General features: G+C 39.9%; 1 protein-coding gene across 1 annotated transcript; it reads right to left on the bottom strand.

Annotated features, from left to right (window-relative positions):
- Positions 1–13,633: 13,633 nt before the first annotated feature.
- CDK6 (cyclin dependent kinase 6) lies at positions 13,634–238,277 on the bottom strand. The gene is made up of 8 exons (XM_065883455.1): positions 238,135–238,277; positions 234,685–235,292; positions 177,375–177,510; positions 127,882–128,049; positions 77,304–77,413; positions 24,338–24,388; positions 20,144–20,279; positions 13,634–14,450 (listed from the first exon to the last, which is right to left on the bottom strand). Exons 2-8 carry the CDS (start codon positions 234,915–234,917, stop codon positions 14,304–14,306), a joined length of 981 nt encoding a protein of 326 aa, XP_065739527.1. The 5' UTR covers positions 234,918–235,292; positions 238,135–238,277; the 3' UTR covers positions 13,634–14,303.
- Positions 238,278–253,648: the final 15,371 nt, after the last annotated feature.

Below are 253,648 nucleotides of genomic sequence, written 5' to 3'. Positions count from 1 at the left end.
AAAGATAAGAATAAGACGCAAGTGCTACCTTCAAAGGGCATGTTTGTAATCTGGTAGGGGAGATAGATATACACAGGGTCAACTTTACCACATGGCGTGTCATAATAATGGCACTACAATACTAAAACTTCAAGGGAGGTGGTCTGGGCTTCAGAGAAGGTGTCATTATATTTATTTAGTATTAATAGATCTGGATAAAGCTGGACCCGTCTCAGTGCAACATCATTAGAAAGTCATTGAAAATCGATTTGGGTCTTTTCTAGGCTCTTAGAAAATGGCAAAATGGGCTTATACTCAAACATATGAGAACTCCTTAAAATCATCTTTCCCAATTTGTCTCTCCCTCCCTTTCTCATGCTGCGTCGCACAACAGATGACGCCAACTCCCATTTTATCTCTCAGAACGTTCCCAGACTCTCTCAAATGCAGCCATTGGTGGTTCTATTCTGCACTGAAAGTTCATTCTCCTTAGTAACCCACTTTGCTTTTTACTATAAGTTGGGCCTCCATGCTTTCAATTCTCCCCCTCCTCCTCCATCACCCCTGACTTAAGCTGGGGATTCTCTGACCAGACAGGCTTTTCTGTATGCACAAGAGGAAGTTTGTTTTCATGGCTTATTGATAGTGTTTTTAATATTCCAGGAACTTTACGGATATTAACCCAAAGTCACGAAGATCTTTTTCTTATTTTTCTTCAGCAAGTTTTGTACTTTTAGCTCTTATGTTTATAGGTCCATGACCCATTTTGAATTTTTTTCATGGTGTGAAGTAAGGGTCATGGTTCATTTTTTTACCTATATGGATATCCAATTTTTCCAGAGCCATTTGTTGAAAAGATTGTCCTTTCCACAATGAATTACTGTATTAGTTTGCTAGGGCTGCCACAACAAAGTACCAGAGACTGGGTGGCTTAAGAAGAGGAGTTTATTTTTTTGCAGCTCTGGAGGCAAGAAGTATGAAATCAAGGTGTCAGTAGGGCCACGATCCCTGTGAAGGCTCTAGGGAAGAATTCCTCCTTACTTTAAGATTTTTGGGGGGGGGGGAATGTGGATTTTTTTTTTTTTTAAAGTCCTTATTGGATTTGTTACAATATGGCTTCTGTTTTATGTTTTTGTTTTTTGGCTGTGAGGCATGTGGGATCTTAGCTCCCCAACCAGGATGGAACCCACAGCTCCTGCATGGGAAGGTGAAGTCTTAACCACTAGACCGCCAGGGAAGTCCCCTCCTTGCTTCTTTTAGCATCTGATGACTCCAGGCATTACTTGACTTGTGGCAGCATAATTCCAATCACTGCCTCTATCTTTACGTATCTGTCTTCTCTGTGTGCATCTCCATGTACCCTCTCCTCTTAACAGTCATTGGATTTAGGGCCCACCTGAATCCAGGATGACTTCATTTTTTGCTGCTACCGTAATTGGTTTTTAAATGTGGGTTTGCAATTTTAAAGTATATAGAAATACATTTTAAAAAATATATTGCCCTTGTATCCTCTGGCCTTGCAAAATGTATTTGTTCTAGTAGCTTTTTTGGGTATTCTTCAGGAGTTTCTACAGAGACTCTCGTGTTGTCTGTGAATAAGGACAGCTTTGCTTTCTTTTCAATCTCTATGCCTTTTGTTTTCTTGCCTATTACCCTAGCACAATGTTGAACAGAAGTGGTGAAAGCTGACGTCTTTGCCGTGTTCTTGATCTTGGGAAGAAAGTATGTTGAACTTATCAAAGTCTATTTGGGCTCAATCCAGTACCCGGTCACACTTTACCCCTCACACCTTTTACTTTACACTTCGTACCTCTCACTTCATGTTGGGCATTTCCCATATTCACTTACCAATTCTTTATTGAATCCATTCTAGTAAGGCTTTCAGTTCTTCTACCCTCAGCATATCGCCTGGCTTCCTCAGTCTCATGCTAATTTATGCCTCAACTCAAAGCTTTCATGGAGCCTTTCCTGACCACCATTTTCCAAGTACTTTCTGTTTTAAGACCTGTGTATTCCCTTTATAGCATTAAGCATAATGTACTTATACACTTTTTAATTTATTTTCTGTCTCCTCCACTAAAATGTTAGCTCCATGAGATCAAGCACCTTATTTATCTTGTTCACTGCTGTATCTCTGGAATCTAGAAACGTGGCCACGCGCAGCTCGGAATGTACAGGCAGTAGCAGCTCCAGACGTGTACGAGAGCAACACACAGTCATTTGCTTGGCTCCACATCCCATGGGATGCTCTGCTTGTTTCATCTGCTATGTCCAGAAAAATGGCATATGCGGAACAAATATGACCATCACCATCCACGAGGAGTTCTTTGCTAGAGAACAGGGAGGTACAAACTGGGCTCACACTCCAGAGGGCAAAATCAGTGGCAAAGGCCTACTGGGCTTTCAATGGACTGAGGTTCTAAGTGAGTATAGCAGAGATAACTAGAGATAACTGACTAGCTTAAGGTCTTTGATAAACCACTTTGAAAAAAATGGTCCTGCCAAACCTGGCTGTAAAGACTTGTGGTTTGTAGAAACAGGTAGTTATGACTGACCTCTTAATAAACTACAAACTTTCACTTACTTAATAAAGATCAAATTCCTGACTCTCTGTATCATCCCTTCTGAATACTCTATGTAGATTTTACAAATTTAGATGCAATTTGGGGCCTGTTAAAAAAAATTAAGGCAAGTCCTAATGAGAGCTCCCAAGGAATTCTGGAGGACTAATGTTAAAATACCTGATACTGTACACAAAGATGGGAATATAAATATCAGACAGCAACTACAGTCCCACTTTTGGTTTTCCTGTAGCACCTCAGGAGCTGCTTCGTCTATCACTCTCATCTAGTATATAAGTTGAACAAAAATAGGCACACATTAACAGAAATGATCTCTCTCTTCCAAATCCTTCAGTGGCTCCCAACTCCTTAATATGGTATATTAAGCACTTCTGGACCTCTCCTCCTCCTTCACCACCCCTCTGCCCCTTACTAATTGTTTTTTTTGTTTGTTTTTTTTTTGCGGTACGCGGGCCTCTCACTCTTGCGGCCTCTCCCATCGCGGAGCACAGGCTTCCGGACGCGCAGGCTCAGCGTTCATGGCTCACGGTAGCAGCCGCTCCGCGGCACGCGGGATCCTCCCGGACCGGGGCAAGAACCCGTGTCCGCTGCATCGGCAGGCGGACTCTCAACCACTGCGCCACCAGGAAGGCCCCCTTACTAATTGTTTTAAAACATTAAGTCATGGCCTGTTGGTGGGGTTGTGAAATGAATTTCGTGGCTTGCCACCAGTATTTTCAAAGTGTGGAGGATAATAAAATAAAAAAAGAAAACGTGTGGGGCGCACAGCATCATTTTGTGGAATATGTTTCTGATATATGTCTCCATGTGTATCTGTGTGCACCAGCCATGCTGTTGGATTATATTTCTCTCTGTAGGTTATGATCCAAATGTTGGAAACCACTGCCCCAGGTGTGGCCTCACCAATCTTCCTGCCCTTTCCTGTCTGCTATTTCATAATTGCAGACCATTGCACACACAAAGTATTTCTCCTTCTGTGACTGGCCAGCATTAACTTTTGTTTTTGAATCCATTCAAGCATCATTTCCAATGTGAAATCTCTTTTCCTTCCCAGGTTATCGGCAATTGGTTACACAAACCTTTTTCACAGTCTCAGTCTGTAAGCTTCAGAAAGGACTGCCTGTGCCTTATTCACGTTTTGGGTCTTCAGTGTTTACCACAGTCAACTATTAAGAGCTTACTAAGTACTTATTATGGAACTTTTAAGTTCAATGAGCTGCTACTTTTTTTAAACATCTGAAGCCTGAAAAGGAGTCTTTTAAAACAAGAATTTTGAAACATATTCTGCTAAAACTTCCTATTGAATTAGACGTTACTTTACTCACTGCAATTACATTTATTTTACATTAAAGTAAAAAGAAAAATAGCTAGAATAGTAATTCATCTCCAAGAAAGCAGGTTAAAATTGCTGTTTTTATTATTTTTATTTGCTACCAACAGTTTTATTGTAAGAAGTACAAAAGGTATGACAAATACACAAACCATTTTCTCTTTTTGCTTCAATTTAGCTTGTGCATAAGTGAAAACAATGAACTGGACAATGACATTTCAACACCAATTCTTAAAAAACAATGAATTCCATTATCTGACAATAAACACCTAAATTTGCATCCTAGCACCCAGTAAGACATCCAGTTTCCAAAGGATTCTTGACCTATAACCCTCTGAATTTTCTGACATGTTACCTTTTCCATTGTCACAGTCACCACTGGTAGTTCTCCCTCTCCAAACAAGTCTTAAGAGTAAGGTGCATGCTAGAAGAGCTACCTCTGCCCTCAGAAACCCCAGGTCATCAAGCATCACTTACTTGAGCTAATTCGTAAAACTGTTTGCTAGCAATGGGGTATTTAATGTAAGTTTTGATGGTCCTTGGATTACATATTTCACGTGACACAAATACCTACTTTTCTATTTTTCTCTTCAGGTGGGAAGAGCCTAGGTAAACTGACCTATATTTTCATCTACCTATAAGTAAGGAAGCAAGATCACTCAGCTCAGGACCCTAGGAGGAGGGTAACTTTATAGGTCAGCTTTCTTTTTTTCCTTTTCTTTCTTTTTTTTTTGGCCTCAGGAGGGCTTTCTACATGGATGGTCGCTAGAGTGAGACGGCTCTTCCCATTTTCCTCCTGTCTGCACACGAGGTCATTTTTCTTTGAGGGGTAAAAGATCCGGATATGTAGGAAGATCCCTGCTTTCAGAGAGCGGCATCACACCCACACTTGGGGAGAGCACAGGGTTTATGGACCCTGTGAGGAAGGATACCCAGGTGAACCTGACAGACCAGTGTGGTAACTCTCAATCTTGTGTACAGAGAAAAAAGCAGAAGCAATATCTAACACCAAGCCATCTGCCAGCATTCTTGTAAGACTGTGTTCCAGGCAGTCAATTTCCACACTGCTTCTTTGACCTGCTGAACCCAAAGCACCAAAACAGAGCATTCTGTAGCAATATAAGCAAACGGAATGAGAGTAATTTTGCACCTTTAAGGAACATGCACCCTTATAAGTCTGTACCCTGATATTAAAATAGCAGAATGAATTTCAAGTATGAAGAAATACAGTAAAAGTATAGCCTGTAGATGGATAGAAAACAGCAGCCTGGAATGTGGTTTATATTCTTGGTTAGTCTTTTTCTTTGCACCACAGCCAAAACAGAATGCTCTGTAGCACGACTTGGTTTAAAAATCAAGACATATACGAAGATGCTAGAGGGCATTTGTGATCGGTGTCTTGACCATGCGCTGTGCTCAGCACCAGGAACCTTCTCTTCATGACTGTGGCCAGCCAGAGGTCAAGTAGGGGTGGTGGCCAAGCCTGGACAGGCATACCTGGGATGCCTAAAGCATCTCTCATCATGTCCCTGACCCCAAAGTACAGCAGAGGAGGATGGAGAGCAGCACGTGGACAGTCCAGGAAGGGGGCAGGGAGCACTTCAGAGGAAGGGAGGAAAGGATGCAGAGGCTGGCGGAGTATCAGTTATCCTGGGCTGGTTCACACAGCCTAGATTAGTATCTGACATGCACATGCACAATCTCTACATCTCCAGAACCGTGATTTCAAACACAGAAACCAACAAGTCGAATGTCCAAATTAAGATTTTCTTCTACTTTTAAAATATCTTCTACTATAAAAATAAGTAAAAAAAAAAAGCAAAAATATAGCTCACTGGCTGTGACACCCTTGCTGAAATCTAGAATAAAGTTTTAACTAGGCCCTATAGGAATGCAGAAACATTAATACATTTTACAGTGAAAACGTGCTTTTACACATCTCAGAAATGGTAAGCCTGTAAAACCCTCTAGTTCTAACCTGCACCCTACGGGGACCCACATTGTGCTTTTCTTGCCACATACTGCTCTTCTCTACAACACACTTGCCATTTAACCTTCAGATCAAAACTTAAGATACCAGAAATGCAACAAGCTTTTGAGGTGTTGGGGATTGTTGTTAAAACCCCACTGTTGACTACTGTATACGCAATCCTTGTTTTCCTTACCAGACTGGATTGCTTCTCTACAAAACCAAGTTGCTTGAAGCATGGAAACTTGGACTTCTCCACCTGGCATGTTCTGGAAGCCTCAAGGCACACGCTGACAGGTCTGCTTCTACAGAAACCTCTCACACTGCTCTCCTTTCAACAGTGCTACCTGTTCCCACTATAGGACACACCACCTACAAGGGTACTAGATGGTGTGGGGGAAGCTTCTTTTCCAGGCCAGATAAGAGGAGGCGCCACCCAGGCACCTGTCTCTGCCTGGCATCTATTCTGAGGGCCACCTGGCAGAGTTCCTAAATTAAGGCAGTATTTGATGCTTTGCTACCTGCAGTTTTAAGTTTTGCTGTATTTCACACTATAGTATATGCATACTTGACAAAAGAACAACTACAAAGTCCTTTGCTTTAATTCCTTTACATAATGATAAAACACCTAGACATAAAAATACTATCTCTCTAGACTTAAATTCTACTAATCATATTAAAATGCATGCAGCTATTTGGGGGCTTAGTCTAATTTTAATTTTCTTAGTTCCATCAAGACCATGATAATGAGCATTTAATGCAAATCCTAATGTGGTCTGCCTTCTGTTGCACTTTCACAGGACTAGTGTGATTGAGAAATAAATAATATACATGAACAATAATAGAAATAATTTATGCAAATGCAGAACAACTTGAAATAGAAATTTCCCACTTTGTTAAGTGCTGATCCTAGGAGTAGCTGATGCTACTGATTCCATGTACTAACTAGTATATTTATTACTGGTCATAGGAAAATAAATGAATACAAAGTAAGGAACTAAAATATTCCCATATACATTTGTTGCAAACACAGGATCAAAATAAGAAAGATACATAATACACTTGGTGGGGGGGCGGTGTTCAAGAAGTGTATTACTGCTGGGATCTATTTTCATTAGCCAGAGACTTCAAGGTCAAATTTGGAGTTGCTGGTGATCACAGAAATATTGCTAGCTAATACATATTATTGCATTTCATAAAACTTAAGATTAGAAACTTTCAAGTAAGGGTACGAAAGGTCTCTTCAGGACTGTAACCTAAGCACTTCAATGGATTTGGCTAGAAACCACAGGGAGTTAGAAATGATATAACTTGTGGCTTTATGCTTGCTGATTAGTGCTATAGTCATAATTCTTTATAGCGTTATGTACAGTTATGCGTCCCCTTTAAGAAAACCTACATTTGACAGTCCAAACTCCTTAAATAGAGAAGGGGTTATTTGTTTGACAAAACAATTCACACAAAAGGTTCCTCTAAACAGGAAAGTCTCCCTCCCACATGAGATAATTTGCTCACATACCTTTAACTACTTGACGAAGAAAAAAAGAGAAAGAAATTAGAAAGTAAAGAGTTAGGAGCTTTTGCCAACTGAGGATGAAGCAGAAAATAAACAAATTTTCCAAACAAAACTTTTCCAGGCATATCTTTTGCCATCATATATGTAGAATGATAGAAAATAAAAAAATAAAAAATCTTTCCTGTAATTATACATCTTCTCTTAAAAAAAAAAAAATCTGAGCTTAGAGCTTGAGAGATGCCTGGTAGATAGCTTCATACAGAGCAGCATCTCTTTATACCCGAACTCTCGGAGAATTGTGTTGTACTTATTTACGCACAGATGACACCTGTTTGCTTCTAGGGATATTTTACTTCCTAAGATTGCAGAACAGACGCCTCTGAGACAGCAGCAGGGCACATGGACCTCGGACAGTATCCCGCCGGGTCTGTACATCATTTCAGGCACTAACAGGTGAGCGGCGGGCGGGTCCCAGCCAGCTCCGCCCACTGCCACTCTACTGCCAAAGGGGCGGGGCGACGGCGCAACGCACCCGGAAGGCTTTCGGTGGGAGGGAAATTTTGAACGGGCGCAGATAAGAGTTCAGACTGGCCCAACTGATAACAAACTCGAGGTTTGAATTCGGCCTTCCACTTAGGGGCTTAAACTGGAATCTAAATACTTCAGTGGGATTTTAAGCAGAGGGATGAGGCCGAAGATTTGACAGCCCCTAGTGTGTGCGGTATTTTGATTCAGTATGAATTACTGAGACTTGCCCGCTGGCTACTCCGGAGGAAAGTGAAGCAGGCACTAAGGAGTTTCTGCCACTCAGAAGGAATAAACTGCCTTCCGTTGGGTTGTGCTAAGGAAATTCTGAAAAAATAATATAATTTCCTTCCTCCTAAATTTCAGTGACACTGTTAAAGAAAATGACTTCTAAAATTAACTAAAATCATGTGGCAGATAATGGGTCTCTGAGCGGATCTGTGAATTAAAACAAAAGTGTATGAAAAAAGTGTATGTACATATATATTTATAATAAAGTTGCCAAAGAACTTCACAAGTGGAGAAATCAAACACTTATGTAGATATACTAAGTTATTAGCTCATATGCTTACTGAAAATTTTTAAAAATTACAATTTCTTGTGAATTTACACTTGTGACTATACAAGTGTAAAAATTACCAGGTCTTTTAGTATTTTAGGGCTCTGTTTCAGCATAGCAATTCTTTGAAAAAATAGTTTTGTCTATATAGTAACTGATGCGTTACTTAGTTTCTGCATCTGATTTTTTAAATTAGTATTTTAAAATTTAATCGTCTAACAGCCACCATGGTAGGGAATGTGAAAGCAGGTGACAGGGGATATGGGCATTTTGCCTAGGACCTCTGTAGGAGTTTTACACTCCTAACAAAACTATCCTCTTCACAGATGAGTGTTGCCTTTTGAGTAATAAGCATGTCCATCTTTGTAACTTTGCACCTAGAAAAGTGAGGTAATTAGTTACCTCAAAAAATGTTTCATGACCAAATGAATGACTAGGCTCTCTTTATACACTAAAATAATCAAAATAGGTGTATATTATTCATCCTCAAGAACAATTTACTTGCAGACAATTGTTCAGAACTTAGCTAACAACTAAAATATCTGAGTTACAGAACACTGTGAAGATTATTAATCATCCTGAAAAACAAGCGCTAGGCAAGAGCTAAATGTGTGCAGAAAAATAAAGGTAGAAGCCTTGCTCAGATTCCACACCCCGCTTCAAAGTGCCACCTTGTGGAATATACTAGAATAAAACAAGAAAGTTCATCCCTTAGGACGGTGTGAATTTTAAAACAGACATTTCAAAGAAAAACCGCCTCCCTTTCCTACCATATTAAGTTCAAATTGCTGTAGTAGTATTTAAACAGATGCTTGGAAAAAACCTGCATTTATTTTCAGGAGAGTCTTGTTTTCTTCTTCAAGGCCAGAGCACCAGTATCAAGGAAACATAAATATGTTGATGGAAGTCCATTCATTTATCTAAATTAACTCCCTGGGAATGCTAAGAAATAGAAAACATTTTGAAAAGCTGGTTTGCACTTCATTAAAAAAAACATACAACTAATCGCGAAAAACATGTAAAAATCAGACCCCTCCTCTTTCTCCATTTTTTGTTGTTAACAAAGGTCAGAAGATGGAAAAGGCCAAAGGAATATTTTTGGTTTATTTTCTGAAAAAGTACAAGTTAGAAATGCTTGAGATATAGGTATGTAACAAAACCAGGTTGAAAACTGCATTGATAAAAAATGAAAATGCTATTTTTCTTATGCTTTTGAGGAAAACACCACTACTAATTATCTGAGGACTTACACTGCTTGACAGGTTTTTGGTAGCCTTGAGAAGTTTTTCCACTGTGGGGAAGGAACATGTAATTATCTTCCTAATCATACATCTGAATGTACTGAATGCACATGATAAATGGTTTGGGTTTCACAAGTTTTCAAAAATCCTGGTGACATAGGAAACACACCTTTAAAAAATTTATTTATTTTTTTACAACAAACATTTTTAGGCTTGCATAACAAGTGTAGCTTCACATGGCTGCTTCCTTCCAAGAAATGAGGAAGGAATAGGGATGGTTTAGTATGATTAGCTCAACCTTTGAAATGGTAACTGTTTGGAGTGACTTTTCCATAAAATTTGTTTTTGCCCATATCAAGTTCATAGTTGCCAGGTGACTTGAATATAAATTCTTGCAATACATGTTAATAAAATATATACCCTTCAAAATATACATAACTTTGAAACTATCCTTCTTTGAATACTTTCATTTTCTCCAGAATTTCCTCTATCCATTGCCTAGTGTCTCATGGTTTTTAAAGATTTAGAAATCACATCTTTATTTTTTATAAAGACATCATTTTGTCTTTATGCATTCTTTTGAATTCTATCAATATCTAGGAATTTGTCATATTTCAATATTTTCTTTCCAAGAAACTGTACTAACACAATTAAGTAATTACAGTGGCTTACTAACTTTCAGCATTATTCTTTCCTAGACCCACCTATGCAACACAGGCCTGTTTTTGGAAAATGTGAGACACTCTCATGTGCTTATCATAAAAATTACGGTAAAGCTGTCACTTAAAAAAAGAAGTAATTCTTTAGAGAGAAGAATTTTAATATGTTTATGATATTAGGAAGCTTACATGATTTAATTTCCATTAAGGAATGAGAATTACCATTACTGACTTTTATAGGTACCACTTTTAAGAGAAGCAGCTATAGTTAGTTAAAAAGGTAATTTAAATACATAATTTAAGATTCAAAAGTTTGGTAATATTTAAGCTTTTTCCATCAGGATGGAGAGTATCATATTCTGGAGTCAGACCATAAGTTTCTCTATTAAAATGTACATGTTTGGGCTTCCCTGCTGGCGCAGTGGTTGAGAGTCCGCCTGCCGATGCAAGAGATACGGGTTCGTGCCCCGGTCCAGGAAGATCCCACATGCCGCAGAGCGGCTGGGCCCGTGAGCCATGGCCGCTGAGCCTGCGTGTCCGGAGCCTGTGCTCCGCAACGGGAGAGGCCACAACAGTGAGAGGCCCGCGTACCGAAACAAAAAACAAACAAAAAAAAAGGTACATGTTTTATTTAAGATATTAACATCCTGTGCATTCCAAAATTTTCATTTTCACCTAAAACTAAAAGGCTGAGATTCTGGTCTTAGGTGAATATTTTGAACTATTTTTAGTATGTCACCTGGGGCAAAATGAAAATTCTGCCATTCAAAGTGTGTTTCCTGAGAGAAAATCATGAGAACACAGAGGGCAGAAATGGCCTGGAGCTTTCTTTGGAAACAGGTTCTTTGCTCCTTGAGTTCCCATCTACTTCAAAGGAGAGACAAAGTGGGAGGCTCCAACACACTGGGTTCTGACAAGCTCTCAGGGATTGTGTTTTTAAGGTTATAAGGTTAGGGCCTTACTAGCTTTGCCACGTGAGAGCTTATGATGCCTAAATGGACTCTTTAAATGCAGGTTGTTACAACTCCACCCCAGCACAGCAGTTCCCAGAGCTTGGGCCACTAGAACTAAATATCATATAGAAACTATCAGGCATATTCTTGCCCCAGTCCTAGTAAGAAATTCAAATGTGAGTTCAAGTCTGTCATCCTGTTTCTTACTTGCTATAAGCTGCTTCAGTATAGCCCTGGGGCAATATGACCTTTTCAGCTAACCACTGCCTAGCTTTTGGCAAACATGTTTGAAACCGTATGTAGCAGAAGAGTAAGCTGTATTCAGTAAGCTTGTATTCTGCTCTGTGCTTCAAAGTGCCCTAATGCCAAAGGGTGCTTGTGTGGGATCTGGATTTCAGAAGTGGTGAGGCGGATGTAAAAGACATAAAATGAGAGTAATCACTCAAGTGCAACAACCACCCGGATGGAAGAGCTGGGGACAGACTCTTTAACAAGTTCAGAGAGGCTGAAAAGCCCTCTCCTTCTGCCTCTCAGAGGGGAATCTGGCAAGTATCTAATGTCAAAATGTTTGTGCTTTAAGTTTTCTTTATAAACACTACCAAGAAACGAATCAGGAGCATATGTTAGAAATAAAAGTTGAACTCTCTACATGTTTAAAATGCTGAAGAATGCTGAAAAATTCCAGTTTAGAACAGCTGCATTTTTCTTGAGTGAACTTATGAAAAACTTTTGCAAAAGCAAAAACCCAAGTTATGTTCACTCTAACCATGGATACTAACTGAAAAGCTCATGATGGATTAGTTCAGTGAGTTTTAAAATTCAATTTCTAGGCCCCTGGTCTTTGTGTTTTGACCCCCGATCGAAGGAAAGGCAGAACTCATTTATCCAGGGGGACCGCAAGTATGCTTGACCTGAATGTTCTGGATCCATTATATCTCAAGCATTTACAGAGATGACAAAACATAATCGATGTTGTCACAAGGAAGAAAGTATAAAACATTCTTATGGCCCATCTTCTCATCATATCTTGCTTTAGAAAAATTTTCCTGCTCTTGAAGTTACTGAATTAGAACAATGTTAAACTATGTATATATAAAGATAGTTGTATACAATATTAAGCTGTGGAGAACTCAGAAAGGCCTGATTATGCATAAACATCATCTGGCACATTTTCTTCTGAGGGAAGCAATGTCCATTCTTTGAAAACCCTAACTCTAAACACAGTCTAACTGTTGCATGCTCGTAAAACATGAATCAGGAAGAGAAATTAGCTAAACTTACCAAAAGATACTTCATCTCTGTGTCTTCTGGTTGCTAGAGCCGACTGAGCGCTAACCACACAGAAGGCAGAGATGGTATGGAATATAAAGTACTGTAGAGAAAATGGCAAGAGGAAAAGTAAAGCTGTTCACAATGCCCAGGTCAGGCTGGCTCTGCAGAGAGCGGGCATGTGCATAAGGCACTAGAAACAAGCACAGCCTGGCGACGGAGAATAGGTAATTTTATAGAGTAAATATATATTTCTAAAAAATAGTTAAGGACATTCCCTAAGATACTACACTGACAATATATTCTATAAAGCTGTAAAACACTAAGTTACACTTTAAAGCAGTCTACTTGCTGGTGATTGAGAAGAACCAGTCTTCTACTCATTGCCTAGGTAACAACCGTGAATGCCAAATGCCAGGCAGGAAGATTGCAGTAGAGGGAGAACATATGGGACTCTGTTAGGATTGTGGAATTGGAGCCATAAGCCATAAATCTGAATCAAACTATTTATGAAAGGTTCATTGAAAGAAAGAAAGTAGGAGGTGCATGAGAACAGCTTAAGCAATCTGTTATTAATTATGTAAGGGTAGTAATACATACTAGATGCGCTGGGGGATAGATAAGATGGATACTTTGCAAATGAGGCAGTGCACGGTAGAAAAAGTACAGTGTAATAGGTGGGGGAAAACTTAAATGCCATTCCTGTCTCTAGTCAGAGAGAACTATCCTCCAAACCCAAACAGGAAACAGTTTCTGACAAATTCCTAAAATCAAAACCAAAACAAAATAACAACAAAAACCACAAAGAAAATAAATTCCAAACCAGGAAATAAAGGCTTTCTCTATTATTTTTTGACGATTTTACCTAGTTGAGGTACACTCCCTAAATCTATAGCAAGTTAAGAAAAAGCTTATAGGCATTTTTCAAAAGAAACAATAAAGCACATTATATAGGTTAAAATTACAAGGAGTAAATGAGCTTTTTGAAAAGTAAGTAGAATTTGTGCTTCAAAAAACAGGTTTCTTAAAAGATAGTAGAATTTTTTTTTTCTTTTTGCTGTGTGTATAAAACTTCACCTAGATAGTGAACCTTTTACCATTAGCAAATTTACTGCTTTGGGCCAGAAAAGAAATGCTAAGGACATAGGCTCAACTTTAAATCTGAGAAGCCCATTTTGGTGAATCACCTTTAGTCAACAGACACCTGTTATTTAGCGGTCACTTTGAGCCTTTAAAATTCAATTATTCTTGTTGTTTACAGAAAGTAACACTTTTTAAGAGATCAAGAATCACACACACACACACACACACACACACGCACACGCACACACACTCACTCAAAAGTACCAAATCAGGCTCCAGCACCTGCAGAGAGATTACATCATAACTCAGCTGTGTCTGGATTGCTCACTTCACACTGGCAGCATTCAAGATCAGAAAAATGAAATGGCAGCACAATTGGTCAGCAGCTTCTCTTCTGGAATTTTTCCAGGTTCTTAAAACAAACAGACAAACAAACAAACGAATGAACATAAAGCTGCAATCACTCTTGCATTGATTTCAAAACAGTAAACGAGGCTGTTTCCTCAGAGAAGCAGAGCCCATCCAGAAGACGGCAGCTAGAAGGTCTCCAGCCAGTGATCCTCAGCAGCTCTGCAGGGCTTACTCAGGGGACCCATCAGCTACCAAGGAGGTTCTCCGGATGATCAGCTCAAGGCAGCTCAGGCTGTATTCATTTCTGAGCTGTTCTGGCTGGGCGGCAGGTGGGCATCCAGGTTTTCCTTGCACCTCTCCAGGTCGTGGAAGTATGGGTGAGACAGGGCACTGTAGGCCGATATTCTTTTGGCTGGATTAAATGTCAAGCACTTCTGTGATAGAGAAAAAATAACAGATTGACATAAAACATATCCATTTAAATAATGTGCTTACATAGTTATGCGTCTATTCACTGCCACACATAATTATGTATCTACTCACTGCCCCGTATTACATGTGTCTATAATGAGAATGAATATCTACTTCAAGGGACACTAAATACAATGTAGAGAGTACTCATATATGTCTGCTCAGGAAAAGGCAATACCTTCTGGGTTGCCTGTGGACTGTTACCCACCCAGGATTTCTCTCCAACCCTATCATATTATTATTATTATTTTTTTTTGCAGTATGCAGGCCTCTCACTGTTGTGGCCTCTCCCGTTGCGGAACACAGGCTCCGGACGCGCAGGCTCAGCGGCCATGGCTCACAGGCCCAGCCGCTCCACGGCATGTGGGATCTTCCCGGACCGGGGCACGAACCCGTGTCCCCTGCATCGGCAGGCGGACTCTCAACCACTGCGCCACCAGGGAAGCCCCCTATCATATTATTATTACAGCATGCATATAACTTTATTTAGGGTAGTGATTTTTCTGATGCCAGCAAACTTAGTGCTATAGTCGGAATCTTCACCCTAATTTTTTACCCTGATTTTATCAATGAGCAGGGAATGGAAGGGGGTTGCCTCGTTCAGGTGTAAAGGATAATTACCAAACGCAGGGCCAGTGGAGGAGGCAACAAGTAAGGGCTAAAGCCTAGACCCTAATTATCCTGATCCACTGCCCCAGGGCTGCGCCACCCAGAGAAAGAGATGCCTTCCTTCTAATTCAAGTCAAGGTGCCATATGGGCTAGCAGCAGCCCTACAAGGGGACCATCAGATTCAAGTCAAGTCACTAAACTCTATTCCAGGCGTTGATTCAAGTGCACGTAGAAGGTGAAAGGAGGGAAAGGTGAACTCTGGAGCAGCAATCTGCATTCCCAAACTGTTGATACATAATCAGTCACAACGTTTCCCTAATTCAGTGCCATTTCCACTCCAACCCCAGGTAATCTCGCTCTTCAAATCCTCATCCTCGGGGCTTCCCTGGTGGCGCAGTGGTTGAGAATCTGCCTGCTAATGCAGGGGACACGGGTTCGAACCCTGGTCTGGGAGGATCCCACGTGCCGCGGAGCAACTAGGCCCGTGAGCCACAACTACTGAGCCTGTGCGTCTGGAGCCTGTGCTCCGCAGCAAGAGAGGCCGCGACAGTGAGAGGCCCGTGCACCGCGATGAAGAGTGGCCCCCGCTTGCCACAACTAGAGAAAGCCCTCGCACAGAAACGAAGACGCAACACAGCAAAAATAAATCAATCAATAAATAAACTCCTACCCCCAACATCTTCTTTAAAAAAAAAAAAAAAAAAACAAAGTCCTCCTCCTCTCCTTCCACCAACTCCTCCAGCATGCCTAGCAGGTGACAAGCACTAATGATGAATAATGTCTCCCCCCACCCTCTGCCCCAGGAGCTCACATGTAGCAGAGAAGCTATACCAGCTTCTCCATCCTTGTGATGCAGTGTCTACTGAAGTGGGCTGGGGATCTGAAATTTCTCTTGATTTCAGTCCTCTATGTAATCTAGACTTAATGTTATCATGCTTACGTAGACCTCTTCCACTTAATCTGGGTTTCTGTGCTTAAGTATCTCACAGTCTTAGGTCCTGAGTGGATCAGGGACTCCTCTAAAACTCTGCTGAATGCAACTGAGCTAGAAAAACACATACAAACAGAAAATTCTACATTTAACTTCAGGTAAACTGTTGGGTCCCCTGAAATCTTATTTATCCTGAGATCCCTACCAGTCCGTGGACGCCAACCTGCGCATAGTGTCTTCTGAAAATCAAAGACCCAAACGACAAGCAGAGGAAGGAGATGTTCGTAGAATGGTTCTACTGTCTCTAATGGCAATAAACATCTTGAGAAAAGCTTTACAAGGGCTGAATTCCCAAAGGACAGGAAAGCAGGGGCAAAATTCTTGAGCCTGAGTTTTCTCTTCCCAGAGTCCAAGAAGGAAAAAATTACGTAGTGGCATTAGAAAAGGAAGCAGCCAGTTTAATTCCCAGGACATAGGAAAAAGAAAAAAGAAGTTGTGGAGATATGTCCAAGACAGAGAGACATGTCCCTAAAGGATTATCTGAGAGGAAGCCCTGTTCCCACACTATACGGATGGCTTAGGTCTGGGAAGAGGGTAGAGAAAAGGAGAAATCTTTAGCCTAAGGTGGGTGTGTGTGAGAATCTCAAGTTGGAGGTTGTAATACATTTTGTCCTATAGAAATATTGCTAGAAAAGGTGGCTGAATCCTATTATTGCTCTATCTCAGTAGAACAATTGGCTATTTTGAGAACTAATTTTAAAATCTTGCATAATAATATTGTTTCTGCAAAAAAATATAATTTGCTTGCCAAATAACTGCCTTAAAAAATGAGCTTTTGAATTACCACCTAGTCAAGAGTTGACTACTACAGTGGACTGGATCATTTTCTGACACATATTCCTTTTCTTTCCTTCCCCCTCTCCATGGGAGAAGTATTCGTTCTTCTGTTAAAGTTGGCCATGTAACTTCCTTTGGCCAATGGAACGCGGACAGAAATGGCAGGCTATCTCTTCCGAGCCTAGGTCTTCAGGGGCATCGTAGGTTTCTGCTTGCCCTTCTGGGAGCACCTACCTTCTAGGATGAGAAAACATGTCGCGGGGAGCCAAAGGCCCTAGGGCCTGGGCCCCAGAATGAGACACGTGGAGAAGACCAGTACTTGACCCACTGGCTGAAGCAGAGTTGCTCTAGATGACTCAAAGAGCCATCTCTGCCAATGTGAAGACACATGAGCAAGAAACAAAGGCTTATTGCTTTTTGCTAGTGAGATTTTTTGTTTGTTTGTTATGCATCGAAAACAGACTAATACAAGGACCAAAAAAAAAAAAGCACCTCAGGCTCTGAAAGCAGTTTGATAGCAAGAACTCCAAAACTTTTTTCAGCAAAAGCATCACATTTGGAGTAAGTACCCAGACTCCCAAGTTAATCATGATGAAGGGGACAAAACTTATAAAGATATGTAGGTTTTGCCTGCTAAAAATAATTCTTCCCCTGAATTGTCTTGTTACTGCACACTACTTATATATCTACATAAGAGCATTTATAAATGTTGATGTATAATACATCCATACATGAAAGATTGAGGCATTCTATAAAGTCAACTATTTTTTCAGATAAAAATGAAGGATAACTCTTAAAGTGCTAAACTTTTAAATGTTACTTAAATAAAACAACTTTCTAAAATACTCTTTATTTTTCTTCCTTCAGTAAAAAATTTTCAATAGCGGCAACAGTTACTTTTGGGATCTCAGCTGCCTCTCTTGTACCAAATGGCCTGCCTTCTCTGCTTTAGAGTTCTAGCTTGTGTCCCTCTAGTATAAAACAGTGAGAGCTTTCAGAGACTGCTGAGGTTTAAGGTCTTGGACTGTCCTTTCCCTGCATGCCTGTGGATATTATGCTCCACGCTTAAGTTTTACCTGGTCATGATGTTACTGGCTCTGCTTTTTATTCCTCTCCTTTTTCTAATCTCTGCTGCCATTCCTTGTCTACCTACTTCCTTCTCTCTTTAGTAGGTTTCTTTGCTCCTTTTTCTTTTTTGTCTCCTGCTACTTCTTTAGATTAGCACTAGTGTGTGGTCTGACTGTGGAAGCCACCATCTCTAGTGGGGGACCCTGAATGAACACATGGCATGGTCTGTTATCTTTACATTTTAAGTTCTTCTTGGTGATTCCTAATAATGTTGGAGCCAGGAGATCTTTTGGGTTGTCTTTGGATGTTCTGTTAGCTGAAGGACTGGGCCAATTCACTACCAAAGTTGTTCATCACTGTCACGGTCTGTCCAGAATCCTCTACTAAGAGGAACATTTCATTCAAAGTTCCTGCTGAAAAGGAAATCCTATGGTGGCTATATTTTATAACACGTGGTCCTCACTGTCTCCTGGCATACCTGATTGGGCCAGGAGTGCAGCCTGGCCGTAGGTAGCAACCCTTATCATGGTTTGGCAAAAAAGGTGAGGTATGGCAGCCAGGTTCCTCCTTGTAGGAATCTGATACAGGAAACAGTGACAGGGCAAATGCTAGCAGTGGGATTAGAGCTGAAAGGATCTGTGAATTAGTTGAAGTTCTGATAGTCAAGGGACCAGCTAAAGTTAGGGGAGCAGACAGTAGGACTGAAAAGAAGCAATGAGGTGGAGAAAAGGGCAGAGAAAAGCAGAGTTGCTAAGAGCATGTGATGCACAGGACGGAGACAGAGCATTTACACTCTGGATGGCTTTCCATTTCCAGGCCACACTAGTGAGTATCTTACAAATCAACAGTGGGGAGGAATAGAGCTGTCCTTGTCTATAATTTGGCAGTGGAGGGAACTTTTGCCTAAGCATCAGAAAGTGAGCCACCATCAGCTGAAGATGGAGTTAGGGCTTTCACTGGGAAAATCCTTGGCTCTGCAAACATGCCAATCGATGGCTGTGTTCACACAGAGCTGAAGCATACATAACATGTCTACTAGGACCTATAGACTCTTAGGTCTATATCTAAAATTCAGAATGGGAGTAAGCTTCTGAGTCTAGGAGCACTTTCTTGGTTAGATATCAAAGGTTGTTAATTCAGCTGGTAAAGGATACTCATTACTACTCATTGGGTTCCAAACACCAAGAGTAGCCCCATAGGTACTTTCTTCTACCTACTGTTTGGTCCCCAAATACAAAGAATTATGTACAAAGCCAAGTATTATGAGTTTGAGTCTCAAACAGGGCACAGAAGTCTATTTTCAGTGAGGTATTTTATATGTCAGGGCACGTTCAATACTTATTAAATAAATCAATAACTAAAAGGAGTATTGCTATCCAGTTCCTTTGGAAAAACATCTTCCTAAAAATGTGCCTGTTTAAGAAAAGACACATTAAAATGCCAAACAAGCTGCTTAAAGTAGCATGAAAGTGTAAACAAGGAAACATAATATTTACTTCTAAAGAAGCATGTGTTTAGACGAACCCAGAGGATTCTAAGGCTGCATTCAAAAGAACATTCGAAGATGGCAGACTGAAGGGGTGTGGATCAGACTCTTTCATTTTTTTTTTTTCTTCAAAATTTTTCTTCAAATTTTGGCTGCATTTATTGATACACAATATTTATTTATTTATTTTTGGCCGCGTTGGGTCATCGTTGCTGCATGTGGGCTTTCTCTGGTTGTGGTGAGTGCAGGCTACTCTTTGTTGCGGTGCACGGGCTTCTCATTGCAGTGGCTTCTCTTGTGCAGCACGGGCTCTAGGCGTGCGGGCATCAGTAGTTGCAACACGCGGGCTCAGTAGTTGTGGCTCACAAGCTCTAGAGCGCAGGCTTCAGTAGTTGTGGTGCACAGGCTTCATTGCTCTGCGGCCTGTGGGATCCTCCCGGACAAGGGCTCAAACCTGTATCCCCTGCATTGGCAGGCGGATTCTTAACCACTGCACCACCAGGGAAGTCCCTCTTTCTCTTTCTATAGGACCTGAAGACACTGCAGAATCAAAAGCCACTAGCTGCTATAGGGCTGGAAATGAAAGCTGCAGAGAGACTGTGGCCTCTGCCCCGTGTGGTTGTGGCACATGACGATGAACTGACACTGTGCCCAGTGCCCAGTGTGGACAGGGCAAGTCTCTCACGAGCACAGTGCAGACCAACTGTGCATCATGTGAACTTACCAGAAGTAGGTCTTTGCCTTGTTCATCAATATCTGTTACAAACTTCTCAATTGGTTGAGGAGATTTTGAGTGAAAAGCCTGCCTGGGGAGGGCAACATCTCTAGGCCAGTCCTCTTCTCCTGGGAGTCCAATTACACTACAAAAGAACCACAGGTGAATGTAAGCATTAGCTGCTGTGCTGAAGCGATTTTCCCACCAATTCTAGAAGAAGGTAAAGCCTAAGGGGCAGGCATGGGGGACACAGAGCCTCAGGAGTTCATCACTTGTATGACCGGCAGGACTCCCATTTCTCTCTGTCCTACTGCAATATGGTGATCATGGCAGGGTAATCAGGTGCTGCAATAGGGTAATCTCACAGGAGAACTGTAAAAACCACTGGGAAGAGATAAGAGATTACTTTGGCGGAAGACACAAAATGTAAGAGATCATGCAGAACTGGAAACTATTGTATTGCCAATAAGCCCTGAAATACTGACAGAGCAGGACCTATATATTCAAAGGAGACCTGCATGGGCATATCATATATTCCTTTATGCCCAGGAGTGCTTTTCGTGCTCTGATCGAACACTCCTGTACTGACATGCCTTTATGATACTCATCTAACATGATTTGTTTACACATAAATTTGGTTGCATTTTTGGTTGAAGAATAATTCCTCACACAGTAATTACATAAATCAGAACCAGACCAAAAAAATGAGGCTAAAAGGTATGGTAGTCCTATATTATGCAATACCATTTTATAATTTAATATCAAATTTAACTTACATAATTTAATTTACATATTTTATATAACTGTGTTATGCTATTACAAAGTGAGCAAACAATTAATAAAAACAGTATCATTTATGTTCCCCCTGAAAACCATCTTGGGATCAGAAAGGTAGAGAGAGCATCAAGTGATACAAAAACAGCACAGGCTGTTTAGTGGACAGACTATATGGCCATTCGAATACTGAGCAAACTCTTGACTACAGTTAGAAAAGGTGCTGGCCTGCACTGTCGTCTTCTTGGCCTGCACTCGCTGGGACTAAGACCCGGGGGATGTCCTCCTGAACAAGTCCTCCAGGGTGCAGGAACACGTGGTGGTAAATGTCACAAGATCTCTGTAGGGCTTTGTTCCCCTTCCCTCACCTCAACAGAGCCCAGGTAACAGACCTCACCTGGGGAGAGCAGACACCTATCACTGGGTGTCTGGGGAAAGACATAGTAATCCTACCTCTGTCAGACATGTGGGGAGAGCCAGGTTACTGAGGTAGATAAAAACAGACTCATGGACATGTTTATGGAACAGATGAATGGAAATGACAACTTGAGCAACATACTAATTTGTTTAATAGCAAGATCTAGAATAAGAATAAAAAGAGGAAAACAAAAACATTACCATTTATTATTTTTTTAAAAATGTGTGTGTTTGGATAGAATGGGACAGGCAGAGAAGAACAGAAGAATGCTTACTAAATAACTTTAAAAAATTGTCTTTCAGTCATTTTTGGCCTTTTAATATCAATATTTTTGCATATTATCACCAGTCACCTAGAAATCGATTATAACAACTCTTAGTACAAGTTTAAAATCTTTTTTATTTGCAGTTTTGAATATATTTATATTGAGCTAAATCTGGCAATGTGGGCAGCTGAATGCCAAAAGCTCTCAGGAAAACAGTGTCCCTGTATGTATATGTGTGATGTATGTATACATATATACATACCTGTTTATATAAATAACTTATAAAAGTGTTCTTAAATCTACCACCTCCTGAGACATGTAGGTCAGGTATTATTATTTCCATTATATAGATGGGGAAACTGAGGATGAGGAATAAAATGAACTGCCAACTTCACACATAGTTCAGCCCAGAGCCTGGAGCAAACGTATTCCAAATCCAGTATTTTGTTTCCATTTAACTATGACTCTGCTCTTAAAAATGCTCTAAAATGTCACAGGCTAAAAGCATTCAGTTTCACTTTCAAAGTACTTACTGTTCTTTGAAAGTATAAATCTTCCAAAACACAGGAACAGTTTTCCCCTTAAGAGAATGTGAATATGGCTTTCTTTTAAAAAATATTCAGTTTAATATCCAGTGTGAACATTTATGGCCTATATATGAGTGTTGTGAAATTCTGATAGGTCCATTAAAAAGGGCTTGCATCAAATTTCAATATTTGGACAAAGCCGAACATAAGCCTTAGAAGTTGACATTTGTACTGGAAACACTGACAAAGCACAAAACCTATAAATGGCAGTGGTGGCTGAGACAGAAATCATTTTTCAAGTACTTCAGAAGTGACACTAGGGTGCAGCATTGTCCCTCTTCTCTCTGCCAAAGCAATGAATACATTCAGAGGAAACAATATAATTTCAGTGAAACAATGCCAGAAACCAAGAAGTAAAATCTAAAGGCACAAAACATATCAAACTTTATGGCTTCTTTTCTGCTGGCAACCTGGGATCTTAGGCCTTTGCCAAAAGTGGAAATGGCTTTCCCTTGGAAGCAAGTCAAATGTGTTCGTCAAAGGTTCCTTCTGGTCCGTCCCACTGGCTTCACGTACTAAAGGGGCACCAGCAGTGTTAACATGATTGAAGACGTCGGTGTTAGAGGTGGACAGAACGCCCAGGTGGAGTCAGTAAGGAAAAGCAGGTGAAGGACGTCAGTGTCTGGCAAGCTGGTTTCAGTCAAGACTGTTCTTACTTTTAACAAGAAGAGTCACTGGTATGCCTGACTTTCACAGTTCCCTCTTCACAATCACATGCACACAAAATACATTCAACAGGGATAGGGAAGAACAGATGGGAGTTCATCATTGAATGATCAAAGAACGTGACACCCAGAAGCAGAGAGTAATGTGCAAGTTTGGTCCTGAGTTCATCCATCTTACAGAGCGGACAGTAGCAGTGGCAGGAGCAGCCGTCGTGGCAGCTGCCCTGGACCCAGGAAGCCCCCAGACAATAAAACTAGCAAATGTTTTTCAGGCCTTAAAGCCACTGGGTTCTGACTCAGCAGTGACTCTGGCACTAACAGAAGCCTATTGGAGCTGCTTCCAGTCACTGAAAGAACAAACTCAGGTTCCGGGTTTATTCCGACTGTTTTAAGCAGTTAAACATGAGAAAATAGTGTTAAAATATAATGCTTTTCTTTAGGGGGACTTTTCATCAGTTTTACAGGCTGCAAATATCATAAAAATTACTAGGATGCCTATAAAATGGTACAGAGCAATGATCAGGGCTATTTTTGGTTCTAGAACTCCCACTTTCTTCCTACTCCACCCGAATCCTGATGGGGCTTGGCAACAACATAGATCCCAAAAGGTTGCTGTACTGCATGCTCTGTGAGAAGAAAAGCCTCTTCTTCCCATTCTAGACACATGAAAGCGTCCATACTCTCACATGCACAAACATGTACGCTAATGGAACTCTGAAAATCATCAAGGAGCTATGTCACAGACAACTGGAACCAAAGAATTCGAGCACAAGAAAGCCTTAAAGTTTCATTTCTCAGGCGAAGAAGTTAAGGAACAAAAAGGTTAAACAATTAATGATGAATTATAATAATAGCTAACATTTTTTTAAAAGCATTTACTATGTACCAGGCACTGTGTAAGTCTTCTACCCGGTGTTTTAAATGACTTTTTCAAGACTGCAGTTATTTAGCCACAGGCGTAGGACTGAAACCTAGGATCCTTATCTCCTTTTTCAGTGTTCCAAAGAAAAATGGATTTGTGGCACACCGTCCTTTGTCCAGGAAGACAAAACAAAACAATGTAAAACCAACCTGGATGACTACAGGATACTCAATGGGGACAGGAAGCCCAGTGGGTAAGGATGGGTTACCTGGTCATTGAGCGCCCCACCTCTGAGTGGAAGCATCTGAAATGACCCCAAGCAGACAACACAGCTGAACTTAAAGAACTGGAGCTCAGCCAAGCAGAGAAAGGGCAGCTGTCAAATGATCCACACGAGCAACATAAAAGCTTCCAGAGCAGAGCAATCAGGCCACAAGGCATGATGGGCTCTGCACAAAACAGCAGACGTCTACCATGTCCCCACTCACCACACAAACAGTAACATTGTCTGCAGCAGCAGCAGCTTGGGGTAGGAAAGACAAGAGATAAAAATATTACATAAACGTCAGAGGAAGGTCACTGTAATGTTTTAATGTTACAGACACAGATGTAAAATTACAGTTAATACTTACTCCAAGATTTTCCCTAGCTGATCGACATCTGAACTTCCACGAAAAAGCGGCCTGAAAGAAACAAGATACATATTAAACAAGGAGTTTTTCTCTGGTTACATTTCAATCATACTTGTCTTGATCATTATTTAACAGGAATCAAAATATTCTTTGTGTGGGGAAGAAGTAACCTTTGGTAAATGAAGGTTTTTCTTGCATTCCCCTTCCAGTAAGATCTCTTATGAATATCTGGCGGTGCCTGACTCCCATACTTGATAATCCTGGGTAACCTATTCTCAGTCATTGTAACAACACTGCCACCATCATATACAGGCCCTGGCTTCAAAGTTCTACTTATTGTGGTAGGCTGGAACACATCGCTATCATAGGCTCAAACCAGAGGTATGTAGAATTCTTTTTTTTTGCTGTACGCGGGCCTCTCAGTGCTGTGGCCTCTCCCGTTGCGGAGCACAGGCTCCGGACGCGCAGGCTCAGCGGCCATAGCTCACGGGACCAGCCGCTCTGCGGCATGTGGGATCTTCCCGGACCAGGGCACGAACCCGTGTCCCCTGCATCAGCAGGCGGACTCTCAATCACTGTGTCACCAGGGAAGCCCTGTGGAATTCTTTGATATTATTCTTGGTCAGATCCTTCTCAGAGCACCCTTCCTTTTTTTAATTGAAATATAGTTGACTTACAATATTGTATTAGTTTCAAGTATACAGCAAAGTGATTCAACTATATATACACATATATATGTATATATATACACATATATTTAGATTCTTTTCCATTATAGGTTATTAGAAGATATTGAATATAGTTCCCTGTGCTACACAGTAGGTCTTGTTGCTTATCTATTTTATGTATTGTAGTTTGTATCTGTTAATCTCATACTCCTCATTTACCCCTCCCCTCTCTTTCCCCTTTGGTAACCATAAGTTTGTTTTCTGACAGAGCACCCTTTCTTAATATCACTCTGCTATCGCAGTACTTCCTCACAGTTCTCTCTCCTTCCACTTGTCCTGAATGCTGCAGTGAGCTACCTATGGGTCTGTTTTTCTGATTATACCACTCCCCCTTCTCCCAATATTATGGTAGCTAAACATCACAAGTTCAAAATCCTAACTCTGGGCTTCAGAGGCAATTGTGAACACACAAGACTCATTATCTATACTGAGCATTTAACTGACAATTAAATGAACTCACTTGGTGACATTTCAGGCATTTTCTTAAGTAGAGAGCAGGGGCTGTTCTAGGTTTGCCCCTAACCTTTGGCTTAGTGCTTTACCTGAACAGGTGCTCAGTTAATACATATCTTATTTGATTTTATATATACCCATGGTACACATGTAAATGTTCCCTAACTCCTTGCTCAACAAATGACATAAAAAAGTATTTTTCGGGCTTCCCTGGTGGCACAGTGGTTGAGAGTCCGCCTGCCGATGCAGGGGACATGGGTTCGTGCCCCGGTCTGGGAAGATCCCACATGCCGCGGAGCGGGCTAGGCCCGTGAGCCATGGCCGCTGAGCCTGCGCGTCCGGAGCCTGTGCTCCGCAACGGGAGAGGCCACAGCAGTGAGAGGCCCACGTACCGCAAAAAAAAAAAAAAAAAAAAAGTATTTTTCAAGAATAATGTGTTTTAAAAAATATGTGCAGCCTATTATCAGAGATCATGTTTTAGAAATATTATATATCAATTTATAAAGCCTTAAACCAGACCTCTTAAATATTTTTTACACACAATAAACGAACTTGCTATATACGCTATATATGGAGACTCCTACAAAGTCTTGGCATTTCAGTGGCTAGGAGACACTGAACCATACACTTTCTATTCAGGCCATGATTCTTGAAGGTGGTTATTTTCAAATGAAGTGGAAAATAATTTACTTGTGTAAATGTTATGGTTGGATTGTGTCCCCCCGCCCCGTGCCCCCAATTCACATTGAAGTCCAACCCCAGTGCCTCAGAATGAGGGCCTTTAAAGTGATGGGTAAGTCCAAATGAGGCCATTAGGGTGGGCCCTAATCCAATCCAAACCAGAGGCATGCGTGCACACAGAGAAATGATCACGTGAGGACACAGCAGGGAGGTGAGCCAAGGAGAGAGAACTCAGAAGAAACCAAACCAGCTGACACCTTGATCTTGGGCTTCCAGCCTCCAGAACTGTGAGAAAACAAATTTCTGTTGCTTAAGCCACTTAGTCTTTGGTATTTTGTTATGGCAAACCCTAGAAAACGGATGCAGACATCACTAACACAGCCAAATTAATAAAGAATTATGGAGTTGGATTCTAAAAGACATCTAGACAGGTCCTGAAAGATAGCAAGGTGAGAAGTGAAAGTTTTAGAAAAGGTAAACAATGGAATCTTAACAGCTATTACTTATAGGGCACTGGTGTTGTACCTGACATAGTGCTACATGCTCCCCAAACAGTATATCATTTAATTATCACAAGAACTCCAGGAACAAGGTAGTATTATTATCATCCCTATTTTCTGATGAGGAAACTGAGGATTGGAGAAGCTTCCTGACTTACCTAAGGACACATAACAAATTGCAGGCTTAAAATTCAAGCCAGGTCTGCCTTGCCCCAAAGCCTGTATGCTTCATTATTATGTCATAAGACTTTTATTTTGGTTACTAATGTTCTCTGCAATCACAGACAGTCACTTTAGCTGAGCCTCTGGGGTGAAATAGCACAGGGACCCTGTGAAGAGCGCTGTGTAGAGAACCTGTGTCTCATAAGTGGGTGCCTATGGGATTCTTACTCAGATGGCTTTGCAAGTGTCTAAATGTCTTTAAAGTCTTGCTCTACTTTAACAAGGAACAAAGCAGTTCACCAGATTGAGACTCTCTAGTCTCTCCACAAACTAACTGATGATGGCCCTTCCAGATCTTTAAATCTTCCTACAAGCCCAATCTTTTATAGCTGTTTAGCTCACACATCTTAATTGATGCAACATTTTAACATTCCTTCCAAAGCATAGAACTCGGGTTGCAAAGAATCAACAGTTCTCTTTCTCTTCACACTCATCTCTTTTTCTTAATATTAAAGTATGAAATTATTGGGACTTCCCTGGCGGTGCGGTGGTTAAGAGTCTGCCTGCCAGTGCAGGGGACGTGGGTTCAATCCCTGGTCTGGGAAGACCCCACATGCCGCGGAGCGACTAAGCCCACGCACTACAACTACTGAGCCTGCGCTCTACAGCCCGCAACTACTGAGCCCACGTGCCACAACTACTGAAGCCCATGCACCTAGAGCCCGTGCTCCACAACAAGAGAAGCCACCACGATGAGAAGCCCGCACAGCGCAACGAAGAGTAGCCCCCGCTCGCCACAACTAGAGAAAGCCTGCGCACAGCAATGAAGACCGAACGCAGCCAAAAATAAATTTACAAAAATTAAATAAAATAAAGTATGAAATTATAAAACTAAATATAGCCGGCATTATGAGGTTTGGGAACAAACACAAATGACCCTTTCTTGCTAAGCAAGTATCTCAAATGGCTGGAGTGGTGAGTGTGCCAGGTCAGTAAGCACAGAGGGAACAGAGAGCATCAGTTTAATCTGCTGAGCTGGTTAAGTCGCTATGTAAACATGCCAAGCCCCTCACCCTTCATGAAGAAGACTGGTATCCACAGAAGCATGAGTGAAATTACTTGTGAGGATTATGGAGCAGTTTAAAATAAATATGTTGGCATGGCTATCGGGAAACAAACAAAGCAGACTAACTTGAATGGATGTCTCCAGGCAAAGGCGTAAGAACATCTCTTTCCTGGGGTGGGCACTGAGACCCCAGCCTGAAGCTCAGCTGCAGCAGTGGCTCATGTCCCTACTCTTTTGGTTTTGAGCTCTTTTCTTGTTTTTGTCCCTTGGCAATATTCTAACTTTTTTGCTAGTTCTGCTATGCATTTAAGTTTGCTCTATTTTATCTTACATGTGCTACATGTTTTAGCAGAGGACTTTCAAGTCACGTGGTCTACCATACTACAAGAGCCTGAAGTCGTATCTCTATTGGTTGGACTTGGCCCACAAAATGAAATGTGCCTGCCATCCCTGAGTTAGGACTGGCCCATCAGTTTGGCTTCCTTTAATGAGGGCAGCAAGCAGAAGGTCTGAATCATAACCACTCTTCTGTGAACACTCAGTAAAACCTGCTAGGGGATACTAGAAACTCAGAGCCTGCAATTCGGTGTAGAGCTCAGATTGCCTTTTGCCACCTTAGGAAGACTTGGTATGTGACTCTGGGGTCTAGTAACTTGTCTTTGCAGCAAATGTGGGTTGGCTTGAGTTATAAGAGCTACTGAACCCTGACTGCATGCAATTAGCTCCTATAAAATGGATCTTTGGATGCAAAGACATAGTCACAAGACAAGAGAAATGGGTCACATGAAGGGGGCAATAGGCCTAACTGGAACTGGTACTCTCAGCTGACCAAGAGGTTGGTCATGAATCTGATCAAACTCTTAGAACCATCTATTCAGTTTTCAGCTGAAAAGTTGGAATAGTTTGTATGAGCCGGTTTTATGATAGTGGGTGCTATGAACGTAAGGAGCATGGAGAGCTACAACGGATTTAGAGGAGAGATGAAACCTTTCATCATGATGAACTCCTGGGTGTGCTATGGTGGAGTGTGGAGACGTAAGAATAAGATCACCCTAAGGACCTTATTCTATCTTTAAATAAGGCTCTTTGGTAAGAAGTCTTGGCTGTATCAGGTATGTGTGCACCATGAACTGAAGAAACACACAGGACCGGTATTTTCATTGAGGTTATTTTGAATATTCTTCCTCCCTCGTATTAGCTGAGCCAAAGAGGCTTCAATTCATATAATTTATGGCATATTTTAAGTGGACAAATATGAACATAATCTTTGATTATATTCTTTGGTTTAGTGATGAGGGAGAGTTTAATTCTACTGCCTGGAATAACCGTATAATTGAGGGATGATTTGGCTAAAACACACACATGTATGAGTCCGACTTGGCTGGTTCTTTATTACCAAGACATAAAGCTGAGCTGGAAGGAAGTAGAGGGTTGAAGGAGCAAAATGGCGGAGAATAAAAGACACAGAAAGACTGAGATTGAGATAGAGATGGCCAGATAGAGACAACCTGAGGAGGTTCACAATAACTTTAAACTCTGTTTCTTCCCACTGCCTAAGAATCTACCTCTCCTGGTAATCCTAGGATGTTAGGTACAGAGGCCCTGCATGGAGATGGAAGATGGAAGAGGAATGCTCTGGTATATAGCATGAGACACAGCCTCATCAAAGATAAAACGTCATGCATTTTTAGAAAAAGTCACTGCAGGGAGAAGATCCACAAAGCTATCCTATCTTGTCTGTTTTTAGACATAAGCCTCCCAGGTGACATACTCAGGAATTCTTTTAAACTAATTATTTAAAAATACAGTTAACAACAGAGATATTCTATTGAAGACAGTAAATCTGAGGGCTGTTTTTATATTTCTAAAAAAATTCTTATATACACGTTTTTGGGTTGGGAGGGTTAAATAATAAAATGGAAAGATTACTCCTACCAAAAACATCCCAAAATGAAGACTGCAATTGCTTTACTGAATTAACACGTTAAAAAATCCTTTTATTATACAGAACATCACTGAAGGTCAGTAACTTTTATGCATTTTACTACATCGAAAACTACAATTAATCACTTCATTTAGATACTTTTCAGTAGTTTAACCAAGTGGCTGGGTAACAGCGCACAAACATTATTGCTAAAGACCTTTGTTGAATCTAAGTATCATGAATCCATTTCCCATTTTATACCTACATTTCTTCTCTTCCCCTTGCTTATGATTGTCGTTATTCTTCAGAAGGTTTTCTCCACACTCTCTGGGACTTTTACATTCTATTGCAGAAACCCTCCTTCTGTCTCTCATGCCCCTGAGCCTCTTTCTATTATGAATTCCCACATAAACTCCAGAGGAGCCTACTGGAAGGACTTTGCCATGCTACCCTTAGAAGGCAACTTATTTGACAAGGTAAGCAATATTTGGGGGACAATATCTGAAACTGAACATTGCTATGTTTTTACGAAAGAGGATTTTAGGTTATTTCCAAGTATTTTCCTCAAACATCTTTCTTCACCATTATACTTGATAATAGTTAATGCTGATAAAATAAACTCTATGAAACACATACATTTTCATTTATACATGTTTTTTTTTTTTCCTTTTTCCTAACCAAAGGGAGATTCCTGCAAAATACAATGGCAAATTGCATTCATTTCAAACCACAGCAGAGTCATTTCTCTTCTCACCTCACACCTTAGGCACTGCTGTGCCAAAACAAGTGTAGACCTTGGGGTTTTAATCAAGGATTTCCCCAAGGCTTTATTAAATCTGTGAGAGGTTAAACCTTAACATTCCCCCCCTCCCCCGCCCCGCAACATGTTGATTTTTCAGGATACTTGCCGACTGGGGAGAGGGCATAGATTCTGGTGATAGACTGTCCTGGGTGTGACCGAACCCCTACTCGGCCACTTCTCCCTGTACGACCTTAGAAAGTCATTTAGCCTCTGTAAAATGTCCAGTTTATAGTAGACCTATAATATGCAGCAGCTAAATATACACACTTTCTCACACTTGTACATGGTAGATATTTCTGGTTCCTGGCCGCTATTACACACAGATGATAAGGTAAAATATTTTACATGGTGAACAAGAAAGGAAGAGGACATTTGTCACTGTGTGGTGGGTGCTCAAGTCAAACTTAAACCTAATAGTCCTTCCTCTGGCGTCACTATATATATTCTCTACACCTGTTAGAATTCTTATACCTTTATCATCAAGAAAAGAAAGAATGAATGTCAAAATTTCCAATAAACATTAATTCATTTTGAATTGGCAATTCTAAATGTAGGTTTAGCAAAAAAACTCACTCACCATTGTCTTATCAGTGAAGTGAATTTGCTTGGGTCAAATTACAAAGGGGACCAAGTTTCGGACTCATGCCTTTTAAAGCAAACAACTAAAAGAACGTACAAATACTATTCATAATCTCAATGGACAGTGCAAAACAACAATTAAAAGTAGGGTATGTTTTCTAGCAGATGAGATGTGTATGCTGATATACCTGTTATAGAAAGGTAATGATTCATGCATAATGGAAGATGAAAGATTTTGTTTAGTTACAGTACTTTCATTGTACTAAAAAGATGAGGAAGTCATGGATCACCCTAGAGAACACCTCTGTAACCTGCATTTGAACTGCAGCTATGCTTTAGCTGCTATCTTTCTTGATTAGCAGAGGAATTTTCCATGTTCATAAAATGACCTTTCGAAAAATATTACCCAGGGGAATGTTTGCTTTTTAATACTTGTAACCCATGTTCAGTTCCAAAGTTGCTATCTGTTAAGTTAAAAATGTCAATTTATCACCTTACAATTACCACCTATTCAAATAACCAGATTAAGCAGAAAATCAATTAATTGATTTACTTTGTAAACACTAATCGAGTGATCACCTACTAAGCACAAAGGGCTGCATTAGGTGCTAGGAGATTATCCCTCCCCCCCACCCCCGCCCAAATAAATATTAAATATAAATTAGATTGTATAATGTATGGTCTTAATATATAATAAACAGGGCTTCCCTGGTGGCGCAGCGGTTAAGAATCCACCTGCCAATGCAGGGGACACATGTTCGATCCCTGGTCCGGGAAGATCCCACGTGCCGCGGAGCAGCTAAGCCTGTGCACCACAACTACTGAGCCTGTGTGCTCTAGAGCCTGCGAGTCACAACTACTGAGCCCACGTGCCACAACTACTGAAGCCTGTGCACCTAGAGCCCACGCTCCGCAACAAGAGAAGCCACCACAATGAGAAGCCCGCGCACTGCAACGAAGAGTAGCCCCCGCTCGCTGCAACGAGAGAAAAGTCTGCGCACAGCAATGAAGACCCAATACAGCCCAAAGTAAATAAATAAAATAACTAAATTAAAAAAATATATAATAAACATACATTTAAATTATAATATATTTTATAAATTTATATTATAATAAAATAATTATTATATATTTATAATAGTATAAGTTCATTATAAATTTATCTTAAAATACAAATTTATAACTTTATAAATGAATATACATACCTATACTACATCCTACCATAATGATCCTTGCTTCCACAGGAGACAAGATATACAAATGCAGGGTCATGAAGTAGAGAAGTTTCTCTAATTTTACTGGTGGGAGCCAAAAGCCCAGGGCAATCATTTAATCTTTACTAGAATGTTGGGAGGTGGTCTGATTAACCTCCTTTTATCAATGAGAAGTAAAGTAACTGATTCAAGGAAACACAGACCAGTAAGAGGCTAAGCTGGTCTGTGTGACTCCAATGAGCAGCAAATAGAAGCAGTGTTTTAGAAAGATTAATATGACAGAGGTTCACTGGGCCAGTTGGCCGGGATGGAGATGGCGCTGGGGATGCCAATGGGAAGGCCAGGCCATGAATGAGATGACAAGGACCTGCACTAGGTGGACAAGGAAATGGGCCGGGATGCAAAGATTTTTAACAGAAGGGGATCAGAACTTGGTGAAAGACTGAACAGGACTTGGAAGGAGAAGCATGATTTGAAGTTTGCATTACTAGTAAAGCCAGGCTGAATGAGAAAGGTGGGGAGACGGTGGTGGGGGACTGGGAGGAGGAAATTGGAAAATAATTAATTTAGTTTTGGATGTGTTCCTTTAAAATAAAAATAACATATAAAATAAAAAAATATGCAAAAAAAGGTAGTTAAGTACACCCAAGAGTATTGAGAGTATATGTCCTTACAAAAACTTGTACATGAATGTACATAGCATATTCATATTCATAATAACCAAAAAGTAGAATGAACCCTAATGTCCATCAGCTGATAAAGGGATAAACAGAACGTGGTATAGCCATGCCATGGAGTATCATTCAGTCATAAAAAGGAATGAAGCACTGCTGCAACATGGATGACCCTTGAAAACATTATGCTAAGTAAAAGAAGCCAGTCACAAAAGACCACATTGTATGATTCCATTTATTGGAATCCATATATTCCAATATATAGAAGAGGCAAATCTATGGAGTCAGAAAGTAGATGAGTGGTTGCCTAGGATGGGGGCCTTGTGGGGAAATGAGGAGTGACTGCTAATGGGCATGGGGTTTCTTTTTAGGGTGATGAAAATATTCTAACATTGACTGTGGTGATGGTTGCACAACTCTCTGGATAGACTACTCTAAAAACCACTGAAGTGTGACATTTATATTGGTGAATTGTATGGTATGTGAATTGTATGTCAATAAAGCTGTTTTAAAAAAAGTAGTTTAGAAATTATATTTCCAAGCAAACATTACAGATTCAGGACAGTAAAAATCTGCTAAGAAAACTGCTTTAGGCCTCAATATATGAAAGGCTTAAGTACATCGTATTGCAGTACAGTGACAAACATTTATTCTACCATATACTCAATCAAGTACCCGTTTGGAGAGGTGTGCTCTGGAAGTTCTGAATAATCTACGAATATGATCTGAATCTCCCCAAACACCTGATTTATCAGATTAGGATTAAATAATAAACCTCCAAAATGTGTATGGATAAAAAAAGACAGTCTAAACAACCATCTTATGCTTTCCTCTGATGGTGACATTATGGGTGATTTGGTTTTTTTTTTTTTCCTGCATTTTTCTATTATTCTGTACTCACCATTTTATGAGCATCAGTTAGTTTTAAAATCAGAAGGAAAAGGCCCCAATACGGCTACTTGCCATATACTGCATGTACGTGATCTGTTCACCCCACTTCTTCATTCCCCACTCCTGTGCCAACCCACTTCTATTCCTCACTTACTTGCTGGTCTCCACAGCCAAAATCGGAAGCTCCCTGAGGACAGGGTCAACCTTTACTTGCTTCTATATCTAGAGCACATAATTTTCCATATTGTCCATAATTGGCACTCATTAAATACATACTCAATGGTTACTGTTCCTTCTATTGAGAAGGCTTTCCTCTCTCTTCTTTCCACAAGCTTCAGTCTCTCATGTCTCAAAATTTGCTTCCTTGGTTCACCTCTGGGTAATTCAAGTGTGAGCATGTATGTGTGTTTGCACAGATACATATATATGAATAGATGTATACACCGCCAGAGCCGAAACTGGATTTGATTTACATTGTTGTATCCATTTATGCTTTACCTGCTCTGTGGCACTAGACAATATGTGCAAATAATGGGTATTTAAAAACCAGGTGGTCTGACAATTAGTCCCCTAAATCTAAAGTCTTGTCTAAACCAGCAGAGAAGCAGCAAGAGGCATGTAGGATAGGAACTTTGCCCTCAGGGGCTTACTTTACCCAAGTATGCAGGACAGGGAAGGGCTCCTTGGAAGACAAAGAAAGAGAAGTGTTGAGAGAAAGTGCACCAAGGCAAAACAGAGTGAGGGATTAAAGAGGGTGTGGAGGGGAAAGAGGAGCTTGAAGGAGAGCAGTCCAGAAAGGAAGAAGGGCTGGTGGGAAAGAGCACAGGAGGAAAAAGATTACAAGTCCAAGTAATAAAAGGGAAGGACTGGGGCAAAAAGAATCTGAGATGAAGTTCTGTCACTGAGACATAGACAGACAGAAAAAAACCTCTACCAGGGAAGGAAGGTGCTACTTACAGCAAAGACCAGATGAACACAAGTTAGAGAGTGCTGCCATATCTGTTCATAGCAGGGGACTCTGAGTCTGGTAATTTCCTTAAAAGTAAATAGCTGAATTAATTTTCACTTGTTACCAACTGTGAATAATTTATTTCTCCACAGAAGACTCATATTTACTGGACTATGAGTAACTTCCTTAAGAGAGAGAAAGAGAAAGAGAGGAAAACCCCAATGGTTTTCAATTCAAAATTGCCAATTAAAATTAAACTAGAGCTCACCAAACCACCTGAGATTTCTGAAACATTACAAAACTTACAAATTAATATATTTACTGATTTAGTCAATTTCATATATGACTCAAGAAGCCTCAGTGGTCATTAAGATTAAAAAAATCATTTCTGGGCTTCCCTGGTGGCGCAGTGGTTGAGAGTCCGCCTGCCGATGCAGGGGACACGGGTTCGTGCCCCGTTCCGGGAAGATCCCACATGCCGCGGAGCGGCTGGGCCCGTGAGCCATGGCCGCTGAGCCTGCGCGTCCGGAGCCTGTGCTCCGCAACGGGAGAGGCCACAACAGTGAGAGGCCCGCGTACCGCAAAAAAAAAAAAAAAAAAAAAAAAAAAAAAAAAATCATTTCTGATCACTTTAACAAATGTTGAGTGTCTACCATTTGCCAGAAATCATTATTTCTTGTATATACTTATTTAATTAAAGAATTGCCTTTCTCTTCTCCCAGTGATATTTCTTCCTGTCTTAGTTCACTTGGGCTGCTATAACAATACCATAGCCTGGGTGGCTTAAATGACAGAAATTTATTTCACAGCTCTGGAGACCGAGAAGTCCTAAATGAAAGTGCCAACATGACTGATTTCTGACGAGGACTCTTCCTGGCTTGCAGATGGCCACCTTCTTTGTTGTGTACTCACGTGGTAGAGAAAGAGCGAGTTCTCTGGTGTCTCTTCTTAGAAGGGCACTAATCTCATCGTGGCTTCACACTCATGACCTCATCTAACTCTAATTAAATCCTAAAGGCCCCATCTCCAAACACCATCAAATTGGGGCTTAGGGCTTCAACGTCTGAATTCTGGTGGGGTGGCGGGGGACACACACACAAACATTCAGTCTACAATACTTCCTTCTTCATGTTACTAAATACAATACCTTTCATGCCTTTAAAATTAGAAAGCTGGGCAGGCATGTTCTGATCCAATAGGAGCAACAAGCAGGATGTGTCTCATTCTGTGCCTGGGATTCAGGTATTCATTTAATAAACTTTCTGATAATTTTTCTTGCCAAATTACATGTTTATTACTCTTCCAATGCCTACCTTATCTCTTGCTCTCTAATCACGCTGCTCAGGGGAGTTCTTAAGGCAGGAAAGAAATGATCATGTAGTGGGCACTTTCTAAAGCCTGGGTTCCTAACTATAATATTGCATTTTCATTCCCACTCTAACCCTAAAGTCAGACAACTAGCAAGTAGTAAATAACTTAGCATTTGAAACAAAATTTGAGAACCAGAAAAAGAAATCTGAGTCAAACCTAAGAAGTGATATGTTGCAAGGGAAAAGCATTTGGATTAGTATTACTAATTACTAGGAAACTGAGACAAGTCCAGGGTCTAGGGACTTCCATGGAATCACCTCTCTCACTATGGGCAATAAGCTTCTTTAATAGTCAGACATCTCTGGTTCAATGCCCTGGGGAACGGTGTCTTCTGTCTCTTCACATAACCACAGAGCTTGAATGACTCTCCTCCTCCCATATGGAAATTCAAGCTGTAATAATACGCACTATATTTTAAGTTGGGCTTGGTATTGAAAACCTTTAATGACGACATGCTGTAAGATCATTTGGGGCAAGGGTGATGGTGGCGTGTAGAGACATAGAATAGATTATCAGAGATTACCAGGAACACCTAACAAAATCAGTGCCAGAGACTGATTAGTCAGGCTTTAATTACTTACTGGGCCCAGGGCTTATCAAGTACCTTCACTCTGCAGAAATGTGAACTAGAGCCATCACTTAAGCAAACTAGAACCTCACCATATCACATAATAAAACCACCCTGTCCCACAATTCCTAGCCTTTCTTTATACTGTGCCTTCCTGGGAGAGAAAGAAAACCTATATCTGGGCTGCTGGTCTATGAGTGCGAACCTTAGCACCCATGTTCCTCAATACTGGTTATTTGGGTAGGGCACCCATGAAAAGGTTGACCAAATGGCCCAGTATGCCCAGGATGGTCCCAGTTTTAGCACTAAAAATCCTGTATCCAGGAAAACCTCTTTGTCCTAAGCAAACTAGGATGGTTGGTCACCCTACCCAGGAGACCCAGTACAAGAAGTTATAGTAAAGGAAATTGGAAAAAAAAAAAAAGAGTAATCTTTAGAAAAGTGCTTTTGTTATTTCAGAGGATGGCTTTAAAATATTAGATGAGCATCTCTCAAAACAATAAGAATGAAGGTGGTCCAGATAGACAGATTTCATTCTTGTCTTTCCTAATAACTCACTGTTTCTATGCAATAAGGGACTAGACCATTTGTAGCTCCCTCCACAAACCATAATTCAACTTGCTATTTCTCTGTGTTAGCAAAAGACCGTGTAAAACCATATACACTTTGCCTAGGCAAAGAGCATTGCCTGTGGCTTAATCCACACGGTTAATGTAATAGTCTGAGGGAAGTACATGGTCTAAAGAGGAGAACACCAATAGAGACTGTGGTGGAGCTACTACACATCTAGGATGACAAAGAGAATTCGTCTTGTCCAGTCTGACTGGTAGCAACAGGCTGTGAGCTGGGTTGAGAATGATTCTGAAGTGCTATATAGGTGCAGTAGAAGAGAGTACTGTGATTAATCAGCAACACATACCATGTAAAACAGACTAGCCACGTGAACCAAGGTGACACAGGTGAGCCAAGTTTTCTCTTTCTGATAGGCTGACATCAAAGCAATACACAAGGACTAAAAGTTAGAAAACGTTAAAGTAAGCTCGTCTAATAGTGACATACTCCAATAACAAATATTACTTAAACTATGGTAACCAATATGTGGCTTTCAAAATCACTCTTACTGGGACTTCCCTGGTGGTTAAGAATCCACCTGTCAATGCAGGGGACACAGGTTCGATCCCTGGTCTGGAAAGATCCCACATGCTGTGGAGCAACTAAGCCTGTGCGCCACAACTACTGAGCCTGCGCTCTAGAGCCTGCAAGCCACAACTACTGAGCCTGTGCTCTAGAGCCTGCAAGCCACAACTACTGAGCCCGCATGCCTAGAGCCATGCTCCGCAACAAAAGAAGCCACCAGAATGAGAAGCCTGCGCACCGCAACTAGAGAAAGCTCGCGCGCAGCAACGAAGGCCCAACTCAGCCATAAATAAATAAACAAAACAAACAAACACTCTTACTTTTAATCTTTGAATCCACTGGTCTTGTCTTTGACACAGCAATTTTGCCAAAGAGAGTTTTATGGGCTCTAATGTGGGTGTGTCTCTGAGTATATAATTATGATCACCTCTATGCTCATATGCATATGCTCTCTCTTGCAAACACTCTAATATTGACATCAGCCAGCTGTCAGCAAAATGATGCATAATCCAAGGCTAAAAGTTTTAATGTTGATTTTGGGGGAACATAATCACTAGGAATTTTCTGCAACAGACATGTCTGTTGGTTGAAGTGGCTTATTTAAAACAAAAAAGCAGCTTTGCTCAAGAGGGAACCAAAAGTATCACTCATACAGTATTACAAATGACCCAAAAATATCCTCAAATTGGATTCAATCATCGGTTAAAAATACTCCAAACAGTGGAAAACTGATTTTCTCATTTTTTCCTTAAAAAAAGAAAAATAAAATCTGGTTAGCGTACAAACATGGGCACTGGTCACTGAATGTCAGTGAGGTTGTCTACATGTCTCTAGTACTGAGAGATTAATGGGATCAGTCAACAAAAGTTAGTGTTTCTTTTCTCAGGATAAATTTTTACTGACCTAAGAGCCAGCTTAATTTTTTTAAAAGGCTTACTTATTGTATTTATATTTTTAATGATGGGTGGCTACTTTAAAAAAAATAATTTTTCTGATTATGAAATATATACGCATTGTAGAAAGTCTGGAAAATAGAGAAAAGTAGAAAGAAGAAATAACAGCATCATTTCTTTTCTCTTTTTAGATGCAAATGGATTAGATGGGATCTCTAAAGGTCTCTTCTCTTTCAAACAAAGATGGCACCATGCTCCAGACCAGGATCGGAATCCTGGCTGTATAGTCCTTGGTTTGAATAAGAACAAAAAGACAAGACAGTGGTTTGCAGTCATAACAAAGCTGGGACTGAATATGACTCAAGCCTCTATGAAGAAAAAAAATCAAGGACATATTAATAAAATGTTATTTGTACACACATTTCTACCTACCCTTTTAGAGTTTATATCTTACAACAAGGAGCAGGAAAACCTTTCCCTTTATTCCTTTCTAAATGGGAAAGACAACTGGTATCCTGTATGAATATAATATTCCTATCCAGAACATTTTGGGTAGAATCCAGTAATGTGTGATAACTCAACAATTCAGCACAGGAAGCAAAGCCCACAACATTCCTTAGAAATTTCACAGACTATCTAGACAGAACAGACCCATTTGAATAGGATTTTTTTTCAGTGATATTTGAAGAATGCAATTTTTCATGGTGGACATAGTGGGTTTGTGACAGTTGCAAATTCAGATAGGAATAAAACACAATTAAATGATTCATACTCTTGCGTTATGCTTCCACAGATCTTATTTCTACATGGGTCAAACAAAGGAAAGTTGGTGTTTGACAACTGTGGGTGACTCATCAGAGGAAGTTCTTACCATATGGATGTGCTTGTTGAAATAAAGCTGGTTAACAAAGCCTGCCTTTTTTTCTCCCTGTGGGCCAGTGAGGGTTTCATTTTAGGAAATGGAAGTGTCAATGTGGACAAACTGTCCTGAAGTATTTATAGCATAATGTGTAGTTTCTTTAAACTGCCTTTGAACAAAGAGTATGTGAAAGTTAAATAAGATCTTTATTTCTTTCACTTGTGTCATCTGAACTGTATTCTGTTTATAAAACCCATGTAGTGGGCTTCCCTGGTGGCGCAGCGTATAAGAATCCGCCTGCCAATGCAGGGGACATGGGTTCGATCCCTGGTCCGGGAAGATCCCACATGCTGCAGAGCAACTAAGCCCGCGAGCCACAACTACTGAAGCCTTCCTGCCTAGAGCCCGCGAGCCATAACTAGAGAAAGCCCGCCCGCATGCAGCAATAAAGACCCAACACAGCCAAAAAAATAAAATAAAATAAAAATTAACAACAACAACAACAACAAAAAAACATGTAGCACTGTCATGTACATAATGTGATAGGAAAGTGGTACAGCTACACTGGGATGTGCTAGTGGTTTCCCAATTAATTTTAAGAGCTCTTTATTCATTACGGATGTTATGCCTTTGTCATATTCATTGCAAACAATTTCTCCAAGATTACCATATGCTTTTTAACTTTGTCTGCAGTATTTTTATTTTTTGATGAACAGAAGTTTTCAATTTTTATATAGTCAATATAATACTTTTATATTACAAAAATATAATAATATTTTTCTTTGTGACTTTTTTTTTTTTTTGCGGTACACGGGCCTCTCACTGTTGTGGCCTCTCCCGTTGCAAACACAGGCTCCAGACGCGCAGGCTCGGTGGCCATGGCTCACGGGCCCAGCCGCTCCGCGGCACGTGGGATCTTCCCGGACCGGGGCACGAACCTGTGTCCCCTGCATCGGCAGGCGGACTATCTACCACTGCACCACCAGGGAAGCCCCTTTGTGACTTTTTAATGCCTTGAAAGTTTATCTCCATTTTAGGGTCATCAATATTTTCTATAGTTTCTTTATCCTTTTTTTGTTTCATTACTAACATTTAAGTCTTTAAGCCATCTGTTACTTGCTCTGTGGTAAAGAATAGAGAGAATCTAATCAGATTACCATTTTTTTCCCCCAATGAGTCAACCAAGTTACCTTATCTTATTTGTTGAACAAGCTATTCTGTCCTCCAGGATTTGTGATTTATGATAAATTATATCACTTCCTAAATTAGAGTTTTTTCTTGGGCTCTCTATTCTGTTCCATTAATGTCTGTCATTTCTTCTGCTGGAACCAAATTTTTTTATTATTGTAGCTGCATAATGCATTTTAGTGTTTGGAGGTAGGAGGTTCCCTTTATAACTTTTTTCGAACAATTCTTGGCTATTTTCACCAATTTAGCTCTTCCAAATGCATTTTAGAAAATCCTACTGGGATTCTGATTGAAGTTGCATAAACCTATAAATTAATTTGGAAAGATCTTGTATCCTCTGAATATTCAATCTTTTCAGGAAAATGTAGTATCTTTCCAATATTCAAATATTCTCTACATCTACGTAGGTCTTTTATATCTCTCAATCAAGTTTTATAGTTTTCTTGATATGGGTCCCTCACATTTGCTTACATTAATTTACATTTTTTATTATTACTGGGAGTGAGATGGAGCTGCTTCCAACTGGAGAAACTGTTGCTCTTTTGTCTGAGGTCATGATCCTGACTGTTCTCTTGAATCAGGGGTTACCTTAGATTTGAAAAGTGGAAGCAGAAGGAAAAGAGGGACATGTGGGGGATGGCTTATATGCATAGCATGAAGACTGTGAGCCTCTCAGAAAGGCTCTAAAGGTTAAAAAACATGTAACCAAAAGCACCAGAGGTTAGTGAAAAAGAGAAATAGTGTGTTAATAGGAGCTCAGAGTGATGACTCATTGCATTGGATCATCTCTGGGAAACCACCTACTAAGCAGAATTTAGCAGTTAAGGCGTTATTTTTGGTGCATGGTTATTGCTACTTCCTCTTGGGAAAAAAATGGTTAAACCCTAGCCTCCTAAATACATGAAAATGGTCATCCTGGCAGACCAACCTGTCAGGTAATGATGCTATTTCTAGAACCGGGCAAGGCTGTGTCCCCTGTAGAGCCTTCTTCAGAACAAGACAGAAGCACGGAGCCATGTGCAATGGAAAGGAGTACATAACCCAGGAGACAGAAGACCCAGCTCTTAATGCTGGCTCTGTAACTGATTAACAAATCACTGAGTGCAGGCAGGCCAGCCACTTAACCTCTGCTCATCTGCTAAAGAACCGATATCACAGCTTCTGTCCCACTGTATACCACAGATGTGCTGCGAAAATAATAAACTAGGTGGACAAATCAGAACTGCTGGGAAGTAAAATTAGCTCTTCGGTAAAAGTAATGCCAATCAAGTAGCAAATATATTGGGAGTTTGGGACTAGCAGATGCAAACTATTATATGTAGAATGGATAAACAACAAGGTCCTACTGTATAGCACAGGGAACTATATTCAGTATCTTGTAATAAACCATAATGGAAAAGAATATGAGAAAGAACATATATGTATAACAGAATTACTTTGCTGTACACCAGAAACTAACACAACATTGTAAATCAACTATACTCCAAAAAGAAAAAGTAGCAAATATGATGAACTCTAACTCATTCCAAGTTATTCCTTTTTGCTTCATACTGTATTATCTTCCATCCCACCCTCTCCCCCCACCACCACCCCTTTCCCTACTGGCAGTTTCTTTTCCTTGTTTCATTATGGCTACATATGCAAAGAAAAGTTCAGCGCTATTATTTTGGCCCTACCTCTGGACCAAATCTCTGAATTTAATTTACCCATGATATTCTGCTGTGCTACTTACCAAGATCACTGGCTCAGAAAACTTTAAAGATGATGTAGTCAGGACAATGACAAATATGAGGGAAAATGTGTTTCCTTATTCAGTACCCATGGCAGTAAGGCTAATTAGTTAGAGCATTCCTCTCTACCCCCACCAGTTGAGCCTGAATATGGTCTTTTCCTTATATTAATGAAGAAACTGAGGTCCTGCAAGATTAAATGACTTGCTCAAGGTTTGATATTTTGTTCATTCATCTGTTCATTTATTCATTCCTTCAGAGAATATTTACTGCGTGTCAGATGCTGTTCTGGATGCTAGGAATACGGTAGTAAATGAAATACCCTCTCTCTCTGAATGCATTAATAAACTCTTGTTAGAATGTTTATTTCCCTGATTAGTGGTAAGTTTGAACACTTTTTATGCTTATTCACCATTGGTAATACTTCTGTGAATTTCTACTTCTCAATTGCCAAACAAAGCCAGATAATTTTGCCTAATGAAATGGGATAGGAACGATAGGTAAGACATATTTTTCTAATCCTTACAAAAAATCCTGAAGCACAGGCAATACTCTCCTCAACTTACAGATGAGGAAGCTGGGGCTCAGGAGGGTTTTGTAACTTTAACAGACACAGTCGTATATGTGGTAAGTACAAAAGCTGGAAATCAATATTCTTAATGATTTCTTATTGATATTATTATATCATATATTTAAATGCAATCTACCATAGCACATTTAAAAATATGTTACGAAAGAGATATTAAGGTCAATCTTTGGCCTTACTTAATTTATTTATGAAACAAATGAACTTATAAGAATGAGGAGGTTAAAGGCATATTCTAGTTATGATCTGTTTGCAGTACACATTCTCTAGAGAGGTACAACTCTATCCACCATGCATTTGACTTTACAACTACAAGAGGAAGACATCATGGGCATAAAGTTTTGTCAGTCATACAAAGGAAATATCTAGTAAAAAATATGTACAGTAATAATTACTATAAATTTATACATTTAAAAACTGGAAATATATATTAAATGTTTATGTAATATAAAACATATTGATATTGTATAAAAATACATATCAAAAAGACTAGAAAGAAGGATATAATGAAAATGTTATGATATATGCTACCTATCTATGGGTTACAGGTAATTTTCACCCTGTCTTTTTTGCTTCTCTGCATTTTCCTAAATCTAACTTTCTAAAATTTTGCTAACGTATTGCTTTTTAAGAGGAACAATGCAATAAAGGTTGTTAAAAATGAGAAGTAAAAATCCAGTCATGTTCTGCCATCTCTAAATTTATGGTCTTAGAAAAAGATGAATATATAGACATTAAAAAAAAAAAAGCTTTGGGAGGTATTTTTTTAATATATTTAAGACTATGTGGCCACAAGGGGCTGTCAGGTTACATCAGGTTTCACACACTTCTTAACTAAATGGATGATTTAAATTGCATATGAACATTTACTCAAAAACGGGTTCTGAGTTCAGAAAATACTCTGGTCAGATTTTAGATATCAAGCAAATAAATGTCTACTTTCTGATTATAAAGTATAATTACTTATTGATCATCTGGACTTCTTGATCGTCACTGGTAGGCCTAGCACTGTAACTGAGGGACACATTTTCCTTGAAAGTGGAATTTAGATTCTTTCAACCTATAAACAAACTTCTGACCACATTTGGCTAGATTAAAACTGAAAGGAACTTTAAGGAAGTATATAAGAAACCTTAGCCTTTAAGACCATTATCTTAAAGAAATTATGTAGATAAAAACCAGTGCAACCTAAAAAATGTTAAGTAGGTAACTTTTCTTCAACACTGATGGCTATTAATAACAGATGCAATTTACCTAGCACATCTAATAGAACAGGAGCTGCTTTATTCTACATGTATTATCTCATTTAATTGTAAAAACACTCTGCTAAGTACATATCATTATCCTCACTTTAAAAGGAGGAACTGAGGCTTATAGAGAGGTTAAGATCAAATATCAAATTGTAAAACTCTAACATCTACTAGGTAATAAACAGCAGACAGCAAACCCAATGGTACACATACAAGGTGATTACTGTATTTTGGGAAAGTACACAAAAAAGTGAGGCCCAAAAAAAATTTTAAAACTTGTAAGTTTGTACTGTGTTCATCTCAGCTAATTAAGTACAGCCCTTTAAAGCTTACAAAGCATTATAGGTGAGAGTATCTAATATATTTAAAATAAAATATTGGTATAGTTTGATAATGCACATTGTATGCCTTGCTCATAAAACGCACTTTCAAGTTGTACAGCTTTAGCACACAACTAATACACACTTTAGATTACTCTGGCTTTGCATGTTAAAAAGTCTAAAGACATTTAAATTTAAATTTTATATGGTAACTGAACTGCTCCTCTTTATTAATTTACCAAAATATACTATATATTTAGCATATCTTTGGCATTTTTATTTTATTAGCATCAGTACTATTTTAAAAATAAATTGTTTATTTTAAAAGATAAACCTGGCACCTGAAAGCAGGAAGACCTCGATACCAGGGAAGAGTCTGCAGGCTGAGCATGGAGCAGCTGGGGAACACAGCCACACCAATCCCACGGCCCCTCATGGAACAATGTTCTACTGTCTCATGTTTAACTGATCCACTCATCTGAGGATGAACTTGGTACCTTTCCCCACTTGTTTGGGAGTTCTGCCAGTGCCCAGATAGAAGGACACTTCAGAGCAAATGTGGGGTTTGCCTCAGAGTCCTGCTTTGTAAGGCGTGGACTCTGACAGGCGGCAGGACAACACACCCTGTGTGGACCATCCAGGCTGGGCAGACCCCTGTCCCGCTCTGCCATCACCATTGGTGGGCAGTGACCAACGAGGGCAACACTAACTCTCAGCCTTAGGTTCTTTGGGTTATTCCTTGATGCCCCAAGGACCATCACTTACATACTAAATTATAATTTAAAAAGTCCATATCATCCAGCAATCCCACTCCTCGGTATTCATCTGAAGAAAATGAAAGCGCTAATTCAAAAAAATATATGTACCCCTACGTTCACTGTAGTATTATTTATAATAGTCAAGATATGGAAGCAGTGTAAGTAACCACTGATAGAAAAATGGATAATGAAGTTGTCCACACACACACAGTGGAATATTACTCAGCCATAAAAAAGAATGAAATCTTGCCATTTGTGACAACGTAGATGGACCTAGAGGGTATTATGCCAAGTGAAATAGGTCAGACAGAGAAAGACAAATACTGCATGATTTTACTTGTATGTGGAACCTAAAAAACAGAACAAGTGAAACAGAGTCACAGATACAGAGAACAAACAGGTGGTTGCCAGAGGAGAGGAGGTTGGGGGGAACAGAAAAATAGGTGAAGGAAATTAAAAGGTACAAACTTTCAGTTACAAAATCAATGAGTCATGGGTATGAAACGTACAGTGTGGGGAATATAGTCAATAATTACATAATATCTTTGTATGGTGACTAACGGTAACTCGACTTATCATGGTGATCATTTTGAAATGCAGAGAAATACAAATCACTATGCTGTGTACCAGGAACTAACATAGTATTGAAGGTCAATTTTATTCAAAAACAAACAAACAAACTCATAGAAAAAGAGATCAGATTTATGGTTACCAGAGGCAGGAGTGGGGATAGGGTGGCGGGGGAGGGGGAACTGGAGGAAAGTGGTCAAAAGGTGCAAACTTTCAATTCTAAGACATATAAGTACCAGGGATGTAATGTACAACATGATGAATATAACTGATGAATATAATTATTGAATTGAATAATAATTCAATTATTATGAATATAATTATTCATAATAATTATATGAATATAATTATATTCAACATAATGAATATAATTAGCACATAACTAATATAATTAGTTATGTATGAAAGCTGTTAAGAGAGTAAATGCTAAGAGTTCTCATCACAAGGAAAAAATATTTTTTTTCTACTTTTTAATGTTGTATCTATATGAGATGATGGATGTTCACTAAACCGACTGTGCTCATCATTTCACGATGCATGTAAGTCAAATCATTATGCTGTACACCTTAAACTTACACAGTGCTGTATGTCAATTATATCTCAATAAAACCGGAAGGAAAAAAGTCCATAAATTAAATGCGTTTTCCCTACCAGTGCTTAAAATTGTCTTTTGACTCCCAGAGTTAACCAGCCATTGGACACCAATGATATGCAGAAAATTACTAACTTTTGCTTTTTAAGCAGAACCACCATCTTTCATTGAACCTAAGATGCTACCAACTGATTCCAATTTACATCCTGATTCTAGAAATAATCAAAAATGGAAAAAATGGGTGGGGCCGCTGGCTCCATGGAGTTAGCTGCTGAGGGGCTTTTGGATCCTGGTGCAACTTAGCCACTTTGGACCAGACCTCTGCAGAAGAGTATCTGATTTAGGAAAGTCCTATCGAATGCTGAGGTCATTCAGACCACTGCTCTTCCAGACAAGTGAACACGTGGCCAGCAGCCCTGCACTGGGGGACATTATTCCATTCAGCATCATTATTCAGTTTTCGTTCACAAGAGTACCCCCTGAGCTGAGATCCCCCTTCCAGAGGGCCGAGTGGTCCCACGCACGCTTCTCCCAGTGGCTGGATGATCATCCCTCCTAAAAGGACAGGCTTCTCCTCATCAGGGGCATCCTGGAAGCTTATGTTCAATCAGTAAAAAGCAGAGAAGGCAAAGAGTTTGCACCAGTTTATCCCATAATGGTTCAACTGCTTCAAAAAGCTATGTCTGCTCTTCAGTAATAATGTGAAGTATTTCTTAATCTCCATTTTGTGCTAACCCATCCAAGGTTGGCAATTAAACTAACATATACTCTAAAAGACAGCTACTGTCTACTATTTTAAGAATGTAATTGACTTTTCTGTATTTCCTGTTGATCTTTCCTGTTTACCTCTTAAGTCCTTCTCCCTTAAGTAGCATAAAATGTCAAAGTTGATTCATCATCACCACCTTTCAACTCCGTGGATCTGATTTTTTCCAGAAAGATACCGAACTCTTGTCTCTCCTCTCAGGCCTTTCTGGGAGGCTATCTAAAACTTCTTTCCCATCACAGAGTCCCTGCTGCTTCTTAAGGGATTCGACCAAGTTATAGTAAGTACACTGCTTCTCCCCAACTGGCATCCTTCCTCACTGGATAAGTAGGTAGCCCAGTGGTTTCCATATTTGGCTGCATATTAGACTCACTGGTAGAAGCTTTAAAAAACCCTGATGCGCAATTTGTACCCCTTATTAACACGTATGGGGGTAGGAGCCAGGCATTAGTATTTTAAAAAAATATATCCTGAAGTGTTTGCAACGTGCAACAAAGTTTGGGAACCACTGGCATATCCCAAAGCTAAGATGTAGGGCTATATGTTGTTCAACTGTGTCTTACTGTATCTTTAATAAAGATAGAGCAAGGCTGTCTTTAAAAAACAAAAAAAGTGCAATATGTGAAACATGGTAGCAATGAAAACTGCTGTTTTCTTGTTGGGAGTCAGTGAAATGCTTCAGGTGTACTATGTTCAGATGCTCTTTGATGTTACTCTGGAACTTATACCTGCTGTTCCTTTATAGAACCATTTAACTTTTCAGTTCACTGAATACATATTTACAGGTGGCACCTGTACTGGAGAACTCTCACGTGTTTTGCTGCCTGAACCGGGTGCGGGGAGCCTTGAGCTGGAGCTCTGGGCCCGGAGGACTTCTGGCCTTCGGCATGTCCTGTTCTGTGGTGCTCTATGACCCTCAGAAAAGTGTTGTTATTACCAACCTGAATGGTCACACTGCTCGACTCAACTGTATACAGTGGATTTGTAAACAGGATGGTTGTGACTTTGCCGTTTTACTAAAGGTTGGCATGACTGTTAAGCAGGCTGTTCTTTATAATGCTCTGTCAGCCATGCTGGCGGCGTATCTTGGAATGGCAACAGGCGTTTTCATTGGTCATTATGCTGAAAATGTTTCTATGTGGATATCTGCAGTTACTGCGGGCTTATTCACATATGTGGCTCTGGTTGACATGTTACCTGAGATGCTGCAGGATGATACTAGTGACCATGGATGTAGCCGCTGGGGATATTTCTTTTTACAGAATGCTGGGATACTTTTGGGTTTTGGAACTATGTTGCTATTTCCATATTTGAACATAAAATTGTTTCGTATAAATTTCTAATTAGGGTTTAAATGCTAGAGTAGCTTAAAGCTATAGTTTGCTGTCTGTAGTTTGAATAAGGTCATAGGGAGATGAGTGTGTATGCTGTGATACGTAGCATTTAAGGTTAGTGGATTTTGTGATTTTTATATTGATACTGCCATTTGTTGTGCTTATAAGGTCAGTTATGGTGGTAACATGAAGGTACATTTTAGTATTTAAGTTATTTTATTTTGGGAATATAAGCTGTATATGCAATTTACCAATATTACTGGTTCGTTGTATAAACGAGATTTGGCATGACATGTTCAGAAAAAAATGTCTTTAATGTTTTTCCTAGAACTAATTTTTGTATGTGTGGTACGCGGGCCTCTCACTGTTGTGGCCTCTCCCGTTGCGGAGCACAGGCTCCGGACGTGCAGGCTCAGCGGCCATGGCTCAAGGTCCTAGCCGCTCCGCGGCATGCGGGATCTTCCCGGACCGGGCCACGAACCCGTGTCCCCTGCATCGACAGGCGGACTTTCAACCACTGCGCCACCAGGGAAGCCCTCCTAGAACTAATTTAATATAGTAATTCCCATGCCGGATTTTAGGCCTCTGAAGAACTACTGGTGCTTAGGAGTAACAATACACATGAAGCCTAAGATACCAATAAAGCTTAAACTGGATTTCAGCTAAGAAATAAGGGAAAAAAAGAGAAGAAACTGTATAAATTGAGAAGGCATAGATTTCGTATTAAAAAATCACAAAACTGGTTTAAAAATAGAAGGGAAAAATTTAGATTTAAATGAAAAAAGGCAATATCGAGTATAGAGTACATTGATAAACATTTCTGTCAGAGTATTAATGCTGCCATAAAATCTCAGCACTTTTTACTAATTTAGTTGTACATTTAACTTTGTATAATCGAGACGTCTAAATGTATTTAACCAACTCAAGCAAAATATATCACTTGACCAAGAAATTGGAATTTTAAAATATTTGTGTGGAGATCTACCAGATGAGTAAGAGCAAGTTTATGTATTGTCAAAAGACTTGGATGTCACCAGGTTAACTTACATGTCACCCAAGTCACATTACTGGATGCTCTGGTTATCTCGTTTACCACATGTCAGCGTATTAGAATTTCGATATATATTAGGACATTAAAACCGTACTGGTTATAATTTGACTTCTTGGATTCAGAAAGTACTTTGGTATCTTTCAACGCTTCAATGTTGTTGTTATGAGCAATTGTCATTTTTATATATAGTACTTTAGACGTACTAGGGTTGTATGGCATTCTCTAGATGCTGCTTTTCTACAAAATAAATCCCCTGTGTCAGCTTGAAAAAATAAATAAATAAAGTATAAAAAAAACTCATCTTGGAGCTTTGGTGAACACACATGGCGAGCTGCCAGTCTAAAGTTCTCGAAATAAAAACAGCAAATAGAAGACATTGACTGCTAAGCACTTCTCAGTTACAACATGCATTTCTTGAAAACTAAAGAATGGTGCAACATTATTAAACATTTGTTCTGGAAAATTCAGTCAAGAGGATTATGGGGTAAGCTCTTTTGACATAATTTGGTGACCAGACCCCTAGCTTCCTTTTGTGTATCAGTGGTCTGAGGCGCACATTAGGAAGCTGATAAAAATAGCTTCATTTAAACTCCAGTCTTTCTCTTCCCTCACGAAAAGCTTTCTTGCTCAGCAGTGTTACTTGGTACTTAGAGCCTTCCTGTTCTCCCTGGAAAATTGGAGTCAGTGCCTGAGGCACCACCACGCTAGCCTCATGCCTAATGATCACATCAGATTGCAGGCTTAAACCGCTTTGTACAATTTCCTTTGTCTCCCCCTCTTTTCTGTAATTTTTTTTGTTGTTTCGTTGTTATGGGTAGTGACAGTTTCTGGTTTCTTTCGTTTATCAACGGTTTCCTTTACCACAGCCTCTATTCCTCCCGCTGGAAGCCTGGCACGACTGGAAGCTGGAAGAAAAACCACAACTGAATAGCCTGGCACTTACTTTAACAGTCATTTCCAACCACAGATTAATACTATTACTGGATTTGACTAACGGCTCTCAATCAGCCCAACTGTCATCACTTGAGAACATGTGAGCCAGTGGAAGCCAAAAAGGAAAATATAAGCAAATCCATATCATGGTTATAGCTTTACTGATTTCTCATCTTTTGAATCCAAAGGTCCTTCTCTGAATATCCTCTTCTTGGTTCTCCTTAATAATCAGTATCAGGTATGGATCAGGAGGAAATGCAAATCTCTGCTCCAACTAGCTGGAGAGCCTTACGTCAGCTGGTGAGGGTTGCCATGGGTACCAACGAGCATAAGAGGGCAACCTGCTCAGTTGCCATGGAGTACGTGTGCATCCGCACCTTGCCCTGTCACCTCTGGAAACTGCACTGGATGCTGGTGTTCAAGTGTGTTAAGAAGCCAGCATCAAAGTCCAAATGAAGAGGGCCTTTTGGAGGTTCTGTGTTGATAACAGTGGTGCTCAGTGCTGGTCTATCACAGTCAGGAACCAGGTTTTTCTCTTCATCATTTACCTTGACATAGCAGACTCCAGGTCTAGCACAGGTGGTAGGGTTTTCTGATAAAGACTAGAAAAGGATAAGGGAACTTCCCTGGTGGTCCAGCAGTTAAGACTCCACGTGCCCGATGCAGGGGGCCCGGGTTTGATCCCTGGTCAGGGAACTATATCCCGCATGCCACATCTAAGAGTTCGCATGTCACAACTAAAAGATCCCGCACACTGCAACAAAGAACTGGCGCAGCCAAATAGATAAATAAATATTAAAAAAAAAAGACTAGAAGAGGATGGTCTGGTGTATGATATGGTCTCTTAGTGGCTCAACTAAAATTAGGTTTACCCCAACTTGGAGCTTTCCACATTAACAAAAACTCCATGCTGTAAGAGTGAAGGTTTTGGAAAACTGTTTAGTGATCCCCATCTTTTGGTCCTGACAGAATCTAACCTACACGTGGAGAGAAGAGGATTTGAATGACTATTATTTTCTGATTTAATGACTGTTGGGTCCTACGCTGGGACATTAATCCCAGTCTTCCTCCTTAAAATGTATTGAAAGGCATGCGTTTAATACACCACTGGTGGGAAAATAAAGTAGAAAAATCTTTCTGGAGGGCACTTTGGCTCCACGCATCAGAGGACTTAGGGTTCTGAATCTTCTTTACCTCACTATTCCACTTCCAGGAATTAGTACTAAAGAACGTACATCACAACCTTGCTTTAAAAAGGCTTGTGAATTTTTTTTAACATCTTTATTGGAATATAATTGCTTTACAATGTTGTGTTAGTTTCTTCTGTATAACAAAGTGAATCAGCTATATGCATACGTATATCCCCATATTCCCTCCCTCTTGCGTCTCCCTCCCACCCCTCTAGGTGGTCGCAAAGCACGGAGCTGATCTCCCTGTGCTATGCAGCTGCTTCCCACTAGCTAGTTCACTCAGTGAATATTCACTACTTGCCTACTAATATTTAAATACAAATAAATAAGATCATGATATATTTTATACGAGAAAAACAGGTTACAAAAAAGCATGAGCTCATTTTTATAAGAAAATCAAAACATTATAGCATATAGAAAAAGACTGAAAGACACTTAAGTCATTAATAATGGTCATCTCTTGGTCACTGGTTTATGGTTTATTTTTCTTTCTTCTTCTTTTCTCCACACCTTAAGAAAATAAGTATCTTATAGAGAGCTATTTTGAGATCAGATAAATTTCTTGATCTGTATCAAATATGTTCACTCAGAGTTTTAGCATCCATTGATGCTTTTCTATCATTCTGTCTATATTTATTAGTTGGCATTTATTGTAAGAAAGAGCTTTCTCTTCTCTTCTATTTATTTATCCATTTTTAAGTATGGACTCACAGATTTTTGTTTTATTCAATGGGTTTAATCCATTACTATAATTATATATTTTAATGCTCAAATTGTTTCAGAATTGTCTAGTGGTCCCTTTAAGCTAGATTCTGTGCCCTTTTAACATGTTACCATTATTATTTTTTTTAGCATTTTCTTACTTTCTGATACAATAAGATGCTCTAGGCTTATCTTTTACTCTTTACTCATATTTAAAAACATGTTTTACAATAACCATGTATTACTCTTATTAAATGAAAGAACACAATACATAATGTTAACATTTATTTTAAAAGTCCAGATTGCTGACCCTACATGGTTCAGAATATTAAAACCAGTGGAGCTCCTCTTGGAGTTCCAACTGAAATGGGAGAGGGGAGCACCTGCCTTACAAATCAGTATGAAAGGCAATTATGTCCAGTAAGATCATTAAATGCATAAGTCATTGCTCTTTTCTTGATTGAGATCAGTGAGCCAGCCACACAACCCCAGATGTGAGAGGGAACAGTTAAAGTACATTCTGTTCAATTAATGTCTCATAGCCAAATGTCTCCCTGTTTCCCCCCTCAGATTACTGCATAGAAAAATGGTGAGACAAAAAACATTTTCATATGTGATTTTCTTCCTGTTGACTGTTTGGAGTTTCCCTATGAGCTGGTGTGAGGCACTTCCTCCTGTGGCTCAGAACAAGACTCTCTGACAGCCATTGGGGACTGCACTCTGGATTCTGTGAGGCACAAAGGAAAGCAAAAGAGGAGCCCCCAATTCCACCCTGTCAAGGAGTTAGCAAACCCCTCAGCCCAGAGTGCCCTGCCTGGTTTCTCCAATCTTATTGGAAGGGTTTGCTGAAACTCACTGTATGCTCAGCCTCTCGTCAGACCCCAGGATCAGTTCTAGCCTTGTGGTGACTGTGGTGGGGTGGAGGGGAAGAGACACAAGAAGCCCTGCGACGATTAGTCATTACGTCAATATTGAGTCATTTGGCCATACCGCCCAGGCAGCTGTGACCTAAGTTCAGGCTTTGTGCCTTTAGGCATGAGGCTCTGCCTGGATCCCAGTACTCCAGGTCCTAGGCTTTGTGGCTCTGAATTCTTCTAATGTCCGATGTTACCTCTGACAAGGAGCCACTCCTTATCCTGTTCTAGAAAAATGATACACCAAGGTAACTTAACAGTATGAACAAAATAATAGGGGCTAAGTTTTACTAAGCATATGCAATGTGAAACATGAAACACAAAGCTCACTGCTTTACATGCACTGTTTTATTTAACCTCAGGTCAACACTAGGTGAGGGATCTATAGCAATATCCTCATTTTACAGTTGAGGAAACGGAGGTGGAGAGATGATTAATAATGAGCCACCATTACCCAGCTAAGAAGCGACCGAGATAAAACTAGATGCTCCAAAGCTGGTTCCTGCAACCCCTTCACTACACTGCATCCTTCAGATATGGAACTATTAGTGGGCCTGAGACTCTGACTGAACAAAAATTCCAGTTGTTTTTTTTTAAAGAAAAATTAATGAATGGGAACCACCCTGGTAAGCTGAGTGTTGAGACCAAGTAGCATTCTTTAGTTGAATCTGAGAAAAGAAGGAGGTGATCCCAAGGAACTGTGAGTCCACTAAGAACATGGAACAAGCTTGCCACACAGGACTTCAATAGCTCATTCATTCCTTCAGCACTTTTGGGGGTCTGGGACGCTCTTCACTGTGCCAAGTGCAGGGAATGCAGGAATGATTGAATGATGTGGTCCCTGACCTTGTAGGGCTTACAGTTCAGGTAGGAAGAAAGGGAAACAACCATTAAATAAGCGGTGAGTGCTATGAGGAAAATAAGATGCTCTGATGAAGAATAATGACGTGGTCAGCAAAGGCCTCTCTAAGGGGGTGACATTTAACCTAGAGGATGACACCGAAGAAGCAGAGCTGATGACGTCTATTCACTTCCCTTTCATCTTTGGTAGTAACTGGAATTTTGGAGTACTTTTCAAGGGTGTTTACAACTTGGGTTCCTTTAAGCAGATCAACCACTACCTTACAATCCATATGCTTTATCACTAATACTTTCTCCACCCAGTTCAAAAATCACAAATATGATATGAACAATATTTTACTATTCAGTCTAGAGCTATCCTCATTTTTGTTTTCCTAAATACAGAAATACTTCAGAATCAGGGACAAGAGAAAAACTCTTTGCATTTTGCAGAGTTCATCCAAGTGTACTATTTGTTTCTTCCCTGTGGAACTGTCATATCAGCTTTAGGAAAGATGATGAAAGAAAAGAATTGGGCCCAGGGGATCCTAAGGAAACGAGGCCAAACTTGCTTTTCACGTGGGCCCTTGGGGGAGAGTGGAAGGCAAGAGCAGTGAATTGAGTCCAGACTTTTTTCTATCAACGCTGTGTAGTGGTCAGATGAGGCACTCAAAACCAAAAGGCTCTTTGGACCAGCACTGGGGAGTTCTGAGCCGCCTCCTTCATATTTCTGGGAATGGTAATTTTATCATGTCACAAGTAGAGATTCGGTAGAGTCTGCTGAAGGCAATGGCACAGAAGACCCAGGGTCCTTTTCTACTAGAATCCAATTGTATTTTCTCTGGGAGAAGAGATACTCTCTAATGATATATTACGGGGTTGGAACCGGAGGCCATTTATAGCTAAGAAGGGGATATTTTTGATGTTTAGAGAATTCAAACCATGATTATTTTTCTGTGTACAAAGACTGCAGTAAAATGATTGCCTACTCTCTTCATGGGGCAATTTGAAGTTCTGACACCCTCTGCTTCCTGGCCTCCAGAAGTCTATTTTTTTCTCCATCATAATATTTCTTCTAACTACTGAATAATTAACCCTCATGACTCATCTAGTCTCACAGGAAAAAGGCTTGTGAAATCTGCTCCTGATGCATATAGTAAGTATACAAGGCCGTATTAAGTAATGTGTACAGTCTGAGAAGGCCCAAATTCCTTTCCCAAGGCCTGGTGCACCCAGAGGTTGGAAGGCCAGTACTCTCATTATTGGGGCAGCCATATTCGGTTTCACAAATACCCAGGACCTCAGAGGTTTCTTCTATCGCACAGAAGTGACGTGGGGCAGCTGCTCTCCTGCTCTCCTTCGTCTGCCAGGGCAACTCCACACCAACTGACCGAAGCTGTCACCACCCAAGGCTGCCAACGTGGGCCTCCAGATTGTGAGGCCGCGGGGTCAGATAGATATGTGGCCTGGCGCTGAGCAGTCACAGTGCCGCGTATCCAGAGAGGACAGCAGCCGGGCAGAGCCCTCTCTGTAACAGCTTGGCCACCTGTCTGTGAGGGAAGACAAATCCCATTTCATGAGGCTTGGCATGGAAAGCAGGTTGTCCACCCCTATGTCCAAAAGCACTTGAGTGGTGGAAGGAAAAAAGGAGAACAGGGCAGACCCCAAGTGTGGATGTAAAAATGGATCTTTTCGGGGGTGGACCTTTTGGTTAATCTGGTTTGGATTCGAGGTTATTTTTACCCAGCTCTCAACAATCTTAAGCTGTATTTCCCAGGCTTTTAAGATAATTCTCTTACCGAAGTAATGCGATGCCAAAGACATGGTATCATGGGGCTTTGCCTTTTCCTGCTTTTTAAAGGCCATCAAAACCATCATTCCCTAACATACCCACACAGGAAAAAAGATGAGGCTTATCTTCTTGTTAAGCTATTGTGTTACCAGCATTTCAGTGGCACAAGAAAGATAAGTTAAAGGCTTGCAAAATAAGGTCTGATCTAAGCCTCACCTGATACACAGTTTCTATCTTGCTGAATGCACACGATAATAAGATTTCAAACTCTTTAGAAACCGTGGTTGCTCATGGTTTTAGAAGTGAGCTTGTATAACACAGGGAGAGCTCCTGATTACTTTGCAGTGAAGCCACCGGCACAAACAGGATTTCCTAAAGAGGTCTTAGGGCAAGGAAGCTTCATTCTCACTTTGGCTCTGCCATCTGGGCAGCCCTGCCGCTCCTCCCCTACTGTAAACAGGCAGTTAGAAGGGACCGGGGAACACCCCTGCCTATTGTTCCTTGCTCTTCTCACTTCCCTTTCATCTCTGGTAATAGCTGGAATTTATGAGTATACTGGATGACCTTCCAAGGTTTTCCTTCAGAGTTTATTTACTTCATGGATCCTCCTTAGAAGGGCTCTGTCTTTTGCCCCCCCTCATCCCGGCTGTATTTGCCCAAAGGTGTGGCTTCCTCGTTACGCACTGTTAAACTGAATGGAAAAGGAGACATAAAGGCTGTGTGCAGTTCTTATAGCTCAATGGTGACTGTGCACAAAAGACACTATTTCCCATTGGACACCTACCACTCCAGCCAGGGCTCACTTTTCCAAGAATACACTGCTATTTCTGTGGCTTGCCTAATGAAGTTCTTGTTAAAGATCCAATCTAAGAGTTCCAAAATCCAGCTCAGAGCTAACTTCATGAAGTCTCTAGTATTCTAGTCCAGTTCAGAGTAATATCGAACTCTTCCAAGCTCTTGCGGGTATTTAAATCTGTACCACGTAGCTCAGCACTCACATATGCCAAAATTCTAATGCTGCTTGCTTACTATTATCAATATTACGTGCTAACACATCAAGTCCATTCTTCTTATTTGCTCATATAGACTCTAACCTCTTTGAGGTCCTGGCCACAGATCTTGGCATGTATAAGTGAGACGCGATCTTTCACTTCTTTGCTGTCTCCCACAGTGCCCAGAATAATCTTAACCACCTAGCTTTTCAAATGATATTTGAAAAACCATCGGAGTCCCTGGTTTCAGTAAGTTTCATTTCCTTGTGATGCAAGTGGGTTAAGTGGAAACATTAGAATTACCCAAAGAAACAATGCTAGGACTAGTATCTATTTAATATGTTTACATCATTCCAATTAGCAAAATGATGTAACATCTCTAAATTAAAATTTAAGTGTTTTCTGGGAATATAAAAAAAACAAACTTCACTGAAGAAAAAATTTGAGATTGTGTGACTAGGAAGAAATATGGCAAAACTGTTTTGAGGAAGGCATGGACTAAATAATGCTTTTGGTCCATTTTATGCCAAGCTACTCAGGATGATAGGCTCTGAGCTAGATAGGCTGTAACATGTTCATTCATTCATTATTTATCTACTCAGTGCCCACTTTATGCCCTGCTCTGTTAGATATTAGGTATACGGTGGTGAGCAAAATAGAGATGGTCCAGAGTTTCATGAGTGATGGGACGAATAGGTTTTAAACCGGGAAGTATAATAAATATGTAATTAGCTACTGCTATTGCAGTGAGTAATAAAGTACCCTGTGTCTCTAACCCAAGAGTCTTGTGCTTTTTGCCAGCATCCATGAAACTGTGGCAGGCTAATTTGTTAGCTTGCAATAGTGTAAAATCTCAGATCCTTCACGGTTCTTGGTGTCAGTCAACTGACAGACTGAAGAATGAGGACTTTTTAGTTTAGAAAGGAAAACACCAAGAAGGGGATAAGGCTGAAGTCTACAAAATCAGTAAGAGGAAACTTTGTTGTGTCCACTTATCTTGAATATCAGACCAAGGAAGCAATCCTTAGCATTCGGGAAGAGGTAAATTTAGAACAAAAGAAAAGGAATTTCTTCACAGAGAGGGTACTAACTTTAAAGAAGTTACCATCTCAATAAGCAGTGCTGGCTAAAAATACAAACTGTTTTTAAAAAAAAGGGTCTCACTAAATTTATGGATGACAGACCTGGATTGCCCAATTCAATACACATTTGATGACTCCATCTTTGCCAAGTGGAGGATCGTGTCCTACAATGAGATCTTCATTATTCTGTCTCAAAGAAGGACTATTGTGAAAGGTCATTAATCTGACCTCGTAAGGCCGTTTTTCATCTACAAAATAAGAATTAGACTCTCCCTTGCTTTAGTATAATTTGGATATACATACATAGATACATATGTACTTGGGACCTGGAACGATAAAATCTCCCTTAGAACAAGCTACAATGCATAAAAATCTTAATTTTTAAGTATTAAATAATCTTGGTAAAATATGCTTATATTTTAGGGCGGTTGTTTCCCAAACTGGATGTGTAGAACGCTTCTAGAAATTTCTAAGAGGCATATCTTGAAAAATATGTCCCATGGTCAAATATGTTTGGGGAGCAACGCACTATATATCCTTGGGCACTCAAAATTCACATTAATAACAAGGGCTCTGATAAGTCCTGAGTAAGGAAACTAAACCTAGCATTTCCAAAGTTACTTTAATATTATTCTACCAGACCACAGCATGCCTATTATCTCATCTTATGAAACATCATTCCATAAAATGGCAGATAGAGAACGCTCTTTTAAGGTGTTAACAAATGAAGATTTATCTGGTAAGGAATATACAGCTATAGTGCCACATTATCTATAAAGCCCCACTAATCTGTGGTGGAAAATGACAGCAAGCAGGGACAGAAAGGGATGCCAGGTAACTAACTGGATTTCCTGGTTTGGCCAGCTGATACAGGATGGGTAGGTCATCTTCAGCTGGGGGATCCTTGGGCTCAGCTGTTTCTTGGATCCAAGGAGTCAGAAAGACCCAATTTCAGGAATGTTTCCATGTTTCAGGAATATGGCAAGCGTAACAATCATTAATTATAGCTAACATTTATTGCTGACAATCAATGTGCTAGGTGCTCTTTTGAGCACTTTACATTAAATTCTCACAACATACTATTATTATACTTACTATTTTCACAGAAAAGGAAACTGAGGCACAGGAAAGTTAAGTAACTGGCCCAAGAGTACACAGCTAGTCAGTGAAAGAGCTGGGATTTAAGCCCAGGCAGTCTGGCTCCAGAGTGTCAATACTTATGCTCTGCTACCTTTGGAATTACAGCATATATTAGCAAACTTCCATATGACCAGTGTAATCCATATCACAAAGCAACTCACTGGACCTTCAAGTCAAGTTGAAGCCTTATGTAAATAGCCTTAAAATAACACCCAGAACTGTGCTAACACATCTTGAAAAGCTTGTCAAAGTTTTACAGTTGTACCAGAAGAAATAAAATACAAATGGGACAGCATGGACCTATTGTCAAAACAATCTCCCCTTTGCATAATTTCTTCTTCTCACCAACTTCTTACTACAAATATGAAAACAAACAAAAACCTACAAATATACTCACCCTCTTTGAATCACAGCACTGTGCAAGCCCACTTTGTTAAAATAGTCTCTAAAAAACTTTTCTTACAAAAAATGATATATGTGTTTTCCCCCCGGACGCCCAATCCTTTGTATACTTTTAGTTGAGTGCTGAGCACAGAATCCCTCTGGGCCCTCTTGGCCTTCAGAACTGGTGTGGTTCACTGTGTAGACATTCCAAGCCAGAAAGCTCTTCCCCAGCCATTCTGAATCATGTGCTCTGCAGTGTTTACTGTTCCTTCCATCACATCCTGTAGGGTTTTTATTTCTGTTGTGTTGCTATTATTTTGTATGTTGGTGTGTTAGTCTTCTACTGCTGCTGCAACAAATTATCACAAATTTAGTGGCTTAAAACAACACCCATGATTCATCTCACAGTTCTGTAGATCAAACGTCCAGGTATGGCTTGGCTCACTGGTTCTCTGTTTAGTCTTACAAAGCTGAAGTCAAGGTGTTGGCAGGCCTGTGTTCCATTCTGGAGATTCAGATCTGCTTCTCATCTCATTTGGGTTGTTGGCTGAGTCCAGTTCCATGTGGTTGTTTTACGGAGGTTCCCATTTTCTCACTGGCTGTCAGTGGGGCCACCCTTAGCTCCCAGAGGTCTCTCTCCGGTTCTAATGGGCCCCTATATTTCAGAGGCTGCAACAGTGGGTCAAATCCTTCTCACACTTGGAATCTCTGTGACTTCCCCTTCTGTCCCATCTCTTTTGCCTCCAGCCTGAGAAAGTTATCTCTTTCAAAGAGCTCATGAACAGAAACAGACTCACAGACTTAGAAAACAAACTTAAGGTTACCAAAAGGGAAAGGTGGGGGAGGGATAAATTAGGAGGTTGGGTTTAACATTTATACACTACTATATATAAAATAGATAATCAACAAGGACCTACTGTTTGGCACAGGGAACTCTACTCAATACTCTGTTATAACCTATATAGGAAAAGAATCTGGAAAAGAATAGATATATGTATAACTAAATCGCTTTGCTGTACACCTGAAACTAACACAAGATTGTAAATCAACTATACTCCAATATACAATAAAAATTTTAGGGGCTTCCCTGGTGGCACAGTGGTTGAGAGTCCGCCTGCCGATGCAGGGGACATGGGTTCGTGCCCCGGTCTGGGAAGATCCCACATGCCGCGGAGCGGCTGGGCCCATGAGCCATGGCCGCTGAGCCTGCGCGTCCGGAGCCTGTGCTCCACAACAGGAGAGGCCACAACAGTGAGAGGCCCGCATACCGCAAAAAAAATAAATAAAATAAAATAAAAAATTTTAAAAAGACCTCATGTGATTAGACTGGGCCCACCCAGATAACCCAGAATAATCTATTTTAAGGTTCATAACCTTAATTATAGCTGCAAAATCCCTTTTGCCATTGTAACAAAACAAATTAGGGGCGTGTTTAGACATATTTAGGGGCCATTCTGGGTACCACTTTGGGTGAACATTTCTGTGCCAAGATGGCCAAAGGGTGAATGATAATGCTAAACACCTGCCTCAAAAAACCAAAAAACTAAACCAAACAAAGCAAAGGAAGAATTTCACAGTGAGATGTTAAGTTCCTAGTTTTAACCCATTTCCAGAAGCCTTTAAGGCCTGGGAAACAGGATAAAAATCAGCAGCTGGTTGGGAACTGGTGGAAGGTCTTTGATATAAAGAGAAAAATGATCTCCCATATATCAGCAAATGGTAGCTGGAGGAAACGACTGACAGAACAGAGGATGACTTCCGGGGATTTAAGAGAATATAGGAGTTACTGCAAATGGATATTCCTAGGAAAGCATCTCCACAGCCTGAGGTAATATTAAAATTTTTTTTAAAAAACATGAAAGGGCTGGAGCAGGATTCTGGATAACCCTGGTATGTCAGCCAGTAACCCTTCAGTTGGATCCTAGGGAAGCCCTGGGGATCTGGCAGGAGAGAGGCAGGGGCATGTAGGGAACTGGGGGTACTCTGGGCTGTGGATCTTTTACCAATGGTAAAACTGGAAGTATGTCAATATTTTAACAACGAGTAATGGATGCCGTAATATTAACAACACAGTGACATCAAGTGACATGAATAACATGCGTACTAACACTCTCACTTCTAGGGAAACAACAGCACACACTTTCATATTTCAACCATCTTCATAAACTGTATAGATACATCGTTATTTACTAAGCAATTCCACCGATGTTGAACATTTTGATCAATTCAGTTTTTTTTGTATTAACATAGATCATCTTTAAATAGAAAAATTCAGTGTTATGGGAAAATGTAAGAAATTACATTAAAAGAAATATATCGCTCACTTGAAAGTTTAACCAAATTTGCCTTTTGCATCATTTCCTCAATTCTCCTAAGTGTCAATTCTGCTCTTTGTGCCTCCTAAGGGGACTGTAATCTGGCTACTCCATTTTCCGTCTTTATAATTGTTGCTTATCCCATTCATCTCCCTTTCTATTTTCATCTTTAGTCTTTTCCTTTGACCTACTCCTCTCTATTTTTTAAAGGCCTTTAGAAACCGTTTCTTTGTAGTCATAGGTGGGCTAAAATGAAACATAATTTTAGTCCCATTTAATTAGACTTTTAAATCTGATGGTACATTCTGCCTGAAGCTTTTTCAGGGGAATTTCTGAAGTCCAATTACGGGGCTATTCTCATAATAAGGACTATTAATTTATAATGAAATTGTCTGCTTTTAAGCTTCATCCAGATGCTGTTGTTAAAACTATACTAGCCCAACCACATTCCTATGGGGTCATTAGTACGGCCAGTACAAACAGGTGAAGGCTGCTGAAGCCAGGTTCTCAGAATTTCTGTGAAGAGCTGGGTGGCTACAGGCAGTCCCTCAGGGAATCTCACCAGCCCATTCATACTGTGGTCACCCATTCTATTTTTTTTTAAATTTTACTGAAATATAGTTGATTTACAATGCTGTGTTAATTTCTGCTGTAGAGCAAAGTGACTCAGTTATACATACATATTCTTTTTCATATTCTTTTCCATTACGGTTTGTCACAGGATATTGAATACAGTTCCCTGTGCTATATTATACAGTAGGACCTTGTTGTTTACCCATCCTATATATAATAGTTTGCACCTACTACTTCCAAACTCCCAATCTTTCCCTCCCCCATCCCCCCCGGGTAACCACAAGTCTATCCTCTATGTCTGTGAGTCTGTTTCTGTTTTGTAGATTTGTTCATTTGTGTCATAGTTTAGATTCCATACATAAGTGATATCATATGGTATTTGTCTTTCTCTTTCTGACTTACTTTGCTTATTAGTATAATAATCTCTGGGTCCATCCATGTTGCTGCAAATGGCATTATTTCATTCTTTTCAGTGGCTGAGTAATATTCCAATATATATATATACACCACATCTTCTTTATCCATTCACCTGTCGATGGACATTTAGGTTGTTTCCATGTCTTGGCTATTGTGAATAGTGCTGCTGTGAACATAGGGGTGCATGTATCTTTTCAAATCATGGTTTTCTTTGGGTATATGCTCAGGAGTGGGATTGCTAGGTCATATGGCAATTCTATTTTTAGTTTTTTGAGGAACCACCATACTGTTTTCCATAGTGGCTATACCAATTTATATTCTGTGGTCACCCATTCTTTTTTTTTAACATCTTTATTGAGTATAATTACTTTACAATGGTGTGTTAATTTCTGCTGTATAACAAAGTGAATCAGCTATACATATACATACATCCCCATATCTCCTCCCTCTTGCATCTCCCTCCCACCCTCCCTATCCCACCCCTCTAGGTGGACACAAAAGACCGAGCTGATCGCCCTGTGCTATGTGGTCACCCATTCTTGATGTGCTAATTCTGATATCCCTCTCAGTCAACTCAAGTATGCCCAAGTGGTATTTAATAAACAAACAGTAATTGAATCCTTACATATTGGAACCTTTGTGTTGCCTTCACACATTTAGGACAAGTCACTTGAGAAGAAAGTTCTTGGGTCATAGACTTTCCCCCACAAATTTAGATATTTCTCTGTTCTCCTCTGGCTTTTAGTCAAATAAAAGAGAAGTCTGAGGCCAGCCTGATTTTCCCTCTTTTTTGTATAGCTTTCAAATAAATTTATTTGGTCTTCATAGGCTTTTTTCTTTCTCCATGCAATTCTAACATTTCCCAGGATGTGCTTTATGTCGGTCTCAAGTGGATTCCATGGGTCGCCTCCCCAGTACCCACCTTCCCCTTTCTCCTTGTAACAGAACCTGATGTTCTTCAGACCACCATCTATCTGATCAGCAAATTCCACTTCTCTGCTGTCAGTCCCTGGCTTAAGTGCAGGCATATGTTATAAACAGTCCTGAGGATGAATTTCAGCACACCTGTTTGGAACCCTGGTAGAAAAGAATGTGTTCACTGTCCAAGTGTCCTGGTGCAAAACCTGGAACTACCATACCACTTTGCCACGAGGGAAGACAGTCTTCAAAGACGCCACCACACAGAAAAGAGTCTCAAAGAAATGGAGCTGCAGCTTCTAGATTAAGCCAATCCTGAAGCTCACCTACCTCTGGAATCACCGTTTATGTAAGCTAACATTTCTTACTCTTTAGCTTACCTAAATTGAGTTCTCTGTACCCACAGCCCTGAGCATCCCAAACTACCGGTATCTCTTCTGCAATGATTTTCTCCAAAATATTGTGAGAACTTTTAATCCACATACTCAAGTCATGTCTTAGTCAATGTTTTGATTACTGCATTTCACGAAATGCAGTAATCAAAAACATAGACTAAGACCGTTGATTTCTTATGCCAGATTCCATTCTCTATTCTTCATATTTGTCCTTTTCTCACCATTTAAAACCTTTTGTTCTTTTCGTCAGCATTTCATGAGAACTTCTCAATACTGTCTTTACATCAAGGATTCCATTTCCTATAGTATTAATTCTACTTTTTACTCCCTCCTCTCAGATTTCAATTGTGCCACTGTACTTGATTTCATTTTAATTTCACATATTATGTATCTCCCTTTCCATCTCAGTTTACTGTTTTTACATTTCAGAATGTTCGGTTCTTGTTGCCTTTTGTTTCTCTTTATTTTTTATTGAAATACAGTTGATTTACAATGTTGTGTTAGTTTCAGGTGTACAGCAAAGTGATTCAGTAATTTATACATATATATGTATATATATTCTTTTTCAGATTCTTTTTTGTTATAGGTTATTATAAGATATTGAATATAGTTCTGTGTGCTATACAGTAGGTCCTTATTGTTTATCAATACTTGCTTGTTTGGTAGTATTTTTTCAAGAGTCACAAGAATTTTATTCTTTTAGTTTTTCTCGTTCTTCTAAGAGGGATAATCTACCCAGACAAACAATGTATAGCCAACAAAATGTAGACATTACTTTGACTCGTCCTGTAAACATTTAACGGTCTCTGAGTAGCTCTTAGATCAATTTTAATATCTCACATGTTTCACCGAATACTGCTCTCATGTCTCTGTCTCCATCTACTAAATATCTTGTTCTCGTCACCTCCCCCGATCCCTTTTTGCACATAAGGTTTTCTGGTATTTGTACCCATACCCGAGAGAGAAAGAGATATCATACTGATGGCAGAGGGGAGTCAATACCACTGTGGAGATCTCAACAGGATCAGTGGTGGGAACAGCTGACCATTTTTTGAACTGTAATCAACCTTGTGTTTCTCAAAAAGGGAATGAGGGAGGAAAAGAAAGGTCTAACTATTTCCAGGTACACATAACATAACCTGAGTCACCAAATGGGCTTTTAAATCTAGTTCTGGCTAAATGGAAATTCTTCCAAATAACTTTGATAATTATTTCATTGCCAGTCTTAATTTTGAGTGTTGGATGTTTTTGTCTTTTTGGTAAGAAACAGAGAGGGGCAATAGGTATCATTTTAAACTAAAAGCTCCTAATACTTTTAACGAGCTCTGATTGAGGGCTCACAGATGCAACACAAGAAGAAACCATTCATATGCAATGTATAAAAAAGGTATCAGTTTACATAAAAATGAGAAATGTCTATGTATTTCAGTTCAGTACCACTTTTAATTGGGGCTGTATCCCATTTAACTGAGTGCCTTTGAAATTAACTCTGTTGTATGCTGATATCTGGAGAATTCAATATGACTCTCTGACCAACAAAACGGACATAGCATTTGGTTTCCAAGTTACTTCTTACTATTGAAATATTAGTAGGTAAAATTATTTCCAATTAAACAGTGGGACATTATAGCACAAACACATTTGACAGGCTCCTGATGCCTAACTTCCAAAGTTTTGGATCTTCTCCCAGATCTGGAGAGTGTCCAGCAAAGTCTAATTGTGCCAGTGATAAGAGAAGAGCTGGTAGCATCCAATTCAGCTCGTAGTAAAATCTAATTTCCACCAGAAACCTTTGAATTGTCCCTTGCAATATTTCAGTTTGTGAGTAAATACAGCCCACATGTCTGTAGCTGTCTCTGGAACACTTTTTTTCTCATATTAAGAGTCTGTAAAATGTTTATAAGAAAACAAGAAGATTCAGAAGTACATTTCTCAGATTATTGGTTTTATAAAAGTGTGTGCACACATACACACACACACACTCCTAAGTAGCCAACAGCTCTTCAGCCTATCTCTGAGTAAATCTGGATCCCTGCAAATTTAATTTATCTAGCAAAACTGGAGCAGTTAATCAGAAACTCAATACTACCACGTATTATCAGAGAAGGTATATATGGGAGGCCATGTTGAATGCTCTGTATTTTCCATAGTTAAACGGGGAGAAAGAGGGGAAAGAATGACAGAGGGAGAGTGGAGGGGACAAAGGGAGGAGGAACAGAAGAGGAGGAGAGAACTATGGAGGAGGGGTAGAGGAGAAAAGAAGATGAAAGGAGAAAAAGAGAAAACTAGGTAGGGCTTCCCTGTTGACACAGTGGTTAAGCATCCGCCTGCCAATGCAGGGAACACAGGTTTGAGCCCTGGTCAGGGAAGATCCCACAAGCTGCAGAGCAACTAAGCCCGTGCATCACAGCTAGTGAGCCTGTGCTATAGAGCCTGTGAGCCACAACTACTGAAGCCTGAGCGCCTAGAGGCCATTCTCCGCAACAAGAGGAGCCACTGCAATGAGAAGCCCACGCACCACAACGAAGAGTAGCCCCTGCTCACTGCAACTGGAGAAAGCCCGCGCTCAGCGACGAAGACCCAACGCAGTCAAAAAAAAAATTTATAAAAGAAAAAAAGAGAACTAGGTAATATCTTTGATTTTTATGAGAAAATACCCAAAGCTTCTCAGTTAAGCCAAGTATGGGGCTTATCAGACATTAACTCCTCCAGCCACCATAGCAAGGCCAGATGGGAGGCAGAAACGCAGTGCAAAACAAGGCAGCATGGGTATCAGACAGACACAGACCCCATAGCAGTGGCCACATGGGGCTGCCAACAGATTGTCACTACAACCTATCACTACAGGACAAGACCAAGTAGAATCTTTTGTCACACCGTACCACTTATTGTAACTTAGCACCTTAGTACCATTCTGTGGAAAATTATTTAGGCATACAATGAAATCTCCTAAAATTTACATTTATCTGAAATACCTTGTACTATGCACTGTATCTATTGTCTTGTCCAGTAAATTTGCATGATCATTATAAAGCAACAAATGTAATGTTCCGTCGTGCTTTGAAGGCATTACTAGGGCTGGACTCAACTCAGATCAGAGGTCCAAGCGCCAGCTAAAATAATTTTGTGCAGGCCTGGTACTTTTTATTTTGTAGGGCTGGGAAGCAACTCATGTTTATGAGAGCCAGGGACAATGATGAGAAGTCTGCCTTTGACTGAGTAAAGACTAGACTGGTAAGAACTGTCTTTCGATGTATAAAATAGCTACTTTGTCTGCCAGTGTTTTATGATTAAAAAATGGGTGGCTTCTTGACTCAAATCAAATATTTGTTATCCAAATCAACGGTTGACAGATGTGACCAGCAAGACCTAAGACTTTCTGACTAAGGCAGAACTGAGACTATTAGTCTGATTCTTTTCCTATTTCAAGAACCAGGCTGATGCAAGGGTTTCCAGAGTTATTCCAATGAGTAGACCCAGAAGGCAAAATCTGAAGTAAAGATGAATAGGTCTGGTGACTAAGATGACTAAGGAAGAAGAGAGGACCCATGCTCTACATCCTGCCTGGAAGGGAGAGCAAAACTCAATATACATTACTCTCCACATGCTGTCTGTGCACTGGAAAAAACTGCCTGGGACTTTATCTTAAGATAATTTTTTTTAACTGACAAAATGAGGTTGATTCCTTTCCTATCGTACACAACTGATAAAAAGGAAACCCACAGTTAATTTTACAGTTGAAAAAGGTCTCTTATGCTTCAAACCAACTTAACAGCAGCTTTTATAATTACCATGGTCACTTAGGTTTTCCTCTGGATAATATTTTTTAAAAGGGGTAATAGGTAGGAGGAAGCCAAGGCTTACGTAAGAGGCCTTGTCTTGTTTTATTTTTGACAATATTTCTTAATCTTTGAGAATCTCAATACTATTTCCCACCTTAAGGTAAAAACAGAGTTTACTTGAAGCTTGCTGGAGGGCAATTTGGTTTAGCTAGCAGAATTTTAAATAGGCATGTTATCTGACCCTATAATTTCACTTCTGGAATTTACCATACAGAAATACTTGGACAAATGTTCCACAAAATAAGCACAAGGATATTACTGCAATATTGTTTGTAATAAGACCAAAAACAACCAACCAACCAACCCCTAAATGTCCATCAATGGGAAATTAAACTATGAAATAAATGAGCTGACAATTATGCAGTTTCAAAATGAGTTTGATCGCTATGAACTGACATAATATATCATGACAAAATAAAGTGAATAAGGCAACGTACAGAAGAGTACGGTGTATAGTATTAGCCCATTTCTGTGAGAGAAACTGACAGATGTGTGCATGTGTGTATGTATTTAGGTATTTGTAAACACACACTTTTGAATTTGCAATAAAGGATATCTGGAAATATATCCAGGGGGTTATCTTTCGGAAGTGGATTTTGGATGGGAGTGTAGGAAAGACAATTTCAATTCTTATATTTCTGTGCCATTTGGCATTTCTGCTACCAGCGTACTTTACTTTGTGGTTAAAAAAATTTTTTTTTTTTTTTAAATAAAGATACGTGGTATCTACATCTCCTAAGTTGCTCCTTCCCACAACAATTCCTGTTTCTGAAAGTGGCTTGTGGAGTGAGAGATCGCTGAGACTGAGGCTCCAGGTGCAAGCACTTTTTTTTTTTTTTTTTTTTGCGGTAGGCGGGCCTTTCACTGTTGTGGCCTCTCCCGTTGCGGAGCACAGGCTCCAGACGCGCAGGCTCAGCGGCCATGGCTCACGGGCCCAGCCGCTCCGCGGCATGTGGGATCTTCCCAGACCGGGGCACGAACCCGTGTCCTCTGAATCGGCAGGCGGACTCTCAACCACTGCGCCACCAGGGAAGCCCAGGTGCAAGCATTTTTAAATAGGACATGTTGGGGAAGATCTGCCAGTGCTGATAAACACTGTATTTGCAGGTTGGCACCCAAGCGTCACCGATTCAGGGACAAAGGCCAGGCAGCTGCATCAACATCGGCTCTATTGGTTTTACATCAAGGACTCCAACTTCTGTAGCCTCCACCCAAACTAGAAAAGATGACATCGTGGGAGATAGAAGACTGAGAACAACGTAGGAGATAGAAGACTGAGAAATCGATGAGCCTAGGGTAGAAGGGCAGTGACTCATTCTCTCTCCCCTTCCCAAAAACCGGCGAGTTGTCTGTTTCTTCTTTATCTTTTCATTTGATGGTTTAGACCTGTGGTGTCCAATACAGTTCACGTGCCTACTGAGCACTTGAAATGCAACTAGTCCGAATTGAGATGTGCTGTCAGCATAAAATACACAATGGAGTTTAAGAATTTAGTATTGAGAAAAAGAATACTTTTTTCAATATTTCATATTGTTATATTTATTCCATGTTGAAATAATAATATTTTGGATATACTGTGTTAAAATATGCTATTAAAATTAATTTTACTTGTTTCTTTTTGCCTCTTTTAATGACTGCTAGAGAATTTAAAGTGACATGGTTCACGTTCTGTTTTCTATTGGACAGATCTGGTTTAGACTTTCATAGACATTCCACATGGAATATCTATATATTTAAATGTGTAAAGAAAGGAACAGTAGGGTAGAGAGGGAGGCATGTACACACATGTACACACCGCCCCCCACCAACTGTTACACTGCAACCCTGTATAACTTCATGCCTGCCTAGCTTCCTAGGGTAGTTCATTACAGTTCACTGTTCCTGTCATAGGTCATACAGCTCTGCTGTATGTGGGATCCTGGGGCAAGTCACTTGGGAGGATTAAACTGAATAATGTATATCAGATCCTCAGGACCATGACAAGGATGTGTAATAACCTCTGTCAGCAAGGGTTAGTTGTGCTTGACATGATAAGAGTTCCAGAAATGACCAAGCCACAGTTCTACCCCAAAGCACAGAATATTAGAGTTGGAGTGAAACTTGGACATTATCTACTCCCATGTGTTAAAATCCTTTTAAATCTCAGAAGCCCAGTATATGAAAAAGATGAAATCAAGTTGCTCTGAACAAAGCTGAGTGTGGGAACAAGAAGGGCTGGGCACTCCTGGACTATATAGAGGCAGGAATATGAGGTCTCTCTCTATGAAGCAGTCTGAATGCCATGGATGTGGTGTCTTATCCTGGCCTCTCCACTTTACAGATAAAGACACTAAGCTCCAGAGGTCGAGGGCTTGCCTTCAGTCACAGAGCTGGCAGAGGCAGGGCTGGAACGGACTCAGGTATCTGGTTCCTCAGAAAGAACGTGCTCTGCATCCATAATGACTGCAGCTGTGTGGACAACGTGTGCGCGCAGACGGAATGTGGCTGAGAAAAGCACTGCTGGACAGGTGCACACAAAATATGGGGTGGGGGGAGTGGTGGGGCCGGAGCAGGGGCAGGTCTGTTCCCTGAAGAGACAGCTTCTAGGTTTAGCTTTGGAAGATGAGGGAGGGCAGGTGGGCACCCAGAATAAAAGAAGTGCAAGGGTTCTAAGGAGGAAAAACTTAAGGCAAGTTTTTGGAAAAGGGTGACAATAGAAAGATTAATTTATCGGAAGTCCACAAATAGTCAGGAAACAGGAAAACAGGTTGGCAGGCAGACTCTGGGTGCCAAATCGGAGTGGCAAAGGGCTGCGAAGCTGGAAGCCTGCAGAGCTGCCTTGACAGGGAAAGACCTGGCCTGATGGTGGCTTCTCAGTATACTCCATGAAAACAAATTCATGATAAAGTAAGATACACATCAAGAATAAGAAAAAATCAGCATTGATTACATTAAAAGGCAGTACTCATTTGTTCTTACTTAGAACTACCCTGTGTGCATTATTCAAAAAGATCTTTTCCTCGGTACCATCTTGGATATTTCCTCACTCGAGAAAATGCTTCTTTGGAGTTCTTCCCATTTGATTGGTTCTCTAAAGAAAAAAAGAGGTCCAAGAAAACATCCAAGAAAAGACAAGAAACCTGAAGGTCTGGTGAGTGCCCTGGTTTCCACACACGTGTTCTGATCTAACCTAAGGTGATGGGTTTCCTCTCACAGACTAGGGCTTGCCTGCTGGTGTCTTGGTGTTCAGGGCATCTGGTCAAGGGCCTCATTTCCCTGATGTCACTAAGGAAAGCGCTCAAATATGGGGAACACCAACACAGTAACCACTAGAACAGTTGGCAAGGCACTCAGTGACATTTTAAAGTTATTTGCTCACAGACCACTGAGCCACAAAGGACAGTTTCTCTGTCAGTTTGTCAGCTACTGGGGGTTTAATTCATAGAAACCAATGACGGCAAGCCTAGAGAGGCCACCATCCAAGGGGGAGTATAACTATGAAGCCTTGTTTGTTTCCTTCGAACAGTGACTGTATGTTCTTCTTGGTGGCATTTGGCATTTCTTAGCTAGGGATCAGTAGAGCTGGCAACTCAGAACTTCTAAGAATTACTATCTGTTTACCACAATCTCCATATTCAAAGAATTAGTAGCATGTTTTATTTTTTAAATGTGCGTTTTCTTTTTATGACTTTGCCGTCACTTGGAAAACCCCATAACTTTCAAACCACACCGACAATAGTTCTGACCTAGGACTACAAGGCAACGGACAGATACCTGGAGAGTTAACGTTTGTGAGCCTATTTTGCCATGAAGTTAAAAATCAGTTGGTATCATCCATCTGTCCATCCCTCCCTCCATCTCATCCTAATCTTCAAGCTGGGTAGTTGTCTACTGACCAAATTCATAGCAATGTTTTTTAGTATTAAAATATAACTCAAGGGCTTTCCTGGTGGTGCAGTGGTTAAGAATCCGCCTACCAATGCAGGGGACACAGGTTTGAGCCCTGGTCCGGGAAAATCCCACATGCCGTGGAGCAACTAAGCCTGTGCGCCACAACTACTGAGCCTGCGAGCCACAACTACTGAGCCTGTGTGCCACAAGTACTGAAGCCCGTGCGCCTAGAGCCCGTGCTCTGCCACAAGAGAAGCCATCGCAATGAGAAGCCTGCGCACTGCAACCAAGAGTAACCCCGCTCACTACAACCACAGAAAGCCCGCACGCAGCAACAAAGACCCAACACAGCCAAAAATAAAATAAATAAATAAATAAATATATATAAGTTAATGTGGAGTAAAGATGGATCACCCATTGATGAAGAGTTAAAGGAGGAAGATAAAAGATCCAACTCTTATCTACTTTCGTAGAACGCTACTGAAGGTCAGTGTGGCAATTATTAAACCCAGAAAATAATGACAGATGGTATTTAAACTCTCTGGCTCTTTGTCAACCATCTGCCCTAAGATTCTTTTTCCTGAGTTCATATTTGCTAGGTATCACATTTTAGAATAAAAGGCATGCAGTTCTTTACAATATCACAGAAATTGGTCAGCCTTTCCACTATAGGAAAGGCTAGAAATCAAAGCTATTAGATGTGTGGTTTGCTTCTTGACCTCCCTAAAATATTGTTGCTGCTACGTTGTAATAATGCATGAAACATTCTAGAAAAAAATATGGTACCTAATAAAACCACAGCCAGGGTAGAAACATGGCAGAGTGGGAAAATCAAAGGTTAGAGAGTCAGGTAGACTTAGGTTCAAATTTGGCTCTGCCATTTAAGAGCTGTATGCCTATGGACAAGTTATTTATACTCCTTGTGGAAGGCTTTGGTTTATCATCTAGAAACAGGAAAACAGTCCTCAGAATGTGGGTTTAGTGAGATAATAGATGTGAAGTGCCCGGCCCTGGGTCTGTCACATGACAGACAACTGTTAACTCCCTTTGCTTCTTTTTTTCTCCCTAGATTAGGGAGGATGGTGAGCCTTGCTGATGCATAAATAGTTATTCCTCAATGTTCTTATATAAACAACTAGGATACGACCTCTGGAGAAGGTTAATCCTGACTTCTAGTCTTCCATTGAGAAATCTCTTTCCTCTGTGGAGACAAGCTTCTCATCATACCCATTCATAGAAATCTACACTTCACAGCATTTACCCCAGCTCTGGTTAACTGACTAATTGCAAATGCAATGCCTCTCTTCTGCACTAGGGTGTAAATTATTCCTCTAGAAAAGGACCTTGCATATAGTAGCCACTCAGTAAAGTTATCTGTAGAATGAATGAAACATCTGTTTCCAACATGTGACACACACCTGGGTGATATGGGAGATGATTTCAGGGGCTGAACATGGACTAAATTGTTTAATTTTAAGGGTTATGTATGAATTTTAGTGTATGTTAGACAAATAACTGGTTCATCAATTCTGTGATTTTATATATTTTTGCTTAAGATGAGGCTAAATAAAAAGTTAATTAATTTAAGATAGTAAAGAAATTAAGTAAGTATAGTTATCATGAATATGGCAAAAACCATGAAGGTGTTAAAAAAGATGACACAATTTGGGAACACTGCCATAGCAACAAGGAGGAACCCTGAGTGGACACGTACCAGGACTCCCTGATTTAGGGTCAGCCTAAGGCAATGAGGGAGTCTGCTTCCAGAATCCACAGCTTGTGAGTTCTCAGCTGGACACTGCAACAGGTGGGTCAGCACCGAATCAGGAGTTAAGCTGGAAGCAGGTGAAGCCGGTGGCTGGACCCCTGAACTCAGCTGGCATAAGTGAGAAGGCTTCACATTCAGATATCTGGGTGTTATCATAGGAAATACCAAACGTGAACTGAGCAGGAACAAGGGTCAGATCCCATGGTTGTTTTCAAGGTCACATCCCAACCGGCAGGAACTACCTAAGAGACAGAGCACCCGCCCCAGGAAGGGTGGCAGGCCCAGATGGATCCATTGTCCTTCAGCCTTAAAGGCACACGCGCCTGGATTCTGATATTGCTTCCCGCTCCCGGCAATTATTTCTCAATTTACTATCTCCGTGCAAGGCTCCAAGAGAGGGGTACTTTCTTTTGCGCACATTTGAAGAGCCAATGGGTCTCTACCCAACATCTCACTTTCCCAGAAAAGTGAAGCAGACCTGCTGCTGTTGTCAAAGGAGTTTCTCTCTGAGCCTCCAATACTGAGTCTCCCTTCTGAGACCCAATGCTGGCCAGAAGAGATGGGTATTCCTGTCATCCTGGATTGGAACATAGAATGGACTTTACCCTAGAAAAAAAATGTTGTAAATAGAAAATAGGTTTTGATAAATAATGTTCTGTATATGTTCCAGGTTATACAGGATTCTCTGCAAGCTAGACTGGGACCAGATTACCAACTATACTACCACTTCCGTGGGAGAATGTTTTAATGCTATAAAATGAAAATTTGGGCTGCAATTGTTCCATACGTGCTGACTACCTATACTTAAAAATAAAGTACATCCCTTACTAGAGGACACTTTAACACTACATATCTTAAATTTCATCTTTCTTTTAACATCTTCCAGAAGAAGATTGTTTTTATCGTCAATGATGGCTGGTATTCAAGTTTTATACTATTGAAAAATAACTGATCATTCTTCCCCCATAAGAAAAGAAGGACCCAATCTTTACATTTGAGGACAATCCTAGACACATCCAAGTAATTCCAGTAAATACTTCTCTAATCAACTCTCAGCTGCACCAACTTATTCATGGGATGAACTGAAATGACTGTCCCAACTCCCACACTGCAATATTGACAGTAAATTATTCCTGGTTCTGAGAATAAGCCTTTAACCCCAAATTTTCCACACTTGCCTGATGAAAAGAATTACATGACACACGTTTAAAAACAAGAATGCCAGGACTTACCTGGTGGCGCAGTGGCTAAAGAATCCGCCTGCCAATGCAGGGGACACGGGTTCGAGCCCTGGTCCAGGAAGATCCCACATGCCGTGGAGCAATTAAGCCCGTGCGCCACAACTACTGAGCCTGTGCTCTAGAGCCCTCGAGCCACAACTACTGAGCCCGCATGCCACAACTACTGAAGCCTGCGTGCCTGGAGCCGTGCTCCACAACAAGAGAAGCCACCGCAGTGAGAAGCCTGCGCACCACAACGAAGAGTAGCCTCTGCTCGCCGCAACTAGAGAGAACCCGTGTGCAGCAACGAAGACTCAATGCAGCCAAATAAATAAATAAAATATTTTTTAAAATGTTAAAGAAAACAAAACAAACAAGAACGTCAGGCCTCAGTCCAATAATGAATCAGAATTTCAAGAGAGAGGTCTGGGAGTTGCACATTTAACGACTGACCATTCCTGCTGATTCTCTCATCCAAACTCAGTGGTTCTTACCCTGGAGGATGAATTAGGATCACCTGGAGGGCTTGTGAAAACAAAGGTTGCTGGGCCCCAGCCCAAGCGCTTCTGATCTAGTCGGTCTGGGGTGAGGCCCAAGAATTTGCACTTCCAAAAAAGGTCACCTTTTTGGATACTGCTGGTCCAAGAACCACACTTCCAAAACCACTTATTTAGCCTATTTGGCAAACATTGCAGCTGAATTCAATATATTTTTTTTTCTTCCCTCCTTGGTAGAAAAACACCACCAGAGTCACAAGACTTCCTCTGGAGTAATACCCCTCATACTTTTTAGCTGTTTGATGTTAGACAAATAAATTTACCACTGCATCTCAGTTATCTCTTATCGTGAGGAATAAAAAGGTAACACAAGGAAAAGAGGTTTGGTCCTGTAACTGGCACACAATAGGCCTGCATTAAACATCTGTGTACTTTGATCACCTTGCCATGATCCCCCTCTGTGAGCTACAGATGAATCTGCTGAGGTCTAGAATAGTTCCCCAAATTTGTTACATGCACAAAACTTCATTTGGTTAAAACAAACAAACAAACAGACAGACAAGCAAGAAATGGCTGACCACCTCTTTTTCTTGTGAGCTAGCACGTAACTACGTTTTGAATATAACATGTCCAGTGGGAAAATATTCAACTTCCCAACTCACATTTTCCCATGGAAATAAAAATAGAAGACAAAGAGAGATTAGATTATGATTAGGCTCTCTGTTTAATTTTGACCAGGCTGAATTTAGTACTCAGGTCTGGATTATTTTCCTGGCAGATCTTTATTATATTGTTTGGCTATTTCTTATGACCTGAAAATCAAACAAATGAACCACAGACTTTCAGACTCAGAGGGGCCCTGGAGGTCATCTAGCCCACCCACCCATTCTAGGAATGCCACTGAAAACATCTACAGTGTGTAGTGTCCAGTCTCTTCTTGGACACCCATTGAGAAAGCACTATTTTCATGAACCCTGATCTTCTCTTCAGATAACTCTAATCACTAGATTTTTTTTTTTGCCTTTGAGCAAAAATCTTTATTTCTGTGATTTTAATATCTTTGGTTCTGCTCTCTATAGTGCCTGAATATGTCTAACCTCTCCTCTTCATGACAGCATTTAAAGTATTCTGAAATGGCGCAGACATCTTTCTTGCCTGTGCCTTTTCAGTCTAAACATTTTGTTTTTTCAACCCACCATCAAAATTTCCATATACTTAACAGCCCTGGTCCTCTTCTTGTGGAAAAGTCCACCTTGAGGATGTTTCCTCACACAAAAAAACCACAACACGCTTCATGTTTGCCACATCCTCTCATCGCCAACAAAAACAAAATAAATTGTATGAACACTGGAGTGTTCCCTTCCAAACAGAGTTTCCAAGGGCCGGAAGCTACAACCACACCCAACTACATCGTAAGGACTGAGAAGGCAGTTTCAGGACATGCTTGGAAGTGGGAGCCGCAGGCAGGTGGAGCTGGATACCATGTTCCTACTTGAAAGAGGGATGCTAGGCTGCCACTGAAATTATCCAAGACCCGAAACGTTTCTTTCCAAGGGAGACAGAGTGAAACAAAAGGTATTTCTTACTTTCTACGAAACATTTCTGCAAATATGCAACCAACACTCCAGAGGTCCACAGGGGTGGCGTAGCTGGACTGAAGCAAGACTTCTGGAGCTCTGTACCACAGCGTGACGACCTGCAACGGCAAACGGAGTGGAGAGTTACTGAGGGGGACGGTTGTTTGCTTGACTCCTCACCCTGGGTGGTTTAATGCCAAGACTCAGCTCGGAAAGAACTCCTCAAATCACATGGGGGACACAGACAGAAGGAATAAGTAACCAGGACTCATCACTGACAGGCCAGGAAATTACATCACCCCCACCACCTGGGTTCTCACCTCGGACTCTGGGTGTCTTATTAGTATGATAAAATAACTGAGTTTCAGAAAGCAAAAGCAAAGACTTAAATAAACCCTTACCTTAAAACAATTATTTCTTTCTTAAGGGGCTTTAAAAAACAATACGTGGAAAACAGATGATGGCAACGATTGCAGCTCAATTCCCACGTCAGCAATTTTGGGAAATTGGAAGATTATTCCAGTGGCTGCTGGATGGTGACCTTGAAGTCTACAGAGCACCCAAACAAGTCAAAACTACTCTTATCATGAGACTGTGGGGAATCAAAATAAAGCCCCCTTCAATGCCACTCTTTCCAGAAAACAAAACATGAAGGAGAACTTGAGAGAGAATGTATAACCCAATTGTTTATACCATGTGTAAAAAGTCATCCAGAGGAAGAGATTCCAATATGGGAAGAACCCCATTTAATACTGAGCACTGTATAATAATAGATAAAACAAACACAACCATATCATTAAGGTTCCACATTTATAAGAGTATATAGGGGTTCAAATGCCTCTTTTTTGTGGGGAGCAGAAATTCTATGGATGTCTGAAATGAAGGTATATAAAGGAATTCAATACATAAATCTATTACATAAGCATTTTATATTATCCAGATTCCTTTTATCATTACTTATTGTCTTACTTAATTGTACTTTCACTGATGTCTAAATTTCCTGAAATTCTGTTTATGTACTTTGATGCTATAGTACTTAGTGCCTAAAGACTGCAGTAGCAATTCTCAAAAAAAAATGGTTGCCATCAATTTCCTTCTTTCCTTATATGCACACTCCTCTCATCAAGGATTGGAGTTTAGTTCACTTTCCATTGAATCTGAGTTGGCCTTAGTGACTTGCTTGACCAACAGAATATGGTGGAAGTAACACCTGAGACTACCAAAGCTATAGGTCATAGGAAGCCTGGTTGCCTGGGCCTTTTTGAATGCTTGCTCTTGAGATGCTTCCTCTTGGAACCCAGCTGCTATGCAATGAGAAGCCCACAAAGATGTTCCAATTGACAGCCCCAGCTGAGCTCTCAGCTGAAAGGCCATGTGAGTTAGCCATTTTGGACATTCCATCCTGACTGGTCCCCCAGGTGACTGTGCCCCTGCCAATATCACATGGAGCAGAAGAACTGCCCAGTTGAGTCCAGTCAACTCACAGGATTGTGAGTGATCATAAAGTACCTCCATATCCTTCCTGCACGAGACCACACCACTGGGTCTCAACACTGACTATACATCAGAATCATCCATGGGGCTTTTAGAAAAACACATGTGTCTGGGCCCTTATCTTGCCCCTAACTGAATTAGATCTCCATGGGTGGGTCCACTGAAATTCTTCTTCTTCTTTTCTTCTTCTTCTTCTTTTTTTTTGTTTAAACTTCTTTAGGTAACCCTAACCCTTGGCTAGGTTTTTTTTGTGTGTGTGTTTTATTTTTTGCGTTACGCGGGCCTCTCACTCTTGTGGCCTCTCCCGTTGCGGAGCACAGGCTCCGGACGCGCAGGCTCAGCGGCCACGGCTCACGGGCCCAGCCGCTGCGCGGCGTGTGGGATTTTCCCGGACCGGGGCACGAACCCGTGTCCCCTGCATCGGCAGGCGGACTCTCAACCACTGCGCCACCAGGGAAGCCCCCTTGGCTAGGTTTGAGAACCACTCAATTATACAAACTTATCCTCCAGTTCCTGCCTCCATGCTTTTGTTGACACTGTTCTAGTTTGGGAAGCTCTACTTTCTCCTTCACAGGTTGAAATTCTGCTTATCCTACAAAGCTCAGTTTTGACATCATCACCTCCCTGAACCAACTGCCACCTAAAAATCATACTTTGTAAAATAGTTCATAATATGGGTCCTTCCAGAGGGCATGGACCCAATTTCATCCATCATTATGCCTGTAAATGCCCATCATAATACTGCGCACATAACAATTGTGTTTTAACAAATACCAAATTGATGATTTTAAGGCAATCATTCCTAGAAGATAAGTGGGCAAAATTCAATTACCAGTCAACCCCCCAAAAGAAGATACTCACTACTTTTGTTAAGAAGAGTGTCCAATTCTGGGCGTTAGTTTTTAGTTAAATAATTTATTTCTGCTTTACCAATATTTCTAGCTGGTGGAACATTTCCCTATTTCTCTAATACACTGTATACCAAAGTGCAGGGGCAAACTTTCCATAAAGTTCCACTCCAGTGGTTTACAGACATACACAGATATTATGAGATCACATACTTATCTTCTCACTTCAGTTCGAAATAAAGTCTAACATCATATGAGATGAAAAGTTTAATCCAAATACAGAATTATTTTAAGCTGTTCTAAAGAGTCTGTGATTTCTGATCGATTACCCTTTCTAAAACACTTTAGGTAGCACTATGTTCATTTTCAGTACTTTAAGCAGTGATACTTATTATGATCATCAAATAAATGTTTAGACAACGAAAATAGTAAGAAAAATATTGATATATTAAGGAAGTTTCCTTCTATTCCTTTTAAAATTTAGTGACCACTCAAAATGGGTAACAGATTTTTATCAAATGCTTTTTTTTTTGCGGTACGCGGGCCTCTCACTGTTGTGGCCTCTCCCGTTGCGGAGCACAGGCTCCGGACGCGCAGGCCCAGCGGCCATGGCCCACGGGCTCGGGATCCTCCCGGACCGGGGCACGAACCCACCTTCCCTGCATTGGCAGGCGGACTCTCAACCACTGCGCCACCAGGGAAGCCCCTCAAATGCTTTTTAAAATGTCTATTAATAATGACCATTTGATCACTCTTTTATTCTATTAATGATATATTAATTACATTAATAGATTTCCTAATATTGTACCACCCTTCCCTTCTTGGAATAAATCATTCCTAATCATGGTTTATTATTCTTTTACTAGATCTTTGGATTCTATTTGTTAATGTTTATTTTAGGACATAAACTTCTACTGATGAATGAGACTGATCTATAGTTTTTTTGTGTGTAATTTTTCAGGTTTGTATTAAGGATATGCAGACTTTCCATCCTTTTCTATATTCTGGAATATTATAAATGACATAATAATCAGTCCTTTGAAAGGACTCATAAAACCATCTGGATCTGGATCTTTCCTAGCATTATGTCTTTAACAATCTCGTGAATTTCTTATTGGTAGTTAGTCTGTTCAGGTTTCAACTACTTTTTGAGTCAGTTCTGGTAATAATAAGGAATTTCCCAATGAAACTCTTTAATCTAGATTTTAAAATGTATTGGCTTAAATTTGTACATAGTATTTCTTGTAATTAGTTTAATCTCATCTATTTTCTTGGTTTTCTGAGAAAGAAAAAATTTTTCTCTTTGTATCAATCAGGTTTGTCAGGAGTTTAGCTATATTATTTATTTAAAAGAAACTGACTTCAAGATTTATTTCTATTTTGGGAGGATTGTTTTATTTAATAATTTGTTGACATCTACTTTTATCTTTTTAAATCCCCCCTCTTAGTTTCTTTGTTTTTTTAAATTTATTTCTGAGTTGAAACTTGGGTAATTTATTATTTTAGTTTTGGTTAATGATAGAACATTTAGTTATATATTATTAAATAAACTGTCCTCATTTTTGTTCAGCTTTAAATAATATGTAATTAACCTTTAATTTTCTCTTTAATCCAAGAATAAACTAATTTGAAGAATTATTTAGAAAAGAGTTTTAAAATTTCCATATGATCAGATTATTTATGGTTAACTGTTAGCTGCTGTATTTCTAGTCTTATTTCATCATAGCCAGAGAATGTAATCTGTAGAATTTTTCTTTTTTTTACGAAGATTTATTTATTTTATTTTTGGCTGCATTGAGTCTTAGTTGCGGCACGAGGGATCTTCACTGAGGCATAGGGGCTCTTCGTTGTGGTGCACGGGCTTCCCTCTAGTCATGGCGTGTGGTTTTTCTCTTCTCTAGTTGTGGCGTGCAGGCTCCAGGGCGAGTGGGCTCTGTAGTTTGCAGCACGCAGGCTCTCTAGCTGAGGCGCACAAGCTCAGTAGTTGTGGCACTCGGGCTTAGTTGCCCAGCAGCATGTGGGATCTTAGTTCCCTGACCAGGGATCGAACCCAGCGTCCCCTGCGTTGCAAGGTGGATTCTTTACCACTGGACCAACAGGGAAGTCACTAGAATTTCTTTCCTTTATGACTATGCACATAACTGGCTTTTGTTCTGTAGGGTGTAAGGAGAATACTCTCTTTTAAGAGTAAAGTTCTTTATTAAACAGAGTTTGTCTCATACAGATCCTTACTTATATTTTTCTATACTTTATTTGTCAAACTTTGAAAGAGAATTGAGTTTGTGTTTTCCTTCCCCCAGAATCTCCTTGTACTTCTAAGGGTTTCTGCCTTATACACATTGGCCTTATGTTTTAGAAAATAAAATTTATTACAAAAAATATTATTCAGATAATAAAAATTTAGATGATGGTAGACATAAGATACAAAGTAAATACACAAATGCTAGTAAATCAGTTACAAAACATAATGGAAAAAAGGATCCCATTCATATAGTAACAAAAAAAATGTGAAACATTGAGGAATTAAAAAACAGCAAGATCTATATAAATAAAATGATACACTATTATTGAAGAACATAAAATCTAAATAAATGGTGAGACAGACCATGACTAAGATGGGAAAAAGCCATATCATAAAGATAATCATTATTCCTGCATTAACACAAAAATTTAAGACAATCCAGTGATTTGGGAGAGTAAGTTAACTTTGACAATCAGGTGCCTCTGGCAGAGTAACACTTAAGAAGAGCCAAAAATAGTTTAAGAAATAAGGATGAAGGGGATTTGTCCTCTGTCACCAAAATATAATCTAAGATACAGCAAATAAAATAGTAGGTGCTAACAGATTAAAAAAAAAAAAAAAAAAGAATAGGGGGCTTCCCTGGTGGTGCAGTGGTTGCGAGTCCGCCTGCCGATGCAGGGGACATGGGTTCGTGCCCCGGTTCGGGAGGATCCCACATGCCACGGAGCGGCTGGGCCCGTGAGCCATGGCCGCTGGGCCTGTGCGTCTGAAGCCTGTGCTCCGCAACGGGAGAGGCCGCAGCAGTGAGAGGCCTGCATACCACACACAGACAAAAAAAGAATAAAGTCCAGCAAGATAATGAGATAATGATTTACAAGGTGATATTTACAAGATATTTATAAGATATAGGTGGTCTCTCTTTCATCTTAGAGAGAAAATGCACTAGAATATGTGAAAGCAAGACAACTGGCCACCCATTTGGAAGAAAATAAGTTTGATCTCTAGTTTACACCATGTATAAGAAGAAACTGTATAGATGCAAGATCTAAATGTAAGGGGAGCTAGAAAAATGTATTCGAAGAAAACATAAGAGGACCTTGGGATGTGGAGGACTTTTTCAGCATCACAGGAAATCTAGAAGCTTGAGATGAAAAGATTTATAGATCCAGCTATTTAAAACTGAAATCCTGGACTTCCCTGGTGGCACAGTGGTTAAGAATCCACCTGCCAATGCAGGGGACACGGGTTCGAGCCCTGGTCTGGGAAGATCCCACATGTTGCGGAGCAACCAAGCTGGTGCACCACAACCACTAAGCCTGCGCTCTAGAGCCCGCGAGTCACAACTAGTGAAGTCTGCGTGCCTAGAGCCCGAGCTCCGCAACAAGAGAAGCCACCACAATGAGAAGCCCGCGCACCCCCGCTCGCCGCAACTAGAGAAAGCCTGCGGGCAGCAACGAAGACCCAACACAGCCAAAAATAAATAAGTAAATAAATGTATTTTAAAAAACAAAAACAAAAAACAAACCAAAAAACCCAGAAATTTTCTTCACCAAACACTGTAAATACAGTAAAGGAAAGGATAAATGACAACCTGGGAGAAAACATCTAAAACAAATTACATCAATAAAACAATACAACAGAAAAATGGATAAAAAAATATGAAAAGACAATTCAAAAGAAGAAAAAACTATCAAAGATAATCAATCTCATAAAAAGAAAGGAAGAAAAGAAAGGAAGGAGAGAAGGAAAGAAAGGAAGGAAGGAAGAAAGGAAGAAAGCCATCACAATAAGAGGGTATCATTTTTGCCTTTGCAGAAAGGACAGAATGACACTATTCAGGGTTGGTCATGGTATGGGAACCTTTAAGTTTTATTTTATTTATTTATAATTTTTATTTTACATTGGAGTATAGTTCATTCACAATGCGTGTTAGTTTCAAATGTACAGCAAAGTGATTCAGTTATGCATATATCTACTCTTTTTCAAATTCTTTTCCCATTTAGGTTATTACAGAATATTTAGTGGTGTTCCCTGTGCTATACAGTAGGTCTCTGTTGGTTATCTATTTTATTTTTTTAAACTTTTAAAAAATTTATTTTATTTATTTTTCATCTGCGTTGGGTCTTCGTTGCTGCATGCAGCTTTCTCTAGTTGCAGCTCGAACCCATGTCCCCTGCATTGGCAGGCAGATTCTTAACCCCTGCACCACCAGGGAAGCCCCTGGTTACCTATTTTAAATACAGCAGTGTGTACACGTCAGTCCCAAGCTCCCAATCTATCCCTTCCCCCCACCTTCCCTCTGGTAACCATAAATTCATGGGAACCCTGTATGTTTTAAATTGCAAATTGGCACAATCTTTTTAGAGGACAGTCTGGTGGTATCTATGAAATTAACAGTCCCCATGTCTCTGAAGCAGAGTTCCATTCATGGGAATTTATCCTATAGAAATATTCAGACTAGTACACAAAGAGGTATTCACAAGAATGTTTACTCCACAGTAATTCCCAATAGGGGAATATTATTCAGCCATCAAAAAAGATGAGCTAGTTCTCATCCTGCTCATTGCTGCTCACATAAAAAGATGTCCATGATTCACTGTTAAGTGAATAGAGAAGTTTTGGAGCAGTACAAAATATTTTCCAATTTTTATTAACAGATTACGTGTCGGTGTAAATATAATAATCATTTATGCATACAAAAATGTCTGCCAGGATTCTATACATAGACATCAAGCTTTAAGTGGACAGTTGTCGTGGAAACATGGCAGTGTGGGAGGTGGCAAGTGGAAAGGAAAGGAGGGGCTGGACGACAATTTCAGAGGCACAAGATCAGTCAGCTGCTGTCGGTAAGCACATTTTATATCCGAGAAAACAATTTCAGAGAGGTTGGGTAATTTAGCCAGGGTCATGGAGCTGACACGTTGGAAGAGCTGGGATTCTCCCTGGGACTGATTTCAACCTTGTGCTCCTTCCTCAACATCCAACCTGGCACCTTTCATTCAGTATTCCAAACATCCACAAATCAACAGGCAAACATACAGGTTGTAATTAAAGAACCAACAGAAAAAGAATTTAAATTTACTTTGAAAAAGTTTAACGTGAACTTTTAAAAGAGATTACAAATCTCAAAAATGCAACTATCCTTTGGGGTTAAATGATTTCCTTAAAAAAAGGTTTAAGAAAAAGGTTTCTAATAACTTCAAAACTTACTTCTGAACCACAACAGTGCTCTGTATGGTGTGACATGTATTCATCAAATTCCCATTTGATAACTTCAATGAAAGTTAAGATTTAAAAATCTCTTTGGTATCCCTAAGAGTTTTGCTTGGTTTATGTGTAAATCATTGTAACAAGGTGAGAGGAATTAGATTCATTTATTAGGTTTATGTTTATACTCTATTTGAACTATCAGCGTTTGTCTAAAGAGAAATCTTTTTTTGGTTTAACCCTTGTAGAATTCAATGTGCTTCAATTCCAAAGTAAGTATGAATTGTACATTTCTAGTTAATTCTCCAAGAAAATAACCTCAACACTGCCTAGAGCCTACATTTAAAATAACAAATTACTGCCTTTTGCAGTATACATAAATCTAATAGTCGTTCCCTATGTATATAATATTATCTCATGTATCAAGAGCTTCCCCAGTTTTAACTTGCTAATTTATGTGGCTGGTCCATTCTCTAACCCAGAGTCCCTCAATCCTTACTTTAAGTCACTGTAATTTAAAATATCTCAAATAATGACAATTTCTGTAATTTCCAAGTTTTTGAGAACAAATTTCCCACACAGTAAAATATAAATTGTTTCCTTAGGAACTATTATAGTTCTGTACCTCTAAAAACTTCTGATGGAAGACTGCCTAACTTAAAACCAGTTAAGTCACAGGTAAGAAGATTTATTAGTTTTTAATTGGAGGTTTTATAAGAATAGGCAAAACTGATAAAAATGTTTCAAGGTTTTAGTGCATGAAGTAATATAGAACATTTTCAACAATGTAATCAATTAACTTATACTTACATGTTCTCTAAGTTTAATAATTCTACATATCCTTAAACACAAAATGTAACTGTCAAAAGATGTTGAAGGAAACAATGAATACAATGTATAAAGATCAACACTTAGAAATCTATGACAAAGGTGGCTTCTAATGGTAACAATGCAGCTGTCTACTAAGCAAAGTAACAATAGGAGCTATGGACAGAGTTTGGTGGTTGGAGCCAGCTGGAACCAAAGCAAATACTATGTTTATTACAATCATTACATGTATTAACAGCCTCTAGAGGTGCTGAATGGATTTGGCAAGAGGAGGGGGAGTGGAAGATGGGGGAGTTCAAGGATATTTACACAAGTGGACGTATCTGTTTAAACTGCTTTGATCTCTATTCACATTTTTTTTGAAACAGTTCAATAACAGTATAAGATAAAGTAGAGCCAAGGCCAACTCTGACTCAAAATACATGTCAGAGTAAAGCATTCTTACTTAATATTAGATTTTACAGTCTTTTATTCATGTACCCTTTCACCAAGATCCTGAAAACCTTAGTAGATGTTATCTGAGTCATCCTTATTCTATGGCTACATGCTTAAAGAGCAGGAAAGCGTGGTATGCACATTGTGCTGGTTATCTTCCTTTCGCCTCTCTGGATGGGCCCAGTGCTCACAGGTGGATCTGTATCTACCATTTGCCCCCAGCTTCCTACTGGGTTTGGTCAATGGGAAGCATAGGCAGGAGTCTGGAGAGAAGGAGAAGAGTGAGGCTGAGTCTTTAACACCTTGATTTCCTCCCAGCAAGGTTGTCCAGAGCTGGCAGTGCTGCCATCACAAAGTCAATGTCCATCCCGGGCAGCCCACTCTACCCAACTCCAGTAGCTGCACCCTATCTTCGCTTCAAGCCTGGGAATGGTAACAGTCTGATGCAACTAAGTCTCAGGTTAGTACCATTCGCTGGGCTTCCCCTAAATCCACTTCTTTGTAAATCGTGTCTCTGTAAACAAACCTTCCTTGAAGTGTCTTATTTTGAGTGTGCCATCTATTTCCTGTTGGGACCCTGACTAACACATCCAGTTTGCAGATGAAGAAACGAGTGTGGGTGGCGACTTTTTCTCAGCTTTCACGTCTGTCAAAGAGGACATTTAGACTGGATAATCTATAAGGTGATTTCTGTTAGCATTCTAAGAGGCCCTAAATGATGTGGCAATGGTAATGAAGATTTAAAAAATGCATATACTGTACAGAACCAAGACATCCTTGCCTGACCTTTGGTTTAGTGACTACTTATGGGGGGGACCAGTGTGGTGATTCTTCTTCTGGGGCTGACTTCAACAAGTCTCAAATGTAAACTTCTGTAATGATTTCTGAGAAATATGGAATAACTCAGGATTTTTATATTGTCAAAGTGAAGGCGTTCTAAGCTGTTCTCTAAGCTGTTTATTTGCTTCACACCAGTATAAAACTCTCTAGTATGTTCCTTCCCTCCAGAAGACTTCTATGCTTTTGCAAAGTGAAAATCAAAACTGGTGGGGTAATGGGCTTCCCTGGTGGCACAGTGGTTAAGAATCTGCCTGCCAATGCAGGGGACACAGGTTTGAGCCCCGGTCCGGGAATATCCCACATGCCGCGGAGCAACTAAGCCCGCGAGCCACAACTACTGAGCCCGCAACTACTGAAGCCCACGTGCCTAGAGCCCGTGCTCCACAGCAAGAGAAGCCACCACAATGAGAAGCCCACACACTGCAACAAAGAGTAGCCCCTGCTCGCTGCAACTAGAGAAAGCCCATGTGCAGCAATGAAGACCCAATGCAGCCAAAAATAAATTAAAAAAAAAAAATTGTGGTAATTTCACTGACTTTTCCTAAAGGGTCTCAAAATTCAATTCTTTAAAATCAGACTTTTAAATTAAGATATCACAAACAATCAGAATTTTAATTCTTCCCAGCACAGTCTTGTCATTCATTATAAGCCAGTTAAATGGGAATTATTAAAAGAGTTAAATACCAATAAAAGTTAACACACAAAGTACTTGGCAACAAATAATAATGGAGTCACCTCAACTGGATGCATTTTCTGACCTAAAGGCCAGAAAAAGATGTTTTGATACATGACAAAAAATGGCCGAAGTCTACACAAAAATGAGATTCTCAGCACTGAGCCAATTACGATCATGGCCTCTGCTGTGCATCTACTACCAGCAGGAAGGCTGTCTGTCTTTCCAGAACCTCAGCTGTGCAGACTCTCCTGGGGCCACTGGCTCCCACTTAGATGTGCTGATTTCCAGCTACCTGGCCACTGCTTCCGTGGTTCTCTCTGTGGGACATTCTTTATTTGAGTGTCTGCTGTTCTGAATTCTCACATATCACTTCCTCCAGGAAGCCTTTCCTGATCTCTCAGCTAGAAGTGATCGCTCGCCCCTGAACTTCTGCTGTACTTCTATAGCTCTTGACCCTTTCTATTTTCCATTACAGTCATTCAATTCACCAGCCACAGTATATATAGAGTGTCATGCATGGAGGGTGCTCACCAATTATCTGATGATTGGATACATGAATGAACCACAGGGAACTAACTCCTGGGGGCAGTGCTGATGGTGGACAGAGGCAGTCCTCTAGCCTGGAGAATATGGGGACAACAATGTCTAATAATAATTGAGGACCTTTTAGTAATCATGAATTTTTAAAAAAGGAACTGGATCTGTGGAGGGAGGTGAGGCTGAACCTGATTTGATCAGAGGATGCATAAGAAGACTCAAAGAGCAATGGCAGAGGGAAAATACGCTGAGATAGAGATGAAGGGAATCTCTGGGGAAGAGGTACTCAGCAGACAGAGGCCTGCATCCTGTGTCCAAGGGGGTATGATAATGACCCACTGAAGGATGAATGAAGGTGGAGTTCAAGGATCCAGGCTCTGACCTTTCACGGTATCAGTGGCACTTACCATCTCTTTCTGAGACTTACACCTCTCCTCATTTTGTTAATGTCTAAGCAGATCTACCTAAAAAAGGTGTTACTCTAGACATCAAGCCTTTAAAGGTCCAAATGAACTTCAGTTCATCATGTGAGTGCCCACTCTATGAGAGGTACCCTGTTAGTCCTGGATGGGTGGTCACAAACTAGAAAAGCAGCAAGTCAAATCAGCTGGCTGAAGGAGAACCTGGGGTGGGTGTGTTGGGTCTGTGTAGTGATATAAGTGCAGAATGCCGGGGTCCTGTCCTAGTGACTTTCCAGTAACTCCTTGGCGGTCTCTTCCCCAATCAGTCCCTTAAATAATTGTTTCTCTAAGGCTATATCCTCAGGCCGCTGCTTTTCTTACGTGATGCACAATTCCTGGGGAGCATTGTTTGTGGAGAATCCTCAAGTCCATACTCTGCAGAGTATCTGACACACATATCCAACCGTCTCCTGGATATCACCACTCAGTACTCCCATAGGTACTTCAATTCCAAAATGCACGCTTTGTCTTTCCTCTGAAACATGCTTCTCCTCTTAGATACCCTCTCTCTGACAGCAAAATCACCACCTACCCAGGTTCCCACTCACCCCCGCTATCAGGGAAATCACCAGATCCTGACAGTTCCACCATGAGCCTGTCCTCTCCTGCAGGCCCAACAGCTTCCTCTGGGGTCTCTTCCTACTAGTCTGCCTCCTTCTACTCTGTCCTCTCTACTATATCTGCAGCTGTGCTCACTCCATACCTGCTTAAAATCCTTTAACCATCCTTGAGAGCTTTCAGGGTCAAGTTCAAGTGCAGTTGACCCACGGCACCCTCATGATCTGGCTCCCACCCTCTCTCTGGCTTTATTGCCTGTTCCTCCTTCACGGGAAAGCTTCCTCAACCCGCTCAGAGGCTTTATGGTTGTACAAACATGCATGCTGTGTCATGCCTCGTGGCCTTCATACACTGAGACCTTGCTCTGGAATGTCCTCTCATCACCCCATTCTTAATTCTTGTGAATCTTGCCCTGCCTAGTCCTCCCAATTACATGGAAACATAGCGCTGATCACACTGTATCCCATTCACTGTGTACTTACTGCCTACTAGACCTAAAATCAGCCCTTTGAGAGTAGAGACTGTTTCTAAGCAGACTTTTCATCCCCAGCACCTGGCAAAGCATTGCGTCTGCTCCAAAACTGTATGCATAGCCAGAAGACAGCAGAATGGAGGGTTACAGATTTAGGAGGGATAACCTAGGGCAGGGTGCAGGGATTTCTAGTATAGTAGAAATTTATAGATCAACGGTCATGTCCCCATACCCACACAAGGCATCCTGCGAGTCCACCAACATTATCTTTAATCAACAGATGACTTTTTAATAAAGTGTGAGGACCATTTTATTTCCGAAAAGTGAAGCTTTAAAATGCTTGAAGGGCCCATGTTTTCCTTCAGGCCATATTGTTTAAATTTCATCCTGAACTTGTGAAACTTAAAATAGTTACCACTTGCTAAATGTCTATTATGTTTCAAGTAACAAACTCTCTTTTTAGAAGTACAGTATAGTGTAGTTTTGATTTTGACACTGAACAATCACACACTTGATCTCTCTCTGCCTTCACCATAGAAACCAAGCAAATATTTGTAGACATTCCTTCAACCTTCACAGATAAATAGAAATGAAAATTATTCTGAACACAGGATATGGCAGGCTGTAGAGCTCATTGTTTCCTTTTAAAAGTTGTTTTTTTAACTCTTAAGAAAATCTATATGCTTTGGGAGGCCACATCATCACTCAAGACTTGGAAGAGAATTTACAAATTGACTTTTTATGATGAAAACAGCTGAATGTCTCTAAAGTCCATGCCTTCTTCCTCCTTGGTTACTATGTTCATCCTTACACAGGCTGCATGTAAACTATTAAATGAACACTTGCAACTTATTTGGTTAGTGCAAGTGATGAGGGAAATGGAAGCAGAGTTTTAGAACCGAAGTGCAGGCTCAAACATTCTTCAACATCTTAAAATCTGTGGGCACTACTTTCCTTAAATGGGAAGGATTTGGAGTTCCTCAGCTGGAAGGAGCTTACCAAGGTACAGTTCATTCTGCAATACCCACTCTCCCCAAAGTTTCTACTTAACACATCTTCATCTAGAAGGTACACAGAGATACATGCTAACTAATCAATCTGGGTGACCAGAAATGAAGATAAGGTCTACAGAGGATTCTGGAGCTCCCACTATATTTTGTGCTTTAGCTATTAAAGGTAAGAACTAAAGAAAATATGCTCCTGAAGATTAGGATGTTTCATGTTGTTTGTTTAGCAAGATTAAAACTGCAAACAAAAAAGGAGAAGGCCACAATGGAGAGGACTTAGACTGCAGCATTAGGAATTCTGGTTGGAAAGAAGGAAGCATTTTCTGACAAGAAGAACTGTTAAATGTCACATGGATTATTGTGGGGTTTTGTGTTATTTTGTGATCTCTTCTCTAAAAATTTTTCACTTTTATCCCATCTAGAGGTTAAAGAGGTGGGCTAGAGAAGGAGGGAAAGAAAACATCTGTAAGGCACAGAAGATGTAAAGTACTGTGCTGGATGGACTTCATCTGTCCCCTTATAGCATCTTCAGTTTAGTGGTATAAAGTGAGTATCAGTGACTCTATTTTTTTTTTAACATCTTTATTGGAATATAATTGCTTTACAATGGTGTGTTAGTTTCTGCTTTATAACAAAGTGAATCATCTATACGTATACATATATCCTCATATCCCCTCCCTCTTGCGTCTCCCTCTCACCCTCCCTATCCCACCCCTCTAGGTGGTCACAAAGCATGGAGCTGATCTCCCTGTGCAATGCAGCTGCTTCCCACTAGCTATCTATTTTATATTTGGTAGTGTATATATGTCCATGCTACTCTCTCAATTCATCCTAGCTTCCCCTTTCCTCTCCCCGTGTCCCCAAGTCCATTCTCTACGTCTGTGTCTTTTTCCTGCAGTGACTCTATTTTTAAAGATAAGGAAGCTGAGACTCCAGAAGTTAAGCAACTTGTTCAAGACCCAATCAGCTAGTAAATGGTAGAACCAAGATTTGAAACAGGGTTTATCTGATTCAGATTGACTCTCCTCACTGTGGAGACTGAATAACTGGCTCTTTTTTTATTTTTTTGGTCTTATGCCTAATTACAATTTTAAATGTCTGTATTTCTAAAACAGTCATTTCCAGGAATTCCTTGGTGGTCCAGTGGTTAGGACTTGGCGCCTTCACTGCTGTGGGCTGGGGTTCGATCCCTGATCAGGGAACTAAGATCCTGTAAGCCACGCTGAGCACCAAAGACAAAAAGCAAACACCCACCCCCCAAAAAAATGAAACAATCATTTCCATAGCAATGTAAGTTAAACAGAAGAACTGACAAGAACAAAAGAAATGTTTTTTCCAGGATAATAATACCCCAAAGGATTTCACCAAGATGTCACTGGTTGAGGACTCAGGGTCATGGGTGGCGGGCCGGGAAGGCCTCCCTACCCGCAGTGCTCTGTGTGATCACTGGAGGCGTGCTTCACGCTGTCCCCCCAGAACATTCCTTCTCTGGGGCCACGGCAAAGACCTTCCTCCCAAACTTGTTCTTCCTTTGTATTCCCTATCTCTGCCAGTGAAATCCTGCTCTAACCAGCTCCCCAAGCTAGACTCTTCCTCAGACTCACCCCTCATCCATTTACACAGACACATGTAAAGAGGGTGCCTTCTCAACCTGACAAAAGAGCAAAATGCACAGAGGACTAGAGCTGTGGAAACAGGAGAATGGAAAATACACAGTTTGGACCACCTGGATACTAGCATCCACCATTTTATAATATCGATCTAAAGTAAAAAAAAAAAAAAAAAAAAATTCACATCACTGGGCATAAGATATTTTCAAGTTTGAAGACTCAGTGTAATTGTATGGATGTGATGACATCATTCTAGATTTTACGATCTGATTTTGAAATTACTAAAAAAGAGATGAGTCTGATAGGTAACATGTGTCCTAGCCCTTTATTTTCTTTCTTTCTTTAAAAAACACTTTTCTGTGCTTGCAGAATTTTTAATATCTTTGCATCTTCTCTGCGAGGAGAAGGATCATCGAAAGGGAGTATAGTTCTGTTATTTAAATACGTATAAAGTACAGAATTCATTTGCCCTTGATGAGCTGAGATGCTTCTCTTAAAACTGTCTCAGTTTCTAGGAAGAACCACACTAATACCAAGGACTCTACAGAGTATTTCTAGGTACATCCGCTATCAGGAGAGATACATGTGTGAACATAAAAACCAGCAGAAGGCTTCTCACCTAGGTTCAGGAGCTCATGCTGTACGTGTGTTCTGGGCAGTGTGGTAGCTGCATATGCAAACACTACTTGAAAGGAAAAGTAACTCTCCGGTTTGGGTATAATGGCGTTTACCTCAGAGCTAATTCGAAGAAAGACTGCTTTTCCATTTACAAGCATTTCAAAGAATGTTGCTGCTTTCTAGAAATCTGTCGCAGGTAGCTTCTTTTATCCTTGAAACTGCTAGGGCTTTGAAAAATGGTCTAAGAAGTGATTACAGTGATATCTAAGGAAACGTGCAGATTACATAAAATATTTTAATTATTCTTCAGTAATTGAAAAGCAGCCTTAAATCACCATTGTAGATGCTTTATATATCGAGGACCCTGATACATGGCAAAAACAGAAGCACGGCCTAGTGGTGCCTTCTGTGAAGCCTTCCAGAACATTCTGAGAGAGAGAGGCTCCTTGCTCTGTACTTCCAAAGCACACTTCTCTTATAGCCCCTGCTGATGTGTGATGTGACCATAAGAATCTGCTTCCACCTCCATCACCCCGACAAGACTCAGTGGCAGCACTGGGCCTTAACTATCTTTGGATCTCCAAAGCCTGGTACAGTGTCTCCCACACACCAGGCATTCAACCTATGACCAAGAGGTTCTTGCAAATCTTTTCCCAAACTATAAAAACAAAACAAAACCAGGGAAGAAAAAAAATACATCTGTTTTTAGATTATTCTGAAGGTACAAAAGGTGTTTCAGGTTCATAAATAAGGAAACAGAATCAAATTTATACATCATACCTTAGAGGAAATTTCTCATAAACAGCAAATAAGTTTTAGCTACCTATTGCCACCTCTCCCTTTCTCTTTCTCTATCTCCTTACCCCCAACGCTTACATATGTACACACCTAGTTAACCACCACTCAGACCAAGACATAGGATATTTACATCACCACAGAAGGTAGTGTGCCTTTCCTAGCCAATACCATTCCTGTACCACTGTTCTGACTACCATCATCATGGATTAATGCTGCTGGTTCTTCTTGAACCTCATATAAAAGGAAACATGCAGTTTTTGTGTCTGGTTTTTTTCCTCAACTTAATAAGTAAGTTGTGTTATTAACAACTTGTTCATATCAGTAGTTTGTTCCCTTTCACTGCTGTGTAGTACTCCATTGTGACAACATGCCAAAATTTATTTAGCCATTTCTTTTTTCTGTTGATGGGTGTTTCTAGTTCTTGGCTATGGTGAATGAACATTCTGTTATGAGCATTTTTGTGTATGTCTCTTATTGGACACAGGCACTCATTTCTCTTGGATATCTTCATTATCTATCTATCTATCTAAGAGGGAAGGCATATATTTAGTAGATACTACAAAATAGTTTTTTCAAGTACAGTAGCGGAACCATTTTGTACTCCCACCAGGAATGCATCAGAGTTCCAGTTTCTCCATAACTTTGCCACCACTTGATATTCCCAACCAGTCAAGTTAGTGTGTTGTGGTACCTCTTATACTTTTGACTGATCATTTATAAGAATATAAGGTTCCAAAAAATAATATAGTCTGGATTTATTAAAGCACTAACTAGACTCTTTGAAATGACAGAATCAATAATGATATCATTTGTGTATAGCTTAAAAGCTTAAAGCTTCAATAGCTTAAAGACAATTTTTTAAACGTTAGGCTTCTCTTCTCACTTTTGCTCCTGCTACATCTGACTTCAGCAAATTCCTAACTCTTTAAGCATCTGTTTGTCCTTCTCTGGAGGTGTACAAACTATTTATACAGAGTTCTTAGATAATTTGGGTACTGAATAGGGAAACTAAACAGAAAAATATTTTGAAATGTTTCTGCCAAGATTCTAAGTTAAAATATTAATAATATAAAAGCTTTAGAAGTTGTTGGACAGTGGTTTTTACTACATTTCCTCTACGAACAAAATGCTGAAACATCATTATAAACTAAAGTACAGAACCATCCCTGTCAGTATATACTCCTGTAGCCTAGTTAAGAAGCAAACCCTAAGCTATTGGCCCCTGTTGCCACATTTCCCTCTGAAGAGGTCATGTAGCCACGTTTCCATCTGTGGTGAGCCTGCGTTCACATTCACCCAGGCATGAAATTTAAACATGGGGAACCATGGCAACTATTTCGGGGGTGAGGGGTGCACTGCAGGACAATAATCAGTATACATGTGGTACCATTTTCCTTTGTTTAGAAACGCGAACGACTGTAAAAATTATTTTCTTCATTTGATAGATAAACATTTGCAAAGTGCTACTTGACAGTGGGCACTCTGTGCTAGTGAATGAACCTCGGTTCCTGCACTTATGGGGCGTTAGTGTCTGACTGACTGCAAAAGTATAGTGGAAAAGATGGGAAGGAATATTGTCACTCAGACCAGAAAGTTATGCCTATTGAGGAAAACATACAAAATCTGTGAAATTTTATATTTGACTTCAAAAACAGCCTCAAATCATTCCATCATTATTTCCTATTAGCAAAGACATTTCCAGTAAGAGATGAATATTGGTAGTGTCTTGGAGAAAATGAGGGAGGAACCCATTTGGCTATATCGTTAAGTTCTGATTGTCTATACACCTGTTTCCCAAAGGGAATTTAGAGGACAATAATGCCCAGAGATGTTTCATGAAAAACAGTTCTAAATCAAACAACTTTGGGAATATGCTAAATCTACTCTCTTGAAATTCACATACTGACATATTAAAGGATCTGAGAAGTTCTACAGTTAAAAAAGAAACCTATTTAATTCAACGTTTACCAAGTATTGTCCATGGAATGATTTTTCCTCCTCATATAATACCTGTCACTATCCTACAGAATTAGGGTTCCTTGTAAAATGCTTTGAAAAGCAATAGTCTATGACAATGTACAGGGTTAGGAGCACAAATAACCCCAAATAAATTTGGAATGTATGCTTGCATGCAGCTTAACATTCTTAACTAACATCATCTTGAAAAATAAGAGCGGGTATATCTTGCTTTAAGCAAGCAACATTAAATGAAAATCTGGTTTTGCATTGAAAATGAAGGTACAAAAACAAAACATAAGTTGCAAAAAGACCCTTCAGGGCTTTGGTATAACCATCATAGTACTGATTACTACTATATAATAGTACAAATGGAGATGGTGGGGAGGTCTTGCTATGTCTGTATTAACTATATGATTTCTGTTAGTACACATGTGTTCACATTTAGGAAGTGGGTATTCTGAATAAATCATTTACTTTCAATTACCTTTTTATGGTAAAAGTAGAATGCAGAAAAAATTCTGGTTACTTAAACTTTCTGGCTGTTGTACACCATTTGGGAGGAAGTTTTCAGTTGTATAATGTTGAAGTTCACCAACATTCACTGGGCAACCTACCACGACAGGGACTGAGACTCTAAAGACTAACAGACAATGCCTGTTCTGAAGGAGTTCACAGTCCAGCAAGGCAAATATAAAAAGAAATAACTGTAATACAGTGTGGTTAGAACTACAGTAAAGCATGGAGAAAGTGCTATGAAAACACAGATGACTTCATTAAAGAGAATGGGTGATTTATTACTCCTACAATAAAGTACACACAATCTGTCTGCATACAAAAAAAGTGACTGCAATCAAGAAATTAATAAATATTTATTGAGCATCTATTATATTACATACTATAAATCTGCACGCCAGACCTACTTAAATGTCAAATTACTACTAGTCTCATAGAATTTCATATCGTTCTCAAAAGGAATATAAAATATCTCTCAGATTCTTGGGCGATTTTATATCCAGAATTAGAGCGAGCCAAACTAAAGTATAATTTTACACTTTGGAAAAAGTCTAAGGCAAAGAACATCATATGCAAGCAATCCCTGAGCTATGTCATCAGAAATATACTTATTACATGCGTTCATTCATTACACAGTTAGAGCCAGCAGAGGGAGTAAACCTCTTCAAAGGAAAGCCTCAAATATATAAGGAGAAATAGAAGACCTGAGATGTAAAGAAAGCCTTTGACATAAAAGAAAGAAAACTTGGGTGCGGAGACACATATTTCCAATGTAGGGAAGTGATTTAACTATATTGTTAAAGTTCTGGAAATATAATGCAGGAGAATAATAAGAAATCATTGAATAAACTGAAGGATGTCATCCTATTGCTCCCATGAGACTTACAGGACTGAAAGTCTGAACTACCCCATCTCAAAGCCCTGGCAATAAGAAACACATTTCGCAGCAAAATCTAACTAATTGACATTAATAGGAAGGACCTTCAACAATGCATTTGCTCATGAGCCAGAGCTACCGTCTGCTGAGTCTCATTCCAAAGATAAGTCCATATAAACCAATCGCAGTACATTTCTGCCTCAATTTCTAAGGCTGAGAAGCTGCTAGCTGTGAAGAGAACGGAAGCTTCTACCTTAAGATACCCAAATCCTTTGTGACTATTACAATAAATTCATTTTTTAATGGAGCTACAAGCCATTCTATGATTTTTCTCATGGGGAGTATTATGAGAAAAAAGCTTTATTAATGAAAACCAGGCATTTTTACCCACTTTGCTCTTTGGTACCTCCATGATATTTTTTCGTCATTGCTCTTTACAGGGTACCTCTTGTACCTCTTCAGTTGCAACTTTTACCACATTTACCATATTATAACAGACTATAAACTTCTTAAGCGTAATCTGTCTCCTAACACCGCATACCCCTACCACTTAGCACTTAATTCCTTACACAGAGGTCATGGGTAAACAGGGTCTGCTGAGAATGACTTACAGGACATTCGAAAATTATAATAGGAATGTGTTTTGCTCAGTCCCAAACTCTTTTTTCCAGGACATATTTTCTCTGTTCTGTTGTTTGCATGAGTACCTAAAACATATAGATAAGCGACATTTGTTTTTCTTACCTAGGCTATTGAAAAGAGATACACAGAGGGAGACATGGGGGCACCCAGGCTCACGGGAGCCCTGATGCTCCTGGTTCCCTGATCAGCACTCCATCCTATTCTACCCGATCCGGACTCGTATGCCACCAAGTTCTCTAAAAAGCTCTACTAGCCAGTAGCAAAGGTGACTGGTGTGCTCCATAACTGGACTCTCTTTTTTCTTGAGTAGCTTTGCCAGGAGATTGTCTTTGGTATTACTCTTTATGAAGGATCAACTCTTAGGTTTATTTTTCCATTTTACTCTTTTTGTTTCCTAATTCATTCATTTATATTTCAAACTTTATTTACTCCTGCCTCCTGATTGATATAGGTATTTTTCTAATTAATTAATTAATCCTTATGTACTTCAACAATATTTCTATTTTTCATAATGAGTAGATATAACATTTGTCTTTAAAAAACAGTAAATTCAATAGATGCCTGTTGAAAAGAATTCCTTTTCTTTTATGGCCCTTGGATTGAGGCTTTTACAGTTATATTCAATCTTTCTTATCTAGTCATAAAAGCATTTAGTGCTCTCATAAAAGCCTCCATGTATAGCTTTGGTTATACTGTCAGCTTTGATGTAGAGTCCCCTGTAGTAATGTAGAGTCAGCCTTACTTGAAGACCTGTTAAATAGGCAAGAGAAAAAGAGGATTCTACAGAAATTGAGAGAAACTTATCACAGTAAAATTGAGGCGTGACAAGCTGATGAGCTAAAGAGTTGAAATGCTAGTCCCCAGATGCCTTAGGAACAAGTAGTGACCAAGACTTCATGTTACTTCCAGCTCAGTGTACAAAACATCTGTTCATAATCACTTACGCCAACTTCAACCTGCTGAGGTGCACCCATGATGTGAATATCAGCATTTATTAATCCCATATTTGGTCGTCAGTGAACTCATCACACAGTACAGGGGGTACAAGCCTGGATGGAGTACGAGAAACAGTCCTGGACTGAGCTTTGGAGATCTGGGTTTGAGTTCCAGGTATACCCCTAAATAATCTCTGTGTATTGTCTCGAAAAGAAGTAATTTTATATAATTGGGCCCCCGTTTCCTCAATTATAAAATCCGAAGGTCATGTCAGATTACTTCTAAAGTCCTTTCAACCCTGGAATCCAAGAATCAAGAATAAATAAATTCTACATGCTCAGTGACACTACCTGGAGATGGTACCGTGGACCCATACATCCGGGTCAGTGATGCTGTTCACAGAACCTTCACATTTAGAGAAATGGAACTTTGATCAAGAGGAAAACGTGAAGGACATTTATAGGTACACAACAGACTCTGTGATTCCATAAAGCAAAACTGGAATTCCAGAAGAGACTGTGAAGAACCTTTAAGAGGCATTTCGGCTGAAAGGCAAAAGGCAAAGCCACACACCTCCTATCAGCTGCAGCTACAGGCTAGAGCAGAGTCCTGTCTGCATGTCTGTGCAATGCGGTAGGGCTGTTGTAGGGCTTTTCAGAATCAAGCATCATCACACAAACAGGAATGCTTAGTGACTGACCTTTCTGTAGGCAAGCATCCAAATTGATGCCAAAATGTGCTCAGAGTAGCCATTTCAGAAGAAAAGGGTAAGACTTTACATGCCTGCCTCCGAAATACAGTCACTTCAAAAAAACAAAACGAAACAAAATGAAGCAAACAAAACAAAAGAATGGTATGGGGTATATTTTTTTCTGCCCTGACCTATTATAACATACAGATTGATCAAAATGAGTTTTCCGTTTGTGTCTTTAGAAATCACTGAAGAGAAAAACTATTATATCAAATGACTGAAATTACATGAAATTACTTAAAATAGACGGAAGGATAGTAACCTCCCACACACAACATATTAAAACATTGAGGAGGGAGAAATTTAAGCTACGTGTAATATTTCTGGAAATTCCATTCTGTTTTCATGCAGCTGAATCAGTGAAGGTTATTTATAAGTTACATGGATAACAGACTTTTGAAGGACCAGGTAAATATATGAATCATCCTGGTTTCTTTTAAACATCACCAAACAACAATGGTCCTAGGACTAAGCCAACTTTACATAAATTAAAAAAAAAAAAAAACGACCCTACAACTTCTTTCTTGGTGATTAAAGAACTCTGAAGTTTTAAAAAAGAAAAACAAGAAGCAATGCTCAAGGTAAAAAGTGCTTTCATGTTACCAGTTCTCATATCCGAGGGCACTGGATTGAGCTAAAGGACAAAGAGATAAGGGCGATATTGCTAGTTACTAACAAATGGCAGATAAAAGAGCTCTTCTGGCTTCTGATTAAGTGACAGCATTCTACACATTCTTTTGACTTGAGAAAGTCATACTAAGAGCGGCAGCTAAGTTCCATGTGAAGCACCGCTAAATAAGCATATCTGCATGCTTCCACATTCCAGGGGGGACAGGATCCCTCTCCTTTCCCTGACCAGAAACATGTTCTCTGTGCTCACAGCAAGAACGCGCCTTTGCTTCAGCTTCCATAAAAAAGCATAAATGTATATGCTGAAAGCACAGAGAAGTTCTGTGCTGTGGGACATGGTGGCCGGGAGCCAATGTTTACAATCCCCTGGGTGGGAAAGGCAGGGTGAAAGGCTCAGGACGGCAGGCTTTAAAAGTCTTTGCTGTTGCCGCCAGTGACCTTCGCCTCTGTTTTCAAAGCAGCTCTCAGGTTAACCCCTTGGATTCTGTGTGCACTGGGGCTGCACAAAGGAAATACCTTTCTTTGAAGGATACCTCTCTCACGCACATCGGTTTCTGATTTCAGTCAGAGCAGCTCAGAAACACTGGATTGAGAAACATGTATTCAATCTGCTATCGGACTCATGGGTGCGTCAGGGGTATTGGATCTGGATTTCGATGTGTGCTGTGCTCTACAAAGTGAAAGTTTCCAGCTTCAGGCAATGGACTCAAGCTTACAAACCGGGGGATTGTGAAACATGAGCATATTTGGTCTCCCGGGGAGAAGGAAGCATCCAATTTATGCAGAAATGCTCTTTTCCCAGCTAGCCAATGAGAGGCGAGGCTATGAGAGTGGGGCTTCCTATAGGGATCTCCGGACTGGAAGAATGGTGCTTAAAATTAAAGACAGGCTAAATTGCTAACAGCCCAACTTAGAAAGCGGCTGAAGAGAAAAGGCCAATTGTAGAAACGGAAAGGGAGTTTTCCAGTTTTAAGTTAAAGCTGACCACATTCAACTTATTATTACAGTTGTTACTATTTCGGTGGAGGAGAATTAATAATCTTTTATTCCTAATGCTAAGATGTAAAGATCCCATAAACACTTACCACATATGTGTAAGTTTTATTACAGTCTTTCCTAGATGACTCAAAAGATGTTATTCAATAATAATATTATTTAAGACCTCAAAATGTTTTCAGGACATAAGATTTACTTTGAGAAAAACTGGTCTGATGTCGAGGACTCACGTCTATTTTAACAAATGCTTTGGTCTACAAGAAGTTTTGTGGATTTAAAAATGTTTGGTACCTATACATTGATCACCATTAATAATGTCGGCCCTTTACTGAACGGACAAGCACACTGAATTCCTGGAGTGTTGAAATGAATTGTGCAATTCTAATATCTAGAGTCTGTGAATCCCTAGCATGTGTTTAAGGTTAAGGGTTAAGACTTCTGGAGATGAAAGTGAAAAACAACAAACACCAGAAAATGTAACTGAAATGCACAAAAGTTATTAAAATAAGTCTTATGAAAATCATTCAATCAAATATGAGACAGTAATAAGAGAGGATTTTCTCTTAGCATTAGGAGGTGAAGTCATGGCCTTTGTGTTTCCAGGCAGCTGTCTATAACATCATCAAGTATGTGTACCCTGTGGTTAGAAGTCCATCTCTAGAAGAATGACACTATTTGAGAATACTGTTCTTTAGTTTTTCTCAACTCATAATTGGGTCTTAATAAGTGCTTCTGAAAACGTGTATTAAAATTTCAGCTTCTCCAAGAACGTTTAAGAGTAATCAAAACCACTATCTTGGCTTTCATTACAGACCAAACAACCTGTTCTATTGTAGAAGTCAATGGTGATTAAGTAAATACATTCAAGTCTAATGCAGACACCAACTAGAAATATTTCGAGAAGCTAAAAGAAACCTCAGAGCTTCACAACTGAGGAGATGTAATAACAGCCAAAGTTGATTGTGGGTTTTCCTTATGTTTGGCACTTCATTAAAAACTTTACAAATTTTATGTCATTTAAATCCTGTAATAACTTGTGAGGTAGGCACTGCATGTTTTACCCATATTCAAGGTAGGAAACTGATGTGCAGAACATGTTAATAACTATAGCCAGCCACATGTCAGAGCTAGAATTCAAATGCAGAAACCCCAGAGGCTGCAGGTGTAACCACTGGGCCTGACAGCCATACAGGCGGAGAGATAACTACCACCGCAAAAGAAGCCCCTGGCAAGCATATTTCACAGCTCTAATGGTTCAGTATACATCATCATCATCATCATCATCATTATTATTACTGGAGACCCCAAGGCTGATCCATCTTTCAAGGGAGCTGTGTTCAGTTGGAGATTTTTCATTTTATTACTCAATTAAAACAGTAACATATGCTTTCTAATCGAGGTCACGAAGTTGCCATACTTTGTTTCTGCAAAAGATTTATGAATATTTATATATTACTTTTGCATTTTAAATGGCTTCTAGAAGTGGCAAAGGGGATTGTCCCTATCACAGATTTTCATGTTTTACAAACCAGTTGGGAAATATTTTATTTGCAGGCTACAAGATCTCATCACTCCTCGTCTGCCCCCGCCCCCCGTATCCCAAGTTTTAAAGACATTGTTTCTCATTTGTCTCCATAAATGAATCTTGTCTTAAAAAAAAGTTGTTGTTAAATCAAAGAAATAATTGTTGCCATCCTTTATACAGCAATGAAATGTCACTTAAAAGAAGTTTTTGGCTTAGACTTGGTTTTCGAAGCGGCTTCTAAATGACTAAGAACATAACAGCTATCCATGAACTTTAATTATTGCAATATAATTATTAGGAACAACCAGTTACAACTGAGCTTCTCCACACACAGTATAAAGTTAAAACTGTACAAATGAAGCCAAAATATGCACAGCTAAAAGGAATGTTACGGGGGGGGCCTCTCTCAGTGAACAAAGCAAGCTCAGTTTGGCTCTTTTTCCCTCGCACTACCACATCCTCACATCGTTAGTTGGAAAATTCCTGATATATGCTGTAATTTTTTTGTGCTTTTTTCTCCCCCCAGTACACTTGGGGCTTTAATGTCCAGATGCCATTTTCCTCCTTATCTGTCCCTGTTTGGTGCTCTGCCAGCTATGGTCAACAATTAATACAGCCGAAGAAGAAAATACAGTACACTCCCTGGCAACTGGTATAGCCTCGCAGGAAATACCAAATAAAAACTTGATTATGTATTGTTTAACCATTTTGTTTGCCTGTAGGCCACCCCGTCGTCGGTGTAATTCAGACGAGCATGCTTCATCTGGACGGTCTGTGCGCTGCACCATTGTTCCCAGAGTCTGTCACGCACAATCACTGGCTTCAGCCTGTGGCCCTCTAAATGAAAGGAGCAGATTTGTGGCAGCTTTCCAACCCGCATTCCTTTTAATTAGTCAACTTGTGGCCCAATGTTATAATAGATAAGTAACCTCTTAATATTCATGTAATTAATTGATTTTTTTTCATTCAGTTATAAACCTTTGCATGCGGGGAGAAAGCTTTTTCCTATATGGGTTCTGGTTTATGAAATAAGCATGTTACTATTACAAAGAACATTGGAGGCCATGTTTCAGTGATTCTCCATGAGGACAGCTCCAGAAACTGCAGTGTGCCCCTACCTATATTTTAAGCATATTGTTTTTGCGTTTAAAATAGCAACTGAAATCTTTCTTATGTATACATTGCATATGTTACTCATATGCAAGATGAGTAACCTTGACAACTTCATCTGGGCTGAGAAGCCTCCCTTCCATTTTAACTGATAAACTAGTTTACCATCAGAAGATGGAAAGCTTACACTTGTTTAAGATCCCTTGTAAAAAGCAAGGCTGACATTTAAAGTGGCCAACAATTCTCAAAGTACTAGGAAGTCTGTCTGCTCTAGATCTGGAATAAGTCAATAATTAAACTGCTGATGCTGTTAGCTATCAGCACATGAACCCTTAAAAAGATAGGTTGCTTCCTATAAATATTAATAATGTCCATTGGTAACAGGAATAAGAATGGCTTTTAAAGCTCAATGTTTAAGTTCTTTCACCTAAGTTTCTCAGAAAAAGGCAGTAATGACATTTTTACTTCTGTTAGAGCCTCGTGGACAAAATACACGTGGGTGAAATACAAATGTACCCCATACTCTTGGTATCACTTCTCATGCAGTTTATGAGACATTTACAAAGTCACTTTAATGATTCATTCATTTGTTCATACAGATACTAACGTACCTACTATGTGACAAGCGCTGGATCCCAGCTATAAAGATGATGTGAAGATTACTGAAGATACCAACTCTGCTCGCAAAAGCTCACAGTTGAGCAGGGGAGGCAGACAGGTAACTATCAGTTGCATAAGTTCCTGCACCGGGTAGAGGTACACGATTTAAGAGCCTGGCTTCAAATCCTGGCTCCTCTTGTGTGAGCTGTATCACTTGGCTAAATATATTAGCCTCTCCATGCCTTTGTTTCCTTACCTGCAAAATGGGAAATTCATAGCACCTATTTCACAGGACAACTAGAGAATCATATGAGATAAGGTCTAAAAAGTACTTTGCAGGTGCTGGTTTTATAAATTTTGGTCCGGGAAGATCCCACATGCCACAGAGCAACCTAGCCTGTGTGCCACAACTGCTGAGCCTGTGCTCTGGAGCCCACGAGCTACAACTTACTGAGGCCTGTGTGACTAGAGCCCGTGCTCCGCGGCAGGAGAGGCCACCGCACCGCAGCAAGGAGTGGCCCCCGCTTGCCACAACTAGAGAAAGCCCACACACAGCAACGAAGACCCAACACAGCCATAAATAAATAAATAAATAAATAAATGTGTGTGTGTGTGTGTGTGTGTGTGTGTGTGTGTGTATATATATATATATATATATATATATATATATAAAAGTTGTAATGATCAGGCTGCCTCGGGAGGAGGAACTACCAACCTACAGCAGTGAGGGGAGGAGAAGCAGGAGGAATAATTTTAAATGAGTCAAATGAAGCACACAGGGAGAAAAATCTGGGATAAATCCCAGGTTTCTGGCCTGGGTGACAGGGTGGATGGTGGGGCCATCGACCTGAATGGGGACCCAAAAGGCAAACGTCACTCGCAAGCTTGCTATTTGTGAAGACGTCCACTTGCATATGCAGGTCTGGGGCTCAAGGGACTGCACTGAGTTGGAAAGAAGATGAGTTCTCTTCCTCCAGGATCATCCCTAGGAAGTAAAGGAGATTGCTGAGCGAGAGAGCACACATAGGACAGAAGCCAGGGGAAGACAGAGGAGGGCACTCTGCAAAAAGCAGTGAGATAGGTAGGATGGAAAGCAGGAAACTCTGTGTCACAGAAGCCAAGGTGGATATTTATAAGAAGTAAAGAAGAGAGAAGCAGATGTGTACTGGATGATGCTAAGGAAGATAAGGGCTTTAAATATCTACTGCAGTAGCACAGTGGGAGAAGGCTACCTGTATGGGACTGAAGGGTTGACAGCACCCTGAATGAGGACCACTCTAGTGCTACCTGAGATGAGAGAAAGTGTGACAAGGTGGAGGAGCAGAGGGTTAGTCAACTGCATTTAGAACAGCTTACTTCTGCAAAAAAAAAAAAAAAACCCAAAAAACCAACAGAAAAACACCATATGCACACATTGCTGGGGCCTTTCCCATGGCCTTGGGCGTGTGTGTGTGTGTGTGTGTGTGTGTGTGTGTGTGTGTGTGTGTGTGTGTGTATCTGCAAGTTAGGGGCTCTGGAGCTTAAAACCCATTAGGCACAGTAAATCCACTTCTCATCATAAATAATTCTCAGCTGAACTTCATTTAGTAACGAGTAATAACAGGTTTTTAAATAAGTCTCTTTTTATACTACATAATACTTAATGATACTACTACTCATGTCATACACATATTGCAAATCTCAGGATGGGCAAAAATACATTTTAAATGACCTCATTACATTATCATTTAAAGTTAAGTAATTAAAGCACAAAATATTCTTAATTCTCTGAATAAAACTGTCCCATTTTTATGACATGCATGTGTTATGAAAAGAATATGTGTTGAGTGTGAGTGAGTATGTATACAAGTAACATCTTATTTATCTGGGAAGATGAATGAAGACTTAAATATAACAAAAGTTCCCAGATTACTTAAGTTTCTCTCTTCGAGCTCTGAAAATATATCACTTTAATCATTTAAATGTTTTCTTGCTTGTATCCCATTACCAGTTGTCTATTTTCCTGTTGTTATCACTGTCTGTGTTTTTCAGCCTAACTCCTTTCAGAGTCTCCGCTTCTAATATGGACTAGGCTCCTTATTCAAAGCCCTCAAATGGCTTCCTATTATACTTAAGAACACATGCAAACACTTTTACGAGGACCCCCAGAGAGGGACCCGGGACCACCTCCCTGATCTCAGCCTTGATCCCTCTCCGGCCCACTCACTCTGCATCAGCCACAATGACCTTGCTTTCTTTGGACTGTTCAAACTCCCTCCTGCCAGAGGGCCTGTGAATTCACCATCCCCTCTGCCTGGAATGCTCAGTTCCAGATCTTAGCCTGGTTCTGCCCCTCACTTCCTTAATAAGACACCTTCTCTGACCACCCTGCTTCTTGTAAATACATGTCTGGTCTGTCATACTTTATTCCCTCACAGTGCCTCGAACATGCAATTACAATTGGCCCTCCACTCTGCATCTGTGGATACGGTGGGTGACTGTACTATGTATTTTATACAAGGGACTTGAGCATCCGTGGATTTTGGTATCCACGGTGGTGATGGTGGCGGGGGCAGGGGGGGTGGTGGACTTGCGATCAATTCCCACGAGGATACGGAGGGATGACTGTGTATAATAATTTTACTTGTGTATCCCATTCATCTTCCCCACAGGGGTGAGATTTTTATCTGTCTAATCAATTTCTACACTCTCAATTCAGTGCCTGTACAGCAGAAATCATATAGCAAAAATTTAAGAAATCATTTTAAATAAGAATATAAGTCTAAACAAGAGCCCACAGAGGTGAGAGCAAGGCTCTAGGGATTTTATAGCTATTCGGGGGCTTGGAGCCCTGCTCCCCTCTGTGTTTTTTTTTTGTGTTTTTTTTTTTCCCGGTACGCGGGCGTTTCACTGTCGTGGCCTCTCCCGTTGCGGAGCACAGGCTCCGGACGCGCAGGCTCAGCGGCCATGGCTCACGGGCCCAGCCTCTCCGCGGCATGCGGGATCCTCCCGGACCGGGGCACGAACCCGCGTCTCCTGCATCGGCAGGCGGACTCTTAACCACTGAGCCACCAGGGAAGCCTCCCCCTGTATTCTTTTACATCCTTCTAATTCTGTCCTCTTGCCTCCTTAGCTCTCTGTGCCCCCAGTGTTTTTCATTTCCTTGCTGTGAAGAAATGTTGGTTTTATCACATAAATATGCCTAAATAATATAATATTTAGTATTACTTGTTTCTGAAGTTTATAAAATTTCATATACTTTATAACTATCTTCGATTTTTTTTTTTTTAACTCAATACTGTTTCTAAGATTCACCCATGTTATTGCCTACAGCAATAGTTCATTCATTTTCACTGCTGGATGATTCTACTGTGTGAATATACCGAGTCGATTTAACCATTCTTTTGTCTGTGTACATTTGGGTTGTCTCAGTTTTTGCTATTACACACAGTGCTGCTATGAATATTCCTGAATGTGACTCTTGGCGCACATGTACACGAATTTCTCTAAAGTATGTAACTAGGCATGGAATTGCAAGGTTTCACGGTATGAGCATGCTGAACTACACAGTTAATGTCAAATCATTTTCCAAAGTAGTGTACCACTTCACACTCTCCCTGTCAGAGGACCAAAATTTGGGGTGTTTCTTGAAAAAGCACAGAGTTGGTATTTGATAAGTATTTTTAAAATCCAACCTAACATTCTCCATCTTTTAACCAGTGAGTTTTGTACATTTACTGTGATTAACAATTTATTTAGACATGTTTACCAATTTATGTACTCACCATTCTTTCTTGCATCTCAGACATTCCTTTTAAGATAGTTTCGTTCTTTTTGAAGTATGTCCCTTAGAAGTTCCTTTAGTGAAAAGGTGTAGGTAAACTCTCTTGGTTTTTGTTTATCTGAAAATGTCTTTACCTCATGAGTGTATTCTGTATTTAGAATCTACATATACACACTAATAGTAATAAAATATCTGGAATAGTAGTGGTATTTTCACTACAATGTCCTATCAGCACCAAGAGCGGAACAGCATATTCACCGAGCAATCAACCATCTCCGCAGTTTCTGGTCCACACTAATGACGCTAGGCATGCTTAGCAAAGAGTCATTGTTACGAATCTCAAGGAGCTCTGAGCAGCATGAAAAAAATGGAAGTCACATGAAACGTAAATACAGAGTGAAAGCCTTCACGTAAAGGCTGAATTGGGTGGCTTCAGAAATGCGATGGGAGTTCAGAGCAGGAAGTGTCTTAAGAGAGCTGGATCCCAGTGAGATCAGGTTGCAGAAGCTCCTGAATTACATTTCCACACAACACTGCTTCTGTGGCCAAGCCACACCTTTACTTTGAATCCAAGAAAAGGCAGAGTACATTTTCTTCAGAAATTGTATCATGGTTCAGTCATAATCCTGAATCAGGCACGAGGTAGATAAGAGCAATACTAAGACAAATGTTCTTGAAAAAACCCTAAATTAGAGAGTAAGCAATTGTATAAAATGCCACACACAAATTCCATGAATGGCAGATTGAATGTACAGATTGAGTTATTCACTTATGTACCAACTCCTTTTGTGAATGGGGGGCATTCCTGCGTGGCTTTGTAAAACAAAACAAGACAGTGCAGGTTATACAAGGGCTGGGCTGAAAGCCTCAGGAATTTCTTTTAACTAATTTTTGTGAAAGGTTAACAGCTGGAAGAGTTCTTTTGTGACACATCTTAAGCAGACTATGGGAAAGAAGTGTGTGTTATTTGTGACATTAATTACTAATCCGTGGTTGGTACAATGAGTCACTTATTGACCGGGGAAGAATCTAACCTATTTGGGAAATGAAACTTTCTGAATATTAACTACTGAGCACCTACACCCAAGAGATAGTGATAACTGGAATACAAAATGGTTTAGTCTAGAAATAAGATTAAAAGGCCCATTTTGACTACAGTAAGGAAAGGAATTTACTTTCATAATTTAGGAATGTTGGTTTTCAGTCATCTACCTTCCTCTCTACAGAGATTAAATACAGAATATGTCCTTCCTGAGAAAATTTTTTCTTATCTTTCTAGAGTCTGTCCTACAGGTGGTAAAGAAGAAAAGTACAATCATGCAGGTTTGCGCTTCACGGTCAAAACTCAGTTTCTCTTCTCTACCCTCAACTACCTGCCTGGCAGGTGAAAGTAAGCAGCTTGCCAAGAACTGAAAAAACAGCATTGGATTTCTGGGACTCCGCAATCTCACACTGAGAAAGCAAGAATGCCTGGAAGCTAGAGGGTTTACACTGTCTCTGCAGTTCGTTCACAATAACACATGCACCCATTCTTAGTCTCTTAGTAAAAATTCTGCAACTGTTTGGATTTGCATATTCAATTTCTTGTATTCAAGGACCAGGTTACGTGTATACTCTTAGAAAGAATATATTTTATTTTTTCCAAACTTCAGCACTGTTTAAAAAATGCTGATAGTGGAAAGAAAGATTTCCTCAACATACTCATTTCAGGAGTATTAGAAACATTCTTCCTTTTGAGAAACAAATAATGAAAAAGGAGAGAATGGTCTCCCTTAGATGTTAGTAACCTAAACTATAATATGAGTGGTCCCTAGGTAATAAGTGGTTAGTAGTAGGAAAATGGTTTAATTAGTTATACTCATTTCTGTGCGTGTCTTCATGTTTACGTGCAAAGATGAATCCTACTACTATATAATTCTGTTATAGGACTACATCAAGTACTTATTCTTTTCACGTATGAATTTACTTAATTCCCACAACAATCCTATAAGGTAGGTGCAGTTATTTTGAGAAATAATGTCTCTCATTTTAACAAATAAGAAACACAGAGAAGGCTAAAGAATTTATTTAAGTTCATAAAGCTTGTTAAGTAGGTTCCAGAATCTGTCCCTTTAGACAATGGGCTGTGCTGTACACTGCTTCTTAAATGAAGCAAGATTTTTGGAAAAAAAAGTCTCGCTGCCTGTAGGTGAAAATGGTAGAAGAGGAAAAGGAATATTCCAGGAACACCTGAATCAATTTAAGAGTTCAAAAACAAGGTTGCCAAGAAGGAAGAGAGAAACAAGGGAAGAAATTCTAAAATAGGATCAATGGAGTCACTGTTTAAAGAAAAGAAAGAACTTATTCTCTTGGGAGGGTGTGAACTATTTATTCACCAATACCTGATGAGCTATAGAAAACACACACACACGATAAACCAATGCAACATAAAAAAGAACTCTAGGCATATGATGTTTAAATTCTGAAATTCTGGTATCTTCTCGAATGCTTCCAATTTAACATCTAGCCTCAAGAAAGTGACAATATTCTTTTAAGTGAAACAGCCATTATCAAGTGTATGATATTTGGGAGGAGGTGGACACATGGTGGTGATGGCTAAATTTTAATTTAATTTTACACCTTTATTTATGGACATCTTTCTTTCAAACCCTGCTTTGACTTTCTGACGTTGAAAACTGAAAAGTAAATCCATGGTACCATTTTTTTTGAAATGAATGAACAAGCTGGACCAGGAGAATGAAGAAGGAGATAAACCGAGACCACACAAATTTGCCCGTAATGAGGATATATTACATTTATAATGGACATAAACATCTTAAAAGCACATCATCATTACCAACTACTATTTAGTGAGCATAATATATGTGATGTCCGGTTTCTTCCCTCAAGGTCCTTGTTGTCTAATGAAAAGAGTAAATAACGGCATTTTGTGGCCATTTACATTACATAACCCTCATTAGGGTTTGGTCATAAAATGACCACATGTGAGGTATATAATTTGCCAACTTTAGCAAAAGCTGGATTATGGGGATGAAAAAGGAGAAACAGAAAGACAGGTGGCTGATTAGATACACTATAACCATGTTACTGGGGCTTTCAGCCCAATAAGCTAAAAGCACGTATCATTTAAATCCTGATGAAAGGATATATTTTTAGAAAAAGGCTCTGTCTGTAAATGAAAAAAAGCCATTTTGATAGATTCATCTTAATTACAATGGGGAGAAACACTAAACCACTGGAAAATTTCTGATTCACACAACTACTAGTGAGATGTCTCATGAAGATTCTACATTACACCATCTATTCCATTTTGAATGGAAATGTTCATCACATCAAGAAAAATCACCATATATATTTATACCACTGCCAAGAAAAATAGTAATGATTACATCGATATTGGCTGCTATGTCTTGAGTATGTGTCTACATTATTATCCACAACAGTGTAATACAAAGAGAATTATGACCACAGATATTTATTCAATTTAAATGAACATTATTTCTTTTTTTTCCATAGGTAAATTTCATTTCAGACTTTGGCCTGTGACGTGCTTTCCCTACTTTTCTCTGTATCTCCATTTACAGTTTCTATCTCTTCTCTTTCCTGCCTTCACTCAGCCCCTCATCATATATCTCTTTTAAAACAGCCTCCACTCTGTTCTCCCTGCCAGCAATTTCTTAATTTATGCCAAAGCCTCCTATCAATTCATTCATCACATTGCATTAGAGTGATCTTTTGAAAAAAAAAAAATGAAACCTTAAAAACAAAGAAACAGTTTGGTCATGTTCTCCCAAGACACCCTGCGCATCAACCCACGTACTTTTCACTTTTTTGTGCACGTGCTCTGCTCTTTCCCAATTCTGTACCTAGAGGACACCTTTCCCTTTTGCTTGCCAAGCAAACTCCTCCTCATTCTTGAAGACCTAGCTCAAAAATCACCTCCCCTGTGAAGCATTCCCTGACTCTCCCATGTCTAACAATGCTTGCCTCCTGATTCACCTAGCTTTATTTGGTTAGAATACAGAAGTACAGGTAACTTCAGATTTATGCATACATATGTTTTTAAAAGTAAGTAGTAGTACTTTAAAAAACACATGTAAGTATATTAATAATAAATATATTAGCTAGCTACAGGCATACCTCATTTTATTGCGCTTCACAAATACTGCATTTTTTTTTTAACAAATTGAAGGTTTGTGGCAACCCTGAGTTGAGCAAGTCTTATTGGCACCATTTTTCCAACAGCATTTGCTCACGTCATGTCTCCGTGTCACATTTTGGTAATTCTCAAAGTATTTCAAACCTTTTCATCATTATTATATTTGTTATGTGATTGGTGATCTTTGATATTACTAGTGAAAAAGATTATGACTCACTGAAGGCTCAAGGTGTTGGTTAGCATTTTTTAGCAATGAATTATTTGTTTGTTTTTTTGGCCATGCCGTATGGCTTGCGAGATCTTAGTTCCCCAACCAGGGATCGAACCTGGGCCACAGCAGTGAAAGCATGAAAGTGCCAAGCCCTAACCACTGGATCGCCAGGGAATTCCCAGGAATGAAGTATTTTTTAATAAAGGTATGTACATTTTTTTTAGACATAATGCTACTGCACACTTAACAACTGCAGTGTAGCGTAAACATAACTTTTATATGTATTGGGAAACCAAAAAATTTGTGTAACTAGCTTTATTGTAATACTCGCTTTACTGAAGTGGTCTGGAACCAGACCTGCAAAATCTCTGAGGTATGCTTGTAATAGAAATATTGATATATTACAGTAATATATCTAAATAATATATTAATGAAATTAATATCCTTTAAAAAGGAATTAGTTTAGGGCTTCCCTGGTGGCGCAGTGGTTGAGAGTCCGCCTGCCAATGCAGGGGACACGGGTCCGTGCCCCAGTCCGGGAAGATCCCACATGCCGCGGAGCAGCTGGGCCCGTGAGCCATGACTGCTGAGCCTGCGCGTCCGGAGCCTGTGCTCTGCAACGGGAGAGGCCACAACAGTGAGAGGCCGGCGTACCGCAAAAAAAAAAAGAAAAAAAAAAAGTAATTAGTTTAACAGACTATTTCTTGCTGCTTCACTGTTTTAAAAACTGTCCTTAGCTTCTGACATACCCAATCAAGTTTGCATGTGGAGATGTCACTTGTATTGCCAGATTGCCAGTGCTCCCCAAATGTTTGCTTGTTTGCTAATTACTGTTATTAAAGAACCTAAAATATATTCCTGGTGACAGCAGTAAGCCTACATTCTTAGCCTAATCAACATCCCCATAAAATTCTAAAGCTTTCTGCTTTTAACATACGTGGAGCACTAAGGAAAAAAGCACCATACTGCATAAACTATTTTATTAGAGATCACTGAATATATCTGTGCACCTCTGACAGGAACCAGGAGCATAAGTTTCTACCTATAGAGTGGCTCTGTTGCCTTGGGGAGTTTCCTAGATCAATGAAGGCCTGTCATTGTTGGTTGTCAAGGAGCAGACATTCCCTCTCTCCCTAACACAACCTGATTTTCCTTGCGTAGCAAAAAAAATGCTTACCTGCAATGTGATTGGACTGTGGGTAGGTATCTGATCCAGTTCTGGGAGTAAGTGAAAAGTAAGTGAAAGTCTGAAGAAAGCTTTTGGAAAAGACTGTCTTCCCTGATCAAAAAGGCAGTGAAACCCTTTTTGGCCCCAGCTCCCTTACTCACTGCTTAGACCACTGTCTTATGAGGATGTAATGCCTGAAGATGCAGCAGTCATCTTGAGACTACGAGGGAAAACGTCATTCACTGAGGAGGGGAGAATGGAATTTTCCTAATAATTGGTTATAGGACTCAAGATGACACCACTGAGCAACTGCACTAATTGCAGAATTATTTATCTCCAGACTTCTTAGGTCAGATTTAAAAATTACTATTATTCAAGATATAACTGATTGAATATTCAGAACCTGTAGCCGAATGCATGTTGACACAAATGAATCCAGAAAAAAACCTGAGGTTCCAGTTTTGGTGATTACTAATAATAAAACTAAAGAAAGGAAAATGAAGCAGAATTGCCTGGGCCGGGAGAAGCTAATGAGTGACATTTTGGTGATGTTATGTTTCTGCTGCCCATGGGACACCAGATGGCGACGTGAAGGGAAAAGCGGGATTGAGGGTCTGATGCTCAGAGGGGACCCTGGGCCGAGCTGAAAACTGGGAGGTCTCCGCACAGACGTGAGAGTTAAAGTGGTGGACCTGGGTGAGATCTGTGAAAGGGCTGAGGTGGGAACATTCAGGATGCTTTCTTAGTGGGGAAGAGGATCAGGAAGGGCCAGCAACGGTGATCACCAGAGACACTCAGAAGAGAGGAGACAGAGGGCTTCCTTGGTGGCACAGTGGTTGAGAGTCCGCCTGCCGATGCAGGGAACGCGGGTTCGTGCCCCGGTCCGGGAAGATCCCACATGCCGCGGAGCGGCTGGGCCCGTGAGCCATGGCTGCTGAGCCAGCGCGTCCGGAGCGTGTGCTCCGCAACGGGAGAGGCCACAGCAGTGAGAGGCCTGCGTACCGAAAAAAAAAAAAAAAAAAAAAAAAAAAAAAAAAAAAAAAGGAAGAGAGAAGACAGAGCTCAATCATGTTCTGTTAAGAGGCGAGGAGGGAAAGCGAAATCCTTTGGGAGAACAATCTGGCATTATCAGAGTTTGAAGTGTGCATGCTCATTAAAACAGCAATGAAATATCACTACACACTTACTCGAAGGGCCAAGATCTAACACACTGACAACACCAAATGCTGGCGAGGATGTGCTGCCACAGGAACTCTCACTCACTGCTGAAGGTGGTGATAGTACAAAACAGTACAGCCACTCTGGAAGACAGTCTGGGAGTTTCTTATAAAACTAAACATAAGAAAAGAAAAAAAATATGCATACTCTTTATCTTTTGTCTTGGTAATGCCCTTTCTTGAAACTTATCCTACAAAAATATTAGTATTTGGGTAAAAAGATATAAGCCCAGGATGTTCACTGTAGCCCCAAAAGAGAAACTCCCCAAAGGTCCATCCCAGGAGACTAGGTAAAACTATTACGTATATTCACACCATGAAGGTAAGAGAAAGAATAAACAGGCTATATGTTAGATACGGAAGACTGTAAGATAAATTAAATGGACAAAAGTAAACAAAAAAACCCCCACAAAAATAACCTGTATGGACACTGTGCTCTATGTGTTTGCACACACACACGGTTGCATATAAACAGAAAAAGATATGAAAGTTCATTCACCGAACTGTTAATAGTGGTTTTTCCTGAGAGGAAAGATAATTGCGAAGTTTTTCTTATCATTTTTTTACCTATCTGGAATGTTTGAATTTTCAAATAATTTTAGCAATCAAAAAAGAATGCAGATTTTAAAAAATTGATTAAACAAAGATGAGAGTTTGAAAGAAGGGACTGAATCATGTATACAAACGCTACAAAGGGAAGGAAACGCTGGAGAAAAAACTGGAGAAAATGTCTGCAGAAAATTTGGTGAACTGTATCGTACAAATTGTTCAATTTCTCTCCAGAAATTGTCTCCTTACATCAAATTTCTAAAAATAAAATTACAGAGCAAGTGGATGCTATAATTATTGGATATTTAAAGCAATTTATGAATATATTTTTCTTAAATATAATAGAACAATACTTGTGAACTATAATCAATATTGAGAAAATTTGATTCCTTTAAAAATAGGAGCATATAAACCACCAATGAAAAAGAAACCTGATAGAAAATACAATTTGGACTATACTATAGGTATGGTAGCAGTAACATGGAATTTAAATGTATTTCAGTCCCATGTCCTAAAATCAAGGAATCATTTTAGAAATAAAAATAGAATAATAGGTATAAAGAAAAGACAAAGATTTTATATATTTATTTATTTTTGGCTGCGTTGGGTCTTCGTTGCTGCGCACGGGCTTTCTCTAGTTGCGGTGAGCGGGGTCTACTCTTCGTTGCGGTGCACAGGCTTCTCATTGTGGTGGCTTCTGTTGTTGCGGAGCACGGGCTCTAGGTGCATGGGCTTCAGCAGTTGTGGCCTGCGGGTTCAGTAGCTGTGGCTCATGGGCTTAGTTGCTCCTCGGCATGTGGGATCTTCCCGGACCAGGGCGTGAACCCGTGTCCCCTGCATTGGCAGGCAGATTCTTATCCACTGCGCCACCAGGGACGTCCCCAAAGATTATATTTTGATTTACTATAACATTATTAAAGCAAGTTCAAACCTGAAGATGCTTTTCTCACTTCAATGGATTGTTTACTCAATATTGTCAAAATCCTAAATGTTGTGCTACATTTTTAACCTCAACATGCCAGTAAAAGCCATGATGATAGTGGCCAATTTTTGTTCAGGTACAAAAGGAACATTGTACCCGAACATTGTACCATTGTGAGTCTCTTTTTTTCCTGGATGGTAACACTTTTAAATTCACAATGGGGCTTCCCTGGTGGTGCAATGGTTAAGAATCCGCCTGCCAATGCAGGGGACACGGGTTCAATCCCTGCTCCAGGAAGATCCCACATGCCACGAAGCAACTAAGCCCGTGCACCACAACTACTGAGCCCGCATGCCTAGAGCCCATGCTCCTCAACAAAAGAAACCATTGCACTGAGAAACACACACACCGCAACGAAGAGTAGCCCCCACTCGCTGCAACTAGAGAAAGCCTGTGTGCGGCAATGAAGACCCAACGCAGCCAAAAATAAATTAATTAAGAAAAAAATAAGTTCACAATGGACTATTTTGGCTTTTTTTTTTTTTTTTTTTACTACCTTTGTATGTAAGAACCAGTAAGAACTAGAGTGATCAGACAGAATAAGTAGTTTTACATGATATATACAATCCTGGAAAGGCTTCAGAAAACGAATTTTAATCTATTAAATTTTAGTTTCGATTGCAGAGGCTACTTTTGAAAAACCTTGCCATAAGCCCATCTGCAAAGTACTTGATTGTTTATCTATTTTACACGTTAGTTTTTTTTAACTTAGTTTTTTTTAACTTGCACAGTTTTTTTAGTTTTTTTAACTTACACATTATTTTAGAACATAAAGTCTAGTTTTTACTATAACTCATTAAAAATTTTCCTCAATTTAAGTTATTACTGATAGATTAGTTGTTTAACATTAAAAGTGGTTGTGACTAGAACTACCATCTTTGAGCTCTAGCCCACTCAGACAACACCCAACCAACCAACTCCTTGACAGTCATGCATCTGAGTAAAAGCAGTGAAATCTTCTTTTTTCAGAATATCATTTAAATATAAACACAGGATTTAGCAATGAAAGTGATTAATAAAACAAGTTTTGTTCCTGACACTGAAATTTCAAAATGGATGCAGATACAGGCTGTAGTGACACCTTTCAGGAAAGCTGATGTTTGGGGGGAAGCATCCCTTTCTCAGTCTCACTCAGTATCCCCACACAAGCCAGCCTCTCTCTACCTCCTCTACTCAGAAACCTCTTATTTCATCACACACACACACACACACACACACACACACACACACAAACACACACTACAAACACTCACAGAGCAATACCACATGCCTGTGACTTGCTACCTTAAGTGCTACAGCAAATATTACAATGTTATTCTTTTTAAAATCGATGGCAAACCCATGGGGACACTATCACATGATAGCTACTATATTAGAGGCAAATCAAAGATACACAGAGGAAGTGCCTAACTTTATCCTAGAGAGTCAGGCCAACTTCTGGGAGGAAGTGGCATTTGCCCTGAGTCTTGAAGATTGAGTAGGAGTTTGTTAGGCTGAAAAGGGGAAAGGCAGGGTAAGCAGAGAGAAGATCTAATGGCCTAGAGGTACAAAATCTAATGGCATATCCCTTCAAGCAAGAGGAAGGAGGTCTGGAGTGGCAAGAGCATGGGTGTGTGTGTGTGGGTTTGAGGTTGGCGGGGGAGGGAGGGGATGGAGAGAAAGGTGAGGAACAGACTGCTGCAACCCACAGCTCAGAGTACAGAGACTTTTTAACCTGTGGGCAATGGGGAGTCAGCGGCAATTTTTACTTCTTCATCTCCCCAAGCCGGCTGGTTTCCCACGGTTGGTCCGTGCTACAAGGCCCCTCCCACAGCTCCTTTCAATAAGCCAGTCTTGTCTTTCCAGGAAAAAGAAAATCTGCTTTTCTGACGAGCTGTAGCCCTCATCTTTCATCCACTCTGGAAAAATGGGATTTTATAGTCCAGTAAAGACATTTTCATGAGTATATATGAAGACCCTCATTTCTGGAACTTATTTCATATTCTTCATAGGAACTTTTTCCATTCTTTAGAAAGTTTTAGTTGTAATTTTTCTCATCTGCTTTTTCTAAACTAGTAAAAGCTAGTTTTCTGGAACTAGGTTACAGACCAACTTTGGCCCATTTAACAAGGTCAGACTGTTTATTCTTGACAGAATTCTTTCCCACTGTAAAAAGGTACTTTTAAATGCCACATTCCAAGAGCAGTGCCAGTAAGCCACTGAAGCATATTTTCCCACAAGAACTGATACCATGTGCGGTCCCCACCTCACTGAAATCATCCAGCGTTACATAAGGTGCAGATAGCCGTAGCATCACCGTGGAATCTATCAACAGTGTTCAGAAAACATGTCCATACATTTCAAAGCATCGTGACCTTTAAAAAGTAATTCATCAAAATAAAAATGGTAAAGAAGAAAGGGAAGGATAGCTTTAGAAATTAAAAGAAAAATTGTTAAATGGCTGAAGAGAAATCTTGTAACTTTATGTTAGTACCCAAACCTAGAAGCAGTAGAGATTTTTCTCCTTTATTTTGGGGTTTTTATGGTTGAGTTGTTAAATTTACAGACCAACTTTTAGATGCTGCCAGCCTTCAAAATAAATATAAGAGCAGTGCTAAAGTAAATTTTCCTACACTTTCCCCTTCCTTCTTTTGGATGTTTCCCTGAGACCTGAAGGTAGATTATTCCTCCAAAGCCAACTGTAAATTTTAACATTCAAATTTATGAGGGACTTAAAAATCATAAGTATCCTTACAGATGCTGGGTGCCACAATGTTACTCACCCTGTGTTTCAATCCCTAGAGAAAAGGAAAACAGAAAGTGGTAGCAGCAAGAGGACTTGTGCAGCAGCCCAAAGAGCATCATTGAGAAACACATTTGAAATATCAGCAATAAGGTCAATACAATATGAAAGAAAATCCAGCATGACAAAGCAATCATATAAAAGTCTGAGCTGAACTGCTGGAGAGACCTATACAGATTAAGAAAAACACGGGGCTTCCCTGGTGGCACAGTGGTTGAGAGTCCGCCTGCCGATGCAGGGGACACGGGTTCGTGCCCCGGTTCGGGAAGATCCCACACGCCGCGGGGCGGCTGGGCCCGTGAGCCATGGCCGCTAAGCCTGCGCGTCCGGAGCCTGTGCTCCACAACGGGAGAGGCCACAACAGTGAGAGGCCCGCGTACCGCAAAAAAAAAAAGAAAGAAAAACATGTACTTAATCTTCTCAAGAACCCAAGTGGACTAAATAAAATGACTAAAAGAAACAAAAATGCAGACATTTTCAACCTTTTCCTGTGACACTACGGTTCCTTCAAAGATCCCTAAAGGTCTTAATTTTTAATTTAAGCATACCACGTAGAAGATGTAAGTGCACAAGCTGGGGAGGTGTAGGAAGGCTTGTCATCTCGAATAAGTAGGGATGAAGAACAATAATTATCTGAAGGTTAGGACTGGCTGCCCAGACAGATATTCAAAGTGTAACTGTTACTCCCTCAGAGCTCCAGTTACTATCAGGGAGTGATGCTGTGGGCAACTGGGAAGATTTAGGTGAAAGCTGAATCTAAAACAAACAAACAAATCTTTAGATGCTTATCAATGATGATGCAATGACCCCCAGCAGCAACATGGAAAAAGCAGAGTTGGAAATTCATTCATTTGTGAAAGTAGGGAGTTGTGAAAGAACTTAAAAGAGTAGTGAGAAATCTGATGGTGTTAGATGATAAGGAATATGCCTTTATGTGTATGGGGGTGATTTCTGGGTGGGAGTGAGAGTACAGAAGGGCAGGTTGGGGCTACACTGCAAAACCCTCTCTGCATACCATGCTACAGAGTTGGAATTCATTCTTTAGGCACTGGAGAATCACAAGGATTCGTTTCATTCATTCACCATGTGTTTATCAAGTGCCTACCATGTGCCAGAAAGGCACTGTGGGAAACACAAAAGTAGTACAACCCTGGAGTTGCGCAAATAAAAATGGCTATGGCCAATGTAACAATTTCAGTGACACATCACAACTCAGGAACTCGCACTAGGAGATTAGCGAAGCCCAAGCAAAATGAAGATACTGCCACCCTTCCCTTCCATACAAGGAAGTAAGCAGTGACACCTGTAAAACACAAGAAGCGCACACATCCCAAGAATTAAAGAGGATGTAAAAATCCAAGTTATAGAGACATTGTTTTATATTCAATTCCAAGGACTGTGTCTCATACTCCATTGAATGGACCTAACGGGACACGAGTTAAGGAAATTTAGGGGAGACGGAATTATCTCATTAAACAGTTTGACAGACTAGTCCCTGACCAAGCACAGAAGGCATATTCCCATAAGAATGTTAAGTGGAAGAGGCAACAGAAGTTTTTCCATCTTCTGCATCTCTGAGAAACCCTTCGGCTGCAAAACTTCTTTAAAGCATTTGGTCTCGTCAACCTTAAGACAATAGTTGGTCTTTACACTCAAACTTGGCCTCAAGCTTCTGAAATTTGAATGGCATCACACAGGGTGTTTGTAGGATGGAATGTAAACAACCAGGTGACAACCAGACCCTGTCTATACCATACCTCGATAGGACATTAGCTGGCTGAACAGATGTATGGAGGAAGAAAAGAGCATCCCGTCCTTTCTCTGAGTAAAACATCCTCCAGGCAGTAACGATACAGTTAAACTGTTTTTGTCCAGAACTGATTCTCAACAGTGACAACTCAGGAAGGAGCTAGAATTAGGTGAGTCAAATGAATGACTATCTTTTATAAACAAGAAAAGCAGTTGTTTGATGAACTTCACAAGTATACTTGGAGCAATTAAATACCCACCCCCACACGCGTGCACACACACACACACACACACACACACACACACGCGCGCGCGCGCACCTACAGCAGCATCCTGTATTGCATGGAATACATTCTCTTTCTACATGGAAGCAATGCTCACAGTGGTCAAGAGCATTTGCCTTTACTGCAGAGGCAGAGCCAACCTATCAGATGGCAACTCAAAATGTGTTTTACTGCCACTGAGAATGCGTAACGGAGAATCTGGATGGGTTTTCATGTTTGTCTTGGCTCTGGCATTTTCCACGTACCCAGTCCTGGGAATCCTAAAGAAAACGTGTCCTGTTCCCAGCCCTGTGCACTGCCCCATTGTGCTCTACTTCCCTCACTGGTGAAAGTGAAAACGAAACCGGCACAAACACTCCATTGTTAACTATGAAATATGTACTGGCAACTGGAAGTTTTCACAAAACAGACCTGGTTGTGTCATGGCAAGGAGAGGTCGAGTGGGAAGGGAGTTACAGGAGCCTTTTTCGGCTTCTGAGGTGTGTCCTGCACTTTCACTGAGGTGCTGAGGCGACAGGGCTTTGGGTTTTTTCCATTATACTCGGTTCATGCTCTTGGTTTGATTTACTCAGTACTCACTGGCAGCCTTTGCAGGCTTCTGTGGGAGCAACTCGGCTGCCCAAGCCGGGGCACAAACCCTGCCAGGTCCCCATAGTAAATACAACACGCACGAAGAGGAAACAAGCATAAACAATTTATTTTCTTCTGTAAAAGATGACATTGTTCTCTGATCTCTGGTCCTGCTTCACTTTGTCAACTTGGTGGTGCCAACTGGGTGCTGTAAAATGAACTATTCCAAACAGAAACAGAGAAAATAAGCACAGACTGCATGATGTGCACATCCGTGGGGCCCACATCCAGGCAGGTTCTGAGCGAAGGGGGCTGGTGACCTCTCTGAGCATCTCACATCCCGGTGTGGGTGAGCAGGGAGGGCTTCCCTGACCCCCAGCCCACGAGGGCTTCGGAGTCACAGGGCCTCATAGAACTCTGTCCCTTTCCTTTATTGCACTTGTCTCTGTTTCTAACTATGCATTTCTTTGTGTGACTGTTTGATTAAGATCTGTTTCCCCATTGTGATTATGAGCTCCATGAGAGCAGAGACCTTGTCCGCTTCTATTCACCATGGTCCCTCAGGTTCATTGACAGTGCTTGGCTCATGGAAAGTGATCAATATTTGTTGACTGACTGCCACAACTCCATTTCATTAATTTTCTACCCCAGGATTATCAAAAAGTTTCTGAATCCACAAGGTTTCTTTAATGTTTACTAAACGCTACCAATGCTGGCATTAGAAGAGGAAACCATCTGTTGCCAGAGGCATAAGGAGAGGATGTAAGCAATTTGTTTTTTTGTGATTCTTGTGGTACTAAATAAATGAGTGATGTTAAATAAGGCAATTTGGGGAATCTTATCAGTTCCATATAAAAAAATCCCTGAGTGAACTTTTATAATTTGTAGAGCTGTCAAAAGTCTTCCCATGCTCAGTTATCTTGTTATCTTTTGATTATTTCTACAGACTGGAAAATGTTTTCATATGAAGACGTATGTCTTTTAATAGGAAAGATAATACGGAAAGAAAGAACTTTGGCGAAGGAGAATGTAATTCACTTAGTGAGAATTTTACTAAGTCACTGAAAAGACAGGAGAATATTCTCTCTCTTTCATTATGGTACAAAGTGGATTTTTTCTCCAAACTGTGTGTTAGGCACAGGCATTTGGAGGAAAAATGCTAATTCTCTCCTTTGTCTAATGATTGTATAAAGGCCCTCCAAAAAAACACTGAAAAGTCACTGTAATACTGTTCACTGCAGAACACAAATTGGTTTACGGCAGGCCAATCCTGGATTTCATCCCAGCATGTGAAGTTACTGAGGCCCCAAAAGGAATGACCTCATTTTAAGGTACAGCCTCCTCTCTATCCACAGGTGGCTTCACGGTGGCTGTCCTGCAGAGTGACTGGTTCTAACTGCACGGGCGTTGGCAATTACATCTGGATATAAAAACGTCAACCCCAGCACTGCTCTGAACGGCCCCCAAAGTGGTCTCATGTCATACGGTGAGCATAGCACGATGCGTGCGCTGTCGTGAACGGGCACTTGGATGATTTTAAGGGAGCAGATACACACAGGAGTGAATCAAGAGAACACTTGATTTTTCCTAAGCAATGATACATTTACAAGAGGTTCCAGTATTCACAACTGTGGCAAAAGAAGTTTTATTCTGAGGTCTACATAAATAACAAGTTAACCAGGAGGTACAAGTTCATGCCTCAGTGTTCCCCACTGTGTCAAAATATGACATGAGCTAGTTGTTTTTTAATTACAATTTTAACAAGACTTACAACATGTCTCAAAAAATGGATTGTTGAATATTTCTGGAATCTCTGCATACCCTTTGTAGAACCCAAGAGGTCTACAGAACCTAGTTTGATACCCTCTAAAGTATTGGATCCCACCGTGGGGAGAAGAGGAAGGGAGAGGGGATGATGGGCGAGAGCCAGAATATAAACATTAGTACTCTCCAAGCCATTTATAATCTATTTGGCGAATTCAGACTTAACCTGGTTACAGACTGCTCGTCTGAGTCTCAGTTTCCCCACTTTCAAAATGAGATGGTTGATAAGGAGTTCCCAAACCACCAAATCCAATGGCAACAGTATCACCCTACATGCTGTATGGGTCAGTTCAGGAAAAAAAAAAAAATAGGGATTTTTCATCATAAACAGAGAAGTTAAGACCTGCTCTCTCCCTGAGCTGCTGTTCATAGGACTTCATGACGATCAGAGTTTAAGACGAGTTTAAGTTTAAGACGATTATGTCTTAAAAAATGTACATACCTTACTTAAATAATACTTTATTGCTAAAAAATTCAGCAGCGCATAATCTTTTTGAAATAGTAACATCAAAGATCTCTAATCACAGATCACCACAATAAATATAATAATGAAAACGTTTGAAATACTGCTAGAATTACCAAAATGTGACACAGAAGCATTAAATGAGCAACTGTTGTTGGAAAATGGCGCCATGATGCAGGGTTGCCACAAAACGTCAATTTGTAAAAAATGCAGTGTCTGCTAAATGCAATAAAATGGAGCGCAATAAAACGAGGTATGCCTGTGTTCTTGAAATGCATCTGCCATAAAGATTACATATAATCACATTGGTCATGTTCGTACATGTCACTTACGTGCAATGGAAAGAAGCTCCCTCTAACCTGTTCTCTGGTTCTCCACAAATGTAGTTATTTCAATACAGGTCACAGAAGTTGATTTTCAGGGTTTCACAGAAACTCTTCTGATAAGTAGAACCCATGCCAGGCATTGAGTAACAGGCCCTACTTCTCTTCACATCCCCAGCTCCTCCCTGCAGGACAAGGGGCCTCACGCGGTGTTTATGGCCACCCCAGTCTGTGTGTCCCCATTCTGTCTGATGTCTGCAAACTGCTGCCCCTTATGCATGGGGTGAGGACACAGGTGGCCCAATCTGCCGTTACGAGTAAGGACTGAGAAGAGCCCGTGCAGTTCCCATTCAGTCAGGGAATTCCAATGCCCTGAGTGCGGCTGGGTCTCAGGAACCCTGGGTTCTGTGCCCCATCAAGGGAGGCAAGGCAGGAGCAGGGTCAGCGCAGGCTCCTCTAAGGCATGAAACCCAGGCCAGGGGCCCGTCCTTGATTCTACACCCTTGAGAGAAATAGGTATAAACAACCCTTCCTCTCCAGGGGTACATGTGCACTCTGTATACTGAGCAGCAAGAACCCAATACTCCCTAAGGACACCTGAAGGTCATGCAGGAGGCACCCAGTTAAGGGCACTTAGCCCTCCCTTATCAGATGAAGACAAGCCCAGTAGTTTGGCCCTATGTTATACCAACTACAGCCACAACTAGAGTCCAGGCTTATGATGACTGTCCTAAATTAATTTCTACCCCAAAGGCCAACTCTTTCAAGGAGCTTACAGCCTGATAAATAAAACGCCTACATAATTACAAACAAGATAGAAAGCAGTATTATGAAAGACATTAATAAGACGTTACTCTGGAAACAATGGGGGGGGGCGGGGATTAATTTCTGCAGGGGGTACCAGAATGGGACATTTGAGTCAGGCTTTGGAAGGTAAGTATTATATTATTAGCATTTCTCCTGGCTGCAAAATGTCAGTTTCGAATCAGTTAACTTGTAAATTTCTTTAACATTCCACAAATCAAGTTGATTCCCAGTTCCTGTATGACATAACTCACTAAAAAATGTGTATTTCCAGGAAGTGGAGTGTAGTCCTTTTCTCTTCAAGAAATACAAAAAATAAATACCAGTTCAGTCTGAAAAAACTGATCCCAGGCCTTTATGTGTCACTGTGTGTACATAAACCAATGTATCACTATAGAAATGGATTTTTCCTTAAAAAGAAAAATAAACAGTGGGAAAAAATTTTAATGTGGTACCCTACAGGAATCATATTCTTTATTATTGACATTAAGTTCCAACTATGACTCTTTCAAATAAAGTCTGAATTTGTTCCAGTGTCTTTCCCAGTTGCTAATATTTTTTACTTTATGTCACATAAGAAATACAGAGTATGCAATACAAACTACATACTGAAAAATCAGGTATTTACAACTGCCTTTCCCCTTTTCTGTATGAAATCATTTGTCTCCATTTTCCTGTCTGAACATATCAACTTTCAGCAAGAATGGAATGTTAATTGGTGTTACGCACAAGCTGGGCTATCATTCCTCAAATTTAATAAGAAAAAAAAGAACAAACCCAACTGGGTTTCCTGTTTTTATTTATGGTTTTCAGTGCCCAGTTATGGGGGATCAAAATACAGTGTCTCAGTTACCGCTCATCCTTCCCTCAATTAATGTACCAAAGGAGACTGGTTCCTTCCATAAGCTCCCCTGATGACTGTCCGGATCGCAAAGCCTATTCAAGCTTCTCCCCAGGGCCCTGAAACAACATACGAAACTACTTCCTAGGGAAGCTGCAGCCTACCTCACCCTTCCCACTGGGGAAACACACAGACTCAGCCCTTTCTGGTGTGATTATATAAGAACACAAGGGCTCACTTGACCCAGCCCAAATTGGAGACTTATCCTTTAAACACTGTCTCATGTCCTGTCTTCTCAAAAGTGACGGTGTATGTTGGGCAAAGAGGAAACAAGAATGATTTATCTTTCAACAACAGCGACACATTCTAAGGAATCCTCTGTAAAAATTCTGATGCCCTAGGTAAAGTATATAATGTTGGGAAAGTATGTGATCTTACACATCCAGGTTCTAGTATCTGTATTTCCAGGGTGAGGAAGCAGAACACTTTTGCAAATTGAATGTTTTTCTAAGGCAAGTTACCTCTCTTAGAGAATTTCCAACTCCCCTCCTGAATTTCTACTTCTCAGCTGAGGCATTACTGGAATTTGGGGAAACAATTCTTTGTTGTGCAGAATATTAGCCTCCTTGTGGCCACCACCATCCCCCAAGTTGTTATGATGACCAAAGATGCCGTCACACATTTCTCAACAATGTTTCCCCCTCCCCCCAGGGCAGTGCTGCCCTTAACTGAGAACCACTTTGAGGCTAAAGATGGACTATATGTAGAAAATGGCATACTGACCCAAGAAGATTCTTTTACTTAAGGCTTAATATAATGCTTTGAGGGCAATGTTTGTAGCCTTCATGGAATCAAAGGAATTCTCCATATCAACCTCCTGCCCCAAATAAGTAGCACAGCAAAGGAACATGACTTGGCTTTAAAAAAAAATCTATGCGCGAATTCACTGCATGGAAAACAGGTCCTTCAAAGACAAGGGATATTAATGTCTGCTTCTTTGTATATTTTGGGTGCAGAATTTCATGAAAATTCATCTCAGAAGCAATGAACTATAAGGAGAAATAGAAGCTAACCAGAGCGAGTAGCTAGTATGGTTTTGTGTCTGAATGAGGAAAAAAACAGAATAACTGTCATTCTTTGCCAAAATAGAGCCTTTGGGTTTACTCTTCGTAGTTTGGCTTGGATGAAGCCTTCACCCGGCAGGGTGGTGCTACTTGTTCACAGATCATCCAAGTTCACTGTAAATTTAATTTCTTTACAGTCCACGCACCACAGCTTCACAGGAGTGCTTTCATACACCTGTGCAGGTACCTGGCTGTTTCTCAAACTAGGATGCTGCAGACAGGTCAACATTCCTGGTGCTCTCTCCTCGCTGACCTTGAGCTATGTTTCCCTAGACACTATATATGCAGCTCTGAACACAGTGGTTATGGCAAAAAGCCATATGGCAAAACCATTTGGAAACTTATAACTGATTCCTTTCTAGTGGCTAAGAAGCAACCGTCTATTTCTGCAATGGGTTCTGTCCACAACAAGCCCAGCCTGGATATGTCTGTAGTTGTAAGCATAACACTTTCCTCCTACTGCCTGCTATATAAAAAGTGCAAAGACATTCTGTCCACCAACTGACCACGGGCAGTAATAACATTAGGGGCCTGGAATGGGGGCAGTTTGTCATTCAAAAGCAGAAAACTAAGTTTAATTAAAGAACAGCACTTTCTCACTCACCACTGAGGTAAGAGCCATCTGAAAACTGTAGATGCGGGCAAGGCCGAAGTCAGCCAGTTTTATTTGTCCACTGCTGGTCACCAGAATGTTCTGTGGTTTTAGATCACGATGTACCACTCGGTGAGAATGAAGAAAGTCCAGACCTCGGAGAAGCTGAAACATCATATCCTAAATAAAACCAAAAAAGAAAATCAATCAATGGTCAAAACAGAAATTCAACATGCTAAATCCTCAGCACTTAGAAAAGTGCTTGGCATACAGAAAGCATTGCATAAATATTTGCTGAATGAATGAATTCGTTTCCCCCTACTGTTCCACTCTCCCATTTTCAAGATCACTACAAAAAATTTCACTCTTGACCTGTATTTCATTAATGAAAGGATGATTTAAAAATAGTTTCAGATGGCATAGGAAATATTCTGGAAGGATGTACACCAAACTGGTGTCCATGGTTAATGTTGGGGAGAGGAAGTAGTTGGTGAGAGAGGGACACTTTTTACTTCATATACTTCTATAGGATTTAATACATGATTCCAACAATTAAAATCCAGTAAACAATGATAACATTAATGATAGTTCTTATTATTATTATAGCACCTATCACTTAGCCGTCACTATGTGTCAAGCATTGCTCTAAAGACCTTCTCTTTAGTAACTCACTTATTCCACACCACAACACTGAGGTAAACAATATCACTGAACCATTTTACAGGTCAAGAAACTGATACCACAGTAAGTGTATATAATTAGCCCAAAGTAACACTACTAGCAAAAGACAGAGTCTTGATTCAAACCAGAGTCCAGGAAAACTGGATTCAAATCCCCAATGCACTTCTTCATTAGATCAATGATTGAATGAGCATGGAAAACCGGGTAAACCATTTAACCTCGCCAAGCCTCAGTATTCAGGTCTGTAAAAATAGGAAAACCTACTTCACAGGATCACTGTTTGTACAGCACCGACAGTAGTCAGCATTCAATAAATGGCAGCACTTACTGCTGACGGTATCAGCTAGCATGGAGGGGGGCGGGCATTCAGAAAATAAACCAACTCACATCTTCTTCTAATTTTAGAGCTGATAAAATCAGATACAAAATTTAAAACTCGGAAACTTTCTGAAAGTAGGAATTTAAGATAGTGACCATGATATGGCCCTCTGAAATCTGGGGTTAATAAGACTGACCTACCCCCCTCCCCAAATATTGTGAGAATGGTGTGTAAAGGGAGGATGGAATGATTTTGTTCATATAAAGGTTAGAGAAATGATTAGGTAGCATCAGGGGCTTCAGAGCTGGCAGGGGCTGTGAGGACACACTTGTTCATCAGCTGGACTGTATTTAGTTATTGGTTTACAGTACTGGTATTTCCTTCAGGGAGTTCTATCTTTATATCCTGGCTTATTCAAAACCAAAGCCTTAGTTTTCCACCTATAAAAAGGAGAAAACAGTGCTTACTTTTCATAATACGAGATTTAAATGAAGTAACGCATGTAAAGAAGTAGTTTCTGGCACACGGTTAGCATTCAACAAATGATAATCGTTGAAGTGTCCCGTTTCCTGGGGGAGACAGAGTAACAAACAACTAGAAGAAAGTGTGGCCAGTGCCACAAGGTCAGTGAACAGAGCACTAAGCAAGTGTGCAATGACACAGGTGTACTGGAATTCTTTTTGAGCGCCACCTAAATGGATCTGATGAACTGGCTGGGATTACCTTCTAAGTTTCCAAAGATGAAAACTCTGGAGAAGACTGCACTGCTGAGGGACAAACAGTCCTTCAAGACTTAAGAACCACTGAGGGTAAAACAACTTGGAATGAATAAACAAGAGTGTGAAAATGAAGCACAAAATGTTAACGAAAGTAATCTACTGCTGCAGCAAATAAGTCTTTATTGGAAACACATGCACATGACTTGTAAGCAGTGGATTTTAAACAGCATGACTAACCTAAACTAATGTCATGCTGGCTTGTCATCTTTAGCTTCTTATAAACTAAGCACCAACCATTTAAAACAGTACAAAGAATAAATGTGCTTGGTTCATGTTTCATTGTTCAAACAGTTTAAGCAGCCAATTAGTAGAATAAATATGTAAAAATTTGAACCAATTAATTATACTAATAAGGCCCATCTTAATTTATGAAAAGCCTGAACTACTGAGTTTAAATACATATGTATTGCTTTTATTTGTGTATTTATACAGCACACACTACAGTTTCCTTAATTATAAAATTGGTACATGCTTAATGCCTATAGAAGCTTTTTAAAATTTTTATTAAAAATCCAGAGGAAGAACAAAAATCATGCAAAATCCCACCACTCAGAGAAGAGAGAAAACTTTACTGTTAACTTTTATCTTTCACATCTTTTAAACAGATACTGCTATATTTGGAGGTATAAATATATTATATCTCTATATAATATATAAATATTATAAACAATATATATCACATACAATATAATATATAAATATAACATATTTATAAATAAAAATTGTTATTCTGTACACATTTTACAGTTGTTTAAAAAACATTTAACAATTCATTATGAATATTTTGCCACTTCAACAAAATTCTTCTAAAATATAACTTTTTTATACAATATGATTTTTAATGGCTGCATAGTTTTCCTTCCTATGCCATAATCATTACTATTTGGTTTTAGTTGTGTTATTTTGGTACATATACTAAGAGTCTAGTTCTAAAGGCTAGTGTAGATGAAAATGACTTCTTAACATCATATAAAAGCACAGTTTAGGCAGTGAGAACACATATACTGGCACTAACATTGATTCCATGTAAATGACACCTATGGATGTATAAAAAGTTGGTTCTATATAGGAATTACCACTCTTTAGATTTTATTAGGCTACTTAAAAAGTTTTTTGGTTAGCAAACTGGGTTTTCTTTTAAACCTATAATATCCAGCTATAATTAGAGTTTTGAACTAGTAAGACTTGAGTTAACGATTTTTTAAAAAATTGCCCCAAATCTCATTTCCTTCAGTAATTCCATTGCGAGGTAGGTTGATGAGCATTATGGGCTTGTAGTAAGTATGATTTGGGGACCCACCCCAAACTTTCATCAGAACATCTAATCTTTCATCAGAACACCTAATCTGAAAAGGGAACACCTAATCTGAAAAGGGAAATATATGTACCTATGTTAGGAACTCTGGTCACAATAGAATGAGAACTCTGGTCCCATTTCCTGAGAATTATATGAATGAATCAACTGTAACACTAAACAAGGCAAGAAAATAAAAAACACCTTTCCTTCAGAATCACAAGCAGTGCTTTGATCAAAGACATTTCAAAGGATTCTCTACTTAAGCTCATCATCTGTTCTATCTCAATTTATAGTATCATGAGACATACTTTTAAATTAGCTCCTCAAGATTTTAAACTAAATTAATCCGTCTTATACAAGACTCAAATATTTCCCAGTAATCCTAGCGATGCAACACAATGAAACTATGGATACTGCCAATTAAGTTAAACATAGGTTTAAAACCTTTTAATGTTACAATGCACAATTCTGGTATAAAATGTCTAGTCACACTAATGATAAACAGTCACTGGAGGCCCTCAATCTGTATCTTTCTGAAACATGTGACATGGGAGCATGTTTTAACCGGACACCATCATGGAATGAAGTCTGGCTCCCAGTGACTTTAGATGGGGTTTTATCCTTGGCAACTCCCCTAAAAAGACTCCGGACTTCAGTCTGAACACCAGAAGTCTTCAAAGCCTTGTAACAACAATTAGTTTCTCTTAGGTGTTCTAGAGCAGTAATCCTCTTACTTCTTTGAAAACAAAACAAACAAGCAAACTGAAAATCTACCTCAAGCTTTTCTAATGGGAAAAAGTTTTATCACTGGGTCATTTTTTCCAACTACACAGAAGGTATGATTAGTTTCAAAAGATCCTGAAGGGCATCCCTGGTGGCGCAATGCTTAAGAATCCGCCTGCCAATACAGGCACACGGGTTTGAGCCCTGGTCTGGGAAGATCCCACATGCCGCAAAGCAGCTAGGCCCGTGTGCCACGACTACTGAGCCTGCGCTCTAGAGCCCGTGAGCCACAACTGCTGAGCCTGCGTGCTACAGCTGCTAAGGCCCGTGAGCCTAGAGCCCGTGTTCTGCAGCCGGAGAGGCCGCCGCGGTGAGAAGCCCGCACAGCAGAGCGAGGAGTAGTCCCCGCTTGCGGCAGGTGGAGAGAGCCTGTCCACAGGAGTGAAGACCCAATGCAGCCAAAAATAAATAAATAAGATAAACAGATATTGAAAACACCAACTTATTCCATACAGTAAATCACAAAACTGACAGCTCTCAATAGACAATTCTGTATTTTTGGATGCATCTACCTAAATCTAAGTGATGTACTCACATCCTCAAGGTTTTAGCAACAAAAGTATACATCAGTAGCTTACCTACTTAAAAATAAGACATATACAACTTGCACAAGGATAATCATTTTTTTCTCCTTACAATGTGTAAATCACAGTCTTTTCAAATTTATTATCCAATTTTTGACAGAAGAGTCTTCATAACGATTTGTTGTTTCTTATGAAGATCTCCCACCCAGTTTGCTTCTTATGAAGGATGTTAAAGGAATCTCACAGATCAACACCACAAAGGTTTTTTTTACACTAAACTGGTAACATGTTGACTTAAGGTAGGGATTATAATTACAGGAATAGAGGTAACAGAGCATGTGATGATAAAGTCATAAAGCAGAGGACTACTGACAATAATGAGGGCCAGTCCCGGGATCTCTTTGTTTTTCCTTTTTTGCTGATTACTAACATATATTTGAAAATTTTAACTGTGGTAAGATACACATAAAATTTCCCAGCTTAACCATTTTTAAGCGTATAGTTCAGTAGTAAGTATAGTCACACTGTTGTACAACCAATCTTCAGAACTTTTTCTATCTTGCAAAACGGAAACTCTTCCAATAATTTTTTTTTTCTTTGCGGTACGCGGGCCTCTCACTGTTGTGGCCTCTCCCGTTGTGGAGCACAGGCTCCGGATGCGCAGGCTCAGCGGCCATGGCTCATGGGCCCAGCCGCTCCGCGGCATGTGGGATCTTCCCAGACCGGGGCACAAACCCATGTCCCCTGCATTGGCAGGCGGACTCTCAACCACTGTGCCACCAGGGAAGCCCGCAAAACTGAACCTCTTAGACCCACTAAACAGCTCTTCACTTCTCCCTTCCTCCCAGACCACCCTTCTATTTTCTGTTTCTGTGAATTTGGCCACTCTAGATACCTCATATGAGTGGAATCATAATGTACTCGCTTTTTTGTGACTGGCTTATTTAATTTAGTATAATGCCCTCAAAGTTCATCCATGATGTAGCATGTGTCACAATTTCCTTCCTTTTTAAAGCTGACTAATATTCCATTGTGTGGATATACTACATTTTGCTTGTCCAGTCATCTGCTGACGGACAGACACTTGGGCTGTTTTGGCTATCGTGAAGAATCCACTATGCACATAGGTGTATAAATACAAATATCTCTTTGTGACCCTGCTTTCACTTCTTTCGGATGTATATGCCCAGAAGTAGAATCACTGAATCTAGCCCCAGGATATTTTAAAAATCACAGTTCTCCTGTAAAATGTGCTACAATATTACTATATAAGCAATGAAGTAGTGAATAACAAAGCCTAGTCCTGGGTAGTCAATCAGGTGGGTTCATTCATGCACTGGAGATTTCACTCACTCCTTCCACTTTTGCGCTCAAGGAGAATCTGCCTGAAGTTACCACATCAAGCTTATTGTAATGTCCACACCGTACTCTACTTCAAAACTTGACAGTGGCTTCTTCACACTTTCACTGATCAATTCACAATGTTAACAATGGGTGGCAAAGACTGCATTATAAACAGGATCCCCCTACTTCTCACTCTGGTCCATAGGAGTACCCAGAGAATGCTTCATCCCGAATCACAAAAGGCAAAACAAATTCCGACAAAGCAAGAGGAGGGCTAAAGCAGGCTCCTTAAAGCTTCAGATTACCTGGAAAGCAGTAATTGGTAAATTGAAAGTAAGTAATAAATGGGAGGACCTGGAGATGAGCCACCAGCCACATGGCAGCTTTGTTCCAAAGGGAGGGGAGGGGAGATCTAGCTGAGGAAGGCAACACACACCTTGGGGCTCTTCAGCAGAAACAAAGGCAAGGCCCCTCCCTCATTGCAAGTGCTGGCTTTCTACTTTTACTGCTTCTATGCAACTGGATGAAAGCATAATAAAAGTGGTTTCCTATATAAATTTTATTAACAAAATACGTATTCTGAAGAGAGAATGAAAAGGAGCCATGTATTGTTCATTCCTGGAAGTGATGATAACGCTGAGTAAGTAAGTACAGGATCAGTCTCAACTAACTAGAAATAAGAAAATCACCACTGATTTTCACCAAGCCTTGGAAATATTGTTGCTGTTTGAGGGAAAACGCAATGGCTAAATGGACAGTCTGAAAGAAGGAATCATTACCTCATCATGACGGCTATTATTAACCCACAGTGGAAAGTCATTTGGAACTGAAACTACAAATAACGGTGTTAATTATAACTTCTTCAGAGCAAGATGTAAAAATCAACATTGCATAAACAAGAAAATACAGAGTATAAGTGACTAGGTTGTTGGCTAATGCCCCAAATGGTTTTGTTCTAGACACATTGTTTTGTGATCCTTTTTAAATCATTTAACAATATACTGTGGATATTTCCCCATTTTAACACATTCTCTTTATAATAAATTTTTTTTAACAGCATGTTTTTTAATGGCTGTATCTGGACAAAATACCTTCATGTCTTTTCCCATTCTCCTCAATTCCCTCTTTTGAGAATTTTCTTCTCACTCCGTACTTCCCTCCTCTCCAAACGAGGTAATGTATTAGAGAAGTTGGTTTTCCACAGAGTGGAGCATATTATAATTTGCATACTGTAGCAGACATTGTTGGTTGCCAGCCATGAAGGACTGGTCCAAGGCAACCACACTCCCGTTTGCTAGGAATTGATCTAGAGATAGACATGGGACCCAGTCCTGGCTAATGAGACATATGGGCAAGGTTTGGAAAGCATTTTTCTCCTAATAAGAAGACCACTGTAGAAAACTCTCTGCTGTACTTCCTCCTCACCTACCAGCCCTCACTCTCCACCTGTGCATCTTACACCAAATGCTACTGCTTCAGGGCATGAACTTGCTACTGTAGCAATCACCTTGAAACATAAAGGGAGACATCACCTGCACACACGGAAATGCCCGAGTGTAATGAGGGAAAGAGTCTGGGTCTTCGATGACATCACTGAAGAGCTGAATCAACTTTGGGGCTGCCCACCTCTAGCCTTGTAGTTAGGGCAACAATAATGCTCTAACTTCAAGCCATTTTTTCATCGTGTTGTATAATTTGCAGTTGAAAATTATTCTAATGAATGTAACAACTAAAATTATATTAAGTAAAACCTGTTAAGTAAGGTCACAACCTTTCATTTATAGCCCCCGCACACCAAAACACCCCCCATGGGGTCTGTACCAACATTCTTTTGTTGCCAACTATCCCATCCAAGTGGTTATCCTTTTGTCTTTGAGACTTATACCTCCTTCAATTAATGCTGACAAAATCCCTTTGCTCATTGCTATCATTTGCTGTCAATCCTTCATATTCCTCAGGGACTGTGGCTCATCCTCTCTAGCCTACACTCACCATATTCCTGCCTGGCTTCAGCATCCCAAGATCACCTTAGCTTCAGAGAACTCTGATTTCTTCAACTCCATTCAATTCTGTGCCATCTACTCCCACAGCTAAAACCAGGAATGTGGTATTACTTAACTCTCATCTTTTTTTAATTAAAAATTTTAAAAGTTACTTTAATTACATTTATTTGGATATCAAAATACCACTTAAATTTACATAAACCTATTAGACAGCATAATTAATTAAACTTGGAGAGCAACTTCTTCATGAGTCATTTGTTAAATCTGCCAATTCCCTCAAGTCTCTGGTTCCACGGTCACTCTATCTTATCCTCTATACAAAGCTTTGTCCTCAATTAGCCCAACTGCTCTCTTTTTCAGCTGTTATACCTGTGTTGCAGAGAGCTGTTAAGGGGGAAAAATGATCACATACATGTCTATTATCAATATAAAGTCAGTCCCCCAACCCTGACTATGTTAGTGCCACCAGGTAATCGTACAGGTCCCTAGTTAGCCCTTGCGGTCCCTGTAGGCTAAATTTTCACTGCTGTCCCCCTACCTTATCATCTCTCTTCCTTCTCTTAGCACACTAGTGTGCACTCCACTTCCGAGAGAAATACCGACGATCAAGGGAAGGCTATCAGCTCCCTGTGCTTCACCTATACGTTTATAAGCACTGGCATCTGGCATCTACCCCTCTCCCTCACCTCCTGGTGGAAAAGCTTTCTTTCCTTCTATGCAGTATTCACCTTCTTCCTATGCTCTAGATCTTCATTCCAGCTTCCTTAAGTCCTTCCCCTCGCTTGACTAACCATTCCCCTTTTCTGTATATCTGGGACTTCCCTTTCTATTGTCCCTTGACTAATAAACAACCCAAGCAATCCCCTTCTTTCCTTAGCCAGTGGTCTTGACTCAGCGGTGCACATTTTCTCATTCCCCATCCACACTGCATCGCTGCAGTGAATGGAGATGCGGCAGCTCTTGGAAGATCACCAGTAACCCACCTGGCTTGCAACAACCAATAGGATGTTCCACTCCCAACTGAATCCTGCATGGCCTTTCACACTGGATCCCTCCCTCCTCTTCACTGTTCTCCAAAATGGAAAGATCTTCTAAGTTTCTGATTAGAAATGTAATGCATCTTCACTGTTAAATCACAAAAAATCAAAATACAAGGAAAAAAAGGAAAGAAATACCACCCACGATTCCTCCATCCAGAGGTAACCACAGTTAACATATTCGTGTATCCTTTCATAATTTTTCTATACATGTATACTCATACGTATAGTTATTTTCTGTTTTATAAATGAAATGCTAGTGTATACAATTTTGTAATTGTCTTTTCACATCATAATGTATACTGAACGCATTTGCATGTCAATAAATACAGGTCTATTGCTTGATTTTTTTGATGTGGGCCATTTCTGAAGTCTTTACTGAATTTGCTACAATACTGCTTCTGTTTTATGTTTTGGTTTTGGGCCAAGAGGCATGTGGGATCTTAGCTCCCCGACCAGGGATCGAACTCACACCCCCTGCATTGGAAGGCGAAGTCTTAACCACTGGACCACCAGGGAAGTCCCTATTGCTCAATTTTTAATGGTTGTGTGCTATTCTGTTTTTTTTAATATACTATCTTAGGCAAAGGTTTTAAGCATCTATTAAATTATCCACTAAATGCCATTTTTATCATGTTCTATATTACTTGAGCTTGCTTCTGGATTTTGACTCACTTGGTTCAGTTTAGAGTACTTTCTCTTTTAATAATAAAATATTTAGAATATATTTTCATATCAGGTAGGGCTGGGGCTGGTTTCCTCTTCCCATTCTCTGTAAACTGTTCCTGGATATTCTTACATGTTACTGTTCTGGACTGATTTTAAGATTATTTTATTGACTTCCCATATCGTCCCTCAAATTCTTTTAGTATTTTCACTGATTTTTTAAGAAACTACAGATTAATTGGGGGAAAACTGATACTTCTACAATAGTGAGTCTTTCTTTACACAACATGGTATGGTTCTTTTTTTATTCAAGTCTTCTTCTAGGTCCCTCAGTAAAGTTTTGTCATTTTAAAAAATATAATTCCTACACCTCTGAGGCCCCCACTAGAGTAGATCTCACTCTCATCCTTCCTTACATGTACTATTCTGTTTCCCCACCAATCTCCTTCCTCAAATCTATCATTTACTCTCTGGCAAAGCTGATCTTAAACTTGCAAAGGTGATTTGCAAACCTGAACCTGTCAGATCATTCTCACGCTTGAACACCCTCGGACAAAGCCCACGTAACTCTCTGGCCTTGCCTCCTGGAATTCCTGTGGACTTCCTCCATCTTCACTCACTAACTGCCTTACGGCCCCATCTTCTGATGAGAATTAGGGTCTGTTTTTTGTGTGTTTTTTTTGCGGTACGCGGGCCTCTCACTGTTGCGGTCTCTCCCGTTGCGGAGCACAGGCTCCCGACACACAGGCTCAGCGGCCATGGCTCACGGGCCCAGCCGCTCAGCGGCATGTGGGATCTTCCCGGACCGGGGCATGAACCCGCGCCCCCTGCATCGGCAGGCGGACTCTCAATCACTGCGCCACCAGGGAAGCCCTAGGGTCTGTTTTAATCACTCTTCCTCCACATACACTAGACTCCCAGCCCACGGTATTAACAGGTACCAATAAATATTCAGTGACTTTTCAGAGAGAAGTGAGGCCCAAACTAAATTGGAAATGACCAAGAAATCTATAAAAACTGTTAGCTTAAAAAGAACTTACTGATTCCTCCCAAGAAGGAATCCTTTAGCAGGTAACAAAATTCCAGGGAAATCAGAAAAAAACAGGTTTGGATTAGGGCATAGGGACCAAAGAGGCATAGCATATAAATCAGTATTCCTACCTATTAGTTATTAAAACATCTTCATATGTGTGTTAAGACTTGTAGCTCATTGTTTCATAAATATAATACTCCTAGGCCTATAATGAACACATTTTTCTACAGCTAGGGGTATGACTACAAGCAAGTCACATACCCTCATCCCTAAGAGAAGCATTCTATGGATCAAATCGCTTTGCCTGAGTCATCACTTGGATGCAGAACTGGACAACTGGCTAAGTTTCCTAATAATACTATAATCTCATATTGTCACATCAGTGTTTCTCAAAGTACGGTGTCTTAATCCCATGCTATTGACTAAATTCTATTTCATCTTCACCACCAGCGAATTGACTAACCAAGTCCTAACTTTTCTGGACCTCAGTTTTTCATTTACAAAAATCAGGATAAATCCTGCCCTGCCTCTGTGGAACTGAGATATTTGATTTTTTTTTATAATATACTTGATTTGTCAAGTATATAATACAAAATTTTAAGCGCTATTGAGCTGGACTGTAAATTCTCTGAGGAATGGGAATGTGGTACACCTTTATACTCTCCACAGCATCCAACAGGATACCTTACACAGAGAAATCTGTTAATTTTACTTGATTTGATGAATCACTCAATAGTCTATAGATAGGCATTAAGCTGACATATAATGACTTTTGCTCTTGGCTCTGCACAGGAGTTATACAGAATATCCTCACTAATTAAACTGATTCCTGAGTCATTAGTGAAAAGGCTACGATCCTGCACTGTGGTTTATCCCTTATTCGCTAAGAATTTACTGAATGCCAAGTGGAGGCGCAAAAGAAGTACAAAAGAAATTCCTCTTGGAAATGTATATAACTTAAGGGAGCCACCTGCACGTGAGATGTAAATTTCTATTTTTGAGGGCAGTATGATTTAAAAGAAAAGAGCACTGGATTTACAGCTGAAAGCACCGGATCTGAATTTTTGCTTACTAGTTATATAATCTAAGGCTGGTCACTTGCAACTGTTGCGGGCCTGGGTTTTCACACTTATAAAAATGGAAATAATCTCAAAAAGGAGAGACTTAATAAGATACTATATAATATTATACTATATATGTATATATAAATATATATAGTATTTAAGTAGGATATTAAATATTTAAGTACTTTATATAGTATAGAGTACACACACATAATGAATTGCTACCATTTATTAAAAAGAAATATGAACCCCCTATTATGTGTAAGGCATTGTGCTAGGTGATGTTACTCACACACACCTAAGACAGAGACCCAGGGAGCTCCTGTTTTCACAGGGAGAGAAGATATAAATATGCACCTATACACTTCAGTCAGCATATGGCAAGGACCACAAATGGCACAGGGGCTACAGGCAATGAGTAAGCACTGAGGAGGAAGCAGCATCCCAGCCCATCCTGGCGGTGGGCTACTATTCAGTTTGATGTGGGGAAGCATCCGCCTAGAAGACCACACTGGCAGAGGCCTAGAGGAGGGCAAGTGCTTAGGTATTTGGAGACCAGTAACAGCCCCCAGAGGGGGTGCACTGCTAAATGGGACCACACTGCTAAGAGCTTTGTTGCTGGCCTGGTGCAGGGAGTTTATAGTGTCATGTCTTGTAGTCAATAGAAAGCTGGTGAAAATGTGTAAAAAAATGGCATATTATTATTGATATTTTAGTACACAGAGTGGATGGGAGGTGCTGTAAGAAGGCTATTATTCTACTCTCGACATAGGATAGTAAGAGTCTGAACTAGAACATTAGAAACATTAGAAAGGGAAAGAGAGAAAAGGCAATCCAAGAGACAAATGCAATACGTTAGTGTTTGTTTCCAAATGCAATACGTTAGTGTTTGTTTCCACAGGTCAACTTTAGTGAGCCATCTTCTGAGAGCTCTGCTACATCTCCAGGTTAGACAATAGGTGAACTTGGGCCGGCTATTTAACCTCCACTTCCCCTCCCCTCGCATCCAGCCTTGGTTTCCTCATCTGTAAATGCAGATAATACTTTCCTGAGGGAGGTTGTGAGGACTAAAAACAATGTGTGAATTTCCCAGCTTGCTACCAGGTTCAGAACCGGTGCCATGAAACAAGAAGAGGACCTTGCATTAGCAATGGCATCTAGCAACACCCTAAGTTCAGATCTATCTAGTTTTCTCCAGTTAGGACATGAACAGTCTCCCATCTTCCCAAACAGTCATTACTAAGGTCAAAAAACACCACTGTGTGCATAGTATACAACCTTAAAAATATTTATTATTTTATTTAAATCAAGTGTTATGTTGCCTGTTCTTAATTCTGAAAGTCTAAAGCTTGCTAGCATTTTAGGGTCTCTAGGAGGGTCCTTAGAAATCATCTGTTATTATTCACCGAGTGCACTGTATGTCTCTCTTTGTATATGACCCAACTTCCTAAGGTGGTTTTAAGTTGCTTTTTACCTATCCTGGGACTGATTTCTCTATGGAGCCTCCAACTGTTGAGGTTCCCTCAAACTATCCTATGGGTGTTTTCATGGGATAATAACAATTTACTATAAAAATGCAAGATAAACTTTTACTTAATCAATATATATATATTCAGAAGCTACTACTGAGTAGGGAAAAACATTACTAATGAATTTTTTTACAAATTAACTTCGGTTGCTTTCCCAGCTTAAATAAGAACTACAATTTGTGATATTATTTCCTTATGTTACGCATTAATGCTGAACTGTGTGCATTCCAATACAGAGAGGGGGAGAGGAGCAAAGGAAAGTGTTCTCTGAAAAGAACACAGCTTCATTTGGTCGAAAAAATGGTCTTTACAAGAGTTTTTATTATAGGTCGTAAAACATTGCTTACCACAATGTACCTCTTCCTTGAAAAAGAAAAGCAATCCCTGCAGTGGTGAGAAGCCGAAAACAACACACTGAGCATATTCGTGCCTCCTTCCCATAAACACATCTGTGCATATTCTCTGTTTTGGGTTGAGCTGCATGCACAGCTGTTTATGGGGGCTCAGAAGAGGCAGCGCTTCAACATTTTTTATTTCGTGTTGTTTCAAGGACTGAATTTTTAAGCTGAAGCCTGTTAGGAGAGAGGCAGCAAATGCATCTCCAGGGGAAGGAGGACCATATGCTCCTGGCTAATAACTTCTTCAGTCTACAGGAAGAAGAGACTCTGGGTGGTCATATCTAGTCAGGAAAAGCATGGAGGCCAAGAGAAAAGGGGGGATCTTTAGGCTAAATAGAACTGAAGAGCATTCACCAAGGCAAAAAACAAACAACAACAACAACAAAAAAAAAAACCACGAGAACTTGGTTAAGAACCTAAGGACTATCTTACAAAGAATTCAGCAAGTTAACATTAAAATAGGCCATTCAATAGGAACTGTCTAGGGAGAGATGGACAGCACCAAGGCTAGGAAACTCTTAGTCTCAACAGCACTCAAATACTAAGTAGATTTAAATCTACTAAATGTACAAATGTACTAAAATCAGGTAGATTTTATATACCAAGTACTGTTCTGGTTTAAGGATGCCCCTCCCCTAAATCTTTTCCCGGCCCACCTAAAACCCCCAGTCAGCTTTTTGGATCACTCTCTTTCCAGGCACCATAAAAATCATCTTTCACTTCTCCTTAAACTGATCCTCCAAGGCCTCACCTTGGTAAACACCTGCCCATCCAACTCCTACGATTAAGACTGCTGATCACTCCCTAACACCACACACAAAAATAAACTCAAAATGGATTAAAGACCTAAATGTAAGGCCAGACACTATCCAACTCTTAGAGGAAAACAGAGGCAGAATACTGTATGACATACATCACAGCAAGATCCTTTTTGACCCAACTCCTAGAGAAATGGAAATAAAAACAAGAATAAATAAATGGGACCTAATGAAACTTAAAAGCTTTTGCACAGCAAAGGAAACCATAAACAAGACCAAAAGACAACCCTCAGAATGGGAGAAAATATTTGCAAATGAAGCAACTGACAAGGGATTAATCTCCAAGACTTACAAGCAGCTCATGCAGCTCAATAACAAAAAAACAAACAACCCAATGCAAAAATGAGCAGAAGACCTAAATAGACATTTCTCCAAAGAAGATATACAGATTGCCAACAAACACATGAAAGAATGCTCAACATCATTAATCATTAGAGAAATGCAAATCAAAACTACAATGAGATATCATCTCACACTGGTCAGAATGGCCATCATCAAAAAATCTAGAAACAATAAATGCTGGAGAGGGTGTGGAGAAAAGGGAACCTTCTTGCACTGTTGGTGGGAATGTAAATTGATACAGCCGCTATGGAGAACAGTATGGAGGTTCCTTAAAAAACTAAAAATAGAACTACCTTACGACCCAGCAATCCCACTACTGGGCATATACCTTGAGAAAACCATAATTCAAAAAGAGTCATGTACCAAGATGTTCATTGCAGCTCTATTTACAATAGCCAGGACATGGAAGCAACCTAAGTATCATCATCGGATGAATGGATAAAGAAGATGTGGCACATATATACAAAGGAATATTACTCAGCCATAAAAAGAAACGAAATTGAGTTATTTGTAGTGAGGTGGATGGACCTAGAGTCTGTCATACAGAGTGAAGTAAGTCAGAAGGAGAAGAACAAATACCGTATGCTAACACATATGTATGGAATCTAAGAAAAAAAAAATGGTCATGAAGAACCTAGGGGTAAGACAGGAATAAAGACACAGACCTACTAGAGAATGGACTTGAGGACATGGGGATGGGGAAGCGTAAGCTGTGACAAAGTGAGAGAGTGTCATGGACATATATACACTACCAAACATAAAATAGATAGTGGGAAGCAGCCGCATAGCACAGGGAGATCAGCTCAGTGGTTTGTGACCCCTAGAGGGGTGGGATAGGGAGGGTGGGAGGGAGGGAGACACAAGAGGGAAGAGATATGGGAACATATGTATATGTATAACTGATTCAGTTTGTTATAAAGCAGAAACTAACACACCACTGTAAAGCAATTATACTCCAACAAAGATGTTAAAAAAAACAAAAACAAAGACTGCTGAGGGAAAACCACCACACGAAGGCTGGAATGGTTACCTGCCCTAGTCTCCAATTTCATCTAGGCTCTCAGCACTGCCTTCTCTGTGTCTCTGGCAAGCTCCTGTTTGTTGTCCACAATGGTTACCACAAACATTCAGCATTTGTTTGTGTTTCCAATTATGTGTCTCAAAAGAATCTTAAATTCTAAATTCTTCCTTCACCTCCTCACCTCACTCATTCATGGCTCCAACATTTAGTCATATTCTGAGCATCCCAAGTCATAATGGCAGCTGGGACTGCTCCCTTGAGTTTCAGACATGCAAACTTCAATGCTTCCTGCTCATGTTCTCTAGAATATTCCACAGCAACTGATCTCAGTATGTCCCAAATAACAATACAGTTTCTTCACTGCTATCAAACTCTGTTCTTCAGCCTGTATTTCTTTTTTTTTTTAAAGGGAACACCTTTTAAATTAATTAATTAATTTTTTTACTTTTTAAAAAATAAATGTATTTACTTTATTTATTTTTGGCTGCATTGGGTCTTCGTTGCTGCACACAGGCTTTCTCTAGCTGCGGTGAGCGGGGGCTACTCTTTGCTGTGGCGCACGGGCTTCTCATTGTGGTGGCTTCTCTTGTTGTGGAGCATGGGCTCTAGGCACGCAGGCTTCAGTAGTTGTGGCTCACGGACTCTAGAGCTCAGGCTCAGTAGTTGTGGCGCATGGGCTGAGTTGCTCCGCGGCATGTGGGATCTTCCCGGACCAGGGCTCGAACCCGTGTCCCCTGCATTGGCAGGCAGATTCTTAACCACTGCGCCACTAGGGAAGCCCCAGCCTATATTTCTTATCTTATATAATGGCACCACCATCCACCCAGATGATCGATCCACAAATCTGACAGACATTTTAGATTCCTTCTCTTCTCCCAACCATAGAGCTAATTAGTTACCTGGTGCTACTAATCGTAGTTCCTAAATTACCTTTCAAATCCAATCTCTACGGTCCCTGTCAAGTTGCCTGTATCTCTTGCCTGTATGACTGCAATGTAGCCTAACACAGCACCTGTTTTTCGCTTTAAGCATTTTAAATCTTTTCTCCACAGTGCTGACTAAATGATATTTCTAAAATGTAAATCTGAATCATACGGAAGTCACCTACCGTTCACTGTAAGACAAAGGTAGAATCTAGCTACTGCCTAAAACACTTTGTCTGATTCCGAACTACCTCTGGTTTTCATTTCACTGTTTCTATGCTCTGAAGATGATCTGCTCTATTACATTATATCTTTGTCCCTTTGCAGTGCTGTCCCCTATGCCTAGGAATTCCCTCCACTGCCCTGCTCCCCAACACACGTATCTTGTACATCTGGTTCTTTCCAATTTGTCTTTCAGAACTTATTTTAAGTAGAGTTTGGCCAAGTTCTGAGCAAACCCCCTCACACCCACAGGCTAAGCCAAGCGCCCCCCTTCTATAAACCCACAGCACTCAGTCTAGTTCTGTTACAGAACTTACCCTACTTTACTGTAACCGGGATGTCTCCCTCACTAGATTAGAGCCCCTCTACACTAAGGAAGGAACTGGAAATGGGGGCGGGGTGAGAAAGATAAAGGAGCATCCCAAGTATTTTACAGACATTATTTTTTTTTACCCAGGCACTCTGCATACATTATTTCATGTAATTCTCACAGCAACCCCTTGAGTAAACTCATATTCATTATTCTAAGTGTGTGTCCCAGGCCAGCTCTTGAGCCAGGCGTGGTGTGGGCTGGAGGACCACAGTGCTTGGTCTCATGGAGCTGTCAGTGGAGGAGGACGGAGGCCGATTCTGCAAGGTCAAGAAGGTGCCGCCCACACAGTATTGGCTCCACCTGACTGGGTGCCCCAGGTGTACTTGGCCTCTTCAGCTGTTCAGTGAATGAGTACAAAGGAAATGAACAAATAGTGTTTTAAAAATGTGCTATGACCCAGCAATTCCACTTCTAGGAATTCACCCTACAGAACCAACAGCACGGTTCAGAATAAGTCAAAAGAAAGAGCATCAATGCTATTTTGTCTGACAGAGTAAAAAACAAAAAACAAACAAAAAACCCCAAGCACCTAAAATGTCTACCAATGAGGGAATAGTTAAATAAATTATGATGAGTCTACAACGTAATATGAAGCAACCGTTAGAAAGAACCTGGGTAACTCTAACAGGCTAGCTAGATAAATTGATATCGAAAAGAACATGCCTTAGTTAGAGTAATACAGACAGCTTGATTCTCTTTTGATAAAAGAAAAGTGTACATATTTATGTATGTGTGAACATGTCTGCATTAGGGTGGCCAGATAAAATACAGGACACTGAGTTAAGTTTGAATGTTAGATAAACAACAGATAATTTTTTAGTTTAAATGTGTCCCTTGCATTATAAGGGACCTATTTATATGAAAAAATTATTTGTTGTTTATTGAAATTCAAATTTAACTGCATGTCTTTATTTTGTCCTGTAAATCTGCCAACCCTATGTGAACACATATAAAAATCGGTGGAAGGGGATGCAGCTACGGTTAAAGGTTGTTACCTCTGGAGCTGGGGGTAAAAAGGAGGAACAAAGGGAAGAGACTTCTGCTTTTTTTATGTAAAGTGCTTAAAATGGTCAACTTGTAGGTGATTTTTACTTTTTTGTGCTCTCCTAAAGTTGCCAAAGTTATATATATTTATTTAAATGTCCCTTTTACAAATGACAATTTTTAAGTTACTAGCCAGCAATCTTTTGAAAATATAAAATGTAATGTCTCTGATAAATTTGTGAAATAAGAATAAGCCTATAAGGATCATTTATAAAATACTCCACAGAAACAGATACCAGAAAGCTTCAGAATTTTCTAAGAAATGAGATAGCTCATTTTCTAAAAGATAATTAATAGTGTTGCTTTATGTCTTCAACAGACTACTGCTGCTTAAAAATTGTGAGCAAAACTTATTCAGGTTTTTTTTTTTAACCTCCACTTCCTGACACATCCTACAGACGAATCAGTGCTCAATAAATTGTATACTTTTACGCATTAAGTAAGAGCAAGAGGTGGTTCAGAAAGACAGTAAAATAATCCATTTGAGGGGAGAGCTAATGATACAAACAGTTATTGGATTGTTTTTTAGACTCAGTTTAACTGTTGAAATATTTTAGAATGAAAGCTAAATGAATAATGCACTATCAGAATAACCCCAAACTTTCTTTAGGCTGAGAGTCAAAAACTTAAAGTCTGCAGGCAAAACAACCAACGTAAAAAACCCCAAGTAGCACACATCACGAGACTTTATCTTGCCTTGACTATTTCCAGCCCCTGCTTTTTTCCTCTTGTTTGCTGGAATCAGTATACATGGTCTTTCAAAATGGTTTCTGAAATGTTTTATCTGGCCCGTAAGGCAGTAACCCAGATTTTAGCAAGACTTTAGGGTCATCTCAGACTCTGTCAGACATGACACCTGTTAGCCCAGAGGTACCAGGTCTGCCAGTGCTTACTGGTGGTTCCTTAATAGCTTGTATGTCAACATAGTTTGCTTTTATTTTACACTTTTATAGTACCTCTAAGAGGAATACGGTATTTGCAGCCCCCCAACACACACACACACACACACACACACACACACAATGTATTTATAAAGCAGTACAATGGATAAGCTAAAAGGATTGTTTTTCATCCTTCAAGTTCATAAAACTCTTCTCCTCTGGCATTGTATTTTCAGCATGTTCCTGGTAGACGAGATACAGGCTGGAAATTGAATGTTTTTAACATTTAAAAGCCTAGCTATGACGTTTCACTACCTGTCACGTATATTTAGTTCATAGGCAAAAACACTTTACCGGAAACTTAAAATGTACCAATATAGGATAATTGAATTTCATATCATGAGTTGTCAATACAGGCTAAAAAGGCATTAGGAAAACGTTCTGTCTCTATGCATTTTTTTAAAATAAATTTATTTATTTATTTTTGGCTGCATTGGGACTTTGTTGCCGCGTGCAGGCTTTCTCTAGTTGCGGCGAGTGGGGGCTACTCTTTGTTGCGGTGCGTAGGCTTCTCATCACGGTAGCTTCTCTTGTTGCGGAGCACGGGCTCTAGGCACATGGGCTTCAGTAGTTCTAGCACGTAGGCTCAGCAGTTGTGGCTCGTGGGCTCTAGAGGGCAGGCTCAGTAGTTGGGGCACACGGGCCCAGCTGCTCCACGGCATGTGGGATCTTCTCAGACCAGGGCTTGAACCCATGTCCCCTGCACCGGCAGGTGGATTCCTAACCACTGTGCCTCTATGCATTTTTAAAGTGCTCAGATATAAGAGAGGTCCAAGTGATGATTAAATCATGCCTGATGCTCTGAGTAAAGAGAGAGAGGAAATATCCCATTCAAATTCCTACCCACTGGGAGAAGATTTTAGCATTACCCACAATATATAAAGAACTCCTACAAATCAATTAGAAAAAGACACACGACCCAATGTTTAAAAATGGTGAAAAATATGAACACGCACTTCACAAAAGAGGAAACTCAAATGTCCAGAGCTTATGAAAACGTGCTTACCCTTAATAGTCATCATAGCATTGAAAATTAAAAGCATAACAAGATAACACTAGAATGTTTTAAGTTGACAACAGCAAGTGTTGACAAAGATATGGAGCAACTGACCCTCCCACAGTACTGATGGAAAAACAAAGTAGTTTAAACCACTTGGGAAACTATTTGGCAGGACCACTGGTATACAGAAGAACAAAAATTTGTTTCACAGATAGGGTGTTGAGTAATAGAAGCTACACACAAAACAGTACACGCTTTTATATGAGATAAGCCAGTGTAGTGATCATCTCTAGGGAAGGAGTTATAGGCTGCGGAGGGTCAGGAAGAAGGCTTTGGAAATATTCTCTTTCATGATCTGGATGGTGGTTATATTAGCAAAAAAAAAAAAAAAACCCATCAAGTTGTATGCACACTTGAGATTAGTGCACTAACTTTATTATATCTCTTATACCTCAATTAGAAAAAAAAATCCCTGTCTTTCCAATATTCATCCAAATCTGGGAATTTTTCCCAGTTCAGGCATGCTTTTCAGGACCTCTCTGGCAGACTCATCATTAGAGGCCTCATGGACCCAGAGAGAGATCTCTGTTTTCCTTTAGGATCTACTTCTTCTTACTTCTGAGTAGTATAATCACTTATGCCTAATTTCCATCTGTATCAGTTTCTTCATTGGTATGTGGGGGGATAACACATGTTTTTCATATCCTATTATAATAATCAGGCAATATGCATGTGTGTAAGTGCTTTGAAAAGCATTGTATCCAGCATTTGGAAGAATACAAGTTTCTCCAAACAATATTAAGGACACAATATTTTTATCACTGCCAATTCCCTGACAATTCTCAATTTCTTGAAACACAAAATGTCGAACGTTGGGGCTTCCCTGGTGACGAAGTGGTTGAGAATCTGCCTGTTAATGCAGGGGACACAGGTTCGAGCCCTGGTCTCGGAGGATCCCACATGCCGCGGAGCAACTAGGCCCGTGAGCCACAACTATAAGTAGGTGGAGCCTGTGCTCCGCAACAAGAGAGGCTGCAATAGTGAGAGGCCCATGCACCGCGACGAAGAGTGGCCCCCACTTGCCACAACTAGAGAAAGCCCTCGCACAGAAATGAAGACCCAACGCAGCAAAAATTAATTAATTAATTAATAAACTCCTACCCCCAACATGTAAAAAAAAAAAAATGTCGAAAGTTAATTATGAGTAACATTAAAATTGTCCAGTCCTCTTCCTTTCACCCTATGGTTCACTGCAGTGACTCAGGATACATGCTTGTGAGGTTCTGACTCTGGACCTTTCCCACTGGGTGACCTTGGGTATGTTTGTGTATTTCATCAAAACTAAATAAAACATCATCTTTTTAAAGATTTACTATTATTTCAATGTACTACTAAGAAAGAAAAACGACTGCCAAATAAACGATGACACAACTCTTTCTTATCGTATAGAAGTTTTAGTTATACAAATTAAAAGGGCTCTGTAGTCTTCTTCAGATTTGGATTTTCATCATGTATCATTCTTGAACATACATCAAAATTAAAATTTAAGTGGAATAATCCGATCTAGGTATTCCAAGAATTTCTTTATACTCATAGCTCTGCTCCCTCACATCACATTTCCACTTAGAGTTCTCCATGTCTGGGTTTCCCACACAATTTTATCCTCTCTACATTCAAGAATACTGATGGTTGAGAAGTCGAACTCTGCTGTTATCTCTAGGATTTTTACCCTAGCCGTTGCCTAATTCTGCAAGTTCTCAAGCACATGTGCAGTCAGTAAGAACTCAGTTGTGACAGGAGCCCACTGACAGTGACTGAAAACGCATTCCCAAAGGGCATCTTAGAACTGATGAAATACAGTATCTAACCTCTTTGAACCCCAGTTTCCTCCATAATAAAACAATATTTATTCTCACAGGACTGTTATAAAGATTGAATTAGATAATGCTGGAGTAGCATATTCTGGTTTCAAAATAAGTTTCCATGAGAAATTTAAAGTGTGCCTCCACAGTTTCCAAGAACCCATGTTGCTGATAAGTCTGTTGTTTTTTCACAAATATGTCGAAAATATGCTTCATACTACAATTTATTTATCCATTCAGCCATCCAATAAACATTCACTAACTGCACAGCAAAAGAATATGGTGGGCACTCTGACAAATGCTGGAGATTCTAAATTAGAGCCCTTTTCAATAAAAATCTTGTATATCTATAATATTCTTTTATCTACCAGTTTAGCAATGCTAACTGACATGGAAATGACAACAGATCGAGGACAATTTCTTAATGAAACTAAGCCAACGCCTAGTGATTATTACATTTTTCTTTATACACATTTAAACCTTACTTTTTATCACACAAAGAATATATTACGTTTATTTTAGGAAAAAGTATAAAACTTAAACACAGAGTTAAAGTTTTACTTTACCATCTACTAGGGTTGCCAGATAAAATGTAGGAAGTTCAGTTAAATTTGAGTTTCAGATAAACAATAATTTTTCGGTGTAAGCAGGATGAACATACTGTATGGAACATACTTATACTAAAAATTTTTTGCTGTTTATCTAAAATTGAAATTTAACTGAACATCTTATATTTTTATTTGCTAAATCTGACAAACTTACCACATATTCTAACCGTAATCTCTTCTAAAGAGGCAGCCATTATTAACAGTTTGTACATTTTTCAAGACTTGGTCCTGTGGATTACATGAGATATACAGGTACTTTAGACATATGGAGCCAGGGTATACTTACAGTTCTAAAGTTGGCTCCTTCTGCCTTTTCCTCATTCAACACTATGCTTTAAAGGCAATTTCTTATAGATCTATGTCATTCTTTTCAATTGTCACATACTATTTCATAATATCGGGGTCTGTTTGGTCATCTCCCTACTGATGAACACTTAGGTTATTTCTATTTTTTCCACTGTTTATGGAAAGTTTCTTATTTATACCTCCTTTGCACTAACTAGTACTAGGGTTTCTGAGAAGTGAAAATGCTTGGTCACTGAATACATACATTTTCAGTTTTAATAAATACAGTCAAACTGCTTCCAAAATGCTGATATTCCCAACTGATATTCCCCCTAGATGTATCTGGGACTATCCATTTCTCAATTGCCTTGATAATACCTGACATTACCAAACTTTTTTTGGTCTGTTTTGCTAGCCCCAGCTTGATGGAGAAGTATTTCAGTATTGTTTGGCTTTTCATCTCTCATTATAGTGATGTTTGGACAGCTTTTCATACTCATTAACCAGTTATTTTTCTATATGCTCACAACTCATCCTTTTCATAACTGAAGACCAGTATCAATCTTGCTCGATTGTGTTTTGTAGAATCCATGTTTTTCCTATCTTTAGAAAAACAGACCATTTCCCATTTCCAGTATTTTGGCACCTCTCCTAAATTCCATGAAACCTCAAAGGTTACCTGGGGCTCAGCTGTTGCAGCCACAAGTTCTTGTAATGCCCTCAGATATAATTTCCCATTCCATGCCAAATTCAACAAGACTAAAGTAAATAACCACCTTCTTCTCCAAACTGACAATTGCTCTCTACTTACTTATTTCTGCTTCTCCTGTACTGCTCTGGACGAGTAACCAAGTCCTGTCAAGTCTTTCTTCACAATTTCTCCTTTCTTTCCATTTAACCACCATTGCTACCCTCGTAGTCAGCCCCGATGATCTCACTTCCAAACTACTGGAGCAGCAGTCCCTTTGACTGACCTATTGTACTCTCTCCTAAATGAGCACATCTCCAGCAGACTAATCAGCTTAGAACCCTACAATGAAAATGTCAGCCACCACCCAAAAGCCTGCTATTATTTCCCAGTGCCTATGTGATCAAGTCCATTTCTCTCCTGCTCAACCAACTTCTTGTTATCTCCTGGCTTCTTCTGGTTCGTGTAACTTGTTGTCTCAGAGGATATATCTTCAAGGTACTGCACAACTGCCACTTTCTTCAAGAAGCCAGTCCTTATTTTTCCCTGTGAATCCCTACAGCATTTGTCATTTTGTAACACTCATATGGCATTGTTATATACTGCCTTATGTGGTGGCTGTGTATATTTTCTCTTTCTAGATTTTAAACCATCCACAAGTTGTGTTTATATGATATATTCATGTTATTTAGCATAGTGGTTTCAACATTCTGCTGTACAAGGACTTACAGAATAAATAAGATAAAAAACTATATTTCTTCGCTAGACAGGTCTTCTTGTTCCCATTTAAAGCATGCCAATAAAGGTTGATGCATTTGAAGTACATCAAATATTAGACTATTTTAAAAATTACCATTTCAATTTGGTCAGCTGCCATCAGGAAAACATGACTAAAAATTGAGGGAAAATGCACAGATGTTAAATATACTATATTATTTCCAGGGCTTTCACTTCTCAGGTGTGTCAGTACACAATGGAAACTTCTTAAAATCAACTCCTTAAACTTATGATGACATACTGTGTGTTCTATACTCAGAAATTTCAGAGATAAAAGTTTATAGGATTTGATTTTCCAGAGAATCTGAAGATTTTTTACAGTAAGGAGGTAACTGTTGTATCATCGGCAAGAAAGAGATGGAAGGGAATACAAAAGGAGGTTTTTTTTGTTGTTTTTTTTTTGTGGTACGCGGGTCTCTCACTGCCGTGGCCTCTCCCGTTGCGGAGCACAGGCTCCGGAAGCGCAGGCCCAGCGGCTATGGCTCACGAGCCCAGCTGCTCCGCGGCATGTGGGATCCTCCCGGACCAGGGCACGAACCCGTGTCCCCTGCAGCGGCAGGCGGACTCAACCACTGCGCCACCAGGGAAACCCCACAAATGGAGTTTTATAGTCAGCAAAGCCCAAAGCAGAAGGAAGAAAGGGCTTTAGAGACACCAAATAGATCAAGTGACCTTTGTGGATCATTAAGGCCTCTGTGCATAATCCACCTGGCATCACTTTAGATAATCTAATAAACTACTGTCATCACCAGTCAGACCCTGGTGTAGTGCTGTGACTAGCTTGGGTCTCTACATTTGAAAAGTACATGAGGGGAACTAGAAAGTACACAGGTGAACAATCATCATCCTTTATATCCTTAGGATGGACTGTTTATAAAATACTTTATACATTTTTGACTCATTTGATTTGCACATTTTAATCCTTGTTTTACACATAAGGAAACTGAGGCTCAGAGAAGTTAAGTGTCTTGCTCAGGTCAAGACTTAGTAACCAGAAGTCTTGTAGCCATGGACTCTCTTTCTCCACGTCAATTAAATAAAATGAAATGAGCAGACAGTATCTCTTGAGCCTTAAGATCTTTCAGTATTTTAGTGTTTCCCCAAACCCAGTTGAAGCGTTGCTTACTGAGGCTTAACAAAAGGCAAATATAGGGGCTTCCCTGGTGGCGCAGTGGTTGAGAGTCCGCCTGCCGATGCAGGGGACACGGGTTCGTGCCCCGGTCCGGGAGGATCCCACATGATGCAGAGCGGCTGGGCCCGTGAGCCATGGCCGCTGAGCCTGTGCTGCGCAACGGGAGAGGCCACAGCAGTGAGAGGCCCGCGTACGGGGGGATTAAAAAAAAAAAAAAAAAAAGGCAAATATATAATTACTTGTATTCCCCTCCCCCATGTCCCCATCCACACCTGTGGAATTAATGAATGTAAATATGAAGTCTGCAAGGTGAGTTCTGTATCATAAGATCAACTTACAAAATAAAGTATAAGCCAAGGACCAAAGCCAAATCTCAAATTCTTCAGGGTGGGGATGTTAAGTTCTCATTCCTTTAATCACGTGTGCATTTTTGATACTTTGAGCCACTACTGCACCTCTTTTACCTCCTTTATATATCTCACCGGGAAGGTCGGACTGCTTTGCAGCATGTGCCCTGTGTGTCCTGTAAGTTTTTGAAGGCATTCTGCTTTACTTTATTTTTAGCCATCTCTAGTCCTGGAATGGCACAGCGCTTTGCGTATAGAAGGTGTGCAATAAACATTTATTGAATTGAATAGCTTATTTGACATATATCCTTATTTGACAAATATGCAAGTAACTGTGCTGGAAGCTACCAGGGAAATAGAATAAGGAACAAGAACTCTGATAGTGCATGAACATTACTGAAATGAAATAAGTAGACAAATCAGTACAGCTCTTCATGGAGAAAAAAAACACACGTGGAATGAGGCTGTATTTAAAGAGAATAAAATGTTAGGAATGAAAGTTCTAGCGAAGAAAGCATTCGGGATTCTGGGGTTAGGTAAGTAAAAACAAGGGCAAAGTTCAAACTAACATTGTTTTTAGAGGAATGTGCAAGTAAGTATAGTAACTCATCCAAACCAACAACAAAATGTTTTAAGTATAGGTCTTTATTATAGTAAATAATTAGAAATAAGAACAAAACCACATTTATATGGCTTTTGGAAAGCTCACTGAGTAGAATACCAGGGCCTGGGATACAGTTCTAGGACTAGTCCAAACTGCATGACTTCTGGCAAATTACCCAACTCGTTTGGAACTCGCTTCCTTAAATGTAACGTCCAAAGGCTAGACTGTATCAGTTCCAAGGTATTTTTTAATTTTGAAAATTTTACAGTTTCATTGATTTGTGTATAAGTGATACCTTAAAGCTGTTAAAAATGCCCTCCTAAGAAGTAGGTTAAAAATGATTCTTCTGGTTTTGTTGACACTTCTAACTAATAGAGTCTACTAGATAAACCTTGTCAACTTCTCAAGATTTCAAGTTGAACTGGCTGTATACCATATTTGGGAAATTACAAGAAAGGGTAAAATGGGAATGGGATAGATGCACATGATCTACAAAGAATATACAGTCATGGTGACAAAACCTTATTAGTACAATAAGCCATTTCTGAAGAAAAGTAAAACAAAGAAATGAATTTATGTCACATTGTGGAAGGTGAGCCTTTTCAACATCCCAGTCTTTGGGGACCTGATGGAACTAGAATGCTGGCTTTGAAAATCTGTCCTGTTACACTTGCAATGTAAATTTCAAGTGCATTCTGATTGGTTTCTGTAAACTCTGTTTTGGTTTAATCCAGCTTTCACAATATAAAAATGTACCTGGCATAAATGAATTTTTTAAAAAAGGGTTTAATGATATTTAATGATAGATTTTATAAAGACTTATTAAAACTATTCCTAGGTTTTGAGGCAGAGTACAGATTACCACCTAAACAACTATAAAGTATATTTTCTATAGGGATGTCATATGTGATCATTACAGAAGTTGATAGTAAAAATTACAGTCTGGGAGGTCTTCTTATTTTTCACAAAGGAAAGAGACACAGATTCTAAAAACTACAAAACACTAAATAAACAAAAAGAAATTCCAGGAGTGGTTTCTAAACTGCCTGGAGGAGCGATGTAACACAGTAATTCCTTCAAAATGCTAAAATTCTATTTTCAGTGGTCTCTCACAATCTCTACCTGTTCTCAAATAAAGGCATAAGATACTAAGTCACAAGAAAAACTGCTAAGAAGTCTGAAGGTGGATAATGAATCCCTATTTCAGATGCAAGATTATTACTGATATTTTAAGAAGAAAAAGGGTATTTGGGATAAACTTTGTCTTAAACTAAGGTGGGCTCTAATTCACAATTGCTTTAAAATTCCTGTGTCATTCACCCAAAATTTAAAAAAAGGGTGATGCAGTGGTTAAGAATCCGCCTGCCAATGCAGGGGACACGGGTTCGAGCCCTGGTCCGGGAAGATCCCACATGCCGCGGAGCAACTAAGCCCATGCACCACAACTACTGAGCCTGCGCTCTAGAGCCCGTGAGCCCCAACTACTGAGCCCTCGTGCCACAACTACTGAAGCCCGCGCGCCTAGAGCCAGTGCTCTGCAACAAGAGAAGCCACCGCAAAGAGAAGCCCACGCACCACAAAGATAGATAAATAAATAAACAAATAGATAAATAAATAAGGGAAGGGGCAGGATCTTTTTATTGGAAAGAAGACAATTTAACTAGAGACTATCCTAACGTGGAATTTTTTTCTCAATGACAACAATATGGCAACAACAACCCCAGACAGGTGAAAATTTACAGGTCTGTGAGGAAACATCACGAAAACAGTGATCACATGGGCAGTTCTGTTAACTTTTTACAGGATTTTTATGTTAAAGAAACAAGCTCTATCTTTGAAAACCCACTCTGTATTCCAGAATGGTTTACAAGTAAATCTGCAGAAATAAGAATATATTCTCCTTAACTCTGAATATAATTTTAGAGGTGTTAAACAAAATGCAATATACATAATGAGCAGCCAATATCTAATGAAAAGCTTTTACTTCTGAATCCTATCATTGACACCATGGGATTTAATAATAATAAAATTATATGTATCTGTCTTTATTTTGTTTCTGAATTTATTTTATACACTTAGAGGCTTATAATAATTAAAATTATAAAAATTAATTGCCTTAATGGCCTGGAGGGCATGGAAATACTAAAACATTTATGTAAATCGGACTTATTAAATAGTACTGACAAAGATACATAAATTATATTTAATTCTACTGCGATGACTTAGATGAAAACAGTCTAATGGATTGTGTAAGAGTCACAAATCTAGCTCCTGGCTTTTTACTTGTGTGAACTTGGGCAAGTCATTAATTAGCCGGTTATGCCAGCTGCCTCCACCTGTAAAATGAGACAGGGCTACTTCCCAACTGCATGAGAATATCCCAGGCTCAGCTTTGACAAGTTTCCCCCAGAATTTAACGTTTTTAAAAAACCAAATTCGACCAAGATATGAAGGTATAAGAAATGTTAATTTTCCTTAAACTGGCAGACTAGACAATGTCTTCCAATGGCATTGCATACAACATTGAACTATTCAACTGTTCATGAAAATAGTCATGCTTATTGATTCACTAGGCTTGTGTCTACATGAGAGCAAATGCCGAGGGTAAACAGGGGACAAGTTCTGGGGAAAGGAATTCAGTGAGTCATTAGGACTAGAAGTGAAACAAAATGCTATATCAAATCCTATCGAAACTTTGGGACTTAAAATGAGAAACTACTTTTTCCCATGGGAACTCAGCAATTATAATTCTAACGAATGCTAGGAAAGATTTTTCAAGTTCTTAGTTGATGTGTTTAAATACAAATGTTTTCAATGAAATATGCCATTTTACAAAATAGAGTCACTATTAATTAATGCCAAAACCAAGAGAATTTTTATGGAATTACATATTATGGACACATGACTACCAAAGTGGTTCATCATGATTGATGTTATGATTGTGAATACCACAAGAGTTGGTAATGATTCAGTGCCTTCCCATGAAATTCAAGCCAATGTTGTTTGACTAATTGGCTCATTATTGTTCACTAAATTGGTATTTTCTCTGCTATTCTGTTTCCAATCATCTGGTATTCCTCTGGAGCCTAGGCAGTCTTCAGGTATGTGCTTCAACTGAAGCCTGACATTGTACATCAGATCCTGAAATCAGGCCTAAGAAACAATTCTGAGAAAACAATGCTGTTTGAACATCAGTAAGTATAGTAATTTAGTTTCTCTGTGTTCTCATTTTTAACTGAAATAAGAATCTACTTTATGGTGAATAAATCCACTCCTGAGCATCAAATTGTGGTGACATTTAATAACTTATTAAATTAGATACTTCAATATTCACCTAAGCTCAAACAGAAGTCAATTACTGATTATCCCCTAAATCAGGGATCAGTAACATGAGTAATAGAAAAACGCATATTTAGTCTATAAGACATTTACAAGACAAAAAGAGATCTCATAGTTAGGGATTGGCCACATATTCGTGTGGGCTCACATTTATGTATACTTTGCTTTTTCTTCTTTGTGATCTAATATTGAAAAGATTGTAAATACCTAAAGAGGTTAATTTTCCCAAATCTATATATTATCTTGACACTAAAATTAAGAAATGCTTTTAGATATTTCTAGATATACTTAAAATTGTACAAGAAGACCATCTTTTAACATTGGCATCTCTTGCTCTAATAGGGCCAACTAAAACTGGTGCATCAAATTCACAGCCTGACGTCACGGCAGAAGTTGGCTGTGCCCCTTACTGAAGAAAGTCGCCTGGACCCCAGATTTATGGTTCCTTCCTACTCCCTGCTGTCAACAGGACAAAGGGACCAATTTGTTGCTGCTGAAATGGGCTCTACTGAGCAGGCCATGGAATGATATGAACAGTTCACCTGGGAAGGAGAGACCTGAGTTCTTCCTCTACTTCACTGTGAGATCGTAGACAAGTTCCTGAGATTCTGTTTCCTATAAAATGAGGGTCTATGAAATGAGGGTCTCAGACTAATAATGCCATAGGATTGCAACAGCTCTCACATTCATTGCTGACAACACCTCCAAGCTCTCCTTGGTGATCATGCCACCTTTTCTTCCATATAGGAAGAAATGAAGTCTAGATAATATGACACAGTGTTACTTCTACTCAGTTATTCTGATGGTGGCTCTTAGCCCTTACTTAAAGTTATTTTAAAGGATGCCAGAATTTTCCTTAGTAACATTAAGTAAGGACTCAGGAAAATCCAAAGATGATTATTCCCTCCATTGTCTTGTCCTTGTGCAATCATACAGGTGAACATCAGCTCAGGTCCCCCACAATCATCATTACTGACCACTTTCAGAACTCCTGTCTGACCGAGAAATAAATACTCATGCCCCCAAGCAAAATGGTATCTTTTCAGAAAAGAAAGTTCTAAGTACACAAATATGAACCCAATACCTGTTGGGGTTAAAACATGGTAATAAACCATTCTTTTTTTCCTCCAGTTTTTATGATGAGTTCAAACGAGTACATTTCAACAAACATAATTTCACATGGGACTGTCTCATTCACCCTTCGCTCCCTGCTGGCAATCAGACTTTCACTAGACAAATCTACCCCAAAGCACAGTGTGCGCTTACAAAGGTTAGTCAGGACTCCATTTGGATAACAGCAGCTTAATCATTTCAATCTTTGAAAAATAAAACAACAGTTTTTGGAAGCCTCTAATTTAGTTTAGAGTTTCTTTTCTCATCTTGGATCGCCTTCCTCCTCTAAAACTGGTTCTCATTTCCCAAAGCTCTTGTTTGTGCTCTAAAAGCCGCCATCGCTCTTGGTGAAGACGGCTTGACAAAAGTCAGTCAGCAAGACTGATCTCTTTGGAAATGGAAGCCGGCTGGAGCCCACCAATTTTAACGACTTGAGTTTGAACTGAAGAAGAGTTTATTGCCACTCTAGTCCCCTTCCCTGTGGCAGTAAATTACCAACGATTAAAGAGCCAGTTTCCCCCCACCCTCTTTGCCTCCACTGCCCTTCTCTGCTCCTGGCAAAAACATAAAGAACGCTCCCCACAGGACAAAACCTGCCACCAAGGCAGCAGCACTGTGATAATTTCCCAAGGCATTATGATTGATAATGATCAGCAGAGCGTAGGATAATAGCTCCCCTTAATTTACGGGGCCCTTTGAAGGGTTAAAATATGGCAGATGTTGATAGCTGACACTCCTTGCTAACAGGAAAGACACATTGCCCTGGGGCCTACTTCTAGGCTTTCCCTTCCCCGCAGCTGTCTGTGTAGAGCTAATTGTATCCACTTGTTTAACCTCGGGGAACGTCTGGAGGGGACCCAGTGCCACAAGGGTACCTTTTTTTTTTTAACGGTCATTTCCTCTCTGGTGTAACTTGCATGACAGTATGTGACAAGCAGAAATTAATGGGGACACTGCTGTGCCAATTCCTCCTGAATTGCTGACACTGGCTACAGGCTGCCTGTTTGCCACCCAGCCAAGACCTCACATGAAACATGGCGAGGGGCCCACAGTTCTATTCACCAACGAGCCAGCTGGTCAGTGATGAGAGAAGCCGAAACAATGTGGGGCGCACAAACCAGGAAGAAAATGCTTTACAAACCGCTTCAAACCAAGGAGGTAGCGTTTGCTGGGAGTTAATACGCCGGTTTATTTTCCTGAGTGGCAAACTGTAGGACCCCAATCGCCACAGTACTTTGGGTATAAGAAGTATTCCTCTTCCAAGGCCTCCTCAGGTATAAGCTCGGGTAGGAACATCATTCAGGCCAAAGGAAGCCATGTGACATTCGTCTCCAAGGAAGCTTTTCCAGCAGGTGGCTTCCAGGAAAGCCTAGGAGCCAACAGGGTATCTCTTGCCTCTAGTGAACTACCATGGGGCTGCCCAGTTTAAAAATTCTATGCATGGGGTATCTTTTTCACTCTTTCTCACACATACAAGCACACGCACAAAAGCATCTCGAGTTCAAGCCCATTAATTGTCTGCAACGTTTTGCAAGGTTGGAGAATCTGCCCCAACCTTGGCAAGATCCGGGAATCTGCCCCAACCTTGGCAAGATCTGCTTTTTCCTCTTTATATAATCAGGAATCAAACTCAGCCGGTGGGGACTTAAAATGGTGGCTCTGTTATGGATTAGGCCCTGCTGATTTGGGCTCAGAAGAACAAATAGAGGCATATAAATTTTTTAAAAGCGGGGTGGGGGGAGGAGCAAACAGGAACTTCACCTCACCGTGATGTTGTATACAACTCAAAAGTCAAGTGTAAGGAGAAAGATGGAAAGCTGCAATGGGAAAATTACACTGGTAAGTGTTTTATAATAAATTTGGAAGCCCTGAGGGCATGTCAGAAAGGCACAACAAAGAGGTGCCTCAATTTTATGTCTGGGCATGGCAATGGAGTGAAATTTGGGTGCTCTGAAGTAGTGGATACTCATAAAAACAAGAATCTGTTCAATTCACTTTCGCTTCCATCCCAAGTTTTACAGTGTACTGATGCGAAGATGTAGCCAGTTTCTGAGAACATAAGGGACACGGAACACTCGCAGCAACCAGGCAATTCAGCAAATGAACAATGTAGAGGTTTTGGTCTAAGTTCAACAGGCCTCTCATTTTGGGGGAGGGAATAGTGGGAGGAGAGATTGCAATAACCTGCAGCGTTACCAGGTTGGTCCTGGGGAGAACGAACATGTGTTTCCACTTCCAAGAGGGCTTTTCAAAGCCAGCCTTAGAGTGGTGGCCTCAGGATGGTCATTCTTTGGCCATCTATCTTTCCACCACCAAACGGAATCAACAAAATTCTCCAAGTCACTAGGGCAAGAAGCATAAGACCAGAGAGAAAGCATAAAACAGCTTGCATGCCTACCACTAGCAAATAAAGGCTCTGGGAATAACTTTAGTGGATGGGCTGTTATTCCTATAAATATAATGTAGGAAAGGTTTAAAACATTTCTAACTCAGAATTGGAATGCAGGCCTGGAAAAAACACAAAGGAAGAAGTCATGGAAGTGGAAACCCTAATCTCTTAAACAAACACATTTCCAAAATATACTACATAAGGCTACCTGAGCCTTTCTTTTAGTGTTCACTGCCGATGTAGGAGTCTTTAAGGACTCCTGCTTTCTGATAACAAAGTAGTATTTTAATGAAAATCCAAACACACCAAATCCAAAGGGTGCTGAGAAACTACTAAATAACAGATCCCTTTTGCCAAGACCAATGTGGAAACCTTAATAAACAGGAATCCCAAACAAATTCAGACACAGTCCCTCTCATGTGACAACTGCATGGCCTGAGCTTGAACATCTCAAAACTGACTCCGCAAGTATTCCCGAAGACATGTGCATGTGCAATCCCAAGCTTGCAGTGTGATGCCCACAGCTTCAGCAGCAGCTCTGCGGCCTTACCCACGAAGGGCAGGAGGTGTGCCGGGGGGTGCTTCTCACAATGTTTCTGGTTAGTTAAAACAATATTTGTATTTGCATTTACAAATTTAGCCCTAGCTTTCATTTCTGAGCTCCCAAGTTTTTCCAGCCTATGAATATCCAATTTAACAATGCCAAAGTAAGAGAATGCTACGTATTGAATTTGATTGCACAGATACCTCTTGAAATGCATGTTGTTAGGTTAAACAGGGGATACCTATACTTATTAAAACAGCCTCTCTCGGCTCAACTGCCACATTGTAATGGTCAAAAAGCTGCGTGGCTTGTCAAAGGCTATCCAACTGCACACATGTTCGATTTGTGAGTTAGGGAATTATGAGTCGTATTTTAAAAGGCAACCCAGCAAGCAGCTGGGTATAACACATTTCCAGGCTTCACGGCCCTTCTGGATGCTTCGTTAGGCCTCTTATCAGAACAAGAAGAATGGAGATCTCTGTTATGGATTTCCTGTGGCAAGTAAAAGACAAGGGATGATTTTCCAGTCCATTTCCCCTGGCAACATGCTCATCAATCACCAGAGGCTAGGACTTTGTTATTTTGGCTGGAGGAAAGAAAGCTCAGTGGTTTCTCTCCAAGTGAAATGGGACTCCCTCCTACCCAATACTTTAGGTTATCATCAAGAGCTGCTGTTGCGTCCACTTTAAGAGTTATCTTCTTAGGGGCTCACAGAGCTAAGTTGGAACACAGCAATTTTACCCACTGTACTGAGGATTCAGTCTGGGATACAAGCAATTCAATATTTTGAATGTGTTTGGTGATGCAGTTTTCTAAACCCAACAAGGGGACCACCAAAGCTATGGGTATTCATCTTTCTATAAATGACATATCTTCAACAATTTTCATTTACTATCATCTACCCTGGTCTATGTTCATCTTCGTGTGCTCAAAAGGCCATAAATGGGAAGAGACAATAGACTTTAAGGAAAGGTTAAAAAAAAAAAATAATAATAAGCATATATTCAAATTCCCTTTGTTTGGCATCACTTTCCCCCTTTAATTTTGAAAAAAAGTAGCTTGTCTTTGAGTGGATAGTGGAGTTATTCACGTTATTATAAGGGCAAGTGTACTACCAAGATCGCTGTTAGCATTTTGTCTCAAATTAAATAATTTACTTCGGGGAAAATAGGAAAGACAACTGACACTCTTTCATTAAACTAACTCTGCATTCACAACATCTTATCTATTCAATATCTGTGGGCAATCTCCCTGTAGAGGCCGATTCAGGGTTTGAAAAGAAATGTTCCTCTTTTAGCAGGCACAGAATAATGCATAGTCCTAAACAGCCTTTGCTGAACTATATACTGTAAGTGTTATGAGCTGATTTTAACAAGAGGATTGAAAGTTGATTCCATGTAAAAAATATTGAAAACCTAGAGATCATTAAAGAAACCCACACCAGTACCTGCCACTGTAGTAAACACAGGCTTGTAACTTTATTTTATATGCAGACGTTAATTTAAAAGTTTATGACTCACCAGCAATTGCTTCCATTTACAATCAACAGAAATTCCTCCATTGCCCATTATACCACTTAATGGTAAAATGCAGATAAGATTAAAGGAGATAGTAACAATGGTGTAAGACTGATTAGAAGACCCGATCACTTTTTTTCCCCAGTCTTTCAACATTTGCCCTTTTATCCATATCATCAGCATCAATAAACAAGTATTAAATGTTTTAATGTACACACACTGATTACTTTACAAAATCTCTCCTATTGTGTCGCCTAACCACAAACGACATGATGTTATGTTGCTAATTCTTATGTCGGGCTCAAGAAAAGATTCAGATATAAGAACTTCAACTTTTCTATAATAGAAGGCATTCCGTACTAAAACACATAACACCCTTTTGTCAGATTATAAAAATATTAGGTTGAATCAGTCAACTGTTGACAATTGCATATGGCTTAATGTACATGCTCACTTATATATTAACAACCCACACCTTAACAGAGATATACACTTAGTATTTTAGCATATTTCCTTCTAGTTTTCTATGCATCTATTTGAAATAATTTCAAAATTGGGATTGTATTATATATACAGTTTGAATATTATCTTTCTTTAGGCAATTATTCAAAAATAAGTCTTTTTGAAAAATCATTCCATTAAATGAATTTTCATAATTCATTTAATCATCTCCTATAATGATACATTCTGGTTTTAATGTGCATTTCAATGATTATTTGTGCAGTGGAATACTTCCCCTACCTATCTACCAGCCATTCTGTGCATACGTATTTCTTTGTGAATCTGTCTGTTCATGTTCTTTATTCATATCTGAATTAGGTAATTTTCTTTTTATTGGTTTCTAAGGGCTTTTTATATGTTAAGTATATTAAACGTCTGCTGTATTTTTGGCAAATATTTTATTTGCCTGTTAGTTCTATTTGTAATATTTTAAGTTTAAAATTTTTATGGTCTAACCTATGAAGTATTTCCTTTGTGACAACTTCTACTGTTTTATGCTTAGAAAACCCTCCTCTACTCTCAGATCTGATATTTGATATATTATTCTATTCATTAAAAAAATTAATAGCAGCACCCCCCCTCATATACACATACCTTTTAAAACTATAAAGTGTTTAGACTTTATACAAAACCACAAAAGACAGCAATTGCTTGGTATCCAAAGCTGGAATGCTGTCTTCAGCCTCCTAACCAGCACTAAATGTTACTAAATCAGTCCTGTTTCTAGCAAAATTTACAAGCAAACTCAGCTGTCTCTTTTCTAAGGAAAATTTCCTGCTGTACAAAGGGTTACCTCTGAACAGTATCTCTATTATTTCACCCATGACTCCATTCCTAATTTTCTGTTTTCTGGCAGCTGCTCTCTAACTTACAAATAATGCATGTCTTTGTTTAGAGTTCCTTAAAAAAACTGTATATTCTAAATGTGGAAGAAAGCTCAATTTATTTTACTTTGAAACCTGAGAAATCAATAACATGAACCATATGTTAATTATGGAACTTGGTGATAAATAAAGTAAGAAGTCCTGTGAAACTGTGGTGGTGAAAGTGATGGAGCTGAAACAGAAAAGAAGTCCTTTCTCTTGGTGTGCGATGCTTTCATAAATCTCCCTGCTTGGGACGACACCAAAATGCAACTCTTTTCTTAACTCATTCTAATGTAACTTATATTTTACTTTCTTCCCAACTCCTGTTTTTTATCAAGATCTTACAGCAATCACGAGAAGCATATCAAGGGCCGTTAATACAGTGGCAACATTTAGAATATATGATGCCAAAGACCAACTTAACCAATATTTATGTCCTTGATTTTCATTTATTTGGAGTCATGTAGTTTTGCACACTGAAGACATGAATCAAGCCACCTTTAATATCTGGTTGAAACATTAAATGACTTCAGGTCTACAAGATAAACTGCTATGACTAGAGAAAGAATCATAATGGGGGAAACAAAAGTTAGTAATGTAATGTTTCAGATATTTACACTCAGCATCACGTATTTTTAAAAGACCTAACTTTTAGGGAGTGGTTATTGAGGGTACATAAATCTCTCCTTTTTCACTGGAACCCATTAAATCAATTCTTCTCTTGTTACTACAAACCAATGTCTTCCTCTTCTTGCACCCGCATCCTCCTGACTCGGAATATATTTTTACAGAGGGAAGAGACGGAGGGAAGCAGGGCCCTCACCTACAGCTTTTATACCACACCTTTGTCTCAGTAAACACTTCAGGTCTTCAGATATGGGTGATGGTGAGTTCCAGATTTAAACAATAAAATGTGACAGTGAAATTAAAATGTTCAGTAAGTGTTCCAACATATTCATAGAACTAAACACATTCACAGAGCAACTTCAATTAAGGATATCTGTTTCCAGATCAATCAGCATCTGATAGCTCAGTGTAGATTTAAACCCTTTAACGTTGCAGTTCCTAAACTTAATTCGGAGTGAAACCTCCTATGCCCTGTGGTCCCCAATTTCCTGCTATGTTCTATTTTAGCTTTCCAATCTAAAAGTGGTGTGACTATACTAGAGTAGAATGATAAATATTTCTTTGGTTTTGTCCAAGAAAGGAAAAATGAACAAGTATGGTCAGGGACAGCAGAGAGCAATGGTAAATATAAAAACCAACAAAGCTACTAGCTTACATTCGTTAAAGGCTTAGAAACACAAGTGGAAGAAATTCTGAGCACTCATCTTCTAATGCGTGAGCCTCAAAGTAAGTACCTGAACACTGTTTGGCCACATTAGGGTCAGCACTAAAAATCTATGCCTATGATTCACTTAAGTTTCATATGGTTTCGGTTCCTCATCAAATCAATAAAACAGGGTTAGGAATTCTGATCATTACACTTGCAAATCTGGTAATGGTTTACTAAGTTAGGCCCACAGAGAACTGTGAGAACATTAAGTGAAATGAAACAAAAAGCATCTTTCAAAGGTCAAATCATGATATGTCATGAACACTGTTTTTGAGAAGAGTAGCTTTCTGGGCGGCTTAAGACTTTCTAGTTAGAATTCTCATGTTCCTAAGCGTTTTCTCTGTAATTCATATAAATGAGTTAGCATTTTCCAATAGACCATCTTAAGGAATAAAACATCGGTGCTTTTAAACAAGTATTCATACAGTCAGACGGCGTCAGTTAAAATGCCACACCTGATTCATCTGAGCTTAGATTAGAGTCCTCTGAATGGCTGGGGCCACCTACTCATAGGCAAGCAAATATTCCAGAGGTTTGAGTCATCTCAGACATTTTCCATTTCCAAGTAGGGTCATATGTCAAACTGTAAGGAGTATCTTTTAAACAGCAGTGTCTATAAGCAACATCAGAGGGTACTTATTGGAAGCTCCCTCCTGAGATTATGTTTAGGGCAAGACTGTCAATTTAAATGAGCACCCCAGGCGGTGACTATATAGGTGATTCACTGACCACACCTGGAGAAAGAGCATTATGTTTACCTTAACTTCATTAACCCCTTATGAGATGGTAACTCATTTTTACAAAATTTGTTGGGTTTAGTCTGTTTTCCAGGCATCCAAATTAGGCTTCCATTGTACGGTGGTAGCTAGAGTTTTTAAAGATTAGATTTATACTTATTCATTTCTAATATTCACAGAATTTTCTTTTAATTCCTAAGACATCAAGAGTCACAGTGTTCAGATGCTTGCATCAAGGCCCTGATTTAGATAAATGAATCCAAATTCAGGTCAAACTCTCCTCATTTGAGTTTATCCACTGGAGTCAATCTTTTTGGAGAATTTTGCTCTTTGATAGTGGTGATGAGAAAGAGGAAGAGCAGAAGGAGAGTATTTGCAACAGTATTTCATTTGCTAGAGATATTTGATTCTCATACCTACCATTATGAGGTTTTCATTATGGGCTTCATTGCACAACCATTTGTGAAAGCACTTACTCATTTCAACAAATATTTAATAGAACCAATAATGATTTTAACTGCAATGAAACAATTGATTAAGCCTTTCCACCTTGCTTAGGAATGAGGAAGAAGTTACAATCTTAGATAACTGGTGGATACTTTCTCTAGATGCCTTTCACTAATTTAAAAATTAGTGACTGCAAATCATTAGCAACTGCTCTAGTAGAATGTGCTTTCTTAGCTTCCAAACTCCACAACCATGTGGGTATCTGAAATCTCTGGATACGAATGGTAAAAATCCAAATGAATAAATATAGGAGAGGATTTCCAATTAGATCTTTTTAAAGTAACTTAACTCTTTGAAGCTGCTACTTCTCATGGTGGGGATGAGAAAGACCTCTGCACACACAGTGAATATATGGAAACTTACATTTAAATTTTAAAAAATGTGTCACTCTACCCCTGAGAGATGAGAATGGGCTCTAAGATTCATAGCGTCAATCAATCGCTTCATTGGACTCAATGTCCCATCCTTAGTATAAAACACAATTAGCAGAGTCCAACATTGAAAGAGAACAATTTTGGGAATTTAGTCAAGTCAGTATTATATTAAAGGAGAAAATGCCTTATAGTTCTAGTGGAGATCCGTTATTGGTTTTAGACTATATCTAAGCCAAGCCAACCAAGCAAATCCTTAGTTACAATATGGATAATCCCACAGTGTCCCTGCCCACCATGAAGAAAGAGCCACGTAGATGTGTTGAGCTATGGCATATTCTCAGCTTACTTTTCTATTTTATATATGTATATGCATATATATGTATGTATATGCATACATATGTATTATTCTGTTATATATGTATATGCATATATATAATAGAAAAGTAAATATATATAAATATATACTTATGTATGCCTGAAAAAGTACAACTTCCTCACTTGTACAATGGGAAAGTAGGTGCCTATGTAATCAACCCTCTAATTAACTCTGAAATGTAGGCATAAAAATATAGTTACCAACACATGTTTACTGGGGGTCATCTATATATTCCAGACAGTACTGGGGATAGTGCAATAAACTAGAGACTGGACTTCAAAGCTCTCACCTTCTAGCTGGGAAAAATATAAAAAAGTGAATGAGATCACTTCGGCTAAGCGTTGAAGAAGATAAAATGGGACGACGTGGTGTAATGTGGTAAGCTGTAAGTAGGTGTGGAGTGGTAGGTGAAGTGATCAGAGGAGTCGTTAGGATAGAACCTGAGTTGGGATTAGAATGGTGAGAAACAGGAACCCTACCTGTGGGGCTTGGGAGGGAGAGGCATGGAACATTCCAAACAGAGTGAACAATGAGTACCCACGCTGAGCTGGAAGCATGCTGGAAGAACAGAAAGAAGGCATGTGTGGCTGAAGGACAGGGAACCAAAAGAGTAGAGGCAGAGCAGAGCTTGGGAGGAAGGGGGTGGGTAGGAAGGAAGAGCTCTAGGTCATGCAAGACTTTTTATTTTATTCTACAAGTCATAGCAAACTACTGGAGAAAAGTTTTCAGCAAAGGAGTAATACTTTTATTTATGCTTTAATAAGGTGCCTCTGGTTGCTGTATGGAGGATAATCTACAACAGGGCTGGAGTGGAAACAGCATATTGAGTTAGGAAGCTGGTCTGATGGGTTGGACCAGAGCTCTAGCAACAAAGATATTGAGAAGCAGTCGGACTGGGGTTATCTTTTGGGGATAAAACCAAAAGTACTTGCTAAGGGATTAGATGAAGATTGTGAAGGAAAGAAGGCTAGAAGGATCCTTAGGTTTGGGGCTCAAACAACTGGGCAGATGGGGAAGGCTTGAGCTGGGGAGAAGATTCTTGGGCAATGTTTTGGTGGCGAGATATCAAACGGAACGGCTGGTCGACTATAATGCATTTAGAGCAAGGGGGAGAGGTCAGGCTGGAGAATAATGATACCTGAGGGTTTGGGACTGAACGACATCACCTATCACCTGGCCAGAAAGTGTAGACAGGGAGAAGAGAGATGAGGGTGAAGCTTTGGATCACCCAACATTTAGAGGAAGAGAGCCAGAAAAGATACTGTAACCAGGGAGCTTAGGCACACATTAAACTTGGGTGACGAATATCCCTCTTCTCTGTGGAGCATCACTCGGCCATCTGTCACCATGGTGATACGCACTGGGTATATACTGCCTGCAACTTTTTCATGGGCTCTATAAACAGAGTTAATGCCCAAGGTGAGAAAGCACTTTCTAAAGAGATTCCAACTTACCTATTATTAGCTTGATCAAAGTGTCATTTGTTTATTTTAGTGAGTCAATATTTATTTTAGTGAGTCAGTCTTACAGTACCTTTAGAAAGACACTAGTGTTTTTTTTTTTTTCTTTTTAACCCATACTTCCTGTTAGGAAAAAAAAAAACAACCACAAAATAACTCTGTTATAGTTTGTTATTACATACTTTTAGATAATCATGTATCTGCATAATTCTGTCCTCTTTCTCCGATATTTTCAACTACTACAAGGGCTTGGGAAATTGCTTAAGGATTTGTTTCTGGGAGAGTCCTCAAAACCTAGATGATCTAAAAATGTTCTCCCTGAAGAGTTACTGAAAGTTACCACAGATGTAGCTCACTCACCCTACATTTCCCCCTAAATTTGAGGTAAACTCAGTGTTGACTCACTTCCTTCCGATCAGCTCTTCTATTAGAGGTGATGATGGTCAATTGCTGGGGCCACTTTGATTTAACCCTCTAGCAACCCCCAGGGTGGCTGCCTAACTTTTGCTTAGCATTATGGCTGATGTTCCCGTTTTTAAAAATTCCCCCAAATTCTGTGTGTTGGTGGCGGGGGGAGTGAGGCGGGCACATACACAGGTAAGGGTGGGAACGAGGGTGTGGTCTATGTGGAGAAAGCATTTCTTTTGAGTCAGAAGACTACATTCCAAGCTGACTTTCCACAGAGGAAAACTATGACATAGGTTACATTCCTGATGAAAGTTCAGACGCCTGAGTTTTAAAAAGCAGAATGCCTCTAAGCACAATTGTTAATATACCACGAATGATGTGCTTTTTATAAGGCATAAGAAGGGTCTAGAATGCACATAGGCTGATTAGGTAAAACATTCCAATAACCAATCCTGTAAAATGTTACATTAATGTGGAAGGGTAGTGAAACTTAAATGAAAGACTCTTAGGACTGAGGTTGGAGAGAGCCCAAAGCCAGGGACTGAGGAGGAAGCTGGGGCAGAGCTACGCAGAGCCTGGGGAAGCTAAGAGTGTGTGAGTGTGCGTGTGTGTGTGTGTGTGTGTGTGCGTGCGCACACGCATGGGGGGTGGAGGATGGGGGGAAGAGTGGGGGGCAGGGAAGGAGGCAGGGGAGGCAAAGGGTAGAGGGAACATAAGATCTGGAGTACCAAGAAGAAAATAAGCTGTCTGGGCAACCACACTGGCTAGCTACAAACCCTGAGAGATCCAACTATACTACAGGAGTGAAGTAATTTAAGTCACATTGCTGTAAGTTGAGGCCCATTTTAGAGTAAAAACCAACACTGGCATGACTGACCTATGAGGTCCTTTGTACCAGAACTAGTGTTATTACAACTTTCCACTTTGCTTATTACAATTAATCTTATTAAACAGTCCTCTCAGGCATCCTTCACAAATGCACTTTCTTCAAAAATTATTTCATGTGACTACAAAAAAAGCAGTGTGCATTAAACACCAGGAAAGATGTGTGTGCATGTGGCTGTGTGTGTTTTTAAAACCATGGTCTATTCAGTTAAGTCCAGCCTTGCTATTAGATTGAAAAAAATCTCCTTCCAGGATCCTTATCATTATTGTGAAGTATTTGTTCTTTGAATTTCTTGTCTTGTTTTTGGGATCACTTTATTATGCAACATCTGCTCTGAATTTCAAATGTGATAAACAGAGTATGAGTGTCGGTGGCAGATGGCTAATGACCGGCAGCGACAGGGCATTCAAGCCTGCCTTGTTTTCTGGGAAGCGATATTTTCATGTTAATTTGCTCTGTGTCCTGCAAAGATGAGACAAATCACCTGCTCATAATTCAGGCAAAGTGGAGACCACTAGCAGCGGAGCGGGGCCGTGGCTTGATTCCTTTAGGGGCGAGAGGAGAGAAGGCTCTGAGAGGCTTTCCTCATCGGAGTCCAGGGACCAGGCAGTCACTTTGCATTATGTCAGATGGAGAAAGATGAATCAGCCCTGGGCATCCCAACCTGACACCAGAGCCACTGTTTACTGCAAGCAGATATTATTCATGAAAACAGATCTTTCCCAGAGGCAGAAAACAGGTGCTATTAACAGTGTGTGTCAGTCTCTGAAGTCTGGGTTTTGTAAAATAAACTTAATAGTACATTTTATCTCTTACTGAAAATGTTACAACCAACAGAAATCTCTAAGAAACATTCAATCGAAGATAAAATGAAATCTAATTCACAGAGAAAAATGACCCACACAGACACATAAACCTTGAGGTCTTTCAGTCTTCTCAAGCCATATAGAATTCATCTGTCATAGAGATACGCAAATAAAATATAATTTTTATTCCAAGACTGAGTCATCCAAAGAGGCCATGTGGTCTTGAGCTGAAAGAACTGTGTTCTACTTTGGAGAGGCAGCTGGTGTTCTCTGTGAGCTTTCAGTGCCTTTGAATTTCTATTCGTGAAAAGCGTGTTACATGTACAGAATGTCCAAAGAATGAAACTAGGTTCTCAAAGCGTTAAAAAGATAGTTGAGAAGCCAGGTCATATACTAGGAGAGATAATGTACTAGAGAGTGAAGCCTGAGTACCAAATGATAGTTTAGTAAAAGAAGGCATTGCCTTTGAAAACATGTAAAGCATAAGATTTTACACAGGAGTCTCTCCCCATATATATCCTGCCATATAGTTCTTTTTCTGGGTAGCAGTTACACATGACTAAGGAACAAGGTGAGGGAATTTGTTTACAGTTCTTTCTGATCCTCTCTCATAAGGTAGCAGATAAAGGCATGAAAGAGAAAACCTAACAATCTGGAAGCCTTTTTTTTTTTTTCTCATAAAGTCCCCGTAAATGAAAGGTGCTACATAAACACAGGTACTCAAAATGTATTATGAACCCCCAAAGAAAAAAATAAGACAATCATAAGGTGTCAGTTATTGCCTCATAAGTTTAAGCATGGCGGTCTAAGAAGACAATGTCGAATCTCAAACGATCAAATTAAAATTACACAGACGGCACTGCATTCCTCCACAATTAAGTACATCAAAAAATAGCATTCTGGGCTTCCCTGGTGGTGCAGTGGTTGAGAGTCCACCTGCTGATGCAGGGGACACGGGTTCGTGCCCCAGTCCGGGAAGATCCCACGTGCCGCGGAGCGGCTGGGTCCGTGAGCCATGGCCGCTGAGCCTGTGCGTCCGGAGCCTGTGCTCCACAACGGGAGAGCCCACAACAGTGAGAGGCCCGCGTACCGAAAAAAAAAACCAAAACAAAACAAAACAAAAAACATTCCAAACTAGAAATAGGAAAGCAAGATATGGCAACAATAAGCCTACGAAGCAAAGTTTGAGTATTTGTTGATGTCACAGCATAGCAGTCAAGAGGTTTCTTTATGCAAATGTCACCATCAACATGAATGAATATATCTCAGGACATCAAGAAAAGAGCTTAAAGAATGTGATGAAAACTTCAAGATGAAGTATGAATAAGACGTATAAATGTATTTATTTTTAGAATAGGTGTATTTTAAAATGTTGGAAAGAACCACCTATGATTTTATTCTCATAAGCCTCTCAATGACAATTTTCAGTCCAGACCATATGATAATGATAGAATTTCCCCTAATGAGTTCACCCAACTATCAACCTTCACTAATACTTAGGGCTTCAGGGGTGGTTTTCTGCCATTTTTACTTTTAAAAACAAATGGTATTTAAATGCATGTAAAAATTGTGATATATGTAAGCTGGGAAAATAAGCCCATCATGGGCTCTTTGTTTGTTTGTTTGTTTCTTTTCTTTCTTTCTTTCTTTTTTCTTTGGTTGCACCATGTGGCATGTGGAACTTCCTTGACCAGGGATCGAACCCACACACCCTGCAGTGGAAGCACGGAGTCTTAACCACTGAACCACCTGGGAAGCCCTCATGGGCTCTTTTTATAACGAACAGGTTGACGAAAATGGTACTGAACAGAAAGAGTTTACCTCTGTCATAGCTAGTCAGAGACCATGCAACATCCCAGTTTTACCCAAGTACGGCTCACCTAATGCAATTTATGTCCTGAATGTGCGCTCGAATATAGTGAACTGAGGCGGACCAACAGGTCAACAGTGCCACAGAAAACATGGTGGGGGACAGGTAGTGGAGGAAAATTCCCACAGCCTAAACCAACCGAATATGAGGTCTTTCCCTGACTTCCTGTTTTACACCTATTTCATGTTAAAATATTTTACCTATTTGTCTATTTTGCAACATGGCGAGTTCTGATATATGCAAGACAATGTCAATAATAGTATTTATGATTTCGAAGAACATTTTAGAAAATATTTTGGTACCATAATGCAAAGAATCAGCTACAGACTGTGTTTATTCATAAGTAAGTGGGGTTTTTTAAACCTGAAAATACCAAACACCAACTAAACTACTTAAATAACCATAGAGAAGTGTCCCACATGCTTCTGTGTGCTCTTATATTCTAAGGTCCTCAAGTGCAGGTTCATGACTTATGCAGTTTTGTGTCCTCGAAGTGCCTAGCACAGAACTCACCCTGTAAATATTCAATTAACCTTTGTACGAGTATATTCAGAAAAACTCTTATTGCAACAAAGCATTCTATATAAAGAATCCAATCCATGTTCCCAATAGGTTCCTCATAATAACAATATTCACTTGATATAGTTATTGAGACTTCTCATAAATGAGCTATACAACAACAAAATATTTCTGTTCTCTGGCTGTGTGCTTGAAAAATTCAATTAACCAGAACCTCAACTAGCTGGAACTTCCTACTGAGCAGCTGTTTATCCTTCATACCAGTGCTTAAAAAGATGTCAACTTAGAAACAAAAGATAAAAAGTGTTCATTAAAAATAAATTTATGTCAATCATATATTCAGCTTAAAACTATCCATTTGATAGTACTATAGTGCTTTTAAATGATTACTCATGTTTTTAATGATGACCTTAACCTCAAACACAAATTCTAAAAAAAAAAAAACCCTTATATTTAATAAGGAAGAAAAGTAGATCAGCACAGTTCAGAAAATTTTTAAAAATTAAGGATGAATGGGCATATCTGAAGAAAACTCTAATTTGAAAAGATACATGCACCCCAGTGTTCATGGCAGCACTGTTTACAATAGCCAAGACATGGGAGCAACCTAAATGCCCTTTTCAGATGAACGGATAAAGAAGATGTGGTATATATATACAATGGAATACTACTCAGCCATAAAAAGAATGAACTACTGCTATTTGCAGCAACATGGATGGACCTAGAGATTATCATACTAAGTGAAGTCAAACAGACAAAGACAAATATCATATGATATCACTTATGGGTGGAATCTAAAAAAAATGATACAAATGAACTTATTTATAAAACAGAAACAGACTCGTAGACATAGAAAACTTATGGTTACCCAAGGGGAAAGGGGCAGGGAGGGGGGAATAAATTAGGTTTGGGATTAGCAGATACAAACTACCATATATAAAATAGATAAACAACAAGGTCCTACTGTATAGCAAGGGAGCTATATTCAATATCTTGTAATAAACTATAATGGGAAAGAATCTGAAAAAGAATATATGTATATGTATAACTGAATCACTTCTCTGTACACCAGAAACTAAAAACAACACTGTAAATCAACTATACTTCAATTAAAAAAAAAATTAAGGGTGAAGACGAAACGGGTCTTGCGACTCACTTTTAAGTTAGCAAAAGATGTTCAATGAGCCGTTAAGATACAAATTAATCGCCTGAAATATTTCAGTTGACCATAGTTTTATTTTACTACGAAAACATCAAAACACCATTAACCACAAACCTTAAATAACCACAGCCCTTGTACACACCTCTACCTTTGTGGGGCTGTTGCCCCTGATGGCTGAAGAAATTTAACAGCCTCCAGGAGAATCTCCTGTTCAACACAGAACGAAGTGACACTCCCTTTCCCTGGATAGATGAAGAACTCAAAAAATACTTTTAACAAGTTACCTTGTCAAAAGCTTCTGTTGATAAGCACCAATCCCCCGCTCCCCAACCTTGGCTTGGCCATCCCCCGGCTCCTCTCCTTCACGTCACCTTAGTGACCACCTTTTTGCCTGTTCCTCTCTGAATCCTGCTTACCTCTCTACTCCCACCCTTGGGAGTTTCCCCCACCCCACTTCATTTTCTACTCTTGCCTGGTCAAGACTTAGTTTAAGCACATCACTCTGGTTTATCAGTCATTTTAACTACACATACTTTTGCAAATGATTCCACTCAGCAGCCTCTAATGTCCTAGGAGAATTTAACGTGAAGCTCAAAAGATCCATGTAGGTGGCAATGTAGGGTATAAATATATGGTTACCTTGTCTCGCTGCTTAAAAAAAAATGACCTCCCCCAAATGAAATTTTTGAACTTAGAAATAGATCAGAAGAAGCTAATGCTTATTTTGACAGTCCGTGTTTAAGCTGTTGGAAGTCATTTAAAAAACAATTTTCAATTAATTATATCTGAAGAAAGGTTGGCAATGTGTCTTATTTATTGAGTACCTATGTGTATAAATCACTGAGTAGGGACTGTCAGGATACAAAGATGAATGAATAGGTAAGACATGGACACAAATAATCACAATTAAATGTAGAAAATATGATAAAGAGGGAGAGATGTAGAACAAGCTATAAGACAAATGAGATTACATCCAGCTGTGAAGGCTGCTCAAATGATATCTGGGGTGGGCCTTGAAAAATGTAAGCAGAGAGTTATTGGTGGGGGGGAGCAAAGGAATGGCAACGAGAAGGAAGTCCACGGAGGTAGGAAATTACGAGCCACAGTAAGAGGATGGGGATTAGCCCAATCTGGCCAGAAAGCAGAGAACACAAAACAGGGCTATACTCTGCCCTGCGTGCTGAACATGGTATTTTGGACAAACTCATAAAGGAAAGAACTGAAGCCACAGGACTGGAATAGAATTTGAGTGAAAAAAGGGATGCAGAGATAGAAGAGAAAAGGACCAAGAACAGGTAATTAGGAATACCTATGTTTAAAGGGTCTTACTGTCCCTGAAACTGCTCAGGAAGCAACGAGACCATTCCTGAGCACCATATTCTTTCATGAAAGGCAGATAGGAGAAAATAAATTCTACATTAGTCTAAAACCCAAGAAATAAATCATTCAGTACATCAAGTTCTAAATGTATCAGTATCTGGGAACACCACCTAGCTATCACTAAAAGACATTTCTTACTCTGTTCAGAAGATAAACTGTTTTCAGCTATTAACTCCTATCTAAAATGATGCTGAACTCTAGAATTCATTTCTACACAAAGAATGATAAGGTAAGGAGTCTGTTTCACCTGATTCACAAAAACAAACAGGTCTTTGTGAAAACCTGCCCATGATATGCACAGATCTACAAGATTGACTCGGAAGTTCAATTAAGCAGAACAAAGTAAGACCAACAGAGCTTTACAAGTAGCTCTTCCCATTAGACCTAAAGGAAGAAAGGACCTCTAGCCAATACAATGCATCTAGCTTGCTGACCTCCAAGGAGTCTTAAGTCATCTTTGAATCCCAAGAGTTTGGGATGGTACCTGACACTTAGGCTTCCTATAAATGTTTTATGAATGAGGAGAAAATGGAGAAAGAAGGGCCTAACAATCAATATTTCAGATTTACATAGCATAGGTATGTCCTAGGACCAGTATACAAGTACATATTCAATATACTCATGAATGATGTTTTAAATTATAACCCTCAGAGTCCACAAACGATCAGAAAAAGGCTGAGCTATACTTACTACACTATACTTTCTAAGCTTAGGGCCAGATAACGTACAAATAGATATTTTCCAATAATTTTAATATGTATTAGAACTAAAGGGTTTTTTCCACTGAGCCCTAAAATTAGTGAACTAGAATATACCCCATTCTTTAAACATCCCACTTAGTCATACTAGATATATTTAACTATATATTGAGTTCCAAAGGCTCTAATTTTGGCAATTTTCATAAGGAAAGAGTGCCATTGTTTATATAACAGTGTGACTGTTTGACCAGGCAGAGAGATGATTCTTAGTACCTTTATGGTTTCAGTGGGCACTCCAGGCTCTGGAACTTTATCCAAATAAGTGGTCAAGTCTTGATCAACATGTTCAAACACTAATGTTAGTTTGGTTTCTCTGTCTGTTCGTGACACTGTGCACACATCAAACAACCTAAAAGGAAAAAAAAAAAAGAGGTATTAAGTAGGTGGTAATAAGCAAAGAAGTAACCTGTAAGTCTTACACATATCCCTCAATCTGATCACGTAATTAGGGGGAAAAAAAGGACAGGTTTGATCATTCCTTGTGATAATACGTAAGGATACCTAATAGGATCTGATACTTTAATATCGATATGAAAGTTCAGGGGCAGAGCACTTGGTTAAGTGGTGACAAAATCCACAATGGCAAAGAAAAAGCAACACGACTGCAACATGAGAATGCCTGCTTGGAGGGCTCCTTAGTTAAGATCTTAGGTAGAATTTGCTGATAGAGATAGTTTCAAAAACTGCAGCCTCTAGGAAAAATATGGTTCTTAGCTCACAGGTCAAGAATTATTAAAGAGACAGATTGAGCATTTTCTGGAGATGCTGGACCCTGCAATTTAGATTTTCCTGGAATTTAAGGTCTTATAATTATGCCTATGAAAATAACTATAATGGAATATGGAGAAATTTGGTTTATTTCTAAGAAAGCCTTCTCATCCTGGTGAATCAAATCATTTCCCTGGAATGGGCATGAATTCTTAGTTTTAAAATTCCAAATATCATGCTAATAAAAACTGGGAAATTTTAACTTTTGGAGGGGGCAGAAATTGCATTTGTAAGCTCTATTGCCCTTAGATGATAAAGGCAGATTGACAAACTTTATAATTATGTTTGGATGGGAGAATTCAATTCTTTCCATAAAATCCTACAACAAATTCAAAATTTAAGTTTTAAGAACAAAGCCTTCAGTAGTCAAAAGAATTTTCAAGACAAAGGACAGAATTTCCTTTAGTTTCAACAGACAAAGGATACTATCTGGCACATGAGATGCTCACCAAACATTTAAAGAGTTAAACACACCACCCATAAACAAGCTATAAATAAATTTCTTGACAAGAATGTAATATAAATGCTAAGAAAAGGCTAATAAAAGTGCTATTCATATTACTTTCTTTCATTTTTTAAAATGAAACAACACCTTCTTCAAAGAAACTAACTATAAATGTGCATATAACCCAGTTACTGAAATGCAAGGTTGACTCTCAGTTATCCACTTTGTACATTACCTCTTAAATTTTTAATGCCTAGCTGGTTCACCATGCCACTCTACTGCATTTCTGGGCTAAATGGGCTCCATAACCTTTGGTACTCCAGTGTTAATCTAAAGTAAACTTTAAAAGAAACTAAAGAACACCATAATTAAGTTAAATCAATGGGGTGAACACCACCACCACCAACCACACATACTTTATAGCCAGGTCCAAACTCCTTTTTAATTTTGGGCAGCCTGGGGTGAGTTCTACCACTCCATTAAAATCAATTAAGATCAACAGAATTTCTTCCTTACGTTTGTCTACTTCCAAATATTCTGACTTCTAAGTTTTAATTATCTACTTATAAACTTAACTTTTTCTAAATTTCTAAAGTCTTCGAGTATCACTAATGTGACTTATTCTGAAAAATTATTCTGACAAAGTAAAAACTCCTAACAAATTTATTAAAAATAATGCCATAAATCATATGCATGCCGTACTGAAAAATATGATTGCTATCATGCATGGATCTGAAACCTGGGAAGTTTATGAAAACAACTCTTTCAATTTGGTAATTCGAGTTAACTACCATTTATTCATAGGCTCCTTTGAACAATCTTCTTTCCATTTAAACCGCATACTTTGACAGCTTTATTATTTTCTTCCCTTTATTTTTTTAACATCTTTATCGGAGTATAATTGCTTTACAGTGTTGTGTTAGTTTCTGCTGTATAACAAAGTGAATCAGCTATATGCATACGTATATCCCCATATCCCCTCCCTCTTGCATCTCGTTCCCACCTTCCTTAACCCACCCCTCTAGGTGGTCACAAAGCACCAAGCTATGCGGCTGCTTCCCACTAGCTAACTATTTTACATTTGGTAGTGTATATATGTACATGCCACTCTCTCACTTCGTCCCAGCTTACCCTTCCCCCTCCCCATGTCCTCAAGTCCATTCTCTACGTCTGTGTCTTTATTCCTGTCCTGCCCCTAGGTTCATCAGAACCATTTCTTTTTTTTTTTTAGATTCCATATATATGTTAGCATACGGTATTTGTTTTTCTCTTTCTGACTTCACTCTGTATGACAGACTCTAGGTCCATCTACCTCACTACAAATAATTCAATTTTGTTTCTTTTTATGGCTGGGCTCAACATCCCTGATCATTAGAGAAATGCAAATCAAAACTACAATGAGGTATCACCTCACACTGGTCAGAATGGCCATCATCAAAAAATCTACAAACAATAAATGCTGGAGAGGGTATGGAGAAAAGGGAACCCTCTTGCACTGTTGGTGGGAATGTAAACTGATACAGCCACTATGGAGAACAGTATGGAGGTTCCTTAAAAAACTAAAAACAGAGCTACCATATGACCCAGCAACCCCACTACTGGGCATATATCCTGAGAAAACCATAATTCAAAAAGAGTCATGTACCACAATGTTCATTGCAGCACTATTTACAATAGCCAGGACATGGAACCAACCTAAGTGTCCACTGACAGATGAATGGATAAAGAAGATGTGGCAAATATATACAATGGAATATTTTTTCTTCCTTTTGAAGAAGAAAAAGGAGTTCCACAATTACCAAGCTTCTTTATATCTGTTGCTTCTATTTTTGTGATAAAATGAAACAGTAATGAACCAAAAATGGCCTGTACTAAAATCAAATACAAACATGGGAACTGCATCATTACAGCTGTGCTTCTTAAACATTACTTTCAAAATGTTTTCTATTATAAGTAATACATTTCCTTAATAAAAAAATACATTGTTTATCACTGCCTCCAGTCAGTAAAGAACTAGTAACTCCAGTTCTTACTACACTTACGGTTTGTAATACATAAGACGTTTTAGTAATTTCCAAAAGAAAAAAATGTTTTGACAGGGACGTAGCTGGAGAATGAAGTGATCATAAAACACTGCTAAACCGAAGGGTCACTTGCTCCCAAACCGTTGTTAGTTACCTAACAGCCCTGGCAGCATGCTATGTTGCTTCATCTCACTGAAACCATTTTCAAACACTCTGTATGACACAATGCAAGAATAACATCTAACCCACCCAAGTTATTTTTCTCAAAGTTATATCACTCTCTTCAATTTATTAAGATTCACTGTTGCTGCCTGCAGCACCTGGACTCCACACCTGAGATATGCAAAAGGTGAGCTCCCTGGAGCCCCTGTTAATTGCCCCAAATGATAAGCCATGAAGAAAAGGCACTAATTTTAATTGGCAATTTTTTTTAAAGACACACATTTAAAGAGACACAGAGTAGAATATTCTTGTATAAATTTTAGTGTATATAATTATATATTCTTCTAGGCTACAAGAAGAATGGTGTTTATTAGAAGTGGCTCACGCTGGTTCAAGGTGATAATGCTTTTTATTTTTTTAAGGTGCCGGTATCAATTTTATTTGGGAAATGGAGCCTATTACCGTCTCCTTAGAAATTCAAAAGTGACATCGAGGGAAGTAAAAGTCCTAGAAGAACCTGTAGGTTTTGGGCTCCAATGCTGGCCATCAACATCCAATAGACCCAGTACCGCACAGAAGACATTTTGGGAAATATTACTCTATACTAAAACATGAAATTTAGTCTGACTTAATTGCTTAGTAAACATTATCATAGTAAAATTAAATTACATTAGTCATAATGGGTAGAAAATGCATTTTGAATCAACAGCTATAAATACTAATCTTAGGAATTTTAGAACATAATATTTTTGATGCTTTCTTGTCTACAAGGACTCTGTCTGGAATCATCCCAAAGCAAATAATAATCACTTCAGTGGGCAATAAAGAGAAGATAGATGCTGTAATAAAACCAATAAGTCTCACATAAAGCAACCGAACTAAACAAGAACTGAATGAAACCCCTGGTGTTTGGCAGGAGGTTAACAATCTGTAATATATTTATATAAATCAATGAGGAATGTGGTCAAGCTATCTATAACCTCCATAACTTGCAAAACAAAAGAGCCAGACAGGTCTGAACATTTGAAAATAAACCCTGGGAAATAACTTCAACTGTTTGATTCCTTGTGTCGACCAACATCTTAAAGCTTTCTAAAACCATTCTATTTTTTTTGCTATTCAGTAAACTGACAAAAATACCATTTCAGTGACTGCATAACTACAGTTCCATAAGAGAAATATAATCACATTGTGTTGAGGATGAACAAAAATATCTCAGATGACTTTTAGAGGAAATGAAAACTACCATTCAAAATTTATCCATTAGAGCTTAGCCTAACGCGATCCAAGTAAAGGTTCAAAAAGTAGTTCTCAGCATTCACTGAGTCTACGAATCCAGTTTAGCTGCGCAAAACAAAATCCAAAAAAGGCAGATAGGTCATTATCATTTTACAATTAAGTCAGCCAAGCCCCTAACTATCCCATAAAATAAGTCCTCTCCCTGTCTCTATTGTCCTGACCCCCCAGCTGCAGGGCAGAGAGCAAGCACTGCGGTCCAGCACAGCACTCAGCTTTCCAGCTGTCCTAGTGATGTAATTATCTCATAACAAAATATCTCCATGAATTAACTCTGCATCCTACCCATTGTAATTCGGAATAACTGCTTCCTGTTCATGTTCTCCATTTAACTGGCTATTCTGGATCTATTGCATAGGCAAGTTGTCTTCATCTAATGGATGGGATTACATCCAATAAGGTTTGGGATTTCCAAAGATTACAATTTACAAAGGTCTCCCAAACAACATGCTCTGTAAACACAAGCCCTGCCTTTCTATTGTGATTATAATAAAAGGGAAATCTGCATTACTTGCTGTGATTAAACTCTGACCTGTCACAGGAAGTTCTATAAAGATTTTTTTCCTGTCGCTTTTTTTCATACTCTGGAATGTTTGGACATCAAATAGTTCAAGATCTGTGAGATGTCTGGCACAGCTGCCGAAGGGTGCTAAACAAAATTTTATTTGAACTACAGGCAGTCTTCAGAATTGAGAAGAATTTTTTAAAAATCTCTAATCTCTTCCTCTATAGTCCACGAAGCACATTCTTTGGCTACAGTTTGCACGCACCAAATTTATGTTCACACCTCCCAATAACCCTACACTACTGGATGCTGGCCAGGGTATTCTCCTTTTGCTCATTAAATAAGGAGTGTGTGTGCACTTATTCTCAACCAGCACTGAATGGTGTAATTCCAGAAGTATTTGCCACTAATAATAATGAACCTGCTGCTAGAAGGAAATCGCCATTTCAGCAGTACCTGTAAACATTTAGCAGTATGGACACTGTACCGTGCAGGCACTGTACTTGGTTTTAGAGATTCCAACAGATCTAAGACGGGGACCGTTTCTAAGAGCTTCATATCCAGTTGGGGGGGAGAGACAACTGACATGTAAAACTACAAGCAGTGATATATGGCTATGTATTAATTCCAAATTAATTCTACAAACACTATGTGAAACTTTATATATCAACATCAAAGTAGATTCATTCTACATCCTGTTACAGTAGACACCTGTGATGTCTACCTTTCCAAGATCCATTCTCTCTTCTGGAAACCATATCCTCATTTCTTGTTGAGGAACCACTCCTACCCCATACACTCAAGCAATATATTCGTGGGGTACATGCGCAGGATGGCACGTAACCTACCCTGGACAGAGTGACAATGACTGATTTAGGGATGGACAGGACCATGAGAATTGGTCCCAGGAATTTTACTAGATCTTCTGGGAAAGTAGAGCTCTCTTTATTCTGGGATTACCAAACTGGCAACAGATTAGCCTGCAGCTGCTGGTGGCCATCTCTGCCACCACTGTAGAGCCCACCATGGAATGCAGCCAACACCGAAGAGAGCCAGAGCAGAGAGATGATAGGCAAGAGATTCCGGATGACATCATTTAAGCACCTGGACCCACTTGTGCCCAACCTACCCCTGGATTTACTACTTAGGTGAGTCAGTAATGTTGCTTTTGTGCTTACCCAGTTTGAGTTGGGTTTTATTACTTACAACAAAAAATAGTCCTAAGACATCTATAAACATTTTGAAATAATTAAAAGACTTTAAACATCAATATCTGACCTCAAATACATCTTATATATTAGACAAACTGAATCAAGCTCAAGCACATAGCTTAATTAGTAGGAGTTTCCTCTAGGTGACTATACCAGTGCACTGACTTGCTGGGAGACTATTCGCCTTAAGAGGTTTCTCCATGAGCCTGCCGGCTGGGAAAGAGTAATTGACAGCAGCAGAGCCAAATAATTAATCTCTCCTAAGGAGCCATGCAGCCTCTTCCCAGGATTCCTCCTTGTGGTTCCTTGTCTGACCACAGAGGCATTTTATGGAGAAAAAGTAGAGAAAGAAAGCAAGAGAGACAAGCTCATTGCACATGGGAATATGGAACCTATAGCATCAGAAAGGCCCGGGTAAGGAGAAGTGAGGAGGCAAGGAGAAGCATTTAAAAATCATACAAAGGTACTGAGTTTAGTTAAAGGTTGAGTCCAATGCTCAGAGATCTGTTCTCCCAAAACCCCTCGTTAAGCAAGCCCCCTTCCACTAGCTGTTGTTGAAAAGTAGAAACGCACAGGGACGCCCCATAAGTAATAACCCCAAAGCAGGGAAACCCCTTTGTGATCATACTGTTGTTACACTGAAGGCTACCACAATCTGACAAGGGAATGCAAAGCCAACATCTTCTATTTACTAACTCATTTTATTCCTTATAGCCTTAAAAAGAGTGTTCATAAGAAAGTTTCATAGTTCATCTTCTTCCAGTTCATCTTTAGAGTTTCTACTAATCTCGCTTCAGCTTCTATCTACATGTACCTGGCAATGTGGATCTATGAGTTAATATTTTTGTATCCATTAACCAAAAAGTGTTTTACAAATAAAATGGGAAACCCCCATATTGGGCAAGTTTACAAGATGTGACTTGCACTACAGTAAATATTTTAAATAGAGCAAACAGTAAAAACTTGTGTATATGGAAACACACTGCTATCATAGGGCAGTGCAAAACTGGTGCACTGTAAGCTGGGCCCCAAATAAGCTATTTGGGCTGTCTTCATGGGATATAGGATACTGTATACTGCTCTGTTCATATTCAAGATGAATTCCTGAAATGGACATTAAGTAATAGAATTCAAACTTCTTTCACAGTCCTATAGCAAGCACTGGAGGCACTCATATTTCAAGCACAATCCTTCAAACTGCTAATGCATTTTATCTGAATCAAAGGCAGAGAGAAGAATGAGGTAGTAACATCACCCTGTTATGCTAAGTATATACTATTACGGGGAAAAAAGGAAACATTACTTCAGAGCTAAAACACACGAGGAAATCACAGAAACCTACTTGTTCTCTCATAGGGAAGAGAATGGTAGCAGGGGCAAAATATTCTGAGTCCCCACGTGGATCACCATCTCCACAAAGTCAAGAGAAAGAAAACAGAGGCAGGTAGACAATGACTTGACACTTCTGCTGAGTCCGGTTCCGATACAAAATAGCTTTGTAAGTTCAGAAACAGCATAAAGTCAACTCTATAAAAAGAAGAAATCTGCTGAGAAAACTCGGGACCATTATGTCTTGATTAGAATAAACACCATTCACCAACCCCAGCTACAGTGTAGGAATGAGACATTACTCTTGCACCCGGTGAAGGCTCCACCTAGACATGATTACCTTAGTTTTAGCCTTTTCCTTACACAACAGTTAGCTTCACAAACACAGACACATGGGTCAAAATAAGGGCCTGATAAGAGAGAATGGATTAAACGATTCATAAACCTGTGACATTTGGTGTGAGGGTGGGGGTCAGGGGCCCCAAGTCATAAACCCTACTGGCAGGTCAGAGATTACAGATTAGCAAACTACAGACAGCCTTAAACTGGAAGTACCACTCCATACTTTTTTACTCTTTTGTTTTAACTCTCTAGAGCATCTAGTACAGTGTCTAACACACTGTAGATGTTCAATGTCTACTGAACGAATTAAACTTTTCAAAATTATAACTCAGGGAAAAGTTGGGAGCAAAGTAAAAGAGAGGATCTTCAGAGATGCCATTAGGAAAGCATGGCATGCTGAGGAGGCCATATCTTGTAACTGACGTTAAATGAGGACTCACACACTAATATATCACATTTACTAACTAACGTTTCTTAGTTTGCTCCCCACTAGCTCCTTCTATGTATTTTGACTTTTTTAGTGCTCATAACAACACTATGAAATGGTACTCGTTCTTATAGATGAAGAAACAGACGTATGTATACAAATGTTCATTGCAGCATCATTCATAATAGCCAAAAATAGAAACAACCTAAACATCTTATCGATCGATAAATGGATAAACATAACATGGTATTATCCATATGGTGGAATATTATTTAGTAATAAAAGGAATGAGGTACAGATACATGCTATGACATGAATAAACCTTGAAAAGTTTATGGTAAGTGAAAGAAACCAATCACAAAAGGCCTCATATTTCATAATTCCTTTTACATGAAACCTCCAAAATAGGCAGATCCATAGAGACAGAAAGTAGATTAGTGGTTGCCTAGGGCCGGGGGTGGTGGGAGACGAAGGAGGGGAAGGAATGAAGAATGACTGCTAACGGGTACTGGGTTTCTTTCTGGGTAATAAAATGTAAGATCATGGTGATAGCTGCACAACTCATAAATATACTAAAAACCACTGAACTGTATACTTATATGGGTGAATTTGATAGGATGTAAAGTGTATTTCAATAAAGCTGTTTCAAAACAAAAAGAGGAAAGAAACAATCATAGAGAGGTTTGGTACTTTGCCTAAGGCCCAGGCACTGTAAGTGGTGAAGATGGGATCTGAAATCAGGCTGTCCGGTTCCCAAGTCTGATTTCCTTACCATTGTGCAATCCTACCTCTGTATGTAGCACAGCCTTTGGGGCAAGAGACCCTTCTGTGGCAAATGAGACACACTACTGACAGGTATTGTGGTAATGCCAACTCCCAAATGTCTTTGTTTAACTTGGCTATACCAGTATATATGTGTTCCATCCTGGTCTGAAAAAAAATGTTCAGAAAATTCACAGGAAAAATAAAATAAAGCTGAAGACTATTAACCTCCTAGACCCTCTTCTCTTATGTCCTTCCCTTGACTAGCTAGAAAATGACACACCCAACAGAGCTTGACAAAGATATTTCAATCTCAGAAATATATGAGTTAAATGATATTTTTGAAAGCAAAGTGAGCAGCTCTGGCCTGAGTCAGAATGAGTGCATGAACATTCTGGCCAACTTTCAACATTCAGTTCTGTCTCCACTTCTGACCTGTAAAAGCCCTGTTCTCCAGCTTTGGGCCTCTCTTGAGGAAAAACGACGAATCAGCCAAAACTAGGCAGCCGTCTGTGATGAAGACTGTCTGCTGGGTCTTAGAAAAAAACCAACCAAATTTTACCTACACTGTAAGCCAAAAATCTCTCATAATCACATCCTTACTAGGTGAGTAAAGCTATCCCAGCACTAATTCACTCAGCTCCTTATGATTAGGTTATTATCTAATAAAACAACCACTGAATTTAGTTCCTTTTAAGGAAACATAAATGACCATAAACATAGGAAAAAATGTTAAACTATCGTAATAACTTAAAGAAACATAAATGAAACCATCAGTGATATACTATTTAAGCCCCTCAAACTGGGTAACAAAAATGTTTAAATGATAAAATGGCACAACATTTGTGAGCATTTGTGAAAATGGGCCCACATGACAGTAGGAGTACAAACTGGTAAAAAGCTTTTTTGAAGAGTCATCTGGAAAAACAAACAAACACACACACACACACACACACACACACACACACAGATATCATGTGGCCCTTAAAATGATGATACAGATTCATATTTATTGAACATGGAAAGGCATTCATGATATATTATTAAAAGCAAATTCAGGCTTCAAAAGAATATGTACAGTATGATTCCACATATGTAAACAAAATGGTAGAAAGATAAATCAAGATGCTAACAGTGGTTAAGCTCTAGGTGATGAAATTATGGAATTGTGTTTTCTGCTATTTGCCTATCTGAACTTTCTACAATGAGAACTTATCAATTATTTTTTTTTGCGCTGTACGCCAGCCTCTCACTGTTGTGGCCTCTCTCGGACATGCAGGCTCAGCGACCATGGCTTACAGGCCCAGCCGCTCCACGGTATGTGGGATCTTCCCGGACCGGGGCATGAACCCGTGTCCCCTGCATCGGCAGGCGGACTCTCAACCACTGCGCCACCAGGGAAGCCCACTTATCAATTTTTAACAAGAAAAAAATCACCATTTCAAAAACAAGAATTAGAAAAGCTTTTTTTCTCCTTCAAGTTTTTTTCCTTCCATCACTCATATACTTTTCTTCAGTCTGCTCCACTAAGTTAATGAGACAATCTTGACCATCAATTCTGAAAAGGTAGTTTTAAAAATTAAATATGTTAAATCAAATTCTTAATTTTGTTCTAGGGGAAAAAAGCAATATGTATGCATTACTGCCTCACTGAAGGTATGTGTTTTCAATCCTCCCCAGTATGGACTAACTCTACAAAAAGAATGTAGGAAAAATAAAATTACTTTTCTGATATCTGGTTAAAAGGTCAAAAGCAGCAGAGTTACCATGGAATAAAGGAGAAACAATAGCTCAAAAATTCTTCAGATTACTCTATTGTTCATCATACAAGCCAAGAAAGAAAGAAAGAAAAAAATTTCTCCATGGCAAAATTGTGGACTTTTATAAATATGGGGAGCTTTAGAGATTATCTGGTTCTATGCAGTTGTTTTACAGATGAGGAAACACAGGCCAAGAGAGTGCAGAGTGTCAAAACTAACAGAAGGAATAAGACACCCGGGTCTCAGACTTCCCTGGTGGCGCAGTGGTTAAGAATCCACCTGCCAATGTAGAGGACATGGGCTCGAGCCCTGGTCTGGGAAGATCCCACATGCCGTGGAGCAACTCAGCACACACACCACAGCCCATGCACCACAACTACTGAGACCGCGCACTAGAGCCCGTGAGTCACAACTAGAAAGCCCGCGTGTAGCAACGAAGACCCAACACAGCCAAAAATAATAAATAAATAAATTTATTTTTAAAAAATCTGAAAAAAAAGAACACCATCAGGAAACTATATTAAAAGATTAGAAAACAGAACACAGTTGGAAAAGTTGAAAGAACTGGTATCTCTATCAACTGCTAAACTTAAGGATCTGAAGTTAGGCTTCTTTCAGATGCAAAAATGTGTAAATATTAAGTTATGATTTAATATATCTACACTTTAATTTTATTTTAGAGTTTGATCTTTGTTTTAGGAATATTTTAGATAATAAGGTAAATATTTCATAGTGTTAAGAGCAATTAAAAACTAAAGTAGGTAAGAATTTGGAAATGTAGCTGTCACCGTATCTCTTCCACGGCAGAAGTTTTCTTTTGCAAAAACCAGAGGAACAACTCATCCTGGGAATCTTTTAGGCCACTGGGTGTTCCACACAAGTAATTATTTTGAACACCTGATTCTTACTCAAGTCCCCAAAATATTTTTTAAAGTTAAAAAATTTAATGGAATTCTTTAGACAAGCATTGAACATTTTCTTGACTTTTTAAGCCCAATGTACTAATTATGTTTTACTGATGAATGACTCATGGTCATTATTATTAACATTAAATTATAATCATTTAATTCAGCATCATTATTATGATCCCTTATCTGAGTGCTTTCTAGGCACATGAACATGAAGCAAGGAGATTGTGACATACTATAAGTCAAACTGTCAAAAAGCAAAGAAAACAGCAAGAGATAAGTAAGTCATCACCTACAAGGGAAACTCAGTAAGATTAACAGCCAATTTCTCATAAGAAACTACAGAGGGCAGCGACTTCCCTGGTGGCGGAGTGGTTAAGAATCTGCCTGTCAATACAGGGGACACGGGTTTGATCCCTGGTCCGGGAAGATCCCACATGCTGAGGAGGAACTCAGCACACACACCACAGCCCGTGCACCACAACTACTGAGACTGTGCACTAGAGCCCGTGAGTCACAACTACTGAGCCCGCGCGCCTAGAGCCCGTGCTCCGCAATGAGAAGCCCGCGCACCGCAAGAAGAGTAGGCCCCGCTCACCTCAACTAGAGAAAGCCCTCGCGCAGCAACAAAGACCCAACACAGCCAAAAATAAATTAAAAATAAAATAAATAAAATTAAAGTGCAACTGTTAACCAGGAATTCTAGATAAAAACTATCTTTTATAAATGAAGGTGAAGTTAAGACATTTCCAGATAAACAAAAGCTGAGGGAGTTTCTTGCCATTAGACCCATCCTAGAAGAAATGCTAAAGGGAGTCCTTCAGGTTGAAATGAAAGGATACTAGGCAGTAACTCAAAGCCATATGAAGAAATAAAGATCACTGGCAAAGGTAACTGACCACACAGGTAAATATAAAAGCCAGTATTACTGTATTTTGGTTTGGGCTCTTTTTTCTTAATATAATTAAAAGGACAAATGCATATGACAGTAATTATAAATTTATGTTAATGGCTACGCAATGTATAAAGATGTAATTTGTGACAATAATAACATAAAGGGGGAAAGGCAGAGCTGTATAGGAAAAAAGTTTTTATATACTATAGAATGTAAGTATTATTTCAAGCTAGATTTTTATAAGTTTAAGATATTAATTGTAATCTCCAGCACAATCATTAAGAAATTCTTTGTTTCAAAACATTTTCACACCCTGAGAAATACTTTCTTGAATCTCCTCTCTAATCTATCATTTACAAGCCCCTAGAATGAGCCTGGAACTGTACATATCAGGGACTTTACATATGTAAACTCGTTGAGTTCTTCAATATCCCTATTAAGTGGGTATTATTACTCTCATTTTACTTAAGTGGGTATTATTACTCTCATTTTACAGATGAAGAAGCTGAGATTCAGAGGATAATTTGTCCAGAGTGATAGAACAGGTATGACACAAAACCAGGATTTCAATTAGAAACCTTCACAGACTTCTCTCTCCTCCTTGATGTGGACCGTCAACACTCAGAGTCTCAGGTCCTGTTCTCTTTTCACTCAGTGCAGCACCACCACTACCACAACATAACCAACAACAAATGGCCATGGCTTCAGATAGTACCTAAGGGCTGACAAATCCCCAATCTGTCTGTCTCCAAAATAATTCTCTCCCCAAAGTCCACATCCAGTTTACCTCTTGGAAAACTTCAACCAATATTCTGAACATCTCAGTTTCAAAGTATCTGGGACAGAGCTCATCCTCTTTGGTGAACCACACCATCCAACCAATTTTCCAAGCCCAGAAACCTTCAAGTAATCCGAGATTCTTCCCTTTCCCCAAATATCCAGTCAACCACCAATTCTACCACTCAAATGTTTCTCCATCCACTGCTACATCCCCAGTTCAGTACTCATCACTCTTACCTAAACTTCTACAGAGGGCCTTTATCCTGTGTTCCTGCCTCGTGGAGACTCCCTGTACTCACCCCTCATTCTGGGTAGTGGAGCCTTCTACAATGTACATCTGATCATTACACTGAACAAATGCATTTAGCCAACAAACGTTCACTCAATATTTGTTATTTTCTAGCATTGTACTGGGTGCTGGGGACAGAAAGATCAAAGGATGAAATAGATTTTCTTATGTTGTTCAGAGTCTAGTGAGATGGCAGACATAAATAGATGAATATCAACTAAGCTGGATATGCTGAGGTAGAGATAAATACAGGGTATTTTAAGAGTAATCAAGAGGGGCATCTCACCCAGACTTGTAGGAAAAGGTTTGTAGAAGTGACGGTGGAACGGTCTTAGACCATCAGGAGTTACCCAAGCAAGTGGCAAAGAAAGGGCACTAAAAACCAAGAGAAGGTAAGAGCAAAGGGACAGTGAGAAGTCCCACTGGAGAGAACTCTTGTATGCCACAAGAAACTTGTATCCTGTGGGAAACGGGTATCTTCTTTTGATTTTTAAATAGCTCATTCTGATGAGCAGGAATAAGAGGGGAATAGTGGCAAGAAGACCAGCATAAGGAGTTGCCACAGTTATACAGGGAAAATAAAGAGGGCCTGTCCTAAGGAACTGGCAGCAAGGACGGAGAGGAGAGTACAGATTCCAGAAATATTTAGGAGGTTGAATTGGCAGGACTTGCTAAGTGTCTGAATGTGGCGGGGGTGGAGGGATGAGGAAGGAGGAGAAGCCAAGGATGACTCATAGGCTTTTGACTTTGGGGACTTGGTGCCACCCCATGAGATACAGCAGTGTTCCCAGACCTTTGGTTTCCAGGGACCTGTAAAATTTCCAACAAATTTAGGGCTCTGACAGCACGCTGTCAGCTAAAGACATAAATATACCCTACCATCTACTATCAACATCATCTCATAAAGAAAGCACATTTTAACACCCAAAATGTAAATAGATTTAGCCTTCTGAAAAATTCACCACAGGGCCCTTTTTTTTTCTAATTTCATCACAGACGATGGAAAATTGGTACCAGGCCTCAGACCAACACTGAGAAGCCCTAAGATGGAGATCTAGGAGAAGAAGTCTGTTCAGCAGTAAGATGATGAGTGGAAGGCAGAAGAATATAGAGTCCCTGCCTTTGCTAACTCTCTAGCCTTATAGGGATGCCCATCCTGTATACATTAAGGGTTGTAGAAGAGTTCAAGAGGTTATGGAAGCCCTGAAGAAGAGGAACTCAAATGTGCCTAGACGGGAAGTGGCTGGGGAGCTGAGTCTCCAAGGATGATCTGGAATTTGCCAGATAAACAAAGGAAGTTTCGCATGGTCCAGGCAGAAGGAACAGCATGTCCAAAGGTATGTAGGTATGCAGGAAAATTCATATTTGGGGAATTGTGGATAGTTTGGCATGACTTGGTGATTATCTTGGAAGATGGCAAGAGAAAAGCTGGAAAAGTACACAGAAGTGAAATTACGAAGAGTTTGTTAATCCAGGCTAAGAAGTCTGGAAATTATCTTATGGGCATTGGGAAAGAACCAAAGGACTTTACAGTGGGCAATGCTATGGCCAGACTTAGCACTTGGAAATACCACTCTCACCGTAGAACAGAAGTTGGACTGTAGGGGAATAAAATGGGAGGTGAGGAAAACATGTAGGAAGTGTCTTCAAAAGCCCAGATAAGAAATACAGATAGATTAGATAAACAGGAGCAGCAGAGAGAGACCAATACAACCAACAAATATTTACTGAGCATCTACTCCCTTCAGGGGGTATCAAGGTCAATGAGACAAGATCCCTGCTCTTTTAGAGCTTATTTTCTATTGTTAAACAAAGTGAGAATCATGCTTTACATAATGCAATTAAAAACATTTACACTGTATCAAATGCTTTCACAAGGCTCTCTATGTATACACATATATAAAACCATGTTTAAATTGCACTCAATTACATTATATCTGTAATTTATTAAACCATTTCTCTATTCTCATAACACTGGCTCACTACCTTATGGTAAGTTCCTTTAAGTGGCACTGCAAAAATCAAAAGGTATACATTTTTTCTGAATCAAAATATATACACTTTTTAAAAGTTCTTACTCCAAACTGCCTTACAGAAGATCACATCAATTTATATTCCCATAGTGGTATCTAGGAGGTGGAATCCATAGGGTTTGGTGACCAACTAGGATATAAAAGCTGAAGGAAGAAAAGAAGGTAAGGATGATTTTCAGAGTTCTGGTTTAGGCAACAAGGTTGGTGGTGCTATTTCCAAACTGCAGAAGAAAAAACGAAAAAGGAAAAGAAGATTTAAAGAGTATTCAGTGAGTTCACTCCAGAAGGCATGAATTTGAGATGCTTGTGACATTCAGGTGGTAACGTCCAGTGAACAATTACAAACACATACTTGGAGTTTTGGACACAGGTCAAGTAGCAGTTTGGGAAGTTATCAGGTATACAAGTGAAACAATCTTGGGGGCTATAATATGCAACAAGAAGAACAGCATCCCTGAATAAATCAGCAAGGTGGGCAAGAAAACAGCTGAAGAAAATGTCGTCACAAGAAAAAAAGGGAATTAAGAAAATCCTATTTATAATAACTTCGAAAACAATACTTTTGTATGAATTTAACAAAAGATGTACAGTGAAAACTATAAAACAATGTTAAAAGAAATTAAAGAACATCTACATAAGTAGAAAGACATCCATATTCATAGATCAGAAGGACTTGATATTTTTATGAGGCCAATATTCCGAAAATTGACCTATAGCTTCAACGCAATCCATATCAAAATCCCAGACTGTTTAGCAGAAGTTGACAAACTGATCCTAAAATTCATAAGGAATTGCAGGGGACTCAGAACAGCCAAAATAATCTTGAAAAAATTGGACGACTCACACTTCTCGATTTTAAAACTTACTATAATATGCTTTGGTACTCAAGACAGTGTGGTACTAGCCTAGCATAAAGGTAAACGTATCGATCAGTGGAATATAATTGAGGACCCAGAAATTAACTCTCCGGTTTATGCTCAATCGATTTTTCAACAAGGGTACCAAGACCATTCAATGGGGAAAGAATAGACTTCAACAAATGATGTGAGGATTACTGAAAATCCACATGCAAAATAGTGAAGCTGGACTCCTTCCTCACAACATACACAAAAATTAAACTAAAAATGGATCAAAAACCTAAATATAAGAGCCAAAACTATAAAACTCTTAGAAAAAAAAATGTAGGAGTAAATATTCATGAACTTGGGTTAGGCAATACTAAGATATGACACCAAAAGCACAAGCCATAGAGGAAAGAATAGATAAACTGGACTCATCAAAAATAAAACCATTTGTGCTATAAGGGATACAATCAAAGAAATGAAAAGGCAACCCAAAGAATGGGACAACCTATTCGCAAATCATGCATCTGATATGCAACTTGTAACCAGAATATACGAAAAATTCTTACAATTGAATAATAAAAAGACAAACAACTCAATTTAAAAATGGGCAAAGGTTGTCAATTATACCTCAATAAAGCTAAAAATAATAAAATAAAATAGGCAAAGGATCTGAAGAGACAGATCTCCAAAGATGATATAACAAGGACCAATAAGCACATGAGAAGATGTTCATGTCGTTAGTCAATAGAGAAATTCAAACCAAAACCATGAGATACCACTTCATACCAGGAAGATGGTTAAAATGAAAGAGACAGACAATAACAAATGTTGACAAAGATGTAGAGAAAATGGAACGCTCATATATTGCTGATGGGACCGTAATATGGTGCAGCCACTCTGGAAAACACTGTGGCAGTTCCTCAAAATGTTAAGCATAGAGTTATCATATGACCCAGCAATTCCACTCCTTGCTACATACCCAAGAAAAATAAATTCATATGTCCACACAGAAACTTGCACAGGAACGTTCAGGGCTGTATTATTCATAATAATCAACAAGTGGAAACAACCCAAATGTCCATCACCTGATGAATGGATAAATAAAATATGGTATATGTACACAATAGAATATTATTCAGCCACAAAGAAAGAATGAAGTACTGATACATGCTACAACATGGATAATTCTTGAAAACATGCTAAGTGAAAGACACCAGTCACAAAAGACTGCATATTGTATTATTCTATTCACATGAAATGGCCAGAAGAGGCAAATCTATAGAAACAGAAAGTAGATTAGTGGTTGCCTAGGGTGAGGGGTAGTGGGTGTTGGGGGGAAAAGTGAAGTGGCTGTTCACGGGTATGGGATTTCTTTTAGGGGGAATGAAAACGTTCTAAATTTGACTGTGGTGATGGTTGCACAACCCTGTGCTGGGCATGGTGCTAAGACCTTCCTCTGTGTTTATCTCTTTTATAGATGAAAAGAACCAAAGCACAGAAGATTAGTAGATTGCTCAGTGTCATAAAGCTTGTAAACAAAGGAGCCAAGACTTCAGCTCAGATAATCTTAACCACTGTATGCTCCATTCCATGGGTACTAGGACTCTCATGATCTTGCCCCTAATTACCACTCCATTCTCATCTTTTAATTAGATTCTATCCACCCTAAAATTCTTGCATTTCCTGAAATGTGCACGGCTTTTATGCTGGGCCTTGACACAAGCTGCTTCCTCTGCCTAGAAAGCTCTCTTTTTCTCTGTCCATCTCGTGACCTCCTACTCACTGGCAAAGACTGCTCAGGGGTGAACAGCCTCTGTGATCCTCACTTGTCTCCCTTCTACGTTTCCCCTTCCAGAGCCAAGACTCTTATGTGTTACCACAACATACCTGACTCACTGGAGGCACTCAGCCATGATGTGTGAATGGATAAATAATTGAATAAGAATATTCAATTGTCCTATAAGAGAGTACACTGTATTTTTGGAAATAGCCTGAGCCAAGTCTGATAAATTAAGTGGGGGATCAGGCTGAATAATATTCTTTCGGGTCCAAAAAGAGGTGTGATAATAAAGTAAAGATGTTGATTTTGGGGTTTGGCTCATAAAACAGTTCTGAAGACAATTCCAAAAGAGTCTGAAAGTGTTTCGCTCAATTAGAGCAGAGCTAGAAAAACTGGACTGCCTCCCGGGGGACGAGATTTATTTGGTCATATAAGTTCTAGTACGGCGTTTTACATTTTTTTCTTTGTCTCTCATTATTTTCAAGTCACATGGTGTAAGACAACTTCATTTTTATTAAAAATATTCCATTTCCTAAAGAGCAAGCCACTAAACAAGTTATCTCCATTTCTTCCCCTTGTGCTTTCTTTCCTCAGTAACTGTCTTGACATGTTAAAGGAATATTTTATTATCAGAGGGTGATTTCGCTTATTTCCAAAGAGGGAAGCAATTTGCTACTCTTTAATTTTAACCTACCCTTAAATCCAAGGAATGTCTGGCTCATGAAAGGAAAAATAAGGTCCAGAATCTATTAACTTGTGATCCACAGCCTTCAAAGCAATTTATATGCAGTATACATTTGAGTTCATTTAGCTGTTAAGAGTAAAGCCTAAATCCCCTGTGTATCTTGCCAGTACAAAAGTATACTTAGGCCAAAACTAGGTCACAAAATGTTTTCACACGACATGTTTCACTCTTCCAACATTTTGAGAAATGTCCAAGGAACTACAAAAAGAAAGGTTCCTGAAAGAAACAACTTCACACCCTAAATCACATCCTAGAGAAGCCCCGCCCCAATCTGGATTTAGGGCACCATCAACACAATAGACAAGAACTAATCTGTGCCACAGCACACATCCAACCTCACTGTTTCTTCCAAGTCTAAATCTGGACACACCAACAAGCCCATCCACGTCTCACTGCCCTTCAAAGGTTTTGTCCAATTCTCTAAATACAACCATTCATATATTTTCATTTAACCAGCTTTTCTTATGTCAGAATTTTATAGATTTTTACATGATGCATTTGGAATCAGCACACACAAAGGTTAGAGCTAAGCATCAGCTCAATAAGCACAGCTCAGCTTATTAGAGTAATGTCAGTTACCAGTGTTTCTTAGCTGTTGATAGGATTTCACTCTGCTAAAGCCTCCCTCTTATTATCTTACATACAGCAGTTATTTGAGTATAAGATCAGTGCCTGCAGAATACGCACTGCAACTAAGATGGGAAATAGCAAACACAGCAGTGTTATCAAATACAGAAAAGAGGCAACATCACCAGCAGCAGAAATTAATTGGAAAAAGAAATCCTATCCTAAGGAAGAAAAAAAAAAAAAAAAGAATTTCACTTAGAATATTTCAATTTCATTAGATAATAAACAAGAGTTTTAAAAAATATAACCCTAGGAATGAACATATTTATACAATTTTTAAAAAGTTATAAACAGGTGGATATTTAATCACTGTCCTCTTGGCTGGTACTTCTTTGTTAGAAGTAAAACCAAAAAGTAAAATTAGCTATATATTTCTCTGCAACAGAGAAATGAGCAGATGATAAGCAGCTCTATGAGATCACAGTTTTTACTGACCTTTTTGAGATGCTAAAGTGATAATAAACCTGATAGTTTACAGTCCCTTTTTAGTCTTTCTAATCATGCTCGTAGAATACTTTGCAAGTTATATTTTACAAGCTTCTAAATGTATTAATATTGCTTATTTATTGTAACATACTGTTGGAGCTTTGTCTTTGATATTTCACTTCTCTTCTCTTTGTTTTTCAGATATACAGTACATTTCCCTTTCAGAATTAGAACAGCAGTTTCTTAAAGAAAAACTGAGCTGGTGAGACTGGGACATTTTCCTCCTTAAATACATGCATATTATTTTTTAGATATTCCAGAGAAAATCATCTATGGAAATTCTAAAACCTCAAGTATACACCTTATAGTTCAGTACTTGTTAATTGGAGAGATAAATAAATTAACAGGGAACTCAAATATTCCACTTATACATTAGTTAACTTTTTTCAAATGCCACTATCAAACGATGTGCCAAAAAGTTATCTTTAGGAGGTTAGTTATAGTCAGGGAAGTTATTTCAATGAACAGACACAAAAATATCCATAAGTAGGACATGGGACAGAAAACATGCTAGCCCCTGAACTAAACTGAAGCAAAAACTCTAAGACTGAAGGAGGGAAAATCAAAATGTAGGTGATGAGGCTGAGCTACCAGTAAAAAGGCCCAAGAGACTCTGGCCACCCCAAATCTAAGGGACCAGGCTATGATGGCAACTCACAGAGCACAATGTAATCAACCCAATTTACTTTTACAAAAACCCCATATTTTATCTCTATAAAAGCAAACTCTGGAAAGACACAATCTGGCAGTGGGACTCCGACCCTGTCATAGGCAAGGGAGTTTGTGTGACAAAGAGAACTGCCTTCCCTGCAGTCAAGATTATGCATCAGGCACAGGGCTTGAGGCTGTCAGATCTGAAGATTATTTCCAACTCCCTTCACGGGTCCTATACTCTCTGTGCAACTGTGCCCTATAATCTGGCTTTCCCATAGATGAGCACACAAGGAAGGCAATGCCTTGGTTGACAGAGCAGAGTACCCTTGAGAAGTACAGCTTTTATTGGAAAAGAGTAACTCAACATTTTGGTTCAAACCTCGGTTTCTTGTAAGGTTGGCATGGGTCCACAATCCCTGGACTCTCAATCCCTCTAGGTATACTAATAAAATTGGGCTCCCAGCCTTCAAAGCCAGGCAGAGCCTGGAACATGGCAACCACACCACAGAATTGGCTCCCTGTGTAATGATGGCAGCTAGCCATCATTCTGACTGCCTCCTGAAAAGGGAACAGTGGTTACCTTGACCTTGAGGCATACCTTTTCTTCACACTGTAACAGAATGTTTCTGCATTTTGACTTTCATTTCATGCAACTTTTAACTGTAAGAATAAAGACATTGCCTCAGGATGTATTCACCCAGGTTTGCCAGAAGAACTCCTCCAACAGAGACCATCTCTTTGGGCAGTACAGACAAGCACTTTTGAAAAGGCTAATTCTTAGACTTCGTTTATATTGAGTTTTTTTTTATGAATTGCCTCCTGGGGTGGGAAATGCTGGAAGGTGAGGAACAGATACTATAAAACCCACTGTAGGGCCTTGTCAAACACTTCTTCCTTACCGCCCACTGAGCATCAGCCAATGAATCAACAGTGGGTTCCTGGATACTTTCAATGTGCCAACACTGGGGATGTAGCAGTTAGCAAAACTGTCCCCTCAGGAAGTTACTGGAATCAGTGTCCTGGGGAGCCACTGTAACCAATAAGTCTACTTCCTGTCTCAGGTGTGCTGGTGTAGAAATAAGGCTGAAAATGACTCGTCCTGAGTGAGATTCAGTGAGTCTTTTCAAGTGAATTTAGTCAACACTGTTACAGAGAATTCTGTTCCTGCCTTTAGCTATTCAAAACACAGATTTGTTCTATTCATCTGATGTAAGACTGAACAAAAGCATTCATTAATAAAAAGCAGAGAAAACATAGTGCCAAAATCTTTGTATATTTTAGCACATAATACATTTATCTTCTTCCAGGCAAATGGCATGCAACTTGTTTCTAATTCAAAGAAAGATAATGGAAAAAAATGTTTACAGTAGAACAATCTTCAATAATTCATAGCTTGATGATCTAACGAAATTACTTTAAAATGTCAAATGTCAAAACACTGTATCAAATCTCTCTTCTTTTGCATTTCAACTCTAAGTTAACATTTTGATGAAAAAGGAATTCACCAAATAGTAACTGTGTTTCATGGAAGGCTCACCCAACTTTTACTAAGCACAGTAATTTTGACAGATTGGCTACCACGTAAAAGAGGTCTTACTTTTATAAAATATGTCACCTTAACAATTTTTAAGTGTCTACACATAAGTTAATTAATCACCTTTAGTTTATACCAAAAAATTATCTATCTATTTAGTTATATATCTTTTAAACAACATACACAGAATGCAAAATAAGGAAACTACGTACTTTAAGGTAAACTCACCTATACAGCAGGGTTGCTGTGAAGATGAAACCATGTACTACATGCAACCAGGGCTTGGGACACGCTAAATGTTCAATTAAAGATTAGTTGTGAGATGACGATGGGGAGGAAGAGGATGAAAATGACTTACTCTTAAGAATTTTAGTTTTTATTTCATTTATTAGAGCTATTTCTTTAAAAGCATAAGGCTTCTCCTGATGCAAGCCTTTAGCACATTACAAAACATCCATATACTGCTGAACAATGGACAGCCTCTCTGTGGCTGAGGGACTCCAAAGATACTGACCACTTGCAACTCTTCTACCCGTTCAAGTCCCTCAGGACGGCTACTTCCTCTACTTCGGTCGTCAACAGGTGGCCCACTCTTACCATCTAATTCTCAGAGACTTCTTCCAGCCTTCCCTGAGGGCTCCCAGTTCCTCATCTCTCTCTGCAAATGGCCTTTTCCCATAACAGAAGAAAATCAAAGCCATTCACCTCATCTATGGATCTTCTGCCCCTTGTGTTTCACAGGAAAGTATTCTCCTCTCCAGGGAGAAGTGTCCCCCCCAACCATGGTGCCCTCCACCCTCTGCTAAGTCCTCATTTCATCAGTTTTTACTGCCTATCACTCCTCCTCAATCTCTCCTCTACACACCTACAAACACACTCATACTTCCTTGGTCTGATAACAAAAATGTTAAACCACTTTTACTTCAACCTGGGTGTCATTCTTCCAAAAACGTTCCATTCCCCCAATTTATTTAGGATCGCTTACAATTTGTGCTACACTTTCATTTTTTTTTTTTTTTTGCAGTACACGGGCCTCTCACTGTTGTGGCCTCTCCCGCTGCGGAGCACAGGCTCCGGACGCGCAGGCTCAGCGGCCATGGCTCATGGGTCCAGCCGCTCTGCGGCATGGCATGTGGGATCTTCCCGGACCGGGGCACGAACCCGTGTCCCCTGTATCGGCAGGCGGACTCTCAACCACTGCGCCACCAGGGAAGCCCCTGTGCTACACTTTCTTACTCTTTGTTGTCTGTTCACTGGCTTCCCCTCTTTCTCTTCCAGCAAAAGCTCTCTCAAAAGGAAACTGACAGCTTCCCACCGCTAAATGCAGCATTCGATCTCTTCAACCACCTGGCGGCACCTCAGGCAACGGAGTGAAATGCCTCCTTCTCCTTGACACACTTCCCTCCTGCGGCTTCCCTCAGTTTTCTTCTGTTTTTCTCCCTCTAATTCTCTGGTCTCTGCCTTCCTCTCTGACCCTTTCTTCTCCTTCAATCCTAAATGCACATAATCTCAAGGTTCATTTTTGGTCTTATTTTTCCCCTCAAAATATGGGAGCTCTTGCTCATTCACTTTTTTAACTTGTAGGGCTGTATCTGACAGTGACCTTCAAGATCTACTATATATCTACTATACGCTACTGTGTAGTATATACATATCCTATAGATCTACTATACAGACAGTGATTGTGTCTGGGGTACGATGTGAACCACCTGTGCTGTGAAGGCTGGCAGGTGTGAACAAGTCACCCAGCTGGTGACATAAGCCTAGTCATGTGCTCAGCTTCCACACTGGGGCATCTGGGGGTTGCTCCCTGCTGTGGAACATCCCTGATGATGTACATCCGTGGTGCTCCAAGTGTGGGACTCAAAAAAGATCTACATCTCCTTTAAGAATGTCACAGGTTTTCAGGACTCCTCTCTGGAGCTCTCTGTTTCCTGTGCTTCAGTCATAACTCTGCCTTGGCTATTTCCTGAGAGCACATACAACTCGACACGTTCAAAATGGAACTCATCGGTGTCCCATCAAACCCGAACCCTACTTCTAGGACTGCAGCACCACCATCCTCTCAGTCAAGCTTAAAACTGCAGTTTATCTCGTTGACTTTATAGCCCTGTCTACCCACACACCCACCCGGCTACCCAGACTGGCCAATTCCTGCACTCAGCTATCTCTCATTTCAAGGGAATGACCCCAGTTTAGGCCACCAATTTTTCCTCACTCCCCAGGAAATGGTCCATCTCTGAACTCGTTTACTAGTCTCTAGATTCTATTTCAACCTGGTTTACCCTCTGCTATTACTCTGACCCCACCACCTGTGAGTATCTCTACGTTTCCTCTCCCCCTCACACTCTGGTCACCTCCACACCTCAGGTTCATCTGTCACACATATGTCATTCCTCTCCACGATCGTGATTCTGCTCACATCGGTCACCTCTTCTGGGGAGCCAAATGTTCTTGCTCCCACAAGTTAAACTATATTTATTCTTCTGAAGTAGCCTAGATTTGTATCTGTACCTAGGGACGGTCCTTATCACTGTATGCTTTGTATTACAGCAGTTTGCAAAGGGTCCGCTCTCTCCCCCTACTAGGTTATAAGCTCATTGAAAGCAGGGACTGAGTGATACACATTTTGATTCCCCACTGTGCCCACTGCCTCTAGGAGGTGCCTTGCATTCAGGAGGTGCTAGTTAACCGCTGCTACATGCAATGTCATCTCAGGCACTACTTTATGAACATAGCCCATGTCACATACTGCTATTCCCTGTAGGCAACATTAACTCTGGGAGTGAGGTCCAAACTGTAGCTGGATGCCCTTAGCATCTGGACCTATGCTGAAAGCATCTTCAATTCAGGCAATCTCATTACCCAAGTTCTAGAATAGGCTCTGGGGAAATTAGAATATGCCAGAACCAACCTTCTAGTCTCTTCAGAATACAGAGAGTACAGAAGCAAGCTTCATTTCTTGGGATACCACAATATTCCCAACCTTGCGAATATCTTGAACTGTCAACTTTAAGAATGGAAAAAGGAGAAAATTATCAAGGTTCTGTTTAATTTTCCATCTAGCAAACAGGAAAGCTTCATCATTTGGTTCAGAGCCCAATAACTTACTAAATGGTAGTTTAAAGCCTTAGTAAAGTTTCCAAATGTGTTCCACCTTTACAAACAGGAAATTTCTAAGATCTGGAAGCATCTAGCTTAACGTGAATTGTGTGAAAATTTCAGTACTATTAGTACTATTAAAATATTTTCTTTATACCTAAGTATAAACACGTAAGAGAAAATGAACAAAATTTTCAAAATTAGCTAACAATGACATTTTAAAATCAGTGGCAAATTTCATTTGACTCTTTTTATTTTGCTTGGAGGTGGGGACAACTTTTACTTATAACAGGAATTCCTTTCTTTCTTTAAACACTGGAGTTAAGCCTTTATAGAAAGGAATATTTCTGAAGGTTCTAAGAAACAAACTGAAATAATTAACTCCTTCAAAGTTTCTTTCATAAACTACTTTGTGTAAACAATCTATTTTTTTTACTACTTGAAACTGAAATTACAGTAACAGAGAATTTCAAAGCTAGAGGTCATCAAGTCTTAGTCCTTCTTTTTGAAAATGAGGAAATTGAGGAAGGGAATGATTAAGATGACCTACCCAGGATCTCTCTGTGAACTGTTCTCTCCACTGCACCATTCTGCCCCTGAATGCAGCAAAAAAGTACCTCCCAAAATTAATTGCAGAAGAGAGAACATTAAAAATTATCAAGTATTCTTCAAGGAAGCTTTCAAAATATTTGGAAAAGTAGAACGGTGTATGCTTCAATCTTCTGACATCACTATCAATCCTTTCGAAGGAATTTCACCTTATTAAAAATGTGACCTAATATTCTAATACATCCTTCTGGGTTAGCAAATGCCTCTCATTTCCTAAAATCATGGGATATGTGCACTCAGCCTTAAGAGAATTCTCTCTACGTATTGTCCTCTCCTCCCCAAAGGCACGGTCAAAGACATAAAGTGCCCATTTATTACACAAACAGCTATCAACTTTTTAACTGTTAAACTATTCTGGTTTATGTACATAGCTGCAGTTCCCACCATTTAGGAGTTTATAATTATGATCATTCCCTCCATATAAAACGGCACCGTTTTTTGAATGTTCTCATTCCTTTAGGTGACAAAAAATGTCGATGGTGGTGCCCACACAATGCTACAGACTGGGGTTTCTCAACCTCGGTACTGTTCATCTGAGGCCACATAATTCTTTGTTGCGGGGGACTGTCCTGTGCATTGGAAGATGTTTAGCAGCATCCCTAGCCTCTACCCAGCAGACATCAGTACTATCCCTCCAGTTGTCAACCAAAAAATATCTACCAGATTCCCCTGGGGGCAAAGTCACCCTCAGCTGAGAACTACTGCTACTGAAGGAGGAGAGTTCACGCTGCGTTATGTTCTTATACAATTTTTAAAACATACCCTTCCCATGTAATCCGGATGTTAGGATGACCAGTAGTAATTAATCTTTTCAAGTTTTCTTATATATAAAAATTGTTACTGAATTTGTGCACATTATTTCGATGTAATTTTTAAAGAAAGAGAATATCTCGCACAATCAACCAAATGAGCATTTATTAGGCACCTGCTGTACGGTCAGCGTTATGCTAACCACCAACGAGAGCTAAAAGTCGTGGGCACTTCTCACAAAGAGCTTTCATTAAAGTTGAGGAAAGAGCACATGCACACGTGAAGTAGCCACGGGCACTGCAGGACAAGACAGGACACAGAGCTAAGCAGGTGAAAGAAACTTCTCAGGGTAGAAGTGATCAATAGCACTCAAGTTTCCAGAAAGGCCCTTATGGAGTTGATGAGACCTGAGCTTACTTAACCTTTGAAGATGTGTGCATATCAAACAAATAAGGAGAAGAAGAGAAGGCAAGCCATACAAGGAAGCCACGTGAGCAAGGCTTGCTGGAGGAAGCCATCAGGCTCTGCCTGATAGCCACGTGAGCAGAGTTCATTTAGAGGATGGTGGAACATGAACACCTAAGACAGGCCCAGATTATGGAGGGCTCTGAAAGCCACAAACATCTGGACCTGACGCAGTAGACAGTAAACGTCATTTTGGGCACATAGGTTTTTTTTTTTTTTTTCTTACATCTTTATTGGAGTATAATTGCTTTACAATGGTGTGTTAGTTTCTGCTTTATAACAAAGTGAATCAGTTATACATATACATATGTTCTCATATCTCCTCCCTCTTGCGTCTCCCTCCCACCCTCCCTTTCCCACCCCTCTAGGTGGTCACAAACCACCGAGCTGATCTCCCTGTGCTATGCGGCTGCTTCCCACTAGCTATCTATTTTACGTTTGGTAGTGTATATATGTCCATGCCACTCTCTCACTTTGTCACAACTTATCCTTCCCCCTCCCCATACCCTCAAGTCCATTCTCTAGTAGGTCTGTGTCTTTATTCCCGTCTTACCCCTAGGTTCTTCATGACATTTTTTTTTTCTTAAATTCCATATATATGTGTTAGCATATGGTATTTGTCTTTCTCTTTCTGACTTACTTCACTCTGTATGACAGACTCTAGGTCCATCCACCTCATTACAAATAGCTCAATTTCGTTTCTTTTTATGGTGGGCACACAGTTTTATGGGAAGAGGGTATGATATGAACTAGAAGATGGTTAACACAAAAGACAGGAAAAAAAATTTGGTTATATGACTCTAAATTGATAGAGCCCTGGAATAGTAACAATGACAATGAAGAGGGGAAAATGGGCACCAGGGACATTCTGAAGGGAAAACGTTTTGGACTTGGATAATATCAGGCTGTGTCAAGTAGAAGGGAAATTAATCTTCAAGGTTCAAGTCCGAATGACAAGTGAGGCCTCCACCTATCGAGGCATCTACCATATTCAAAGATGTCAGTATTACCCACCCTAACTAATCTTAAGAGTTCTCCACTGATTAGCTTATTTATTCACCTCATATGGATTAATGACATTTTATAAATGGAGGCATTGGAAGGAAACCCATAAAACATGACACCCAACCACTGTGACAGACATGACAGTAAGGAGCAGAGATGAGGCGATGTATCCATAATTTGGAGGAAACTTTAATCTGAGGTGTCAGTTGTCTGGAATTATCTCAGGCTCTCTTCACTTGAATATAAATATATCCTCTTCTAAGGACAAGTACAGGTCACTGAGCCCTCCCACTTCCTTAGTCCTTTTTAAAAAAACCCTGATTCCCTAACAGGGTTAGGTTCCAAATACAATGAAATCAAAAACTCAACGGGACACCATAAAAATTCAACAAACAATCTCTGACCTCTCAACTTCCATCACTGTGCCAGTTCTGAGCCACACTCTAAGCAACTCCCCAACTTTCCAGTTGCCTTTAATTCCACAGGTCTCAGCCATCTCATCTTGCTCCCAATTACAATTGAGGAAAAAAAGTTATCCCTGTGCCGGGTTTTCTTCTTCTCACCCTTTGATGGTAGGAGGAAGCACTAACATTGACGTGCTGATTATATGAATGTTAAGCTTAGTAATGCTATTTAGTGTTGGGCCCATGTGTTTCCTCCAGTTTATGCCACAGACTTTTATAATTTTTTGTCTCCTACAAATTGGCTAACTGGTGCCTTTGTGTAATGCGGTGCTTCTGAATCTGAGCACTATCGACATTTAAATTTTCCTGTGTAGTGGGGAGCTGTCCTGTGCATTGCAGGACCTATTAGATGCCAGTAGCAACACCCTGCTCCAGCTGTGATGAAGAAAATGCATCCAGAGATTGCCAAATAGTCCCTGGGAGGTAAAACCACTCCTGGTTCAAGACCACTGCTGTAATGGGATCTTGGGAGACAAATACTGGTCAAGCAGTGCTGATATAATCCAGGGTCAAAGGCTGAACAAATGAACAGAAGGAATACATAGGAGTAGCTCTGAAAGCCTATTACTTCTTCAGCTCTAAAAAACACACTGCCCTTTCTCTTGATTCAAGAATGCTTGAAGCCCCAATGAAAGAAAACTGGTCACAAATCCGTGCCCCAAGGTAGGCACGTGAAGTGTGGCGTGGCTAGACCTGGGATGAGTTAAAAGTTGAATAACGTAGCCCGCTCCACCACCACCACTACCACCACCACCATGTTGCCACTTCCCTGGGCTCGAGTCATTTGGGATCAAAAAGATTCTACTCTGGCACTGGTTGATAAAGGTAAAAGCTAGTGAGTTAATTATACTTAAGGTGTCGTCTAGCCACCATGAAGCCAAGCAGCGTTTCTGCTCAATGGTTTAAAATCCATTTTCTATGATGATGTTCCAACTTCTCCATCTGAAGACAATGATTTTCCCACCAAAATGAGTAAGCGCGAGACAGCACGGCAGCCAGGAACTGGTCGTGCTCATCCATGCAACCTACTCTTCACGAACTCCACCAGGGTTCTAAGGATCTGCTACAGTTGAAATTTCTCCAAGTTCTGATGATGAAAAACTACTGTTGAGTCTTGGCATGCAATTTCAAACCTGTCTAGTGACTCACAGATGGCTTTGAAATGCTTAGTCAAACTTCGAAAGGATTTAAGAGTTATCCTAAAGCTGCATTTTCATGACAAACATGGGATTTTGCTTCTTAAAGACTCAGCCCTTATCTAGAACAACAAAGAATCAAATGTCAACCAATTTTCTTAACCATGTGAAACCAAGATCAAAATCCAGTCTTTCGCAGACTGGAGCTTCTATCCCTGTCTGCCTTCTGTCCCTGTCTAACCTGGCCTGAGACTCTCTGGAATATGGGGGACCACAGCAAAAACCTCATACAGAGCCAGTGCTGTGAAGACCACAATGGCTCATGGAAGTGGAGGTTGAGGGAGCCCTGAGTATGAAGACATACAGGAAACAGTGAGGGCAGAACTCACAGGCAATTAATTCCCTGATGCAAGATGAACTATGGGCCCTCCTTGTGGACTCTTGGGAGTCCAGAGCCTCTGTCCCAGGAAGCCAAATGTGTAAAGTTACTCATGAGGGCCCTGTTCCCTTACAATAAAATGCCTTTCTTGAGCTAGCTAGAGTGGGTCTCTATTCCTTCCAATCCTAACACTAAGCCTACTTGGCTATGTCACGTACTGCTACCTGGTTCTCATCTCCGGGTCATAAAATGTCATTTAAAAATCTACCTTCGGGACTTCCTGGTGGCGCAGTGGTTAAGAATCCGCCTGCCAGCGCAGGGAACATGGATTAGAGCCCTGGTCCGGGAAGATCCCACATGCCGCGGAGCAACTAAGCCCATGCACCACAACTACTGAGCCGGCGCTCTAGAGCCTGCGAGCCACAGCTCCTGAGCCCACGTGCCACAACTACTGAAGCCCGTTCGCCTAGAGCCTGTGCTCCGCAACAAGAGAAGTGACCGCAGTGAGAAGCCCGCGCACCGCAAGGAAAAGCGGTCCCCACTCGCCGCAACTAGAGAAAGCCCGTGTGCAGCAACGAAGACCCAACGCAGCCAAAAATAAATAACTTTATAAAAACAACGACAACAAAAAAAATCTATCTTCTTGGGACTTTGCTGGTGGTCCAGTGGTTAAGACTCTGTGCTCCCAATGCAGGGGGCCTGGGTTCGATCCCTGGTCAGGGAACTAGATCCCGCATGCTGCAACTAAGGGCCCGCACATGGCAACGAAGATCCCATGTACCTCAACCAAGACTCGGTGCAACAAATAAATAAACATTGTTTTTGGTAAATCTACCTTCTTGTGAGGGAGAGGGGAATGGACAGTTAGTATTTAATGACTACAGAGTTTCAGTGTAAGATGATAAAAAAGTTTTGGAGATGGATAGTGGTAATGGTTGTACAGCAATATGGATGTATTTAATACCACTGAACTGTATACATGAAAATGGTTAAAACGGTAAATTTTATGTTATGTATATCTGACCACAAAAAAAATGTTTAAAAGAATTAACTTTTTTAAGAAGTTAAAAAAAGTATGATTGAAACATCCTGTCTATAGATGATTCTAATCCTCAACATTAAGTAAAACTAGATAGTTGGGGTTTTTCGCCTAATGGAATATATACAAATGTATGTTCCAAATTCTCACAGATTGAGCCATGTAATTTGAGAATGTATCTAGGACTATTTAAAATGTCCCTTTCAAAAAGTAAACAACTGAAGACTCTGAAGTGACTCTTCCTTTTTTATAATGATTCCCTTTCAGCACCATTCCTCTATTTTTGTCACTACTTACCACTTTATTAACATCTTTATAAACATATGTAATTAAATGCAAATGGATATGCACATTTACCCATATGAAAAAGAAGACGGGGCGGGGTGGGGCTGTGAATGAGAAAAGAAGAACCCAATGGCCTAAACTGATTTTTATCTATATGTTTAAAGAAGTCAGTTCATGTCTTAAAACACGGCAAGAGTTTCTCTATAACCAGATAGTGGGGACAGCATACCATGTATAATAATGCCAATGACAAAAACCAACAGGAATTTTACAGCATGTGGGACAGACCAAAAACTCGTTTGCATGTCAAGTATAACAACTGTTATTCATATTTTTCTACTATAAGACTAAAAGCTGGATGAATGCAGGATGAATTTACCTTATGTTTCCCACAAGAGACATAATATGAAAAAAACAAACAGATGTATGTTTGTTTAGGTTTTGGGCTAGAGGTCAACAATTTAAGATTAACCATACTGAAATTGTACCTTTTACTAATTTTGGAGCCAAATGCATTAATTCTCTATGACTCCTTTGTACTTTTAGGTGTGTTTTTTGCTTTGTTTTCCCCCTTTATCTGCATTTCTTCCGTCTAGAGACAGCTGGTCAGAATCAGAAATTTTTTGCCATACTAATAATTTTGATCTTTCAATGATATTTCAAAACTTTAGGACATAACTTATTTAATTTGATCTCTTTTAAATTTGGGGGGAGGGTCTTTTTCTATTTATTTATATATACTTTCAGAATTTTCTTATTCCTGTATATCTTTCATTATTTTATTCTCCATCTAAACTCCCTGAATGCCTTTCACTACTACTACCTCAACTTCTCTACTTTCCCCCCCATAATCTATGTTTACAGAGTAAAATTTTATATCTAACCAAAACATAATACAACTGATTTTGTTTCTTCAATAGACATGATATAAGGCCTTCTCTTACCTATCATGAATAGCCAAACCGTATAACCAAGTAAACATTTTATTAACTATAATTCTCTAAGAGCAGGCACAGTCGTGTTCATCATAACTGTAGTTCATAAAAATTACAATAAAGTATAAGTCTTGAAATATTTGCAAGTGTTAAATATTAATCAACAAAGTATTAAATTATGAGTTTCAGTGTTAAATGTAGTTTGTCATACTCTTAATTCTTTGAAAATGAGACAATGCTCAGAAGAGATGACAACTTTCTATTCATTAGATTTCTTATTAACTGGAGCACTTGATTCCTCAATTAATTATGCAAGTTAACAAAAAGACTCCCCTATAAAAGTCAAAAAAAACAATTAAAAAAATTAGAAATCTCATATGGTATTTTTCATTTTTAGTGATAATCACAATTTCTTCTATAGCTCAATATGCAAAATGCTCACTAAATCAGCAGAAGATGAGAAAATCCAGAAGGAATCAAAATGTGAGTTTTTGTATTGTTGTGGGCAGTACCAGAAACTTGGAGTCTTAAGCATATGCTACCAGTTCTCAGAGTTCTACAGCAGCATCTCAGAGAATGTGCAAGAAAAGAAGGGGTTTCATTTGCTTTTGCCTGTATTGGTCATTATTGTCATACTCTCTGTAATGATTTGCGATGTTTTCAAACACTCTATACACTAAAGTTGAGTTGGCCAAATAGGTTGGCAGAAATGCTTAGACATGTCTCAAACAAATGATTCACATTGGGCTTCCCTGGTGGCGCAGTGTTTGAGAGTCCGCCTGCCGATGCAGGGGACACGGGTTCTGTGCCCTGGTCCAGGAAGATCCCACATGCCGCGGAGCGGCTGTGCCCGTGAGCCATGGCCGCTGAGCCTGCACGTCCGGAGCCTGTGCTCCGCAACGGGAGAGGCCACAATAGTGAGAGGCCCACGTACCGCAAAAAATAAAAATAAAAAAAATGATTCACATTAAGCACCTTCTAGAAAGCAAATGTTGTTTAAAGTAATTTACTATTGATTGGACAGATATTCTGACTGGCAAAAACTGGGTTTGTCAATTCTGTTTCTCTTCTTCCATTATTTACTTTTTATTTTAATCATCAACGGAGTGAAATTCCACTTTCAATTTTCTGGTGGTCTGAACCTTTCTGAAAACCTCATGCTTTTTTTTTTTTTTTGCGGTACGCGGGCCTCTTACTGTTGTGGCCTCTCCCGTTGCGGAGCACAGGCTCCGGACGCGCAGGCTCAGCGGCCATGGCTCACAGGCCCAGCTGCTCCGCGGCATGTGGGATCTCCCCGGACCGAGGCACGAACCCGTGTCCCCTGCATCGGCAGGCGGACTATCAACCACTGCGCCACCAGGGAAGCCCTGAAAATCTCATGCTTTGAAATGAAGCTCTTCATGTAATTCCTCAAGTATTTTGAGGTTGGGTGGTTAGATGAACAACCAGAACATAACCGATTTTCAGCTGGTAGAGTAGTCAAACAAAAATATGTTTCTAAATGAAAGACATTCAAAGGAATACATATTACTGCATATTTTCAGTATGATTATGTAACAAGACGCCACTTCAAAGCTAATTTTTCATTTGGATTACATGTGCAAAAAGGTGGGCTATGTTTTCTGTAGGAATTTTCACTTTTGCTTATTTGGAAGCAGTTATAGGGCCAGAAATTCTTGCTATTTAGAGGCCTCTGTAAAGATGAAAACACATAAAGAAACGTTTAATAATAGGTATCTGTGTTTTAAATTCAACATTATTCTTGCTGTGATAAAGGTATTACTTCACTGAAAAATACTACTTTAATAATAAAAAATTTTAAAGAACTTTATGTTTATAAACTATATTACAAATTATAAAAATAGTTTAATATCTTTTTCATAAAATTTTAAACAAATTGGTTGTTAACACAGATAAACTCTCAACCAGGTCCTGTTAACTAACGCTAACAGGAAAACAGGTAGAAAAAGTCTTCTAAAATTTTCAAGGTTTTCTGAAATATTTCATCTTCAGATGTCTCAATATTAATAATTTTAAGGTATAATAATTTTGGTTCATTCTAAGTATAAAACTAATTAATAAAAACGATTTGGTTTCACTCACATAGTGGGCCTTTTCTGGACTATTCAGAAAGTGATGAGGTCCCAATGAACAGATCCATCATTTCCCTCCCTCATTCGGCCTCTTTGGGTCACTAAACCTTTCCTAAAATCAAACTAACAAATACACTGCATCTGTAGTTTGAACTTCATGTCCTTCCATTCCTGCCCCAGTTACTGGACTGCACAGAAATAATACAAAGACCAAATGATTATAACAGGACTACCTAAAACTGAGAAGCAAGGATATTATTTATTTATAGTTCAGGGCCAAAGCTACTTCCAATCCTAAGAACAAAAAGCATATAATGCAGTGCAGAGTCTAATGGCTCACGTGTAATATCATGAATTTGGTAAAAACAAAAAGGAAGGCATGATTTTTGATTTCAAAGTTTTGATGATGAGGAAACCAAAGGTTCCCTGAAACCCTCAGTTTGGACCAAGGTCGTTTGATATTATTAGCCGCAGCAAGGCTGCGAAGAGAAACCAGGAAGTGCTGAGTCATCACGAGCATAAGTGACACTGTCGTCAGCACTTCTGGTGCCAGATTCAGAGGTGAGCATACTTCCTTTGACCTACCGCTCTTCCTTCCTTTTCTCACTGGCCTAGGGAATGGAAAGCTAATTGCCATCAAGTTGAGAAGCAGCATGAACCCTAACAAATAACACTATTTAACAGTACCAATTCCATGTACATTTGTCTCTACATATGGCTATTAAAACAAATGGCTGAAAATATAAAATTTAATTTAAAAACATATATATATGTTATATATACAGCGTTTAATACCTGTCATAATTAAGCAATTATACCTCTAGTTTCTGGTTATCAGAAGAGAGTTTCCTCCTCAAATAATCAGCACAGCCTCTGTCAGCATGCAGTGTTCGTGCATTTCATTTCCCAAACAGGCCTTAGACAAATAGTCCTATGTCCAAATGATCTTTGCATGACTAAAACACCTGTAGTACTAGACAGAAAACCCTAAGGGGAAATAACACCAGGAGCCAAGGTGACCTTGAACAGATCATTTAGCTGTTCTGTGCCTGTTCCTTTATCTGGAAAAAGGGAATAACAATCCTCCCCCAGCCTCTGTTACTGTTACTGTGAGAATATTAATAAAATTTAAGAAGTAGAGAGGGACTTCCCTGGTGGTGCAGTGGTTAAGAATCCACCAGCCCATGCAGGGGACATAGGTTCAAGCCCTGGTCCAGGAAGATCCCACGTGCTGCGGAGCAACTAAGCCCGTGAGCCACAACTACTGAGCCTGTGCTCTAGGGCCCACAAGCCACAACTACTGAGCCCGCGAGCCACAACTACTGAGCCTGCATGCCACAACTACTGAAGTCTGCACACCTAGGGCCTGTGCTCCACAGCAAGAGAAGCCACCACAATGAGAAGCCCATGCTCGGCAACGAAGAGTAGCCCCTGCTCGCCACAACTAGAGAAAGCCCGCGCATAGCAACGAAGACCCAACACAGCCAAATAAATAAATAAATTAGAAAAAAAGAAGTAGACAACTGCCATGCAGAAAGGAATGATACATTCCTTACCTATTTAAAAACAAATCGAAACAAAACAAGGCCTTGGTCTCAGGCTAGCTTCTATACATTTTATCAGAAATGCTCAATAATTTCATTGCATTTCGATGGCTGTCACCCAGGTTAGAATCCACACAAGATAAACCTGGGAACACTAATAATAGTACATGGGCAATGTTCAGGAGTACTGGGCTATACAAAAGTATACTTTAAAAAAGGCAATTATGTATGAGAAATATTACAATAATACTTTATTGAGGAAACAGAAAGCTTGAAGTGACACAGAGAATCAGTATTCAGCATTTTCCTCCAGAATTTCCATAAGTCTCCAAATACCTTATTCAAATTAAACCATCAGCATTTTATGATTATTTTTTTAATCATCAGCATTTTATTTTTTTATTATTATTAATTTTTTTGTGGTACGCAGGCCTCTCACTGCTGTGGCCTCTCCCGTTGCGGAGCATAGGCTCCGGACGCACAGGCTCAGCGGCCATGGCTCACAGGCCCAGCCGCTCAGCGGCATGTGGGATCCTCCCAGACCGGGGCACAAACCCGTGTCCCCTGCATCAGCAGGCGGACTCTCAACCACTGCGCCACCAGGGAAGCCCAGCATTTTATTTTTAAGATGCTATTTAGGATCTGAGCAAAACAAAAACAGCAAGCATTACTTTTTGCAATACTTAATTGCATTGTAGTATATTATTCAGTTATATTAAGGAACGAATAAGCATTGTGAGCTAGCCAGGGGTTCACCTACATTTAAAAGTTGTATCCACCAAAAACCTTGAGCCCCCAAGCCCCGATTTAGCAGTGGCCTTTGGGCAGTCATCTTTTCAGTCCCTTTACCATCCTCATACACTTTGGTGATGAAGATGGAACTAAAAAGATTTACACTCTCTCTACTGTGTGTAAAAACAGAACAGGAAGACTGCTTCTTGGCCCTTGACTCTCAAAAAGAAGAATAAGACTAGGGTGAGTTCAAGTGCATAAGTCTTGAGATTAAATGTAGAAATGACTCCAGCACCTGAATATGGCAGAAGATGGAGAAGAATGCACGATGACAACACAGCTCTATCAAACAGCAAACATTTATTGAACAGTCCTTAATACAACCACTCAACCACTTGGAATATTTTGTTTTTTTTGAAGGAGAGTGATTTTGTTCATGGAATAGGTGGCTGAACTCCACAAAGTGCTCTTCGAGTTCTAATATTTTGTGCATCTCTCATTCTCTTGGACAGTGATTAAGTCCAGCAGGAATCTATCAGGTCTGCCTAGTTTTCTTTCAGATAGCAAGTCCCAGGCAGACATCATATCAGATAGCAGCTTCAAGACACGGCCACTGTGGGCATGGACTGTTCAATAAATAATAATGTCATTGTGTCTCCAAATGCCCATTAATATTTAACACTCAAACTTTCAAGTTTAAGATGCCCACACAGTACGTTTCCCAAGAATACCATACATTAAATTACTGAACTGTGCTTCATGAATTTGTTCACGGTTTACCCAACAGAGACTAAGGCCCTGCTCAATCATTCTCAATAATATCTATGAAGTTGATGCCAACCCACAATCAGCAGAATATATTTTCAACTGTCACACTAACCGGGTGATCAGATCTTCCATCTCAGAATCGAAGGACACACATGTGAGATAACTGCCTAGCACTGGGGCTGCAGGCTTCTGAAAGGGAGAAATTTTCTTCTATGCAAGCTACAACTAAATTCTCAACCTTGGTTCTGCATACCTATGGTCTAAAAACTTTTTTGGCCATTCCCGACAGTGGCAGAGAAAGCACATTCAATTCACAGTCATTTATGATTTGGGGTTTTATTTCTATATAAAAATGGGATAATTTTCAAGGACTTCAAAGTCCTTCAAATCGTGTTAGGGTAGTAATTTACCCCTGCCAGAATCAGTTTATTGGAATTCCTAAGTAAATAACTGTGAAAAGGAGACGGAGGTGAAAACCACGGTTGTAGAAAATTTGGGACCAAAAGAGAATCAATCCTATATAACACTGCTTGCCTTAAAAAAAAAAAAAAAAAAAAAAAAATTTGCACCAAAGCTTTCTTCATTTGAGCGGTTGGTTTTGTTCCCTGACTGCTCTCCCACATATCTAAGCGCAGTGAGTACATTCCCAACTCCTACTGCCAAGTTAAAATGAAAACGTTCTCAGTCTAGAAATGATTGAGGTGGTTTTCTTTAATCAAATTAGAGCAGCCAAATGTTCCTTTCAAAGGTAACTGTCTACTCTGCAGCTGTATGCAAACTACCACATCAAATGTGAGGGGAAAAAAAATAGCGATAGAATTGTGTCCTTACAGTACAGTGCTGGCTGCAGGGATGGAGAAACAAAAGCATTAGTAGAGCTAAGAATTACATTCACAGTGAGCTTCCAGAAATATGCTGACTTCACAAACTGTGAACAATGTATTGAAACTTCCAGCATATAATTAGTTATTTTGGGGAGGGGAGGAACATGGGGGAAATTCCCCCTTAAAAACAGCTACGCAGCAACAGATACCTTGAGTCATTTACCCTACTGACCAAAGCTTCAATGAGAAACATTAAACGACTTCACACACACACAAATCTCATAGACCTTGCTTTTTCACTTCCTGTCTCCATCAAAAACACACTACAGTGAGTAATCTTGAGTATCCAACAAGCTTCAATTAAGCTTGTATTAATTCATTTACATGCAAAATTTATTCTTTTAAATCATCAAGACATGGGAAATTCCTGCAAAGAACTAATTCATAGTGAGTTTATTTTTTCAGTTTTTTTCTCTTAAGAAAAATCAACTGGTTAACATTCCCAGTATGATGTCAAATTAGTTATTGCACGTGTATGGATTTATACCAGCTGATGGCTTTAGGGATGGAATGTTAACAGCATGAAAATCTAGAATGATAAAGAATTTAGACAGCCAGGTGCAACAGGTAACGGAAGAAAGAGATGATGTTCTTTCTACATTTATAGTTCCTTTCCAGATGATTATACTGTCCTCCAAATTAGGGAATGTGGCAAAAATAGCTATACCAACTACCCAGTTTTTATAAAAACTAATGGATACACAGGCAGTAAGAAAGCAAAAGGGTTAAGACTTATTCACCCGCCATTAACAACTAGGTATTGGACAAACATATGAAACAACTGTTTTCAGATACTGGACTACAGGTTGCACCCCTGAGACAACAGAAACAAATGAGGTGAGCCCTAGACTGCCCTGGCTTTATGCTTGGAGGCAATTTCCAAACCACAGGCACAGGGAGGAGGAACAGCCCGTGAGGTCCATAGTCTGAATTGAGTAGGCAGAGATCAGGGTTGAGAAGACAAGGAAGTCAAGGTGACTAAAATTTGTGAGACAGAGTACTGAAGAAAAAGCTACCCAGAAAAAGAGCTTCAGAAATCTACCTGGGATCTATTGAGTTCTTGCCTGAATATCAACCTGCACAGGTGGACCTGCATGAAGCCAGGCAAAACACTGCTTCTGAGGAAGAACAATTACCAGGATGGTGTAAACTGAATGATTCCTAGAGCTCACACAAGGCAAGAAATCTTTCTAGTTCCCACTAACCAAAGAGGAGAGACCACAAAAGGGTAATGCCACCTTAGCAGTGGGCCTTAACTACCCGTGAAGTAACGCCTAAGGTATAGTAGTTCCCCTCCTCTTTTACAAAAGCTAAAAATAAGCCTTGGAAAGATCAAACTGAACTGCAAGTAACTGTACTGCCCATCAGAACAAAGTTCAACATTCTCTAAAAGAATGGAACAAAATCAAGCAGTAAACAATGTAATATTCACATTGCTTGGAATCCAATAAAAAAGTATTAGATATGCATGCATATAGGAAAATGTAGCCCATAACCAGGAGAAAAATCAATCAATAGAAACAGACCCAGAAGTAACACAGATTATGGAAGAGCAGACAAAGACGTTAGAGCAACTTTTATAAATATGCTCAAAGACTTACAGGAAAACATGAACATAATGAGAGGAAAATGGGAGATATTTTCAAAAGAATCAGATTGAACAAATGCCAAGATAGACTATATGGACCAAAACAAGTCTTAAATTTTAAAAAGGTAAAATCATATAGAGTTGTTCTCTGATCACAAAAGCATTTAATTAAACAGAAAGGTATAAAATTCTGTATATTTTTGGAAATTTAAAAACACAAATCGAAATAACTCACAGGTCAAAGAAGAAATCACCAAAATAGGGCTAAAATATTTTGAAACACATGAAAATGGAACCACAATATGTCAACATTTGTGGGAAGCAAATAAAACAACATAAATGCTTATATTAGAAGAGAAGATGAACTTCCCTGGTGGTCTGGTGGGTAAGACTCTGCACTCCCAATGCAGGGGGCCCAGGTTCGATCCCTGGTCGGGGAACTAGATCCTGCATGCATGCCCCAACTAAGAGTCCACTTGCTGCAACTAAGAAGTCCACATACCACAACTAAGAAGCTTGCATGCTGCAACTATAAGCCCGCATGCTGCAACTAAAAGATCCCACATGACGCAATGAAGATCCTGCATGCCGTGACTAAGACCCAGCTCAGCCAAAATAAATAAATATTAAAAGAAAAATGAAGAGAAGAAAATTGTAAAAACAATGAACTAAGCTACCATTTTAAGAAGCTAAAAATAAGAACAAATTAAACCCAAAGTAAGTAGGAAAAGGAAATAAAACTAAAAGTAAATATCAGTGGAATAGACACTAGACAAATGATAAAGAAAATTAATGAAACCTAAAGCTGGTTTATCATCAACAAAACTGACAAAAATCTACCTGTATTATCAAAAAAAAAGGGAGAACATACAAATTATTAATATCAGAAATGAAAGGTAGGGGAGGGACTTCTCTGGTGGCACACTGGTTAAGAATCCATCTGCCAATGCAGGGGACACAGGTTCAATCCCTGGTCCAGGAAGATCCCACATGCCGCAGAGCAACTAAGCCCACGTGCCACAACTACTGAGCCTGCACTCTAGAGCCTGTGAGCCACAGCTACTGAGCCTATGTGCCACAGCTACTGAAGCCCGTGCACCTAGGGTCCGTGCTCCGCAACAAGAGAAGCCACTGCAATGAGAAGCCCACACACCGCAACAAAGAGTAGCCCCCGCTCACCTCAACTAGAGAAAACCTGCGCGCCTACAGCCCATGTTCCACAACAAAGAATAGCCCCTGCTCGCTGCAACTAGAGAAAACCCACGCGCAGCAACGAAGACCCAATGCAGCCAAAAATAAAAATTAAAAAAAAAAAAAGAAATGAAAGGGGGACACCACTACACATTCTATACATTAAAAAGATTCTACACATTAAGAAAATAAAGATAAAGAATTTATGCCAATAAACCTAAAAACCTAGATGAAACATATGAATTCCCTGAAAAACACAAGTTATAAAAGTGATTCAACCTACATGGGCCCATGTCCCTTAAGGAAATAAAATCTGAAGTTAATAACCTTCCCATAAGGAAAATGACTTCACTGGTAAATTCTATTAATTGTGTAAAAAGAAAATAATACTAATGCTACATGAAATCTTTCAGAAAATCTTTCAGAGAAGCTGGAAACACTTATTAACTCATATTATGAGGCCAGCATTACCTCCAAACCAAAACCTGAAACATTATGAAAAAAGAAAATTATAGAACAATATCCTTCACAAACACAGATGTAAAAATTCTTAGCAAAATTTCAGCAGGCAAAATTGCAAAGACAATTTTCAAAAGGAAGAAGAAAACAGTTGGAAAACTTACGCTACCTGATTTCAATACCTACTGTTAAGACTATAGTAAAACATCATGGCATTGGCAAAAATACAGATATATAAATCAATGGAACAGAACAGAGAATCCACGAATAGACCGAAATTTATATGGTCAATTGATTTGTGACAAAGGTGCCAAGGTAATTCAAAATGGAGAAGGCACAGTCTTTTTAATAAATGGTGCTAGAACAGATGGATATCCATATAGGAAAAAGATGAACCTTGACTCTTACCTCAAGCCACACACAGATTTAACTTAAATGTATCATAGACTTGACATAAAAGCCAAAACTATAGAATTCTAGAAGAAAACATGAAAAAATCTATGTGCCTTTGGGGTAAGCAAAGGTAGGATACAAAGAAAGCATAAACCATCAAAGAAAAAAATGATAAACTTTGGAAAAATTAAAATCTCCCCTTTGAGAGACACCATTAAGAAAATGAAAAGGCAAGCCAAAGACCTGGAGAAAATATTTGCAATACATACACCTGACAAAAGACTATTCCAGAATACATTAATAACTCTTACATTTCAATATGATAATCCAGTCTTTTTAATGGTCAAAATATTTGCATAGATACTTCCCAAAAGAAGGTAAGACAATGGCCAATAAGCAAATGAAAAGATGTTCAACAACACTAGTCATTAGGTAAATGCAAATTAAAACCACAATGTGGTATCAGTTCACACCTAATATAGAATGGTTAAAATTAAAAGGACTGACTGACAATACCAAGTGTTGAGTAGGATGAAAATCAAATGGAACTTTCATATATTGCTGGTGGAAATGTAAAATGGTGCAACCAGTTTGGAAAAGTTTGGCAGTTTCTTTGAAAATTAAACACACATTTGCCATACAAGCCAGTAAACCACTTCTAGATATTTCCCCAAATGAAATGAAAGCATGTGTCATATCAACACAAAGATCTGTACATGAATGTTCATAGCAGCGTTACTCATAATAGCCTCAAACTGGAAGCAACACAAATAACCATCAACAGGTGAATGGATAAACAAATTATGGCAAATCCATATAATGAGAAAGAACGTACTACTGACAGAGTCAACATGAATGAATCTCAAAAATATCTGTGAAAGTCAGATACAAAAGAACGCAATACTGTTTGATACCATGTATATGAAACTCTAGAAAGGACAAAATCTATAATGACAAAAAGAAGATTAGTGGTTGCCAGGGGTCCGGGTAGAGAAGGAGACTGACTGCAAAGGGGCCTAAGGGAACTTTTGGGGTAATGGAAATGTTTTAGATCTTGATTGTGATGGTGGTTTATATGAGAGCATAAATTTGTCAGACCTCATAAAAAAACAAACTCTTAAGATAGATGTCTTTTGGGACTTCCTTGGTGGCACAGTGGTTAAGAATCTGCCTGTCAATGCAGGGGACACGGGTTCGATCCCTGATCCAGGAAGATTCCACATGCCGTGGAGCAACTAAGCCCGTGCGCCATTAACGACTGAGCCTGTGCTCTAGAGCCCACGAGCCACAACTACTGAGCCCACGTGCTGCAACTATTGAAGCCCGTGCGCCTAGAACCTGTGCTCCACAACAAAGAAAAGCCACCACAATGAGCAGCCGGTGCACCGCAACAAAGAGTAGCCCCCACTCACCGCAACTAGAGAAAGCCCGCACGCAGCAATGAATACCCAACGCAGCCAAAAATAAATCAATTTTTTTAAAAAATGGATGTCTTTTACAGATGTAAATTATATCTCAATAAACTTCATTTTTAAAAAAAAACAAAAGAATATCTAAACATTACCAGGCATTTAAGGAATCCAGCAACAGGAAAAACAAAAAAGTTAGAAACAAAATGCTGACTAAAACAGAGGTAATACGGAGAATTTTTTTCAAAATTTAGAGCAATTCAAGAACATATTACACCCATAAAATGGATGCTTAAAAAAAAAAAAAACAAGCAGAGAACAACAAAAAAGATGGTGTGAGGTTAAAAATATAACCACAAAGAATGTAAAGTCAATGGATGTTTAGAAAATAATATAGAAGATTTCTTTAGAATAGAGCAAAGCAAAACCAAAAAAAATAGAATAATTAGAAAATAGAGGAAAAGAAGGTAAGAGACACAGAGGTCAATCTGTAAGACTGACCTTTAAGAGACTTAGAGGTCCCAACTGAAAGATAGCATCTGACTAACAGGAGAAACTCAGAAAGAAATAACAGGACAAAAAGAGAAAGAAGTAATTTTTAAAAATAAAATAAATACGCACATAGAAAGATCCCAAGGAATGCCCAGCAAGTTGAACTTAAAAAAGCACCATGCCTAGTCACATATTTCTGAAGAACACAGCCTAGCAGCTTCCAGACAAAAAAATTCACTAAAAACTAATTAGAAAATCATATTGGTAGATGATTTCTCATTGGCAACACTGAATACAGAGAGAGCAATGTTCTGTGGCAAAATTTTTCATCCTAGATTTCTAAAAACAGTCAAGTAATAATCTAATGAGAGGTTCAACAAAGATGTTTCCAAATAGGTGAGGATTCAGAAAGTCTACCTCCCATAAACAATTTCTTAGGAAGTTACTCACAAATGTACACTAGCAAAAGGGTGTGAATCACTAGAGGAAGAGACAGGATGCAGGAATGAGTGGCTCAAAGTCAGAGGAGTAGTGAAAAAAAGTCCCAGGAAGACAACTGTTCATCAAGCCTGTAAATAACCAACCCAAAGTAAACCAAAACTTCAGAGAAACTTCAGGAAATGGGGCAATTCAACAGAAACAGATGGTATGATGAAGTATTTGAAAAGAAAAAGTTTAGGCTGTGATAAAGGCAAGCAGTACAAGAAAAACAGAAAGGCAACTATAAACTCCAGGAAAAACAAAGCAACACAAAAAAATCATGGTTTGAAAAAGCAGTACACTAAAATAGGGTGTAATTTTTTAAAAGTGATGCAGAATAAGAAAAGAGAATCCAGATGTCTTTATTTAAGAAAGAAGGACTCCTTCAGCTTCATAGGGTTATAACATTGAACCTACACTTGTGGTTGCAAAACAGAATGCAAATGTTTAACAACTCTAGCAAAGTAGCTGATAGAAGCTGTGATGTTAAAGGGATTTACAAAGGTAGAGGAAAGGTTAGGGAAATAAAAAATTCTTCTCTTACTAAATGCTGGATCAAGAGATACTTTCAAAAGAGAAAGAACAAAAAAATGATGTTTAAGGATATTATTTTAAATCATTATAAAAAATAAAAATATCCCTATATAACAAAACAGGGAGATAAACAGGGAGTAGTACTGATGAGCTAAATCTTCATCTTTTGGAGTAGGAAGTCAATAGTTATTATCTGAAGTTTAGATATCAAGAAATAGAGCATAGTGGGCTTCCCTGGTGGCGCAGTAGTTGAGAGTCCGCCTGCCGATGCAGGGGACACGGGTTCGTGCCCCAGTCCGGGAAAATCCCACATGCCGCGGAGCGGCTGGTCCCGTGAGCCATGGCCGCTGAGCCTGCGCATCCGGAACCTGTGCTCCGCAGCGGGAGACGCCACAACAGTGAGAGGCCCGCGTAACACCAAAAAAAAAAAAAAAGAAAAAGAAATAGAGCATAGCATATTATCTAGATTTACGGGCAAAGGAACTATCAGAAGCACCAAAAATAGAGTTAAAAGAAGTTGTATCTGAGTACTGGGAATAGGGATAGGTGGGACAGGAGCCTTGCTTTTTTATCACATACTCTTCTACACTAATCACCAAGCGCGAATGTCATGATTACCAAAAAAAGGGAGGGCACAAATTCTTTAACATTTTCTAATAAGAGACGGTATATGTCCCATCCCCTTGAATCTGTGGGGCTTTGAACCCACTTTTAACCAGCAGAACATGGCAAAAGTAACACTGCCTGTTCCTAAGGACACTGAGTGGCTTTTGGAGCCATCAGTCTTCATGTAAGTCCAATTACCCTGCAGCCTGGATGCTGAGAGGAAGCCCAGGACACATGGAGAGGCAAGGTGTAGGTGCTTTGATCCACAGCCCCAGCTCAGGTCCTAGCCTACATCAACCAGCTTGCATGAACACCAGACTTGAGAATGAAGACATCATCTCAAGATGAATCAAACCCCCAGCTGCTGTGTCGACGCCAGCTGAAGCCTCAGACATCAGAAAGATAAACCATTCTCACTGTGCTCTGTTCCCCAGCCACTGAATCCTTGAACATAAGAAAATGGTTGTTTTAAGCCCCTAAATTCTGGGGTAATTTACTACAGAGCAATATTTATCAGAACAATTTCTTTAACAGAAAATGTAATTACTTTAAATAAAAAACGACAAACGACTCCCTTGGTATTCTACTTTAGTAACAACTCCTTGCAACATACCTGACAATCGACTGGGACCATCACAGATTTTCACCCTATTCTATCTTTTCCTATTCTATTCCATTCCATTCTTCCCTTTTTTCCTTCCTCTTTCACTTTTTTCTCCTTTTCTTTCCATTATTATTATTAGTAGTAGTAGTCATAACTAAGTAATGTCAGACCCCTTAGATGATGATAATCAACTGATCTAAGCAGAAAAGAAAGGTGCTTGGAATGGCAGCACCAAATAGGAGTACTGGGACAAGGTTCATGATGGGACTAGCCACTCGTAAGGACAGCTACAGACGCTTATACAACGACTTTACAACTTATGTCAAACTCTTTAAGAGAATGTATGTCAATCCTTTTTATAACATTTCACAACCCAGAGAATCTGAAACTATGTCTTAAAATTCCCACCAAAATATCTAAGTCAATTCTGCCGCAAATGATACAACCATATAAAATGCCAGTTAATATTGTTTATATAAAATTATGTTCATAATTGAATGAAAACATCAGTAGAAGAATTAGTTCAGAGAGGATATATCTTAGTGTCCAGTCTACTTGCTAATCATTAAATTATTAAATAACTCCTAATCGCTAAGTCATAATCCAATTTATTACTATAATTATTAGAGACTACATAATCCTAGAGTTTTAAATGCAATACTAATGAGTGAATAGAAAAATAACATATGTGCTAAATTTTGGTGTTAATATACACTTTTACTCTCATAAAACTTGTGTAAAAGAGTAATCTTTGCTCCCAGTTTAATTATTCAGTAAGTCACTCAACAGATATTTATGTGCCAGGCACTGTTCTAGATATTGAGGATAAAAGCACTGAACAAAATGGACAAAACTTCCTGCTCTCATGGAGCTTATTAGAACATTTCTAATGGGTAACTAACATTCTATATTAATTCATGCATTACTTCAACATATTTGAGTGCGAGGCACAATGGACAATGTAAAGATGGCTAAAATAAGGCTCCCAAGAAAAAGCAATCAGACAACTATGACATTTTTATCATTATGGAATTAAAAGAATGATAGTCTGAGTTTACTTATTCAACAAGCACTGGCTGTGGTCTTTCCAAACGTGCCAGAATTTTCATCTACTTTCAGATCACTAGGTTTCAAATTTTGAAGTCTAAGAAAATTCAGATTTATGTAAGCAATGCCAGGTTCTGTCACTGTTTTACATCTTCACCATACACTATCTCTCACCTCTACCCCAACTTAGCTCATCTTCTGCCACATTCTTCCCTCCTTTTAATGAGCATGTGGTCCTTTCAGTTCATAAGATACATCTCTTGACCATTCTCTACTGGCCTAATGATGGTTTCACCTCTCAATTTTATTTCATCAACTAAAGTGGGGAAAAAAAAAAACTATACCGTTTTTCATAAACAAAGATGCGACTCTTGACTCATCTCAAAAATCCTGTTTTTCTAGGATCAGGAATTGGTACCACCGATTCAACCATGCTTTTGTATAGTTCTCCTGGAAACCAATCCCATCCCTCTGAGTCAATCTTTTTCTCTTTGCAAAACTAACTGGTTTAGTTGAGGACCCAACCGGCATCATCAACCTTAAGTTCTAGTCTAATGAACTCTTGGTTAGCTAAATTACCACTGATTAAACTTCACGGGCTTCAAATAATTCGTAATGACTAAAAGGATGTCGCAACTCTTTTTTGTGTCTTAATATGTAAGAAGTGTGTTATTTCAAAGAAGGGATGCTGTCCTAGTTCTTTAAGGGGACTTCCATAATTTAAATACACTTCATTCATGATCAACAACAACAGTCCATTCTAGCCCAATCTCTAAATCTATCTCTTGCTTTCTTATGGCTCAACACGAAAACATCCCATTTTTACCCAAGGCTATTTAATAACTTCTTTAGGTGATTCTACACAGTTGGAACATAGATGACATCATCTAAAACTCTCAGCTTGAAACTACTCAGATAGTTTCTTGATTTCCACCAGAAAGTTTTAAAATGTACTGCTCAGAGACAATAACCTAAAATTTTAAATGCAAAGACGTCTTTTGTTTTTCTTGTTCTGCTGCTGAACGGGGTTAAGTGTTAACGTTCCCAACTTTACACTTTTATACCTTCTAAAAGGAAAACATTTTAGGAAAAGTAAATGTTTTACACTAATCATTAGGAATACCTAACACAGAAAAATTTGAGATTACTTAGCAATCAAAGGAAACAAAATAAAAAATATATTTCACTAGAGATGACTGCCCCTGAAAGAGAACTGCTTCCTTTCTGTGGACAGGTCTTAATGACTTAAACACAGAATATATGAAAGGAAATTTGAAATGTCATAAGGCAGTCATGCCATAAGAGCCTCAGAAAACAAACAAGCAGCAATTCCAATGTGTAACCTCAAAAGGAATAATTGTTTGAGATTTTGAAATTAAAAAAGAGAGGGAGAAAGAACGAACAAAGAATTCAACTCCTCTTTGAGTTAATTTGAATAGTGAAATAAAAAAGAAATCATCAAACTCCCAACAATTTTGACAATCTGTTCTCAGGAGTGCTATGTCCTCAGACTTGCCCACAATAAATCCATTAGTGAATAGGATACAGTATTGGGTAAAGGCGACACAAATTACCAATACATAGATTAAAGATTGTACTTTACTATAATTACTATAAATCCAATACTTTTCAGAAATACCTAGTTCCATTCATACTTTCACATTGTGTGTGTGTGGGGGGGGGGATGAAAGCACTACCAATCAGCAATACAGATATCTGTGTACATGTCAGTTTCCTCCACAAAATTATAAACTACTCAAGGGCAGAATTTGTTTTGTTAATATCTTATATTTGTGTAATATTTGACCTTCATAGACATAATTCCATTTGATCATAGTAACTCTCAGGTCAAAAGAGTTGTAATAATTTCTATTTTACTGTGGGAAACTCCAGGTCACTCAGCTAATAGACAGAGGAGTCAGAATAGAATCAATTATTCTCTTAGTCCCTGACTGGGAACATATTTTAAACTTATTACAATGGAAAATTTCAATATATACAATTCAATATATACAAAATATATATATTCAATATATACAATATATACAATACAATATATACAAATGAGGAGAGAATAGTATAAAGAACTTCCACAGCTTCAACAATGTTCAGCTTGTTTCAGCTCTACCCCATTTTGAAACAAATTTCAGAGTTAATACCATTTTGGGGGTAAACATTTCAAGATGTAGGTAGTTTCTGTAATCACTGTCAATCAAGTTTAACAAAATGCTTAATACGGCAGATAATCAATAAATACTTGTTGAAAGCTATAGATCTTACATATGCTTTCAGACATTATTACCCAATTCTGACTAAAAAAAAATCAATTCTGAAATCCTAGATGGCATGTACTCATTCATTCATTCACAGATATTTATTCTGGGCTACAAGATGCTGGCCACCACGCTAAGTGCTTGGGATACAGCAAGGAACAAGAAAACAAGGGTTTTTCCAGTACAGAAAGCCAAATTAGTGGGGAAAAAAAGTAAAAGAATTCAAGCAATTGATTAAAGTGTATCCAGAATACCCTACGTTCTTACACTTAAAAATGTGCAAACCGTTTTCAACTTTTACTGAATGTGTGCACATTTCCTAATGTTAATGTCTTCTCTACAGTATGTAAATTAAGTCCAAGACTGTACAGTTAACTATGGGAATTACTTAAATTTTAAAACTCACTTTAAGAAAAACTATAAAGATTGGAATAAAACAAAAATGAAACTTTCTCTTTTCAGTATTTATTATCCCCAGGAAACCAAGTAAGCATAACCCAATATACAGATCCATTTTCCCTCTTTATTTGACACTCCTTAGTATTAACATTCATGTGATGGAAACAATCCACGTGGTGCCTTACTTAGTAACTGGACGTCCTTTCCATTATTTCATTCACTTGTTCATTTATTTCCACTGGATGTAGAATGTAAACAGACATGACCCAAAACACATTCCCTGCCTCAAGGAGCTCACAGCTGGGCTGTGGAAAATGGTGGGTGGGGGGGGGAGATTAATATTATATCTTAAATAACAGACATAATAATATTAAAGAGCAGACATATACTAAGTGCCATAAGGGAGGGCCAAAGTTGTCAGGGTTCAAAGGAAACAGAAATTTTATCCAAATGAAGGTACTAAGGAGTACGCCACACACACAAAAAGGTGGCATTAGAGCTTGGTTCTGACGGATGCTTCAACAGGTGGAAAGAGTGGTACAGGGAGGAACACTGTGTACACATTCTGAGATCAGCCCCAACTAAAGTCGAAGAGGTGATGGCAAGGAGCATATATATGTAGGGGAAATGGATTAGTCAGTCGGACTGTAGGATACATGCAGCAAACGCACACGAAGAACACAAGGAAATCCGATCAAAGTTGAAGCTAGTACTAAAGACGAAAAAATGGACAGTCACAGGGAAAATTTAAAATATCAATAAGTATTTGAATGCTCTTATTATATAGCCTTGGTATACAGATACTGTACAGTTAATACCAATAATCTCCCAGTGTTAGGCGGAGACACCTACTAATGCTATATGCAACTCTAAAAGGATGAAAAGTTCTCATCTAAGGGGTCTATAATTTAATTTATTCTACATCATTCATTCAGGAAACATATTGGGCAACTAACAGTATGGACACTGTTATTTAGGAATATAAAAGCTACACACAATCCTTGTTTTCAAGTCAGCAAACATAAAATCATTAAACAAAATATTTTTCTATCCCAAGGGAATGTTTTCTAATATGCAGTGACCATTAGTCATCCTGTTCTGTTAACACTGGATATAAACCTGCGTTTGAACCTTAGTTATCCTCAGTTTGTATCTACAATGCATATAACTAAGGAATAAAATAGCCCACTAAAAATAAGACAATTCTTTTATGCATTTACAAAACAATTCCTACACAGGCCAAAGGGGGTTGGTTTAGGTTAAACCTAAGACCTTCTTCAATGAAAAAAATTCTTATACTGTGATTCTAACTCTACTGAACTAAAATCCTTTAGGAAGGGTAAATAGGAATCAATAATTAAAATGCCTACTTAAATGACAAAGTCAGTTATTGTCCAAATTTAGGTAAACTACTAAGTGTTTAATAATGATTCCATCCCAAATAGACTTCCAGGCTACTACTGCACACTCACACAGATTCCTGCCACATGCCTTAAGATGCCTTCATTTCACCTCAGTGGAGAGCAGTTACATGTGCAGCTGGTAAAACAAAATCAAGTATGGTAGCACACTGGTGACATTCAAAACAACTGCCCAGTGGCTCTTATAAAACTCCTTCCTCTGACTGCTCACCTGCCCGTCCCAGTAGACTTAGCATCTACAGAACACCACTCAAATGGTAACCTTTATGTAGGCAGGCTTGTTACCAACCACCTGTGTCCATTTTCAGTGCTACCTCCTGGCCCTTGAACATAGCCCAACATTACCAATACTACCTTCTTCTACTGCCACTCCTCCTGCACCCAGATTTCATCCCTGCTATGTTCTACCACAGCAGGAAGCTCACAATTAATTTCTTTCCTAAGAAGACTGAGAAGCTTATCTGAACTTCATAAGAAATAGAAATCATGTTACTAGTTCTTCAAGAAGCATGGGTAAAACATATTTGCTTAGGTGTCTAGAGGTTGTTATGCTACCTAATTTTCAAGTATTATGGTATTTATTTCACTAAATGGGTATTAGATGCCAGAGCCGCATTATGTAATAGCTCATTCATATGACGAGTTCCAAGCATTTAGATGTTTTAACTATTCTGTCTAAAATGAATTCAATATTATTACTTAATTATTTAACTACATTATTTACCCATATTATTATTTAACTCCAGCTATTTAAATAATCATAGTTATTACCCAACTTCCTTAAAAGCAGAATTTAATGGATAATCATCACACTTTTTACAGATTTACTTCAGTAAGGCATACTGCAGAATTCAGGAATTTCCTGAGTTGATATGTCATTTATTCCTGGCAAACTATCACCTTTGTCTACATATAGCTCATATTTTCCGAACTAGAAATGTACCCACTTGAGTTAACTTCTTCCACCAAACAAAAAGAATTATTTTAAAATTGCTACTCAGATTTTAGAGAAAGTCAATGACTTTAAAATGGCATGACAGACAAGCTGCCTGATCTCTGGCCTTTAGGTTCTTTATCTATAATATAAAAGGGTTGAAAGACTTCCAAAGTATCTTTCAACCCTAATATTCATGAGTTTCCAACGACACAGTGTGAGTACTGGATGTTTTGTTCTTAAAAAACATTCCTAGAAAATCATCAATAGTGAGGCATATTTTTTTAAGGGTAATTTACTTTTAACAAGGAGTCTATTTTCATAGATATCCATTTACCCTTGTCTTAAACATAAGAAAATACACCAAAAGATATTCACATTTATACAAGTTTCCCTTTTAGAAGCCATTTTCTCTTTGATAGAGAACTTCTAGTAATTCCACGGTGATAATAGTTGTGTAAAAAGGATACAGTGCAGGGCTTCCCTGGTGGCGCAGTGGTTGAGAGTCCGCCTGCCGATGCAGGGGATACGGGTTCGTGCCCCAGTCTGGGAAGAACCCACATGCCGCGGAGCGGCTGGGCCCATGAGCCATGGCCGCTGAGCCTGCGCGTCCGGAGGCTGTGCTCCACAACGGGAGAGGGGAGAGGCCACAACAGTGAGAGGCCCGTGTACAGCAAAAAAAAAAAAAAAAAAGGATACAGTGCAATCAATGGCAACAATTCAGCACTACCAAGTTCTGCAGGAACAAGGAAAGGGCAGAACATCATTGTGAAAATGTGTATTTACTAAATAAGCTCAATAAATTGGGACCTTCTCAGGAACTGTTAGAGAATGAAAGACCAAACATACTTTTCACATACTGACATTTAAAAAGGCAATTTAAACCCCTGCTTTTCCTGCCTTCACTGAGACAAGCCCTAATAAACATATTATCCACCTACAAAACAACACTTTTATTCAGGATTCCCATGAACTAACCCACCTGAGGTTATGACCTAATAATCATTGAGCTGCATGCATTTTTCTGGCGTTTTTAAGCAGTGATTAAATATGCTAATAATCATAACTTAACATATTCAGACACAAGTTTACTCACTGAAATACCATGAGTTTTAGTTTCATGAACCAGCACTTGAATTTGAATTACCTTTACTGCTACACTAACAAATTTAATCCCTGGAGACAACACTGACAGCACTTACCAGGACTTTGCAGTGACATGATACTATCATGTACGGGGTTTTGGTGATCATCTTACTTCTTCAAACACAGGGGAATTACTTGGGAGGAGTAGCCAGGTATGATTTACCCAAGTATCTTTCCCAGCACCTAACCCCACGTTTTTTAAACAGTAGGTCCTTTCCTAAATCCCTGTTGAGTAAGTGGAGTTCAAATGTTCGTATCTATTAATTACATGTCAACGTCTTCTTATACAGATCTCTTTGTATGTGCCTAAAGTGAAATTTAATCCCCCAAAAGCATTTGATTCTGATTAGTGTTTTAGTTATCTAACTATTCAATCGGCAAATTCAGGGTAACCAAATTACCACAAATATTAGTTGCTCTGAAAAAAATGGTTAGCTTAAATATAGCAAAACAAGCCAATGGAAATAAAGAGAACTGAATTTTTAAAAAGATAAAAGAACTGCTCATCCCATTACAAGGTTAAGTTCTGTAAATGTAGAGACTTTTTTTGACTTGTTCACTGATGTATCCCCAGCTTCCAGCACTGTCTGGCAAATACTGGGCCCTCAGTAAATATTTGATGAATGAACAGATTGCTGATAAAACATATTATTTTATCTACTATATATATTTAGTTCAGAATGTAAAATAGGATTCGTTTGTGGAGTGCAGAAGCTCTAATGTAAGCTGATACTGAAGTGTGATTCTGGCAAAGTCTCCAGGATTTGGGATTACCAACTGCAAAATACAAGTAAGTCTACATCCCAGACACTGACTGGCTGATCGAGCCTGGGCCTGGGATATATCAAGCACAGGTAAGCAAGAATTTCAAGTTATCATCCCTGTGCATGCAGGCAGTACCAGTGCCAGCAATAACAAGACAGTTTTTCTGGCAAATCCATCGAAATTAAATCTTAAACTTTTGAAAAATGAATATGTTTATTATGCTCCTTCAAGCTTAGAAGCTTAACTATCTGTGGGAGGTGCCTATGATCATGATCAATTACTTGTGACTTGAAGGCACTTATTAAGGCGTCTGCCCTTTTAAGAAACCTTTAAAGAACCAGCCATAGGACTGTAAAACGGATCCTGCGGGACAACAATAAATCACAGGTTTGGGGGCCCAACTTTGACAACTCTCCCTTGGAAGGAAAGAATTTGTTGTCACCTGTGCTTGACTTCCTGATCCTGCCTGAACAAATATCAGCATCCTCTAAAATCTGAATTCCTAGTCTAGCTAAGACTAGGGGGCCAGTAATTGCCCCAAGGCAGAAGTGGAAGAGAAGAAACAGGAAGGAAACAAAACGGAATGGAGATCTGCAGCTCGTGAGGATGACATCATCAATAATTTTCTGAAGTGTCACTGAATTTCATGGCATTTGACTGATGGTCTCTTCTGACAAACTACAGTCTCATTATATTCAAGGAGCTTCTTGGTTCCAGAGCCTGTAATGTCTGGGCTTGAGTATGACTTGTTCTACAGGAAAGGTCAGGTGAACTGAGGCCTTACTGGGAACTTTCTCCATGGCAAGGGCCACGCTAACCTGCCTGAACACAAATAATACGTGGACATTTGAAGCATTCTTAAATTTACGAAGTGTTTTCATATACACTATCTCAGTTTCTCCTCACAATTCTTAAGAGGTAGATGTCATCATCACCACTTAACATGTGACATAGTTTTAGAAAATGATGCCTTTGTCTTCAACTTGTAAGTATAGTCTCCTAAAAATTCTCAGTATAGAATCCAAGACATGGGTTAGTTAGAAATCTGTAAAGACATGCCAACCTCAAGAGAATAAATCAAGAGAATAAGATGGATTAGCCAAAATCTACCAGCACAATGACAAAAACCACCTTCCTTTGTCACAAGAATAAATTGTGTTTTTTAAAGGATGTTACACCGGGGTGCCTCTGTAACACTGCTACAATTGGAAGAACATGATTTTATTTATATACATGATAATCATCCTTAACTGGACACTATCCAAAGGTAACAGACAAAATAAAACAAGAACTTTGGACCTACAATTCTAGTGGTGGAATTCACCCTTTGGGAAGTGTCTAGGTGATTCCACTAGGAAGATAACTAAGTTACAGGGGACAAAATGTACCCTTAACTTTTCTCTCCAATATCACAAAAGACTCCCCAAAAGGGTTTTTGTTGTTTTTCCACAAAGAAAACACACACACAAAAGGTTACCTATTGCTTTTATTTATAATCCCATCTTCCTAAAACACTGATTCCCTCAGTCTCATTATCTTTTGTCCCTCTCTTCTTTACTGGCTAAAATAGAGGTATATTAGGGTCCTGTCATTATAGCCATTTACTACTTTATTTAGGTATTTATGATTCTTTGCTGCCTTCTAGCCTGAGTCTGACTGTGTCAGGAACAAAGCACAACACAAATCATCCAACCTGGGATAAGAGGAGACAAGCTGAAACCTCCCAGGAAGATTCTGTAGATACCTGGGCTCCCTGAAACTACAGAGGGCTTGGTATTTCAAAGGTCAGCCTTGGGTCTCTCCACTTTGATGACTAATGTTAAACTGTTTGACCTTTTTACAAAAATATTTAGCTGTGCTTATTTACATAATTTCATCCACAGCACACATACAGTAGTAGACACATATTTGTTGAACAGAACCCCTAGACGGATGAGAAGGCAGGAAGAAGACCTCAAGACCTCCTTTTTGGAACATACTATCTTAGGAGTTGAGAAAGGTGAAATCACACCCTGATTTGTAGAAGTTTCTGGGCATTCCTTTTCAGCTTAAAACTATGCACCTCTGTTTTAAAAAGAAAAGGATGACACACCACACGATGTCAAACACACAATGGGGAAATTCCAGGATCACTAAGAAAACATCATTATCTTAAGTGACACACACTTTGGTTTAATACTGGTTACCACACAAGAGAGGCTATAAGTACTGGTGCCTCCTCACCCACCAGCACAACCCACCCAGGAAAAGAAAGGGCAGGACCTTTAGAATATAAAGATTCCACAACCTGGACTCACATCTGGCCCTTTGGAGAAGGAGTCTAAGGACTATGCTGGCCCAGAGACATAAAGTAATGCAAACAGGTAACATTTTGGGAAGAAATTTTTTAAATGACACAAACTGGGCATCAGCACTGAAGTCCTCAGACCATCAGAAATCCTTATTATTATGCAACGTTAATAAAAAGAAACTGTGTGACTGGCAAAACTATTCTTAAAAGTTTCTGTACTTTTAAACCTTATTTCTACTAGGCCCCGACAATAAAGCTTTCTTTCTACTAATTATCACCATATCCTCAGACCTCTCACTCATTCTCTCAAAAATTCCCCCAATGGCCATGGAAACCATGCTGGGGCTGGAGGGGTGCGTCTCAGGTTGGCCTGTTCTGTCCCTAAAAGACGCCCATCTTTCTGGATGCCTTTCAGGGTGGGCAGGGAGAAAACACTTAGAACTTGCACAGCGGCAAGGAGGCCTGCGCAGGTCACATTTTATGACTTGTCTTTCTGTTCGCTGTCTGGCAAGGTCACCGGCTCTGGCTCGTGCCTCTGTGGACAAAACTTACTCTCACTCCGTAAGGTCAACGGGTCGCGCCGGGCCTCCCTAGCCGCCCCCCTGCCCCTCAATCTTCGTGGGCCCCAGGATCCCAGTCCCGGCCCTCCCACGGCGCGCGGCCCCAGACGGCGCGGGCACCGCTCCACCGCTCACCTGACCACGTTGGGGTGCTCGAAGGTCTCCAGGTGCCTCAGCACCGCCACCTCGCGGATGGTAGAGAGCGGCATGCCCTCCTCGCCGGTCTGCACTCGCACGCGCTTCAGCGCCACGAAACGGCCTCCGTTCTTCAGGTCCCGGGCCTTGAACACCTTCCCATAGGCGCCCTCCCCGATCTCCGCCACGCATTCGTACTGCTGGTCGGCACGGCTCAGGCCGTCCTTCTCCATGCCGCCCGGACGCCGCCCGGCACGGCGCCGCTGGGGCGGGCGGGGGGCGCGCTCGGCTCGCTCGTGGCCGCTGCTCGCCTCCTCCCGGACCCCACGGCCCGCTCCCTCGCGCCCTAGAGCTCGATCTCGCTCTCTCTCACCCCGCCGACTACCGCGGTCCGGCGCTCGGACTCTCGCGGCCACCGGGGCTGGATGGAGCGACCTCCCCGCGGGCGGGCACAACCCTGGTGCCGCCGCTGCGAAACTCCGCCTGCCGAGTCGCCGAGGAGCAAGCCGATCCCTCCTCTTCCCTCCCCGAAGCTCAGTCCTCTGTTCAGGCACCAAGGCGATTACATAGTCTTTGCCCGAGCGCGTCTCACTCCACAGTCCTTCCACCTAAAAGAGGAGACGGGAGGACAAGAAGAAAGTGTAATCAGACATCCCAGGCGCCTTCCTCGGGGTTCCTGTAGACACCCCTCCTCCTCCTTTACGAAGCCCCCTTCGCTACCCTCTGCGAGCTCCTGCCCTCTCCCAGGCCGCTTAATCCTTCCTGGTTCCTCCGAGAAAAGCGAAGTTACTTTTCTTTCCCTGCAGAGCTGGAGCCGTCTTCGCGCGGAGAGGTTGCAGGGGCCCCTCGGGGATGAGCGCGGGGCGCGAGACGCAGTGGAACGAGAGGGGGCGTGCCAAGCAGCCCAGAGTGTGCCGGGAGCGCGGGGGAGGGGAGGCGCCGGGCACGTCAATGTCACGGCTTAATATTTATCCTTATATCATTGTGCTGTGCTGCTACCCTCCCCGCCTGCCCAGGCCTGGAGGTGCAGGGAGAGGGGCTCCTGGGATGCCGTGGGGCGTTTCGGGGTCGTGCACAACCTGGTGTGGAGAGACCGCGGGTCCACTGGTGTGCGGCCGCAGAATGTGGGTGGGGGCTCCCAGGACCCTGTAACCCGAAGCTGGGAGTGTGCGAGAAGGGGTGGTCAGACATCTGCTCGGAAATTGCTTCCTTTCTTTCCACTTTCAGTTTTTCTACGAGGACACATTTTAAAACGACTTGCACACACAAATGGTCTTTTTAGGGTAAAGGAATCTGGATTGGAAGCGGAATTCTTCCTCCGACCTAGAGGACCTCCCTGGTGGAGACCCATCAGGTCGGGGAGGGCTGGAGCTCCCGCTCCTCGGGGGTGGGTGAGCGACAGGGCCCTGGGGGTGGGGTGGGAAGTCGCCCACGGGACCCTAAGAGTGGGAGAAAGAGGTGTTCACCGCACTTCAGCTTGTCGTCTCCTTGGAGAACAACTTCAGAAGGAAGGCAGCATAACCGTGACTCGCCTAGAAATTTTCAACCGATTGAACCTGAGCAAAACTCAGCCTCCCCTTAAAAGGGGTGGGCGAGGGGAGTAAATGCTGAGCCTCCAGGGGAAAGTGAGAAGGGGTTGCGCCCTTGAGGCCTGGACTCGCGAACTCTTCCCCACTCCCAGGGTCGTCCCCAAAGTAGGCAGCAGAGGTGGCTGCTCCATTCCCCTTTCGGCTTAAGGCCGGGTCCGAACAGCAGCCAGTGGCCCCCCAGGAGCCCCCCACACAACAAAGCGGGGTGGGTAGGGGACGACGCACTATCCCTTCCCATTCGGCTGCAATCCAGGACCCAGGGAACCTCCTCCCCACCGCCGCTTTGGCCTCGGCCGGACAGTCGCCACTACAGCCGCGTGTCCGAAATTCTCGGGGCACCTCGGAATTACCTGCCCGGCAACCGCTGGCGCGGTCGCCTTCTGCCAGGCGTTATAGAAACAAAATGCGTGACCCCCACGGCTTGCGGGCGCAGGGGCCCGCAGCGAGGGCAGAGACCCTCACACTCACTCTATTCAAAACTCTCCTTAAAAGGTGAAGGCGAATCCTGGGGGAGCCGAGGAACAAGCCCCTAGAGCCAGCACCGCGGTCTGAGGCAGGCCGAGGGCCACACAGGTAGCTGAGGAGCCGCCGCAGGCTGCGCAGCCCGCCCCCTCCCGCGGCCCCCCCTCCCCTCCGCTCCCCAGTCCTGACCGCCGCTCGGCAGCGAAGGAAGCGTCGGGGACGTCCCACCCCCGCAGGGAACTGCGCCCGCTGCCCCCGCCTGGCCCCGCACCGCCCGCCCCGGCTCTCCCCCCTCGCTCCCCGGACTGTAGGCTCCGGCGGAGAGAAACGGGAGCAGCAGTGCCTTTTCCCCCCCTCTCCTCCACTTTTTTTTTGTTGTTGTTGTTGCTTTCCCACGCTGGCTGAATGTGTCTTGACCCCATTTCAAAAAAGTTTGACATAGTGCTTCAACATTTCCGCATTCCTCCGCGACTACAAAGGCTGCAGCCGCCTCCTTCTGCTTTCTGTCTCTGCTCTCTGTCTTCACACTCAATGAAATCCTTCATGTGCCTCTCCCGAAGCCTGCCAAGCACCGCAAGGGTCGCCACCAGCGCAGCGACAAGAGGCCGCACCGGGGACCACGACTCCCGCGTGTGCGCACAAGTAGATGCGCCCACGTGCACACTGACGGGCGCGGTGCTGGGCCCGAAGGTGCTCACCCCGGGGCGTGCGTTTTAACTTCGATATTTTAAATTAGAAACGTAAACTGGGAAACTAAAGCAAGCGTGCATCCTTGCGGGGCTTCCAGCCTGGGCACTGGCCGCCTGCGTGCACTCCTCTAAGTGTGCATAACACGCCCGCAGGGGTTGCCAGCAAGAAGTCTGCGTTAACATTTATCTCTTAGTGGGTAAGGTGGAGCCCACACCGTACCTCAACGAGCTTTCGGGGGACATAAACATAAGGCACCGAAACACATTCTCCCCCATGGAATCCGCAACAGCAGTGCATTTTAAACCCTAAATGTGGATTATTATGTGAGTTTCCGAGTAGAGTTTGAGTTCCGTTTGAAGAAGCTGGATAAAAAGTGTTTGTGGGTGCGTTTGTGCTCAAGGCTATGTGTGAGCTGGCACAGGATCTCGGTGTTGGGGGTCGTCCCTCGTGTGGCGTCCTAATCTGGCGTCCTCTGGCCGGATTAGGAGAAACTCCTTTAGCTCCCCAAAACTAGCCCCCATAACTACCCCGCCTCGGTTCGTAAGGGGTTAACCAAAGCCTATTCCGAGAACCTACCGCCCCCCCCCCCACCCGGTCCCCGTCCCCCCTACCCACCCTCGCCTCCGACACCGGCCAAGCCTCCAAATCTCCCCCGGGGACCCTCCCCCCCGACCCCGCAGCCCACCCACCCAAGCGCACAGCTCCTTACCTGAGGGGCCCGGCCGCGTCGGGCCTCGCGAAGGGGCTGCGGGTATCAGTCCGACCTTCACACGTGTCCACGGCGGCGCGGAGCAGGTAACCCGGCTTGGAGGAAGGAGTTACCAGCACTCTCTTCGGCGAAGGGGTGGGCACTGCGGCGGAGGGAGGAGGGGCGGCGCAGGGCGCCGCCCGCGCCGCTCGCTGGGGGCGGACGGGGCTGCGGGGCTCCGGCCGGCGCTCGGGGCCCGAGCTGGGGAGGCGACGGGGGCGGGGTTGGGGGCCCCGGAGGACGACTCTGCCGGAGACCCTCCCGGCGGCAGGGTTGGGGGCTCGGCTCTCAGTGGCAAGCGAGTGTGCAAATTAAAGCCTTCCGGAGAGAGGGGAGGCGGCCGAGACCCGGCTGTGCTCTGAGCCTCCCCGCTCCCTAGCTCTCTGCTCAGAGTGGGGGGCGAGAAAGAGGGGGGAGTTCAATGAAAATTTCCGGCTTTCACTGCAACTGGAGTGAGGGATCTTGCGACTAAAATAAGAGGCGTGAGAGGGCGAGTGGGATGTGTCGTCGGGAGTCGGCGGAGTTACCAAACCCAGGGTCGCCCAGAGTTGGGGTTTTGACAGAGTGAGGCGGGCTGGGCGTATCAGCAGTCTGTGATGTAGACGGATGGGAAAAACACAAAACAACCAACAATAATTATGAGGGGCTGGTGGGGATGGTATATACCAACACTTTCCAAGAAACTGAAAAATCAGACCAAAAAAATAACTCTCCTCTATTAAAAAAAAAAAATTGGCAGGACGCCTTGCAGAAAAGAAAATACTAATCTGTCCAAGCACTTTTCACTTTCAGCATGAGCTACATTTGTTTTGTTTTCCTTCGCTTCCTTTCGGCCTCACAAAGCCCTATCTTTTCCTTTTGGACAGAGGATATGACTTGGAAATTGTCAGGCACTCTTGTGGTTAACGATCTACTTGAAGGAGCTGGCCGGTTCACAATAATTAAGAGATTAGCAAATGCTGAGGGTTCACTAAGGTATTTCTGGGGAGGTAAAAAGCCTGAAATTGATTGTAAATAACAGAACTGCAAGGTAATAGACACACACGCACACACATACAAAGAGGAGACAACACGATTCGGTGGGTGCTCAGTTTAAATGCATTATTGGAATTCTGAAATTTGAAACCTTGTAAGAATGTATACTTTACCTGCTGAGAAAACCTGAATACAGTTATTTCAGGTGAAAATGAGATTTTGGAGAAAAATAAAAGTCTTCTAGACTTTCTACAGTGATGTAAAACAAAACTTAAAATAGCTATTTTTTTGGAAAGAATTCAGTGTTTTCCAAAATCTCTTTCTGTAGAATACTTGAAACCCTTTAAATATCTTAATGCAAACCCTAAAAAATTTTATTTATTTCAGTGCTCTGTGGAAAAGTTAAAACCCAGAAAAATTCTGTTGGAATTGAAAACACTACCTTATAATCTTCTGACTTCACAGTAGATCAAACTTTTGCTTTATAAAATTGATTCTATACTACAGTGTGAAGTAACAGGTTAGGTAAATAAAAATTGTTGCATTTCCATTAGCGAATATTTTGCAATGCATTATAATAATTTATTCTTAAAAAATAAAAGTGAATATTTGTGGATTTTATGCTTAAGATAGTTCATAAAGTACATTTTGTGTTTAGAAGCATATCTTCTAAAATGAAATCCAATTTCTGAACAAAATTTGTATGTGTAAAGATATCTATAATCTCATATACCTTACAGACTTAAGAAAGCAAATTGTTGGATTTTGTATTTATATAAAATATTGGATCACTACAAATCACTAATTAGACTTTAAACCAGAGACACAAATGGGAATCCTCCATTTTGATAATTGCTTACACTAGCAATGCTTTTTAAAACAAGATTTACTTGCTGGTAATTAACACATTTATAAAATTTGGAAATAATTGTCAATAAATAGTCATAGGAACCAGCAAATGATTGTAAGAATTTGAGTAAATAATTTGTTTAAAAATATTAAGCTGTAAATATCTTTTAAATTAACTGAAAAATGTCTTTTCTACACTGGGTTGCATTTTGAATTGCTGAATTTGGTAACAACCATAGATGGATTAGAAACTCCATGATTTAGCTTACTACATCACTTGGGCTATGTCAAGAACAATGAAACTTTATTTAATTATATATGTTATTACTGAGTGTTACCTCTCTTTATGTCATCTGCTTTCTCTGATACTGTTAATTTATCATGTTCACTCACCCTGGTTATGGTTCACATTAACTCCAGGTTGGTTAAAACTTCAGACCAGGAAGTTTTACAATGGATTGTATAAAATTAGTAAATACCAGATTGTTTTTGTTTATGGATAACTTCCTCTGTGGGTAACAGGTTATCATAACAAAATTTGCACAAAGTTTATAAACTGTGAACCAAATTCTGACTCCTTTGTATAGGAGTCTTTGATGAATGAATACATCATTCCAGAATAGTGATTTGTACCAGTATTTTCACACTGCATCTCAGGTATTCTAAAGCTGCAAATCATCTTACAGTTTTTTAAAAATTAGAATTCATGGAATTATTTCCAGATATGATGTTGCAGCTTACCCTAAAAGTTTCCTTAGTGTCACATAAGAGATATATTCTGTGTGTGAACATTTTATACCAAATATCTGTAAATTTTTGTTTTCACTAAAATAAAAATATAAAATACAGACCAGAATTAAAATTTTTAACACTTTAAGAAAGAAGAAATTTGTTTAAAATTAGTAATTATATAATGTACATCTAATTCTAAGTGATCTCTGATTTATATTAGCCATTTGAATTTATAAAATACATTTTCTAGAAACTCAGAAATGAGGTTTTACTAGAATCTACTACACAATCATCCTAATTAGAGGTCCATGTAAATTTATACTTTTGGTCTATAAATTTATACTTTTGGTCTATAAAGTTCTGTTTATCATCTTGATAAAAAAACTTTTCTGGTTTAGTAACTTTGAAATTAGTTACCCTCATTTTAACTTGATTTATATGGGTATGTTACCTTTATTGAGTAATTACCATAAAAAACTTTTTAACAGAAAAAGCATAATATAATTCAATGGATTTGAATACATTCTTTCCCCCTACCCAGGCATTTCCAAGCTGTTTTTTTTTGGGGGGGGGTTCTTTAAAATATAATATTGAAAATTTGCTAAATATCCTAGAAAAAAATCAATTGTACTACCAACTTTTTCAATTGTAAAATTCTGGACTTAATTATTTTTTAAGTTCAACCTTCTAAATAAATTGCTTCCTGTCAATTTGGAGATGATCTGGATTTTTCTCTTCTTGTTGTACATTATCTAGTGCATTTCATTTGAGCAGTGGAACTTGAAAAGGTTTTGATATTTGCCATGAAGAAAAACAATATGAGTTAGTAGCTTATAAAATTTAAGGAGAAAAACCAGACATTATTATCTATTGAAAATATTCCGTTTTCATGGAGTGAAATTATAATTATCCCTATGCAACATGTCAGTACTATGTTCATATTTGTATAATTGTCATCATCTTTTCAATGTTTTCCTTTTGATAGACACTCATATCTTCTTTTTCCGTTGTGTGTGTGTGAGAGTACCTGTATGTTCCTTGGCATATTGTTGTGACACGTTCCAAACATGTTCTTAAGATTCTTTCATCAAGTATATTAGAATTCTGAGTAATCAGAAAAATAACTATGGAAATACACTTACAAAGATGGTGATAGTCACACTGAAATACCTACACTTCCTTTCTGTTTAGAGTGTCCTGTACTTTTCACTGACTTCCTACATTTCTTTTCCAAGATAATACTTGCATCTCAACTGCACACATGGCCTAACAATTGTGTCACCATAGCTGCCTTTGGTTGAGCTAAAAGGTTTGTACATATTCTAGATAAACTGTTCAGATGAAGCAGTGAAGGTCCAACACAGTGGGGGTGAACGATGATACAGTGGGATCTGGGAGATAGGGAGAAGGACAAAGAAAGTCACCTGGGAGAACCTCCTGTGAATGGCTTGGCAGCAGGAATATGTGAAGAAAGCACATGCTAAGGTCCCGAGGCCAAAAGATGTTCCTCAGTGCTCTAGGTATGGCATATCCAGACAACTGATTCTTTTGGAATGAACAGCATTCTATGTCTATCCTATTATGCAATGAATGAGATTGTATAGTGTATGAATCCATATTCAGGTAACTCTCTATGTTGTCTCCGTATGGATTTTCCCCGAAAATAATATAGAATGGAATTCTTTGTAGAATTCTCTGAATGCCTAGAAGAAAGTACATAATAGCATAGCTCTGTGGATCAAACAGTTTACCATAAATTGAAGAGAGGATCCAATTTTTAATCCCTACTATAAATTTGTTCTAGATTTCTCATAGCTCTGTATCCCCGATACCTAGCACAGTAACTGGCAAGTATTTTATGTCCAAGAAGTGTTTGTCAATGGGAAAGTTGACTTTGTATCCTTTATTCCTTCTTCTTTGGGACAATCTATTAATTTCCTTCAGGGGGATATATTAGAATAATTGTGCTGATTTCAGGACCCCAGGAATGTATCTCCTCTACCTTCTGTTCCCTTTCCTTTTAGCCCTCTTCTCTAAATCCTACAGTCCTTTCAGGGCCCAGCTCTTCCTTAAAACCTGGAAGATTCCCTCAGCTCAATGACAACCTCTTTGCTCTAACTCCTAGAGGCCATCTGCTTCCTACCTTCCTCAAAGCTTGATGCTCTGCTACCCGCCACCATGAGCTCCCTGAGAGTGTCCACTGTGCCTTGCTCCCTTTGGCAATGTCCCAGCACCTGGCTGTACCATCTGGCTATAGTAGGTGGTCAGTGAACGCAGCAATGGCTCTTGTCTCTCTCCATGAGTGTTACTGAGTCAAGCAGGCACAGAGCAGCCTGGAATCGTGTGACGTAACGAGGATAACATTTGAAAGTGGAGGACGGTGTTCCACTTTGCTTAAACAGGAAAGAACAATGGCATCCTGCTACTTTGTGTGGATTTGTTATGTTTTCTCTTGTGTTGCAGATATTAGTCGTTTAAAACATTTTTGTCTGAAAGAAAACACGTTTAGATAAATTACTAAATTTGTCTGAAAGACAAATGCTAAAATCTTATCAGAAAGAAAATGTGTTTAGGTAATTGTCTCCATTCCCTAACCCTGAAAATCCTGATTAAATGATTTTTCTCTGAAAAGAAGAAATACTAAACTCGGAGGTAACTTAGATACTGTAGAGCCCAGAACCTGGAAAGATTACTCATTTTATTTGCCGATATCCTTAATATCTATGTATCCTAAAGGACAGGATCCTTGATTTTTAAGTCAGGAGCTTTGTCTTTTATTCGTGGTTCTTCCTCTCTCAGCAATGTTCACTGTACCCTCAGGGGACAGATAATTAACCTTTCTGACCTTCAGTGTCTATGCCTATTAAACGGGTTTGCTAATCATTCAGGAAGATGTTATGAAAATAGTTTGGAGAGAGGCAGCAAAGAGTTTTACCTTCGTAAGAGAAGATACGGGAGTAGAATGGAGGTTGCTGGTCCACATGAAATTTAATATGAAGTTGGCTATGAACTTACCTGCGTAACCTTGGGCAACACGCTTAAGCCCCTGGGCCTTAAGGTCCTTGTCCGTAAAAGAGATGATGAGACTAGATGAATTGTATGGCTGCTGCAACTTGACAATGCTGTAGTCCAGTCCAGCATGCTATCTATGCCTGGCACCATCATGATATATCAGTTTTTATAAATGCCCTGAATTAGAGTGGTGACGGAGGATGGGACTCTGATGTCAGCAACCCAGAGAGGGGTCTGGATTTCAAATGTGAATTATATTGGGGTCTCTCTAACTTAAACCTCTGGATTTTCAAGACTGAATAGAAATGAGGACTTCTAGAAAAACATTAGGGGAATTCACTAGCGTTTTCATTAGAGATGGGGAGAGAGGAGCCAGGTTTTAATCTTTTTAGGTAAAACTAAATATGATGCATTAATAAATCAACTCTCATTACTAACATCTGATATAAATTACAATAGTACATACAGAACTAGGATACTCAAGATTAGAAATCTTGGACGATCACAGAAATTCTTCAAAGATATCATGAAGCCTAACTTTGGGAGATGTGACGGGACATATCTGTAAACTACTAAAAACATCAGTGGCTGCCAGCTCCCCATGAGGTAGTAGAAAGAGGGGGGCGGGAGGGTGGGTGAAAGGCAGGGAGTCTGAGGGGTTCCGTCAAAGAGCAGAAATTCCGAGAGCTGAGGATCCAAAGCCATTATTAAAACATGTGTAGAAGAACAGACTGTTGCCTCTGTGCTTTAGTTTTCTACCACGTGAGGCCATGTGCATGGTTTTAAGGTCCTCCCTAGATGTACAGGGAAAAAACATTTAGGCAGTTGGAACCAGACGGTCCTAGATCAGAAGCCTGGCTCCATCATGTAATCCTAGACTAGGTTCTTAAACTTTCAGATCCCTAGTTTCCCTCACTCATAAAGTAGGGATACTATTCTCCGCCACAATAGGTTGGTGTGAGAACTAAACAAATGCCAACTGTGTACATTTTGCATTTAGCAGACATTTAACAAATATTAGGAAACAATCAGTACCCCTTTTGTGAAATCACATTTCCTATTCTTTCTCTTTTAGGGGCAGCTAACCCTTTGACTGACATGTCATTCTTTTTAACTGGATTGAAACATCCACCTACTGCAGAAGTAACAGCCTAAAACAGAGCACACCTAAAATTATCTTGGGCTTTGACCAAACCACAACTGTCTCTGGGTGTGTGAGGAACAGAGGAGAGGGTGGGGTGTCTCGCCTGAGACCTCTCTGTCTTGTCCAGATCTTATCCCAGTACTGCTCAGTCTTCTTAGTCAGTTCCTCACTGTCCCCCTCACTCTCTTCCCTACAAGTGGCTCTGTTCTTCCTTTCTCCGCTGCTTTGGTGTGGCCTGAGGGCCAACTCATTCTGTCCCTTAAATATGTACCCCATACTCGTGGACACTTGTCTTAAAAGCCCTGCAACTCGGCTGCCTACCCGCAAGAGCTTCTCTGTGGGTCACGCCTCCACAGTCACTGGCTCCTACTTCTCTTGTTTGAAGTACTGACTGTTATCCTGTTTGTCATCCTCTCCATCTCTTCCCTACACATCAACCTGGTCTTCCTGGCTTAGCAGAAGTTTCCTTAGATGACACTGTATTTCCTACCCCATACTCTCTCCTTAGAAACTCTTGAGGGGAGCTACTCTGTCTCCCCTGCCCTTTTCAATTTTTATTTTTTGAACTCCCCAGGGATATTTCCTCAGCTTCTTGTCCTTTGATACTCAAATGCTTCCTTGAGAGCCATTTTGCTCATTGCTTTCTCACCCTTACCCACGGGCCATCAGATACCTGGACCACCCAGTTCCTGGAGTTCTGTCTCCTACTGAGGTCCCACAGGATGGTGGACTCCTTCGAAGAGGGGTCTGCAGCTTTTATTGCTTCATCTCTAAATCCTGGCCCAAAGTCAGTGAACAAGAGGTGTTGGCTAAAGGAAAGCTACAGTATCATAGGAAACACAGGTGCCATCAGATAATCTTCCATCTGAGCAGTGACCTGGCATTCTCCCAGGCACATCTTGCTCACCTGTGTCCTCGCTGCTCTGGATTCCATGCTGTCTTCTCTAAGAGCGAACCCCGGAGCAGGGTAGGTAAAGGTCTCCACCTTTGGGTTGCACCATCCCCACCTCCCTTGATACAGGAGTACATAGAATGGCTGATAGAAAGCTCATGAAGCTGAATTGATCTGACCTATGGGTGCATGCTGGTCAGGAAGAGCCATGAAATCCAGGCAAGGAAGCTTAAACTCGATTATTAGGCAAAACACAAAACTGATTTAAGAGTTTTGAACAGGGAAGGTGGCTCTTAGAGCAGTGATAGCACAGAAGTCATGTGCAAGGAGATGACTTTGGTACTAGCAGGGCCAAGAGGCTGGCATCAGGGAGGCCAAATTACAGGCTCCTGCTGGTGGTGAAAAGACCCGGAATGATAGTTAAGAATGGGAAAAAAAAAAGAGAGAGAATGGCTACAAGAGAGGATTCAGAGGAAACATTTGACAGGATTTGGTTAATAACAAGATAAGAGAAAAATGAGAAGAGTTAATGTAACATGTATATAGCCTGTCAGGGCAGCTCCGGCATTTTCTATAAATTAACCTACTTAAACCTCCTAATTATCTCCATTTTGCAGACAACGAAACTGAAGCATAGGACCAAACTTCTAACCAGGCTTTGGGTCCAAGGTATGAAAATAATTAATAATTAAAATATTACTAATAATATAGTGTATAATAGATAAAAGAAAGATGGCTTGGTAAAGGGTTAGGAGTTCCATTTCTGAATCTGAGATGACAGCCAAATGAAAATATCCAGTGGTCACGTGGAGTGGGGAGCCTTTCACTTTTGCCTGGTTCTGCCTTAAAATACACCCAGATCCACCATCCTGGAGAAACCCATTGCTGTTTTCAAATGACATTCTGTTTTTTTTTTCCCCTTTCCTATTGGCAGGGCCAGCTGCATGGGTTGCACAGAAGGGTCTTGTGCTTGGTGGAATGCTCTGCTGTGGCCATCGTAATAACTTTTGAGCAAGGTGCCTACATTTTCATTTGGACTGGGCCTGCAAATTTTGTAGAGGGCCTGCCTTTCTGCTGGAACATCTGGGATGGACATTTCAGATGTGGGCATTCACTTCACAGTTCAGGCCTCCTTCTGAGCAGTGACCTGGCACTCTTCAAGGGATGTTTGCTCCTTTCACTGCTTCTGTGAAACTGTTCTTTCCCACATCATCATTGATGCAGTCAGTGCCAGTTTTTTCTTAGTTGTTAGGCTCTGCACTTCTTACACTGGTTTTTCATGTTTTCTCGAAATTCTCTCCTGTCTTAGCTGTCATGACCCATGACTTCTGCCACTTCTTGATTTGATGTTCTTTTGTTTTCCAATGCCAGCTTTTCCTCTGGGTCCTGCCCCATACCTGGAGGTATCCTCTACGACTCAACAATCAGCAGCTGAACTGCTCTTCTGCGAGTTCACTTACTCCCATTTAACCTATCAGAACGTCCCTTGTGGTATGCATATAAAAATGGATTTCTATCATCCCTGTAGTAGTCACTGCCTGGACCCTAACCACAAACCCGACCTGATTCACTCTCCTTTTCTGTACCTGTTCTCAATTTTTCCGCCTGTTGACTTCATAACTCCTCAAATTAATGGCCTCTTCTTACTCTGTTGGTCTTCACCTTTGAATTCTCTACTCAACCACCAGTCCGTCGTAGGGTGTTCCCCAATTCCAACTGTTTTAGGCCACCCTGGGAAATTCTTGGCTTAATCCAGCCCTGCGCCCTGGCCTTTCATCTTGACAAGGTGCTAGAAGCTGATGCTCCTACCAAGTCTGTCTCAGCTCTGTTGGTGTCCTCTCCCCTACCTCTGCGTATCTGACCCCAAAGCTGAACAAGCCTGATATTGAACTTTGCATCGCAGAGCCACCCCACCTATCCTGCTCCTGCCCATGTGTTTGCCCAATAACCAACTTTCTTGAGAGCCCCTCCTTCTCGGCAGTGCTACTATACTTCCCTAGTCCATTCTCTATCTTGGTTTCCCAAAGATTATTTCCTGTTTTCCGTCTTCTCAGATCTCCAGCACTTTCTTCCCATGCTCATTGTCATGATGCCCTTACTTTTTATTTCACAGAGAAAATAGAAGAAATCAAGGGAGAAATTCCATACACTTGCATGCATGCTTACCCTTTTTGAACTGCTTTCTTCACTGTCTCCAGGACCCCACTCTCTTGCTTCTTTTCTTCCCTCATGGCCACTCCTATTCACTCTCCTTGTTGGTCGTTTTTCCTCTTCCCAACCTCTATGTTGGTGTGTGTCAGGGTGTTCGGGCTGCTATAACAAAAATACCATAGATTGGGTGGCTTAAGCAACAAATATTTATTTCTCATAGTTCTAGAGGCTGGGAAGTGCAAGATCAGGGTGCCACCATGGTTGGGTTCTTGGTGCAGACCCTCTTCCTGGTTTATAGACAGTCATTTTTTGGTTGTCTCCTCACATGACAGAGGGCAGAGAGAGAAGCATTTTTCTTTCTCATTTCTCTTCTCATAACAGTACTAATCCATTCATGAGGGCTTAATCCCTATGATTTAATTACCTCCCAGAGACCCCATCTCCAAACACCATCACATTGGGGATTAGCGTTACAATGTATCAACTGGGGGAGGACACAAACAGAGAGTCCATAATTATGTTCTGAGGATTAATCCTTACACCTCCTTTCCCTGCTCTTCTCTCTCACACTCTGAGTAACCTCATGTAGTGCCATGAATTTAAATATCATTTGCATACTGATCCTCCAAGAGTTACACCTTCATTCAGATATCCTTTTTGAATTCCAGACATATATATATATATCTCCAACTGCCTTCGTGATGTTTGATGCGTGCACAGATGTCTAATAGGCATCTCAAATTTAACACATCCAAAACTGAACTCTTCATTTTCCTCCCCAAACCTACTTCTCCCACAGTTTTTTCCACCTTAGTAAATCTGCATTCGTCTCGTTGCTTAGTCCAAAATCTAGCAACCCAGCATGACTCCGTTCTGTTATTCATGCCCTATATGCACTCCATCAGTAAATCCTGCCAGCCCTACAGTCACTCTCCAACCACTAGAGCAGCCATCATCATCTGTCACCTGGTCTCTTGCAATAGCCTCCTAACTGGTCTTCCTGCTTCTAGCCTTGCCCCTCTGCCTTCTCCACACAGCAGTCAATGAGATGCTTTTTAAAACTGAAGTTAGATCATACCATTCCTGTTCAGCGTCAAGACCCTCCAGTGTCATCCCGTTTCAGAGTAAAATCTAAGTCCCTTCCACGGTTGACAAGCCTTACATAGTCTTGCCCTACTTCATCACTGTGCTGATTCTTCTCATCTCTCTCCCTCTTGCTTCTTCTGCTGCAACCACACTGACCTCCTTGCTGTTCCTCAAACCCACCAAGCACGTTCACGCCTCTGAGCCTTTGCACTTGCTGTTCCCTCTGCATGAAATGCTCTTCACCTGCACGTCGGCATGGCTGTCTGCCTCATTTCCTTCAGGTCTCACTCAAAAGACATGGGAGGTACCTTCTCTGACTACGCTGCATGAATTGCGTCCACTCCAGTCTCTCTCTATCCATCTTACTTCACTTTATCATTCTTTCTTAGAACTTACCATCATCTGACACATTATAGGTTTATTTATTTATTTGTTTTATATCGGTCTCCACCCTACCTCCCAGAATGTAATCTACAGAAGAGCTTTGTTTTGTATGCTCCTGTATCATTAAAATAGTCACGTGGCACAGAGTGGGTACTGAATCAATATTTGCTGAATGAATAAATGAACTTTCCTCCTCTTACCCAGGCTTACAACTAGTCAGTCCTTGGCTGGGTTTATTAATTAAGTTTACTTATTAAGAATAACTGTCTATAATATATACGTTAGGGCAAGCCTCCTAAATTTAGGTGTTTTACATCCAACCAATATTCTGCTAGGGGACTTCAGCTGGGATTGTTCACAAAGGTGTCACTTAAGGATAATTTGATTCATGCACCATAGATTAAATTATATCTAAAATGACTATGACCATAAAGTCAGGATATTCAATTGATTGGAATTATCTCTTACAGTGGAATGTGTGTGTAACAAACATAAGTTTTTTTTTTTTTTAAACATCTTTATTGGGGTATAATTGCTTTACAATGGTGTGTTAGTTTCTGCTTTACAACAAAGTGAATCAGCTATACATATACATATGTTCCCATATGTCTTCCCTCTTGCGTCTCCCTCCCTCCCACTCTCCCCATCCCACCCTTCCAGGCTGTCACAAAGCACCGAGCTAATATCCCTGTGCCTTGCGGCTGCTTCCCCCCAGCTATCTACCTTACTACGTTTGTTAGTGTGTATATGTCCATGACTCTCTCTCGCCCTGTCAAAACTCACCCTTCCCCCTCCCCATATCCTTAAGTCCGTTCTCCAGTAGGTCTGCGTCTTTATTCCTATCTTACCCCTAGGTTCTTCATGACATTTTTTTCCCTTAAATTCCATATATATGTGTTAGCATACGGTATTTGTCTTTTTCTTTCTGACCTACTTCACTCTGTATGACAGATTCTAGGTCTATCCATCTCATTACAAATAGCTCAATTTCATTTCTTTTTAAGGCTGAGTAATATTCCATTCAAACATAAGTTTTGTTTAAAATATTTGTCTCTCCTCACATGAAGAGTGGGAAGCAGTTTGGAAACCAGAAATGTCCAGATTCACGTCTCAATCCAACACACTTCTTTCCTACCATCTTATTACTGTAGGTTCTTGCATGCCTGATGAGCACCAGCCACGGGGAGCACAGTGCCTCAGAGTAGGGGCAATGGAGCTCGGCTATGTTGGTTCAAATCTAAGCTCTGCCGCTCGTTAGCTCTGTGTCCTTGGATGGGTTACTTAACCTCTCTGAGTTTCTTTTTCTAGGTTAAGACTCTGCCTCTGGGGTTGTCCTGAGGATTTAATGAGATAATTCATGTCAGGCACTTAGAGGATCGGTGCAAAGAAAGTTCATGTTAGCTATGATTGTTACTAATACTCCTCCTGATGAAACAGCTGTCACTTCTTAAGAGTTTTACTGTCCTTGTTCCTGGGCACCTGGCCCAGGATTTACTCCACAGTACTCTGTGTCCAACTGGTACAGCCACCACACCCTTGGAGCCCTTGCTGCTAGCGTTATACGCTCAGTCTTTTGCCTTCCTTTCCTCTTGCCTCCCTTCCTTCCTTCCTCCCTCCGTCCTCTCCCCTCCCCTCTTCTCCCCTCCCCTTCCTTTCCTTTCTCCTTCTCATAAATTCTGCCTTTCCTTACTTTCTCCTCTACTTCCTCTCTCATGCACTGCCCGGTCCATTCTGCATTAGCTCTCTCTTTCCTCTCCTCCATTCTTCCACTGTTTCTCTCTGCTCTCATTCACAGAGTAAGAGTTCTGGAAGGAAAGGACCTGTCATGTCACCAGGAAGAGTCCCCAGAAGCAAATCTTTCAGAGCGCTCACTTCCTGGGTAGAATTTTGCTCTTTCCGGCAGCACCTGCTTTAGAGATCAGAGGGACTGTTTGCTGTTCAGGTTAATCAGAAATGCCATCTCAGCACTTCTAACCCATGTGTGGGTTACGCCAGCAGCACCCAGCGCTTTACAAAACACTGACTTGTCTTATCAACAATCACGGGCTAACCGTAAAATCGACCATAACCAATTGTACTGCTTGCTGCTCCTAGGAGACATCAATGAAATAATGTGGTTGTTTTGGTGCCTAATAAAGTTCAATTCCAGTGATGGTGAGAATGTAGGAAGGAATGAAAGACATGTTCAGTGGAAACATGTTTTCTTTTCCTTTCTCCTATTGGATTAGGAACTCCATGAGTGAAGGGACTGTGCCTGCTGTATTTTCAGTGTATATGATTAGTGGCCAGCTTAGTGCCTTACTCAGAATATGCGTTCAGTAAATAAACATTCCCTGAATTTTTACTTCTCAAGAATTAGACAAACGTGGTAAAAAATTCTGAGTACACAAAGACGACAAGAAGAAAACCATGAATAAGGACAGTGCTTCATGGGATTGTCATGCAGGTAGGTTAGTAGAACAGAAACGTCTAAGCACTAAATTGTCACACCACTGAAAACATTATCACAATTCTCTACAGTTCTATGAATTTTTATAGCACCCTTTTGGGAATTACTACTAAAAATTATAGTGATATGGAAATATATCTTATTTCTATTATTATTATTTATTACTCTATTACTTGGGGAACTAGTTCCTACTGTTGTACCGTACACATCATGTACCTTCAGTACCCGTTTGCTGAGTAAATGAATGAATGATTAAATGGATGAAGTTATACTTCCATTCATTCAGAATGTTTGAAAAGGTTTCACATAATTGGATGGTCTTACTAAGCAAAAGTTACTACCTACATAATCTATACGGATTGATATTAGAACATAACATTAAAAGGTCAAAATTATATTAAACATAATGTTATCTTTTATGACTCAAAAGGCACTTCAAGATCTTTAAGTTACAAAATTAAAAGAAACCAACTAGGCACCCCAAAACATAACTTAATTTTTTCTTGGTCTACCAGTATTTTACCAAGCCTTTAAAATACATCTGCTTTTTCAAGTTGTTTAGTTGTATGGATTCTGAATAAAAAGCAATTTTTATATTCTGGTTGGAAAGATTTAAAGAGACTAAATTACCTGAGAAAGACAACATAACACTAAAACAAAGTGATAAAAATTACTGTACTTTAATTTTTCTTTAATACATTTGTATCTCATCATATTACATTTCTAGACCAAAATGGTTTGTACATCTCTCTTGCTTGAGCAGGAGGAAATCATTATAATGAAGAGAGTTATTGAAAATGGTCCATGTTGTGTAATTCCCAGGATAAATGGGCTGAGTAGCAAATATTTCTGTTGTGAACTGTTTTATACTGAAATGTGCATTATTAAACCCATTTGTTGAACACATTGAAAGATCGAATATCTTCCTAACCTGACACTGGAGAATGTTTATTTGCTATTCCTCTCCTTCCTCTGCTCAGATATTGTTAGATATTGTTTCTGGGTTTTCTGGAATCCATCCATATTAGAGGGAAAAAATCACAGATGAAGAAACCAGAAAAACAGAATTTACAATTTATAAACATATTTTAAGCAAGATCATAAGAAATTTAAAATAGTATACATAATAGAAACAGCATGTGGGAAAGCATATAGAACAATGGTGGGTGGTGGGTGACTATTTTTTACACTATCCTAAAGATCCTACATGCCTGAAGAACACAAAAACACAGCAGTCATCGGGCTATAAGACTTTGAATGCAGCAAAGGAATGCTAGTGATCAGGATGGTTTGGGGGTGATGTTATGCCCCTTTGATTTTACAAGTATGTTAGTTTACGTATACTGTGTATTTAAGTAATATACCTTTAACTATTACCCTTTAAAACACAATCAATTGTTTTTATTTCATTTAGAGCAATTATATGTGGGTCCAATTCCATGTTCCAATTACTTCCGAAGAAAGCCTCTGCTGAAAAATCAATGGAACCCCCAAAGACTTAGAGTTGGAGTTCATAGCAGCCGGAGTGGAAGGAGCAGAAAGCAGTCTTCCACTTTGATGATCCTTTTCTTTCTACTTTAGTAATGTCACTTATATAGAGTTGAACTGGAAGTAGGACATCTAGGTGTAGATTCATTTATTTACTCACTGAATCAATCCATATCTATTAAGTGCCTACCGTGTGCCAGCTCGGTACTAAGTACAAGGATGTCAGAAGTTGTTAATGTGGCATTGGAGAGATCTTAAGGTCAAAAATCTAGAATTGTAAGTCAGATAAATGGTAGTAAAAAAGTGTCTTTGA

This window comes from Phocoena phocoena, chromosome 9 (assembly GCF_963924675.1).
Source record: "Phocoena phocoena chromosome 9, mPhoPho1.1, whole genome shotgun sequence".
Taxonomy (NCBI): Eukaryota; Metazoa; Chordata; class Mammalia; order Artiodactyla; family Phocoenidae; genus Phocoena; species Phocoena phocoena.
Note: the sequence above shows the minus strand (reverse complement) of the source record. Positions and strands in the feature narration are given on the sequence as shown.

Excerpts from the sequence above, each read along its gene's own strand:
- CDK6 (XM_065883455.1), bottom strand. The coding sequence starts at position 234,917 with ATGGAGAAGGACGGCCTGAGCCGTGCCGACCAGCAGTACGAATGCGTG. Across the intron at positions 128,050-177,374 it reads TGCCCACTGAAACCATAAAG|GATATGATGTTTCAGCTTCT; the intron begins GTACTAAGAATC and ends GGTTTTATTTAG. Across the intron at positions 20,280-24,337 it reads CAGCTAGGGAAAATCTTGGA|TGTAATTGGACTCCCAGGAG; the intron begins GTAAGTATTAAC and ends GTTCTTTTGTAG.